Source organism: Manacus vitellinus, unplaced genomic scaffold (assembly GCF_001715985.3).
Source record: "Manacus vitellinus isolate BGI_N305 unplaced genomic scaffold, ASM171598v3 scaffold_3_pilon, whole genome shotgun sequence".
Classification (NCBI taxonomy): Eukaryota; Metazoa; Chordata; class Aves; order Passeriformes; family Pipridae; genus Manacus; species Manacus vitellinus.
In genome coordinates, this window is record NW_021940535.1 from 35,452,245 (window position 1) to 35,666,282 (window position 214,038).

Sequence of the window (214,038 nt, forward strand, 5' to 3'; positions counted from 1 at the left end):
GGTGCAATAACTTTTGAGACAAAAAAACCCAACCAGTAATTTTTTCACCAGGAATGAGATTGAGACAAATTCAATCCACATTGGAGCACAGGTGGGTTGGAGTTAGCTCCCTTTCTCAACCACAGTGAACCAGATTTTCAGCACCGAATTGCATTTCTTTGGCATGTTAGCATGTAGCTAAGGATGAATAATGTGTTGTGGCAGGTATCTCAAAGATCTGTTGTATGGGATATTTGCATGTAGCCTCCTGAGCCCCGCAAGACAGGAACCAGTGCTGTCATGGGGCCTGTTTCCTGTCTGACCCAGTGATGCATGTCAAGATCTGAAGCAAGATGATCTCTGGAAATTAAAAGGTGCCAAGTAATTCAAAATTGTGACATATTGATTTCTTTGTTCAGACACCATATAATTCATAAAGCTGCAACACAGCACTATAACTCAGTGTTTTGCACTTTAACGACTGGCCCAGTTATACTGTTTTACCATTTACTGACATTTTACATTTATTGAGCATGTATTTTATCTAGACTCATAAAGAGAGTACAGGACATTTTTAACAAACACAAAAATCTTTCAGGCTAAACACAGTCAAGAATGTGAGTACCCTCCCAGTGTGTGATGAGAAGGTGCTGCCAGATATCCCACAGGAAACTGGTGAAGGAGGAGGGGGTAGGACGATTTAGTGGAGCATGGAGAGTTGTACTGGTAGGGCTCTGGTACAAAGCCATGCCCTGGATACCAGCTGTCTGAGGTGCTAAGGTGGATGTGACATGAGTGGCAGGGCTTTGAGCTGCCCACTTGTTTTCCCCACAGAAAGCATCATCCTAATCACATTCTGCAGCTGTTGGAGGAGATAGTGGGAAGGGAGCTGTGTTTTCTCCAGGTTCTGGGTGAAGAAGTACTGAAGGAGCTCTGCAGTGGGCACATGAGGATCAGATCACTTTGGGGGTTTTTTTTGTGGTTATAGTAAATAGGCATTATTTTCTGTAGACTAAAGCATCTGCACTCCCAGGTTAAGGCAATATAAGGAAAAAAGTGACAGAACTCTCCCTTTGGCCCTTTTAATGAACTGATCTATTCTGTAATCATAAGGTTAAAGTTGTATAAAATTTGGAAGTTTGTGTTAGAGTCCCAAGTCCATATTTAGTTACTTCTCTTTTATTTAGGCACAGAGAACATTTTTAGGAAATTAAGTTGTTACATATAAACTTAGCTTCCCATTCACAATTTTTTAAAATAGCCTATATATACTGTGTTTTCCTAGACAGGATGTAAAATGACTAAATGTTGTACAAACAAGCTGGTTTTACCAGTTATAGATATAAAACCTTGTAAGGGCTTCCTTTTAAAAGAAGGCTGAAATGATACATTTTTCATGAAAACCATGGACCTCATTATATCTATGTATTTAAAAGATCTTTAAAAAAAAAAGGCACAAAAATTTACTTTTATGGGACACAAATTGGGCATGAGTTTAATAGAATCAGATATAGTTATGAAATATATACATCCACATCTGAATCATTCACCTTTGCTCCTTTGCTTAGTGGAAAGATACTCACTTCTGGGGAGAAATTTATTTCACCCAGAAGTGAACATATTTAAACTGAGATTTATTATTACGTGTACAAAAAAGATACCAGAGAGACTGATTGCACGACAGGTGAGGTAAAGCCATCCTCCCTTACAATGAGAAATATTTAGGGGAATTAAAAGCATTCCTGTCCTCATCTGAAAACGCAGATTGTTTCATTTATTTGAATGTATTGTACTGTGAGATGGCAGCAAGCTTTTAAATGAGTATTTCTTACATGGCCTGGTACACAACTTCTACTGGAGACACAAGGTTGAATCAAGTCATATTTTGACATGGACTAAGCTTGACAAATCTACAGTTTAATTACACTTGCATATTTAATTATGCGGGAAAAATAATTTATAGACTTGTTACAGTGCATGTTCTCACGGCCGTATTGAAGTGAGTCATCCTATCAGTGGACACCCTGCTATATTCACTCTGCCTACTTCAGTTTCTCCTGAATTTAGAACCAAAATGTGTCCTTATCTTTCCTTTCCTATCCTTTTCATGTAGAAAATATCTGCCACACTCTCTCCCACATCACCCTCTACCTTACTGCAGGGTGGAATTTTTCAAGCACTTACCACTGAAATCAAAGGCAGTTGAATTCTCTAGAGAGCAGAAATAGTTGGTATGAACTACTCAGAGAAATTCTGCATCCACCAAAGTAACTCATCCATCGTCTGTGAAGGGCTCTGGACAGCACTGGCATGCAGAGAACCACCAGGCTTGTTGCTCACCGTGTTTATATTAAGAAGGTCACAACATGTGTGCTTGCTTTGGGGATTCAACTGACAAAAGCCCATTCTGCTCAAAGTGATAAGAGACTTGGAAGGAATATTGGGTTAAATTTTTATTTACGTTCATGAGAAAAAAAAACCCCTAATAAATGACTAGGTTCAAATCAGTGAAACATAGAATCATTTAGGTCAGAAGACATGTAAGGTCATGCAGTACCAAGCAGTACCAAGTCCATCACTAAACCATGCCACTCACTGCCACATGTTTTTAAAACTCAAATTCTGTCAGGCTGAGCATACTCCTTCAAGAAAACAAGCTGTCAGAGCTTGTACTGAGCCATAAATGTGCAAGGTGATTACAGCAGATAAAGGCTGTGGACAGGTTCATGGGCCCAGGCACAAAGAGAGTTGAGATCTACAAGGCATGGTGAGTACAGACACAGCCCAGCCACGCAGGAGGCCTTCCTGGGTGGCATTACAGCTGGAATGTCTCACTGAACAAAGAGGAGCTAAACTCTTTAAAAAAAGGGTTGGCAACAGTATAAAAATCCCTCTTAAGCTGTAAAAAAAAAAAAAAAAGAAGAAAGGCTCGCTCTGCGATTCCTGGAAAATGACAGGCAAATTAAGGCAAGGTAAGAAAGCTGCTCTTAAACCCCTCCTGAGAACCTGTTTTAAGAAATTTTGTCTGTTTTATTTGAGTGAGTCATTGTATTGAGTTACAGAAATGGAAGAGTTAAAAGAATTTCTGTCATGCAAAACATTCAAAGCTATTTTAATTTTGTAAATTCCTCCTGAAAAAGTGACTCTTGCAGGGAAGGGGAACTAGTAATTAATGTAGACGGTGCTGTCTCAGAAGCATAGTGAGCTTGGCTGCACAAAGAGCTTGTTTCATGATTCCCCAGCTATTGCCTTTTCTCAAAAAATATTTATTGAGGAGCCCTGTTAATTTGAAATAACAGTTTTCATAGGATTTCTTCAATGCCCGTGCTACTCTTAATTTGAACAAAACAGACATTCTTTGAGTAGCTATTCAATACTTTAGTCTAAGCTTTATGTAAATAACCTTTATATTTATACCTGAACTGGGATCAGCAATTTGCCCAGCGATGGATTATACTGCCATGGAATTAAAAAGCAAACAGTTTGGTCATGAGTTAGCTTCAGTGTACACCCTAAATTAAATTAGATTAGATTAGGGATGGTTGCCTTTCCCTGGCCAGGATTAAAATGTTAGCTGCTTTGGAGATCAAGAAAAAATTCTCAGGACAAAATCTGAAGGATGCCTGTGATTTAATTATGCATCTTGTGTTATTTAGTGGTTTTTTTCCACTGCTCAGTCATTGGAATCATGAGATTCTGAGAAGCCAACCTTTTCCTTAAAAACTAAATCATTAGTCCTTAAACTTGCCTAGGGAAAAAAAAATTAAATATGTTGGAAGAACTGATGTGTTCATATGCAGGTTCTGAAAAGCTGTATTTGATAATATCAGCCATTAGTAAGCAACTGATGCAGACAAGAGATTGTATAGTTCACAGGGATAATTTTTAAACCATTTTGCACCCCTTGGTCCTTAGAGGAAAGCCCCAAACAGATGAAAATCAGGCAGAAGAGCCCCAGCCTCTGTTGGTGCAAAGCCCTGAGCCTGCTCCATCCCACTGCAGCAGAGAGCGAGCGGCACACATTCAAGGTAGGAGCGAACTGGTGCCTCCTCCCTGGCAGTGACTCACATTTACAGTGCTAACAACTCAAAGGCAAGTACCCTCAATCAACAAGCAATTTCAATGTTTTTCCACAGATCTCAAAGCTGTGCTCGTGTTCTGGGACCTGATGTTTGTGTCAGACTGTCCTGAAGGCAAGAGGAAAGATGTGGGGAAGGGACCTCAGGGCTGATGCACACACACACCTTCCCAACACGTATTAGATGGCACCTGGTCTTCACCTCTAGAGTGAAACCTGGGCAATTACTCCGACATTTGAGACCATAACAATCACCATGTGTGCTTAGGGTAGCCTCAATGCCTCTCTCCAACCATGTCCAAGAGGAAAAGCATAAGGAGAAGAGAATGCAGCCAGAAAGCTTTCCCATTAAGTGTAACCCCTCAGCACTGTGAAGTCTCTAAATTACTGGTTATCTCTCAACTGTCTTATTAAAAAACACTAGGAGTTTTCTCTTCCAGGAATTGGCCCAAATTCCTCTTGAATTGGAATTTGGGCCACATGGAATTCTGCACTTTGTTTGGTAATAGTGTGGAAAAAAAATATTCTGTTATTTCATTTGCATTGAATATCTGACAGTTTCACCATGTGATCTGTATGGTGTGCAAATAGTGACTAATATTTTCTCACCATCCTCAAACCAGACAGTGATTTAATTATCCTTGTCTTAATGCTTCTCAGCTGATTTCTTCTTCTCAATTTTTTTTACATGTGGAAGCAATTCTCAAAAGATTTGAAAAAATTTAGGAGCACAGCTTATGAAAATCCCTTTTTTCCAATATCTGTCTTTAGGACAATTTTGCATTGTCCTTGGTAATAAATTTGCAGGTACCACATGCCACATTTCTGACAAGTTCTTTTTTGCACAAATTCAAAATACCATAAAAAGGAGCTGGCTATCTTTCACCTGTGGCTGGATAAAAAAATTGAAAAATAGCCAAAAGCAGAAGAACAAAAGTAATGCTTTATAAAACAAAACATGTGATACCAGATTGTACCTTTTACCAGCAATAGGAAAAAAAAAAAAGCAAAGAAATATCACTTCAAGGTTTTGTACAAGAGTCTAATTTGAAGTAACTATTTATAGATGCTGCATATTATGTTAATGTGACTTCTGATACACAAAGGCTTCCTTTGAGGGCCTTTATAGTAAAAGAAAGAAGGAAGCCAGGGGCCCTCACAAATAGAGTTATGATAAAAGCTGCTGTCATTATAACAGATCATGAGAAAGAGAGAAGGAAATGCTGAGATACCATTCATCACTGAGAAATGCTCAGAAACAGTTCTTGGTTAGGTAGGACTAGCTGCAATTTTTATGAAGAGGGATATGTTATCAGAAGAGTGCAATTTTTCCTTTTTTTCGGGCTGTTTACAAACTCATCCCAATTTCTGCCAGTGTATTTGTTATTTGCGGGAATTTATTCAAATACCTCACTCAAAACAGTAAGAAAGAATGCATTTCTATTTGAAAATAAATTTAATTTCCCTGAAACGTTGTTGGGTTGGGGTTTTTTGCATAAATGGGATGTGAAATTTTCAGCTTGTTGACTGACTGCAAACAGGTCATTTTAAGTGGTTTATTTTCACTGTATTGAGGTCATTGATTACTCTATTTTTTCTACTGCATGGCCGTATGCATGAAAAACAAGCTTTTTGACATGGAAGAACAGACCAGAACTGATGAGCTATTGACAATGCATATGAATAATAGATAGCAAACAGAAAGTAGCTGCGCATCACAGAATTTTAGGTTGTCTTTTATTTTTGATGTTTTACAGGGGACGGTGGCACCCTGGCCACCTTCACTGATTGTTTTACTCATAAGAATGCAATTTTTTCAGGAAGAGAAAAATAAAATCTTTACAAATAAATGTCTGCAAACAATATGGTTAGAGAGTAAATGTCAGAAATTATGTGTTCATGGGTGCTGCTTTGTGGCCAAGTTCTTTTCACTGCCACTGCAGACAGACATCAGTGTTAACCCTTTGTATAGTGAAACAGTCCACTCACAATGTAGAGATCCTCCAGAACTGTGGTGTTGCTTTATTTAAAAATATTTTTAAAAAACACTAGAAATAAGCCACTTGGAGATTATTACAACTTATTTGTATAAAGATGTTTTCGCATTAGTCTGTAGCAGTGGCATTAATCAGACACTCAAAATACCAGTCACTTGGGCAGTGTTCAAAGAGAAGCTCATATCCCAGGACTATGGCACAGCAGCATTAGCCACCAGCTGCTCTGGCTGGTGTTTGTGGGGAAGGGGAGGGGGGCAGGAGGTGGCAGACCAGCTGCTTGCCCACATGTGAAGTCCATCCACCAACTGCTGGGGCTGGCCTGGGAGCACCCTGGAGGTTTGCCTGGTATGAGCAGGCAGGCCCAGGGAGGGCACAAACCACAGGCAGACAGACAAGGTTTTAAAAATTACTTGTCTGCATTCCAAAATCATCAAGCATATCGCATTTTGTGTATTGCTCACATAACACGGACATGTAAGTTAAGAGCTGAGGCTCAGAAGATCTGATGTCTGTGCAGGTGCTGCTGGCCAGGGAGGCTCTGCCAGCTTGCATGGGTATTTTGCTGTGGTATTCACTACATGGTGTCAACTTAACCTCATCCCAGATATTATTTGATTGAACTGACACCATCAAATAACACCTTGGGCTAGGAAATCTGTGTTTAGACCAGATGCAAAGATGTATATAAAGCAGCCTCACCATTTCTTATAGTTCTTTCTCCTAGCAGTAGTCTGCAGTCAGGCTGGAGACGTGTAAAATCAGGGGCCTCGTCATTTTTCAAATCAGGGATAGAAAGTTATCAGTAGCCTTGAAAAATCACCATCACACTCATCTCTGAGCTGGCAGCTGAAACTGAGACTGGAGAATCAAAATGAATCCTTCTGGACGTATTGTTAAGTCAACATAATTTCTTATCACCCCATTCCTCAGGGACAGAGGGAGAGAGCATCCTGATCTCCTGCATCCATATTATTACAGATGTTATTATCATTACTTGCTGAAAAGCAATGTAGATTTAAAAGGGGACACTTTCTTCCTGCTAAAGGACCTGCCTTTAATTTTTATTCTAGCATTGTTCAGGGTAGAGGGTGGTGCTATTTAAATGAGCTTAATTCTGCTGAGATAATTAATTCATTTATATTCTTCTATGCCACTGCCTTTACTACAGTTTGTCACTGAGCCACTCTGAATTTTCAGTTGATGCAACCAGATGGAATTGAATTGGAAAAAGCTGACATTTCCAAACGTGTCCAACTAGGAAATGATTCAGTGGTTCCAAGGAGGGGAGCCAACTGTGAAAGACCATTTGCAATATGATATATCTGGAACCCTAAGCCACCCTTTTGTTTTAGGAGCTTCTAATCTTTCTATTTTAATGTGCAGTGCCTTCCTTTTCCATAGGAATATTTTCATCACATGCTGGCTTCTTCTTCATCTGCTGGGAAGAATTTGCATATAACTTTCTAGGGAACTCATCATAGGGGCAGCCAGTGGTCCCTGCCCTCTGCAAACCCCACTGGATCCCAGTCAGCCCAGGACAAGGCTTCGATGTATGGTGAAGCATACATCTAAAAACCTTAAGAACATCAAAGACTGAGCCTCTGTCATTTCAGTGATTAGACTTTGACCTTGGATTCAAAATATTCATTTGCATTTGTCACAGAAGTCGTCACTGAGGTATGCAAGTCATGCTGGCACATTTTCTAACAGCCCATTTTGCAGCATATTGAGGTACTGTACGCCCTGGGAGAACAATCAAAAGCTTGTTTTACCTAATAAGGAAACTGCTGAGGCACATGAATAACTATTCTGTTTTCCAATACATTTCACACCGATTAATTTTCCAGTTTTATGAAACAAGCTGCGGTTATCTTTGAGTCAGGTTCAGTGAACCAGTGCTTGACTTTAAATAGAAAACTACTGATGTTGCTGGGCAGATGTGCACAGGCTTTTGAAAGACCAGGGCTCCCATCAACTGTGAATGACACCACCATCTTTGGTCTCTCTCTTGAACCCTTTGCTTTCTCATGCCTACAGAAAAACTGATTTCCCTTGTAAATAAATTATATTTTTGTTTGATACTTACAATATTTTTTGTAAGAAGTTATGTATCTGCTCTGCAGAAGTTCAAGTTTCATAAAAGAAAAAATGAAGTTCAATTTTACTTTTCTAAATCCTTCAGTTTACAGGTTTCTCTGAATCAGGTACTTTGTGGTAAAGAACCTGAAGATGAGTTTGGCAGGCTGGCTGAAGGAACAGCTGAGCTGTTTGCTCCTCAGATGGTTTTGTGTTGCAACTCTGTCCATGAAGAATGTTCCATAAACTACCAATATTAAATACTTAGTTTTCTCTCTGACATCTGCACATGACCCTTGGCTTCCCTATTATCATTAAATAATGCCAATCTTCAGTCTGTCATCTAAAAACTGCTAGTGGCTTTTTCTTTTTTAAATTGCTGCTAAACAGCCAAAAAGAATGTATCAGTCTCCTTTTTCAAGCACGCTAGGAAATTAGAATGGCACTGAGACACAGGCACTGGCCTGTGATTGAAGTACAGAGCCCAGACCTTTTATTTTGGTCATATATAAACAGTTCTGCTTCTGAACTGTACTTTACACTTAAATATTCAAGTATCCCTCTTTGATTCAGAGCTTTCCTTACCAGCATCCATAGCATCACTCCTGACTGTTTGCACAAAGAGGTAGGAATAGTGATATTTATGCTTATTAAGAATCATGTTTATTTTTGACATAATGCACCAATTGGTAGGCTCCTGTAGAATCTCTTCTTTTGCTCCACAAGCTCCCATTTTGTAATTAAAGCATTAGGGACACTCAATCAGTGCATGATCAGAATGACAAATTCAGGAAGGGCATTCACATTCTACCTTATTTCATATTTGATCTAAACCGCCATCTTTATTTTTCAGGAACTTTGCAGTGTTACAGTAACAATTTCCATAAATTCATCATATTGCATCTTACTGAGCTGGGACTAGTTAGTAGCTGGGTGAGAAAAATTACAAGTAAATTCAGCAATGGCTACAGAAGGTGATTCTGAAAATTAGAGCTAGAAACATTTTCCCACCCAGATCCTGTGTACAATTAGGATATCCATTAGTAAGGAATGTAAATGAAAAATAAAGCAAAGGTACTCTTGGCCAACACAGATAAGTAAATATCCCAAAGATATTACTAGAAATTAATGGAGACTATAATATATAACATAAATAATAGACCCAACATCATCTACTCCCATCAAACAACATCTCTGTCCTTTGCCTGATTATTTCTAGTGCTGCTATGCTTGAATAAATGCACATTAGTGGCACCACATTCCTGAGGCAGTAATTCATGCTTCTAAGGCACACAGTCAAGTCTTGCTTATGTTAAGCCAGTAGGAACAGCATGAACATAAAGCTCACGTCACTTACCTTTTCATGCTCAACTGCCTGGATCTCCACAGTACCCAAGAGAGCACTGGTGTGCTAAAGAATGGAGCTGTTGGCACTTCACTGTTTGGAGGGATGAGGAGAGTTGACAGTGATGAGGCTGTAGGACCCTCATCTGAGAACTTGCACACTCCCTTCCACTGCTGTTCCCTGCAGCGTGGCACGTGAGCACCATAACTCCCTATGTAACACTTATGCCTGCCAGCCAGGTCAGATAGGCTCACACACAGATCTTTCCAAAGCAGTAGCGAAGGGTGTTGAATCCTCACACAGAGATTCCCTGATCTGTGCATGTAGAAATGCTCTGGCATCATATTGACAGCACAGCCAGGAGCCAGGGCAGGATTCCACACATAGGTTTAAACATTCTTAGCATGAAAGGTGCCGTTTAAGCATCAGTCATCATGTTCACTGCTGGCAGAGGGTTAGGTGACTCATTTTATCACCAAGGCTATTCCTAGAAAAAGAAAATGTAAGTGCCTTTGAAAGGCAGAAGGGCTCCAAGTACAAGAAATCTTACAGTCTTTATAGGAGTGCCTGAAGTATAGCAATTAAATACCAGTGAAATCCTGAGTGATTAATGATCAGAGAAAATAGCAATGGGTTTATGTTACTGGCTATGCAGCATCACCCCAGGACCCACAGGGGGATCTGCAGGGCCAGAGACCAGAGACACAGACACAGGTGATCAGCATTTGCCAGAGTGGTGGGTGTGTGGTATTTTACAAACTGTTAAAAGCTGGGTGAGAAAGACTTCAACATCCTAAATAGGGAACTCTAGAACAGGTATTGCTTTGTTTCCCACGAGTACTAATTCACTTCTTACCAAACTTTTTTGTAGCAAATGGGGTCCAATCACTAATGGCATTTGTAACCTTCTCCATCCCCCTCCACCACCCCACCCCGAATAGTGTGGACATTGGATCCCCAGTGCCAACTGTTTCACTCCACAGATCTACTCCTATTACAGGGCACTACTCATTAGTATGGGTATCCATTCAGATGCTCCAGCCAGGTTCATGCTGATTTATGTGTCTGCTGATCTGAACAGCAATATAGGGTCTCTCATGCTTCTGATTCATTTGGAGCATGTCAGCTGACACATCTTCAACCTTGCAGGTTGTAAACTTCAGAATCTGTAGACTAAACTCACAGATTGTACATCAGGGTGTCCATGCATTCCTCCTCACATACCCCTCTCCTAACCAGCTCCTTACTTCATGATTCCCCATAACATTTCCCTGTCACTTCTTTACGCTGCTGGATGCATCCAGCCCTATTCCTTCCCGAAACATAATTTGAAATCATGCCAATGTGGCAAAGCATAGAGAAGTTAACATACATTGAGTTAGCAGGTTTGAGAGAGGGCATTATTATGTTAGAAAGCATTCTGGATATTGCTCAACAATTATTTCAGCTATTTCATTCGCTCTGCATGTTGCAGATCTTGTTTCTATTTTCTCTGAATTTTCATTTCCCTCAGAATAAACCAATTCAGGAGTAGATGGCTTCCTAAAATTTAAGGAGTGGCCAAAAGTCCATATTAAAAAAAATGGCTCTATTTGAGACAGAAAAAAACCCATCAAGGTAATATATGGACTTGACAACTCAGCTATAAACACCTGTTTGTCTCTTCATAGATGAGGTTCAGTTGAGTCCATCTTGCTTCTAAAATTGTCTTGACACTACTGGGAATGTTGGCTCAGAGTAAAGGAAATGAGCAAATCCAGCAGCTCTGCCAAACTCAGTGCTATGTACACTGAACGTACTGGGAAAAAGAGGGAAGACTTATTATTCACCTCACAGTCACTGGCAAATTTTACTGTCATATTTCATTTGCCATGAAATTATATTCAGACACAAAAGGAAAGTATCAGAAAGAATATTCATGTATTGGCCAGGGTCTACACAGAGAGGGGCTATCAGTGATAGGAGGTCTTAGTTAAGGGGTTTATATTTTCAAGAATGATGACAAGATTTTCAGATGTGAGGAAGTTGTGGTCACTACAAAGGGAAAGGAGTTTTGCTATCAGATCAGATCTCCATGCTGCTGCCAATTTCTTTGCAACTGCCGCCCCTCAGAGTAGTCTCCAGTTAAGGAGGTGCTAAAAAAAATCAATGATAGGAAGGCAAAAATAAGTAATTTACTAAACAGGAAACACTGTAAAAGTAAACTCATTGAGTCAGAACAAAAATTCCCGACCTACAGTATTTGAACCAAGCTTCTTCTGAGACTGCCAGTGGCAGAAAACAAGGCAAGAACGCATCCTTGACTAAGAAGGTTGCTTCTAAATGCTTTATGAGGCACCTAACATATTATTTGCCTTGACAAAACCCAGTTTTAAAAATCAACCAACTAAATAAGCAGGACAATAGAGATGTGAAGATGTTTATCCAAGGGGAGAAAGCCTACGACTTAAATCCAGGTCTGTTTGCAAAGTCTCTAAATTCAAACATCACCAAGAGTTGTTGCCAACTTCACAGAATTGTGGCACCTGGTTTTCACTGAACTCTAGGGTTGAAGGAAAAAATTTTTGTTCCTCATACTCAAAAGCTAAACTTTGTTTCCATTACAAAGTTTGCTTCTGAATTGAGCAGCTAGAGACTCCGATGAACATTGGTGCAGCTTTGTCAATGTCAAGGGAAGATCTAACCTTCTGCTTCAGTAGGCTGGAGAGTGGGACATGAGAAGATTCCTGACTGAAAAATGTGGCTTCACTAGAAGGCTGGTAAACAAAACCTGTTTGTTCAGATGTTATTATAGAACAGCACAGCCACATGAAAGATACAACACATCTTTGCTTCTGCATTGATCTGTCAGTTGAGAAAGGGTTCAGATGTGGCCAGGAGAAAGAGCACATTTCTGTTTTCTTTCAAAGTGCACTCTTGCTTTTGTTGTCCCAGTTCACTGTTCTTAGAGCCACTGGGGGTCCAGCGCCTTTTCAAGTCACTTTTCTTATTTACTATCATTTGCCGATCATCCCAGCTTCTTCACTCTCATTCACTCTCAGGTACTCCCTGCTGCTGTTGCTATTGTTGTCAGCTATTGGCAAAAACAACAAAAAAAAGCAAATCACCCGTCCTCCCAGACCTGTTATCCTCCATATTTCACATATAGAAGCTGCCTTTCACATCATTAAATTGCTTCACCCCCTGCTGTTAGTGTGCCTGCAGAGCTTTTGGTAGGTCCCTGTCTCTCCTGTTGAATGAGGTACCCCTTTCCAAATAGTTGTGATTCTTACCTGGGACAATAACCCTTTGTCTCTTTCATCCCTGTCATCTCAAGGCTTTCAATAACAACCTTCCCAATAGTTATTTATTGCTGCTAACAACGCACTAGTCACTAGTCAGGTTTATCCTGCAAATGCAGAAGGGCACATTTTGGGAGCAGCTATTAGGGTAGCAGTGCAATTTTTCTTCAGTTAATGTGAGTCATGGGGCTTAACTGTGTCTCACACACATGGATGCACCCCCCGCACTGGAATTTAAGAAGCATCAATCTCCAGAAGCATGGATCCTCTTCACAGTCACCTTACAGCTCAATTTTACTTTTTTTTTTATCTGACTAGTATTTTTGCAAACAACTAAGAAAGGTTTCATATTTTACAACTATCATGTAACATATCAATAGCTGAAATAATTACCTACACCTTCTCAAGCACAAAGAACTGTATCACTTTTCTTTAGTGTCCAGAATATTTCTTTAACATGTTTCTAACTTACCTGAGTAAATTAGTATTTTTCCTTGAAGGTAGGTGATTATAGACTGGACATGAGGACAAGGGGCCATGACAGAGTGAAACGTGCTGGCTTGGAGCAATCCTGTCAGAATTAGCTGTCTGCAGGCAGGCTGAGAGTGGGCTACATGGATTCCTCTCCCTCCCTCATGTACTATTTCTTCACATTGTCTTTCTTTTTACCTTTTGTTGTAATAATGACTCACTGTGCTTAAAAGCTGTAATTCTGAATTCTGCAAAGGCTCCCAAATCAAAAAAATCGCTCCTTGATGGAAGGAGAGAGAGAATAAACAAAAGTAGATTAAAAACAGAGAGGTTTTAGAAATAGAAAGAAGTAGTGAATCAAGCATTTAATGGAGAGGCATGAACTTAAAACTACAAGAAAGGTGACATTTTCCAGAAATGTATCAGACAAGGGGAAAAAGTTCAAGTGACCATTATGTTTTCTGGGAAGACAACAGGAAAGAAAGATGGCCCTGAAGTGGGTATTTTTTTTATATATTGCTAAGAGACAGGCACTAGATTTTCATCTATTCAGGTTAGCATAGGGAAGTGCCGAAGTTGGAGCCACTGATCAGGCAGCACAAAAGATACTGAAGGGGTATATCACTTCTAGGATATAGAAAGTACTCTTGAAAGGTATCAGCTTTACAAAAGAAACTAATCAGAGGGAAAAAATTTCTGAGCCAGGTATAGCAGATTTGTAACTTCTCTTAACTCAGAATGCATCATATACTGTTATTATAATCACTGTGTCAGAACAAATTGTAATGGGCATCAGATACCAAAATCAAGGGGAAAAATCCAATCAACAGTCCTGATTTAACCTGTGAAAACACAGGGATTATTTAGCATTGGCAAAAGAGAACCAGATCTGATTGCAAGAGTTAGAAGGAACAAAAGATGGTATTACAGAACAGAGAGTAACCAAACCAGAAGTCAGTGGAGGTCAGAGGAAAATAAAAGAACTGGATTTCTGTAGGCCAAAGACTGAAAATCAGTCACAGTCAATGTAACATGCAGCCCTCTGAAAGACCATGCAAGATTTGTGTGTTTTAAGCACCCAGACTTTGGCCAGAATCGTTATATTTGTAGGGAGAAATATTTTGTGAGACCTTGCAGAGTGGGATTTAATGTACCTATTAGGAAACAAGGACTCATTCACAGTCTGTACAGTAAAATCATTTCTCTAAAGGGAATGATGTGAGCAGAACATCACTCTGTTTAAGTTTTTATCAGCTTGATACTGGCTTTTGAACTAATCTGAGATCTCAAAAAGAAAATCTCATACTGCTGAGTACAGGACATGCTGTGCACAGACAGAATGGCTGCCATAGTGGGTGTTCAAGAGCTCCATGTAAAAGGGCAATAACATCTTGAACATTCATTTTTAGGGTATAGACTACTGCATCTGTTCTAAGGGGGAAAACAGGTCAAATATGCTGGATCATTAAATGGTAAAAGGAAAGAGTCCATAAAGACAAAAAGTAAAAGCACAGGTAAAAAGAATGATGGATACAATAAGGTCTAGAAAGGGCAAACAAAAAGTTTAATTCTGAGCAAGCAGACAAAAGACAAAAATAAAGTAACAAAAAATACCACTACCATTAAAAATGTAAAGAAAAGAGTCTTGTGTTTTATGGACAGTGTTCAATATAGCATGAAACAAACTGATTATGTTAACTATATATATATATATATATATATAAAAAAAACACATCCGGATTATTATTCCCACTCTTTAGAAATAGCACTGTGACAATGCAAGATGTGTAATCTCATACTTCTCAATTGGCCTCCACATGGCAGATATGCTAATAAATAATACACTACCACATGATAACAATAATTTCTGATGCTTTTCAAAATAGAATAAGCCACAGCCTAAAGCCTTTCTAGAAAACCATACTAAAATTGCCAGAAGGACACTTGAAAAGACTGGTGGGTAAAGCCCTACTGGCTTACAGGCAGACACTACCTCCTTGCCTAACAACCAGGCTTAAAAGCAGGGCACTAAAAATCCTTAAAATACGAGAAAACAACAGATCAAACAGAAAATGTACATCACAAAAGTGTTTGTCCTTGTCATCTTCATGGGAAGATGAATTTATATACAGGTTTAACAGCGAAGCTGTTTCTTACCCCAGCATGGTAATTGGAATGGGGGAAAGGGATAAAATCAGGCTCACTAGACATAAGCACCAATGTTTGAGGGATGGTGTGCTAGTGAGGTCCTTCAGTCTGCAGTCTCAGTGGAGGCAGAGGATAGAGATCCATGCAACAAAAAAGACCCACACATTAGAAGCCACAGAAGCGCCTGAGACTGGTCACATAGGAGTTAGGGCTTCTGCCTGCCAAAAAGTGGCCAGATCAATGCTATTACAGAAACATGGCAGGATGGCTCACACAACTGGAGGGCTGCAGTGGATGGCTGTAAACTTTTCCGATGGGACAGGTAAGAAAGGAGAGGCAGTGGAGAAACACTGTGTGTTAGGGAGTGTTTTAGTTTTCTGGAGCTTACTAATGGTGATGATAGGGTTGTTTATGATTTAGACTCAGGGGAAAGGCCAACAGGACAGATATCCTGCTACAGACCTCCCAACCAGGATGAAGACGCAGATGAAATATTCTATAAGCATCTGGGAGACATCTTACAATTGCTGGCACTTGTTCTCATGGGGGACTTCAACTTACCAGGTGTCTGCTGGAAATACAATACAGTGGAGAGGAGGTTCTAGTAGTCTAAGAGGTTCTTGGAGTGCGTGGAAGATAAACTCCTGACACGGTGAGTGAGCCAACTAGGAAAGGTTGGACCTGTTGTTGGTGAAAAGACAGGACTTGTGGGTGATGTGATGGTTGGAGACTGTCTTGGGCACAGTGATCATTAAATGTTAGAGTTTTCATTTCTCAGAGAAGTAAGGAGGGAGCCAGCAGAACTGCCACCTTGGACTTCTGGAGGGCAAACTTAGGTCTGTTTAGGAGCCTGGTTGACAGAGTCCAGGCAGTTCTGAAGAAAGGAGTCCAGGCAGGCTGGGCATTCCTCAAGGAAATCTTAAACGTACAGGAGCAGGCTTTAACAGTAAAGAGGAGTTGTTCTCCAGGTACTCAGCCCCACTGAGCTAGAAGACAGAGAATGGGAGAAGAATGAAGCCCCCATAATCCAAGGGGGGCTTCATTCTTCTCCCAAAGGTCAATGATACTATACCACTTAGATATGCACAAGTCTATGTGGCTGGATGGGATCCACCCAACGGGACTGAGGGAGATGGGACATTTTAGCCTGGAGAAAAGGAAAAGTAAAGTCATCATCCCTGAAGGTATTTCAAAGACATGTGGATGTGGCAGTTAGGGACATGGTTTAGCAGTGGACTTGGCAGTGCTGGGTTAATGGTTGTACTCATTGATCTTAAAGGACTTTTCCAATCTTAATGATTCCATGATTTTATGATTTCTGTATAACGAAAACTCTACAGCCAGAAAAGGGAACCAGATTAGTTCCTTTCAGAGATAAAGAAGGAAAAAGGTATGCCCAAATCACAGTCTCAAGCAGAAGGGCCAAGAAGTCAGTCAATAGGACAGGCAGAGAGTTACGACTGAGCAGAGCAGGGCAGGGAACAAAGGGAGCACGTCAGGAACCAGTGCCCACGAGATGCTCTGAAAACCCAAGACTTACTCAAAGACTGAGGAGGTTTAAGGTATTAGACATGATAGAGACATGCACATGCTGATTTTAAGCAGTTGTTCAGGTTGGTTATAAGCTTGACAAGTGGATGTTTCAGCCTGGATGTTGATCCTCTTCCACACTGAATTTGTGTAGTGTGTTTTGCAGAATTTCCACTGTTGAGCTTTCCCTAGTTCTGTGATAAATTGCTCAGAGGAACCTCCTTTCTATACCTTTTTCTCTCATTAAGATGTTTAAGTAGACTCATTAATATAACATTTAGACAATACCCAGGCAGTAGAGATGATCTCTTCTCTGTTAGCTGAACAGAATTGCTGATAGAGTACAATTTTCTTTACACTTTTAAGTGTTTCAGGGGGTTGCTAAGAGGATTTCATGTCAGAAAATTGGGGATTGCAAAAAATTATGCAGCAAGTGAAGGCAAGTCAATAGTTTGCTCCAGTTTCTGAACAGTATATATATTTTATGCTCTCAAATTCTCCTGGTTCTCCTTTGACCTCTAGAAGTAAACAGTATTTACAATGTTACAAGTGATTAGGAATGACATGTGCAGGTCAGTCTTAGCCTGTATTCCTATGGATTTTTATCTACCTAGCATTTCACCACAGACACAGCTATTTCCTATTGCCTTTCTGTCTCAGCAACCTGAGATTCTGCTCTTATATTCCTGAAATCCTTGCTTTCTATTGCATCCACTAGGTACTAGCTAGAGAGTGAGAAACAGCAGGGTGCAGTGGCTCGTCCAGAGCCTGTTGGTGCTGGTAGGACAGCCAGTGTGTGCACCCAGGTTTAGCCAGCAGCAAGTCAATGACCAGCTGATGGTGCTGCCTTTTGTTCATGGTAACATTCATTTGGTGCTTTCTTCTCTATTCAAGCACAAATTTTCTGAAAAAAAAAATTAATTAGGAATACAATGTCCTTGAAACATTATTGTCTCTTTTTCCTGTGGCTGAAATTCACAACTGGGTTGAAAAGCCATTGAAGAGAGGGCACGGACAAGCATGAACTGTAAGCACAGTCACATACACGTCACTCCTTAGGAAGCCTCTAAGAGATGTAGGACTTCTAAATTTCTCATAGACAAGACCCCGAAAAATACGGGACTGATTTCCCCCTTTAGAGATAATCTGCAATATTTTCCTTCATTTGCTTCAATTGGGGCTTACAAGCCCTGGAGAATGATCAGTTTTGGAGAGTTTCTCAAGTGAAAGCTGTTATGCATCAGGGGATACAACCAGTCTACTCATGATGTGACAGCCTATGAACAGTGTGGAGGCCTTTATCAGTGTATCTCTAGGAATACTGTTTGCAGAGCCAAGTACAGTGTGGTATTTATAGCCAAAGAGGCTAGAGTGCAATTCACCTCAATTAAAATTCAATGTCTACAAAAGCTAAATGAACCACCCATTTCTCTCTCCTGATTCTCAGGGTAAGCTTGTATACCTGCCCTGGCTGCAAACATCTGCAGCATAAAAATCTAAGGATAGGTGAAAGGAATCTCACCTTAATATCCAGCCAACAACTTCCCTTTTATTTTACTTTCATGTAGCAATATTCTCAAACAGAAAAATACAGGTAAACATAAAGCAACATGGCAAGATATTTTTGAAGTACAATCTTGATATAAAATGCATAGGTGCCAAATAAATCTGTCCCCTTGGTGACAAAGTTGTCAGCATTATCTTGACAGGATGCTGTCATTCAGCTTGCAAATGCTGAAGATCTGGTGGAGCGAGTGGACTACACTTCATCAAAATCCATTTCTCAGTACAACCACTGCCAACACCATGAGCTCTCACTGCAATTAAGAAAATGTAAAATGATCCCCCGCAGAGAAGAGTACAGTAGCAATGAAGGGAACAGAGTCAAGTCCAAGCCTAAGCCAGCAAATAATTTTCTTTTTACAGCTTCCCAGAAAGGACTTGGCAGAGGACATGAACAGACAACGGAGAACAGTAAATTGATGAAGGGTTTGTCATGATCCTACTTCTCTGTCATGCTGAAATGCATTTCACTGAACTGTACTCAAAAAAAAAAAAATCTTATATTTATATATGGATGTATGTACATATATATGAATAGGACTATGTATGAATGCATGTATTTCCCTCAAAAATTGTACTTTGTAACTAACTTGAAGCTTGCAGCAGTCACTGCTGTCAAGACTGACCACTTCTGCCTTTTTGCCTTGTAGAAGGAGCATGACCAGCTAGTCACTGACATCACTCGCTCTGAGAAGCTCTCAAATTCAGTTCCACAATGTGTTTTTCTGCTAGATTCTCATTATAACACATTCTGATCTGCCTGAGGCAGCTATTAAACCCCTTGTCAAGTCACAGCTTACATCTTGACTGTGAATCATATCTTCTTTTAGCTCAAATTACCTCTGTATTTCAATAGTCTGAAATAGATACTGTGCAATTAAAGCATTTTAAAAGCATTAATTGACACTTACAGCAATAACTCATTTTGTTGTTTTGTGTCAGAAAAGCTATTTGTCCGCAGATACTGTATTATTGTAATTGCTTTTAGTGTCCCCTTTAGTTTTATGTCCAATAAACAGCATCAATCCTTTGTGAAGACAATATAATGTTCTCAGTGGCAGAAGGGTACTCACATACAACGGCAAAGAAAAATTGTGTTTGCCATAGCCTTAAACCAAGTAAGACGAAGCACAGTGAAATGAGTCGCTGATTTCTTTCAGCTTTCAAAGGAACGATCTAGAGAGATGCAGCTTAGAAAACTTAAAGCAACATAGAAAAGAGAAATACACAATGTGGCTTATGGACACAAAGGGCCACGTATCAGTTGGTGTAAACCAGAAACATAACTTTCCTGACACTACACTAATTCCCATCAAATGACTGTCTGGTCCACTTTAAGTGTCAGAAAAAAAATCTGGGTAATATGGAAACCTTCTCCTTTTACCTCAGATATGCAAGATAAGCATTTGTAGTTTGGAACTAGCTTGTTTTTACTTAGCACTGTTGTTAAATCCCATGTTGCTACTCTTTAAACAGTTCTTGCTGTCATTTCATCCTTTGTTTTCTCAGCCAGTTTCTTGTCTGTCACAACATTAAGCCTCTTTCTAAGCTTCTGAGAACAAAATGTGGTTCTCTCAGTCAGTCACCCTTCCCAGAGGTGATATTGGTAAAAAATGAGATGGGTGAACTGTTCAAACAGGGATTATTTTAACTCCACCTAGATTCCCAGACTGAAAGCAATGAACCACTGCAAGAGTTCAGATTCATGGTAGTAGCTGGTTTCTTTTGAAGACCTACCTCTGTATCAGAAGGGGGTTGGAGGCTACCTACATCTGAAGCCAAATCCTTGGCAGAGTTGGAACTCAGATTGCTGGATTCTAGCAAAACTCTATTTCAGTGATTTTCAAAGGCTTCAGGGAAGTGACTGTGTAGGTGTTTCAGATGGACCCTAGAGAATTTTCTCAGCACAGAGTTAAGGTGAATCAGGGTTAACGTCCTGATGCACTGAACAAGCCAAACACTCCTTTGGAGGTATGCAGTACAAATGTAAGAAAAGGATGGTTCCCCATTCAGGTTCCTACCACTTTTCTCCAAATTCCAAATCAAATGCACCAGCAATGAAAAGAGATGCCATGACAAGTCAGAAGAAGTTTCCATGCTGTTGCTTATATTGGACAGAAACAGATTAATTCAGAACAAAAGATTACTCTGCCGGTGACAGATTGGGGTAAATTAAAACAATGAAATCTCATTGAATAAGACTTCTTCTCAGGTCTGGGATTAATGAATCCTTCACCTCCTTCTCTTCCAGCAACATTACCTCCTTTTTTTTGCAGGACAGAAGACCCAGGAAATCTTTCCTCTAGATTTTACAACTATGTGTTAAGTGGCTGAAGACTGTTCCTTTCTGTCCCTCGCCCCCTGTGGCCACTCCCTGCTTCCTTGGCTTTTCGGGCTTCACTCAGTAGTGCTCCTTCCACAGCTTCTTTCAGCTGGTATCTCTCCAGCCTGCCCTGGGAGCTGGCTGTGTCTCCAGCCACTGACCCCGTTCTGCCGGGGCCGCAATCCTGCACAGCAGCTGCCTCAACGTGGGAGCCTCTGCCGGCCACTCACAGCTGGGGAGGCAACATGGCTTTTCATGGCCTTCTTCCACCCTACTTTCTATACCCACATCCTCAGTCTCAGGACTTTGAGACTACACTAGCCAAGAGTCTCCTAGGAAAATAATGCATTTTTGACAGAAAATTGCATTTTCACATTATTACATTATTCAGAAAAATGTATCATCTAAAACCGGTTCAGAAGAAACACCCTCACTGTTTCCAACTTTGTTAAAGAAACTTGTTAAATTAAATAAATTAAAATTCTTTTAAATTAAAAAAGAAAAATATCACATGTACCACATATTCGAATTTCGAACTACTCTTAGAAAGGCTCTTTTAAAAGTCAGCTCTTCAAATTTGTGTAAGTCAGCACAATGCCACTGAGATACAGCAGCACAGAATCTAGTCCCATGATCTGTGTCTCCAAACCTACTGTGAACTGCAAACCCACCCAGCTGTGACATCTCAAAATGTAATCTCTTGAAAGCTTTTGTAAATTATCACATCCTGCCTGCAGACAGTCTCAAGAGGTATTTTTTACAGATAAAACCTCTTGGTAAATAGTATACCTAAAGAATAATAGCTATTTAGAGCTCAGAGTACTCACATGGTAATTATTTCTCAGTTTCCCACAGAAGAGGAGCTGCAATGGGAAGTGACACTGGTTAGTGCTCTGAGGGCAGTTGCTATCATCATGAGACCCGTAATTCTCTACCCGTGGTTTCTCAGAGCAACATACTGAAATAATAGCTTGTCTGCAGCTGACTTTAAACATATCTAATTATCTCATTCAATAAGCACCTGTTACAGTCTCAGAAGTTCTAGTAAATAATGAATTTAACCCCTTCCTCCAATTTAAGGTTTCATTGCAGATCTCATAGCTTTGAAGCTACACATTCCTTGATAAAAAACCTCCATGCTTACAATCACCAAATCAAGCTTAATAACCTTTCTAAACCGGATGAAATACTAGGTAATCTTACTGGGGCTGTGAGTATTTTGAAGTAGAACAGACTCAGGGATATGAGAAATACACACTGAAGAAAGATCATAACTGGAGGAATGCTACGGGCCTGTAATGGGAATATAACTGAATCACAGAAAGGTTAAAGCCCCTTGAAAGGTAGAAATCTTAGTACTAGTACAAGACGCCTTGAAGGTTTAAGCACCATCTCTGAAATGAAATACATGCACCCATCTTAAAGCAAAATGACCACCCTGACATGCCTTGGGAAAAAGAGCTTGTGACTGACTTCTTAGCAAGCGCTCACAAAAAACACATCCCTGAGCAGATTCCCCTCAGACTGTTTCGCTCAGAAAACTTTTAGGCCACTGTTAGCGACCAACAGTTTTACTGTTCCTCAGAATTGTTGGTCTGACATTCCTCCCACAATTGCCACAAAAGATTGCAGTAAGGAAGAAGAGGTCCCACCTTTAAAATATGTAGGCTCACCTGCATACCTCATATTTCTCTTTCATACATATTTTATTTTGTGTAATGAGATTTCATAATGCAGAATGAATTAGAAGACTGTACTGGAAAAGACGACATCAGAAAGATGGAAGACTGGACTAAATTATCTGCCAGAACTATTTACAGAGGGCACCCAAAACCCTAAATAGATTTACTTCTGCTGCTTGAAACATTCATGCTCTCAAGATGGAATCAGATCAGTCTAAGGTGCTATTTCTTCCAAGAAGTTCTTGACAATTCTTTGGAACTAAACTACATTAAAACACTGGAGGAAGGTGTTAATTCTTTTAACATGTAGAACCGTGCAAATTGCAGGGACATAGTGTGCCCGGAGATGAAAACCAAGAGCAGATATATAAATGGTACCTCTCATCAGTGAAGCACGTCTCATGTGTCTTCTCAATACCAAGGGCTAAATAGCAAGCTTGTTCCAGTCACAAGCACAGCAACCATTCCGGCGTGACTGACTCAGAAACACAGTCGGTGTTTCAAACACACTGAGTTCCTCAAACATATATCGTACATACTACTCTCAGCACATGGCTAAAGCTACTCACCCTTCATCTAACACACAGTCTTGCTTCTGTTGTTCTCTGCTGACTTTCTGCTCTCTGCACAGTCTAACCCCGAATACTTTACAGACCACAGGAAGGGGATTGAGTTATCTCCAACTTAGTGATGTTTAACAGCTCAAGGATTCTAGCAAGCGTTCAAACGAGTTAGGGGAGGGAAATAAGAATTAACAACTACCTGACGTTATTTACAAGAGATCTCATGATTGTTCCTTCTTGGTCAGTATCCTGCACAGATCAGAAGGAAGCAGGACAAAAAGGGAATCATGTTTAAACACTGAATGTCTTCAGAAAAATATCCCGAAGTATAATGCTCACTTCAGACAAAAGGTGAAATCACTGTATCTTTCCCACAAATATCTGTGGTTAAGAGTTGAAGCTAATGATCAAAAAAGTGGACTACAAACTTGCCATAAACTCAAAGAACTCACATACCTGACAACCACAAAACTCCATTGACTTCATATTCAGTAGGCAATGGAGTCATTAGTTTTTAAGTAACTACAGAGGTGGAAAGAAACAAACAAGAAAACCACACAGCCCCATTCAAACATAACAGACTTATTTCAGGAGGCAAGCACATTCATAAAGAATATTAGCCTTGAATATTTTATCATCATCCTGCAATTTGTGGGAGAATAAAGTTATTCCTAAAGAATGCAGCCATTGCCCGGATTTAGGAATATCATGATGAAGTGTATTTCCAGCTGTGGACTGTGGACTACTGCTGACTTGTAAAATAGCAAGGCCCTGAGATGACTGAGAAAGTTATCTAGACCATAGACTTATTTCCATGCAGCAAAAAAGTTGTGGGAAAATAATAATGTAAAAAGTATCTTAATTTTGGTTTCATGGCAAAAGAAAAACATCATGGCAACACTGTCTAATATGGCTCTTAAGACAATCTTTCAATTTAAGAGGGGTAAGAAACGGACATACCATGCCCTGTTTTTTTTCCAACCCAAGTTGCACATGGCAGTGACACATTTCTACCAAGAACTACTTATGTCTATTGTTTTAAAAAAAAACCCAAAACTTCTGTAACAAGTATGAACACAGTGAAATTTATAACATAATAGACAATAGCAGACACTGCCTATGGATCAAACAGAGCTGAACATGAAGATATGAAATTTCAGATACTCTTTCCATTTAAGAAAAGTTAGTTTGTGCCTCTGCTTTCTTTCTGGTAACCCTAAGATATGATCATTTTAAAGATTCAATACCAGCATATTTAGTATCTGGGCATTGTTCTCTACATTTCCTACACCTTTTCAAGCACTGTATTATAGTAAGCACAGAGAACAAAATAAATAAATAAATCTTCATACGATTTAAATTATCATTTCTCAAGTGTATGAAAATGTTCAAAAGTGTTTATATCTCATGAACTCTAAAACAAATTTTCTATTTAGGAACTTCGAGAGGAATTGTTTCCAGGGTCTTTTTTCTAGAGACAGAATTCTTTTGTTAAGAGTTGGCTGGATATAATGTAGAGATAGGAAGGTTAAATCAATTGAGCCCCAGAGATGATCACTGTAAAAGACTCCTTCTGGCAAGAATTACATTCTTTTATTCTCAGTAAGACCACCTCACCTGGAATGAAAACAGGAGTAATGTTAAATACTTGCTTTCAGTTGGCTGCAAGATCCACGGTTCTGTCTGTTTTGTTGCTGTTTTGTTGCTCTCAATCTTAATGGTCTTCCCAGACTTAATTTACACAATAGAACTTAGTTTGCTGTCTTCAGTACTGAAATTTGCTTCTTTTCTTCATGAGCTGAAGGTCTATCCTGTTCTACTATGCAGCTTCATACATGGTGAATTAAGAGGCATGCAAATTTGACTACACACCCAGGATTCTCTTCGGAGCGCAGGAGGGTGCCTGGTGTGTGAAGCAGTACACATTTGAATCTTTTCTTACTCGTCATTTGCAATTTGCTCTACTGACTCTGGAACAGCCACTTAAGAGCAGGCAAAGTGCCATCTTATGAGAGTGGTATGAGGACAAACCCCCAAGAGACTACCTATGGAAATCAAAGTTGTTCAGTGACGGCAATATTGCAAGCTAGGAATGTCCAAGCAGCTGTGAGGGATGATCTACCCTGCCTATTTTTAATGGGATGTGTCACTGGGCCTGGATTAATTTCAGAAACAAAAGATACTTTTGCAGATATGTGAAGGGATTTTCTATGACTGCTGAATTCAAATCAGTATAATGCAATAGTGGTGTAATGCTGGAGATTTCCAGGCCTTTTGGTGTGTTCTGCAGGGGGAGCAGTGCTGGGCACACTGTAAAGCTGGGAAGAAGTGTGCCATCATGCATCATGCACAACAAGCACCTCCTTTCTCCCAGATCATACTAACAGGGAGGCTACAGTTTACCCTTTTCCTTGCAAATCCAGATTTATACAGAACAGAATGCACGAATGCCTAAGTCCCATCATACTCCTGTTGAGATCAGTGGATACTCTTCCACTAGCTTCTATGGAAATTTGAATGGTTTAACCTTGGTAGAGGGCCAGGATAAGTAAATCCTGTTCTGCAATTTTAGATCAGAAGACCATTTCTGTGAGTTTCAGATTAGGAGATCTACGTCTCCATTAAAATACATCTGACTAACAGGATTTAGGCTTTGTACACAGTTAAGCTCCTTGGGGTTGATTCCTAATTCAAAAGAAGAAGGTGTGAATGCTTACATACTGCTTTATCATACTGTCATGGCAACAAAATCCTCATAGCTGCAATGTCATTGTTAGTCACATAGCAAAGGACAGCCAGAGGATGTTCACTGCCTCCACTCCCCTCAAAGGTTAATACCACAAAAAAGTCCTGTTCCAAATCACCGAAACATCTTCTACTGGAATATCTATTTCAGGACCAGTGTAAGGCAATTTTCTTCATACATGTTGACATTCTCTTTAATGCTCTGTGTTTTCCCCTCTTGTATGATAAACCAACATTACTACTCAAACCTACCTCTTTTTATGGAATATATTTTAAGAAAAATGGAAACGAAGGCTTTCTAATAGTAAATATGTTACAGGGGGCCTCAAGATTAATTTGTGAAATAATTCTAGATTAAAAAAGTATAGTATTTGCAAACAGAACCAGGCTGATGTATTATGCTGAATGCTGAATTACTTCTAGATGCTAAAAAAAAAATAAATCAAATAGAACGTACTTTAGAACGTCTTTTAATTGATGAATAATTTCTACAGTGCTACAGTATTAACAATCTCTAAAACAAATATCTGAATCTATATCCCAAAAAACCTTATAATCTTTGCAAATAAATAAGTTATTAAAGTATCGTATTGTGTTGTTTTCCTGTCTCTGTAAACTGCTAGTGATAACACATTTCAGAAGAAATAACAGTAATAAGCAGCTGCAGTGCAATTACATTATTAAGAATCTTTAAGTACAATTCTATACATGATACACTTAGATAAATTTTTTTGTACTTACACTTTTACAAAGCCATCAACTGAAAGGACATTCAAATACATTCAAGACTGAACACAGAAGATAGAGAGGTATGAATAAAAAGACAACGTTTCAGGTGATACAACATGACACAGAAAGTATTGAACATTGCCAGCCACTACCAGTTGCAGGCCTGAACTTGACAGCAACTTCCTATGAGAGGGCTAGAGTTACCCAACATCCAGGTTCTCCACAGTTTGTCTTGGTACAGCCTTAAGTTCACTTGCCAGACTTACTTCTGTGACCTAGGAGTTCACAAGACAGGTCTTCTCCATTGAGGAAGTCATAAGGATGACTCCTTATGACTGTAAAGCCTTCAGTCCTACTGAAGGCACTCAGGACCCCTAGAATGGCACCAGTGGCATACAGTTTTACTCACTGAACCCACTGTGAAGGTGTGCCATCATGAAAGCAAGTTTAAGGAGCTATCCCTTGCAAATAGGAACCTGCCACTTTAGCAGCCTTGCAAAGCATTGTAGACAACAACCATACTGCAACTCACTTGAGCAAGAGAACACAGAGCTGTGCAGAAACATGAGGTGTTTGTTTTTTAAACAGCCACTGTAACAAACACAGAATGAAACATTTTAATGGCCTACAGTTAATCATCTATAAAAACTATATGTTTGGCATGAATTTAAATTATAAACTGGTAATAAATAATACAGTATCTCTCAGCAGATTTTAAAATATACGTTATGATATAAATTTTAATTTTCAGAAAAGCTTTCAACCTTTTTGTTCAAAAACACATAACCGATCCTTTATGAACTGCGGCCAGTTTGCCTGCATGAAAATTTTGATTTATGAAGCCCTACTTCTCAGTGCAGAACACTTATTTGTATTAACTTTTCTTCATTTTTTTCTTTCTAAGGTAGATTAAGTAAGAACTGAATTCACAAAAAAGTGTTAATGTAGCAACTACCTTAAATTATAAATTATTATAATGTTTGTAACTTGTTTTCATTATAGTTTATTTATTAATCACATAAATATCCAAATATCCACTGAAGTAAGCTACTGTGAAGACTGCAAGTACCACAGTCAGAGCAGTAGCTAGACCTAGATTTAAAATATTTTATCTGAGTAAGAAAGGTAGGTTCCATCTGGTCACAGAAAAAGTCTTCATACACCTACCTATTAACTAGTCATTGCAATCTATTCATTAACATGAAGCTGGCTAAATGTTATGCTCAATGGGAATTAGAAGCAGCATGCTGCACCATTTATCCAAGGCAGTTAATTTTGAACTAGATGATTGAGAGCAGTGTGGCACACCCACCTTGGCATACCAGTATATCTCAAGACATATAGGCTAATAGATAGTAATAAGATAGCTGAGTGGAGCAGGAAAGCCCTTTCTGCAACACACCCTTTATCACAGAGATCCTCCCAGTTGATCTCCTGAACTTCCTAGGCAAAAGGTATGAGAGCACACTGAGCTTCCTCTCTTCCCACACCCTGTGTGGTGAGAGAAATTACATCTATCAGCTGCTGTTCACAATGGCCCCAGTGACCCCTTCGCAGCTAATGCAGGAGATGCAATATCTCAGCATCATATTCCTTTCTGCTGTCCTTGCCCTGAGACCAGGATCTGGCTTCCAGACATTCTGGGCAGAGTTGTGATGACACAAGCCACCTCAATCTGTCTCAAAACAGCCTTTCACAATGGGAACGCTGCGAGAGTGCTGGGGAGAACCTCAAGAAATCCAGCGGCTTTTAGCTGGATTTTATATGAAGGGTGGTGTGTTTCCGTTACTACCAATAGTAGGCAAGGTCACCTGATGAATAGGAATCTCCTTCCAAATGCATATTCCTGTGTAATGTCATTAGAAAAGCTTCATAAGGCCATGCTCTATATGAATTCATTTCAGAAAACATGTATAGCACAGGTAAGAAAACAATTTGTTAAAGACTACATGAAAACAGTAGAGATGCTTATGTTTGAATACATTTCTAATCTTACATAAGCAGGAGGATTCAAATGCTTTAGAAAACTAGGAATATTGCAGAGAATAAGACAAAAAAAAGATAGGTGTAAAAAAGAAGTTGGAAAGAGAGCACCATATGAAAATCATACTTAATTTTAATGTCTATTTAACAAGCTAATTAAACTTTTCATGATGTTATACTGAAATTTAAGTAAGCTACCTAGGAAGTCTGAAGTCAATAGCAAGAGGATTTGACTTGCAATTCTCACTATCTTTCAGAAGATACTTTAACAATATAGCAACTAACAACTGGAAAAGAGGAAAAGGCCTCAAGCTGCGCCAGGGGAGGTTCAGGTTGGACATCAGGAAGAATTTCTTCACTGAAAGGGTGGTCAGACTTTGGGTCTGGCTGTCCAGGGAGATGGTGGAGTCACCATCCCTGGAAGCATTCAAGAAGCAATTGGACATTGCACTTAGTGCTGTGGTCTAGTTGACATGGTGGTGTTTGGTCAAAGGTCGGACTTGATGATCTTGCAGGTCTTTTCCAATCTTAGTGATTCTATGAAAAGGTATACATGGAGGCTTCAGCAAAAGGTTTCAGTCAAAAAAGAAGAGTAAGAAAAGATATATGTTGCTTACTTTTTTTTAAAGTACATGCCATGTCAAATAATCTACATGGCAATCTCTCTGGTCTATGAAACGTTGAATGTGATACTGTAAGTTATTTTTAGCTTTATTTGTACTCATTTATCATGACTATATTGTAGCTGTAAATCAGTTTTTAAATTGTATCATTACCTTGTACACTGTTGCTCTATGAAAGTGCAACTCAAGATTTTAGCAAACAGTGCTGTATTTTTTTCATGTCACATGTACAAAAGGATATAAAAATAGCTCCTTGATGGACATATAATATCCTTAGGACACAATGAAAAAAAAATATAATACAGTATTATAGTGCAAGTATTCCTTTTATTGCAGGAATAGTATCTGTGGGATACACTCATCTGACCAAGGATTTCAAAATCACACCCTTAAAGTATCCAATGCATTTTCAATTAATTGATAGCTATGGTCTTCAGTGAGCTGCCCTGACAGTAAAAAAGGCACAGAACTTAATCTAATCTTAGTTAGTTATATTTAATCACACTATTCTGCTTGCTAACTGAGATATACTTCTGAAAAATGCCATGATGTTCCTCATGGATCAAAAAGCAAGTGGAGTTTATAAAACAGTACTCTAAGAACTTTGGACAAAAACAACTGCTAGTCTGAATATGTGTAACACAACTATTTTGTGATTCAGTGTTGTAATTACAGTTTATATCTCAAACCTTTAATAATTTTAGCTACATACAAAACACAGAAGTAGTAAGTTAAATTATAGCACCTTGTGTGAAATTTGTTTTAAAGAATATGAAGATTCCACCTTTTAAAACTGCAAAAAATACAACTCTTCTATCTCAAGTCCACTATGCACCTGTTGTTTAAAAGGAAACTCATTTACGTGTAATGAAGATAGGCATAAATATCACAGATGTAAGGCACAAAATGGAATTTGAAAGTTAGGGAAATAGCAAATCTTTGCTTTTTTTATCAAACTACCTGATACACCAGAAAAAGGTGCAGCTACAAATTTCAAAAAAGCTGTATTACCACAGAATCATTGAACCTAAAAATGGAAACTGCCTCTGCAAGTACATAGCTCAAACTCTTGTGAAATATAAATGAAAACCTTCCAAGAAATTGTATGCATTGATAAGCATACTGTGTCATTCCATAGCCTAACTGATCTCATTAGTAGGATCTTTCTCCTGACATTCATTGGCTATTCACCTTGTTTCAAATTCATATAATCAATTCCAGTTGCACCATTATACTTAGAAAGCCTCTTCCTTTACCTGTATTTCTCATAAAACAAAAAATTATACACAGTAATGACTCGATCTTTCCGACTTCTTTCTCACTTAAACTAATCATGGTTTTGTTCTGTGACTTTTCAAAAGATTGTCTCAATTCTTGAGGTACCCAAAAATATAAGACTGTACTCCAGATATCACCTCAGCAATCACAAATATTCTGATTTCTAGCTGCCTAATGCAGCTCGTCTGCATATATACTCTTCTTTTGACATTAGTGATGCCAGAAGCAATTTTGTTGCCTACATTATCAAAGCTGCTTACCACATTACTACATTTCAATCTTCTCTCTCTCTCTCTCACTAAGTATCCAAGTTTCCTCAAATGCATTACCTTTTCTCTGAATCCCTTAGGCAGTGTCTAATTTGTTGGACCTCTCCCACTCAGGTATCATACAATGCAATATCATCTGTAACTTTCATTAATATACTGCAGATCCTTCTTGCAGATTATTGAAGACATTGAATAGAATTAGGTCAACACAGTATAAACAATTAATGGAAAGGAAGCAATTAAAATTGCACAATGGGATGATTCAAAGCACAATTTCTATTTTAAGACGTTATTTCAAATATATTTTATCCCACAGAGCTATTTATAAGAAGTCAAATATCTCACTATAGCTACAGTTTCTAAATGCAAAACTGAGATTTTTCTGCATACATAATTTAAGTGTAGAATAGCAAACACAATGCTAGTCAGACTTTCTCTGCAAATGAGTCCCATTCCAGCCACTGATCAGAGAAAGGTAGGCACATCAAGTCTACTCCTCAGCACAAACTTTTAAACACTTAATTTGATATCTGTTATTCTACTTATCTGTAAATTACAAATGAAAATACAGGGAGATCCAAATTTGCACTGACAATCAAGGACCTTGCTGCTATCCAAAGTCCTACTGTAATTCAAAGATTGTTCAACAACGTGCTACAGTACTTATAACAGGAAAGGTATTATTTAATAAAAAGCTTAAATAACATTCAAGCCACCTAGACTACGAAAAACACAATTACCCAATTTACACTCTGCTGTTTTCCAGAAGACTCACTTTCAGTACAACCTATCAACTCTCCTTCTGTTCTTGATGATGACTACAGGTTATAACACAACTTTCTGAACAGAGGGCACAGTAGCCAACTATTCCAATTCTTAAAGCTATTTGTGAAACCAAGAAAACTATTTGTGAAAATAAGAAAATAATTTGTTTGAAGAATTAGACAATTAAAAACCAAAGCGAAACCGAGGATGAAAAGATAGGTCTGAAAATATATCAGTTGTAAAAATAATAGAATCCATGCTATTTTATGCACAGTTGTTTATTCTTGTTCCATGTTTTAAAACTTGGACTCAGAAAAAGCACAGGAAATATTGAGGTTTTACCCTCTTTTTTGTTTTCCACTAAAAGCACCATAGTTACACATCTTGATTCAATCGTCCTTTTCCACAATCACTTCTCCATGAAGCACCCTTCTTCTCTGCCGCAGCATGTGGAAGTAGAGTTGTGGAAATACTTGATAAAAGCATAAAAGAAAGCAAATTAGATGACAAAATTTAATAGATCATATAAAACACAATTTTGCAGAATGAGTAAAAATTATGGCACACAGTGTTGCAGTTGGTTAAGGTAAATAATAACAAGTCATTAACATTGCAGTGAATTACAAAACAATTACTCAAAAGTCAGACAAGGTCCCCTGAATATATACCCTGTGTTCAAGGAATTTTGCTTCAACACTTTCTTTCTAGAAACAGGACTTAATCACATTCTGGCAGTGCCTGAAGCCTTCAAATCTGTGCTAAGGTAAGCATGTTTGAATTAAGACTTTGAGGATACAAATTTAACCTACTTGTTCAAGTCTCAAGTGAGAAGATCCCTTTCTCCTGGCCCTCTGTCATCTATTATATTACTGTCCTGCTGACGGATTTGATTCTTATACTTAATGGTTAGAAAACTAGATTTATTCCTTAAACATTAAGTTATATAAACAGCTGTAAAACCATTAATAAGTTATGACAGCTTAGGACATTTTTTACACACATCAATCTCACTTGTTGGCCTTCATGATTTCCTGTGACAAAAAATTTCAGTGTATGTACATATTATGAAAGTCCATGCTTAAGGTCTCTTTCTCCCTTTATGAATGCAAATCACGGACCTTTTAACTTCAGTTTTCCTCTTTCTCTATTTCTCTCTCTAACCTGCTACCTTGTTTCTAACCTCAATGTACAGATTCTTCAAAATATTCTATTATATATTCTGTTAGTAATGTTATCTAAAATATTACATATCCCTAGTTTGATCTAGCCCCATTTGTGGCAGTGTATCTGAATCAGGTTGCTTTCTCCTCGTCTTCACTGCTTAGGATACCTGTGGAAATAACACTGAAAGACAGATAGTCTCTCTACCCTTAGCTTAGTTCAGCCAATTGATCTGTGGCTTCTGGTATCCATTAAGCACAAGGACAAACTGATTAAACCAGGGACTAAAGATGTTCTGAGAGGTCTGGAGGCAGGGAAGGAAGGGCTGATTTCTGTAAAAATGAAATCTTGGAGAATATCGTTTCAAATTTTTCCCAAGCATGCTAGAATTGTGATTTTTCAGAGGTAAATGAGCATTAGTAGCAATAACAACACAGCAAATCTCTGGAACAATTTGCAGGACCATTTTTAAGCCATTGCTTCAAAGTGGCCGAGGCACTAGGAAGTCTCAGTGACACAGTTACAGACATTTCTGCATGTAAGCAAAAAGTTTTTTTACTTTGTACAAGTCTTAGAAATGTTTTTAGCATTTTCACTAAAATTTATGACAGCTTATGTTCTGAGACAGATAACAGGACAGAAAATTTCAGTCTAACCAATTAAAGCACAGCAAAGCTTGGAACAAGAAAAAGCAGGCTTTTACAGTAGAAAATGTTCAGCTAATTTTACTACAGGCAGTGCTTCCAGCATTGCTGATGACTGATTATTATGTTAAAACGTTTCTGCAGTTAAATAATACTTACATGGCACATAGGAGAACATGACAATAATAAGGAAGTAATAGTAGTCGAAGGAGACATTATATTTGTTGGGAAGTCTCAGTGAAAACATTCCTGTTTTCTTCACATAGGGTAAAGCAGCATATATGGTTAGCAGTTCACCTGCAACTCCAGCAGGATACAAAATGATAAAAAAGTTGTATCTGCATTAAAAAGTAAAAAAAACTTAGTGAGAAACACTCCCCAAATTTAAAACTTTCTCTTGTTATTATTAGTGGCACAGCAATGTATTACAGTAGATCTTGCACCAAAATCAAAGATCACATCCTGACTTGGCACAGAACACCAGTTACATTTACTTTGGAGAGAGTTGCTTAGATTTACAGAGCATGCATTCCTCAGTGCTTTTATTTAAGAACAGTGAAGTATCAGAGTGTTTGTATGTCTTTATAATAAAACATTCCTCAAACTTGTAGTCTCCGATACTGATTTTTTTTTACATGTACTGATCTTGGCTCCTGTTGTTATTGACAGGATTCAGATCAGGACTGAATCCCAAATTCAGATGATCTTACATATTTTCATCACAGAGCATGCACACTTAGTCAACTGTATGTATTATAATTTATTTGAAGATAATGAAAACATTGAGAAACATCAGTCTGTTTTACTTGCTACCACATGGGAAATTCAAATAATACTACATTTACCACTAATGGAAATTGGAATAAAAAAATAAAAGAAAATGGCAGTGCCAGAAACTTATCAGATCGATTTTAAAGTGAGAAGAAGATGTTCAAATCAAAGACGAAGCATTCAGTTTAAAGAAAATGTGGTTTGAATGCCACAGGCCACATAGGCAGTGACAAAATGAAAAACTGTAATCAAAAGGCTTTGTGCTGTCCTTACACACGGTGCACCATGGATATGCAGGTTCTTCTAAGGAAAAATTCTCCAGTTCACGCAGGGAACAGCAATGACAGCTGTGGCACAGAGAGAAAGGCACAGTGTGCACTCCCTGACCAAAAGAGACGAGATCCAAAACAGCAGCGACTAAACATGAAACCCTCCTAGAAGTAAATGGGCTTAGAGGACTTGCAGTCAGACTACAGATTAGGGAAATCACAAAATCACAGAATGGGTCAAGTTAGAGGGGACCATAGCGGATCATCTGGTCCAACCTTCCTGCTCAAGCAGGATCATCCCAGAGCACGTGGCACAGGATTGTGTCCAGACAGTTCTTGCATATCTCCAGTGAGGGACACTCCACAACCTCTCTGGGCAACCTGTTGCAGTGCTCAGTCACCTTCACAGTAAAGAAGTTCCTCGGCATATTCAGGTGGAACTTCCTGTGCATCAGTTCCTGTCCATTGCCTCTTGCCCTATTGCTTGGCACCACTGGGAACACTATAGATTAGAGGAGGTATTAGAAGGAACTGAGGCAATGATTTACACACAGTGTGTCTCTACGCAGTTAAAAAAACCCCAACAATTCTGAACTAAAATTTGAAGCATACCAATTCCATTAACAACAGACAGGAGAATCTTTTACAATTATAAGCTAAAGATCAGAAATTCCAGCTCTCTTGGAGTACTGAATTTATGTCCAGTTGTGCTGTTTGTTTATCCATAAATCTTGACGGGATATTTTGGACTCTATGAAAAGATAACATATTTTCAAGTGTTTTGTTTATAATATATTTCACCACATAACTCTGCTGTTAGAATGTCGATTTTCTCTATTGTCTATATTAAGGAAACAAAATCTTGTCATTCAAGACACACTGACGGCAAAAAGTATATCTGTCAATGGATGCACATTTCTTTCTGAAGCCTACATAAAAAGCTATTAATGACAGCCAACCTGATTATTTTTAAGTTTGCCATTTAATGCTTAAACGTAACCAAGTCTATCATCTTAGGTACTAGCAAAAATATTATAGGAAACATATTATAGGAATGGACATAAATATCAGACACACCAAAGAAGTATATTAGAAGCATCAAAATTGAATTATCTATAAAACAAAAATGAAGGAAAATAACAAACTCTTTTAAATAAGAGTCACCTGCACTGAACGTAGGTTAGATATTTTCCTTTTAACATCCTGTCTTACATGTATTTTTAAAATAATGAATACAGAGAATAGTCTTCCAGTCTTCTGATAAACAGGCAGTCTCCATAATATATGTGATCTAATGGCCAACCCTAAGTATGCTTCAAAATCCAAATAGTTTTCATATGGAATACACTTTTTATGTGGGCTAAACTAAGTCAATACTTAACTTCACTACATGGATATAATCTTACAAAAGCTCTGATAAAGCAGAACTTCATATAAAGTAACAATACGCACACAGACTGAGTGACAACAATGCCCATATTTTCAAAGAACTGACATCCACAAAGACTAGTACAGGTGCTTAATTTTGGGCACAGTATTCAAAAGCATCTTAAAGAGTCATATTTAAGTTAAAAGAGGACTCCAAAGATAAAGAAAAAAATTTAAGAGTAAGTGAAAGCAGAGCTCAAACTGTGAGATATGGAAAGCAATGAATAAATCAGACCCCAAAAATCTCAGCTAAAATACTTTTAACATTTAAAACCAAGCAACAATGATGCCAAGTACAGAAAGCAACCAACTTGCACTTTGCTGACACATAGCGAAAGCTCCAAACTCTGCTCTCCTGAGTGTTAGCTCAGCATGCGAGAAACTACCATGCACAGAACCATGAGAGACTGAAGTGCAAGACATCTCCACCTGGCCCATTTAATGAAGTATGGCAAATGGTTGAGCAGGTTGAATGTGTAGAAGGAATATCGAGTAATCTCTGTCACAGTCCATACCACCAGAAAAAGAATAACGCTCTCCTCATTCTGGATCTGCGGAAGTACAAAGAACCAACATTTTCTTCATCCTTAAGCCTCTTTTCTGTGCAAATGCAACAGACTTCTCTTTAAGATACATGGAACAGAACTAACATCTTATAAAGAAAGAAGATTTTGTCATAAAAGTGATATGTACAGTAAATCCATCATATGTGTGTACTAACATACAGACATTTTGCAAACTGAGCAGTCTTTATCCTTTAAGCAAATATCAAATATAAACCTCTATAATTATGCTTATTCCTTCCCTTTGTTCTCTACTTGCATTTTCACTACACTAACGGCCCCTCTCTTTTATTTGTGGTTGACTTACTTGTTTATTTTCTTACTCCTTAAAACAGCAAGAACAAAACAATGCTACAGAAGATATGTTCTTTCCATAATGAGTTTTTAACCATCCTGCATTTCACTACTCTGTCTCCTAGACTTTCTCTTACTTTTTATCTTGCTTCCTCCTCACTGTATAATGCACATCTCCATGAAACTTTAGACAAAAGGAATTGCTTTGTATAATCTGCTAACTGGAACTTGGTCACAGAAGATCAAGTTTGGCAGACTTCAGGGAGCTCTAAGATAGTTAAGTAGGTGGAGCACAGATGGCTCATTAAATGAAGAGTAGTTGGTAGATCAGGAGCTTTGGGTAAACCCACTCAACAATCCTGTTTAAGACTTAAGTTCTGAGTCATTAAACTGCCTCATCAGTAGGTAGCACATCTCTGCTATTTCAAAACATCGGCTCTTTTTCACTCTTGAGTGAACAAATAAACAAAAGTCCCCAAATACAGAGAAGGCTCCCAGGGATCTATTACAAACACTACCTTCTGAGAAGAAGAATTACACACAAGTAATTTTCTTTTCTTTAAGAGGGAGGAATTTTGTAATATACTTCCATGCCTGAAGGCTGAAAAGCTCCAGGGATGTCTGTGAAATAACTCAAGTTTTGTTAAAATTACAAAAAAGGGAAACGATTTTTTTAAAAAAAAATGCAACACGGTGACAAGGCTTACTATTATCTCCAAGGTGCTGAAAATCCACAACTCTGTCAAAAGTCAAGAAGAATGGTAAGTGCTCATAAAATCACCCCCTCAACGTGTCAGTCAAAGAAGGTGCACTTTTAGTGGATCTCACCAACATCATAGAAAAAACTGGGATATAAAAATAACGAACAAAAAAAATCACAAACAAAACAGGAACAACTGAAATGCAAAGACATCCAAACTGAGAAGCAAAAGTAAAGACAGAATTAGGCTGTTCTTTGCCTCACGCAATTAGAGACAAACACTGATAACCCAAACTTGGATTCATGTCACAGTGCTAAATCCAAGCTGAAGAGCTTTTAAATAAGTATGCAGAGAATTTCTATCTATTGCCTTGCAAATCTCCAGTCAAGTGGAGAGATCTGGGTCTGGCTATTATCACTGACATGCCTCTCACCATCTAAAGTGACCCTGAACGTTCATGCCTGCTAAGCAATAACAGCATGAAATACAATCAGACATACATTCACATGTATTTTTTCTTGGACACAGTTTGACCTACTGTACTGTAGATAAAGGAAATAAAAGAAATTACTGGATATGCTAAAGATTTAGTCCACTATAGATAATAAAAAATGGCAAAATGCAGTGGTAAGTCCAGCTTCTGTGTAAACATTCAATATAAAAAACCTTTTTAATCTTTGAGACATTTTCCCTTAAGGAAAATATGAAAACACTTAGCTTACCAAAAAAAACAACAACAACTATGAAAAGCCTATTCCATGTTAAGAAAAGCAACAGTAAAGAAAAAGATGCAGTGTAGAAAATGAGTCCTCTGTGAACTGAAACAAAGAGATTTGGTAACTGAGGCAGGTGCTAGGATAACCCATTTGCAGAAAGGCCTATGCCATCTGCTGGTGAGACAGTTCAATGGCTCAGCTTTTCAAGTTCTAAAGAAATTCAGGAGCACAAAATCCTTCACTTAATTCTTACATGCCTTTCGCAGAAAGCAGACCTCAGAAACTGACCCGAATGTCCGACCTAGGAGCTGTAAGCAGTCTCCTTCTTTCATTCTGCTAACAAATCACTAGCCTTACAATAGCCACCTACAGCCAGGCAAACAAACTATAGTCATTTATATAGGACCACAAGTGCCACTGTGGCATGCTGGATGTGCATTTACGCATGTCATCAAATGTTAATACTACCATAACATTTAAATTCTCAGATAGTTCCTAAAATAAACTGCAAAATCACAACCATGTTTATCGAGGTAAATTCAATATGAGACATCAATTTAAATACACAAATTTACGTTTTATTTATATTAATTCAGCAAGTGCTAATTAAAGTTTTTGAAATGGAACTGGTAACACTGTGGTAGATTTGCTGCTAAATAACAGCAGTAGTCATTGATCTCTCCTAGGCAGAACACAGCCAGCACAATGCCAAAGACACTGCTGATTCACAGGCAAGACCCAGACTCAGTTTCCTGGGAAGAAGCACATAAATTCCATTTTTTAACCCCCAACTTCCAAGACTGCACTCGAGTATGTAAGTATACTCATTAAGGAATATCATTAATTTTTAAATTGGTCTTCCTTGTGAAATGAGAACTGTATTAATAGCTTCTCCTTAAAAACAATCAAAACATAACTTGTTTACACACATACCTGTTTTATACTATGTGCAATGAACCACACCATGAAGATTCTTGAACTCACTTGGACCCCAGTCACAAGCACAGATGTGCGAACTATTCCTTAAAAAGAGAAACATGTTATCTCTGTTCCACAATTCATGTTTTAACTAGTTATAGGAGAAACTAAAACAAAGAACTCACCAACTGCACAGTGGACTACCTGTAAATAAAAATAAGTTAGAGGTTACAGATGTGCAGCATGTTACTAGCTACACTATAAGCATGGCCTTCTGATATTAATATAAACCTAGGCTTAATTCTGAAGGGAAGGGTCTTTTGTCTCCAACTAACAGAAAAGAAATTCATGGCAGAGCCCTGGCAACAACGGGCTCAGGATTTCAGCTGTGCAAGCACATGAAAGATATTTATTTTCAAAACTAATTGTATATATTAGACATTTAGATATTTACAAAGCACTTTATTTTCAACTAGCAAATTTCCCTTCCATTACCTTATTCAAAGAAGAATTTTACAGGTCAGAATTTTACTATATACAGCTGGTGACATGATTTTAATGGTTTGAACTAGAGACTTTGTGGCAGATTGAGGAAAAAAGTTAACCCTTTGTTGTGCCTGGGAAAGAACTGCAAGTGCTCAATAAACCCAACAGCTTCCTTCCATAGATGTACATGAATCCGATCCGGAAACAAGCAGAAGCAGGAAAGGCACAAAGGATAGTAAGTCCAGTATAAGGAGTAATAGGTAAGCTATAATCTCTGGAGATGGTGGTGAAATACCTACAACACTAGAGGGTTGATCTGATGGCTGAAATGCATTTGAATTTTTGCCTTTTTCATTCAAGACTCTCAAATCGAAGCTGTTCCCAGGCACTGTCTGATTTAAAGAAATACTAGAATCAAGGTTGAAAAAAATGTGCCCACTTGTTTCAAGTAATCACCTTGCCCCTCCTTCATTAAATAATAAAACTCCTTTATGAAATAATAAATTTGAAAGGACTTCTAGTACTAATATAATACTTTGATTTTAAATTCAGGATAAAAATGTGTTTTGCCTATGATATGCAGTATTCAGTAAAGCAAACTAATGTTTAAAATTTACCTCAAGCAAAGCAAATGTCTGGAAAAATTTAAGCGTCTTTTGAACGCTTCTGAATAAGCCTCTATGTGTTCCTTTCTGTATATAAAACCGCACCATGGCAATACCTAATACCAGCCACCTACAAAAGAAAGAGAATGGATACATTTCAAATTAGAATTCTAAAAATATCCATCCATCGTAAATAATTTAGTAGAGTATTTTTCTTTACAGAATATCTTTGCTTCTTCACCTGTCAGTGTTCTTTGATTATCAAAAATATCTTTAGACATAAATATTATAATGTTATGTAAACATTACACTCTTATCTCTTTACTTGGAAAAGGATGGAGAATGACTTGCTACCTTCAGAGGATTGACTTGAATTGAGGGAACCCCCCAAACCACCAATCCATCAGACTTTTCACTAGCAGGGACTCCATATTTTTACTATTAAATCCTCATGCATCTCTACCATTAATTACTGTTATTTGAAAACACACGATGAACTTGGCACTGAAGCCACTGTTTGGGTTGCAGGTTTGAATGAGTAAAGGAACAGAACCTATGCCCATCAGTTTTACACTTTTCACAGCCCCTCAACTCATTGATTTCAGGACTGACTAGTGATCTGAATGCTTCTGTTTGTGATTGTCCAACTGAAGTTACCATTAGTATTATGTTTTCAATAGTTTTGAGAAGTGATCTTTAAAAATCAGGTGGCAAAGTGCTGAAAGATGGGTGTTCTATGCTCCTGGCTTCCAGAGGCAGGTATATTTAACTAGCACACTTGAGGATGTTAGATTACTTTTATTTTTTTTGGGGGGGGGAAGCTGAACAATTATACCAACTAATAACCCTTCCAATGTAAAAGAAAGAGAGTAACAGTATCTTTTAATCATACTAGAATTTGATACAAAATTTAAATTGAATGGAAATTGAGATTAAAGAAAAGTAAACTTCTAAACTGTGGTTGGTTGATCCCCACCGTCAGCCCAGACTCTGTACAATAACCCAAGGCATGTGCAGTTCCTTCCACAAAATAAATCCATATTTATATAATTAAGATTTTCAGAAGAGTGTACTATACGTTCCTTTATCACAGAATCATAGAATGTTATGTTGGAAAGGACTTTAAAGATCATTTACTTCCAACTCTCCTGCCATGGGCAGGGACACCTTCCCCTAGACCAGGTTGCTCAGAGCTCCATCCAACCTGGCCTTGGATACTTCCAGGGATGGGGCAAACACAGGTTCTTTGGGCAACGTATGCAAGTGTCTCACCACCCTCACAGTAAAGAATTTCTTCCTAATATATAATATAAACTCGCCTTCTTTCAGTTTAAAGCCATTCCCCCTTGTCCTATCACTACAGGTCCTTGTGAAAAGTCCCTCTCCAGCTTTCTTGTGGGCTCCCTTCAGGTACCAAAAGGTTGCAATAATGTCATCCCGGAGCCTTCTCCTCTCCACACTGGACAACCTCAACTCTCTCAACCTTTCAGAGCTATACCACATTTATAAAGACATCATACTAGCAAGATGATTCAAAACTTCAGGTTTCAATCCACAAAGACTAAGAAAGTACAAAAATTCTTTAATATAGACACAGACATAACCAGAGCTATGGATGGCTATTTTGAGAGGTAAAAATAAACCCCCAAAATTATAACAATTTTAGTTTAACTTCTCATCTGATGATACTGGGAAAAAATACTGAGTTCTTTCATTCTCCATAGGCCATAGCAAGCACACTGTACAGCGACACGAGTTCTGGCTAAGGAAGGGCCCAAGCAACAAAGCAGAGGGGTCTGAGAAAAACTCAGAGGTAGATTCAGAGAGTGCATAAACATTCAGAGAAATATTTACACAAACATTTGGATAAATATTTAACTCATCTACTGCTCCTATACTCCTCCCTAAGCATAAGGTATTGGTTAATATTGGAAACAGGGTATCAGGAAATACCAATCTTTTGGTCAGATCCATTGTGCTGTAACAGCGTGAGTGTCGCACGGATCATGACAGGTCCCTGTTCACCTCGGATGGCACGTACTTCAGTATCAGCCCCTCAACAACTCTTACGCAAGGTGGCTACTGCTATGCAGTCACTTGGCATGGCCCATCCCAGCATTTCATGACAGCATTTCAAACTCACATAGTTAGTCAGACTTCCACACATGGTAGGAATGATTCCCCTTGTTGATCCCTTCTACTTTAAGCCCATGAATCCGATCTGCCAGAGTTCCAAAACTTTCCCCTGCAAGTGTCACTTAGATTTTATAACGGATTTTAAATATGAGTGGATTTATTTCAGGTGGTCTCCCACCATTGTGGAAATGCGGAATTACCGAAATATCACTTGTAGTTCTCCACAGTAAAGCTGTCCTGTTTTACAGGGATGTGTTTTACAAGAGGAGGGTGACAGTGAGTTTACATCCAGCTGGCAGCATGAATGGTGACAGCAACAGCTCTGTCCTAGCCCTAGACTGAGAAGTCATAATACATCTAATCTAACAAGACATTCTCTGTATCTTGTTCCATAACCAAAGCATTGCAGAGGGAAGTAATCTTGGACTACACTCAGAAGCGAAGACTGCAAATACATTTTTCTTAAATAAATTTTTATGTGGACATGAATTTCTGTAGCTGGATTTATTTAGTTGTCAGTGGCTTTGACTGAGTATTGCAAATCACAAGGAAATGGAAAACACTTCCTATAATAAAGGCAGCATTTCCAGTTGGGGCTTCAGTAAAACTGGGTATTCATCTGTCATTTTAGTCCCTTAAACCTGTGTTAGAAAGGAAGATAAGCTGCAAGTTTTCTTTATTATAATGGTTGTTAACATGCAGTTATGCATTAGTTTGTTAAAACTCTAGAAACACTTTGCTATATTGCACTGTCTGGATAACTGGACCAATATGCTGTTCTAGCTACTTATTTATCCTGTGTAGTTCCCCTGTTAAGTATTGCTCTATTTCATATGTTTATTTTTTCTCTTAAATTGTACCCAAAAAAGATTATAAGAATTTGTTCCTCTCTTTTTTTTTCTCCATTTCCACATAAAATATCCAATTTTGCATGTCTTAATCCTTTTTGATAAGAATGGCAGATGGGAGAGAAGGAAGTGGGAGATACTGAAGCAGCACCTAAGGTCAAAACTAATATAGTTCGATAATCTTTTAGAGACATATAAAAGTCTGTGGCAAGAGTCAGTGTTCATTAGCAAATTCACACATGGAGCACAAGTCTGGGAGTTCAATGAGGTAACAGTAACCTGCCAGTTAGAAAAAAATTACTTTCAGTAAAAACACTTTTCAAAAGGTGTTGCAGCAATATATGAACAGACTTAAATACCTACTCATGATTCACGGATGATAGAGAGAAGAAAGCCATTAGGATCATATTCCTGGCTTTCTCCATCAGTACTTGAACTGCTTCAACTACAGCATGTCAGTTTTGCTTTATGGCATTCAAAGGACAGAGAATTCACTCACTGGTAACCACAGTAAAACTGTTCTCCTGATGAATATCACTCTGGAAGTTATAAAATGGTTAATTCCTAGCTTTCTTTTAAGCATGTGGAAATTAAAAGGTTGGAGGTATTTTCCCCCAATAATTAGTGAACAGGGCAAATTTTCATTAAGCGGAAATAGGTGCTTCAAGCACTAATAACATAAATCTGAGTGTTCTTATGATCGGTTCCACTATCCTTAGAGTAAAGCCTCACAGCACAGAGCACAAGCTCAAACGAACCCCCTAGGTTACTGCAACGCTTTCCCCTCCACCCGTCCCCGCTCATCACCAATGACCGCCGGTTCTGCGGGCCACGCTCTCCCCTCCGGGAGCTGGGGTGGGCTTTGCTTGCCCAGAGCCGGGGCCCACGGACCCGAACGCGCTGCCCCGCAGGGGACCCCGGGGCGTGAAGCTCCCGGCGGCACCGAGGGGCGCTTTCGCCTCCCCATCCGGAGCGGCGGCCGGCGCGGGGCGGCGGCGGCTCGGCTGCTGGCCGAGGAACGCGTCAGTCGCCGCCCGGCATTCGCCGTGCCGGCTATTACTTAACCTCGCGGCGGGCGCGGCGGCCGGCAGCGCTGCACCGTAATTAAGGCAATGCCCGGCCCGGGCCAGGATAGCCCGGTCCCGCGGCTTCCCACCGCTCCCGGCTCTCCCGCCCCGCAGCCCCCCGCGGCCCCGCCGCGCCCCCGCCGCGCTGCCCCGGCCCCGCCGTCGCGCGCCCGCGGGAGCCGCCGAGCTGCCGCCCGCGCCGCTCACCCCGCGGTCATGGCGACGTTGTAGAAGATGAGCCAGGCTGTGGCCAGGGCGCCCAGCTTCCGTTTCTTGCCCTTCTCCTCCACCGCGCCGTTACCACCTCCGTCCTCCTCGCTGGACGCCATGGTTGCCCCGGCCGGGAGCGCACGGCGGGAGGAGGGGCTCCCTCCGCGGCGGGGCTCGGCCGCTGACAGCCGGACCCGCGCTGTCTCTCACCCCATCTGTCTTCCCCGAGGCCGCTGCCGCCGCCAGCTGCTCACATGGCCCTGCGCGCTCCTCCCTCCGCCCCGTGTGGCTCCCCGGGCCAGACAGACCCGGCGGGGGCGGGACGATCCTCCATCGGGAGGGAGCTCCTTGTGGGATGGTACCCGGCCTCGCCGCCCACCGTCAGGCAGCAGCAGCGGGCATAGCCCACCCCAGCAAAAGTGACAGAAAATAGTGCAGTTCATGGAACCACAGAAACGTGTGTCTGTGGTTGAACATCTGGGAGTCTGCTCAGAGGCAGAGTGGTGGGAATATGCCCAAGGTCCCCATCTCAGAGGCCAAACAGGGTTACCTGCCACGGTGACCTCGGGGAGAGAACGTCTCCCAGTCTGGTAGATTTCCATAAATATCATCCTCGGAACATGAGGAACACTGAGGCCCACACCTGAGAAGGGGGAAATTTCTTCCAAGGGCCTGAAGAGCACCCAGCTGGCAGACTGAAGGATGACATTTGAATATGCATGTTGTCCTGTAACTCTGCTCTCTGTGCACACACACAGGGAAGCTAAGCCAGCACAGGGAGCCTTGCTGGGACTGTCTCTGGAAGGGGGACAGCCTCAGCCTGAGCTAAGCTGATGTGACATGACCCTTCAAAGGTGTGGGTTGCACCTGCTATCATGACACCTGTCTCAGTCTGTGCTAGCCTGGGGATGCCGTTCGCTACTTGAGGCAGTGTACATGTAGCCACAGGCTCCTCATTTCCACAGCTACTCATGGTGACCATGGCCAACTCAGCCCAAACACCACAAACACAGGCATATACACACAGAAGAATTCCAAAACTGGGTCAGGATATTTTTGAAATGCTACTTGATCAGTCCTAAAGAATTTCAAGAGTCTGAGTCTCTCTACTTTAGGACAGAGTAGGTTATCTCAATGTTGAAAACATCTAGATGGTCTCAGTTTGAGGGCCTTCAATAAAATATGGGCCATGCAAAAACTGCCTCCCTCTCCTCACCAAAGCGCACAAGCAGATCTTCATCTTTCAGCCTCAAAATACATATCCACTGGCAACAGCAAATATATGTGTGTGCAAAATGAATAGTTGGCAAAACAGCACATTGTATATGAGAGTAAGATTACAGTAGGTACCATTATTATAAATATACAGATGCTTTTCGTGTTCAAATTATAAATATAACCCAGTTTGAGAATCCTGTGGTTAAAAAAAAGAGACAAAAGATTTTACACACAGGATTGAATGACCTAACTCCCATTTTGCCAATATGGGATAATCCAAGCCTACGTTTCATCTCAGTGTAACAGTTATAAGTTGGTTTAAACTGTAGTTTTCCAAAATATTTTCTATATTTACTATTTTTATTCTGGATATTCCTACTATCTTATTTACACCTTTTCTCTGCTCAAATTTCACTTCTCTTTTCAAATCTTTTTAATTCTTAGCTTTGAGAACGTAGTGTTAAAATGGGCATAACAAATTAACCACGTACTATGAGCAAAGTGGTTTTTGTCTCATTTGATTCTGTCAATTTATGACTTCATTAACTGATGAAGACTTTCTCATTTTAAATTATGATACATGGAGACAGGTGTGACCTGATCGCAATTTTTAATATTAGCTTTTATTTCTTACTACTTTTAGCTATCCTTTCCCTTTTTTTTTCTCTTGAAAATTTTCCACAGCAGATTTGAGGGAACAAATCTGATTTGCTTTCTGAAGTAAACATTTTCCATTTTTAAATCCCTCCTTGGATGTTTTCCATGCTTTTGCACAGAATCTTTTGAAATTTGACAAGTAACGTTTGATACTTTCTCATTAGAATTCTGTATTCCTTTCCTTCCCCTATTTATTTGTTCAAATGTATTGATTTTTGGATGCACGCACTATCTATAAGGATGGCCAGGTTTGCCTAGAGTTGATTTAGTCAACTAAGAACTTACTGGTTAGGATAAGTATCTCAGTGTTTTTACTTAAATATTGTGGTTACTATTTATGAGCTTACAATTTCTCTTGCTATCACACTACCCATTTACTCAACTGATGAGGACTTTCTGGATATCTCCATAATCCTTTTGGATTTGAATAAACTAACTATTTTGTGCCATTTGAAAGTTTTGCCATCCCGCATTTGCTTATGTTTCCTGACCGCTTATTAATGTATTAAGCACTAAACTTATTACAGAACTTTCATAAACATCTTACTGCTTCCATTTTGCTATAATAAACTTGCCCTTTTTCTTCTGTTTTCCATGTTGTGATCCATGGAGATATTTTGTTCCTTACTCTGTAACTACTTCCTATCCTTGGTAGTTCCTGTGTGATAATTTTTCAGCAGCATTTTCAAAATGTGTTTGTTGTGTTAATACTATTTTTTCAGATTTGTTTTTGTAATTACATGTTCCAGGAACAGCAATAAATAGTTGAAATGTAATTTCCTTTTCATAAGTTTCCTATTCTTGTTCTTTTAATTATGATTTCTGTCAATTATATTTATATATTTGTGGTTTACTAGTCTGTATTTTCTGAATCCCTTATTTAAATTTGATAAAGTGCCAGCTATTTTCAAAGCATATAGTGGCAAAATTATTTCATTAATAATTCAACTTCGGTTAGCACCTTTTGACCCCATAAAAAAATCTCAAAATTATTCATAAAACAGATTTTGTTTACATACAAAAATGTAATAAATGGAACTGAATAGGCTTGTACATTAATTGCATTATCTAAATCAGCTTTTAAAATCAATTTAGACTGACTTAACAATTGAGTTCAACTTTGCTCTTATTCCAGTACAGTGTGAAATCAACCTTCCCAATAAATTTTAAGATGGTCAGATCAAGGTCTTTTGTGCTGTAGGTGAGAGCATCATTGTGTTTCATATTCATTCTCCACCTTCCCAGGCAGTTTTTCCCAGCTATTCACTCAACATAGTTATACTGTTATTACAAAAATGAGTGTTTTTTCTGGTCTTCTTCATGACTGATATTGTCAATATATATTTATCTTCTAGATTTGTACTGCACATGTAGATATTCAGTACGTTATAAAGCTGGATGGGTTTTATTTCCCATCTATTTCCAGAAATACAAAGTGATGCTTTTATGAGATTATTTTCTCATGAAGTGCTTTACAATTTTTTTTTTGTTACAAAACTTATCTATTCAATATGGGAACACTTCTATGAAATGAAAAAATTTAGTGCTCTGAAAATAATATAATGACTTTTCAGCTCCAGTATCACAGAGGAAGGTCATCTACTATGAAACACCACAAGAATTATTTGGTATGAGCCGTGCAGAATCATGAGATTACCTTTATACTTCAGAGTAGTTAAATGCCAGGCAATGAGTTAAAAACCTGAGGAAGGAGAATTTGTTAAAAAAAATAAACAACTTAAATTCTGCTTGTCCTTTTGCCCTGTATTCACTTAATGCTCCCAACACACTACAAGAATGTGTTTAGACAACAGACTTACATATGGTACTTGCACACTATTTTAGGTTTATGGTATGTAGTAATCAGTGAGGTATTCAAGAATAAATCAAATAAACAGAATTTAGCTATGTCGAACAACAGAATGTCTACATATCTTTTTGTGCATTCATCCAGATGTGTCTATCTATTATTTTATTTACTACTCTAGGAATTTGACAGAAGATGCCTTCAAAAGATGTGGTGTAGAATGTATTGCATAAATCTTGTGGGAAGAACTAGAAGCTGTGTTTGCATTTGGCACATCTGAAGCAGCTGGAGTTGTGCACTGCTACTGGAAAATAAATGATTCGTGTTAAGCCTCTGACTGTGCAGCTAAGTAGTCAGCAAAGGAAAACAAGTGTCATGAACACAGGTGGAAGTGGAAGTTTCTCTTTCTGCTATAAAAATACAAAAATTCTGGTTCAAAGGCTTTTTATGAAAACTATTGATTCTATATATCTGAAAACCATTGATATATTTAATGTTTTGAAAAGCATGAGTCTGAGATGCCCCTGTGTATTGTTCTATTTAATCCTAACTATAACAGTTGAACATGTTCAACTGCAACATTGAAGAACAAACATCTGTTAAAGGAAGATGAGTATCCTGCTCATTTGAGTTTGGTTTATCTGAGTTTTCGGTTTATCTGAGTTTTCAGTTTATCCAAACTCAATGTACTTTTTGCTATAATAGACAAATTGAATTCTGTAAAACTATTAATTTCTTTATGGGATATTTTAGACTGTAGCACTGTTGAACTATCCTGATGTTTCATTGCATTGCTGGGCTTGGTAAGATTTATGTATAGGCCCATCCCACAGACTGTGATCTGTGCAGTTGGCACCTTTGCACACTGCAGACTGGCTGTATCAGGAGGCTAACTCCACTCTAATGTTCTAATTGTGTGTATATATAAAATGCTCAAAACTTAAGTTAGTACCATTCACTTCAGTGGTACTGTTCATGTGAGTTAAATAAAATACATGTTGAAAATTTACTGCTAGCATAAGCATATTCTTAAATTCCCTTCCCTATATTACACAATGAAAGTAATATTTTTCTTAAATAAAGAAGGTTTGCTACCTTGACAACAGATACCAGGCAAATTTTTTACAGGGTTTCACAAAACACACTTCAATAATTCTAAAAATACCTTCTGGTTTTCAGTATATTTCAATGGTGGCTTGCTTGCGTGAGCACTACAAACTCTACAGAGGAGACTGCTTCCTTTATTGGTTTCAGAGCACATACAATCTAAGCTTGTTATTTAGTTTTATTTCAAGGACTTGAGTTAAAAAGGGCTCTTTATCAAGTGAGTAGTGTTCCAATCTAATGCCCATTATGGTCAGTGGAAGTATTTCTATTTCCTTCTTCAAAGAGTGGTGGAGAACAAAAAGATTAATTTTAACCTCATCATTGGTTGAAAACTGGTCTGAGTTATCAGCAAGAAAAAGTGACCATATTGGGTGTAGTCAGTTTGGCCACACTGAGAACAGGTGTTTGTGCCAAAAAAAGCACTAGGACAAGTGGTTCCCTACGGCAGTGTCAGGAGGCTGGCACACAGTGATGCTCCAGCCAGGGAAGCCCAGGCACCCAGAGATCCCAGCAGTCAGCAGCTTACAGATGATCTGCCTCTTACAGATTTATCACGGTACATCACTATAAGCTTACAAAAGCAGATGGTATGAACACATTTTGTGTTTGAATTCAGTGAGCTTGTTATCCAAAATCATTTAACAAAACTACAGTGTAAGCATATGAACTATTACTTCATATGAGTTGGTTTGCAAGTACTGCTTTGAATTCAGAGAGATTGAGGAATATATTAAAAAAAAATTAGGACGTACAATAAGATTATAGATAGGAAGTAAATCATTGTAGTCCAGTACTTAGACCATGTGCTCTGTGACTGGGATAAATTTTGTCTTAGTCATATCATTGTATTGTTATGCATTACAGCATCTTGCGTGCCATCCAAAACGTCTTGTACTTGCCCAGTCAAAGACAAAAGCTGGGATTAAATGGACTGCTGGCACTTTCTCTATTCTGTACCTTTCTCTTTTCCTTTGATTATCATTTCTTCACAGCTTGCAGTTCCAAAAGCAATGTACACAGTAGACTATAATGAAAATGCAGTTAAAATAAAGGTCACTGGTTGTCATGAGATAACTATTGTTCTTCATATCTGTCTTCTTGCTAAAAGTGTACTGGCCTGACTTTTTCCTGGCATTATACACCTTATCTTTACAATGCAGCAACTATAAAACTAGTATGTGCTAAAATAAATGGGTATGACAAGTAAAATACTGCTCCAATAAACTAGAACGGCAGTAGACCTCCACAGCCACAATGTTTTTGCCTTCCTCTTAAGAAAATGCTTATCTAATGCAGATGTATGTCAGTTGAGTGATTGTAAAATATGTTAGAACTTCCCTAGCAGATTGTAATTTACAAGCTGCTGTTCCTAAGTATCCTTTCCTACCAGAAGAATATAGGGAAATGAATCATTGTATATTATCAGAATCCAGAACTTATCTTTCTATGGATAAACTCTTGTCATAAGTTAAAAAAAAAGTAATAAATTATATAAACAAACAACAGAAATAAAACACTTATTAAAGCAAATTTAGAAGTATGTCACATCTTTAAAATCCAGGAAAAAAAAAGGAGTGTGCAAAGAAAGAAGAAATGTCCATACCAGTCATCTGAGACTGTTTACTTTGGACACAAGTAGCACATATTTTTAGAAAATACCCTACTTAAAACTTGCTATAAGACTTTCTAAAGGCAAGCCCTATGTCAGAGAACTGTTGGATAAATAACCTCCTTTGTGAAATCAATAGTCATTGTTGCAGAGGCCATTTTTTGGAATGAGGTCTGAAATAGAGCGGATGAATTATCCCCTGGACATGCCTGTTTTTCCTCACCCAGCCTGCTGAAGTACTGTCCCTAGCCGTGCCTTCCCACCTCTTCACTTGCCTGATCTAATTCCAAGGTGAGTCAGAGGCATGACATGATCCAACAGGGAATTTGCTGCAGTGAGGTAGTTTTTGTCTGGATCAGCTAATTGTGCAGCCACAAATGAAATGGATCAAATTCCAAATCTAATACGAGATATGTGGTGGCAGCACATAGTTGTGGGCACAGGGAGTGCAGTGTTGCTACATTCTCTATCAGCTGCGGATACCCTGAAATTAGATGCAATTTGAGACTGTACCTTTGAACTAGGATCCTTACTTTTAGATAGCTAACTTGGGCAGCAGTAGGAAATAATACAAACATTTTGAACTACATCCAATAAAGGAAGATTAACGCACCTGTTTTTAATAGCATGGTCATTATACTACTCACACATAAGGCAGAAAAGCTAGTTTCTGTAGCCATTTGTGCCTGAGAGGGCAAACCCCACACTTTGCGGAAAAGTGCTCTAACCACTACCCATTGCTGTGCCATGGAAAAATACTAAAGCCATGAGACAGAGAAAAGATAGAGATACAATATACTGTGGAGTTTTCAAAGGACTCTTGTACTTCACATTGTGTTCAACAGTAAAAAAAAATCATTACAGAATTAAAATATGAGCAAAGACCACAGAGCTTTTAGATGGTCCCTGAGTATAGATCACCTTTTTCAAAATGTTGAGTAGGGTGTTGGGAAGTAAAGTTGGGTTGGAATCCCTTCAAGCTGAAGACAGTCTAAAACCCCAGTTCCCCATGACTTGTGTTTGCTCTTCCTGCAGGACTACTGCATAAAAGCTCTGCTTGTTTTGAAAGAATTCTTACAATTCCTTTTGAAACCCATCAGAATGAAGAGAGGAAAAAGGAGGGGATAAAAAAGGCTCAGAGAACATCTACCATATGTCTTTCGTGAACATAATGAGGGATGTGAATGGTGAGGAGGCAAAGCATCCTCTGAGAATATCTAGCAGATGTCGTCAAATTGAGGCAGAATCCAAAGAAAACATGCTATTCCTTACAAGTAGTCAGTTCTAAGCTGTAGATCAATGCTGACCTGCATCACCTACTGAGAAGAGTTGTTGTGGATAGGTAAAGAAGCAGAACTAGAGATCTCAGAAAAAAAATTCAGTAAAATAACAAAGGGCCTAGTGATTGTAAATCCCTTTGGGAAAAGGCTTGGTGTGCAGTTTTCATTTGATTTGTCAGAAGTCTGCCTAATGCAAGCAATCACATTATTGAGCATGGTTAGTGCTATTGATTGCAACTAGTGTTTCTGCTCTTCAAACAGTAGTAGTACCTTTTTCATTTCTTGTTTGCACTCTCGTGATGTGCCCTCATTGCTCTGTGTCTGACTCTTCCCGCAAGTGTATAGATGAGCCCAGTTTTACTTAATTTGCAATGCAACTAGTTCATAGCAATCGAACAGTGCTAAAAGGCCTTAAGGATAATGACTTTTCTGTGACAGCAGGAATAGGCAGAACGTGTCTTATCCTATGAGTCACATTGTTAACGTGGGACACACCCTATAGAAGCCAGTAACCTAGTCTTACGAAGTGGAGCAGCAAGATAGGACTGTGCAACCACAGGATATTCCAGACCCTGTGACCACCTGACAGCTACTGATCTCCAAGGGATGTAACCGCGGAGAAGCGGTGAGAGTCCCATGCCATGCTGTGAAAGATGCTGTCAAAGCTGCGAGCCTGAACCTTTGCCGTCAGGATACCCACGTCGCAAGCATGATAGCATTAGCAACGAAAAGATTCAAGTCAGCCCAACATATAAGGAAGCTCCAAAAATTTTCTATAGGGAGCAGACGCGTCTGGACACAAACCCAACTGGCCTCCTAACTAGGGAGGCACGAAAGAGCTCCGCAGATCTAAATAATATAAAGCCCGTCTAGGGTCGCCGTGCCGGCCCTAAGATGCCAGGCCTGGGCTGGTGGGGCCGGTGTGGAGCCCGCTCGTCGCAGACCCCGCGGAACGCCGGGTGCCCGGTCCAGCCCCGCTTCCAGCCCCGCTTCCAGCCCCGCTTCCAGCCCCGCTTCCAGCCCCGCTTCCAGCCCCGCTTCCAGCCCCGCTTCAGCCCGCTTCCAGCCTCGCTTCCAGCCCCGCTTCCCGGCGTGCTGTGCGGGAGGCGGTGCCCGGCGCTGGAGGAGGTGTGGCGGAGGTGCCCGGGGCTGGAGGAGGAGCCGTCGCCGCCGCCTCCCTCTCTGTCCGCTGCCGCCGCGCTGCCGGGAGGGCGGCCGCCCCGCGCCCCCGGCCCGCGATGCCGCTCTTCGCCACCAACCCCTTCGACCAGGATGTGGGTAAGTGCTTCCCGCGGCGCCCCGGCCCGGCCTTTCCACCAAGGAACCCCGCGGGCGCGCCGGCCCCGCTCCCCCGGCCCGCCGCCGCTGGGCTCGCTGGCGCCCCGCCGGGAGCCGGGAACCGGAACCGGGATCGGCGGCGCCGCCCGGCCGGGAACTTGTCGGTCACGGTGCGGCCGGGCCGGGGCCGCCTCCCGGTGGGGCCGGCGGGGCGGCGGCCTGGCGGTGACAGCGCGGGGCTCCTGCGGGCCCTGCCGGCCTTGGGGCTGGGGGCGAGCGCGGGGTGCCCGTGGGGGGCGGGCCGGCCGGCCCAGCACAGCAAAACAAGTAGTGAGAAAGGTCCGCGCTGGAGTGTTCCTGAAAGGATGAACAGTAGAAAGCACCGTCTACAGTTGCTTCACAGACAGGCATGAGAAAATCGTCAAAGCGTTTTGTATTTGGTGCTTTAAAGTGTATTCCTGTGGGAGCTTTCTTTTTTTCTTTCAAGTAGAACTTGACGATCTGTGATCAGGTGTCATGCCCAAATTGCTTCTTCCCAGACCAGACTAGATGAAGAAGAAATGTCTGGCTTTTACTTGACAAAAATTGTGCTTAATGCTGATGTGTCCAAACTGAAGGTAAAATGACGTATAGGCAGTTAAAAATTAGTTTTGTATGTCTGATTTGTGATTGTGTAATATGGTTTGTCTTCAACCTGCTGCTGACATCTGTTTCACTTTGAGTGATAAAAGTTTTGTCTGGGGAATCAGGTAATGTGGCTAAGCATCCCACTTCCCCCACCCGCCTCCGCATTATTTTCTTACAGCAGTGTAACACTCTATAAGTTTCTTGAAACCAATTTCTTTGTAACTTTCAACTACATCGATACATTGTTTCTTAAGATTTAGCCAACTTAGAAGTCTTGGCTCAGATTTAGTTCTTCCAGCTCTTAAAGAAAACAAACAAAAACCTCAAAACTGTCTGAAAAGTATGTGTCTTTTCAGGGGAAAGGATTAGTGCATAAACAAATTACTGTGACATGAATTATGTATGTATGTATGTATGTATGTTCTCAGAAATTCTTTGTCTGTTGCATCTTAATAAGGCATAGCTTGCTCTTCTCATTTTGAACTGTTAAGAACACTTTTAACCTGCACTTCAGTTAATGATTTTGTTGGTAGCAGAGTTGACTGAGTTATTTTGGAAAGCGGTAAATAATTCTTCCTAATTGTTCTGCTGTTCTAATGCAATTTGGCAGTTGAAAGTGAGGAAGAGATTGTACTGCTTGCCAGTTTTCCATGGACCATTAGAGGATTGAAACATTGGTGATAATGTCTGTGAGAATGATTTGAACTAATAAGATTAAAAAGTGATAGGCTCAGGTTCTGGCAGATGTTCACTTTTTTTACTTCCTAAGGCTGCTGGCTGGCAGGGAAGCTCAGGCTGCTTGAATGGACTTCTCTAGAGCTCTGTCCAGTGGATGTGCTTGTCAGCACTGTGAGTCTCAAAATGCAGGGCAGTAGCACTCAGCGGCTACTTCAGTGGTTTATTTCCTGTTTTCTGTGTGCAGAGGATGCCAACACCTTACCTACTGTGCTTGCCTAATACGACCACCAGTTAATATTTTTCAAAAAGGTTATTCTGTTAAGTGTATTTTCAAAAAGGTTATTCTGTTAAGTGTATGAGGAGAGGGAAATAACCACTCAATCCCAAATTGTTCTTGGAAAAGCAGACAGTGGGCAATAGGCTAATTTGAGCAGCAGGCTGTTCAGTTGGTGACAGCCTACTTTCAGGAGCCTGGTACCTTTATCCATCACTTAACGGGATTTGTGCCAGGGAGATGGGAATGCTGAATTTCCCAGAAAGTGTCCCTAGGCTCTTCTTCTCCGAGGGCCCTTGGGAATGTGCTATTATCTGGATGAATTTTTTGGCAGGCTTCACAAGATAACATCATCTGTAGAGTAAGCTCTCATGTTGTCAGGAAACTTCCAAAAGTTGTCAAGCCGTAGTGTTATTTTTCAATTCTTTTCTCAGAGTGAAAATTGAGTGCTCTGCTTTTGTTCTTGTCCAGCAAGAAAGTTTTCTATTGAAAATCAGATTCCTGAAGCAGAAAAGCAGTCAGAAGCTATTCTTAATTTCATATGAATTCAGACATTGGTGTAGTTGATAGTACTGCTGTGATAGCTGTGCATTCTTGTCTACTGGACAGCTGCTCAATATTGTAGAACAGTTGGATATTATTTTGGAACCATTTAGGATGATGGATTGCAGAGAACATATCTGGAACTAAGTTGTTTTCCATTGTTTTGAGGAGCATAAGTATCGCTTAAGTTCAGGAGAATTTTTTTCAGTTTGCCTGGCCAGTTAGCAGCATTTGGCTAGTCCTGTTAGCGTGTTGCTACTATGGAAGCTGGTCATCCAGCTTACTGTTTAGAGTCAACCTTGTGCAGAGATTTTGAGGGGTGCACCTCTTTTTTTTTTTAGGTCTGGTTGGCAAAAGAATGTTGTTTAAGGCTGCTGTTAAATTAATAATATTAAAGAATGCTTTAAGCTACCCGTGTATTTGAGGAGGTAAGCTATTGTCATTGTCAAAGAGTGCAAATCTCTGGGTGAAGCCCAAATAGTTTTCCTTTTCTGAACCTTCTTTTTACCATATTTAGAAATATTTCAACAGGAAAGGATACTAATCAGTGGTGACACAAGTTGGTGTGGGTTTTCACAACGAAGTCAGGGAACCTTTGACAGTGTGTCCAAGTAAGGAACATAATATTGGCATTTAACAGAAGAAAAAATCTTCAAGACACTGGGCCTGCTGAGAGTATAATTAAGAAACTCTAATCCTCCATTTAAGGGGTTAGAATTAATGGTGTTCTTATTAGGTCCATGGGTCATCTGTTTCTGGTGTTCTTATTAGGTCCATGGGTCATCTGTTTCTGCCATATTTCAAAACCTTAATTATAAAGTTATTCCTGAGAAATGCAGATTTGTCTGTAAGTTTGATGCAGGCAGAATAATGGTGAAAAAGTGCTTTAAGAACCAAAAGACTCTCTACTAATCTGTCATGACAGGCTAATTAGTAATATAGCTAGTTACTAATATAGCTTAGGATAGTTTTGGTGAAGAACTTACTGCTAAAGTTGTTCTGAAGTATCATTTAGATCTTATCTCAAGAATAAAATCTGTAAGTCTGGACGTAATGTGGTGCATACTTTATTCTAACACGATGTCAAGCATTGTAAACCTAATTTACATAGTAAGAAGAGAACTGGAAGAACATTTACTCCCTGCTGTAAGCTTATTATTTCTGAAGTTTTATAAGCTGCAATAAATGCATGTTCTGGTGTGAGTTGTCGTAAAAATCACACATGATCTTAAGAGGAGGTGTTTAAAAAACATGTGTTTTTGTATGAATTTACACACAGTAAAGGATGAAAGTACTTGCATTTGCTTTGGATGTTAGTGTAGTTCTCAGTGTAATGGTTTGAGGTAGCACAGGAGTGGGAAGAAATTCAGGCTTACTATTTATAGTGATAGGAAATTAAGTGGGTAGTTTAGTAATGTAGTAGAACTGTCAAGCTGATGTGACTTGCAATCATTTTTCCCATGTTTTGTTAACTATAGCAGTTGTTGATAATGTTATGCTTACAAATCTTCAGATATTTTTAATATGCATGAATTACATGTGATCGTACATATGACCAGCCTATAGTTTGATGTTATTAGAATGTAAGAAATGGTTTGACCATGATTCCCACTGTGCAATTTCTTGAAATAAAATCCTCTTGCTACTTAAACTCATTATTCTTTAGATTTCTCCCCTTAGTTAGTCAACATCTTCAAAACAATCCAGTTACATGTCTCTCAGAGCTGGATTTTCTCTGTTAGGCTGGGTTTGCCAAAAGGAGGGAAAATTGTTGCAGATGAGTTTCTCGACCCCAGACAATTATGGAGACTGCAGACTGCATTAAGGGCTGGCTGCAAGGGAAGGTGAATTCCAAGAATTGGTTCAGTTTGTCATGAGGCACATTTTTGCCTAAGTTGTCCCACTGCTTTTCTCAGCATTGTTTTAAGAAGGACATTAACTGTAAACTAACAGAGAGACTGAGTAGAAAATGTGTGGGAAAGGAGCTATAGCCACCCCCCTTTTCAGTTATTTATAAATGTTTATGAAAAATGAGAACTACTTACTAAAAGATACCTTTGGTATATGTTCTCAGTGTAAAGTGGCAATGCGACAAGATAAAACTGAGTGAAATACCCCTTCTGTATATCAGCCAACAAAACATTCACTATCAATCATCAGACTGAGTTCAGCTGGGCACTTTGAAGCCAACACAGTATGTTTCATAGTCAAAACCAGTACTTTCCTGGTAATTCTCTTTCTTTCCTCCCAGAGAAGAGCTGTCACTTTAAGTGCTTCTCCTCATTTCAGCTGTGACAGTGTGCATTATAATATCAAAACTCAGATCAAAGTAGATCTACAACATGTAAAATCTGTTCCTCTAACTGATTAAAATAACACTACTTACCTGATCTGAAAAGTTAACTCTCTTGCTGATCTTCTGAAATGCTCCTTCTGTTTTTGGCTTGATTTGTGGGACGTTGCAAAGAGATCCTGGCACTATTTATTAGTATAACATGCCTGTGATACACCTTGTTTACAGGCTAATCATCCTCCTCATGTATCTCTATGTGCTCACCTTCCTGCTCTGTTGTAATATTTCTAGGTGAAAGGTAGTTTGAGTTCTGTGGATTTGTTAGGGTTTGCATGAGATATCTAAACATCTAAATTATTTTTGCTCAACTGGTCTTATTATTTCAACATTATCTTCCTAGTCTTATTATTTCAACATTATCTTCCTAGATCTTGAATCTTTTGTCGTTATTCTCCTCAGTTTACTGAGTTGAATGATGTTTATTTTGGATAGGCTGCCTCATGCACAGTGAGATCCTACATGGTCTTCTGAAGGAATGAGTTGAGGTGGCCTCATGTCAGCTCAGTCACCACTGCTTGCTTTGCTTTCATAGGACACCTTCTGCAATGGCTTCCATAAGGACTTCTTAGGAATACTGTAGATGAGGATACAGTTAAACTGCAGAAGTTGGTTAATAGCTTTGCCAAGTTAATGATTCATGGAATTCTAGTTTCTCTCTATGGTGGCATTGCCTTTTAGAGGTTATTTTCAATCTTGTCTAAACGGAATCTGGTTGGATGTATTCTTCTTGTGCAGTTCTGAGCATGTTAGTAAAATGCAGAGTGGTTAATATTCTATTGGTGGCTTTTGTAGAACAGGTCAACAAATGCATTTGTTCATTTTATTTGACAGACAAAAAGAACAGAATTTAATGGCATTTAACTTCAGTGATGTGGAATGGTATGTAATCCAAATTTCTCAACAAGTGCCTGCAAAAAAAAAGAAAAATGTGCAGTCAGTTTCAGTCTTTAAGGACTATTTAAACTATACTGCTTCGGTATTTTAGTATTTGCAATTTTATAGAGAAGGAGAAATTATTTATTTAATCTTGGGAAGAAAACAAGACTTTCAGTGGAAATGGAGGAGAGAAGGCTGAGGGGAGTGTTGAATTTTTTATTAATTCTGTAGTGTTTACAATGTTATAACAGATTTTTGAGGATTTTTTTATCATGTCAAACTAGTTGTAATATGAGTCTGTGAGTGTAAGACTTTGTTTAACTATTCTTTTGAAGACTTTCTGTAGCCATTTTTTTCTTTGTAACTTCAGTAACTGAGAACTTCAGAATTTCATTTTAGAGATGTCCAACTATGAAAATAAGATTATGTCCATGAATAAAGTAAGAACAAACAATAAGTAGGATGGCTAAAAAACTTAGTAGAATTTTCTGACAGTTTTTACTTGTATTTGTGTGCTTCAAATCTCAAATCATGTACATTTCAAGTGTTGGATTTGGGGGTGTTTTGATCTGGAATTATGTCTTGAAGTTCTAGCTAGTTTTAGCATCTTTTAAACTTTGCAGCAGAAAAATAGCTCAGTTCTGACATTGGACTTTTTTCAAAATAAACATCAGTAAAATCTAAAGCTTGGAGAGCTCCATCCTGCCAAGAGTTCCCTCTGAAAATGATGTTAGCAATTGGTAGTTGCTAAGTTTTCTGCTTTAAGAAATGCATCATGTGTTCAGTGCAATATCTGAACATTGATGGGAGTCTTTACTCTTGCAAATTTCGAATAAGACAGTAAAATGCTATTGTTAAAATGCAAACTAAGACAATCAAATGACTAGCACATGTCTGCATGGAAAATTTGCAGCAATATTTATATTCCTCTTACCAGCACCTAAAGGGTCAATCACTAAGCCTGGTCGTGGATTTTTTTCAGCAATGTACTACATTTCTTTTGTTTAATAGTGATGAAAAATTTCTTTTAGGACAGTTATGAATTTTAGAAAATTATTCCTTTTCCTTCTGAGTAAAGTTTTTTTCCTTCTGTCTTAAAATAATCATCTGTAGTTGTGTTTTTTGTATGCCTGAAATAGAATCATGGTGCAAATATTTTTACTTTGCTTAAAATTTCTAGGTAATGCACAGAACCAGAGGAGGAAACAGGATTTTATTGATGCTCCCAGGCTTCAAGTTTGTGTACATTTTAGGGAAATTTGGCCTCAACAAAATTAATAAACTTTAAAATACAAGTAGTGCAGGTTTATTTAGGTATCCCAAGACAGCCCATGGAAGAGCCTGTGTACTTTTTACCACAACCAAAGTAATTCCACTCGTATATTGATGTCATTCTGACCTGGCTTCTCATCAGTAGGTGTAACTCTGTCGTCTGGATTTTAGGTACCGTATTTCAGTGAGCATTGGTAAAGAGGAAGGGTGTTTTCTTTAGAAGGCAGATGATACTGTTTTGTGTAAATTTTATTCAGAGGTTTAGTTTAAAAAAAGAAAGAAGATAGAACCATATGTTTGGAAGAATGATTTCAGCATCTAGGTATTTTATTTGAAGGACATGATGTTCTTATTGAAAAACTTCAAAGATACAAAAACAGCCAAGATTTCTGACATAGACATGTTTTACTTCAGAATACTTCCTTAATTATTTGTTCTGTATGTGATTTATGACAGTGTTTGTGTGGTTGGAGCACCAGTTCTGACTCAGGAGTTACGAAGCTGCAAATTGTTGGTCACTGAAAGGTGTGTTGGTAGGGAAGTACAACTAATGCTTACCTTATTCTTTTTTTGTTTTCCTAGGCATCTGCTTTAGGTATAATATATGTATTAGAGACTGAATGTTGGGCAAGATGGAATTGGTCTGGCTCAGAATGGTTAGTGTTCTGAATAGAGAAGTATAAAGGGAGAGGCCTCCTGATCCCACACACTGTGCCTTGCAAAGTAGCTGAAAATTGTGATGCAGTTGTTTTTGTGTGTCTTGCTTTTGTTTTAGTGATTAAATGAATTGTTGAAGTTATTTAGAAAGGTATTCTTATATTGTTTAGGATTGTTGTTGTTGTGTTTGACCAAAGAACCCGTAGATCCAAGTATTGTTTTCCTCTGATATGATAGCACTTACCATTTTGTCTATCTTTGTGGTATTGCTTGTAAGAAAATAATATTAAATAACTTCTAGAAAAATAAAGGCAAGAAATGAAGGCATGTAATGAACAAAAAGAACCCAAGGAAAGAAGTCAGTTGAAAAAATGTAAAACTACTATTTTACTAACTAGTCTTAATAGTAATTAGTATTAATAATGACTATTAATTACTACAAATTAATATGACACAATGTAAGATTTTACAGTCTTGCACTGGTTAAAATTACTATGTTAATTTGTAGGCCTTGCTTGTGCTCAGAAAACAATGCCTTGAATTGGTACAGCTTCATGGAAGAGAGCTGTGTCACGTAGTCCTGTTGTCCTTTGTGTTTGACATAACATTAACAGGTTTTGAAGAATGCTGATTTCAGGAACTAGCACTGTCTTTTAGTTATTTTTGTAAAGTTTGAAACATTATCCGATCCTGTCCTGGCATTCACTAAGTTGAGTAAGATTTTGAAGCAAGGATGAGGTGGAGGGATAGAACCTGAACTAAATGTTAATATTGTTATGGTAGAGTTATTTTTGATCAGAGATGGAAGATGAAGAACATTTCTTCCTTAAGTTATCTTCTGTGTGCTGTGCTAACCTGTCCTAAGACTTTGAAAACAAATGTCTGTTTTTCCTTCCCTATCACAGTCCATTTCAGTACTAAGGTAGAGTCTGCCAGTGACATGTCAGCTGTACCTGAAGGCTGGGAGTGTGCCAGCTGTTAGACAGGGTAGGCAAATACTGAATGCACATAAACTTTTTTTTGGCTGTAAATGTGTGCCTCCCGTTAGAAGAGAGAGTATTCATGGATTTTAAGTGATAATAGTGTAAGTAATTTTACTTCAGTAGCTTTCCTACTTTTGTCTACAAAACACTGATGCATCATAGGAATTTTGTCAAAGCGTCTTTGTTACTCCTGTTCCCAGAGTGGTGAAAGGCAATAGTCACTTGCTAATGCTCTGACAGAGATAGTAGCCTTTTTTGTGGACAGTCAGCATCACTGTAGCATCACTGTGCTGATAACATCCTCAGTATGCTATTAGCTTTTAATTGCCCTTGTTTGAGACAGAATTTCACTGAAATTCGAGACAATTTTTTTTGGTCGTGTCTTACCATAAATTTTATTATCTAAGGGAATTAATGTATGATTGTTATTACAGAAGACAGAATGTATACAAAGAAACTGGGTTTCAGGCTGAAATCTAGTAAGAAACTATCCAGTGTTTGTTGGTGGAGGAAATACCCTGACTAACAATGGGGAAGGCGTTGCAAGCAAATGGCAGTTTTTATATAGAACTAGCTTCAACTGCCAAGAAGGAATGTAGCCATGGCAGAAAACTTGTAATTATATTAATGGATAAATTTGCAAAATAATCTTATTGAGAATTAAAATAAGGCTGTAATCAGTGTGGTTGATATGGGTCAGGGATTTCATCTGTCTCCATCTTACTTGTAGTTTTAGCCAAAGTATTTAAATTATCATAAAAGACACAGTTTGCTGTTATCTTAAAACATTAATCATGCATTAGTTTACTTCTTTGTTTGTAGAAGACATTACCATTTGCCATGACATTTCTCTCTGATAACACTGTGAGGAAAGAAAGATCAATTGTTGTCAAAAATACAGACAACTGTCTGTTATATAGAATAATTGAAAAGGTTTCGGTTCCACTGGATTGCCCAGCTCTCTGCTGAAGGATGTGCTAATTGAAGTGCAGCATTAGGCAGAAGTGACCGGTGTGGTTTTGTGAGGCTCCATGTGTGAGCTCTGAGCCTGGCGGGAACTTCAGGCTGTCGAGAGCACTGTGCAGACACACTTTGACTGGAGCTGGTCCAGCTCCAGTAGAACTGGCAACGAACTGAATCAATTGAGTCCTGAAAGTAAACTGCATCTATGTGGTCTGTTTTGTGTGTCTCTGGACTGTGCTTATCAGCTGTTTTCAGTGTGGGGAGTGCATTCTAGCCAGCTCAGGCTCGGTGTCTCATAAAAGCAGTTCTGATGCTCCGGAGTTGATGCTGGCTGTGTGCATAGACTATGTACAGTACAGTTGCTGTGTGCATAGACTATGATTTCAGAAGACTGCCTTGGCCTGTGATGGCTCTGCCAGGCATTCAGTTCAGGTGTCTTATCTGAACATCAAGAATTTCAGTGATTGCGATTGTTAGCTTTACTAATCATAAACATGATTTGGAACAATAGCAGACTGAAAGAAAAATTGTGATTGGTTGATCAGCTGGTCTGTCTTTGTGTTAGATGTTAGTATGGTGTCTACCTACAATTTTTCATATTTCTGTTGACTATGCTTTTTGAAATCAAATTAATGTTCTAGATGAGTTTAGAGAGAAGAGGCGGTGCTCTATTACTTTATCTGAGAGAACATACAGAATTGTAACTAACTTCCATTTAGGATTTCACTATACTGTTTTGCTGTTTTCCTTGCATCAGGCAGCACAACTGATGTGTTATCATTTCAGTTGCATATATGTCAGTGTTTAATTTTTGCTCGGAAATACTTTGAGAGCATGTAACCATGAAGTTTTACTTTTCTGTATTTTTATTCAGAATTAAGAGACTAATTAACTATAACATACTTCAGTTTGTAAGACACAGGAACTCATTCATAAGAAATCCATTAACTTTGAGATTAATAATTCCTTGTAATTTTTAGAGATTAGTTGTTTTGCTTTGTCTTTCTCTTCTTTGCAAGCTTGCAAGTGCTAATATAAATAATGTCTTGTTCCTGACAGATGAGTTTTTATAGGGAATCTTTCCTTCCTTTTAAAAAGTTAAGTAGTCTGAGACATTCCCTGAAGGCATATTTTGTGCTCTGTAGATTAAGATGTGAACCTTAGATGAAGCAGGGATGGGAAGCAAAAGTTTGTGCACTATTCTATGCCCATTCACCTTCTGTTTGGTTACTAATGGAAAATCCTTGTGCATTCTCTTATGCTCTCCAGCCCTCATCTGATCTACCAGTATTTAGATAATCTTCTATTCAGCTGCAGTGTAAACCTCAGTTTCCTTTAACATTTTTATTTGTTATTATCCTTGGTGTAACTAAGCTTTTCTGAGGGAGAAATAGGGAGAGAGTCTCTCTCTGTTTTTTTTTCCTGACATGAAATCTATTTCTTCTCCACCTACTCTCTCTATTTCTTTCCTCTTCAGCAGCTTCTCTGAGATTAGTTTTGGTTTCGCAGTCCTTATAGCTGAAAAGAAACAGTGGAATATATCATCCAAAGCAGAGATGAGAATGGGGAGATAAAAGTTTAATGATTATTAGTGAATTGTTAAATCCTCCTTGTTGAGTTGTAATATGTAGAAAGGAGAGAGACATAGCCGTTTAGTGGCTGAGAAAGTGACAAATTCAGTTGTATCTGACTCTGCAGTGAACTAAGATTTTGGGTATTCATATCCTATTTAACTTTATAGTTTCAAATTGAAGAAAAAATTCGTTGGTAGCTAAACTACTTGTGTCATATTCTGGGTGCATCTTTATTATGTGCGAAAACAAACCCAAAATATATTTGCTCATTAGTTGAAACTGATGGCCACAAGTGAACATTCAAAAATTAAAAAGAATTAGGTATAATAGTGTTAATATATGGATTTTATAAAATATAGGGATTTGTCATATATTTAGCAGTATACACAGAGGTAATATTTCAGCATATTTGTTGACAATAAGGGGTTTTTTGTTTGAATTTGTGTTTTGATTTGCTTATACTTTATTTGTCAGAGAAAGCAACCAGTGAGATGAACACTGCAGAAGACTGGGGCCTCATCTTAGACATCTGTGATAAAGTTGGACAGTCACGCACAGGGTAAGTAACTTAAGAATTTCCTCCTCAAACTTTTCTCACACTCAGGTGAGGAATGAAATTTTTGTTATCTTTTGTAGTCTTTTGCAACAACTCAATTTAACTTAAATTTATTACAAGTAAAAGGAAAATATATGAGATTTCTGCTGAAATATTTTGCGGTTCTTCCTTTGGAGATACTAGGTGACCTGTTAAAATTAGGACTTGTGTACAGCAGCTTTTCACTGATGTAACAGAATAAATAAACTGATATGTTTTAGCAGTATCACCGTAAACCCAGGAGACTTCATAAGGGATTTTTCTTATAGAATCATAATCTAGGTTGGAAGTGACCTCCAGAGGTCATCTAGTCCAACCTCCCAGCTTCAAACAGGTCTAATTAGATCAGGTTGCTCAGGGCCGTGTCGAGTCTTGAATGCCTCCAAGGTCAGAGGTTTCACAACTCCTATGGGCAACGTTTCAGTATTTAACTACTACTACTACTTACTAAGTAAGTAAATAAAAAAATAATTCTGCAATCTGATTACACTTTTCTTATATGTATTCTCTGATTAGTTAGTTGTAGAAAGCAGTCTACCTTTCCCAAAAACAAAACCAGCTCTTCCATCTCTCCTTGTATGTGACCTGCTCTGACCATCCTGGCAGCCATCCATTGGACTCATGGTAATGCATCAATAGCCTTCCTGCACTGGGGAGTCCCAAACTAGACAAAGTGCTCCAGATGCAGAATGGAGAAGAAAGATCACTTTTCCTGGCCCTGTTGGCTGTGCTGACCACTAGTTTGACCCAGGATGTGGTTGGTTTTTCTGCTGCTCGGCTACACTTGCTGACTCCTGTCACCCAATACGACCTGCAGATCCTTTCCTACTTTTCAGGTGGTCAGCTCCTTACCTTTGCTGGAGCAGACCACCCAAAATGCAACATCTTACTCTTGTTCTTGTTCAACTTCATGAAGTTCCAGTCTGTCCATTTCTCCAGCCTCTCGAGGCCCCTCTGCCCTGCCCTCCAGTATATTGAATGTTCCCCTTCCTTTTGCTGTGGTCAGTAAGTTGCTGAGTGTTGGTCCCAGCAGAAATCCCTGAAGGATCCCACTAGGTACTGCCTGCTACCTGGAATTTGCACCACAGGTGACAACTCTTTGAGCTTAGGAGGCCAGTTTTCCGCTCACTTTATAATCATCATTTTATACACCCCATATTTCACCAGTTGTGTGATAAGGAGACTATAAGGCCTTCAACTCTATGTCGAAACTTTGCTAAAACCAGGGTATAAAACATCTGCTGCCCTTCCATTGTCCTCACCACCAGACCACCAGTGTCTTTGTCACAGGAAAAAATGAAATTTTGTGTTTCTTCCCCTTATTTTCCAAAGCTATTCTCTGACATCAGGGCTTTGATAAATTTACATTTTGAAAATGTGATATTAAATTAAACACATTTTAATATGGGCCACTAATGTTTCCATTATTCATTCTTTACTGAGCTGTTTCATAAAATTTATACATGAACTTGCTTTTTGGACAAGGAAAGTTAAAGTATAATTTGAGCTAGCAACTAAAAAATACAGTTTAAAGACATGATTTTGGTGTATCTATAGTGTTTGTAGTCACTGTAGTATTAGTCTTTGGAAAAGTTTTAAATACACCTTCTCGAAGCATTGCCTGTAACAATTCACGTAAGGAACAGACTTAAAAAAAATGTCTTGCCATTGCTGCTGTTTAGTGAAAGGCTTCTCTGAGAAGAACCTGGATTGCTGTGTAAAACTGCGAGAAACAGTAGGGGATGCCAGACAGCAAATTCACACCTGAGACTTTTGTTCCAAAGAACAGGTTTGCAAATAAGCTTATTCCTTGGAATTAGAGATGGTCTTACAAATAGCATGGCATATTGAGACTTCTGTGCTGTTGTGTGTAACTGTAGTTAAGATAAGAGCTGGCAAGTTGTTAATGATGTTTCATGTTTGTATATGTAAAACTACATTTCTCTTCCTTGTGCATGTTGACGCTGAGCCTGTAACAGTAACTATACTATTGAAGGCTTCAGTATTCTATTTAATCATGGAAAGCATTTCCACAGGCGAGCTTTAGTCTCACAGCAACACAGCCTGAACAGTGCTCAAATGTGAGTAGCTGCAAGAGACAGCAGTACAGACAAAGCTGGAGATCTTATGGTAAATCCCTGCAGCTCAATCCCTGTTACAGTTTGTGGGGTTTGTTTGTGTTGGGTTTGGTCTTTTCCTTTGTGTTTTTCTGTTTTGATTTTTTTTTAAATAAAACTGTTTTTAAAATAAAAGTGGGACTTAACCTTTGTAATATTTACCCTGCTTAAAATAGGCTGCCAGCTGACTTGTTGCTTAAATTCAGATTCTGTTAAAACTTGCTGATAGTTGGTTTTCTTTGTTTATGGATTATGTCATGCCATAGCAAGGCAAAGCAAGACACTGTTCCCTATTAAGAAGTTTAAATGACTTGTGCTTAGCTGTTTGAAATTCTCCTGCAGTTTAAGTTCTTCTGACAAGGATGCTAGTCTTCTTAACTGGGATTGGCTTTAATCTTTTAACCAGTTCTGCTCCGGTACAAACTGTCTGTTACTGTTTTTTGGCAGAAGTTTAGATTACAAAATCTACTTTATGGGTTTTCCTTGTACCAGTCCTTAAGCTCCATTGCATGCCTGCAGCCTTCTAGATATGGATCGTCTTACACATGAAGCCAGGGCAGACTACAAGGACTGTTGTTCATTAAGTAGCACGTCCCCCAGTGCTGTATGGCACACTGTCTCATTTAGGTCTGCAGGCTTGTTTGTATCCAGATGAATTGTTGCAAACCAGTTACTCTGCAAAGGTGCTATATTTTCTCTTAAGATAAACTAGTTGCAGTTCAGTAACAGAAATGCTACTATTAATTTTTATGTTGTAATACTTTTCTTATGCAGCATTGCAAATAGCTGAAAATGTTAACTTGCTTCCTTTAATCCAACCAAGACAGGTTTTTGGCAAGTTAGAATTCCACTGAATCCCTCTCTTTGACTAATTTCTCTATTTTTGGTGAATTTCGAAATCAGTTAAAGTCGATATCAGAATTTTCCTAGAAAACACAGGAAAGACAGAAAATGCAGTAATATTTTTAATAATAAGATTTGTTTACAATAGTGTATATAGAATATTACCATATGTAGTATAGAATTAACTTGATACTTTCTGCATGTTTCACATATCACTTAAGATGATCTAAAATTTATCTGACTATGAGAAAATCAACACAGTTTTTTAATCTCTGAATTGTTTTAGGAACTCATACAGCTCAGCAGTTGCATATCACATCATTTACATCCTGCTTTTTTGGCATTACTAGCTCAGTGAGCAAGTTGCTCTTTCAACATGGAAACATGATTAAAACAAAGCTTTTACCATTAAAGGCAATCTTTTCCCCCCTTGTTTTTGTTCAGCATTATTGAAAACTTGCTTATTTTAAAAAATTTAATCACATGGTGTGATTCTTGGGCCTGTCCTGTGCAGGGACAGGAGCTGGACTCTGATTATCTTTGTGGGTCCCTTCCAACTCAGGATATTCTATGATTCTATATTTGAGTGACATTTTAAATCTGACTACAGGAAAGGTATAGATTTTTGCATAATGTTACTTTTCTGCAATGAAAATGCTTACACAACTGAATCTATAGTTTATCAGCTCAGAATAAAATAACATAGTAAAATTTGAATGTTTCATTAAACAGAATAAAAGGAAAAATTAAAGGCCACATATAGTGTATTTTAGCATAAGGTGTCCCCCCTTCCTCAGTCAGTTCAGTGCTAGCCAATTCCTAACTCTAATTGTGTTTGCATTTGACTTTGAGATTGTTGTACCATTTATATTTATTTCATGAGACATGTCAGTCTACGTGTTTGAAACTATCACAACTTGAGTTTTTCTCCAGAAAAGTTACTTAATAAAAAAGAAAGGTGACTGAAAACAAATTAAATCAGTGGGAATACATCAGTGGTTAAAATAGAAATGTTCATTGCAGAACTCTCTTTTGAGGGTAGGTATTGAAAAATTGTCATTGAGAAATGGTTTGTATTGCTGCTTGCCTAACTTTGTCCTGATTCCTTAAGGATTAATCACTGCCTCAGTGAGCCAGTATTCTGGTTAGCTGTTTCTTCTTTGGTTGTTTTTGTGCCTGTTCATGCAAGAGAGAACAGCAAAATTGCTTACTTGATAGTTTTCCAAGGTACCTTCTATTTTTTTTCCCCCCTCAAATTACACAATCTCAGTAGCATTTTATGTAGTCATTGCAGTGCATCTTTCACAGGCTGACCAGGAGGCTTTTTAACTAGCTTGTTTCTGAAGGAGCAAGGAGGAAAATTGAGTCACCTGTGTAGTGCTGAGCACCACAGTCAGTTAACTTAGACTGTAAGCGAACAATAAATTCCTGAAAATACATGAAGTGTTTCTTGCAGAGTAATATTTTAGATTGCAATTACTGCTAATCTTGTCTTTGTTAAATAAAATATTAGCTTGATTTTTTTTTTAAACTTTCTAAAACTAAACCTGAAATTTATTGTGAATATTTTCTGGATATATTAGTATGTGATATCATATATGATACATAACTTCTATTGTATCTTGCCATATTTTTACCCTGCTGATTTGTTATTCCTACTCACTGTGGTGCCTCTGAAATTTTGGTTATAGAATTGTTGGAGCAGAACTGTGGCCCAATGTTTGTATGGTATGGTCTGGATAGGTGCTAATAAGTAGATCAAATTCTATACTCATAGAGTGCATGCTTTCCTCTGCTTTCTGCATAGTGCTTCTCATAATTTACACACTAAATTGTATGATGAGTTAATTAGAAGTAAAAATAAGGATTACAGTTCTGTCTAGAATAGGTTTTCTTACTCTGACTAAACATTGGTAAGCTTGGATTATTTTTTTTATGTAGGTGTAATCAAAAGTCTTCTTATTTTAAACATTTGAGCATGTTAAAACATTAACCACTCAAGTATTGATCATTTCTGTTAAATATATGAGCAAGTAGATTATATTTAACACATGTGAATAATCATTTGGCTTTGAGGCTTTGTTACTGTATTCCTTTTAATAAGACTTTGGATTCCTTAGTGAAAAAATCTTAGGCTGATGGTCCTGCTCCTGAACTGCTAAGCTCTTGATGCTGCACCCTACCTTTATAAAACTGGCTTTACGATGGAGACACACTTTTTTGAGCTTGTACTCATCACATCAATCCTACTCACAAATAATGGTTACAAAAGCAGTTATTTCTGAAAATTTTAGCATGTATTCTTTCTCAGTTAAAGCAAACACATGAGAAATCTTGCATAATTAATAGATAAAAGGTAGTACTTGCCTTAGAGCCTTCATTCGTAATAATTGGTTATATGAAGGTATACACTGAATGATATGTACTCATGCTGCATGACAGCATTTTCTATAATTAGTACCACTAAATATGTGGTGGACCTTTCTGTAAAATGTAGACACTGCCAAATATAGTATAGCCAAGCAGTGGTGTAACTTATACCTAAGTTTCATGTTAGTTCTTGGATACCAGTTCAATAGGAAAATACTTCTGCTTCGAAAAAGACCCTTGATGTGTAAAACTGCTTAGTTTAGATTTTCCTTCTTTTTTCCTCTTTCCCTACTTACCCTCCTTCAGGTTTATCTTTTCAGGGCTATTCACCAAATAATGCTTGTATGCCCATGATAATTCCTAACCCAGGCTTGCTCAGCTTTCCACTACCTTTAAAAACAGAATAAAATAACAGAAAGTCACACAGATTTTAATACACTAAACTGTCTGAAACTCCCTTTCAAATTCTTTCTTGAAGTTACTTTCTATGTTATTTCTATCTACCACAATATAGGTAAGACTTGAATTCTGTATTAAATTGTTTAGAAACTTTGTAGAATGTCTGACAGGTTTTTTTAGAACTTGTTGGTTCATTGCATGTCTTTATTAATGCTATTCTTTAGATTAAAAGAGACTGAGGAACATAGTGGTGGTAATTCAAAATGAAAGTAGCAAAAGGGTGTTGGTAAATCAGTATGTAAGGAAATATTCTTACATATGTGTATGAAATATAAAGGAGAAGGTGCATGGACTGCAGAGAATTTCAGTTATCTAATTGTAAGGGATTTTATGCATTTCTGGAGTATTTACAGTAATTCTCTCTAAGTACAAAAGGTAACATAAATTACTGAGAGGTTTTGATCACTAAGAAAGCTACAAATCCTACAGATAGAAATGGCTGCAACTGTTAATGGTGTTTATTTTTTTTATGTTACACTTGCAAGCTACTAAACTGACAATATTCAGGAGATCTTGCTGTCTGCTAAAGTCATCAGCGTTGTCATGTATGCAATAGGAAATGTTCATTCCATTACATTTTTTAAATGTCTTGTGTTTTTTAGACCTAAAGACTGTCTTCGCTCTATTATGAAGAGGGTGAACCATAAAGATCCTCATGTTGCTATGCAAGCCTTGACGGTAGGTTCTTTTTGATATAGTGATTTTTCTTCCTGGAAAGTTATATTGCACAAATCTGAGTTTTAATCTTTCTTTTGTTAGCTTCTAGGAGCATGTGTATCAAACTGTGGCAAAATCTTTCATTTAGAAGTCTGTTCAAGAGATTTTGCCAGTGAAGTAAGCAATGTGTTGAATAAGGTAATGTATTGCATTGATTTATACATTTCATCTCTAAGTGAAATCAGAGTTGGGTTAATCTGAAAGTGGAATGGGATCTACTTTTGGAAGACTGGAAAGGAGCTGGGAGAGGGGGGGTAAGCATAGATTACTGAGAAGACTGTGGCTATCAGAAAGAACTTCCTGAATGCCACTTCACAGTAGTTACCTAGGTATTCTGTTTGGGGGAGGTGTGGTGTGTTAATTTATAAATAAACTGATTCATTTTCACATTAAATGACAGCAGTGAAACATTAAATACAAACGTGAAATGGAGATAATACAGGACTTCAATGTAACCTTATTTTACTTTATTTTGGGCCTAGCACATATTGTACTAATACAATTATGATGCTGGTGTACTATTCTCCCTTTCTAATAAAGATATCTTTGAGTGCTAAACTTGACTGTGAAAGTAAGTGTCTATATGGTGTATATTGAACTAAGATGAAAGTACTTGAAATTAAGAACCAATTTCTACATTATTTAACTAGTTTCTACTGTCCATGCAGGGTCATCCAAAAGTTTGTGAAAAGCTGAAAGCCCTTATGGTGGAATGGACTGATGAATTCAAGAATGACCCACAACTTAGTTTAATATCTGCTATGATAAAAAATCTTAAGGAGCAAGGAGTTACTTTCCCAGCTATTGGTTCACAGGTACATTAGATTTTTGTGGTTGTTCTCAAAGGGTATCACAAATTCTTTTTATGCTCAGCTCTGTATTTTACAGTTTGTAGTCTTGGATTCTAGAATGTACTTGGCAAAAAAATGAAAACTCTCTTGTCTTAATAAAACTTCCTTGAGGAGTGAAATGCTCTCACTTACCTTAGATTTTTATATTGCAGATGAATACAAATCGAAGTGGTGAACTTAATGCATTGTCAGTTTTTTGTTGGATTCATTTTTACATCTTTCACTTTTGGCTAGGCTGCTGAACAGGCAAAAGCAAGTCCCGCTCTAGTTGCCAAAGATCCTGGTACAGTAGCCAACAAGAAGGAAGAGGAGGATTTAGCTAAAGGTAAGTACATTTACTTGCTGACATGAAGCATATATTGATAAATATCAAAAAAGCAAGAAAAAATGTTTTGCTTCCTTCCTCTGTGAATAGTGTATTTATGGATTGGGGTTATGATTTCTATTCCTTTCTTTTTGTACTCTTCTTGGAGAGTTAGAGATTGAAAGTATTCTGTGAGTAAAAAAAATATGAAAAATTTTCGATTTTTACTTTTTTTTCCCCTTACCAAAGTGAAACAAGTCTTCAAAAATCTCATATTAAGGACATGCCTCTACTGTGGAAATGTTTGATGCAATTGCTGTACTTGGATTTTCCCTCTTTCTGGGGCAAGTGAAGCACACTCATTTGCAATTTAGAGATTTGATGGAAGAATAAAATAAATATTATGATATAAGTTGTATGTGAAGTATTCTGGGTATACTACTTTTATTCCTTTGAATATTGTTTCTGTAGTATACCTTAAGCTTTGATTGCTGTAAACATAAATGACTGTTAAATGTCTCACATCAGTCCCCATAAACAAAACTAGGATGGTTTCTTCTGATTTACTGTTGTACTAAAGTATATTTAAAGGTCATTTAATGATCCTATACCAGATACATGTGAAGAGTCATTCTTAGAGTGGTTTGATAGTTATGGTTGAGAACTGGTTTTTGAGATCAAACTTCAGCAATGTAAAGGCATCAAATTTTATGTCTTGTACCTGGGATGGCTTTGGGCTTAAAGTTGTAACAATGGCTGTTTGCTAAATGAGTGAAATTCTTTTACTAGTAGTTGGTGCATGTTTGCAGTTTTTCATCTTAAACTTTTTTTTGTTTAGCTATTGTCTAATATAACATTGATTTGTTTAAATCACCATTAGCCAATCTGTATATGTTACTAATGGTTTCTTCAACAGTCAGTCCGTCAAAGTCTGTTTAAGTCTGTGTCTTAAAAGTTCATACTCTGCATGTTTCCTAATGTTTGTTTTCTTTGTTTTTGTGTCCATTCTGTCCCTTGTTAAAAATGATCAATTTTTTTTCCACAAACTTGGAGGGGTTTAATATGAGTGAAACCTTTCTGCTCAGACAAGCTTTAATAAAAATGACCCAGAAATGTGAAATTATTCAAGGAATGATAGGGATAAAAAAAAAAGAAAGGATAAAATTTTGCTTGTCTAAGCAAAAATAATTTTGTTAATTATGAATTAAGGAGGCACTTCTTTACTGTGGGGGTGACCAAGCACTGGCACAGGTTTCCCAGGGATGTCATGGTCTCTGTCCTTGGAGATATTCACAAGTTGTCTGGACACAGTCCTGGGCAATCAGCTCTAGGTGACCCTGCTTGAACAAGGGATTGGACACAATGACCTCCAGAGGTGCCTTTCAACCTCAGACAATCTGTATAATCCTCTCATTCTGTGGATCCAGGCTAAAGGCTCCCGTCTAGCAGAGAAAAACTGTGTACTGGAACAGCTGTATTCTTTTAATGTTTCAAGCAATCTGTAAAAGTTCAACATAGTGTAAGATGTAAAGTAAGTATGTAGATATTTTACATCAGTTCAAGGTTATAACAATAATATAATAATAAAAAATGGATGACTTCACTGAGTTATTCCATTTGTGCTTAAGTGTTGTTTATTCATCCTGTCCCTTTTGAAAGCCTCAGTAAATCTACAGGCAGAATTGTGCTCTCTAGTTGTAAAACATCTTTTTGTTTTTTACTTTTATTTCTAAGGGAAAAGCAGAGGGTGATTAAAATGCAACAGGAATAGAATTATACTAAAAGATTTCACAGAATTAAATCTTCATATCACTCAACCCATTTTTATAGGGAATTTTCATATGAGTAACTTCTTTTGCAGCTATTGAACTGTCACTAAAAGAACAAAGGCAACAGCAAACAACACTTTCCAGTTTGTATCCGAGCACCTCAAGCCTCTTAACAAACCACAAACATGAGGGCCGAAAGGTTCGTGCAATTTATGATTTTGAGGCTGCTGAAGACAACGAATTAACTTTTAAAGCTGGAGAACTTATAACTATCCTTGATGACAGGTAATTTATATAGAATGTCTTCTAGAAGTATATTAGGCTGTAAAAATGATTTGGAGATGATGATATCTTCTATGTAGAAGCATACCTTGGAATACCGTTGCATGGAAACATATTTACATATTAAATACTTTAGTTATCTCCTAGATTTTTTACAAAGAAATGTAATTGCATAAAATTTTTGTGTATACACAAGAATACATTCTCTGTGTATACAGAAGTTGTATTTTTGTATAAGTAATATAAAAGCCTTTTCTGTGCAATTCCTAGGAAAATTCCATGTGAGTGGGTTTTATAATGTATGGGGGGTTTGTTCTTTTTTTTTTTATCTTTAGTGATCCAAATTGGTGGAAAGGTGAAACTCACCAGGGTATAGGATTGTTTCCATCTAATTTTGTAACAGCTGATCTTTCTGCTGAGCCAGAAATGAGTAAGTAACATTGTATTTATGTATATATGTTAAATCCTGCCATTGCCTAAGGTATATTTTTGCAGTGATTTCCTTTCCCTTATGATGGAGTTCAGTTGCAAGGTAATGTGATAACTGAAGTAAAACTGAGGAGCTCTTGCTATGATCTCACAAACAACAGACATACCTTTGTGTCAGACCAAGGTTGCCCAAGCTGGCTTCTGTTGAAAAGTATGATGCTTTCTGTTCTGGCTTTGTCAGTGACTTCCTTGAGACTCATTAAATCACTCCATTGAGACCTGGATAAAGGTAGGCATTAGTAGCTTTTTGGTTTAAAGTGCCTTTTTGCCTGGTTACAATGGTACATAACTAATCAAGGTAAAACTGAAGGCCCCTGGGCAGATGTGAGTCAGATTACCAGTGTTCAAATAGTTCAAGAAACCTACATACTGTAGCTGTGTATGTGTGCATACATACATGGAAAGAGGGGTTTTCTGTATACTAGTTATCTATTTGTATCTATTTATATCAGTCTAACCTACTCTAAATATTTAATAAAAATATTAAACATTAGAACCAATTCCTGTAAATCTCATGGGTTTGCAAGATTAATCTCCTGTGATCTCAATTCAAGGGTGCTAAAGGTAAGAGCAGGTCAGCAGAATTACATGCTGTAGCAGTCATTTGTGATATGTTTAAACTATCTAGTAAGAGTAATATGATAAGAGTAGTATTTGGCTTTTTTGTTCTAGCTTCCACTACAGAGGAATGAGATGCTTTGCAGATATGATTTGATGGAGAAGGAATAGTGAAATTTGAGAACTTTTGATTCTGTATTTTGCTTTGGGGAAAAGAAGACTCAGTTTGTCATAGATGATTTTATCACTTTTCTCTTAAACCTGACTCATTAGCCCTATTTCTTCCAATCACTCTTTCTTAGTCTTTTTTTTCTGATAACTTACAAATAAGAATGTTATATGCAAGGAGACTATAATAAAGACATTTATTTGATAAAACATGTTTCAGTTGACCTTGTGTGAACTGTTGTATTTTTTTAATGCAATTTACAGATTTGTTTAAGAAAATTGTTTGTGGATTTCAAATGTCAACAAAATACTAATTTTTAAAATTTTCACAGTAGATGTTTCAAATGCAAAAATATGCTAGCTGTATTATATTTGTCATTGTTTGTTTATTTTTATTTTATAAAATTTAGTCTGCCTGTTTGTCTTGCAGTGAAAGTTGAGAAGAAGACAGTGCAGTTCAGTGATGAAATTCAAGTAGAGACAATAGAACCTGAGCCTGAACCAGTTTATATTGATGAAGTAAGCATGCTAAAAGTACTGATTTTCAACTGCTGGTACCTTTATATATGTGATATTTAACCCTTTCATAGTGTACTTCAAAAACAAAAATCAAAAGAGAGTGGGAAGGGAAAGTCGATTTAATTAAAATAAAAAGAAATCTGCAGTATTCTCATTTCTTCAAGTCTTGAATCTCTTAGGAATTTCTGAAACTGAATTTGGAAACTGCATTCCATTTAGGGCCCTACTCCCAGATTGTACATCTATTTACCTCCAAACTAGAAGCTTGATGTTGAGTGACAAATTTGCTTTCAAATTTTACTTTAAGTACTTCAGGATACCTCAGAGATATCCATCTTGACTTCTGTCTTAGATTTATGTTGATCAATATGGCCAAGGCTGAGATGTTGTTTCAGGGAGTCCTTGTATCTCCTCTTCGGGGCTCCTCTCTTGCAGCAGCCAGTGGCAAGTTCACCATAGAGCAGGATCTTAGGGAGGCGGTGGTCCTTCATCCTGGAGACATGTTCTGCCCAGCACAACTGTGTTCTCATCAACATGGTTTCTATACTTGTGACTGCTGCCTGTTCTAGAACAGATGTACTGGTCATGTAATCTGACCAGTGAATGTTTAGGATTGTACAGAGGCAGCGTTGATGGAAGCGCTCTAGGAGACGTAGGTGGTGGCGGTAGATGACCCATGATTCGGAACCATATGAAAGAGTAGACAGCACAATGGCTCTGTAAACACTGATCTTGGTATTTTTCTTCAAGTGTTTATTATGCCAAACTCTTTTATGGAGTTTTCCATATATGTGTATGTATGTATATATATATATAGATAATGACATGGCTCATATATTGAATAGGCCCTATACACTTAAAAATGCAGGATAGATTTTCAGTGAATTTGAAGTACTCTCTCCATGTATTCTTTCAAAATATTTCCACTAATCCCACTAGGTGGTGTTATTGCATATATAATAACTAGAATCGAAAAATAGAAGCTGCTCAAAAAATACTGTTTAGAAGGACTTCTAGGAATAAAGGAGTATTCTGCACATTCCACTTTTTACTACTATTGATTTTTGTCAATTGGCTTTTCCTTGTTAAAGCATCTTCATTTTATAAAGTAGCATGTATGATTTGTATTTTCTTAGTCGATGATTCTCAAGTGCCGAGAGATCAAAATGGCTGTTGTAAACAGCTGCTTTAGTTTACTATCCTGAAAGTGCTAATTTCCCGCCTACCGTATGTGCCCTAATTATACAACTTGTGTTCTAGGATAAAATGGACCAACTCTTACAGATGTTACAAAGTGCGGATCCATCTGATGACCAACCAGACCTCCCAGAATTGCTTCATCTTGAGGGTAAGAAAGTACTGTTTTGTTGTTGTTGTTTTCCTCTCTAGTAATTACCTACATCGAACCAAACTGAAACTAAGTTGAAACTACTTCAGCTTCATGTGCATGCAAGAAGCATGCCTGAGGAAAGTGCCTGAGCCATAATTATCTTCTCACTTCCTTTTTTCCACATCTAAGAGACCAAAGTGCAAAATGTTAACTTAAAACAAGCCTACTCCTCTCTCAAGAAAACCATTTTCTATATTCTTTTCCTTTTCGAGACCCAGAAATATTAATTTCAATCATATTCATCCATTATTTTTTTTTCCTTCATAGAGTAGCACAGCATGAGTGGCAAAAGGAGTGTAAGGAAGATTCCATGAAAGGAAGCAGAAATACTACTAAGGTTTAGAATAGACCTGTGGGTGTCTCACATGCTTTTCACTTGCATGTGTATTTCTGTAGGAGTTGCATATTAACAAATACTTTATAGAATGCTACAAATTATGCTAGTCTTTTAGAGTCAAATTATTCAGACTACCTCTTCACAGAGGCATTATAGACCATTTTACCTGGGTTGATATATGCACCAAAATTTTTGGGAGGGAACTTAAAGAAGGAAGAAAAGAAACTTACTGATTATGAGACAGAACATAGGCTTAGACTGACAATTCAGAATAGGACCAGACTTTGTGAAGAAAATGGCAGGTTCTACATCTATCTAGAAGTTAATCATGGAAGTGTATAGGTTTATAAGCTTTTGGGTATGTCCCATCTTTCCACACCCATCTGGTTCATTATGCCTGTAAATGAATCCTGTTTTGGGAACTGCACATCAGTGAACTGTCTGCACATATTCTAGTTCCACTAAAGCTAAAGAGGGGTAAAAAGAAACATGACCAGTTTTATTCTTTCAAGTCCCAAATATAGCTATAGAGGCTGTTGTCTAAGAAGCAGATTGCCTGTATCTGGTCCAGGACAGAGGCAAAGAAATTAAAAGGTATGCTTGTCCACCAGCCTCCAGATATGGCTTAGATTAGGATTTCCTTGCATCGTGAGATCATTAAAACAATGCTGAATTTTATATTGAATTGTGGGACTGGTCCTAGAATCTGAAAGCAGTGGTAGGATCATATGATTGCTCCTCAGCTGCCTACAACAGCACTTGCTGTAGTCCTGCAATGCCAATACAAGATTACTTGCTCTACACTTAAGTAGGCCTTGGTGAGCTACTGTTTTGGCATAGGTTCTGGGAATTTTGTTACAGATACATTTTGAATCCTTGATTCCTACCAGTGGTGACAGGTGCTGATTAATATTTGACAGAAAACCCACTTAATTTTCTTCTGCCAGCCACATGTCCAGTCACAAATTCTTTAAATTGGAGAGCTCATTGTAACATGTTCGGGAGCCCAGGGTTTGTGGTTGGCAACAGTGCAGTCATCATGTTAGCATACAGACATCTGAGCAATCCTTGTCATGCCTTTTACCACACTTTATGCTGTACATAAAAATAGGCAGAACTTAGACCAGGTTTTACATCTTTTCCCAGCATTCCTGTCAATGTATTACTAATTTGAGGTTCAAAGAAGTGGATGGGTATCTCTCATACAACTCCTCATTCACCTGGCATTGCCTTTGAGGAACACAATAGTAGTGCCCTTTCATGCATCATGGCCCAGACATTTTCAGGACCTTCTTTATTCCTAATATCCCAAACTTCCCTCTTATCTTCCTTGTCAGTTTATTTTACATTTGACAAATTCTGTCTTTCTGTTAATTAACTGTGGTTTGCTTGGCAGTCGGGTGAATCCCATGTCCTTGTGCTGAAAGGAAGCAGGGGGTGCATTTTTGTTTATTTTAATGCTTTTCTGTTCTGCCTCTGGTAAGCTTTTGTGTTGGTTTTTGCCCGTCAGTGGTTTGAAAAAAAACCCCTCCCCCAATTAGGGTTCTAGTGAGAGAGAAATGTGCTAATAGTGTCTTTGATGTGCAGGTGATTGAATCATTGCAACCAGTTTTCTTCTTCATTGTTTTCATAGATAGTCTTTTTGTAGTATTGTTAGTTGAGCACGATTTGCAGTGGCAAATTTTCTTTCTTGAAGAAGAGATCATCTCTCAGATTTGCTTTAATGCAAATAACCTTTTAATGCAAAATAGTTTCAGTTTTATGCTTCCTGGATGTTAAATGTGTTTTACTTCACTTTATTTTAAAATGTACTTTTGAAATTTTACCAGTAGTGAAAACTTCAGCTGGATCTCATTCTTAAATTTTTCATGATGCTCCCTTATTACTATAAATTTTTGGCGTGCAGATTATAGTAATGAACTAAAAAAAATGGACTAGCATCTACACATTTCTGTCTTGTTATTTTTTTTAAATTGCTTTCTGACTTTGCAGTATGGAAATGTTTATTACGCTGTTATATTTTAATGTCTTTCTTTTCTAGCAATGTGCCACCAGATGGGACCTCTTATAGATGAAAAGTTGGAAGATATAGACAGGTAAAAAAAAGTCATGTATTTTGACTCAAAATTCATTTTTAGAAATACCAGTCTTATTACTTAATGATATCTTAATAATTTTTATGAATATTGGCAAAGAAAATAGGTGTACTTATTAGTAGTTTCTACTTTGGAAAGAAGTCTGAAGGTTTTTTCCCTCTAGTCACATAATATTTTATAGTATTGCACCATTTGATGCTCTTGTCAGACATGACTTCACAGGAAGAATATGTTGCTTATCACACCTCATGAAATATCTCCGTATTGTCTGTTCTATACTGAAGTTATCTAAATTGTAGAATAAACTGTAAGATATATTTTCTAGGAAACATTCGGAACTTTCAGAGCTCAATGTTAAAGCAATGGAGGCTCTTTCTTTGTATAACAAATTGGTGAATGAGGACCCAATGTATTCCATGTACGCAAAACTCCAAAACCAACAGTATTACATGCAGTCATCTGGTGTTTCTGGCTCTCAGGTATGTATGTAACCTTGAATAGCCATTGACCTTAGCAAGTGCATACCTACTGAGCGGTGTTTTCTCTCAACACAACACGTAGACAAATAAAAATAAAAATGTTTTATTTCAGCTGCAAGCTTTGGATGTTCTCCTTTTGCAGATTCTAACGCTTTTAGTTTTTGTCTGTTCAGTTCCTTTTGATCAAGGAAAAAGCCCGTCCTGGGCTTTGAGTTGTACATAAAATTAAAAATTCAAACTGCCAGGGCTTTGCATAGTTGGTCAAAGAAAGTAAAGAACCGAGGAAGTACTATTCCTGGTTAAGATTATACCCTCCTCTATCTACTCAAAGATAGTCATCAACATGGAAATGCTACCATGAAAGAATTACCATTTTTAACTTCAGTAATTTAAATTAGAGGAAATTAAAGGGTTGAGAGGCTATCTTTAAGGTCTAGTGTCAGATATTAAATAGCAAATTTTCTTGTATTTTATTTCTAATATTCCTTTATTTAACTTCCTAGGTTTATCCGGGGCAAACTCAAAGTAACGCATACTTGGTAGCAGGGAGTGCACAGATGGGCCATATTCAAGGTTACAATCTTCCTCCTGAACAGCTCCCTTCTCTCAGCCAAGGCACAGTTACTCCATCTGCCAGCTCAGTACTGCCTGGTCAGCCTGCACAGACATCTTACACGAAGTAATTTTAAATATTTTCCTATTCAAGTTTAAATCAATTTAAACATAAAGGACTACAGATAACTTTTAAAGGAGACTTTTTTCCTTACAAAAGTATAACTATAAACACAACTGAAAGATACTTTAGTGCAATTATTTCCAGTGTACTTTTTACTGGTGTCATGTATTTGTTAAAAATTCCTGTCAAACTTCTCTATATTTCTTTTATATAAAAAAATAGAGAAAATTATATAGACATGCCTTAGTAGTAACTTTTAATATACATTTAATGATGAAGGTTATCTGCTGCTCTTGCTGGCTTAGCATAATTTCTGTATATTTTACAGTTCTTTTTTTTCAAATATCTTACCATAGAAGAATGGGGAGAATTCTACTCATTTTGGAAAAGAAGTGAATGGGCTATGATTACTTATTAAAGCTTATGCAGCTTGCCCATATAAAGGATTTACAAGAGGGTTTCTACATTGGGTAGATGGCCGAAGATGCTAAGTTTTGGTTAAGCTACCTATATTGTGAAAAACTTTTGAATTGGCTTTAGGAAAAGATTAGGGGATTTGGGTATTTTGGGATTTTGGCTTGTTGGTTCTTTTTTTTATTATTTTACTCTCTGTGTAAAGTAATTTTATTCTAGAAAGTTGGGAGAGACATCAATCTTGAGTCATTAATATATTTGATAATTTCTGTCCCCCAAAGTTACTTATTTGGTATAGTAAGGCATACCTTGATAAAGTGAGTTTCTGCATACTTCACTTGACTTGTTTTGCTATTTAAAACAGTTGATTGGGTTTATGAAATAGTTCGGTTGGGTTTTGTTTTTTTCTATGAACAAAATGGAAGACAGATGGCCTCATCTTTCACTTGGATTCCATGTTGCACCTTAAAATAAAACAAAAGTATAGATTCACAGTCTAATTTTAAATCCATGGGAGGTGTGTTTAAATCTGAGGAGTGTGTTTGAGTTTTAATGGGAATACTCATTGACTATAGTTTTAAATATGCAAGGTGTCCTGTGTTAAGAGATTTTTGTTTGTATATATAGAACAACTGAAGAAGCGGTAAAGTTTTGCTGTTCTGTTGGTAAATTGTTTGTAAATTTAATTTTTTTTTTTTTTCAGTGCAATGGTCGGTTCTGTTGCTGGAAGTACTTACTCTAACCAGGCTTCAGTGTATAGTCCACCACCTGCTACTGTTGATGTTGCTGCTTATCAGAATGCTGGAACTAATATGTCCCAGGTGCCAAACTATAACTTAGCGTCTACAGCTCTGCCACAGACAGCAGGCAGTCAGCAAGCACCTCCACAACAACCACAGCCTCCACCACCTCAGCAACCACAGCATAGTTACTCACAGAAGGCTCTACTATAGGATCCAGGACTTCTGATTCCTAATCTTCTTTAACCTCTGCTAAAGGCAGTTGGCGATTCTATGAGTTTCTTCCTTTAATCTCTTAAACTTTGTTTATCCTCAGCTTAATAAGAATCTCTCTTGGTGAACAAGTTCAATTTGCACTGACTTTTTAGGATTTTTTTTTTAATTTTGCAGAGGAACTGATATATTTAGGAAATTTACTTCCTTTTAAAATGCCTAAAAATTGGTACAAGATTATTTATGTATGGTAAAATTGGCTAGTCTGTGAAAACTCAACATTTGCAAACTGTTGTGGCATATATGTTATGTACGTATAGTGTGTGATTGCAGTAGTGCCCATTTCGTATAGCTGTGGTGGTTGTGTGAATATATTTAACACAATGTTTAAAAATAATTTACTTTACTATTTTATTTTAATCATGAACTGACAACCATATTTCATAGTTTTGTGTAGTTTTAAGACAGATGTGATGTCATTTTCCAATGCAGGAATAGCAGTAATTCTGCATATCGTGGTTACAATTGCAAGCTGGGGTCTGTATATGAATTTACAAACTTATCTGAGTCTAGGTTTCACTACTTCTTGAATTGAACACAAGTGTATCATGACTATTAGATAGCTTATCTACCAAAGTAAACTCGTTAACTAGTAAGTGATTTGGGGGGATAACAGCAAATTATGATTCTGCTTCGGACATAATTAATAACTTAAAACTACTATTCAGAGGCTGCTAAACATATGGGACCATGCAACAGATCAGGATCTTGCATTTTGTCATGAGAAGCATGTAATTTATTTTTTCCAAGTTGTTTTTTACAATGAGAACTAGAACTATGTTCTCTGTGTGTTGGTAGAGATTACACCAAAGAAAGACAGAGGAATTGAATTGGAAGAGAAACAATGGAGTTTTAAACTGGAACACACAACATGAATTACACTATTTTATTTGAGTCTTCTTAATTAGAACATGGAGAATTATGGACATTTAAATCGCTTTGCTGAACAAACCTTCAGGGCTTCGTTTTATCTCTTGTGGCCTTGCTTAGCAATTTGTTCTGTTTACTGTTCTAACACAAACACTTCTGCCTTAAATGTCTGTTTCAATTTTCAGTTGTACCATTTGAATTTATCAGCCCTTCTGTAGTATCAATAGTTTATGAAGCATCTCATTTTAATCGACATTCAGGTTACTTTGAATTCTCTTCTGCAGCAACATGTATTAGCCTGTTTTAAACCCTTGTGTTTCTCAGTAACTTAGTCAGCTGGCTCTTTAAGGCACTGGTTTTTTGTTTCTGTGGCTGAGGTGCTACAAAAGAAACATGGTAATTGAAGGCAGCATTTTAGGTGTGCTTGGTCTGAGTTTCTTTTACAAAGACTGTTGTTATTTTGCATTTGTATTCAATCTAGTAATGCATCCTGGTTTTGTCTTTTCCAGCTACTTTAATTCCTCTTAAAGCAATAATAGATGGCTTCAACATCAGATCTGTGTTTTTAGTGTTGTTACTGTGTGTCAGAAATTGTTTGCTTATATGTATTATATTTTAGTGTGATACTTCTGGAATTAAATGTTGCCATTGTACATTATACTATAAAATGACCTCAGTTATCCCATACACTCCTGCATCTGTTCACAGCTACCTAACATGCCTTTGTTTCACTATTTTAATTGGCACTGGTGTTTTGCCAGATGCTTTCAGCTGACTACTTTGCATAACTTTTGACGAGAGTGGTTACGAAACATGCCCATAGCTGATCTGTTCCAGTTGGAGATGTTCTAGCCAGCTGATTGTTCTAATACTAGTATTTTCACATTTTTTTCTCTAGAATTCTTATGCACCCTCGCAAACTGTCATTAATTACTTCAGTACTTGGTAGCATCACAAAAGCCTGTGGAATTTGAAAAGAAATACTAAGGAAAAAAATAATAATCCAAGATATTGTGTCATAGACAATTTTTTAAGGATTGAAGAAGAGGTGATCTCTTTAGAAAAGACATGTAGTATAATTTAGTGTTCTCTGTATGCATTCAGTACCTTATTCCAAAATCAGATATACAATGTGTATAGAAATGTATCATTTATACACAGAAGTGAAAATAACTTTTGATTCTATAGTTCTTAGTCCCTGATTCAAAGAGAAGCTTGAAACATCGAGATAGTGTGGCTGATATTGACTGTTTTATTCTTAGGTTTTCACATGTTGTGCCACATGTTCACTAACAGCCTGTGGAACTTCTGTACAGAAAAGACCCAGCAAACATACTTTTTTTTACTAATTTGTCATTGTTTTTAAAATTTTGGAGTCTTTTCTTGACATACAGAAATGCTTGTTCCTGGTTTCTCATTTGAATGCTGAAACCTTAGGTATATCTTAAATTTTTCTCCTGTCCAACTTGCTTATTTTGGGCATTCAGCCATGTTTATGAAAATTAAAATCACCTTTCATTTATATTCATCATGACCGAAAAAACCACTTGCTAAATTCAATGCCCCTCTAAATTCAATAAAATGAAAGTTTTGACTAAAAGATGGACACTTTAGTAAAGTCACTGCTCTAAGCTATCCCCTGTAACAGACTGGGAATTTTAGTTGATTTTGGTTCAGATTTCATTGTTTACAGCTGGTGCAGTAGGTCGCTATTTTTAGGTTCAGAGTCTTAGTGTTTCTACTGCAACCTACATTTTCCATTTCACTTGCAATTTTCTGATTAAATTAAATTTGGAGCTGTGTTGCTTTGTGTTGATTTTTCTCATCAGAAAAGTTAATTTTGTCTTCTTGCTTGGTTGTGTCCTGTATGCTCAATACTCTAAAGTGATGCCTTCTCCTACCTTGCTAGATGCTGTCATTGCATGAATTCATTCAGTCATCCTCTTGTATTCTCTGTGATAACTTAGAAATTTTATATCAGTTCAGCTCCTCTCTGTGCGTTTGGTATCATGAACCTGGAGATGCCATTGCTGGTCCTTCTCTGCCGTGATTGATTCTCAGATTCGTCATTTATGCGTTGTTTTGACCAAGTTCATGTATGTTCCACCTTACTGTGGTATTGAACACAGAAATGTGGGTGAATGGAGGAAAGTACACATGCAGCTACTGTGTGGAAAAGCTTTTTAGCAATTAAATAAAATGTCAGAAAGTTAAACTATTTGAAAGTTAAGAATCCTTGGAAATGTTACTCATGTTCCAATAGAAGACCTAATTTTTGAATTCCTTGTTTCTTTACATGTAAATTGTTGATGTAAGGCTGAAATGTTTTCAAAATATTTTGTATAAGCCTTTGTCACTTACCCTTTCACTAAGGAATACAAAACTGCTAATTACCTTCAGAAGGGGTATTTCAGTACCTTGGTTAGCCTGAACTGGAGCAAATTCTGGAAAGTGCCTTCTGTGCATTTCACTTCTATAAGTAAAACTTGTTTACCCCATGTATCATCTCAATTTATATGGGCATAACAAAGGTGTTAAGATTTACTGTAAAACATCCCAGAAAAAAACTGAGGCAGTGTGTTGAAATTTGCTGTATTGATGTCGTGGCAGTGTGTTCCAAAGTGCTCAGCTCCAGGAACAGTCACAACATATTTGTCCACCTCTGTTTAGTAAATGGTACTAGTGTAGATGTGTATTTAATGTAATTGGCCAGAACACATATAGACAGCACTAAAACAACAGTAAAAAGGAGCAAAATGTAAGAATTACTGCAGGCTTCTCAACAGATGTGTGGCAGCATGCTGCCCTCATGGTACAGTTACTGTTCATGAACTTTGAGTTGGGAGAACTGAAATGAATTTGAACTTCAGAAAATTCTGCCAGATTGAAAATGATTAGATGTAATGAAGGTGATCAATTTGCTCTTAATACCATGTACCTATTTTGCTGATTAAATCTAGGCTGCTATTATAGTTCTCTGATTTCATCTAGATGGCAGGAACATCAGATTTACACTGGAGAACTGCTTAATACCTCATTCTCCAATTTTTTTTAGTGTTTTCTCTAATCACTTTATTTTTCACTCACATTTCAAAGATATCTCTGCAGTCTTCACATACAAAGGTCTTACCTTATTCCTTCTCTGCTGGGTTTCACAGAATGAAAAAGGATATCTCTAATTACAGCAGCTACACTGGCGCTTTGAATTACACAACTGCAGCTTCCTTTGAGGAAGACGCATGTATCTATTTTGAGGAACAAGGGAGCATAATTTTTCCAGTTAAAACCTTGGAGGAGATATTTTTAAAGAAAAAGGTAGAGTAAAAGTTACAGAAACCTCCATTACTAACAGCAGGCAGAATCATTTTTTTCTCTGTTACTCAATCTTAGTAAAGCTGACCGACTCCACACTACAACTACTCCTTTCTCATTTTTGGCTGCAATGAAGAATAGTGACCTTCATACATAGACTGTCCAAAACCGTAGGAAAACATGGAGAAGGCCTTGACATTTGAACTTTTTCCTTCAATATGTAAAAAACACTATCTACATTTTTGAAGCCTTGTTTCTTGAATTAGGATGGTTGTATTTAAAAACATTCCATTTGCTACTATGTAAAATTGCAGATCTGAAGATCCCTTTTTATGCTGCTGCCTTGGCAAAAAGGTGGTAGGGGCTTTTGTTCTTCTATCCTGCATGTCCTTCTGGAATCCAAATAATTTTTGTCTTTGTCATGAAAAAGAAACCTGCTGCAGTCTGCTTTGGTTTTAATAAAGTGTACACAGTAGCAAAGTGCATTTTTGTTTGGCTTTGTTTGTTTTGATGCTCCCTTTGATGTTGGCATATGTATATATTTAGATATACTACACTGTTGTACAAGAATTGTTTTAGTAAATAACACTATTTGTAAAAACTGTTAATTGTTTTTAGTATGAATGCAAAATATTAAAGTTGGAGTATTTAGTTCATTACGTTGCAAAGTCAGTTTATAAATTTAATGGAAGAATAATCTGAAAATTAATTCCTTTGCTGGATGGGTTTTTGGTTATCCTGGGTGGAGGGTTGTGGGTTTTTTTGGTATGATGCTTACTCACATATTACATTATTTTTGCTTTAAAATTTGTCATTAACTTCCTCCAGCGAAACCCAAGTAATATATTGTACATATTACTTCAAGTATGCTGCATATCCACTTTTGGTAAATAGAACATGAATATTAAAGGGATTGTAAAGTAGAAATGAAAACAACTGCATCTATACCGTCTAATGTATATATTTGATTACAGATCTATGTAGCAGATACTATGGTACCCTAACAGTTAGTTTACACCGTCATTTGACAGTTAATTCCATTTCTCATGACAGTAACAAACAATAGTGTAGGACTTGGTGGTTTATCTATGTGAAATGAGTTGAGCATCAGGCTAAAAACTGATTTATGAATATTCAAATACTTAAAATGCTGACACAGTTGAAACTTAAGAGGCTTGACAGCTGTGTTCTTAAAGCAATGTTAAACGTAGATTTCTTGCTTAAACCAATGTAAACATCTGAGATCACTGTGGGACTTTGGCAGCAGTATCACTTTGGTCTGTTCTTAGGGTCTCTTCCTGAAAATGTGAGCTAAACACCTTAGAACAAGAGGTCATGTGGGCTGTGGATTAATTCAATATGATAATTTTTGTCTTTCAAGGAATATCTATTCTTTGAATCATAGAATCAACAGGTTGGAAAAGACCTCTGAGATCATCAAGTCTAACCCTTCATCCAGCACCGCATTTTTACCAGACCATGGCACTAAGTGCCACATCCAGTCTCATCTTAAAAACCTTCAGGGATGGTGAATGCACCACCTCCCTGGGCAGCCCATTCCACTATCTGATTACTCTCTCTGTAAAAAATTTCTTCCTAATATCCAAGCTATTCGGTTGGTAGAATTAGAAGTCCTACAGATTGTATAGAAATTAAGCATGTTTTGTTTTGGAACAGGGAGGGGTAATTAATGTTGAATTTACTGCCCCTTTTGGATGGAAAGCATTTCCGTTGAGATGCCTATGATGAAAATAGTTTGAGAGTTTGTTGTGTAGTATTTAAAGCTTGTTGTAAAATCTGCTGCCCTGAATCTGCGTAAGAGGTAAAGTAAGCATCAATCTATATTTAAGGCAATGAAACCAATTATCTTCACTTAAACTTCTAAAGAATTGGTTCATATATAATCTGTCTTCACAGCACTCACTTCATATCACATTATGAAGCTGGGGACCTTAATGAATTGCCTTACTACTGTAACTGTTTTCTGAAATCTTATTTTACTCTGTTGCAGGATAGACTTTTATTTCTCTCAATACTTGTAAATTTAAATTATCTGGATTATTTTCAGTCAAGGCTGTTTTGGTTGATACTGTTTGGGATCTATGTTTTAAGTGAGAAATGAGAATTAAGCCATTATGAGAGAACTTGTGGAGGAACTTCCACTGATTAAGGCTGATTTGTACTTTTTAAAATTCACATCAACGTTGGGAGTATATATGGGCAACATGCAATAATGCAGATAATCATATGGAGTTAAAAAAGGCAAATAAGTATTTCGAGTTGTAAATTTAGAGCAGCTTTAGAGTACAGTCTCAATATATAATATAAGGAATGTAGCGATTGTAGTATCTCATGTTTTGCTTTGACTTTGCCTAACTCTGTTAAAGATTAGTTTTGAGTCCTTATGCATGCACCTTTGATCTCTAAAAAACAGTGCAGGTTGGTGCTTATGCCCCACGTTCCCAGGATTGGTGACATCTACTACCTTAGCAGTTGTACTTTGGACCCTCATAGAGGTGCAGAATCCAGCAGGAACATGTTGGGTGGTTGGTAGATTCTATCATGAGTGAGACACTGCTCAGTAGAACAAACTCATTGACTGGTCAGTGTCTCTATTTACCACTTTCTGGCTACAGGAAGCACACGTACCAAAAGAGGAAACTTTTCAGTGTACCCATACTTGGACCACTCAACTTTATACTATAACAGTTTTGTAAGATTGATGTACTAATAAGGAAACAAATCTTCCCTGCTACTGAAATCACAATAGAATCTATTTCTAGCCAGTTGTGATGGCTCACCCCTGTTGACTCATGCATCCTCAGGTATTTGTGGATTATGCAGAGGTGTTTTATTTCACAGTCTATGTGCCAGACTGTCCTGATTTACTGTGCTTCACAAAGGAGTGTGAACATTTAGATCACTTCGTTTAAAGGCTTTTAGACTTGCAAGATTTCCCCCCAGTTAGCCTTTTTCTTTCCCTGGTGACATGCTCTTATAGCTGTTGCTGTTGCATTGTGGTGAAGTTAGGCAAACCCTGCAGCAAATGTCATGTGGCCAGGGTAATATAGGTAATATAATGATCTTCATAAAAATATGTTGGTTTATGTAAGAACAAATAAGTCTTGGCTCAGCCGAGGGCAGCAAAGTCGTGGTTTTCTGAACCTATGTATGAACACAGGGCCAGCACCAAGCACCTCACTGAAATGTGAAACTTTGAAATAGATTGTTTGGGTTTTTTTTTCAGAGAAATCAAGACTGGTGAGACTCTTATTAGGAGTGTGTTTATTCAGAGGGCTCTCCTTCCTCCTGGTGTGGTGAGGAAAAACAAATAGTGAATAATTTTTTGCTTTAATGGAGTTCACAATCTCACTTCGTAACAAATTTCTTGCAGCTTCTGTGGAATCAGGATTTACATTATCTGATTGTGTAGATAATGACAAGTAGGATATAGCATTAGTAATTTTTAAAATTCCTCCTGCTCACTTATCTATAAAGTAGGGAATTTTAATTAAGCAGTTTATTTTAGTAAGCTTGTTCTCTCAAAACAGATGTGCTTTCTACTCTTGAGCACTTCTTATCTTCTGGATAATCAAGGTTTCCTGTAAATGGTGGCTGTTCCTTCCAAGGTTTCAGAGTCCCTCTGATCACTTCAGGGGGCAGCTATTTATCCTGGTTGCTTAAGTGAGTTCCTAACTACCTCTTCCAAGAACTAGAATCCCTTGAATTTATCCATCCATGGGACTCAAATTGACACCAGATTTGTTCCTCAGATTTCTTTATTCAGGACAGATGGTAGGTAGCAAGCAGTTAATTGTATATCTGTAAACAGTACTGACCTGAGCAGCATTCAGTGGGATCCTGCACTGCAGCAGCAATGCAAAGAGTACAAGTGCCACCTCTCCTGTATATATATTCAGTCAGTTCCATGTAGTATATGTATTTCTTAATGGTTATCTCCTTTCATATGCTTTCTCATACTTGGTCCTTAGGGTAAGCTTGCCCACAAGTACTAATGGTTAGTTAATCATAAATCTAATTAATTTTCTATATCTGTCTATCTTTGGACATTCCCATTCTGCAGATTGTCCTTCCACAATTATACAGGTGTCTTATGGAGCCTTTTACCTTGTTTTCTGAAATGCAGAAACCAATTGGTAACCTCTGAAGTACTGTCTCCCTCATCTCTGGTTTGGTCACACAACTGCTATAATTGGGCTTTGTATTTTTCATGTTTCTGCAGTGTCCCTTTGTCCTAGAGGGTATTCTTTACATAGCACCTTGCCATTAACTTTGGATCATTGTTTTCTGATTCACTTTATTTTCTGTTCATCAGTGGTAAAATATCACAAGGAAATTGGCGAGGTATCAACCCAGGAAAGGAGCACCTCTTTTCTTGTGGAGCAAATTTTGGTTCCAAATGGTTCAATGATACATGCTGATAGCTGCATCCTACTTGCTAATTTTATTCATTGCAGGATTCAGATGCACAATTACTGTAGTATGTGCGGCAAGTCCATCATAAACTATGTGTGGTTTGCTTTTAAAAATCATAGAATCATAGAATGGCCTGTATTGGAAGGGATTTTAAAGATCATCTACTTCCAAACCCCTTGCCATAGGCAGGGACACCTTTCCCTATACCAGTTTGGTCAGAGAGCCATTCAGCCTGGCCTTGAACACTTCCAGGGATGGGGCATCCACAACTTCCCTGTACAACGTGTCCCAGTGCCACACCACCCTCACAGTAAAAGAATTTCTTTCTAATATCCAATCTAAACTTACTCTCTCTCAGTTTGAAGCCACTCCCTCTTGTCCTGTCACTACGTGCTCTTGTAAATAGTCTCTCTCCATCTTTTTTGTAGACTTCCTTCAGGTGCTGGAAGGCTGCAATTAGGTCACCCCAAAGCCACCTCTTTTTCAGGTTGAACAATCCCAATTATCTCAGCCTTCCCTTGCAGAAAAGGTGCTCCATTCCTCTGATCAACTTGGTGGTTCTTCTCTGGACTTGATCCAACAGATCAGTGTCCTTCCTGTGCTGGGGACCCCAGAGGTGGATGCAGTGCTCCAGGTGGAGTCTCACTAGGGCAGAGGAGAGGGGCAGAATCAACTTCCCTTGACTGTCTGCCCATGCTGCTTTTGATGCAGAATCTGATTATGTCTATACAATCCAAGAGATGATTCAGCTTTCATTCCAGCTAGACCATGCACTTGACAGCTTTTGTAGTCTTGTTTGTTTCTGCTAGAGGCTGCACATTCTTCAAACTCTACTTTGTCACTGAGGACTTCATATGATGGATGGATGGATGCATGCATGCATGGACAGATGGATGGATGGGATAGACTGGGGGAGAATGTGGGTGAAAGAGGATTGTTAATAGCGTAAGAGCAGTCTATTTCAACCCTGAATTTATCAAAGTCTGTCTAGGTTTTTCAGGTATTAATTTATATCTTTCAGAGTGAAAGCATGTCCTTCAAGAGCATAAGTCATTTCTGCAACTTCCTGAAAAGAAACTTTCTAAATCTGCGACAAATAGGGATGTACTTCCAGAACACCATAGACTGCTTTGAAAACAGTGTTTTCTTTATTCCACAGTGAATTACTGTGAGCACCCAAATTCCAAGTACTTAGAAATGATAACTTTTTAAGCATTACTGAAGGGCTACAATTTTTACAACACAGATAAATGAAGACTCTAAGGTCTTCCAACAATAAGTCAGTCAGTCATAGCTGCCGGGACTGTTCTCATCTTTGAAAATAAACTTCTGGAAAAAATATTCAGTTATGGAACTGATCTAGAGATTAACAACTAAAATCTCATAATCAGTTTTTTGCTTCTTTCTCATACTTTACTGAGGAGGAGGCTATTCTAATTACTGTAATTGCACCATTTAAGTAGAGCAAATAGAATAGATTTAAGTGTTTAAAAGTAAATGCTTTCCTTTGGAAGTTGTCCTTTTAAAGTATTGTACTGTGTTGAACACAATATTCTGACGGAAATGTCTGTCTGCCTGATTAGCTGACCCTATTAAGAAGTGGAATTGGCAATAGACCTTGTAAGAGTTTCCACTTATGAAAAATCCAATGCTTCTCTGTTTTTATCATGGCATTTGTGTTATTAATCTGTTCCCTCCTCATAGTAATAGAAAAATATTTTGCATAATTGTAATGATAATTCTTTTTAATAGAGTTTATATTAGGGCAACTCCCAGCTAAAAGAGAATCACATTCATAAAATATGGAGTCAGCAATGGGTACAAGTGGAGCACATTTGTAATCATGTTGGGAGTGCCCATCCTGGTCTTCAAAATACACTATTTAACAAGCCTCTTGCACCATCCTATATTTTTTCTTTAGTACTGGGTGGGAAAAGTGAGTGTTTCCCCTCTCCCATATTTATTGTCTCTTTTTCAAATAAATCAATAACTATTGCACACAAAAGCACGGTGATCTTGGTGTTTTTCTTCTATTTTTCTGTCTTCCTACCTCCTAATCTTTCCTGTGGTTGCCTAAGAGGACTATCAAAACAGATATTTTCTAGCCGTGCTTCAAGCGAATAAGAAAGAGTGAGATGTGAGGGAACATGATTCAGGATAGAACAGTTCTGGGTGTGGAGAGAAGCGTGCAGCGATTTGCAGGACTTTGTCGTGTGGACTTTGCTGTTATTATGTGGTTTCATTGTATTCACACTGCACAGTGCACAGCCTGGACAAGCCCAGGCTTGCCATGAGTTTGCCCCCACTCCTCCCCCTTTTGCCGGTGTCCCTGTGCTGGTTTGTCCCTCTGCTTGTCGGTCTCATGCTCCGCCCTATGTTCTGGCCCGTTCCGCTCCCGAGCGGATAAAAAGAGAGGGGGCACGCCTGAATAAGGAACTCTGCTTGCATCCTTCCTCGTGTCCCGTCCCCTCTTCGAACCGAGACAGTTGCCTTTTCCTTTTATTTCTATCCAGATAAACCTCAATTGACTGGTCTCAATTCCCAGCAAGTCTTTCAAGCTGCAGTCAGTTTTTGGAAACAATGGTTCTCTCAGTACTGGTTCTCAGTATTTGGAAATAACAGTTCATTATTAGAGGTTTGCTGAAAAATCCCCCTGTGATCTGTTAGGAGTCTTCTTGCTTTCATTGCATTTATGGTCACTTAATTTGTTTCTGGCTGGTTTTTTTACTGGGTTTAGTTTTTAAAATGCTTCAGAACTCTTATGGGTATTTTGCAGTTTCCCCTCCTCCAAGTTCCAAGTCTTGCTTAAACAGTGTGAGCATATGTGGAATCCGTGTGTTGTGACAGTGATAATGTCCCTGTTATATATTGAAATTTTGCATAATAATGTCAGTTGAACACCTTATACTCTTTTGTCTTGCCTATGTTATGGCAGTGCTGACTATATTAAGTTTATAATCTCCTTTTTTTCTGGAAGACACTTGAGTCAGAGTTTTAACCAAATAAGTAGCATCTCTGATCAAAACTATTTTCAGTTAATGTTTTTGTTTTTGGGGTTTTGTTTGTTTGTTTGTTTTTATGAAAAGCAGAATAAATGCCACGCATTCCCTAGATGTGTTCCAACAAATCCAAATACCTGTGTTCACAGGGTCATCCATATACTGGGCTACTGGTATGTGAAGGGATGACACCAGAGTGCTCTGGACTGAATGAAGCACTGCACACTTGCTCATCCTATTTGAGGGACTGGAAGGTCTTAGGTGCTGGCTAGTGAGTGCCTGCAGAGTTACTTTTCTGTGTCCTTACTCATAGCAGAACTGTTGTTATTAAGAACTATTGCTATTACAGTTGCATATGTAGTTTCAAATATAGGTAGCTGTCACATAAAAACAGTGTTGACCTCCTATATATGCAATTTTATTTTTTTTAATGTTCTACTCATATATTAAGGAATATGAGCTTCTGGTTCATTATTGCCAGACTGGTTTTTATCAGCAGCCCTACTGCATGTTCTAGAACAGTAAATCCAGTGGGCTTAAGAATCTTTCTTATCAACAAAGTCAGCAAAAACTCCCTTTCATGTTTCCCTCTTAAGCTCTGGAATCCTACACGACAGCTGTAGCATTGTCTACATATTCGTGGAGTATTTCAGCCTGCCTTGTGCACTGAGTTTACTGGAATATAAGGATTGTCTGGTTTTTTTCTATTTCCATTGGGGGCACACAGTTTTAGATTATCACTTGGAAAACAAAGGACTTGATCCTTGAGGTACAATAGTCTTACATTAATTTCTATTAAGAATAAGTTCTGCATAAGATCAGTAACAGCAGTGGAAGCCTAAAGAGTTTGTGTTTCATTTGAGAAGGTTGGTAAGGAAGGATCTTTACCTTCTTTGATAGGAGGATGCTGTGTTCAGGCATTGATACAGATGTCATTTCTGGCATATACTTTGCACGAATAGTAATCTTTCCTTTTTTGATTCTTTGATCTTTCATTGACTGTGACTTCCAATGCAAAACTGTAAGGGATGTTGTGCCTTTAAATGGATCTTGTCTGCAGATCCAATCTGTCATAACTACTCAGAAATACTTTGTCTGAATTCCTCAGCTAGACCAGAGTTGTTATCTGTAGCTCACTACAGGTATTTGGCCTTTTTTATTTGTAATACCTATTTGTCTTGCAGAACTGAACAGAAGGGGCAGCTGTTGAAGGTATCTGTGGCAAAACATAGAATATAGTAGTCAATATTTCTGGGTAATGTTTTACTTTAGAATAGCAATGGCAAGCAAGAGACCATCATGAAATGTATTTAATCCCTTTTCTTAGTGCTTCACTGCCAAATATGTCAAATATGGCTCCACTCTGTTTGGGTATGCCATGTGGGGCAGGGTCTCAAGGAATTGAAAGTGAGATTGAAAGAAAAAAGCAAATGAGATCTTGAGGTCAGTGATGCAATTAGAAAAGACAAAGAAGGGAGAAGACTTTGTGCAAAAAAATGACTCTTTAATAATAAAGCTTCATTTCTGGAAGGACGCACATGCTTTTTGTAGAGAGGACTGAACCATAGAAACCTTCAATGGTCTGTAAAACCAAGCAGTATTTTAAGTGTTAAAAGTAACCTCTTCATGTTATAAAAAATGTGAAATAAACCAGGGCTCTGAGTGAAATCAGAGTTATGGCATCTTCTGTAACTACAAGAGATTTACAGAAGTTTTCTGCTTTGGGTGCAGTAGTTAAATACCTCCCTCAGGAGAATTATTAAAACAGAAAAAAAAATAAGGATATATATAGGCAAGCCTTTTTGGGCAGTGTTGTGACTCCTATGGCACGCGATATCCTGAGCACTTTAATGTTGATTTTCAGTTGCTTACATTTGGACTGACCAGTTTGTAGGGAAAATCAGGTTTTAAGATTTATGAAGCACTTCAGCTTTCTTTACCCTCTATACCTACATTTGCTGCTTGCCACTTGGGTCTCAGCTTTAAGAGTGTAAAGGAAGCATGGGATGTATATATGGAGCATGGTTTGCTATATCCTGCTTCGCTGCCTGTGTGACATTTGCTGATTTGGTTTCCTGTGAAAACTGATAGATCAGCTCACTTCTGGTCATAGATAACAGGCAGGAAAAGCTGCCAGGACTCCTAAGAAGAATAGACCATTAAAATCTTCCATGCAGCACGGAGCTGAAGTGAGTGTTTTTATTTTAGGAAGAAAAAGCAAATGTCATGTTTTGATACTGCAGAAGGAAGCTGTTCTCAGAAAATACAGATATTCCGAGTTGTTCATGGTTTCAAACCCATTACTCTACAGAAAACTTAGATAAGATGACAATGTCAGTATGAAATAAGGAGAGACAAAGTTGTCGTCTTGTTGCTGTCTGGACTGCTTGGCAGGCTGCCATAACGGGGCTGCCTGAGCAGCACACACTGCACTGGTGGGAATAGCAAATGGCACAGTTGCCGCTGTACCTTCTGAAACAGACCATGAGGATCTCTTGTACTGAATGCTGCAGACATCTAATTTCTGGGATTGCTTGTGGAGGTAACCTGATTTGGGTTTAAATGCAGATAACACTGCCAGATACTAGTAAATGAAAAATCAGTTAGTTTTATCTAAGGACTCTCATACTACTTGAAATGGCAGAAGCGCTTTGAAATATTTAGAAGTTTCTTCTGTGAAACAGTGGAGATTGCAAATTGTAAAAAAGATATTGGTCTTGACAAAAAGAGTCTCAAAAAAAGGCAAAAACCTACCCTGTCACAAAACTATTTTTAACCTATCTGAGTAATTATTTCCATTCAATTCTTTTTTCCTGATTTAACTGCTGTTTAATCAGCTTTGAGACTTCACATTTAGGATTAAAAGAATGGCTAGGTTCTTACATCCTGCAAAATAGTCCTGTACCTCATCCCTGGTCAGGAGAGAAGGGGAGAGTTCTATGAGGCTACTCAGCCTTACAGTGCTGCCAATATCCACATGTGAGGACTGATACCTCACATGTTTTACTGTTGCAAAAAAGGATATAAGAATAACACAGAAAATAGTGCTGTACCCTGAATGGTTTTGCAGGACAGGACATTTTCAGCTAGGACCCTGGTGCTGCTGCTACCATTTGGGTCTTTTGCATGGTTTTCAAAAAGTTGTTGGCATGTGGGTCCCTACTGTTCTGAGGAAAGCTTTTGTGATTGTACTTTATCCCTTGGTCTGCAAACAAGTTCTACCATGAGTAACATTACTATTTCGCTTATGAGTGGTCATCATCTTGCAAGTATGGATTGCAAGATGCAATCCATATATATAATATGCAAGTATTACTCAGTACTCTGTGTCAACATGCCTTACACTGGAGAAATGAGGCTCGTGGTGACTGTGCCACATACCACCAACACACTGAAAAACAGCATCTGAGTCCCTTACCTGAGATTGCTTCTGGCCTGACCCATTTTGCTACTGTCTCACCAAGCAGGTTTTCAGGTGGCAGGTTCTTTGGGGTGGTGTAGTGCTTTTCATGTATTTAACATGTTGCTACATTTGTAATTACCTTTGGACCTCTTGCCAAACTTCCTAACATTCAAGGCAAGGCTGTTGAATTTCCCAGAAATTATGATCTACAGGCTCAGACTCACTCCTTCTAAGCTATCAAAACTTCAGAAGAGGAAGAGAGTAATTTAAACTTCTCTTTATCTTTCTCCCACTAAGACCTTGTGCAGGAGACACTGCATTGAGAGCTGGTGGTGAGCTGTTTATCTCTTGGAGCTGCACTGACCTGAAGTTCAGCTACAGATGAGCAGATGAAGGAAAAAATGAAAAGGTTCATTACTGCAACTCCAGCAGGCTCCTGGGATCCAGGGAAGGATTAAGCCCCAAGGTATCCTTACACCAGTCCCAAATTCGTGTTTCAGCACATGCCTTCCCACAGCAGTACTCACAAACATCCCAGCCCCTCCTCACCTCCTAGCAGGTCTGCTCCCTCCCACACACCAGGCAGTACCAGCTTCCCTCCCTCTGTTCCTATCTCACAGGTCATCCTCCTTCACCTATACCTCTTCAGGCTACAACATATAAAATTGTTACATGGTTTTAATTTCACTGGAAATAGGCTGGAGGGTAGAATAGTTTTGAGACACTCTTAGCTACTTTTTGACTCACAAATTTCACTATATTCAATACTCAATATGCATATCATTCCATTTGCTCCTCTAGTAAGTTGAGGGAGGTAGCAATTATGTTATTTTAAGGGTAAGTGAAACATGGGATCAGCTACCTAGGTTAGCTACCTAGGCCTGGCTTTATGGACAACTGCGGGTGTTCATCAGGACTGGCGATATTCCTGGATGACAGAACACGTGCTGCAGATCCAAAATCCACTGTGGGAGGCATCTGTCACTGTACCTGTGCCCAGATCTGATGCAGCCTGCTGTGATCTAATGAGTCACCCCATCTTGTGAATCCAGCATGGCACACACTTTCTAAACAAATTTGGTGAACCACATCAGAATACACAAACAGTTTTGGACTAAACAAAATGACATTATTTGTTGACTAAACAATGTCAAATAAAAACATCATTGTCAGTCTTGGTCATTCTCAGGAGAGATAAACCCAACACATCTATGAGCAAAATGGAGGGTGAGCTGTAGTGGACAGGGGGCCATCCTGTGGTGCTGGTGCTGACCTAAGGGGAAGTCACTGAGAGGGATGCTCAGAACTGAGGTGCGGAAATTTTGTTCTGTTCTGAAGGAAATATTAGAATGAAATGTAAACATTTTCTGTGAAAAAAAATTCAATTTCCCCCTTCTATATTGAAACTGTAATAATATGTACTCAGTGACTGTTTAGTTTACATAATACTTCATAATATTTCAGTTTTACTGAGGCTTCTGAAGAAAAAGATTTTGTAATATTTTTTAAAAAATTTTTATATTCTGCAAAAATGATGGGAAAAAATGCAGACAGCACAGGCTTAAGGAATTTTTGAATAAGACAGAAGTTTTGAACATTAAATCATATACTGCAATTCTCAGTGCCTTTAGTGAAATCAGGTATAATTCCATTCAAAAATCTAATATTCTGCTGATGGATAAACCCTATACTATGGGTAACGCTTCATAAAATTGAGGCTAGGAGTAATCTGTAACAGTAATCTGACTGACATTAGGGATAGTATAATTTGTTTTAAAAATACATGCTTTTTAAACTCCTATTATTGTTTAATTTCATAGTTCTTTGGAAGATTGCACTGAGATCTGTTTCTTTTCTTTAAATAAAATTTGTATGCCACATATATGTGGTATTTTGCTACTGTAGCCATCATGAATGAATAGTCATGACTTAGTACCATACTGATCATTGATGCAGACTTATAATAAAGAGTATTGCAATGTTTCTCAACTACTGCTCAACAGAATAGTTGCCAAAAGAATGATTTAAAGATTTCCCAGATATCCTTTTAATACTTATAGAAGTGCCATAGTATTTCAATTCTAGTGAGACAGGATCAAATCTGTGATTAAGGAGTGTGGCCTATGATTTCATCCAAAATTTCATTATTTGAAGTAAATTTGAAACAAACTGGCAAGCAAACTCTTAAATAACCCTTTTCTCTCCAAACTCTGTACCTGATCAAACCCCTAACCTCCTCCTTGAAAGTTTCTTCTTCAGTGCTTTCTTCTACTGCATTATTTTTTTCATAAAGGATGATAGTTCTTGAAGGACCTCTGTGCTTATGTCATTGCTATATTTTGAGTTGATAAAGACAATGGATATGAAGACAGTTGTTTTTGAATTAAACTGATTTTTTTTGTGCTTGCATTGTGATATGCCAAATAGAAAATACAAACCAGTTCTGTATCATTTATACTTTTTCCTGTCATGTATCCACTTTTGCCTTTCATTTCTAAAAATAACTATTTCCTTGTAAGAAAATCTCTTTATCCTTCATTAAACAGTTTAATCTGTGAACTTCCATATTTCTCCTGCATCTCTTTTTAACCATGATAAATAACTGGGGATGATTGTACAGCTCAAATGTAGTAACTGTTATAAGTACGTCATGGCATTACATTAATTTCAAGTGTGCTCTGCTTGACTCCCACTGAGTTCCAAATTTTGCTGACCTTTGACTCTACAATAATATCCACACAGTTAATTGATTGTCCTGCTGTACTTGGCACTAGTGAGGCCTCACCTCAAATCCTGTGTCCGGTTCTGGGCCACTTGCTTCAGGAAAGGCATTGAGGTACTGGAGCGTGTCCAGAGAAAGGCAGTGAAACTGGTGAAGGTCTACAAAACACATCCTATGAGGAGAGGCTGAGGGAGATGGGGTTGTTTAGTCTGGAGAAGAGGAGGCTCAAGGAGGACCTCACTGTTCTTTACAACTACCTGAAAGGAAGTTGTAGCAAGGTGGGAGTTGGTCTCTTCTGCCTTGTCTCAAGTGAAAGAGCAAGAGGAAATGGCCTTAATTTTTTTTTTCCTGAAACAAGTTAGGCATTGGAATAAATTGGCCAAGAGGTGATCAAGTCACCATCTCTGGAAGTGCTCAAGAAACATCTGGATGTGGCACTTGGGGATATGATTCAGGGGTCATTATGCTGGTGCCAGGTTGATGGTTGGACTCAATGATCTTGAAGGTCTCTTCCAATCTTGATGATTCTGTGGGATTCTGTAGGATTATTATGCACGGAGAAGCTTAGAGATCATTGGTGTACTCGCAAAGTTATGAGGGGGATTAAAGGTGTGTATTCATTTTGTTAGTAGAGAAGTAGGCTTATCAAAAGACTTATGGCACCTAGATGAATGGGAAATGGCAGTCCAGAGCTGTGTAATTGTCTCTTGTGCAGATAACAGAGCTGTGGGTTCCACTGCTCTGGTTGTGTACAGCGCTTTGGCATGTAGAACACTGTAATTAAAGCAAAACTCCCACAGCTATTACTTAAGAGTGATTTATTCTTACAGAATGAGAGAGAAAATGGAACGGACTGTCAAGATCATCCAACGCTTCTAACGGTGACTTCCCCTTCCTGCCTCCTGGCTGTAGGGCATTTGTAGCATGGATTTCATGTAATTAAAAGAGGGTTTTTTTAAAAAAGAAAAGAGGCATGTAGGGATTCACAATAAAGGCTTGGGATGCTGCCTTGAGGAAAAAAAAGTTATTTTGATTTAATATTTGTCCTATTGCTCTACTTAGCACAATGATATATATATCCTCTTCAGGAATGCAGGCCCAGGCACAAGTTAGGTAAGATCAAACATCTGAACTGTTCCTGGAAGGGTATGAGATCCAGGGTCTAACTTAAGTCAGCTCTTTACAGTAATACAATCTTCTAGGAAGCTATGTCTCCGAAATCATGAAATAGTGTGAGAATGTTATTTAAATACTTTAGGATGACTAATGAAATGCTGTAATGTTCAAAGGCTTCCACTGCAGGTAATCCACTACAGCACCCATGCAAACATTAGAAATGTAGGGAAAACTAATGAAGAGAGAGACTACCTGAGAGATACAGGTTCCCAAATGAAACACCAAAAAAAACCATCTTGGGTGCAAATGTGAAAGTATGGATAATAATCCAGTTGTTTTTCTTCAACATAAACAAAATAGACATATTATGATTCAGTTCTGAATATGACTTCATTTAGACTGAACTTTCCATCTTCCTGTTGACTATCAAATTCAAGGGCTACTGTGGCTTCAGGATTTCAAGGTATTTTGCGAGGAAGAGTCACCAGTTGCAAGTATTGGATGTGCCAGAAGAAGAGAGAGTCTGACCTGTCTCAGAGGAATTTAGGCCTTCCTGTTCCAAGCATAAATGGCAGCTGGCTTCCTACCCACGGGGAGAGATGAAAACATATGTCTATCTAGGACATGTACCCTGTCATTAGTTGTTTAGCAGATTGGGCTTCCGGTAACTATTTTCCTACAAATCACTATTGCCTGAGACTTTGCTGAATGCTTTTGTCTCAAAGGAGAGAAAATCTTTCCCTTTGACTATATCAGATCAGAATATATGATTCATGTATTTGCACGATGATTCCCAAAGAGGAAGCCAGATCCAGACATAATTATTGAGGAGTATGCTCCAGATGAGACACAGAACCTATGTGAATAAGCTCATCAAGACCAGTGCTGCTCTAGACAAAGGGCATGTGTATATGTATATTCACATACAGACACACATATATGTATCACATGTCTGTGTCAGAATGTCTTTGAACTGGCAGTGTTGCCAGCATTGCCAGTGAGAGCAGGGGACAATGAGAGAAAAGGCAGTTTTCAGATCATGAAGGGAGTCTGGAATATTTCGCTTGGAAGTTACTCTCCTGAAGTCTCATTCTGGTTGGAAGGGACCTTAGGAATTCATCTAGCATGACCTCCTCTCCAAAGCAGAGCTAACTTGATATTTAGATCAGGTTGCTCAGGTCCTTGTCCGGTTCGGTTTTGAGAATCTCTGAGAATGGCCTAATACAGTTCCTTCAGTCACTTCAGAGTATCGCTCATTCCAAGTACAGCCACTGATAACCTGATAGATATAACTATACATATATTTAATTCCATTTTTCTGCCTATTTGTGTGATACAAGTATGCGCTTCAGTTACGTGCAGCCCCCTTTGCTGCACATAGCCATAGGGCTTTAATGCAGAGATTTTTGTGGCAGTTTTACTTTCTGACTGAACTTCTCACAGCGTCTCAGAGATTAGGTTTCCCAGATGATTATTCATCAGCATAACAATACAGAACATTGCTGATTATGGCTGAAATGCTTCCCACCCCCTGTCCTCGGGCCAGGCTGTTCCTGACCTTTGCAGGGGTCTACAGCTGTCCAGAAAAATTATCAACCATGTCCTCTTCCCTCCCTTCATGTAGTTCAGTAGGGCCTAACATAGCTGAAGTGCCTGGCTGGAATCCTTTCCAATGCTTACAGGAGTTTCATTGACTTTAATGAGTTCAGTCTTCATCTCTGTTGTGTCTTCTTCTCTTATAATAGTGTCAAAGCACCTTTTCACTCTGCCCTACCTCTTTCCATACTAATCTCATATTGGTGTTTCCCTGGGTGTGCTGTACTTTACCACCCAGAACTTCCATCAGGGAGGCTTTTGTAGATTTTAAATACTTACCAGAGATTCCTGAGTGCATGACAGTACAGGGAGAGCCATTTCACAATATGCTTCATACACATGGTAGTTTGATGCTTTGCAAATTCAGAGAAACTTTAAGGTTGGAAAAAAACCTCTAAGATCATTGAGTCCAACCACTAACCTAGCACTGCCAAGCCCACCACTAAACCACATAAATACCATACCTACACATTTTTAAACACTTCCAGGGATGGTAATTTCACCACTTCACTGGGCAGTCTGTTACAGTGCTTGACTACCTTTCAGTGAAGACATTTTCTCCAATATCCAATCTAAACCTTCCCTAGTGTAGCTTAAAGCCATTTCCTCTTGTCCTGTGACTTGTTACCTAGGAGAAGAGACCAGCCTCCACCTCACTACAACCTCCTTTCAGGTAGTTTTAGAGAGCAATAAGGTGCCCCCTGAGCTTCATGTATGCCCTATCACAATACTCAGTAAGTCTCATATGTTACAAAAGCCTCTCTGTGTAAAACAACAGCAAGACTGATGTTTTCAATCCACTTGGGACCCTTCACACCATATATTGATAATGACCTCTAATGAATAACATGGTGCTCTCCACAAAAATGCACACAGGGAAGGTCTCCTACCCAGCACAGCAAGAAGCCATAAAAACCTCAAGGAAGATTGTGCTCTAAAGGAACCTTTTTGGAGAGATCATTTAATTCCATGCAGGTGCTTTAGCTTCTGAAAACCCAGCTAGCAGGCAAGGTTCTGTTTTTCTCACACTGATTCAGAAGCAAGATTTAAGTCCTGTTAACAGCAGATAGAGGCAGTAGAATAAATAAATAAACAAACAATCAAATTGGTTGAAGTTCATTTATTGGAGCTCAGAGAATGCCTCTTAGGGATTTTAAGCCCACGTGTCCCCCCCTGCTCCTCCTTGGCAGACCAGACCCGACTGTGCCCCGGCCGCCACCCGCTCTCTATTCCCATCGGAGCGACCTGCTCGCGCCTGGAGGAGGAGTGATGGGGACGGGGGTGCGGCCCAGATCTCGGGCTCCCAAAAGTAGGTCTCTGCTACTTCTGCAGTCCTCGCTCCCAGGAGCATACCCGGTCGTTCGAGCGGGGATTTTCTTTGAGATTTGGGTTCACCTCAGGAAGAAAGGGGAGAGATGTCCTCTTCCCTCGGCGCGGGATTGGCTCATTTTCTTGGGAAACAAACCATTGACCCACGTTCAACGCTGACAGGGTCGCAAAGAGGATAAAAGAAAAAAAAAACCAACTCCAAACACAACGACAACAACAAAAAAAGCAGCCCTCCTTCTCAGCTATCACCGCTTTATCACCTGCATGTGCCTGGAAGGAGGCTCTTCCCTCCGCTAAGAGAAAAAAAAATCAGCTTAGGAAAGCAAAGTTTGAACAGCGAATTCCTGTTATTTCAGAACGCCCCATGTGACAGGATATTTCCTTATCATTTGGAGCCCAGAGCTTTCCCCGATCCACCATCCCTTCACAAGTGCGGCGGACCTGCCCGGCGGGAAGCCCTCCCGTCCCAGCTCGTCCCAGCGCCGCGGAGCCGCCGCGATGGCTCCCTCTCTGCTCCTGCTTCTCCTCGGACTTCTCCCCCGGGTTTTTCCGCTACTGGGTAAGTGCCCGCAGGGGCTATACGGGATGAGATGAGCCGAAAAACGAGGAGTCACTGCGGACACAAAGCCCAACTTGACCTGGACTGGTGGGGGGTTTAAAGGAGGGAGTATCCGCGCAGGTGAAGCCCATGACCATTTTAACCCCCTCGGTACTGCGGGCGATCGGTTGATGGAGGTGGTTGTCTCCCCTTGGGACCTTCCCCTCCTCCCTCGCATCCCGAGGAATCCGGTGGGCGAAACTGCCCTGTAGGGAGAACTTTTGGATGCCCATGACATTGTGGGTGTTGAACAGGGCTGTCACCGGCGGTGCCTCAGTTTCCCCCACCACTCTGATCAGTCCCTGGTTGAATTAATAACATCACCCAGCTTTCCCTCAGAGACCCCCTCACCGCCAAGGTCTGCAGAAGTGCCTGGTGGTGGGGCTTGGCTTGTCCTCCAGTCCTTTGTTCTTCAATGGACCCAGGGACGTGCTTTTGGTAGATGGATTTCGTGGAGGGGTGTTAAGGTAGCTGAGTTGCTGGTATGGATAGAGGTGTGAAAAGAGGGGAAAGCTGTGTTGCTTGGTGATACCTGAAATTTGCATCCACTTGATCTGAGATTTATTGCTGTTTCCAGTGCACAGTTATTTTTCAGTGAAATTTTTTCATCTGTCCTTCATGAAAACCTCTCAGCATTCTCTGCTCTCCAGATTGAGATCTGCTGAAGAAAAACTTTATTACACTGCCTTGTAACCTTTCTTGCCTTGTGTAATTAGCAGCAATCATTGTAGGCCATCTGGTAAGCAGGAGTCTTTGTAGAGAAGAGAGTTATCCAATCTACTCGCTGTCTCCTTGCTCCCCTCTCTCTTGCTTCTAGTATTTGGTGTGCTCTTCTGGTGCTCTCCACTAGTGTTTAGCACTGGTAGCACTTCAGTGGCTTCACAAGTTACTTCTTGATTTACATCTGCATAATCTGTGATATTTTGCAAATGCTGCAGTGTGTGAAACTAGTTTGGAAATTTCTGCTGTGGAAACGATACTGGCCTGTAGGATTTTACTGTACTCGGCACAATTCTTAAGATATGAAATGGGCCCAGAGACAGGCAAATAGTCACAGTGATCTGGGTGAAGAAAAAAATCAAAGCCTTCGAGAAAAACTCTATTAGGATCTACTCCAGAGATTTGAGGAAAAAGATGCTAGATCTCCCTGAATGACTTATAATGGTGAAGTAAATTGTCTCCTGTGCCTGGCATGTTCTTAAGCATTTTAAAGAACTTCCTTCTAGGAGTAATTTTCAACATATCAATTACCGTTAGAAATGGGTATAATCAGTTCAAAGTACCAATAGTTTGGTATTCGTGGTGCACCATGTGGTGTGCCAGCTACAGCTCATTTATAGTGAAGAATGGTACCTGTTATGGAGCTCTGTAATAAATGCTGCTACAGAACACTGAAACACAGCTAATGGTTATTATATGTGTAATTCTGCTCAGCCTATTTTACAGATACAATTCATCATGTTGACAGGAATGGAATCAAGTGTTTACAGAGAGGAGTTGGTAGGGCATAGAAAGTGCTGCACAAATACCTGTCCTGTTTCTTCTATACTATCTAATACTTGCATGGAAACTGTTGTATGGGAATCCCCTTTGGTGACCAAGCAGGCAGAACAGACACAGAAATAAAGCTGTAAACTAGAGCAATACAGGGCCATGTCAGAAATCTACTGCATGGTCATGGATGAGACAAGAGTAACACGAAGGGAAAAGAAATCTTGCAGTTACAGCCTTAGCCATGGTTGCTCCTGTATCCTGCTATCTCGTTCTGTTCTCTCGTTTTGGTGTCAACTTATTTTCAATGCCTGTGTTGGTCTTTTAGCTGCTTACATATGTACTATTCCCTGCACTGGGAATGTGCACTGGTGCCCTTGTATAAGCAGATGTGTAACATTTACACACTGCTAATGCTTTGTAAAGATGCAGCCAGAACAGCCAAAATTTTGTCACCCTCTCTGCCCCCACTGGTCAGACCTCTTTGTTTAGCTTTCTAACCTTGTTTCTGAAGTCAAAACTCTGCACCCTTTCATGCTTGTGTACAGCAATACAGACTTTTGATTTTGGAGTAACTTTTTTGTGTATGTAGCATTCTCTCTTCAACACCATAAGTAGCATAAAGTAAGGAATGCTATTATAGGCCAGAAATAAAATTTTAGCAGTTTGAAAAATCAGGAAGTGTTTTCCACACCTGAAAAAGTGTCTGATATCTCTGTTATCCAGAAACTTTAAATATGATGTCAGGAAAAGGAGAGTTGCAAGCATTGCATATATCAGTTTACAATAACATTGTACCAAATGCTAGTAGAAAAGCTGAATAAAAAAAAAGTTGTCACCAGCAGTGATAATTGTACATTTCCTTGTATTGTCTGTGAGTAAAACAGATTGGCAAAAGACAACAACTTTTGTCTCCAGTACTCATCAGTTTTACATTACTTCCCAGTGAGTTGGAAGCCAAAGGACAGGAGAAGGAAGCTGAACTATGGATGAGATAGCTCTAGGTCAGCTCTTTCTCTGAGAGAGAGATTATTTGTTCCCGGGTTGTTCTTCTGCAGAAAAGTTTGATCATTTCCACACTGGAGCCTCAGCAAAGAGATAGGAAAATTTTTGGTGGTTAACCTCTTTTCCCCTTAAATATTTCTTCATTATAGAATTTGTTTAATTTGGTAATCATACAATAAAGAAATAATGTTTTAATTAGTTTCAGTCTCCAGAGTCACACAAATTAAAATTTCTCTTTCCTAGCTCATATCCCAGTTAAAATATAGCTTTAAGACCTTGTGCATCCTGTTACTCTATGAGTTCTAGAATCAGATCCTAGGGGGATCAGAGAGGCGAAATTCTCAGTCTTTGGGCAAGAACAGCTCAGAAATGTTACACTCCATAGCACACCCAAGTGTAATACATGAGAAGAACTTTTCAAGTGGCTACAATTTTGAAATAAACTTTGAATACATGATAATGCATGCTGTGAAGCACTATTTATGAAGAGGGGAAAATAACCTGGGCACCTACGAAGAGCTTTGTATATTTTCATAAATCATGAAGAGATGATGGCAAATCCCACTGTTGTTGGTATATCATTCATAATGGAGAGATGTAAGGAAGAAGTCATTGATGGCTGAAGTGGAGTGAAAAATAAATATGCTCTACAAGCAACTTTTATATAAAGCTTAAAAACACATCCTTCCCTTCAGTTAATACTTTAAGGATTTTAGCAGGGCTTTTGAGAACAGAGCTCCCCACTGTGAGGAAATGGAGACTGAAGAACTTAATGACTGTTGTCATCTCCTCATGCCTCGGAACCAGGATCAGGGAGGCAGTGCTGCTGAAGTGTTTAGAGTCAGGATCTGCAGTCTACAGTGTGTGTGCTCTCTTGTTTCAGTAACTCCCGTGGGTGCAGCTTGGACTAATAATAGAGTGTGTTTTCTATCTTCAGTTTAATCCATGCTTTAAACCTACAGGAGGCACTAGATCTTGCACCTCTGCTGCCTTGCACTTTTGCATGTAAATGCTTTGACACAAAATGGTTGGAATGTCCTCACATCTGAACTAGTTGCATTGTACTGTCACTTTAACAGGCGTAGGACACAGGAATGCTGCATCTTCTTTTGCTGAACAGGTGATGAGATTTTAACACCAAGAGCGGTGTCCAGATTTGTATTCTGCTTAGGTAGTAGGTTAGATTACTTCAACCCAGATGATTCCACTGTTATTTGCCTTACAGATACCAGCATCTTCTTAATATATAATGAAGAACACAAGCGCTGTGTACTGGCTCAAAGTTCTAATTCAGTGACTGTTGCTCCTTGTGTTCAAGAAAATGAGTCACAAAAATTCAGGTGGGTCTCAGATCACCAGCTTATGAGCATAGCATTCAAATTGTGCTTGGGAGTGCCTTCGAAGAAAGACTGGGTTCCGATCACTCTGTATCCTTGTGACAAGGCTAGTGAACTTCAGCGATGGGAATGCAGAAATGAGACTCTCTTTGCAATCCAAGGGGAAGATTTGTTTTTCAACTATGGAAACAGACAGGAAAGGAATATTATGCTGTACAAGGGATCTGGTTTATGGAGTAGGTGGAAAGTCTACGGAACCACAGATGATCTGTGTTCTCGAGGCTATGAAGGTAAAGTTCTGTAAATTAATTTCTGTATCTCAAACTTATTTTTATGTGTAGCTAATTAAAATATTTATAAGTATATGAGAATTTCCTTCCTCTCATTAATGATCAGTGAGTGTGACTTCTGGTGAAATCAGCAATACTTGAGTGTGTGGTTTTTGAGGAGTTCATTTTGCTTCTTTGTCAAACTTGTCAAAGTTCTGATAGATGATTAACCTTGCATGGTAGGGATTCATTTGGAGAGGAGAAAAAATTCTATGGTTGTTCAAAAAGTGTATATCTATTACACAACAGTTGATGATGGCTTTTACTATTTGCACATGCGCAAAAAGGTGTAGTGTAAGTGTATAGTCTGCTGGTTATATTTTTTTTCTTTGGGAAGCAAATATTAAGTATGCTGTGAGGAATTATTTAACTCTTTAGCTCCAATATATTGAAGATGTCTTCCTAGTCTTTGAAGGGAGTCTCAAAGTTGGTGCTGAAATGTTAGACAAAGAAATAAGATATTTTATATAAATTTGGAAAAGTTATGTATAATGCACATATGCATATATTCATGATAAGTATCTGGGAACATGTTTAACTTCCCATTTAGTATTCTTTGATAAACAGAAATGGTCAAAAAGGGAGATATGGATGCAGTTTCTGTGGCTTACACCATGACTGGTTACAGTACTAGTCCCTGGCCTAAAGCCAGAATAGAAGAACACTAGCAAAGCAAATTATGTGAAAGGAGTCGGGAGGAGACAGAATGATGTCCTACTATTCCTTCCTCCTTTGTTTTCTAGCAGCTCTGGGAGGCAGTGACCTTGGTATGTCACCTCTCTAGCAGTCCCTTCAAGTACTATTCCTCTGTACGTCCTCCCATCAGTGTGTGTATATTATACGTGCACACACAGAAGGCTGCTTTAGTTACTTTGATAAGTTTCATTGAGTCAGATTTCTGATGAAATAAAAATTATCTTTAGATGCAAATGGAAATCTCATTTGGACACACTATAGTGGAGTCACTCCATAGCATGTATCCTTCAAGTTTATATGTACTTATCTCTATCTAAAATGATTGGCAATTGAGTGGGTTATTGACAAAAGAGTCTAAAGTTTGCATTTAAAAAGAAAATTGCCTAACTGTGTGGATTTTATACTTTTGATTGTTATGCATGTAAACTTTAGCATGTCTTGACTCAGTCAGTTGTGGTCTCCTTAAGCAACAAAAATTTGTCTCATTTCTAGTATAGTTTGTATACTAAGCTATCAAGCTATCCTTGCTATAATATTCTATAATAGGATCATAAAGATAAATTTATATATATCCCACGCTTATTAATGTTTATACATTTTTAAATTGTTGTGTCTCCTTAGATACCTACACAGTGAAAGGAAATGACAATGGAGCACCTTGTGTATTCCCTTTTAAGTATGGTGGTAAATGGTATGCTGACTGCACAGATGCTGGCAGATCAGATGGCTGGTTCTGGTGTGGAACCACTTCAGACTATGATGTCGACAAGAAGTATGGATTTTGCCCAATGAAATGTAAGCTTTTATGCTATCCTTTTAGGAACTACTTAAATATGCAAATATAGGGCCCAGAATAAAAAACATTGACCAATTACATCCAGGTGTAAGTGTGTTAATCATATGCTGGAATTCGTACATACATAATTTACTTCAACAGAAAGTTATTTAGATATAAAGATGTTACATTAGCATGTATAGTATATGCCAATGGCCATGTAGAAATTTGTGCAGTGGAATTGGAAGATAGAATACAGCATAACTGAAAATGAAAATTACTTTGTATGATGAGTTGTCTTTTAGATATGAAGGAGCTTACATGAACTTTTTACTACATCACAGTGTTTCCCAAAACTGTTTGCTATGTTGTAGTTCTCTGTTTTAACTCAATTAGAAGTATTTATTAATCTAAATTCTCTGGTTTGAGTATATTTAGAGTTTAAAATGCAGTATTATGAATATACAGAACTTAGAAATGTTGATTATACTTTCAGTAAATTGGAGTAATTTATGCCTGCATCTATTTGAATCCTTTTAAATTTAAATGAAGTTTCTCTGAACTTCTGTAAAATACGTAATACACATTTTGCCTGCAAGCTGCTTCTTCTGTCATGCTGAGAAGGGCAGTACTTCTCCCTTCCTTCTTCTTTATTATTGTGTTTTGCTGTAAAGCTCCAGCTAACTGAGTCGGAGCTAAAGAGAAAAATGTGCCTTTCCTTTCATGCGAAGAAGACAGTTTGGGTTGATCTTAAGTGGTTTGATGATGAAGTATTAGTGTGCTTGCCTGATTTCCATGAATGTTGCAGTCAGTAACTCAGATAAATAAAGATTACACCTTTTTTCCTATGCCAGTATTATTTTCAAGATAATAAAAATACGTTGGGAATATCAATCCCATTAATAAAGCAAGATTGACTTAAGAATGCTACCTGTCTAGCATTATTTGAGTACAGCAAATAGGAGGCATCATTAAACTTTTGTTTAATTCTTTGGCATAATTCAAGGAAATCCATTCTGAAGGCTGCGATTGTTTTTGGAAAAAGCTGCTTTATGCTGATTGCTTGCATGTTTCCTTCCTGATTCCTCAGTACTGACTATAAAATATTCAGGTTTGAGTCATATATTTTAATGAGAGACAGGCCATGGTAACAGAAGTTTGAGTTATCCCTATGAAAGAGGCATGAGTGAGATATGAGTAATAAGTTAATAACCTTCAACAATGTCTTTAGAAGTAGAATGTTTAACTCTGTGTATGTTAAATTTTATTTAATAAAATTAAAGTGTTTGTTTTTTGGTAAACTGTCCAGGGGAGCAAAAGGGCCAATATGAAAACGTGATGCAAACCATTACAGCTGTTCATATTAGGGTCTGGACTTACAGAGATATTAGTGTGACTGAACCAGTCACTTTTCACTGTGAGCTAAACCAACTAAAGTGTTCTCCAAAATGAAGAGGGCATAAGACCATAGTTATAACACTTATTATACTCAATAGAGGTGTAGAAATTTGATTGGTGGAAGTGACATAATAGTAAGTATGACCCACTATTTGAGGATTTAGATAAAGATGCTGATACAGTGGCAGTAGAAACTTAAATCCCAGAGAAAGGAACTGAGAAATGTTGTCACAGCAAACAATTTTTAGTACCCTAGGAAATGCCGCTTCTTTATAGGTTACACTATGTTTTTTTTGAGCTGTATGTTGCACTACAAAGTAGGTGTTGGGGAAGAAAACAGGTTGCACAGTGTAAGATCATCAGGAGCATGAGTCAATGTGTGCCTATAGCTGTATTCCAGTGGACAAAAGTCCATTGAGGCCTCTTTCTTGACAGATTAGAGAGCTAGTATCTATTGAAGGATTTAGAAAGTCTGATGCATAAAACTTGCAGCTGACTAGGGCAGAAACAAAAAGTCCAGAGTAAAAATGCATGCTGAATTCATCTGTGTAAGGGTAGAGTTAGGCTTTTTTTACTAATTTTCTGCTTATGTACTAAGAACAGGTGTGGTTTAACATTAATTTAACTTAGATGCTAAACTATATTATTTCAGAAAAGTGATTCATCTTTTGGTTTCTCTGGGGGTACTAAACTTTAAAAAATAGCATAAGGATTTTCCAAAATCCTGCTCTGCAAAGGCATTTGAAGTCTCAAAACTCAAATGGCTTAAAAATGAATTTTCCAAGGTTCAGAAATTAGTTTTATTTTTATGAAAGACAAAAGTTCTACAGGAGAGCACCATATGAAAATCAACTGTAAATTATGAGATTGGGCGAGTGAGTTGGAAAGTTGAATAAATGCCCAAGACTTGTTTATCTCTTCCTCTGTAATAATAGTACAGGATTTATAAAGCCCTTTCTATCAAGTCAGAGCCAGTTTTCTTTATTGATTTATAGATTTTACTATCTTTGCAGTATTCATTTTGTTCCAGGCTTGTGCTTGTGCACAGGGATTTATGGTCTTGTAGAATATAACGTGGCAAAGAAGTTCTGATTTTGGTAGTCATAAAATATTTTAGACTGGAGTTGGTTTGTGGAGAGTGATAATGGGGTGAAAGTTTCCATTTTTAGTGAAATGTCATTACTACAGTAGGTTATATTTGATTTTTTTCTTAAGAAAGATAATTTGAAAAGAAGCACTTTATATTACCTATAGACTATCAGATTTAATACAGGAAAAAGTGGAACTGGTTACTGACCTGTTGACATTTAACATATATAATCCTTTGTCTTGAATTTTGTTTATTGTACTGTTTCCCTCTACTTGCACACTTAAGTTTTCTGAGCTCTCTGAATTCAGAAAAGGAAAAGATCTCTTTCTCTCAAATTTTTCACAGATTGCGATTTGAGAAACTGATAGAGGCTGCAGGAATTTCAGTTGTTTTCTCATTGTCGTCAGACATACAGTGACCTCTGCTGCTTTTGTCATGCAACATTACTCTCTTTATGTGATATTTAGCTCAGCGTTCAGGCCTCCTGTAGATTCCATTTTTGGCAGAGCAAGGTCATGCTCTTTTCTGTTGCTTGGTTGTGGAGATTCAATTGAGATGAGCCAAGAGAGACTGCAGCAGTGTAAGGAGTGTGGCACCTTCTGGGGCCAAGTCTAGTGTAGGGCCCTTTTGGATGACTTTCATCCAAAAGCTTTCACTGCTTTGGTGTTGCCTGATGTGCCAAGTGCAAGTATTCAGGGAGGTCACCGTCAGGCTATGTGGCAGGGAAGAAAGTCATGGTATGTCAGGCACATGCATAAGAAATCAGGAATTGCAGAGACGTGTGAAATGGATGCCGATAACGTCAACTTTGCATTCAGTGCTTGGTCTGATCATCTCTATCACAGTAAGAAAATCCATAGCCACTCTACATAGTACCCCAAATTAGTAAAAAAAAATTGGGGTTTCTTTTCTCAGAAAAGTGGCCAACTTGAAATACACTTTATCAAGCATCAGTCTTTTTCTCCACATTGACAAATCAATTATTTTAGCATGATGTTAGCCACTTGTTTACCTTAAGCAGCAGCTTTGTTACAGCAGAGAAAATGATGACCTTGTTTCGTTCCCTGTGTACTGCCCAACATTGCTGTCATGGTTTAGCTCTGGGTCTGCTAACAGCTGAGAGAGCCTCAGGATTCCTTTCAAACCAGTTGTCTATGGTGCTGTTTATGTTTTGCGTATTTTTGCTATGCAATTTTTCCTATATTGTATCTGGCTTCATCTTCATGGTGAGTTACAGCATTTCTTTTTCTCCCTACAGTTAATAGCATGAGTCTGTGGAACACAGATTCTTTAACAAATGTCCAGTACCAGGTAAACTCTGACGCAGCTCTGACATGGCATCAGGCAAGAAAAAGCTGTCAACAACAGAAGGCAGAGTTATTAAGCATCACAGAATTACATGAACAAACATACTTGACAGGTAGGGTAATATTATCCAGCAGTTTTTTAAAGAACTGTATTATTGCAACTGTGACACATATAGTGTGTTCCATCTTGAAAATTTATGTTTGTTCAATTCTGGTAATTAGTAGATATAAATAGTTATCTTGAATGATTCAGCTGGGAATATAGGACAGATAATATTTATTTTGTCTTGATTAAATATTACCATAAACTTACAGTAACATAAAAAATACAATAATTAAGTAATGCAAGCAATAAAGAATGAATGCAGAATGTTGGAATGCTGGAATGCAGAAAAATGCAAAATAGTTTGTAAACCAAAAATGCAGATACCAAGACTTTGCATTCTTTTTGTTGTGTGTACTAGTCAGCAGTTTTGGACTATCTCACTAAAGGCATTGCATCATCAGTATGTGCTAAAATATCAAAAGAAAGGAAAAAGAACTAATAAACACAAGGACTCACAAATAATCTCTTCTAGTTTCAATCTTCTTCAGTGTTTTTTGAAATAATTTCCAAACTTGTCCTGTGAGAAAATTCTGAATTTGTACTTGAATATATTTACATTTCACAATGTCTCCTCTTTATTACCTTCTTAGCCTCTGCACACACATAAAATAGCCTACTAATTAATCTATTAAATAGATTATAAAATATTTTGAATAAATTACGTCAGTTGAAAAAAAACCCAACTATTCTATGCCATATTCTTCTCTGTAAATTTATGTCAGAGGATTAGAGAATGGTTTGGGTTTGAAGGACCAATTCAAGAACATCTAATCTAGCATCCCTGCCATGGAATGGGACATCATGCATTAGACTAGGCTGCTCAAAGCCCCCTCTAACCTGAGCTTGAACACTTCTAGTGATTGGGACCAACAGTTCCCCTGGGCAATCTCTTCCAGTGCCTCACCATCCTAATTGTAAAAAGTTTCTTCATTATGTCCAATCTAAATCTAATTCATTTTTAAACCATTGTCCCTTGTCCTGTCACTACAAGCCCTGATAAAAAGTCTTCCTCCAATTTTTTATAAGCTATTTTTATATATTGAAAGGCCTTGATAAGGTCTCCCCAGAGCCTTCTCCCAGCAGAACAGTCCAAATCCTCTCAGTCATTCTTCACAGGGATGTTCCAGCCCTCTGATGAATTTTCGTGCCTCCTTCTGGGCTGTGAGTTCACATTGCAGGCTCATGTTCAGCTTTTCATCCACCAGTAGTCCCAAGTCCTTCTCTGCAGGGCTGTTCTCCTTAGTTCATATTGATGTTGTGAATTTTCATGACCCAGGTAGAGGACCAGGTGCTTGGCCTTGTTGAAATTGAAGTTCACATGTGCCCACTCCTCAAGCCTGTTGGAGACACTCTGGTTGCCCCTTCCCTCAAGTGAATCAAATGCACCACTCAGCTTGGTGTCACCTGCAGACTTACCAAGGGCGCACCCAATCCCACTGTCTATGTGACTGACAAAGATATTCAATAATACCTGTCCCCATACAGATCAGTTGTTACTATTTTCTATCTGGACAACTGGCCACTGAGAGTAACTTTTTGGATGCAAACATCCAGCCAATTCCATCAAGAAAATCCATATTTCTCCAATTTAGAGGAATGATAAATGTGCTTTTATTGCTATGAACAGTCTGTTCTGTCTAAACTTTTGTTTTCAATTTAAGGATTTGGTCAAAACATGGGTCTTTTTTTTTTAACTGAGTGTGATGAAATTGTTGAAATTAACTCTCAAGGGAACAAACTGGCACTAACACAGGAGTGTGTTAATAGTAGATGTGTTTTAAATGCAAACTAATAGATATGGCTGCCAAACATATGTGAAGATCAGTTTTTTGTTATGCAACTACCCTGGCAGTAGCAGGATTTCCTGTCATGCTCAGTTCTTGATTGTCTTAACTACAACTTATTTGTACAGAAGTACTAGAACATGTTAATGTGTTGGCACCAAACCAGGCTTTAGTATGACATTTCAGTGCTTTCTGGTACTTAACAACCTCTCCTTATAAGTTTGCCAGGCTTCAAGTGCTGCCCACAATCATAGTGTCAAAGACAACTAAGAATTGCAACATCTTGGCATGATGCCGCCATCAGTAGAAGCAGAAACAAATAATACATATTGCATAATTATTTTCTGTGAACTGTGAAGAAACACATTTAATTTAAAAAAATCAGCAGTCCACCAGTTGGGCTTCCAAGTCTTATATGAAAGACAGAGATAGACAATTGAATAATAATGACTATAAATAATGCTAGAGAATTCAGCAGGGCCATACATAACCATGATATTTCTATATGCTTTTCAAAACTACAGCAAAAAGTTTGAACTGGTTTTTGAAGCCTGATTTATTATTGGCTACAGAACTGAAATGAGATCAGTCTGAAAAGTGCACAAGATATGCTGTTAAAAAGATGATGTTTGCAATGATTGCATTTTAATGTTTTTTGATAAAATGAGAACAGGTTTTTTGCAGTATTTTGTACATTTGAAACTCACACTTGTTAATTTATGAGAGAGAAAATACACACTGGGAAACTTCACATTTGATTTTAAAAAACTCATTTTTGGTTTTGTGACCTTTTGTGCAATGTTATCAGTTTGATATTCTATAATTCTGGAAAGAATTGTTTCATGTTTGTGATCATTAATTTTGAAAGGAACATGTAGAAGAGTAATTTTGTTTTCTGTCGTAATAAAATTCTCCAAACTTCAAAATGTGAAAACTCTAAAACAAAAGTGGCCCTTGTAAGCTGACATGTTTTACAGATTTAGCAAAGCCACCTTAACTAAAATGGTAAAAGTTGTTAAAACTTGTATTGGAGAAGAGTAGAAGCAGATGGTTTAACTAAAATTCAGCTCTCAAATACTGAGAAAGTGTTTACTCCTGCTGTGGACTTCCAGTATCTCTCTCTGTCTCTGTTACTTAGGTTTGACTCTCACACTGAGTTCAGCTCTCTGGTTTGGTCTTAACAGTTTGAATTTCAACAGTGGATGGCAATGGGTTGGTGGTGCTCCTTTTCGATACTTAAATTGGGTTCCAGGTAAGGTTAAGTATGTTGTTACTCAGTTTAAAAATTTGGTCATTTTGTACCATATTTCTTTTCTAGCACTCTATTCCCCTGTAATTATTGAGCTTGTTTTGATGTTGAAAGATCCTGACTGTGACTATAAACGCTATGAGTAATGGTCCTTATTCTAAGGATGTACACTGGGCTTAATTTGTTGTTCATAATGGAAATGGCATCCTCATAATCCAGAGGAAAATTTTAAAAGTCACCTACTGACACTTCATTTGTATATCTTCTTAATTTACTGTATTTCTATACAAATACTGAATAAATCTGATGCTAGAGATGTCTTCATTCATGAGACTAGACTGATCAGTGCTGTTTTTTGCTTGTTTGGTTGGTTTTCTTTAAATTCTTTTCCAATTTGTTTTGGTTATTTGCTTAAAGAATAGATTTTCACTTTCATTTGGGATTAACCTACCCCCAGCACTAACACATATCAAACCGAACATGTTAGATGAGTCTAATTTGAAGGAAGGCAAGATACTTCAGACCTGTAGCTGCAGTGCTGAATTCTGATGCCATTATTACAGAGTTCAGATGAGCTTTAGCATCTGCTCACACAATGAAGAAGAGCTGTGTCTCTGGTTTGATGTTCAGAGTGTCTGTGTTAAGGTGTCTTTTCGGAGGACTCTTGCCATGTTCCTTTGCGCTGGCTATTCAGGAAGCTTTTGGAGACTGATTAAAAGCAGAAGTCTGAAGTTATGCAGTGTAAATGCTCTTTATCTTCATCACATGTATTTATTTAACTATCAGTAATGCTCCACTGTATCACCCAGTGCCTTCCTTGCGTAGGAAAGGCCAAAAGCACATTTTAGGTGGACAAACTTCCTGAGCAGGTAAGCTTTGAGGAGTGAATTCAACTACTTTATAAATAGCTCTCCACTGGACTGAGCACACACGGCAAACAGATGGGCTGAACTGCAAGTTGCTGAGAAGGTATTTGTAGGTCTGTCATCCAAATGCACTGATAAGCATCTGTGTGTAATGAGGAGTGGGGGACAACTGACTGTGAGATGGAGCTGAAGCACCAAGGGGAGCTGTTTATGGCTGTTAAAACTGCAGACTCTCAGCTGTCCTGTAAAGAATCAGCTGGGTTTTGGTGTAGCAAAAGTGGACTCAATTTGTCTTTAACTTTTTATATTCCCTAATTTCATTCTCAGATAATACTCTACTCTTATATTGATATATCCTATTTTATATTTCTGCTATCTCCTTCATGAATTAACATTGGTCTATATAGCCTACCTCTGTCTCATCCTGTTACGCTGGATGTTCAAGAACTGACTGTTCTTTCACTAGCATATTTTAATGTAATGTATGGAAACTTCATATTTTTCCATCTCGCTAGCCCTAAATAAATAGCAGAAAAAAACGGGAAATGTAATCAATGTTTAAATTAAAATTATTCTGCTTAGAAATCTGGGAGAGCTACCATGCCAACAGGTGAACTTCTTTTGTGCATGAAAACAATTTAAATTTGTATTTTGGAAGTAAGCATATCTTTTTCTCCTATGGGAAGAAGGTATAACATGACTGCAAATATAAGACTAACTGTAATCTAAGGTAATGAAATTATAATGATATAACGAAATTTTCAGTGAACAATCTTCCACACTAAAAATATTGTTTTACTGTGTTTATTTCTGAGTCGTTCTGATCTTTTTTTAATGTAGTATAGCAGCAAGTGTTCAGAAATTAAAGAAAAAACATGTTACATTTAAAATATTAGGTCAGATCTTGAAAAGTTAATGTGATTTATTGCAGAAATTTATTCTGTTCTACAAGTTCTACTTTTCTTTGAGATGTTTGTGTTAGTGCTAATGCTAATCTTCAACTGAAAATATCCAAATATCCTACCATTGTCGAATTGTTTAGACAAGTGGACAAGAAGTTCACATTAGCAAAAAAATTACTTACTATTTTTCTTATACCAAGTGCATAATATGACCAGCTTACTGAACAGTTTTTTCACCTAAAGACTGTCCTCTGGAGTTTAGGCGTTCTCCATTTAGAAATGGAAAAAGACCCAAACAAAATAAATCCATGCACTGTAATACCTTCTATCAAGGCTTTGGACATGTGAAGAGGATGTTAAAATGTGAATTTGCAGCTTGTGGTTGCTCTGAAAAAATCTCTTAAGGGAATGAACTTCCACCTGCAGTCTAAAGGACTGTGGAGAATCACAATTGCCTGTATGTTAATGTATCTTTCACTTAAAGCATGGACCAGAATAAATGCGAGATTTGGGAGGGTAACTGTGTTTTCCTTATACTTTGTTGTTGTTATTGAGATTTGTGTTGGTTTTTTTTTTTAAGGCCATCCTTCTCTAGAACCTGGAAGGATCTGTGGTGCATTAAATCCTGGCAAAGGTGCTAAGTGGGAGAACTGGGAATGTGATAGGAAACTTGGCTATATTTGTAAACGAGGAAATGCTACTTTAGAGTCTTTCATTATTCCTAAAGGTAGGTTTGATAATAAACCATCAACAAATAATTAATGACCAGTGTTTTTCATCCGTAATCTGAATAGGTGTTATTGCATGTGGTAAACTAAGCAAAGGACTTTGTGGACTGTGGTTTGATCAAAATTTTCTGTAAAAGTGAACAGCCTGTACTTTCTTTTCACTGTGACCTCCCTATTTCCTGGGTAATAATCTTTCTTCAGAAGTCTTGAGTTCTAAACTGCAAAATTGTGGAATTCTCTTTTCCAAAATGAAGTAGAACTGTCAGGTTTTGTGTATACATAAAAAAAAATAATAGTTTTAAAAGCAGTGAAATTATCTGAAGCCAAATGTACACAATGAAACAAATCCATTTCTTCTTCCTCTAATTTTTACTATTTATGAAAGTGAGTAAGTTTGTCAGTGCAAGCCAGTAGTGGACTAGAGGAATTCTTTAAAATTCTTTTGAGAGTTAGATGTTTTTAATATACTTATGTATCTTATAAATAGAGATAGAGAGAAACATTTATATAGAAATATTTATTTACACAAATATAAATTTCTTAAAATTCTTTATGAAATTATTTAAATGGTTTATGTACAGACAGTTTTTCAGAAGAAATGTAATTCTGACACATGCCTAATGTACATAAGAAAGACAGAACAGGGATAAGATTTATTTATACCTGTTTCCTTATTTTCTCTTTGTGTACTATAGACACCTTGTAACTTATTTTTTGTTTCATCACTCCTTCTTTCTGCTCTTTATAAGTTTCTTTCTTTTTCTAGGACATACCTGTCTCTCTTAAATCCACTGATTATTTTGCATAGGTTTTGGAAGCAGAAAGCTAAACTGCTCTTAGATTTCCAGTTCATTTATTAATATACATAATTACTGGCAAAACAGATGTTTTGCAAAATCCATATTTGACATTTGGCTTAATAAAGAGTTAGGTTTTCTAAGATTTTTCCTGCTTTTGCCAATATAGAATCAGTCCAGTCAAAAACAATTAGGAAAGAAGATTTGGCCTAATTTGTTTTGCTTTATTGCTAAGAGAAAAACCAACAAGATTGAGCTAGTGTCTTGTTAATTAAATATTGAAATAACTATTTAATATTTAATTAAATTAATACTTCAGTATTGAAATTAAGCATATTTTTTTGCCTTAGCTGAGAAAGACTTCAATGCATATTTATTATTTTTGAAATTAATGTGTAAAGTTCAGTATAGTATTTGTATACAGGTGATACTCAAATAGTTCAATTTATACAGGTTGTATTAGGTCATTCAATTCACTACTGCTTGTCTTTTCAGGTTTCGTATATCACTGATGCCTATAAATATACTATCAATTCAATACTGGCTGTTATATTATTTAGATTTAAATTTAGTTTTGGAGGGGGTCTAATGGCCATTACTTTCTTTTACACTGGCTTTTGATTCTCCCCCCTGTCTCTGCCCTGCACTTTGCCAGTAATTTAGAGGAAGAGACAGAAATCTTCAGTTGAACAGAAATTGCTGAGTAAACATGGTGAGAGATTAACCACTGGCAGTTGTTCACTTCATAAAATATTTTCCAGAATGTCCCATGGGGGGAAGTCATAAAAGGAGTAAGCATGGGATCATGCAAGATGTTAAGTGCCCTTAGTTTCTAAAAGCATAAAGGAAAACCCATGTCAGATTATATTTTCCTGACTAGGGCTCCTGAGTCAGGAAATGAATTAATTGCAGATTCACACATGCTTAGTTATTCACTTGACAGTAAACACAGAAGCAATCCTTTAAAATTTTAACCCTAGAAGTTACAATTGAGTCTAACAGAAGTTACAATATGAGGTCTGTGGGACAGAGAAACACCTTACAACAGAATATAATTTTGCTTATGTTAAAAAAAAAGTCAAGAAAAATTTTTACAGAACATTTTTTTTCATTATAGAAGTATTTTCGCAAAGTGAACAGCTTCAGGGCTTTTTTTTTTCTTTGCAGCAAAAGTGGTTTTTTCCAGCAGGGGGCCACATCATTTTATACATCAAAGTGATATAGAGTCTTAGGGCTACAGAGCATTTGCCCTGTAACACTGCAAAATAGATTGATAGGAACTAATAATAGTATTAATAGTATTAAATGGTAATTTCAACTGCAAAATGTGCTTATTTTTAAACTTTATTTTCTAAGGAAAGGCTTTCTGTCTGTCTACTTCCATCAAGTGACTGCCAAAATAGATTTCATTCCAAGCCAACAAGGTGTACTGATCTTAAAATATTGTTTCCAAATGTCTAATTAAACATTCAATTAGTGGAAATAAATTCTCTTACTGTTACTTTTGTGACTCCTGTGTGAGCTCCCTCTTATCAGACCACAGAGGATGGGTCTGAGAAAGAAGTTTGAATGTTTGAATCATGAGACAAACTTCAGCTAGTGCTTTCACCCTTTTGGTCACTCAGGTCAATCACTGAGATTTTCAAACCTCAGAAAGTCGAGCCTGTAATTTACAAAAGTATTTACTCTCTGTTTGAGAGAGGTCCATGTTTGAGAGAGGTCCATTCTACACTTATGGACCAGTAAATTCATCAGCTTGACATTTGGAATAAAATTTTTTACACATTAATGTGATTTAATTTGTTACATCTTATTTGTTGTAGTTTGCATTCCTTCTTTTACTTAAGTCAAATGGGGTTCAGGAAATAATACTTGTTTGCATTAGGATGAAAAAGTAGACTGTATGACTTTGAGATGTCATGTATTTTCTTTAAAAGTAGAATAGGGAAGAACAAAGTTAATTTTTGCTGAGTAGTGGAAATGAAGAACTGAAGAGTTTCTCTTACTAAGAAATCCCCAGCAATGTAATTCAATAAGACTTACACCAAAGAAATGAGACCATCAACTGCTTCTCTTGTTTTGTGGCCTGCAACCAATTCCCTGACGTTACTGGGTCTACAAGAGAAAGCTTTTTCCTGCCCTTCCATAGCTGCTTTAGTGTTTACAGGAATACTCTTGGAGTCTCCACTGACTTGAAAAAGAGACACTCTGGAATCCCTGAGGAATAAATACCTCTGTGACTCTCTGTAGCCACGTCTGAAGCGCTGATTTTTGTTCTATCCAGCGTTTGCAGTTTGCAGAAGGGTGTGCTGAGTGTGTTGGAGGTGCATATTCTCTGACTTATAGCGAAGTGCTATAAAATGTTTGTACTCAGAGCTGAGACCAGGCACAGGACAAATTAGGCAGCTAACCTAATTAGGTAGACTAACCTCTGCAACAGCATTTGCCACCTCTGTGCTCTCTTGTTTCTCCCAACATCACCATGTACATCCAGTTCTTTTTTCAGGGGTACCCTCGCTCTCTGTTCCAGCTCTTTCTCTCTTTTGGCAGAATTGAGGGCTCTGACTAGAGCTCTGAACCCCTTGTCCTGGGGGACAAAAAGTTTGGTTTTACTTAAACTTTGTGAGAACATACTAGCATTTTTTTAGAGGTAGGTGTGAAACAGCAGACAGAGTTTCTATTAGAAATGTGTGTTGTGACACTAAGTATCTATTAATCATCATCATGTTCCAGTTGGAACAGGATATGTAAGTGTAACCTAGGCCTGACTGGTCATGACTTTGGATGCCTATTTAAATACTTCTACAGAATATACCCCCCCTATTATGCACAAACACATTACTTCTTCTGACATAAGTTTTTGGGCAGCAGAATTTTTGAAAATCTGCTGTCCTTGTTCTAATCTATATATTAGTGTTTGCTAAACCCATCTGCTGATTATAAAAAAAGAGATGCAAGATTCAGAATTTGTTTCTACAACAGCAGTACTCTGTTTATTATATATTCTGGTGGCACTCCTCCCAAGGCTGAATTGTTTGCTGAACAGCATGTGCTTCTTGGCAATACTCTAGTGCTGTTCTGCTGAACTTCTAAAAGCAAATTTTATGCATAAATAATTTACTTTGACAGTATAATTTTCTCAATGAAGCTTCTGTAAAGGATTTCTAAAAGTAGTATTCTTATTTGGGTTCTCTTGTGATTCTGTAGAATTAGTTATTTCTTGTTTCCTAGTCTAGCAAATGGGGCTAATCGTTAAAATGCATTAGTTTGGGGGAAAAAAATTACCCTCAAAAATATGCATTGTAAACCCACGTTCTTAACAGATAACTTACAGCACAGAGGTTAAAGAGAGATGGTGACATGAGTGTAGAAAAATTATAAAGACCTGCTCTTCAGACCTTACATTTTAGTATGTATATATGCATGCATATAAAAGTCAAGACTGTTCTAATTATCTTTTTGCAAGTTACAAGCACTTGTTTGCAACTGTAGCATTCTTTAAAAACAATCTGGGAGTTTCAACTTTTAATTATTCATGCAGATTATTATCCCTGCACATATTTGTTGTCTCTGCTGTTGTTCATGAAGAAAATATATGACAATTTTTTTTTGTTAAATATTTCCTTACATGATGTTTAGTCTTGTGTTAAGAATAGAATTCTGAAATCCTTCATGGCAATTTTTCTTTTCAGAGACTAATGTGCCTATTAGGTGTCCTGATCAATGGATGTCATATGCTGGTAACTGTTACATAATTCATAGGGACCCCAAAATATGGAAAGATGCCTTAACATCTTGCAGGAAAGAGGATGGAGATCTGGCGAGCATCCATAATGTTGAAGAATACAGCTTTGTTATTTCTCAGCTTGGGTACCGTGAGTATTTTTTCATAATAACATACACACACACAAACACACACATAAATATATATATATATTCATAAGAAGTAAAGAAAGTGTTTTGAATATATCTTACCTGTTATTAAAATTAAGTGACTGTTCAAAAAAAAAAAATTGTCCTGATCACAGGGTGCAGAAGGAGTTAAGTTTAAAAAAATCATTGTAAGAAAAAACAAACAATAAAAGCACAAAACTCAAACAGACTTCACCATCACAGAAAAGCTGTGGTCAATGATGTGAGCTGCATAATCCCCAAATGCCTATTTCTTAGTGCCTGGTTCTGCCTCTCTTTGTACAGATAAAAAAAAATTTCAACTTTTTCAGAAGCTGAAAGGATTTTTACCATTGATCTGCAAAAATAAATGAGGGGAAGAAAAGTCTCCTGGTCAAAGACAGTTTGGGAAGAAGAGGGTCCTATTACCAGCACTGCCACGTCCTTAGTTTTCAAGTCACACTGCTTGTGTTTCTTCTGAGAAAGGAAGCTGTGTGTCCCAGCACGTTTTCAGATGTGCCCCACATTAAATATAGCACTTAGGGGCTTGCTTTCTGAGCACACATTCGAGCTGTTGCAAGGCAAGTTAGACTGCAGATGCCATGTGCTCATTAGGGAAAATGCAACCATGCTGACACTGAGGCAGTTTAATGGTTGTTATTGCTTCACATGAACCTGCTTTTGCATGTAGGGTCGGTTACTGCTTTTTGATGGGAGGAGCATGTTCACGCCTTTGTATACTTCTCTGCAATAACTGATCCTATGTATGCTTTTAGTGCCAGCTAAGAGTGACTTAGTTTATCCTTCACTGAAGGATAAACTGCAATCTGCTTTGAGCTCCAGTGTGACAGCAGTCTTGGAGTGGCAATCATAAAATAGCTGATATGCTTTACCTTGGTATCCTAGCCAACTCCGTGGCAACTTGTGCTTATCTTTGTATTCCTGAAAGAGTGCTTTGTTGTTCTTTCATAAACAACATGAAACTTTCTTTCAAAAGAAATTATTAGGAAAGGTGAGGCCTCTTGATGAGACATTAGGACATTTGAAAGAAGTTAGTTGTATTTTCACATTACATCTTGGTAGTAGGTTTTTTCATAGTTTAATGCCTTCTACAGAGACCTTTCCTGAACTGACTATGCTGCACTGATTTTGTAGAAGTAAGTGTTTGTGAAAGGCAAATAGTCCTGAAGGAAACCAGGCTTCTGACATATGGCACACTAGCTGCAACAGACTATTTTGAAAGCATTCTTTTCAGAGGAGTAAAACTGGAACAACTAAAGAAGCCTTTTACAGTAGTTTATGACTGTATGAGATTACCCTTGTTCACCACTGAGAGGAGAACACCACATATTGCAGTGCCTGGAAAATCTTGTCTGCATCAGAACTCTGCCTCAATAAGTGCTGTACAGAAAGAACAGAAGTCTATCTTTGTGCCAAACAGTTCACAGTCCCATCATAAAACAAAGGAAGAACGGGTACAGTGAGATGAGTATTGTCATGGTAGCTGAGCTTTTGTTGTCATCACCCACAAAGGAGAACTTTAGAGAGGAACATGAAGAATAAAGAAGTGCATTCTGGATGTTTACACGGAAGTCCAGCATGTGATATGGCACAATGTGGCGAAGTGCATGACTGAGAATGGGAAGCAGCTTTACAAATGGCTGGAAAAAAAGAATCTTGGTGTTTAGTCAGCCAGCTGTAGAGACGATTGCAAAAAACCTGCAGTTCTTCTAGTGCTTTGTAGGAAAAGACACCACAGATTTGCATGACTTACTCAGATGACTTTGATGTATGTATTTTGTTAAAGAATGCTGTTTATTGTTTGTATTACCTGGTGTGAGCCCACCACAGTAGGAGTTCTGGGCATTGATGAGGCCTCTGCTGTGCTAAGTGCTCAATAAATACAGACAGAAAGATTTTAAGAGATAACTAAACAAAAAATAAATTAGAGAGCTTGGATGGCAGAAGCCAAGGAGGGACTGAGATCATGATGGACAGTGGAATTGGAACAATTTTCAATTGTGTTAGCAGAGGAGAGTTTAAAGGGGGGTACTAAAATGTAATTTTGGGGGACTTCTGAACATGAAGAGCAGTCTGGAAGAAGAGACAAAGGGGCCTGTTTGAAAATGGAACCTGATGTCCTGTGAATCTGAGTGTTCCTTACTGCAGGATAGATGGTAAGAACATTATGGATGAGCTATGAGTGCTGATCATACTTAGATATAATAAAGACAGGAGAGGTAAGGGAGAGAAAGAGAAAGAGAGAGTTGACTCTGTCCTTAAAGTGACAAGGTGGGAGGGTGATCTTTGCAGCAGCTTGGTTCATCAATTTGGGAAGTCTTCATGTTCCAGAAGTAACAGATGGGAGAAATCAAATGACAGTTTTAGGTTATGGAGGTATCTAGGGAAACCTCAATCTGAAATGTGTTAATCAGAAAGGATTGCCTTGGGGACAATGATTTTTACCTTTTTTACTGCCACTTCTGTTGCTAGGGACAACAGCAACAGAAAAGAAGTGGTTGCAGTTCCATTGAGAGACCTGCTCCTGCAACCAATGACTTTTGGATGGGCTTCTGTTTTTAATTTCCATGGCTGATTTCATTGTCAGGTTGACTGTGGTCAGTCTGGATAGGGTGCATTAGAGGAAGATGTATGCAAGAACTTTGATAACAAACTGAATAGGAAAAAACTCCAAGTGCTGTAGATGAGTTGTAGAAATGCAAGGTCATAAGCAAAGGAAAAAACTCTTAAGAAGTAGTCTCCATATCCTTTATGAAAAATATTTACAATACCAAGTAATTAATATTTTTCTTGGAAAGACTGCTATCTAAGGAAAGGACTGTGCATGTAGTTGCTCAGTGTGGTCTGAGTCATAGTACTGTGAACAAAAGGAAACAGCTGCTGCCTTAGTATAAGCTGGATAACAGACTACAAATAAATAATAAAATGATATTTTAAAAAGTACCAATTGCGCTGAATAAAATCTTTTCTAGAGAGGAATACCCTTTGATGATGATGGAGTTCAGACTAATTATAAATGTCCAATTTTTAATCCTCCTTATTCAAATAGTTTATTCAGAACAAAACTAGGCATGAACATTACAGTAGCAATGTGTTAGAGAGGAGGATTTTAAACACAAATAAACCTCTAAGAAACAGCTGCTGTGAAATAACATTCTTGATCAGTCCTGCACTTTCCTTTCAGACAAAAACCAGCAGCTAACTCCTTTAACTGTAAAGTGAAAAAAGTGCAACAACTACATGAATTTCATTTTGCTCTGAAATGAGATAAGATATAGGAACACGTAATGGGAATATTTGCAAGTACTCTGATTGTCAGCTCTAAAAGACAATGCTGGGTGTGTGAGCATTAGAAAATAGGACACTTCTTTCTCCACTACACTAGAAGCAGGAGGAAAAAGGGAGGTAAAATTTTATTTAGGTGTTTATTCGTATCTTGTTACAAGATTTCTGAGTTGGAAAAAAAAAATTAACCCAGCTGCAGTATAATTCAACAAAGAGAGTATTTTGGCTGTTTTATGCAAAGTTAAACATTGTTATTGTACTGCCACTCTGGAGAGTGGTCTTTGCTGGTGACTGGAGTAAGTATATGAGGAACAGTTTGACATCTTTATGAAACTAAGAGCCTTAAATTCCTGTGACTGCCTTTTAAACTTCCTGAGAACACACTATTTTCTCTTCCATGAAGGTGGAAGTTCATATCATAAAGAACTGTCATCAGCCTTGTTAATTGTATGTTTTAGAACCAGCTGATGAGCTGTGGATTGGGTTGAATGACCTCAAGGTTCAGATGTACTTTGAATGGAGTGATGGGACACCTGTCACCTACACCAAGTGGCTTCATGGAGAACCCACTCATGCAAACAAGAGGCAAGAGGACTGTGTCATTATGAAGGGAAAGGTAAAGTCATATAGTTATTTGCTTAATTGACTTATAGTTTCATTTATCATCTGGGCTTTTTCCTATGCAAGTGTACAAAAATAGGGATATTACTGCTTGAAGCAGCTATTTTAGAGTCTTTTAGGTATTACTTTTTCAAAAAAGGATCCCATTTCAAGGTTGACAGAAAATTTCATTGCCTTCTGTGAGAAGCAGGCAGGTGGTGGCAAATTCCCCCAAGATCCCTATTTCTGGATTTCAGTTTGAGCACGTGGGCTTTTTAAAGAAACTTTTAATTACACTGTGAAGTACATGAACATGTAAATGATTTTCTTCAGGAAGCTACAAAGGCATTTTGCATATGTTTGGATTTTTTCTGCTTTGGCCGAATATGGGATTTACCTTAAAAAATGGCACTAACATTGTTGATACTAAAAAAACTGTCTTTAGAAGAACACAGAAACCCTTGTTTAATTTCTTTTTAGGCAAAGTTATAAATCTTGGATCTATGTGGTTTAGTTGTTATGCTTGTACCTGCACTGGATGTGAAGAACTGTGAGAAGAGTACTTAGCAGTGGCATTAGTGAAGACCTTTCCTGAGTGACTGTATCTGTGAATGATTGATGACCTAGGGACATTACAGAAACTGAGATAATACATGGCATAAAAGTCAGTCTGTCTAATGTTACAAAATGGCATTTTTCCTTTTTGTGATAATTAAAAATATTGAACTTAACACCTCATTCAGGTTTACCTATTTTATCAGGAGGGAAAAATGTATATACCCATACCAAAGGTATTTTCTTATTTTGAAAAATTAAAACTTGACAACTGTTCTCTTGCTACACTTTTGGTGAGTGCACTTATAAATTTAAGACAAAAGGAAGTTGCAGGGGACATAGAAGAGGTAACAGGTACAGGACTAGAAGAAAAAGGGACCACACCATCAGTTCCAGAAAGGAATGAGGAAGAGAACTAGAACAGCAACCTTGGGAGGGCAAAACCGCAGTAGTATCCATGGAGGAAGCAAGCCTGTGTAGGGTAGAGCATATTAATCTCCCAAAATTGAGCAGAGCTATCTGTAATTGTGGAGGTGTTCTCTGACTGGGCCAAAGTTCAGATCTACAGTTTTATTACTATACGAATTTAGCAGGGAGAAGTAACTTCATGTGCACTCTGATGTCTCGAACTCTAGAATTTTATACATATTTTAGTAAAAAATTTTGTACTGGTCAGAAGCATGAATAAAATTAGAATCTATTAACAATTCTTCTCCATTGTATTAGTGGGAGTGCTCTGGCAAGAAGAGCATAAATGTATATTTTTTCCATGACAACTGGGCCATGGTGCACATGGTAATTGAACTAACAGTCTTTTAAGAGTGTGAGGATTTTTGTGCTCTGTTGTTTGTGCTATGCCAGTGGTGGCTGAGAATGTAGTAAATGTTTTGTCTAACAGAGTAGGGTCACACTATGGAAAGAAGCTGAGTGCTCAAATATGAGGGTCAGAGAACTAAGGTTGTAAATGGCAGTTGCTTCAAGGACTTTTATACTCATCAAGGCTGGAGAAATTGCTCAGACATGGGAGGTTTGTAAGGTAGCTGGCCTTGGTACATGTGGGCAGTGAGTACCTAGGAGTACCTACTTGAGGTTTTGTCTCATCTACCATCCTGTACCCTTTAGCTACCTTCAACTGTTGGTGTGAACTTTAGAGTTTATGATATTATACATGAAAGTATTGGTACAGGAAGTATGAGAGAAAGAGGCATTAATTAATTAATACAATGACCAGGGTCTCAAAGTGTTAAAATTTGGGCTTACTGGTCATATCCCATGTGCCGTGCTAAAAGTGCAGCATTCAGTGCAGCTGGATAACCCAGGACCATTGCTCAGAAGCAGAGTTTCTGATGGCAGGCTGACATGCTTAATATTATGATCAACAACCAGCTGAAAATACAGGTTCAGGGTGCTGGGCCTTGACTTTGGGAAGGGAGGACTCTATCCTCTGTTAGACCAAGCCTTCTCTTCCTTCACCTAACACAGTACCAGTCACTATTGAAGGATCTTGGGGTCCTGCAGCACTGAATGTATATTAAGACTTGTATCAAAACTTCAGAGGCCCTTTTAATTCCACCAGCAATAGATATATTTATGGCTGTATCTATAAATAAAAGTAGCAGCCTGCTCTTCCATTCTGCTGCTTTAGAAGAGCTGCCATCCTTTCACTTGCATCAACACTCAAAAGAATACAGAAACCATGATGTAGGTTTTGGCTTAAGAAATTCCATGGAAGTTGTATTAGGTCATTATCTCTTGGAATCAACCATCGGCTGACCAAACAATGCATAACTATAAGTCGACCTTCCCTGTTTTTTGTTGAGGTTTGTCTACCTGAGTACATATGTTCCATTCCTGATATCTTTTGATTAATGACTCCTTGGCTGAAGCAATCTGAAATCATCACTTATTTTTATGGAACAAAGCCTGCCCCTGTCTATGACACCACCTTCTTTTTAAAGGAAGTATTTGGGTTTAGTTGATGAGGAAGTAAGGGAAGAGAGATACATTTGCAAAAGGCAGCTCATAAGACCTGGTAAGAAGTCTCTAGAAATTACCACATGAATTTCCCACTGAAGATGCAGTTATGGAAAGGCAGCAAAGGATATTGCTGCAATTAGAGACTCCAAACTTCAGAGTAGACTCTCCTCTGTTGAAGAGGCCTAAGGGTTTTGAAAGTTTTTCTGATTTCTCTCAGTCTGAGAAGGTCAGAGTTTTGGGAGGTTATTGAAGTGCCTACAACCTAATGAAACAGAAAGACATGGTAGGAGATGGTGAGATGACCACCAATGGACTTACCTTGCAGTCAGCACAGGACAGACACAAGCACCATCTAAACATCTAAGGCTTTGTTATTGTTGTTGTAGGCAGTAGTGTTGAGCTTTGGGAGAGTTTTTACCACAAGTGGGGTTTGTTGAGGCTCTTGAGCACTTAGCATATTGTGACACAAGTGTCTCTGTATTACCATGATGATTATGTTACATTTTTTGGGGGGGGATGGGTAAGAAATTGCCGCCAACTGCTATGATTTTACCTTTACAAAAGTGGAGTCTTTAAGGAACAGGGGAGAGAGTCTTTTGCACACAGGTTTCTCTTCCTCTCCCAGTACCTTAGTTCCTCTGTTCAATCAAAATATATGTAAAACATATTAGGAACATGATGTGAGGTTTCTTGGTTTTTGTACAGCTCACACTGAATGTCATTTTTTTCTTCTGAGAGTTTCTACTATGAGGAGTAACAATGTTAATTCTAACTTTGACAAAAACTTTTTACATCTGCAATTTTATGTAGTCTTCTGGTTTGGGTTTTTTTTTTCTATTGCAGCTGTATTTCTATGGAGAAAGATGATCTCTCCCTTTCTTCCTGCATCCTTATTGAATCAGTAGTCTTTGTAAAGATGGTATATTGCTGTCACCTTCAAGGGATCACTTTTCAGAAGGGTAAATAATAAAAAAGGTGTAAGTCAGTGGTGAGTCATCTCCAGAAGTGAGATTGAAATGAGGTTGAAATTAAGAACTGAACTTAAATGAAGTTTTTGCTTTTTTTAAAGGTATCAAAATAATCAAATACTTAAAAGCATAAAGCACCTTTTTTGAAAAGTAAATGCCACTTGACTGTGATGTTCTGTTCTTATGTACAGGATGGATTTTGGGCAGACTATTCTTGTGAAAAAAAAATTGGCTACATCTGTAAGAGGAAACCCATGTCAGCTGGTCCTTCAGAAGAGGAAATCATTGACATGGGCTGCCAGAGAGTAAGTGAAGAAAAAACTGCCTGATTTGAATATGCTGCCAGGAATGATAAAGAGGAGAAACTGTCACCTAGGTGACAGATAAAACAGGAAAAATGGGTTCTGTGTCGTCATCATCCTAAGAGTTTGCCTTCTCATTTTTTTGGCAGATGGCTTAGGTGATACATATGACTAAACCTAGTCAATGACTGTCATTTGGCTCTTGATACTTCTTTTCGTTTTCCAGAACTTAAGCCAAATCTCCAACCTGTTGTCCCTGCACCAGACCATTTTTCCTCGCTTGGCATTCAAGCTTTCCTAAGGAGTTTTCCTGTACCAGCAGTTGCTCTTCAGCTCTGCCTACAATTTTCTATAAAATTATTCACAGCAGGAAGAGTGTCCTTGTCTAGATACTGTTCTCAGGGCTCTACTGTGGTCTCTGGCAGTGCTCTCTACTTCGGAGAATTTGTTAGCAGTTCCCAAGTAAAATGAATCTCTTGTGCTCCTTCTGAACTGCCAACAGATCTATTGTTTACTTGGCAATGCTCGCCTTCTGGTGACATAACACTCAGTATTTCTAAAAAAGCTACTGTAATTTGTTATGTAATAGGAAATATTACTGAGTTTTTGCCTTCCTTGAAGAAATTGCCTTTTCTCCCATATCTGCTTTATATAGTTGCAGAGGAAGTCTTTGAAGAATTATTACCAGTATTTGTAAAAGAGTACCTGGAATCCTTACAAATATTCAAATGCTGGAGAAGATAAAGGGTTCCTAATGCTTATGGATGTTATCCTTGCCTACAGAACTATGTCCATACTCTTAGAAAAAGTCTCTCATGAGTGAGAAGTTGAAAACCATCAGAAGAAAATTTGTGTGAATTGTGGCTGGTCACAGCAAATTCCTTTTCTGGAAGCATGTTCCTGAGTAAATGACATTTGAATGACAAAACATTAGGAGAGAGTGTTAATGTTAGTTAACAATAAACAAACTTGTTTGAGGTGTCATTCCCTTTCTGAAAAACCAAGCTGAAATTTGCTTTTCAAGACTATGCTTATGATTGCACAACGCCTGTGTGCTAGTTATAGTCCTACACTGAGCACAAAAGGTGCACAACCACGCCTCTCATGCCTTTGTGAGTGGAATGTACTGATTCATTAGATGTGAAAACTTATTTGAAACAAAATTTTAAAAAGCTTCCACTCTGAGTTTTTCAGTTCCATTTTTCCTTTGTCTAGTGGTTAGCTAACAGTGGTATGAATCAGTTTTTAACTTTGTTGGTTTCATTTCTTTGTTTCCTTTCCCCTTTCCTTTGCTTTCACTGCAGCATGCGTGATCACTTCACATTTATTTTGACAGGGCTGGAAAAGACATGGTTTTTATTGTTACTTCATTGGAAATACATCTGTATCATTTTCTCAAGCAAATCAAACCTGTGGAAGGCATCAGGCTTTTTTAGTAACTATTGAAGACAGGTATGTAAAAGACTATTTGTATGAGGGGATCACGTGAGAATTCAACATCGGGGATCACGTGAGAATTCAACATCTAGCATCACCTGCATATCAAAATAAAGACTGATCTGGACAAAAATCTAGCTTAAGAGGGCAGCTATCTGTAGATACAGAACTTCTCACAGTTTTTGCATGTATATCAAATCCAGAAATCCAGTTTATAGTAAAAGTAGGTCATGGCTGTGAAATCAGCATTGATACAGATGGTTATGTCAAGGAAAAAATAGAATTATGTTTTCTACTTCCTTAATTGTAGTGACTTACTTGAGTAAGGGATACAGAATCCAATTTTGATTATTAAATGAAGAGACATGACTCTGAATTTCGCTCAAAAGGTATTTCAAATGAGCAAGAGGATATAATTTTTAACTATCTGATCTTCTCAAAGTTGAACTAACTTTAACAATTAAATGAGAAACCAAATTATGATAGAAGTGCCTGGTACTTGAAAATCCATCACAATTCAACCAGGGCTCAGTATGTGCTGAATTTCTGAACCATTGGTGCATATTATTGAGTGTGGAATACTGGAAAAATGAAAGGGTTAAGAAAGAGCTTATTTTGCTTGCAGATGACTTGCATTCCCTTATTTGTTTCTATATAGTCTAAATAAGTATGTTCTAGTGTGAAAGCTCCAACTGTCACGAATGACAGCTCTCTAAATGTAGGTAGCACTGCAGCTTCCATAAAAATGGTTTGACATTAATGTGGTCTTCAGGCTACACCTTGTTAAGGAGAGACTTTCATTTACTTTGATTTCTTAAGAGTTGTTTGTTTAAACACCAGGCTTTACCTCTGCATAGGTTTGTTGCCCAAATGTAACTTTTCTTGCGTGATTATTGGATCTAATTAACAGTGTTCCTTAGTTTGATAATTTAGTATCATAGTACTCTACTTTCTTCATTAATGCCAAGATTCCTTTTCCAGTTATGGATTTGTCTGAAGCAAGAAGTTATTAAAATACAAGGGTACTAGAAACTCAAAAAATACAGTGGTATAACACATAAGTCATGTCAGGTTTCTTCTTTCCCACCAATTTCATGTCAGTCCATTATTATACCACATTCTTCACTGGACATCCAAAGAGAAGGCAGAATATTGGTATTGAAGCTGACAAAATATCTACTGTGTAATGTTTTTGTTATAGGCTTTGCTCAAGTAAATCCATTCAAGCTATGCTTTCAAAAAGGTACAGAAGTAATTCCGAGAAAAAACAAGCCTTTCACAACTTCTAAAAATAAACTTAATTTTATTAATTTAACGATTGTTTTCTTTTTAACAGATATGAGCAAGCCTATCTGACTAGCCTGGTTGGGCTGAGAACAGAAAGATACTTTTGGATTGGACTTTCAGATGTAGAAGAAAAGGGAACATTCAAGTGGACTAATGGTGAATCTGTCTTATTTACACACTGGAATTCTGAAATGCCTGGTAGGTATGGCTCTCTACTGTTTAATGAGTCCTGTGCCCATAATACATTGCTCACTATTTGAATTTTTTTACTTAATTCTTAGCCCTCTTGCTGGCATAATGACTAATTGTTTTCAAATATGTCTGATTGCTTTCTCCAAGAATCCAATGTTGTTGCCAAGTTCCTGCTTAGTGCTGAAATGAGTTTTTAATATGAACTTGGGAAGAAACTTTTAATTGAAATCAGGTTTCTCATTTGCAACTGTTCTGGGAAAGTCTGTATCTGTACTACTCAGGAAAAACAAGCTCTGCATGCATATTGCACCCTGCTTACAAATCCTGCCTGTTCAGCCATATCTCATAGTACATTTGCTCACTGAATATTCTGAGGTGTGTGAGATAAAAGCATGCATGAAGTAACTCTGGTCCTAGAGAAAATGGGACTGTAGGGAAATATAAGAGGATTGAAATATAGGGATGGGAGGGCATTTAATCTCTGATGTGATCACATCAGAAGGGTGATGGTTGTTAGCATCCAAAGTTCTGCCATGTTGCATTTGCCTTTCAGGAGATCTGCTGATTCTGTTTAATTTCAGTGCCTAACTGCTAACTTGAATGTGTCTGTCTGAGTGGTAAAGCTTATATACGGCAAGTTCATTTTTGAAAATCATAAATCAAATCAGACAAATTTGAGAAACTAGCTCTAACCACATCTTCAGTTTTAGGGGAGAATTTGTTGGATCTAAGGTTATGGTGTTTCACAGGTTTCACAGAATATTCTGAGTTGGAAGGGGCCCACCAGGATTGTCAAATCTGGCTCTTAAGTGAATGGCCCATACAGTGATCAAACCCACAAACTTTGTGTTATTAACACCATGCTCTAACCAACTGAGCTAATCTCAGGGGTTTCTAGAGTCAGCCCCTGGAAGTGATTTGATGAGAGGCACAATCCTGTGTCTCAGACATGGTTGAATTACATATGTTTTTGCCATTTTTTTTTCTTCATTAATTAGAGTCATAGAATGGTTTGTGTTGGAAGGAACATTTAAAGATCACCTAGTCCTCACTCCCTGTCAGGGACACCTTCCACTAGACCAGGTTGTTCAAAGCCTTGTTCAACCTGGCCTTGATACTTCCAGGGATGGGGCATCCACAGCTCTGGGCAAAATATTCCAGTGTCTCACCATATAGGTGAGACATAAGGTGTCTCACCATAATAAAATCTTCCTTCATTATGGCCAATCTAAACCTACCCTCTTTCATTTTAAAATCATTGCCCCTTGTTCTGTCCCTACAGGCTCTGGTAAAAAGTCTTTCTTCATCTCATAAACCCCCATTAGATATTGAGGAACCATGGTAATGTCTCCCTGGAGCCTTTTCTTCTCTAGGCTGAACAACCCCACTCCTTAAACCTCTCCTCATAGGAGAGGTGTTCTAGCCCTCTGATGATTTTTGTGACCCTCCTGTGGACCTGTTCTAACATCAAAAACATTTTTGACTCTGCACAAAGACTTTACTTCTTTCAGAATAGAATATGAAATTTTCTAAATTCTTATGACCGCCTAAATGTTAGTGTTGTGCATTCTTTTTTACAACCAGGAAGAAAACCAGGTTGCGTTGCTATGAGGACTGGAATCGCAGGTGGATTATGGGATGTAATAAAATGTGAAGAAAAGGCAAAGTTCCTATGTAAAGTGTGGGCAGAAGGAGTGACGCCACCCCCTGTTCCTACAACAACTCCTATTCCCCGATGTCCAGAAGGTTGGGACACAAGCAATCGTATTAGCTTTTGTTTCAAAGTAAGTATGTTGGTTACTTCTTCATTAAGGTAGTTTCTATTCGCTGCACATATGTGCAACAAAAATTGGTATAGATATGTGCTACTGTTTCGTAACCTTACTTACAGATTACATGTAGAAGCCTTCTTCCTTTCTACTGAAGTGCTCATGTTTTTGTTTATTCTGTTAAAGACCGAACTTCAGATTTGAACTTCTGTTCTTATTTTTCCATTCTTTTAAGATTAAAAGTACCTTTCTTCTAGTTGCTGTCTTGCAGCAGATATTCCTTTCAGCAATGCAGTTTGCTAACTTGGCTTAAAGACAGTCATTCTAAGCTTGTGTTTCACAAAGTTGAACACTCCTAAACCCTATATTCAAAGTTTCTGTAATCCCCACAGAACAAGGTAATTGAAACTTAATTCTTTTTGTGTAGCTGATATTGCTTGATCTTTTGATCTATATGGTCTATTTTGTCTGACTGCAAAATGCTCTCTCTAGCCTTTTCTAAGAGCAGAGCAAAGAAAAACATGGCTTGAATCACAAGAGTTTTGTCGAGCTCTAGGAGGAGATCTGGCCACCATTAATGGTAAAGAAGAGCAGTTTGTGATACGGCTTTCTATTGTGTGAGTATCTGTAGTGTGATCATCTATTCACTTTAATTAGCCTTTCTGAAATATTTAATTTTAAGTATATGTTTTTACTTCAGTATAAGCCAGTCTGGATTCATTACCTGTATCTGTATCAAATGCATAGCAAAAAAGCAGAGCTGATGAAACACCGGGACTTGTATGACTAGTGACAATCACCTCAAAAGCTAATGCTGAAATGAGATTGAGAAGACATCTATTTGAGGCAAAATTTATCATCTGAAATAAAATTATTAATAAAACTGCAGAGTTGGGGATGTTATAAAATTAACACAGATGCCAGTTGTTTTCATGTAGATAAGTGTACAAATATGGTAGTAGTCATAATAAAAATATGGACAATATGTAGATTTTTGGTCATTTTTATGAACTAATCAGGAAGCAGAAGCAACTTCAAATTATTTTTTTCCTACATAGCGAATGTAAATAGGGTTAATAAGACCCTAAACTACAAAAAGCAGGTGTGAGATTTCTGAATGAGATGAAATCCTCCTAAAAAGCTAACACTTGCAGTATGATCTGAATAGACCAGGCTCAATGATCTTGTACATCCCTGACTAATGGAAGCAAGCCTGAAACGTGGTGGCCCTGCAAAATGCTGTGACCATTCCAGAATCCCAGCTTTGTACTTAGAGTAAGGAAGAAGTCTCAGACGTTTCATTATCGCAAATTGACTCAGTATATTCAGATAAATCTGTAAAGTGTGTCTGCTTGCAGACAAGAATTAGCTCTAGGTGCTATTTTTTAAATGTGATTCAGCTGCAACAAGTAACTTTGTGTTTGAAAACTCCTAAGTACCCTTACAGAGAAAATGGAGAGTTGATCAATGGAAATAAACCATTATGAAAAAGTATTAAGCCACCTTATTTACAGGAGTTGGATTGGATCTGGTAATTTTCTTGATCCATGTTTCAATCTGTCTGAGTAAATGTATAAAAATAACAGCTAGAAGTAGTTGCATTTTAATTTATTTCCACCCTGGTTGTTATTGTTTCTAACAGCCTTAAGGACTATTTTTAGAGAAGCTCTCTTAACTGTTGCAAATTATAGATTATTAAAAATACTGTAATGCCCTGATAAATATTGCATTTATGTTTAAACTTCTTAAAAATGAGACATTTATTACTATGATGTGTTTTTTTTTAAGGAAAAATAATTATTACTACCAGACTTTCTGGATAGGTTTATATTACTTGAATCCTGATGATGGTTTTGCTTGGAGTGATGGATCCCCAGTGAGTAATTTAATTTTCCACAGCTGTTGTTTTGCATTCCCTAAGCTTCTCAGTTGTGTGTGGTATATGCATTTCTGTGTAATTTTATGCTTAATCATATCCCTCTACTGTATTGTGCTCTCTTTAGGAAAGCTACTGAATAGCAATTTCATGGCTTGATTTTTTTGGCTAAAATTTTTGATAAAATATGCATTGAATCAACAAGAAAACTAAATATGTGTAAACTAAAAGGATGTTCTTATAAATGCAAGGATTTTTTGAGTAAAATAGTCCATCTTTAGTATTTCTTTTCTTTGCTAATTATCTGAAATAACCTACAATCCATGAAGCTTAAGACAGTTTTTTAATGCCAGTGTGACTTATTGCACTTTAAACTAAGATACAAAACTGTTGAAACAAAAGTGATTTTGGAGATGTGGGTGTACTTCATGCAGTGCTGGTCAAGAGACATTAATGGAAATTTGCAATACAGAAAACTGGAATTGGATTTTACACAGGAAAATTAGAAGAACAGTAATACTCTTCTGAGAAAAATGCTAACATTTTTGTCGTGTCTGAATACTATCTTACTATTTTATTCTTAATACATATTTAGTTAATTTAATATTTACATATAGCGTGCCCCATCATTGTTATTAAATGAATTTTACAGAATTTGGGTCCCCAAAAAAATGTCAATATTCTTCCAAGTGTGAACAGAAACAACTGTTATCTAAGCTGCAGTCCAGTTGCAACCTCAAAAAAAGTTTGAAATGTTAGCATTTGCACAGGGAGACTCCGATTTCCTCTTACCTGTCTTTCAACTGACAGTAGGAACAAGCTGTAGGTCTGTGGTTTGATGCTGTCTCCTCTGTCTATTATTTTATTTCCATATAACATAATCTTCACACAACTTTTTCTGTCATAGGTGAGGTATGAAAACTGGGGCTTTGGAGAACCCAATAATTATCAGGGAATTGAACTTTGTACAGAGATCAGTGGTGGTTCCAGCATGCGTTGGAATGACAGGCACTGCGATTATCTGTATGGGTGGATTTGCCAGATAAGAAAAGGTACAGTTTACTTCTGTGTAATAAAAAGAGATTCTCAGTTGATTTTTTCCCCTAACTTTAAGAAACAAAAATCTTCAAAGAAATTTTCATAAGGTTCTCTTTTAAATTCTCCCTATAAGAATTCTCTTCTGCGGAATGTGAAATATCAAAGTGGTATAAGGATTTTCATGTCTTTGAGGCATTTAAAGATGGAGAGCCTTTGGTGCCTGTTGGGACTGCTCTGTGAACTTTCTCTATGAATTCAGAAAGAGTAACATGATACTCCAAAAATAAGGAATGTTACTTTCATATTTGATATTTCATTTAGAGAAGTTCATGCCTTCTCCAACAAATCCTATTATGGAATTTTTTTTCTTAGTTGAGTTTCAAGTTTTTAGAAAATAGTTTGCAAATCACTTCACATACTTGATATTGTATGTGTGAAAACTCCTTCCTTTACTTGGCTCAAGTGCTGTTTTTTTCAGCTAAAAGTGTGTAGTTGCAGGATGGAGCCTGGTTTCGAGATACTTTATTTATTTACATGTATATATATATATATTTAATTGCTAAATTCTCTTGAGATGTGAGTTTGGATGCTTTTTATTTACTGAAGACATCAAGACAAAGTTTATAATTCAAGGAAATCTTGAGTTGCCCTAGCTGTGCATCTACCTAAGTTTGAGCACTTTAGAAAGTGCACATTTAAACGTTTTACTGCATTCCTGTGTTGGGAAGGGGGGGCAAAATAAAGATGATGCATTAGATTATTGACAATAAGGCACCAGCTCTGCTTTATATTGGTGAAGGAATTTCTTAGGCAGATGTTTTCTTATTAAATGTCATTATCTGTGAGATTATATTTTAGCACAAAATAAATTGGTAAACCAAAACCCACAGAGATTTCCTGTATTACAAACTGTTTTCCTGAGATGCTAAAGTTACCATCCCGGAAGCTGTCTCCATGAAGCCACAGCAAGAACAAATAGTGGAACTCTTTGGCCTGAAACTGTCTTTTCAGAAAGGACCAGTTAATTTCTTGGGATCTTTTCCAGTGAGATATCACCTAGGGAAATTTTTAAGATCCAGGTAGAAGTTACTCTCGACAAGAGAAAAATGGAAAGAACCTCACTCCGTAGTAGCTAGGGCACCACATCAGATGATAACCCAACCTGCATTCCTGCTACCTCTGGTTTAAGCCACAATTCATTGGTGACCTTGGGAAAGGAGGGAGAGGGAGATACAAGAGTCAGGAGATACAACTGTCTTAAAGATGTTAAATGCATTGCTAACCATAAAAATCAATTAAATGTATTGAAACATGCCTATCTGTCATAGTAAGTATTTTCTCTTACAGTAGAAATTATACAATCATAATAAATATTTTTTTCTTATAGGGGCAAGCGTAAAGCCTGAACCAACAGAACCTCCTTCACCCAGTAGGTGTTACTGGTATTGCTATTTGTGTGTGTGTATGTTTAAAAGTACTTAAAAAATTTTACTAAGGAGTATGTCTTGTATCTCAGGAACAATATAGTTAGCTTGGCAATTATCTTACAGAATACCAGACTACTGAGGATGGATGGATTTTACATGAAGATAGACAATACTACTTCAGCATTGATATTGTTCCTATGGAAAAAGGTCGGGAGTTCTGCAAAAAGAGCTTTGGAGACCTTGCTGTCATCGAGACTGAAAGTGAAAGAAAGTTCCTCTGGCGATATGTAAGAAAAATCATTAATACTATGAAATAAGCCATCAAAAACAAGTGAGCATGGGGAGAAATCCTTTTCAGCATGGTGTTCTCCCTACAAGTTTTGATAGTGAAATTTCAGTAACACTAAACCAGATTAGTATGAAGAACAAACTCAAGTCAAATTTTTCATAGCTGAGATGAGGACAGTTTTGGTTTGGTTTTTTTGTATAGAAATGAGCACAGTAAGCATTAAATAAATCATAATCTGCTTTCCGTATTCAGTGTAGTGATTACACCACCTTATATCTACTGCAGCTCTTAATGCGCTGAGGTAAACACTAATGCTTACTTTTAAGGGATCTGTGGCTTCATTTTAGCAAAAAGTATTGCTAAATTGGTGAGCTATGATTCTATAAGGTGGGTGAGTTAATTAGGGGTAAAGTTTATCAACAGATAAACACAAGATATTGTAAATACTGAATCAAACCAGCAACTGACTGACATTCAGCACTCAGAACATTGACTTTAGGTCTTGTCTGTGTGTCTGGGATATAGTCTATCCAGCAGCCTCTTTTTGGCCCTCAAGTTTGCTCCTTTGCCACCGCCTTCTTGTTTGGAGAATATAATTGTGTAGAAAGAACAAAATGAAGCATTGATTATGCTCTGAGAAAGAGCTTTGAAACTGTATTTCCTATATCTCTGGGGTTGGTTGCCTATTATACTGTCTTGAAGCTACCTTCTTTTTGATCAGAAATGTGCTTAAAAGTCATATTCGAGCTACATAGAACATTTCCTGAGCTCACTGAAGAGTGACAGCAAGATGACACAAGGATCTATATCAATTCATATCCAAATTTAGGAAGGCTTATCCCTTGGAAGAAATTTGTCAGATGATTTCCATTGCAGAAACTTTGCAAGACGCGCTGATTTCAGTGGCTTTCAAGTAAAACTGTGAGAAGTGTTGATACAATGACCACACCTTTTGGCCAATGGGGAAGTTTGACTGTGGACTGTCAGCTGTGAGCTGCTTTAACTTAAATGTTGTAGCTAGAGAATATAGCAGTTTATATCCTTTGTAAGTTAGAGGTATGTTACTAATTATTAACATAATAGATTTCTATGACAAAAGACAACATTTATACAATTTTAATGTTTGCATTCTAGCTATTGAGAAATGGCAGAAAAGATGCATATTTCATTGGTTTACAACTGAGTATTGATCAACGTACAAGGTAGGTATGATCTGAGTTTTGAATCTCAATTTAAAAATTATTGTATTCTCAAGAGGTTTAATTCCATGTTAATTTAGCTCTAGATTATCCAGGAGAAACACTGCATGTTTCCTAAACAGAGTTCACCCAAAACTAGCAGAAAAATTACACAGCAGTTAATGTATTTTGAATTTTTATTCAGGAATTCTAGTTTCCTTTATTCTGTGATTTATATTGAAAATATAAATAGATGCCCCAACTGTGAATATATAAGACTTCTAGCAGCTAAAAATGTTCCTTTCACGCATCCTTAACTGTTGACAACAGACTGTAATAAAGGAACAAATTATATTCTTTTTCTAGAACAAAGATAGTTGTTGCGCTGTGACGGCCAGCAGGTTTTCAGCAAGCCTTTCTGAATGTCAGTGTGCAGCACCACTTTGATTTTTACACGTGATGTTTATTCAGGCCTGGATTCAGTTCAGCCTGTGTTTTGAAATGCCTGGATAGATGCCTAGTAGTTTTTGATTCTCCTCATAGTCCACAGTGACAATGAGGAACCTCCAGAGGATAATTAGGATGTTAGGTGAGCCAGGTGACCCTCTAAAAATGAGGAATCTCTGCCTTTCCATTGGTTTTGTAGGGGCCCTCACGTGAATATTCTTTTAAGTAGCTTGTGTATGTGCCTGAAAGATGAACCTGGGCACTTCTGTCACTTGCAGACCAATAGAAATATGTCTCCTAATAATTTACCTGGCTATGATTTTGTTCTTCATTGCTTAATCTGGATGGATGTACAGCTTTGTCAGTGTTTGTATTTTACCTTAAGGTGAGGACACCGTCACAAGAATTTCCCCACAGGTGGTTTGTAATGCCCTTTTGGCCTGCATGGTGGAATGGTCAAACATTTCACCGGTGTTACAAACAGTAACTTTTATCTCTGCAATAGGCGCAGGGAATGTATGTCTAGGGAGATATGGTGAGCATCTGGGCTTTCTCATGCTGAAATGGTATTGGCCCAGATGGTTATTTTGAGCATTGTCCTATCAGTTGTAACAGCATCAGCATATTGCTTAAATGCAGAGTGAGCAAAACACACACACCTATGTCTTTGTGCAGAGAGCGGGTTTCGTGCAGTTAGCAAAGAGGCAAGTTGGTCAGAAAGTCTTGTACACTTTAAACTGTGAACAGCTATATTAAGCATATTGCAAAATTAGTTTTTGTAACATGGGAGAAATTCTATTTGTATGTTAAAGAAGTGTTTTGTTGGATTTTTTTTCTTAAGCTGGATGGATGGCACTCCAGTGAATTATTTGGCATGGGCACCACACGAACCTAACTTTGCAAATAATGATGAAAACTGTGTAGTTATGTATAAGAACTTAGGTGAGTTTTATATGTTTTTTTATGAATTTCATTATTTGTGTGTTTGTGTCACAACATATTTTTTTAATTTGAGAGGCCCTCCTTCCCCCCACTTTTTTTTTTGCTCTTCTGCAATAAGTTATAGCAGCACATCATAGTATTACTTTCAGGACTTATTAGTCTTGTGCTTGCCTTAAGCCTGGCAGGGAGAAGCTCAGATAGAGGTCTGCACTTGTGATTGCTTTTGTGATAATTTTTATTAAAAATATATTTTTATTAAAATTGACCTAATTTTTTATTAAAATTGACCTAATGGGCCACTATAAAGTTTATATTTCTAGTACCTGATTCTGCAAAGCTTTTCACATTCGGTAATTACAGTGGGTATAAAGTGACGTATTTTCCCTAGACACTAATATTGAATGATAATAAACTGAGAGATTCAGATTTGATCTTATCTTTCAACTAAAAGCACTTTGTGTGAGAATCAGTGAAATTGATTTCCATTTAAGCAGCTATGTGGTGTCATACAGTTCCCCATTTATCTTGCACTCAGGATATTGGAATGATATAAACTGTGGTTATCCACATCCCTACATATGTGAGAGGCATAACAGTTCCATTAATTCAACTGTTCCTCCAACAACATTTTCAACTCCAAGAGGATGTCATCCAACTTGGCTTTCCTTTCATAATAAGGTACCATAACAAATACAGTGCATGCTGGATGTTTGGCAAAACATTAAATAGAAAAGAAGGGAATTATTTAATGATATTGTTTCTTATTAGAGTAAAATATTATTAATATTTGCAGAGAACTGGTTGACACATGCTTTTCTTTCTTTGCCCACTGTTTTGATGCTTCTAATGAAGGATATTCAGTTGCAGTCAATAAAAGACATTCTCTAGTCAGCTCTTCAAATGTTTTGATGTGCATTTCCTAAAGAGTTTAGTTAGAACTCCTGACGTATTGATGCCTTGATCTTGATGGTTTTTAACCAAATGATAATGCTTTTTATTGACTACATTTTGTCTTCCTTACCTTTACTTACATGCTATGCTTTGTAGAGTCAAATTAGTAATCAGGCAGTCATGCATAACAGCACTATTAGCTGACTGTTTATAAAAAAGTCAAGTTTTAATTATTTTCTGGGGATTTCAGGTCAAATCTAGTGTGTGTCTTGTTGAGCAAAAGACTTTATTGAGACCTCTAATTTTATAAAGAACCAGGACCAGCACAAAAAGCTCATTTTAAGTTAAATATGTTTTTTCAGATAAATGGATTTCTTTACTGCTTTTTCTCCATCCTGCTTTGTTTAAAGCAGTGGTTTTCAATTGTGAGTGATATTGGAATAAAGATAATATATAAAGAATTTGTTCATATTTTAGTGTTACAAGATATTTGGATCTACAGAAGAGGAACGTGTCACTTGGCATGCTGCACGAACAGCTTGCATGAATTTAGGAGGAAACCTGGCCACTGTCCCTAATGAACAAGTGCAAGGTACCGTGTACAGTTTTGTAGCAACTAAATGAGATGATATTTAATCTTTACAGGTTGGCTGTTGTATTTGAGTGAATATGAACTGGTCTGAATAATGATTGCACACCTGACTTCTGTTCCAAAACATATAATTCTTAGAAATTTGCAATGAAGTCTTCACCTGAATCTACCAAATTTTAATGTTGGCTTTTATATATATATATTTATATATATATGTATATATATACACACACACATATATATATACATACATATATATTCTACACACATACATATATGTGTGTATGTGTATTGTCCTGACAGAGAAAGTAGTGAGTTTTTTTCTGCTTACATGTGATGCTAACTAGACCTAGTAATTTCCATTGCAAACACTGTGGTTTCACTAGGTGGCATTAACTCCCTGTATGGCTTTCCTATTAAATCAAGCAGAACACCTTTAGATCAGGATTTGTCTCTGGGCACTTGGAACAGGTTTGACTGCTTATACACCTACCCAGAACTCAGGACATAGATGTGCCACTCTTTTCACTAGAGGAGCTAGTGTTGTGTGAGCAAGTCTGTGTTGTAATCTGAGCAATTAAACAGTTTAAATTTAAATGGCTGACATGAACTTAGTACTAGTTATGTTTTCCACTTGTGAAGATGGAAAGAATCAAACTTTCATTTTTCAAACATATTTAAATTGTTATCCAAAATAATTTCAGCAGTACAGATTTCAGGTGCTGAGTTCATGCACAGGACTTGAATTCTATGTAAAAGAGAAATAAGCAATAAAGATACTAGCACAAAACTATTGTCACTGTTGGAAGTGAAGGCATAAAGGCTTGAGTTCCTGTTACAGTTTCTGACAGAACAGCAATGGCAAAGAAATCTACAGACTTCATTCCTGGAAGAGTAAGTTGCATACATTTAAAAATACCGAGGGGAGGTGAACGATTAACAGAGCAGATAGAAATTCATCTATTCTTTGCAGAGGGAAAAAACCTCATAACAATGACTGTAGCAGTTGGCATAAGCCACGATATATTCACTTTATCAAAATGTTTGATGTGTTGTGGATTAGTGAGTTGCTGAATGCCAGCTGACCTAGCCTGCTCTATTTGTGAGCTAGCCATGTAAGCTAAGATACATAAGCACCCTTCTGGACTGTGCAAAGCTGTGGTAATTGATTTGCTTGTTTTGTTGGGACTCATCTGAAGCATGTCACTTGTGATTCGGTTCCCTGCTAAGGCAGTGCAGGCTATTGCCCAGGCATCAAGGGAAGGAGGAAACACTCTTGCTGTTCTAGAACAGCACTACTTGGGCAGATACACAAATGGAGGTGCTCAGTGGTGCTGTTTGGTGTCATTGCAGGGCAACCACTCAGATGGGACTGTAACAAATGTATGTGATCCCCATGGCTGTATATTTCTAAGTCAGTTGTGGGAAAAGGATTCAAAAGTGACTTGTAACATTATAAAAAACACTTCTGTCATGCTTTTGGGATTTGTCCCAGTGCCAGGTTAGGTACTTAGCTGAAGTATTTTGCCCAAAGCCACAGTTATATATCTGTTTTCCTGTTCATCAAACTCAAAAGTCACCTCCTTTTCATCTTACCTTCTTGTGTTGGGAACAATGGCATGTTGTGTATTTCAGAAAACGTTTTCAATATCACTGATGTCACTGAGGCCAAATATTTAAACTGTCCTTCATTAAAATTATTCTTCTTTTTCTTTGCCTTTTTTTTCTACTTTAGCTTTTCTCACCTTTCATATGAAAGACTTTGATACGGATACATGGATTGGATTAAATGATATAAATCATGAAATGAGGTTCCTCTGGACAGATGGAACAGGAGTTTACTTTACAGACTGGGCCAAAGGCTTCCCATCAGGACACAGCAATTCATACTCATATGACGGCCAGGTAAATAACAATTACAAATTGTTCACTGAAATTTGGTTTTACAGAATCATAGAATCACTTAGATTTGTAAAACTGCTAAGATCATTGAGTCCAGCTGTTAACCCAGCACCACCAAACCATGTCTTTAAGTGCCACATATACACATCTTTTAAATATCTCCAGAGATGGTGACTCAACCACTTTTCCCTGGGCAGCCTGTTCCAGTGCTTGACAACTGCTTTGATAATGAAATTTTTCCTAATATCCAATCTAGTTTTGCCAATCCCTTTGCACAATTTGACACCATTTTCTCTTGTCTTATCACTTGTTACTGGGGAGAAAAGACCAACATCCATCTTGCTTCAGATTACCGTTATGCATTTTTTGTGATTTCAAACATGTTCCTGCTTGTCTCACTACTTTCATACTTTTATACATGTCAGACATAAATCCAAGTAGAGTGAGAGGTTTTGAGCCCTTGTGAAGTTGCTGTATCAGATGGTGACAGGATCTGTGGAGTGCCTATACAAGACTTGTTTCAGTTTTCAGTTCTCTGTGTCCATGAAGGCTACAGTTGTGCCTGAACTTTGCAGGTTTATCAGCTGGCGTGTAACTTGCAAGGGGGCATTTACAGACTTTTCTCTCAAAGAGGGGGGTGTTAGAAGCAAATAGGCACATTCTGCCAGTCACATTTGCAGGAAGGGCACGAGTCTATAAAAAGACAGCCATTCAGTTGTTGCAAGAAAAAAAAAAAAACAAAACCAGTAAAAAGTCACTTCCCCTATTTCCCTGTCAAACAAACTGATCTGATAGGTCACAGTGTTCCTATCTCTGATCTTACATGTTTAGATAGTTCTCTACTCTGGAACTACAGCACATTATAGTACTAGCTCTATTTCTGTGGACTGCCATTTTCAGTGTAGAAATCTTATTTTGATGTATAATGTCCTTTTTCCTGTTTTCGAAAGTATCACCTGTGAACTTCTGATCTCTAAGGGAGGGAGAAAATCAGGGAGAATTTGGAGTTTAAAAGTATCTTTAAAATATCACTTCTGAAAAGAACAATGTATGTTTTTCTCTTTTTATGTAAAGCAGTAGGCTTTCTATGAAGTCTTACATGAAAACTTATTAAGTCTCTATTTTATAAATTTCAGATTTATTTTTAAGTTTGCTTGATCTTAGCACAAAATGTTATTATAGTTAACAAAATAGTATGCAACTGCTCAGTTTGAAAGATTTAAATCTCAATGCTTTTCACTTGCAAGTGAAGTATTTATCTGTGCATCTCCTCCTGGACAGAAAAAAGCAAACAAGTAAATAGAATAAAATAAATATGTATGCTTCATTGCACAAAACCATATGTATGCTTCATTGTACCCATGCAGGCTTTGGCATTCATCAGTATTTGTTTAATACGTGCTAAGCTTGGTTCTGAGGTTCTGAAGCTGAAATATCCTTGTGAGGGTGGTACTGACAAATAAATGGCTGCCTTTGGGCAGAGCCATTCTAACTGCTGAGTGTACTATTACAGCTAGCAACAATAAATTCAAAGAGGCTGATATGTCTGAAACGATGCATTGTTCATTGAGGGTCCAGGGTTTTTTCTGGGGCAAAGTTAATCAGTCTTTTCTATAATAATTGATCTCATTTCTCTTTAAATTATCTGTGACTCCTCTCCATGCTGTTTGCCTGGAGATTGAGAATACTGCAGTTTCTCTGGTCTGCTTACTCACCCCAGTGTTGTGCAAGAGAAAGCAACATTAAGCAATCTGTGAAGTGTAAGAGGAATAGAACTTCCACATCATAAAACTTATGTTCTTAAATGTTACAAAGATATGAAAGTAAAATTACAGTCTAATTTGTGTCTGAAGATGTAAAAAGGAGACAAAAGTTTCGTATTTGCTTTTTCTAGCTATTTGTAACTGATTTTATATCTTTTTGCTTCAAGGCTGATTGTGTTGTCATGAGAAACAATCCTATTAAGGAAGCAGGAAAGTGGGCTGATCTGAGTTGTGATAACAGCAGAGGATATATATGCCAAATTGATGCAGGTACTTGTCATTTTAGTTAAAACACAGTCATGCCTCGTGCTTTTTTCAAGGAATTGCTTAGCTGTCTGAATTTCAACATAATTTCACTTCCAATAAAGATAAATGCACAAATTGTTCTTCAGGCAGGAACACGAGGGTCATATGTGTCAGAGGTCCAGTTAGTCATTACTCTCACCTGACCCTTCCCAGTAACTGCTGTGTTGCTATCTTCCTGAGCTGGAATTTGTATCTGCATCTTTGTGTTTAGTATGACCCTTGGTATGACTTTTTGTTCCATGATTTTGTCATTTTCTGAATATACTGGCTTTCAAAACATGTTTTGGAAAATACTTGTTTGTACATGTAGCATGAACTGTCTGGAGTGACACCATAACTCATCTGCACTGAAGTTGAGTGAAATCACCTCCAAAAAAAGAGACCATAAAGCACTGAAAACCTCTAAGTATATGACTGATTTTTAATAACTGGTCTATTGTGAAGTTTTTAATTTCTTGGGTATAAAAAAAATATCTGGAAAACAACACAGTTTCTGCAAAAGCTTTCATTTGATGAAAAATACTTTTTAAAGAAATTATTAACTAATTGTGAATAATTTCAGCAATCCTGTTCTTGAGAACTGTACAGAATGCTCCTTTACTGCTTATAAGTGGTTGCTTTAAGCAGCTCTTTTCCTTTCTACAGCTTTGTAATTGACTTTTACTACTATTGGTGGCTTAAAGAACAGTGCATCTAACCCATGCTGATTATAAGTCAGGGAATATGAAATCAAGAAAGAAGGTCTTTGTTTAATTTTATTTGAAACCACTCGAAATCATAATCCCTTTTTGAACAAGTATATGGGTCTTTTTTTATCCTTTATTTTACAGATGCTGAGTTTCTGCCTTCTACAAGCTCATCTCCATCCAACCTTGTCCGTTATGGTAACAGCAGTTATATCTTCATCCATACCAAAATGACATGGGAGGATGCTCAAAAAAACTGCAAACATGATCAGTTTGACCTTTCTAGCATCTTAGACCCCTACAGTAATTCGTTTTTGTGGCTGAAGATATTAAAATATGGGGTGCCTATGTGGATTGGTCTAAACAGTAATGTGGTAAGAACATTAAACTAATTGTTTACATATTGGTCCTAAATACTTTTGTGTATTATAGATCAGAATTCATAGAATCATAGAATCAGCCAGGTTGGAAGGGACCTCTGAGATCATCAAGTCCAACCCTTGATCCACTTCTGCCGTGATTACTAGACCATGGCACTAAGTGCCACATCCAGTCTCATCTTAAACACCTCCAGGGACGGAGAATCCACCACTTCCCTGGGCAGCCCATTCCAATGCCTGATTACCCTCTATGTAAAGAATTTCTTCCTAATATCTAACCTAAACCTCCCCTGGCACAGCTTAAGACCATGCCCTCTTGTCCTACTGATAGCTGCCTGGGAGAAGAGACCAACCCCCACCTGGCTACGACCTCCTTTCAGGGAGTTGTAGAGAGTGATGAGGTCTCCCCTGAGCCTCCTCTTCTCCAGGCTGAACAGCCCCAGCTCCCTCAGCCTCTCCTCATAAGACTTGTGCTTGAGTCCCTTCACCATCCTTGTTGCTCTTCTCTGGACCTGCTCCAGCACCTCAATATTCTTCCTGAACTGAGGGGTCCAGAACTGGACACAGTACTCCAGGTGTGGCCTCACCATTCTCTTCTATTAATATGATTAAATTGTATATATTACACATGCTTTCCACGCTATTTCTGTAATATTCCACTATGTGCACTTCCAAATAAAATATTGTAGGCTATCATCTTGAAATATCTCTTTGTATATATGGTCTATTTGATGTAAAATCCACATGTTTTAAGATGTACACAGGAAAACATTTATTCTAAATAAAATACCTAATTTTCAGAAATATAATAAGGTGCTCTTACTATGACTATTTAAACATTTTTGAGGATAGTTAGCAAAATAATTAATTGGTTTACTTAGTTCAATTTTATTTGTCTCCCCTCTCCCAGTTCTTCGATATTTTGATACTTCCTGCAAGTTAAAATACAATGCTTTTTCTTCTTGGCACAGAGACTTGTCCCACACTCACTCCATTTGGCTGATTACATGAAAAAAACAAATGATTGAGCATAACACACCACTTCCTAAAACCCAAAAGATTCCCCTAACTTTGATCAACAGGATGAATCACTGAGTTCCCCAGCTTTGGTGGAAAATGATTACAGTTTCAAATGCACTTCAAGTTAAAATAATCTATGTGTCTTGAAATTTGTGGGGAAACAGATAGTGCATAAACTAGTCATTTGTATTTCGCTCCTACAAATTATTTTAAATGAAATTCTTATTTGTTCCACATTAAAAGTTCAGAATCAACTCAATGTAACCTACTCTGCATTTCCTTTTGCTGAAAAGCGTTTATTGCACTGCTATGTTTCTCAATGAATAGCTGGTTGTCACAACAAAAGTTTCAAAGATGGAACCATTAGTATTTGTTCTTGATTTCTAAAAAAAACCCCAATCTTCTGGCACAAGGTATTACATAGACAGACATTTGACTGATGGAAGAATGGTTAATGCTTAGAGTTTAATCATTCCAGTTAATGTGTTTTGTTCTTAGACCGATGGGAGTTATGAGTGGATTGATAACTGGAGGATGAAGTATACCAAATGGGCTGAAGGGGAACCAAAGCAGAAAATAGGCTGTGTCTATCTAGACATTTCTGGTTCCTGGAAGACAGGATTCTGCAATGAGAGTTACTTCTCTGTTTGCAAAAAATCTGACGGTAAGAACTTCAATCTGACCTTTGCAATTGCAATCAGTATCTCTTCAAATATGCTGGGTTTTATTTCAAGAGTCAAACAGAAATCATTAAAATTTATTTAGATTGAATGGGGCAGGCTACCCTAAAATGAGGGCAAACACATACTAAGAAAGGGCTAGTGGGACTTGTGAATAGCTATCACTTGCCAACAATGTTAGATATAATTTTCAAAGATAATGTCCTTTCATTCTGCTATTGAGTAAACATGCCAATAAAAACCCTCAAAAATCAAGAGGCAATGAATGTTAGGGACTAGTCATATATTTTTTAAACTTTTTTTAAACAGTCCAAGCTCCCACCGAGCCCCCTCAACTTCCAGGAAAATGCCCTGAATCAGAAGGGCACAGGTCTTGGATCCCTTTCCGAGGTCATTGCTACTACATTGAATCTTCATCTACAAGAAACTGGGCCCAGGCATCTTTAGAATGTCTTCGACTAGGTGAGTATCCTCCTTAACCAGCACATCTTTCTGACTTGTTTTTCCTATCCGTGGGAAGCTGAACATGTGATATGTGGGTTTTGTGATTTCAAGGATGGTCCAAGTGTTGGAGAAGAAAGTTGCATCCAATTATTGCCTTAATTTGGGAGGTAATGGAAAATAGCGGTCTACCAAAGACACGCGTATGGGACCAGGCACGTGAGGAGCTTTGTGGCCTGGAGTGGAGATCATGAAAGTGGAAAATTTGTATTTTGACCCTGATTCACAGCAGTCACTAGCGCTTATTTTAATGGAATTTTATATCTTTTTTATTCTTGATCTAATTTCCCCCTCGATTATTGCAGTTTTATGCCACTGTAATGAAAGCTATAGCTCTCTAGGCTGGATAATCTATTAGTGAACTAGGGTTGTTATACAGTTTCATTCTCTCAACCTCTTTCTCTGGTAAAGGGATGCAAATTTCATTATGCTGGGCTTCATATGTCTATAGCATTGTTGCCGATGGCATTGGTGGCAATGTGACTTTGGTGTCTGACCTCCCATTAGATTATGCAAAGATCTTGTTCACTTTGCCAGTGGAACAGAATATAGATTTATCTTCACTGGAAGTATATCTTGACATAGATCAGGTGAATTGCACCCTAAGCCTTCGCTGATAATAAACTTACCAGTGAAACCCATGTCAAATATAGACACAGAGATCTGGATAAGAAGACTCTCCCTCTCTCTGCTGGTACTCAGGTTCATTCCTGGGTTCTCATGAGCTCATATATTGACAGGACAGTAAGAATCCTTTTCACTGTGAAACTGATATCTCTAAGAGGTTTTTCTTCCCCTGTGTCTCCCAGGTGCCTCTTTGGTCTCAGTTGAAGATTCAGCTGAAGCCAACTTTCTGACTTACAGCATTGAACCCCTTGAAGGGAAAACATCAACATTTTGGACAGGAATGTACAGAAATGTGGATGGTAATTTCTTTAATTTTGACATCTTTTTGTTTAGTGAATAATTGCCACAAGCTTTTTGACATAAGTGTTGAAAATTTCAGATTATACTTCTGTAATATTTAAATAGTGAAATTAGAAAAGGTAATATATTATCCTCACAGGAGAAACTGGTCAATATCAGTCAAATGATAACCACTAATATATAACAGAAAGACCAGGCACAGAAACTTCATTTTAGAGGAAGAAAAGTAATTCATAACAAAGTAAGGCACAAAGGAGCATATAGCAGAGTACAGACAGGACCATATTGGGAGCTAAGCCATAGCTCCTCTCAAACATGAAGAGGCCCTGGACCCATGTGCTTTTCATTGAGATACTTCATTTTTTGAGCTACACCTCCAGTGTTTGGAATCACCATCCTGGAATGACTAGTCTCTCACTTTAGTTACAGCTGACCCTCAGAACAGGTTCACTTCGAAGATGGAAATGTTCAGGTCTTTCGAATTGTGTATCACAAGTTTTTCTATTTTCTGCCTCTCTTTAGGGAGGGTAAAGCAAGACAGAATAGAAAACAGACTGCTTTAATTAAATCTTACATTTGCTGATTATTGCATTTTAATTAATACAATTAGTATTCAATTAAATAGATATTTCTGTCTTTATAGTAGACTTAAAAGTTGCTTCAGTCTTGTAATGTTCAGGCTAAAATTTCCAGTATAACTGTCAGAGGCAGGGCTGCAGAATAGTTCAGGTGACTTGAGGTGGGGTTTTCTTGAGTTTTGGAGGGGATTTTAACAACTGTCTACTCAAGCACTTCAATGACAAACTGCTTAGGGAGAAGACAAGTATTCAGTTACATTAAGTGAATCTTAACCAGGAAAAGTGAAAGTTTGCAGTAGAAGAAAGAATTTGAAAGTAGTGATTTATAGCATAACACACAAAGAAAAGCTGGGGTTTACTCACGTGATTAATTGACACAAACCAGGTTTTTTAAAGTGCTTCTAGAACTGTGCGGAACAAAACAGTTCTTAGAGTAACCATAAACACAAGAGCTGCTTTAGCTCTTCATTATATCACTAGATAATGATTATAGTGATTTCAGCATAACTGCATAACTAAATTTCATATCTTCATGTATGTATCCGGATTGTATCTAGATGTCATATTATGACACAAAGAGTGGCAGGAATTTAAAAACAAACAAATAAACACAAAATATGTAGAATCTTGTAAGAAAACAGAATACAGCTTTCATGCTGAGTCTAAGAATTTGCTTGAGTACAACTTGGAGTCACAAGGGGCATATTTATTCTAAATAAATATCCCTATTAAAAGAAAGAAAGAAAAAAGGAACAGGAAGGAAGAGACACAAAGTCCCAGCATAGCTGATCACAAGATTTTTAAGCAGATCTATAAAAAGGAAAATTGTATGTGTAAAGCTTGTAGAAAGGAGCAGAAACTGAAAAGAAAATGGAATAAAATTGGGCTTAGAAAGATTTCAGTGTAGTCTTTGAAAAGAGTAACACAAAACCTCCCCACAAATTACTGAAATAAAGAGAATTCTGGTGAAGTTAAGTTATATTTTGATATCAGTTGTTTCTATAAACTGAGTAAATAATTTACTTCACACCACTGCAATAAATTGTGGGAGATACTTCTTTAAACTGCTTTACCTTTGTAACATCATAAGCCAGATTAGTCTGCTATTTTCAAAAAATTTGCATAAAAACTTAGCGGCAACATGTGTCAGAACAAGAATGTAAATGGTCTAGTGGCTTGTCTCCAATAGTAGCAACAGGTAAATTTCTTAGGAAGGCAATAAATGTGGAGAATGTGAAGATGTCAATATGGATATTAATATTATCTTTTTTCCCCATATTTTTTAATTAGGAGAATGGCTGTGGCTAGACAACACTGTAGTGAATTTTGTCAACTGGAATGTAGGAGAACCTTCTCCTCAAGAAAACGAGCACTGTGTTGAAATGTACGCAGACTCTGGGTACTGGAATAATATCTATTGCTCTTCCTACAAAGGCTATGTTTGTAAAAAGCCAAAAAGTAAGTGTTGCATTTATGAATTTGTTTTATGTATGGAGTATGCTCCTTGTACATTAGTATTAACACATGGCCATTACACACAACGCATTTTAGATGGCTGGTTTGAGTTTTTTTAAATGCCAAATGATGCACATTTGCATGCCAACAAAAAGAGTAACTTTTGTCAGTAAGTTGAAGTTCTGACCAGTGCTCAAGTCCCTTTAGAATTACTTTTAAAGAAACGCATTTGTATTTTAACTGTACCTAGTGTATGCACTTAATGAGTTTGCATGTTCTTTATGGCTAATGGTTGAGTAATCACAGTGTAAGTACTGTGCCTTGCATACACAAATTTGTTTCATCTATATGAAAATACGTTCCTCAGGATATCTCCTCTGCTCCACTCAGGAAGTACATTGTGCTTATTTCCCTCTGGCATGCACTCTCATATGCATGCATTTTCTGAGTATGAAGTACTATTTCTGTGAATTGAATAATTATGAACTGTGAATTAATTAACAGTCTGGGGTCTTTTGTCTCTGCTTTTCATTCATTCATCTTTTCACAACAGGAGAACACAAAGCAAGCAACATAGTTTGAGTGCTAAACTGAAAATGTCCTGAAATAACTGAATGTGCAAATTTGACGGCTAGTGCATCTGTGTTCCTAAAAGGCATCATAATAATTTCTTTCAGCATATATTGCAATATCAGAATCTCTTACAATGTTTACTGGGAAGAGTGAAATGCATGTAGTAGCTGAAATACACCCACTTCCTCTACAGTACTGAAATTGAGAGAAATTCTGCTATCCTTTCTACAAATGTGCTAAAATTATTCTTACTTACTCAAATGCTTGTAATGATGACTGTATCTTCTACAGGAAATACTGCAAACTGTCTGATATAACCACCCATTTAGAGTCTACTTATCTGTCTTTTTGCACTGTGATTGACAAAAACCAGGCACTTTATTTTCATTCTCTATCCAGAATACTCATAGATGTAGGTAACCAGTGTTAAAATCAATGGCCACCATTCCTTTTTGACCATTTAATTCAGCTGTTTGTGCTGATACTGCCATTTACCAGTTTTGATACTGAGCCATTTCATGCTGAAGCAGATGAAAGCCAGTTATTTTTTTCTAGAATTAGCTTCAACTAGTCTAGCTTACTATCTGGAATGCCAGTGTCACTGCAAGGACTATATAGTCATTCCCTCAAGAACAGACCACAATCTAGTCCTACATTGTCACATATATGCAGCTTTTCTTGGCACAGTTTTGCAGAACTGTGACAATGTTACCTTTGCAGAATTTAAACAAATTATTTAATAGCTATAGACTATGGGATGTTAGAAGCATGGTTTTACTGAGCTGCCCTTGCTGTGGCTGGTTATGTTTGCTGTTTTCTGAAGAGACTGAAGCACAAAATAAGGACTGAAGTATTCCCATTGAAGAGATGCTATTTTCTGTTCCATGTCTTGAGATAATTTTTACCAGAGTAATTCAAAATTCTGTAGCAGGTTTATTCCATAAACTATCTATTTTTATTTGTAAGTGAGGAGTTATTCAGCCTGGAGAAGAGAAGGCTCTGGGGAGACCTTATAGCACTTTCCAGTACCCAAAGGGTGTCCACAAGAGAGCTGGAGAGGGACTTTTACAAGGGTCTGTATCGACAGGACAAGGGATAGTGGCTGTACATCAGATATTAGGAAGAAATTCTTCGCTTTGAGGGTGGTGAAACACTGGAACAGGCTGTCTAGATAAGTTGTGGATGCCCCATCCCTGGAAGCGTTCAAGGCTGGTTTGGATGGGGCTTTGAGTAACCTTGCCTAATGGAAGGTGTCCCTGTCCATGGCAGGGGGTTTAGAACTAGGAGATCTCCAAGGTCCTTTCCAACCGAAACCATTCTATGATTCTTTGTTGTGTTCATGGTATCTCACTCTCATTTTTTGGGAATGGCAGATTCATATCCCTTAATATGCTGCTTGTTTAACACGTAGGTAAGTTTAGCAAGCAGTCACCTCATATCAAACTCAAGAGCAATGTGGATACTGTACATTAGCAGTGCTGTACCAAACTTGGTCAATCAACAGTTCTTGATGAAGAACAAGGAAGAAGTGTCTATGTTATTATATTCCAAAAATTGTCCAATCAAATGAAGTAATGCAGCCAAAGTTTCCCTAACATCAGTTTTTCCCTCCTATTCCTTCTTGCATTTCTGAGACTGTTTTTACACTGTGCTCTTGGACATAAGGTATCTTCACAAAATCCCAGAACCACAAAACAGCTAAGGCTGGAAGGGACTTCTGGAGGTCGTCTGGTCCAACCCCCTTCTCAAAGAGGGACACCTACAGCCAGTGGCTCAGGACTATGTTCAGATGGGTTTTGGATATATCCAAGGATAGAAATTCACAGCCCCCCTGGGCAGTCTGTGCCAGTGTTCAGTCACCCTTGTTATGAAAAGGCATTTCCTGATGTTCAGAGGGAACATCCTGTGTTTCAGTTGATGCCCACTGCCTCTGTTCAGTCACTGGGCAGCACTGCAGAGAAGATTTCAGAATGAAACATGATGCATTGATTGAACATTTAGCTATAGACTAATTTTATGCCCACATGGGAAAATACATATCTTAATTTTAAACAGTGGTTCAGTTTTCCCAGCAAGCCAGATTTTTTTGGTCCAGAAAAAGAAATTTTAAATGAGCTGCAAACATTTTAGTTTGGATGTTTAGTTATCTGTTAGGACACTGAAGTTCATGAGTGATTTCAAATGTCTGGGTAGGTAAGCCATTAAGGTCTCTTGGCAAACCAAATTTATTACACTTGCTATGTTTAGGTCACAAATCTGCAAGAATTTGTAATTATGTTGAGGATTACATTTGACCATGTTTATCCTGAAGATGCTGTATAGATTTTCTTGTGGTTTTACCCTGATGTCTGGATCAGTCTCCCTGGAGTTTTTGATGTTTCTTCTTTTCTGCTAGTTCACGTAAATAACTACATATGAGGCCAGAATACACTAGACCATTGTGCTAGGCCTTAGGTTTATATAACTTTGTGTGAACTAAACCAAAGTGTTTTAAGTATTTAGTGCCTTGTATTACCATATATTTATCTGAACATGATTTTTAGTATGTTCCAAATATAGAAAAAAATAATGTAGAAATAAATAACCTGATAATATCAAAAGATAATGCTTTTCCAATATTTTCAAGTGCCAGCAACTGAAATGCTGCCAGCAACTGAAATGTCACCAGCAGAAATACCTACAATGGGTAAGAATATTATCATTCAAGTAGACAAAAACTAGTCTCATGTAAAATCATAAACAGAACAAATCCTATCCTGTATTATGTCTTTTACATTTTCTGATATACTTGATTCCTAGGAGTATATTGTTTCCTAGTGGTATATACTACTATAAAATATATTCCATTTGGTGGGAAATGCAGATTTAAAAAATAGTAATTTGTGATAAAACATGAGATGTTGGCAACTTAAAATCAATTTATTTTATGCTGCTGTCTTTGTCTCTTTTTATTTTGAAATTAAATGCTGTTGCTTAAAATGTCATGCATTCTAAAGAAAGTGTTTCCAGTAATCAGACAAAGAGTATGTAGCATCCTCTTGATTTCTTTGTATTTGTTTTCAGCAATGACAATGGATAAGAAGGCTCTTACCCTGAACCATGGTAAAACAGGAGCTGTAGTTATTGCTGTTCTCCTCCTCCTAGCTGGAAGTGGCCTTGCAGGCTATCTCTTCTACAAAAGAAGAAAGAATTGCTTGCCAACAAATGACAGCTTTGAGAACAATTTGTATTTTAATAGTGATGGATTTCCTGGAACTGGTGACACAAAGGATCTTGTGACCAACATAGAACGAAATGAACATGCAACACTGTAATGTAATGTAATGTGTAATATAAAATGTAATGTAATAAAATGAAATGTGCCTTGTTTTACTTAAATTATGCAATTAGAATTAAGCCAAAGGTATTTCTCATGTGCAATTGCTGTAGTAGCCTGTTTCAGTGTGTGTATGATGCCATATAAGGAATTACTTTCTTTTAAATATTGTATAAAGCGTAAGATTTCATATCTCAGGATTTGATGATCACACTGGTGAGTGTGTGTCTTAAGAAAAGAGATAATATTGACTAATTATTAAATGGAACAATACAAATGGATGCAATAAAGGAAGTAAAACTTCCAGTTGAGGAATGCTGACAAGATTTGAAATTTTTGCATCAGATTTATTTCAAACCATGCTAATGAACAGATGCTCAGTGCTGTTCAACAAACATCTCTCTATTTCTCTAATTCTACCATCTTTCAGGTATTCCTAAGGATTTAACTACAGGCATAGTTACTAGATGGCAAGTCTGTATTTGGGCACATCCTCTTTGAACTGTGTGGGGAAAAAACCCTTTGTGATATTTCAGTTCCCACAATTTCACACAACACAGAGAACTACGTATGTAGTTCTTGTAGTTTATGTATTCTAGGATTTAATCAGGTAAAATCTGGGGACAGGCCTCTGGAATGGAAAAGTGTGGTTGATGTTAACTGCCTGAGTTTTGGCTGGCCATAAGTGGGTTTTGCTGGTGACAGGTGATGAAGGTCATGGCAAAAATTCCTTCTAATGAGCACAACAGTTACTGAGGAGGGGGAAGAATGTTGCCTATATGTGTTCTGAGGGTTTCTTGGAGCACTGGGTAGCTGTTGTGGTGATGGCATTTGGTACTGCTCTCCTATGTCTTCTCAAGCAGTGTAGGTTTGTGGGGTGTGTGCTGCAAGAACAAGTGAGTCAAGAACAATTTAGCTTTACTTATGTAATAGTTACTACTGATTTTATTTACTCAAAAATGGCTAGATCAGCTACTATTTACAGAAGTCTTGAGATTCCCCAGAGTGGAGTTTATATTCTTAATTTTTGTAAATCCTGTAAAATGTTAATCATGCATGATTCCTCACTTGCATACAAAGGTTTGCAAGGTTTGATTTTGTGGCTTCAGGTTTTGTTCTGTGAAATAAAAAGTAACTAGCTTTCATTTTTAAATAGTTTTTCATTTTATAGTTTTGTCTGTATAAGACACTGTAAGAGGATAAAGTGAAAAAGAAGATACCACTGTGGAGACATTCCACCAAAACTTGTGACCAAGTATTATAATAACCATATTTTCCTGAATCTTTCCCAGGATTATCTGCTTAAAGCTAAAACAAAAATATGAGTTGAGTGCTTAAGCAAAAAATCTCAAGTTACATACATGTGCAGGTAAGATGGGAAAATTTGTCTTGGAACTCCTTTTCTCTGTCTCCGCTCCCTTTCTCCTGGTTATTTCCTTGCTCTGTTCCTATTGCTGTTTCCATTTTCAATGCACAGTTTTTTAAGCATGTCTTCTCAAGGAGCAGTACCTCTCATGGTTCTTTACACTATCTGATGTGGCTTGTGTGCCAGAAAGCTCCTGACTGACTGATTAATAATGTTAAGGATAATGTTGTTTCAGTTATATGGGGAGGTATAGATAGAACCAGGTAGAATGATATGTGAAAGGGAGAATGAAAGGCTGAGAGACCCTGACTAGAATGCCAACCTCCCTGTGCTGGCTGTTGAGCAAAGAAATGCAGTTTCTACCCAAAAGAAGTTTAGTCCTGTTCTGGGACTGCACACCAAGTGATTCTTCCAGGTAACATTTCATCCCATGAATGTCATGGCAAAAATTCCTTGTAATGAGCACAACAGTTACTGAGGAGGGGGAAGAATGTTGCCTATATGTGTTCTGAGGGTTTCTTGGAGCACTGGGTAGCTGTTGTGGTGATGGCAAAGGTTTGGTTGGAAAGGAGATAAAAACTGAGGGGATGTCTCATTTTTGGTTCTTTGCCATACTTACCAGACACATTGCTAAAAAGTATCAGGGAGAGAATCTAGCTACTGGAACCTGGATAATCCTGAGCTCATTCACCCCTTTATACTGCCTGAAATCCACCATCATCTTTGAGTTGAAGAAAATTAAAAATACCATGCTAGCTAGTTAACAGCTGGCAGTAGGTATAGCTGCTTCTGTGAAATGCTGTGTCAGTCCTGTTCTGCTGTCCAAATAGGTACAGAAAAAATAGAGGAGATTGCAAATAAAAAGCTCTACTGTGAAGATGGAGCTACTTAGGTTGCTCACTTTAGAAAGAGTGTGAGTGAAAAAGACCACAAAGATTTTCAGAAGAGGAGAAAATTTAAGCTGCATGGCTTACTGTCCCTCCTATTTCAATACAATGGAATTGAAGCAAATTTCCCACTAAAAAGATAAAGCATGGAAGCAGTGGCATTTACAGCACAGGAAATCATTACAGTTCCATGTAGTAAGCAGAAGATGTGCACTTTACACACAAACTGTAATAGAAATTTTTGAATGGAAGGTAGAGGAACAAACAAGCTTGAACACTTTAACCAACATCTAATTAATATAAGATTAAATGGAAGGCTTTTACCTGGTAGCTGAGATGGGGAAATTATGTCTCTCTGTTTGACTGAATAAAAGAAATGTGTCTTATTGGATATGATTCATGGATGCAATATAATTTGATACTTTATATATTCTGATCCTTCACCACCTCTTTCAACCATTTTCTGCTACTGACTGCTATTCCTAGTGGGATCAATCCATTGCCTTAGAACCGAGGTGTTTTTATTGTGATCTCTTATTTTGTCTCCTGAGTAGACACCACTACTTAGGGGAGTTTTCAGGCTCTATGTTGCATCCATATACATTGACAGAGGAACTGGGTTCTCACTTTTCTGAAATATTCTTGCTGTAAAAACAAGGAAAATAATTCCTTGATAAACAAGATAAAGTATAAGTGATTGATAGAAAAACAAATGAAATTTTTAACTGATCATTAATAATTCATATGCATAATCAGATGCTGCCAATATTTCTTATGTTTGATCAGGCAGTTTAGGTAAAGGAAAGCAAAAAAATGTTGATTATGTAGCATGAAAATATAATGTGAAAGTGGAAGGTGCTTTATATTTCTCTTTCAGTGTGTTTTGAGTCTGTCTAGAGAAATGGAAAGGTTACTCACTCTCTGAGGTTTTTTTTTAGGCTAGAATGTTTCTAATGAAGTTTAGAGTAGGTTTGTTTGGTTTTTCTTTTTAAATCTTTACATCATGTTGGAAACTGATTTTGCTACATGTGGGGATTTCAGATTGAAATCTTATATCAGGTTATAGCAGGCTAATTGATCACAAAATTACTTTCGGATTTTAATATAAGTGTTTTTGAAAATGAGTTATGAACCTGGATGGACTCAGCCATGCATTTCTGTGGCAGCTGAGGAATGACTTGATGGCAATATGCAGTAGTGTGTAAAATTTTGTCTCTTTGCACGCTGCTGTGTTTCTTGATATCCTTATGTTTAATTCTCGTTTCCCCTTTTCTCCAAAAAAGTTAGAACTTCAGAAGAAAGGTGGTGAATTTGCACACTGTGAATGTAACTTCCTGCCCGGGAGCAGAGACTGTCAAAGGAACAATGCTGACTCAACACAAAACCCAGCAGCCTTTGTTCCTTGCCACTTCTAAAATGTCAGGCTGTGTCTTGCCAAGGGGTAGATCTTTGCAGTCCTCTGGTTTTCTTTTCCACTTTGTGTGCTGTGATGCAACCTGCAAACACTGAGATAAAGCTGCCTGTAGTACGTTTCAGTCTTTCTCAGCTTCTCTCAACAGATTGTCAATATTAGTGCTTCACCAAACACTGATCTTTCTTCAGAACACAAATAGTTTATTTTTCCCTGTTGTAATTGTACTTGTTGATGCCCAGTAGCTTTGGAGATCCTGAGATGCTGTATACAGCAGAATCACAAGACACATTTCTCCTGTCTAAATAATAAATCTGAGTATTTTTTTCCATCTGCACATCTGGACGTCCTGAGCAATGAAGCAAGGAAAGTTGGAAAATTGAGGTTGTAGAGCACTCCTATGTTGGGGAGTACCAGAATGCTTGACTTCAGACTCAGTGCAGCCATCCTTGCATATGCATTATAACTTACTGAGTAGCTGACCATCTGCTGCTTTCGAAGCAGCCCCCTCTTTTCTCCCACTTTCCTCAGGTCTCGGTATCCTTCTCAGATTCCCATTCTTTGAATGCCTTTTGCCTAGCTGTGCCTGCTGGCCTTCAGGTCCCACTATTCTCTCTCCCTGTTATAGTTTTGTTCTGCTGTAACTCCCTGTGTATCTTTTTAAACCCAGTGGGTCATTCATCTGCATCTGAGTTAAACAGAAGCAAGATCCCACATCTTCATGTGGGTATCAAGGGTTTTCCTTGCCTGCAACAGCAGCAATTTTGCTGCAAATACAATTTTGGGGAAGGTATCACACACCAACCTCTCCTAAAGAGAGGAGAAATGAAATTCTTTGAAGTCCATAAGCAAAAATGGATGTAAAGCTTCCACAGAACTGCCTTTTCTCTTCCCTATACCCTGTTTTTCTAGCTCTTTTACCTACCATGGAGAGACCTTTTTCAAAGCAAACCTCAGAATTTTGTCAGAATGCCTGAAGGGTATGCAGTTTAGGAGGTGCAAACTTTCAGAGACCAGTAAGACAAAAATCTGGCAGTATTCCTTATCAGTTTAGTTTTCCTCAATAACAATAATTAAAAATCCAGTCTTTTCCAGTTTCAGGTTCTCTCCTTCCTAGAATTGTATGGTTTCTTTTCCAAATTTCTTCAATCATTGCTGTCAGTTGGGTGCATTGCTCCCGCACAGAGACAGAAATGGAGCCAAAGAAGGAACAGGTGCCTCCTGAAGAGCACAGATCCTATTTTCTACAGTTTTTCTCTTTTCTGTGGAATTATAGACACAGGAAATTCTGGTTCTCTTTGATTCCAAATGTCATAGTTACTTGATTTGCATGGTGTCCCAGCCAATTTTTCACAGTATTGCATTGCACTCCGGCTTTTTCTTTTTTCTTTTTTTTTTTTAAATAGACAAATCTTTCTTTCCTTTTTTACTTCTTTCATTTATTTCTGGAAAAGAGATGTTAATATCACCTTTTTATAAAAATAATGATTCTGACTTATAAGGTATGTATTAAAAAATCCACACTAAAATGTTACCTGTTAGATCTCATATTTCTGTGGCAAACTAGATTAGAAAGAAAAGTTTATTCATTAATATATTATTTCAAAATTACTCGTGACATGACGCAGTTCCTTATTTGAAGCTCAGAACTTCCCTGTATCTGTTGGGTCTTAAAAAGGGGTTGTTAATCCACTTCAGTGCAGAGGGGTTTTCTTGCAAGGCACTGATTTGGTCTTCAGCATCAATTCGAGGCGAAGGGCAGAAAAGATTGAAATATTTGGCCATGTCTGTCTACTTGACCCTGATTTTCCTTCTGTCCATTAGTACATCTCTTCAAACATCTGGTGAGTCTTGGTCTTTTGCTGAGAGTGGAGGTTTTCAAGTTCGTCTTTATGGGTTCTTAATATCCCTCTTGGTGGGCAGTGAATTTAAATCTGGTCACAGAATATAATTTGAAATAGTTTCCTTCAGCTCTGCAATTTGGTGTTATCAGCACAGGTATTCTTTTTCCTTAACCCAGCATTCAAGGTGGTGTATGAGTGACAGGAATATGCCTACAGATGTGGACATAACCTAGGCAGTGATGATTCTTGAAAGTGAGCCAGCTGAATGCAGGCAAAAGCTGATCTTGGTTTACTCTGTTGGGGGCTAGAACAGCTCAGAAGTACAGGGTATGGACTCTCAGCATGCACAGAACTACTGGCTGATGCGTACTTTTAAGTTTCTCAGACATCTTGTATAGACCACAGCATACCAATCACTGCATATTGAAATTTTGTTTCCAAGCTGACAGCTTTAGGAAGGACCTTAAAAGCTTTTGTCCATCAGATTTCACACACTCCTACTGCTGACAGGAAAACAGATGATGCTGTGTCTTTCCCCTTTCCCCTGGAAAGCTCCCAGCTAGAGAACTCTGGGAGTTCAATGCTATTGCTTGGATGGCAGCAGCTTGAATGCCAACCTAATCCACTACAGGACAATTTCTTCTGTGCATGCTTTTGGGTGAGACCAAGCTGGCTCTAACCCATCCTCTGCTAGCCTTCTGATGAACCACTGCAGCAGGAGAGCTGTGCCAGGGGAAATGCCATCTAGCTTGTTCTGATCTGTAGACTTTCAGAGCAACAACACTCCCTGGCAGCTCCCAGACGGGAAGGATTATGAAGCCCCATTTAAGTATTCCATTAAGAAATCTTGGGTAAAGCTCAATGGCACTGCAAAGTGAGTTGGATGATGTTGCCTGTCACTTAGAAAGGAGTGAAGGGGTGCAAGGTGAGCTGCAAAAATAGTCAAGATTTGGAGGAGGCTGAAGTTGCGGCCCTTTTTTTGAAGCTGGTCTTAAGAAACAAAACCCTGCTGTGCAATGTGTCACATTTCTATTTACAAGTGTAGCTATTAATGGCACTTAGGATACTTACTTAGCTTAACTGTGCCCAGAACTGATGATGCTGCAAGTTGTGGGTTCCCTCCCGAGAAACTTACAAATAAAACTCTGTGAAGAAATGACTTTTTGCACAGCTGCCAAAAATTTCCAAGATAATTAACCAAAAATGAAAAATACCCCACTTTCTTGATAAGCTGAAAACCACTATGTCATTCTGACCCAAATATAAAAATGGTTTAATTTTGAGTTATGTAAACCATCTTTAATAACTTTAAAACAAAAAGTCCTCTTACTTAAAGAATTAAAGGCTGTTTAATGTGCTGTGGTGGAACTTTGAAGAAGTTATGAAATTTAATAAAGGCCATTTTTGATATGCATTTTGAGACCACTCTGCTTTAAGGAGGAATGTGAAGAAAAGTAATTTTTCTTCAAAGAGCTGTATTTTCAGCTTCGGTGTTGTTTTCATTTTAAGAATATTTTCATGAATATCGTTTCCACTGATGATTAACCTCCCTTGATTTCTTTGTGAAGTATATATATATTTTTTTTTTGGTAGCAGAGTATCACAAAGATATTAACTAACTTTATCTCCTAAGAAAGCTCTCTTCAGATGTTTGCATTATCATTTTATTTTATAGGTAGCGGAATATTTTCAATCTATAATGAAGATAGCAAGCTCTGTGCCCAAGCCCAGAACTCTAGCTCAGTCATAACCACCACCTGTGATGAGCATGATGAGTTTCAGAAGTTCAAGTGGGTCTCTGCCAAACAGCTGCTGAGCACGGCACTCAAGCTGTGCCTGGGAGTGCTCACGAAGGACGATGAGGCTGCCATCACCTTGGAATCCTGTAACAGGACAAATGAACTCCAGTGGTGGGAATGTAGAAATGAGACGGTTGCAAGCTATGGCAAGGATTTGTTTCTCAACTATGGCAAAGGGAAGGGGAAGAAAATCAGGCTGTCCAAAGGATCAGGCAAAGGGAGCAGGTGGAAAATCTATGGAACTGCAGACAGCTTGTGCTCTCAGCGCTATGAGGGTGAGTACTGAAAATTCATCTCTATTTTGAGGTAACTTGACTGCCCCTATCTGCAGAGTGTTCTGCTGCCTGCTTGACAGCTCCATTTTCTTACAGTGATATCAGTAGACGTGATAGCTACAAACATGGTGTAGAAATGAAAGGCAAATACAACTGGATACCTTTTGGCAAACATAACTGCACATTTCCGCATAACTTGTTAAATGCAATTCTTTCAAATGATAGACTAAAATTACAAAGGCCTATGATGTAATCATAAGGAAGAATGGGAATTCTGTTTGTAAAGCAACAGCAAAAGGAAATCTATGACTGTTTCAAAATATGTCTGATCAATTTGTAGAAGAGATGATGTATTGTATTACTTTTTATTGTTGCTATTACTCGATTTGATCATGTGCTATCTCTAAGAAGTTAATTTCTAGTTAACATAGATGTAATCCACCATTAACAATATTTACCTAGTGTTTCCTAGGCCCAGTAAAAAGAACAAGTAGGAAAAAGCAAAAGGAGAAACAGTGCCTAATAGTTTAGGATGCAACAATTCTTAACACTCTGACAAAGAACCACTGGAGAGTCAGATCTCCATTTCCTACATTTTTATGGATCTTGAGCTATATAGAGTGGACATCAAGGTCAAGTGATCAAACTGCTTTTTTTGTGACACTGGTAGGTTGGGAAGTTAAATAACAAGGGATTAAATTTTTGTAGTACCCTATGACTGTTCCATCAGGAATTTTGTACAGAGAACAGCAAATTAGATTGCATAGTGATGGCAGGGTCACTTCCTAGCAGAGTCACTTGCAAATTTAAGATAAATTTGCAAAGTTTATCTCACAAAGACTAATAAAAATATTGTGATATCTTCTTTCAACGTCTTTCCCACCATACAAGGAAAAAGAAAAAGAAAGAATGTAGACATCATTCAAGGACAGAAGTATGTATGCAACGGGAGAAGCTGAGTCACAGGGACCTCTGACACAGTAGTCCAGAAAGCAGTGACATGAGAAAGTTAGACAGAAATTAGTTTGAGGCCCAATTAAAGGTTGTTTGAGAGTTTTAATTCCGAATACTTTGCCATAGTCATATCTGATTGGTACAACAGCCTTGTAAAGGTTTGGGGTAACAAAGTACTGATATATTGAGCTCTGCACAACTCAGCTGTGTCTGTGGAGAGCTGTCTATGGGTGTCACTCGGGTGAACATCTGATACCAACTCGAAATATTGATTTATACTTTTCTCCATAGATATCTATACACTGGGAGGAAATGCCTTTGGTGCACCTTGTGTGTTCCCTTTTAAGCACAAGGGTAAATGGTATGCTGAGTGCATCCCTCACATTGATGATGCCAAGTCTCTCTGGTGTGCAACTTCTTCAGATTTTGATAAGGACCACTTGTTTGGAAATTGTCCACTAAAAGGTAATTTATGAAAATTTCGGAGAAGGTGTTAAGCAAAAGTTTCCTCCACTGACATGGTCAAAATCTTCTTGGGATGTGGAAGTAGCATTGGACAGCAAGCTGAATTTGGTCTAGCCTAGTTCACTGGTGAGGTATGCAATGATAAGTGAAGTATCTGCTCTTCAGTCTCACTGCCCTACAGCGCTCCTAAGACTGCTATATATGGGGAATATTCCGAGGGTGGTGACTGGGGCTGATGGAAAAAGGAAGTGCCTAGGAGTAGGTGAGAAGAAAGTCAGGACAAATGAAAGGCAGAAAGAAGTGCAGTGGATGAGGAAGGTGAGACACAGGGAAGCATGACACAGTAGTGCATCATAGGATGGAGGAGAGAACAGGAGAGCTGTAGTGAATGGAAGGGTGCAGGACACAGGCAGTGACTTTCACCTGCTTTCAGTGCTCCAGTGCTCCATATACTTACAAATCATCCAACACAGCTTTCCAATAACCCTAGCACAAATTCTCTACCCCTTCATCCTCACTTCATGCCTGATTGTTTGGAAATGATCATTTCTGTCATGTTGGGAGTTCTGGGAGAGCATAAGAAGAGTCTGAAGGTAAGACTCTTGTTTGTAAGGTGACATAAGTCCTTATGTGATTAATATATTATTAATATTTAACAGAAAAAGCATATTTAAGTGAGGAAAAATGTATGTTAAAAATCATACGGTTATATAGTTTTATTCTGCAGCAAAGATTTTATTTTCTGAGTTAGCAAATATGATTATCTTGTCAAATTGCTGATATCATTTTTTATAGACACCACCCACAATAATCTTTGGAAAACAAATCCTGTGACAGCAACGCGCTATCAGATAAACTCGGAGTCACTTTTGACATGGCACCAAGCAAGAAAAAGCTGCCAGCAGCAGAATGCAGAATTATTAAGTATCACAGACCTTCGTGAAGAAATGTATTTATTAGGTAAATTAAAAAAAAAAATTAAAAATAATGCTTTGTTTAAAATGTAGGTCAGCTCCAACAGCTTTAACGTGAATATTTATATTTACCTTGTGAAAATAGGTCTCAGTAACATTCTTAAAAGAGCTTGTCCCTTTCTCACAAAAAAGATATTAAAATAATGGAAATAATCTAATGTATTTTACAAAAAATAGATACTTCCTATGACACTTTTGCCCTCACGCTTTAAAATATTATTTTCAGTTTTCTTGAGTAGCTTACAAAATCTGAGGCACTGAGTAACTGGACTGATTGTTTCTTTTGGCCATTAGGGCTCACTAGTGACCTGGGCATCAATGCAAAGCTCTGGACTGGTCTTTACAGTGCCCTTGAGAGTGGCTGGCAGTGGACTGAGGGCAGTCCTTTCAGATACCTGAACTGGGCTCCAGGTAATTGCACTGTTATTAAATGATAAACAGCATCTGGACCAAAAATTTCTCTTTCCCTCCCCTCCTCTCTCCTTCCTCTTCCTTTTCCTCCCCTCCCCTCTGCTCGCCTTCCCTCTCCTCCCCTCCCCTTCACCAAATTCTTGTTAGCTAATTTCTTTGGTTTCATAGAATTTTCACAGGTTACAGGGAATTATGGCAAAGGTAGGATATTACAGTAATAGGGGTCATACCAGAGATAGATTGTTATTAATTCTGAATTTCCCAGAAAAAGCATATAGCTTATCCAAGACAACAGTTGAAAATAAATATCTATACATCATTCTATTTTTTCCATCTACAATTTTCTCTTCAGGTATATTATTCAATTCAAATAAAAACACCTCATGACAAATGACATAAACAGAATGTAAAGAAGAGAGAAAATAAATAAAGAGAAACAGCATAAAATATTTTCTATTCTTCTCAGTTGATGTTTATGACATTTATTTGATGTACTTTATCTTAGTAAGTTTCCACTCTTTTCTTAGGACCTAAGTCACCATCCTGCATGTTGTCATGTTACGTGTTTTCATAATAGCACTTCTGACTACAAGGAAATCCAAAGGACGAGCACTCTTGTGGAATTAAATACACATTTCAAGTCCAGTATTCAACAGTAAAGGATCTTGAGTTGCTTGCAATACTATAATTCCATAAGGAATTCTGTCTTAGATGAACTTTTATAAAACTTTTTTTTCTATATGCTGCTGTTCTTCAAATACACTGAATTTCTTCTTCAGCAGTGCATAAGGAAAGAGGGGCAAATCTCACGTTTGAAGTGTCAACTGTCTTGGCCATCCCAGTGATGCTCCCTTGTCATCTCTCTTGGAAATTATTACTCTAAAGATTAATACTCCAGTGGCTTTGCAGCTGCAAAAGTCTTTTACATTCCTTCCTCTTAAGAGGTGAAAATTTTCAGTGTTAACAGAAGGATTCTTTGCCTCTTTTTTAAAGGAAACCCCTCTGTGGAATCTGGAAAAATATGCGGGACCTTCCAAGGTAGGAATGGCAAATGGGAAAACCAGGTGTGTGATCGGAAACTGGGATATGTCTGCCAAATGAGAAACAACTCCTTGGATCCTTCCGCTCTTGCCCCAGGTATGTTGGTCAGAAACCAAGGCTATTTTTGTGGTCAGCGAGAAACATTGGGAGGATGCTGTACGTGAAATGACAACATATTGTTAAAACAAAAGGATCACACTTGATGACCTGGGTCAAATACTGAGAAAACTAACTTTCTGGCTCGTTTTAAAGATGATGCCCAATTGTTGTTCATCATTTTGAAAAGATTCCAGAGTACTAAAGAAGGCAGGATTAGGTGTTTAGTCATGTTATCCAGACCATGGAATACTGATGAATATCCTGTGCTCTAAAAAATACTTCTAAGATATGTTCTGCTAGAGTTCATGCTCCCCTTCTGTCTCTGATGCTTTTTGTTCTATTCAGGAAAAAATCATGGGGATGCATGGCCCATATATATCCCGCACATTCTGGCCACACTTGGAATGATTTCTGATCCATTGTTAACCTCCAAACCAAGGCCTGAATGTTGTTTAGGGGAATACAAGTTTGCCCAGCTCAAAACCATTTTCAGGGAGCATCGGACCAAGTGGTTGATCACACATCAGTGTTGGGCACATATCCTCCCCTCTTCAGTTTACTGTGTAGGTGCAGATCATGTGAACTTTCCAAGCAGTGGAAGGTGGCTGCCCATACTAAATTCACTCCAAGAAAGAAGTGCTGAACAAAGTGTGCAGTATTTCTGTGCAGCTGGGATTTCTGACATGTCTGGTATGGCATAAATGTGTCTGGACTAGCTTATATATGATTTGGGCTGTGCAGGAGCTCCTGACTCCCTGCTGTTTCCAGAGAAAAAAATATACAAAATCTACAAATTCAACAAGATCGAGTTCCTGAGTAGGAAAAGAGGCCACTTTGTGTAAAACATGGCTGTACCCAGAGCCTCACTGAGGGTGATTTAACACGGATTTGTGCCCTGCAAATTTGCATGCCAAATTACTCAGTACTTATTTAATCCTGTAAAGAAGGTTTTTTTGGTAGCTTCCAGCACAACTGGGAGAGAAAAATTTGTTTTGTAATCTTTGTAACCCTCAGACTTTGGCTTCTCTCCTCTGCCAGTATGTGCTTCAGTATTTCAAATTCATGTCAGTACAGGTAATTTTCTTTTTGATGAAAATAAAGCACTGAACAGGACTGCTCATTAATTGTTTGACATCAATTTTTTTTAGGTGACTTAAAACCTTTTAAGTGCCCCAGGGAATGGGTGCCCTATGCAGGTCATTGCTACAGAATTTATAGAAGACCAAAAATATGGAAAGAAGCTCAATCTTCCTGTAGAAAAGAAGAAGGAGATCTGGCGAGTATTCATAATATTGAAGAGTACAGTTTTACAGTGTCCCAGCTTGGGTACAGTGAGTATTCCTGCAGGTCACTTTTTTCTTAATCTGAAATTATCTTGTTTGCTATTATTCATTTAATCATTATAACTGGGATCTTAATTTTTTTTTAATAAAAAAGTTCTTCAGTCAAAAAGGGGTGTGAGTTGTGATTGTTCTAAGACATCCCCATACCTACAATTAACTTTGTGTTCCCAGAGTCAGATGATGAGCTGTGGATTGGTCTAAACGACTTCAGAATTCAAATGTATTTTGAATGGAGTGATGGCACACCTGTGACTTATACCAAATGGCATCACGGAGAGCCAACTCACACATGGAATAAGGCAGACTGCATCCGGATGAAGGGAGAGGTAAAAATCCCTCCCCCACTCTTATGCTTTCTTCTGTCCTTTGAGCCCCCCAAAAGGAAAACATCCATGATTAAAAAGAAAAAAAAAAGGGTTATGCTTTTAAAAGTATTTATGAACTTGGTTTAATTCAAGATACCTTAGTGTGGAGGGAGACTGGAGACCAGATCCAGGAGGGTGTATGATGGAGCACTAGAAGCAGTTCACTGCATGGAGACTTGGTCTTCTCTACAACAGTTTCCATCTGAAATTGGTTGAAATAACTCATCATCCACATTTAACATAACTGACCATAGCAGCATAGAGTCTTGAAGCAGGGAATTTTTCATTTTTCCTCTAAAAGCACTAAAATATATGCTTTTAGAGCTATTTTGTAGTCTCATTTTTGTAGAGGCACAAAATGAGTTAAAAAAAATCTCTCTTCTTTTATACTCAGCATAAAAAGACATATAATGCAGTGGAAAAAGACTTTTTTTATATTTTATGTTTAGTTTATCCAGCATTTCCTTGCTATTGTCATCTGGTTATATGAACATAATAGATACTGTGCTGGTGAGAAGAGAGTGGAACAGCATGTTTCCTTTCTGCTCTCATCAGCTATTGAATCTTTAATACATCCAACCCTCATTTTCACACCTCTGAGGAAATGTGACCCTCACTGTCTTTGTTTGGGAATTTTGGAGAAAAAGTAAGGCAAGGAAGAGACCTGAAACAGTCTCACACACATGAAAAGAGAAGGGTTCTTTCTGAGAATGATGAATATTCTTTAGCTTTCACTTCTCTCTGTTGTTTATTTTTACCATACTCAGGATGGATCCTGGGCTGACAGTGCCTGCGAAATGAAATTTGGCTACATCTGTAAAAGGAAACCCTTGGCTGAAGAATCAGGGGAAGTCGAGGTTACTTACCCGGGCTGCCAGAAAGTGAGTGCAAAACAAAAGCAACAGAAGGTGCTGCATATGACTTTCACTGCTATGATGATAATTAACATAGAAGTAAATTCTTTTGACTGTTCTTGGTGGAGACTTGAAAACTGTTAATTTCATATGTATTGATACTTCTTAGACTAAAACGGAATGTATTTCTTTATTTAACTGAAATGACCTTTTTATTTCTTTGCAAAGACTCATCTCTCTCCTACTGCAGAACTGGTCACTACCCCTATAAAAGCAACTCTCTGCAAAATGTCAGCACTTTTTCAGGCTGTAACTCACTGGTCATGGATTGCACACAGCCTTCTCAGTTCAATCAATCTGCCACAGGAATAAGGAATATATGAGTCCATTGTTTTGTAGATTGCTTGTAACCTCTTGCAACAGCTATCCTTATGCAGTGAGAAGCCAGAGCAAGCTTTACACAGGGAGCTGCAAAGTGGCTGTGACTTTGGTTGCCAGCCCAAAGGGACAACCATGGCTCACTGTTTGCAAAGCCCCTTTGTGTGTCCTTTTTCAAGAGTTATGGTTAAAAAAACTGTGTTTGATTATCCTCTTGGTTTCTTCACATGGTTCCTGAGAGCAATTTTGACTTTGGATGTGATAACTGGAGTTTGGGTGTGGCTTTTGGAAGTGCACAAAGCTGTGCAATCTGACAGCCCCTCTGTACATCTGTGCTGTTGACACTGGCAGGGCTGGATGAAGCACGGCTTTTACTGTTACTCCGTGGGGCAGCTACCAGCAACATTTTCAGATGCAAAAAAAATCTGTGAAGAAAACAAAGGTTACTTGGCTACTGTGAGAGACAGGTATGGAAACATAATTCTTGTCCTTTAATGCGTGTAACCAGGATGGAAGGGAAATTTCTTCTTACTCAGCAGTTATTCATAGTGTCTGTCTAGTGTGACACCACTCTTATTTGCAGGAAAATTTATGGTAGAACTGATGAAATATTGCACTATAGATCCAGGGCTTGTAGGGCATCAGAACATTCAGGTCAGTGCTACTACACACACTGTTGTTGCCTTTAGGAATTAAAAAACTGGATCACCTCCCCAACGACCCCAGACTCACAGATTGTTTTAAAACTTCTTGAACTAAAAATAAACAGATAAGCATGCAACTATTTCTTCTGGATTCTAGGGTTTTAGCCTTTTTTTGTTTGTTTGTTTTTTCAACAGGCAGATTTGGAACCTTACCCTTTTTAGAATAAAAGCATAGTAGCTTTTATAGTTATACAGAATGAGTAACATATATGCATTAACACAATATTGTGGGGTTTTTCTTGTTCATTGTGCAGTACAAAAGGGGAACAGAATCACTCTAAACTCCAGACATGATTCACAGTAACAAAAATTAAAATAAAAATTACTTTTTATGATAATTAGAACTATGAAAGTAAGATGATTACCCTTGTTTCATTTCATACATACTGAAAAATCACCTTATCTTTACCAGATTTGCTACAATGAACTGTTTGAAGAAATGTACAAGTTGTGATAAAATGCGATACATCATTTTGATGCTTACTCTTCACAGATATGAACAAGCTTTTTTGACCTCCATAACTGGATTCAATCCAGCAAAATACTTCTGGATTGGTCTTTCAGACATGGAGGAGCAGGGGACATTCAGTTGGGCCAATGGGGATCCAGTCACCTTCACTCACTGGAACGTGGGAATGCCTGGTATGTGCCATGGAGGCCACTGAGTTTCTGCTCTGAGGAACCAAAAAATGGGGATTTAAAAGCTAAAAAAAAACTCTTCTGGCATAAAGCAGCAGAAAGGACAATGCACCTTTCAATTTTTGCTAAGGGGATTAAATCAGGGGTTGTGGTAACCCCTTCCAGAAGGTCACCTGGGACTGCATATGTCTTTTGGTATCCTTTGCTCTTTGTTGTTTGGTAGTTTTGTTAAGTGATTCCTAGTAATGTCAAAGGAATTTGCTAGAATTTCTTTTTATGATTGAATAGAAATGCACATGAGCTATCGTGAGCTATTGATATTTCAGAGTGGGAACAGGTTACTCATAAGTAAGCAGCATATACTTTGAAAAGGTGCAGTCATCAATAAAATTTAACAATTTTATGTTTCATGAAGGAGGGGAGTCAGGCTGCGTGGCCATGACAACAGGAACTTCAGCTGGATTGTGGGATATTGTGAACTGTGAAGAAACAAATATGTTTCTCTGCAAGCAGCTGGTGGAGGGAGTGACTCCCCCTCCTCCTCCTCCAACCATATCCCATCTTCTGCTGTGCCCAGAGGGATGGCAATCCATTCCTCAGAGCAGCTTCTGCTTCAAAGTAGGTGTTTAATTTCTGAATGTAAACCCTTGTCAATTAAAATAAGAATATGTTCTGTGTATCCATGGAAGGTTGATTTTACCCTGCCTACCTGATAGGCAGTCTGTGGTAACATGTCTCCAGCCATCCACAGGTGGTGTGGCTGGGAAGTGCTGGACAAAGCTGTGTGTGTGTTGATCTAAAGTTTGCAGCCACAGGGGCTCTGAGGTGATAAGAAAAGCAAAGTCACAATAATCAAATTTGATAGATGATTCCAGGCTTATGGTTGCACAATTAAATATTAAGGAATAAAACTAGACCAGAAGACTAGAACAAAGACAGAAGCCCTAATTTCTGCTTCTAGATATCTGTAATAATCTGCAAAGTATTTAGTTGACCACTTTTTATAGATTTTTCAGGGAGGAAGGGAGAAAATGAAAACATGGTTTGATGCAAAAGATTTTTGCAGAGCCATTGGAGGAGATCTGGCATGCATTCACAGTGAAGAAGAACAAAACCTGATAACTAGATTGTAAGTATCTGCACAGTCCATTATTCAAATATAAGAAAAAAAATTACAAATTACCTTTCTGAAAGACATAAACGATTCCTGGTGATCAATTTCTACTTCACAATGATGGTGTATATCCCTTCAAAGTGACAGAAGGAAATAAGTAAAAAGAAGTGAGAAAAGGTTTTCTTGACAGGTCTCTGGGAAGGTGGTGTCATGCATTGAATCAGCCTGAATATAAACAAACTGAGAGAAGTATCATCAAAGTTGGTTTCAACTGAATTTACTTAATTTGTAGTTGATCAGTAGGTAAAATACTCATGATTAAAGGAATATTTCATGCTGGTTTACCACCTTAATTAGGGGGAAAAACTGGGAGATTAAGAAAAGCCTGACCTATTGATGTGCTTATATAAATGTTTAAATCAAACCTATGAGTGCAGAGGTGTCTGAATTTGGATGCCTAAGATACTTGGTGGAACCAGGACCTTAAAATATATTTTCATTTAACTCAGTATTTGTAAACTCATGACATCTATTATCTTTCCCATGAAGTTCTGCGTTTCACTGCTTCCTGCCACATGCAGTGCCAGGGTGTTTTTCTCCACATGACAACTGAACAATTACTTTATATGACTGTCTCAAATGATATTTCAAGTATTAAAACACTGAAAATAATGTAATGCTATACATTCTCCTTCTCTTTTTCATGCTGTGTCTGATTGTCCGTGATTATAATCATTCAGAGAGAGAGATTATATTCATTATTCCTACTGGATGGGTTTAAGTGCCTTGGACACTGACAGTGGATTTACATGGAGTGATGGCTCACCAGTGAGTAAATAATTTATTATTCCAGAGTTTTTTACTATTTTTTTCATGTATATCCTGGTAGGCAGCTCTCAGAACTCCTCCTATACAAGCTGCAAGTGACCTTAAGTCTTTACAACCTGATTCTTGTCTAGAAATTAGTTTTAATCTTTTGGTAGTTCATAGCTATAGATGACAATATGGCATTTCAAGTAATGAATAACACGAAAAGTGATGGAATATTGCACCCAATCTAAGCAAATCTGATTGTGCTAATCTCTATATTCCCATTTATCATTTGCCGTAAGAAATAATTTTTTACATCTATACAAACTAGGCTTTGCTGCTTTTGTTGCCTTAAGTAAATCAAGATCTGCAAGGCCCAAGTCCATATGGCAGCACTGATGGATTGTCTTGGGCTGAAACATCTGAGCAGGATAAACAACCCAGGGATCAGAGAACATCTTTCTAGAGCTCGATAGGGGAACATTGTCTTTCCTGATAAAAAACAGGGCAAGAACTTCTTGGCTTACTAACATGGCTTATAAACACACAGATGAATCATTATGCTGTTCTGAGGTCATGAACTTCTTAAAAGGTCTGGTGTTAAAGAATAAGATGGACCATGAAATCAAATGGAAGTACATTCTTCTTTAATAGGATGATAAAAGACAATTGTTTCATTTTAAAAGCAAAATAGTTACAAAGCTATGTTTCCACTCCAGGTAAATTTTGAAAAATGGTCACATGGAGAACCAAACAATTATGATGGGAATGAAAAATGTGGCGTGTTTACTGGCTACCTCAATATGAACTGGAATGATTTATTTTGTGAACACATGCTGGACTATATTTGCCAAATTAAAAAAGGTAAGATAACTTTTTTCCTTTAGCAACTTTTAGACTAGATTAGAACATCCTTTACAGGTCAGATCACACGATCTGCATGTATTAGAGGCAGCTGGGCCACCAATCACAATGAAATATTTTATACATTTAAGTAAAAGCTGTTGAAAACTACTAATTAATCCGTAAGATACACAGGTAAGTTTTGGATGCATGTACAGGATGTTGGGGAAGTGTAATGCAACAGCCTAAAGTTGGACATAGTTTCTGTAGCTTAATTTGTGATCAGCACTACCATGCTATTTTGCTGAGTGTAGCACTTTTTTCAGATACTCTGAGAAATTCTGTAACAAAAATAAGCATACTGAATAACCCTTATGACTATTACTTGGAGTTAAAATGATAATTACTGTATGAGTGTATTTAATTGAGAGATGTCCGAGAAACATAATATATACAGATATTGATTTATATTGCAGGAGTGTCACTGAAACCAGAGCCTAATTCTACATTTGGTAAGTCTTGTATTTCCAATAACAAAAATAAATTAACATATAATGATGTCAATTTCTACTATAGACTGCTTAATGTTTTAATTTGCAGATTATGAATATGTTGCTGGTGAAGATGGCTGGGTAAAATATAATCACAAGGAGTACTATTTCAGCAAAGAAGCAATGCCTATGCAAAAAGCCAGAGACTTTTGCAAGAAGAATGGTGGTGACCTTGCTGTCATTGAGAGTGAAAGTGAAAAAACTTTTCTTTGGAAATATGTAAGAAACATATTTGCTTCAAATATGCACAATTTTGTCTTGAAGTGATGCACCTTTTTTCAACTGGCTTGTGAAATATTAAAAAATGGTCCCCACCATAAAAGAAATCAGTGCCACCTTTTATCTTTTCATGGGTTTATCTAGTTAGATGCTTTACCATAATCATTATTTTGATAAATTGCTAAATGTAGAAAAATTTCCAGCTTCCTTTGAAGAATACTCTCAGGGTGCAGCTTTCAAAGACCTTGCTCTGTTTAGCTGAAAGCTGCAATTAATGATTATGTTTTACTTTCTAACTCATTCTTTTCACAGAATTCAATAAAAGATTTTTGTCAAAACAGATCTCATATTTTAAGTAAAAGGTTTAAGATACAATATTTTCTAATGGTGAGAGAATGACCTGATGATGATTTACTGTTTTGATAATAGTTTTATAGTGTTAAATCCGAATTTGATTCCATTCATTCCTCCTCCATGACTAAGGACTAAAACCCACCATTTACTTGTAGCCTTTCAGCAAATTCTCACTATGCCTCCCTAAAACTCTTAAAAAATTATTGTTATTAACCTGTTTAAGAGATTGTTCTTACCTTCTTAACATAGCTTTTTGCTCAATTTCTTTTTCAGCCCATTCTGCTTTTTTTAAAAAAAATATATACTTGAAATTGGAGGAAAATTTAAAATTTTGCATTTTGCAGTTCAGGTACATAATTTCAGTAATTTCCTGCACATTGTATACTATGCAATTGTACAAATGAAACTACAGCATTTTTTGAGAGTTTGCTTGTTTTATTTGAAATCTCTTTTATTATAGATCATTCAAATTGTGGGTTTTTTGTTTTGTTTTAGATTTTCTATAAAGACTGGGGAAATAGCTTCTATATTGGCTTAAGTGTGAGCCTTGACAAAACATTCCGGTAAGTAAAAACAAATTAATTTTGTCAGACTCATTATGTGAGTATTTGGCATGGTTGGCTTTAGGAGACTATTGAAATTCATTGACTGACACAACCTGTCTACAGCCATGTCCTTGGCTACTTTTTAAGAATAAATTTGTGAATCACCAAACTAGGAAATTATTGTTGCATAACCGAAAAAAAAAAACCACCCCAAGTAACTAATAGGTTTATAATATGAAAGATTTCTTTTGCTTAACAAAATGGTTTTTAGTGGTTCTCAGTACCTGGTTCAAGACTCTTTGTTACCCTACAAGATCTTATATTATTGCTTTTATATCCAGGAAATTGCTAAAATAGGCTCAGATGTCTGTTTCTGTGCTCCAGATAAAGCCAAGTCCAGTGCTAGACTGGTGCATTTCCTGCACACTATCAATGTTCAGAGACAAAGAAAGACTGGAACCATGAGTTAAGATGATTAGTTAGACCTAGACAGGTAGGCAGTTGATATAAAGATATTTTTTAATAATTCCAGTGAAAGGTCTTGGTTTTATTTTAGCAGAGAACAACATGTGTCTGTAAGCTAGGATACAGGAAACTTAAAATACAAAGCTCAAATACTTCCTTTGCAAAGAAATATTAACTAATTCAACTAAGAATTACTATTTCCTCAAATTACTTCTTTCAGGTGGATGGATGGAACCCCAGTGAACTATGTTGCCTGGTCTCCAAATGAACCCAATTTTGCAAATAATGATGAAAACTGTGTGGTCATGTATACCCACACAGGTGAGTATACTGCAGCAACATTCAATCTGCGGGGTGTGACATAGGCTTGGGAGGGCTGCACAGACAAGGCTGAATGAGTTATAATACTGAGCATGCTGATTTTGCCTAGAGTATTCAAAAAGCAAAGGAAAATAAATTGTATTCTCTTCTTTCATTTATGCACTTTAAAAAAAATTGAATTCTGTGTAGCTAACACATTGGATTACATCTGTGATTTGATTCCTAATTTTGTCAGAAAATTTCAATGTGAACAAATCAGTTAAGCATCAGGCCATTTGCAGACTCAGTATTGTTTTTCCTCAAAAGATACTCAGACAACTATAGGACTGTGAGAAGCTTGGGTAGTAAGGTAACAAGGACTGAGTGCCTTGTACCGGCAGGCTGATGATAGAGATCTTACAGATCTTAGAGAATTAAGCATTTAAACTAAAACTCTCCTTTGACAATGCTATGGTTTTGCAATATTGAAATATCTCTGGGTTTAGACAAATGATTCACATTCTAAATTTTGCTGGAAACCTGAGCATTTCTAAGAAAGAGACATAGGAATTATATATTATTATTTCTGGGGGAGAGAAATACAAATGCTGTAATCAGTTCTACTTCCCATAATAGATTTTCTCTAGGAAAGGACACTTCTTATCTCAGTCCCAGTTGCACACTTTTTATCTCAGTCTCAGTTGCATTTTGTCTTTTTTTTTTTAAATTCTAATTTGCTTTCAGGTACATGGAATGATCTCAACTGTGGCAGTGTTGAATTATTCATCTGTGAAAGGCTTAATGACACTGTTCGTCCAGCTGTTGCTCCCACTTCACCACCACCACCAAAGGGTGGGTGTCCAGAAGACTGGCTTCTCTTTGATAACAAGGTGCAGTATGAAATGTCAGTATATTGTATTTTAAAAGGAGCAGAATAAAAAGCAATCAGTTTTTCAGTTGTAGCAGGGTTTTCAGTTGTCACGAAGAATCTTCTGTTCGTGTGTATTTAGAGACTTTAAAATGCAAATCCTAAACCACAGATTACAGCCTCTATTGAGATCACAGCAGTTATTAGGGAGGTCATGAGACACACAAGAAGAAAGCTTCATCTTACATTTTTGCTAGTGTTTTGTGTTACCAAAGATGGCTGAACAACCTTCCCTGTATGGAGCTGTTGTATGTTCTTGTTTGCTCTGCTGAGGCTATCTGGCTCTCACATATTGCCTGGACACCTACTTATCCCTTGCCTACTATGCACTGGCTCTCCACTACGACATCTTCCCTTGAGCAAATTTATCTTTTTTTTTTCTATAACCAAACACCTGTTAAGCTTTTTAAGTAATGCAGTTATAAGATTCCTTTTTCCTTCCCTCCCTCAGTCCTGGGGAAAAGTCACAAATTCTGCATATTCAATTTCAAGGTTCTCTCTCAAGCTAAAATGTCTCTTCCTCACATCCTGGAAGAGGAGCTTCCAAAGGCTCCTCCCTTAACTCCTCCCAAAGTGTTTATACACTGCTTCTGGCCATCATGACTCTACCTTCCTTTTCTGCTCAGCTTTTCCCCAAATTTGCTGCTTTTCAGTTACATGCTTTAGTTAGCACATTTACGTTGTTTGACTTTTACAAAGCTGTCCGATGATGTCTGAGTTAAATCTCATAAGATCATATGACAAGAAATGGTAAATTCATAGTTTTCTTAATAATCTCAAAATCATTATCTTTCTGTGATTATTCTGGGAGAACCAAACTTAATTGGACAAACAGGGTAACAAGAGCTGAGATACTTTGATTCAATAACATATTTTATCCTTGTCTTCTTCAGCATGTCTCTCAAAAATTTACACCTCAGAACTATGCTCAGAAGCTTAATGCAATTTTTGCTGAGATCAATAGACTGACATATTCTTTCTTCTAAGAGTATGCTAAAATATTGGACTTTATGCTAATTTTCTAGTACAGATCTTCTCTGTCACTAAAACCTAAAGATAAGATAGAAAGTACTCTTAAATCAGCTAAACTCCCTTTTTACTTAAAATATTCAGCTTATCTTGTTTGTTACAAATAGAGGTGCTTTCACCAGAAATTAAAACACCATCCAGTTACAGAAGTGGCACACTTCTCTTTTTCAGTGTTTTAAAGTCTTTGGTCTTGATGAAAATGATACATTGACCTGGCACGCTGCACGGAACAATTGCATTGATTTTGGAGGAAATCTGGCTACTATATCAAAAAAAGAAGAGCAAGGTATAAAGTACCAATGTTTTGACACTGGATGAGACACCATGTAATTCCTGACAAAAAGAGTAAAACAGATGTTTTAGCTTCTGCAATATATGCTATTATTTATTCCATATTAATATATTGAATGAGAAATTAATTGAGTTTTTGGAAAAAAATTCTTGCATAGGTTTTAGTGTCTTGATTAACTTTCAAAATCAGAGGGGTAAATATGGGAGGTATTGTTCAAATATTAAAATATTAAAATACTATATTAGAGGCTAGTAGTATAATAAAATGTCCACATTTTCTTTCATTTTAAGGAAGCAGATAATCTTTGAGATCCCTTCCAACCCAGGCCATTCTATGATTCTATGTAAAAAAGCACACAAAGGGAGTAATATCCAAAACCAAATCACTATGCACCCAGCTGCTGAGCTAAATACTGTGGATGTCAGTGGTGGACACATCCTTAGGCAGCAGAAGATTCCAGTGCCAGAGTCCTAGCTTCCCCCTGATCCTCTTGCTCTGCTGGACTTCAGCCTGCTGGTCTTGTTGTTCATCATCCTGCAGGCTTTTTATGAGGCCTCATGTTACTTCAGGATTTGCACTGCCTCAGGTCATGAGGGCCACACACGAATCATCTCCCAGCTCCCTCCATCAGTGATAGTGGTTTATACTTTTTTTTCTGTAGCAAAGGAAGGACATTATTTTAGTGGAAAGTCAGCTTAAGCAGGAGCTAAGAGAAACAGCATCTGGTATTCTGCAAAGCTGAGATCACAGTTCATACATACATGGTTATCGAGTTGTTTTATTTGTGTTATGCCTATTTAGAAATGAAATTATTAAGCCAGGTTAATAAAGAAGTTGCCAAAGAAGAAAAGGGAATGCAGACTTTGTAGACTCATTTTCTATGTGCCAAAGTTTATGTACGCATGTTAATTTCTGTAATACATTAAAACATTTTCCTCAGATGATGAACAACATGGAAGAGTGTACACATAAATTGCCATTTTATTAAAAATTTTCATATCATTGAGTTTGTAAAGACCTTTTCTGATTTTAATATCAGATGAATGATCATCTATTAGTTTTATTTTTATCATAAGACTGCTGCCTTATTATAAAGAGAAAATGAAAACTCATCATCCTGATTCCAGGCATTCTAAAGTCTCCAGTGTTGGGGAAGGTTCAATTTCCTCTCTTACATAATATTTCTTTTTTTTTTCCTTCAGCTTTCCTTATGTCCCTCTTAAAAGAAGCTGCTACTGATGCTTGGATTGGACTAAATGACATAAATCAGGAGCACATGTACTTGTGGACAGAGGGAAGCCCAGTAGACTATACAAATTGGGCAAAAGGTTCACGAAGTTATTTTAGTATGGTAAACATCAATTTTATCACTTACACATTATAACTTTGGTAGATGGCTAAAATGTACAATGGTATTTTCTGTTTGTTTGTTTTTTTTTTCCTTTATGAAGACTTTTAGCAATCTTGTTGCTTTTTAAAAGCAGAGTGACTATGTGAGATATCTATCTACATACTTTTTTTTCAACTTCTGTGTTTTGTCATGGTTCTATATGAGTCCAGACAAAGGTTTGGAAGTCTTATGCAAAACACAGACTAGTAAGCCATTTCCCTCACTTTACTGTGACTCATGAAGAGATTCAAATAAATAATAGCATAAACTATATAATTTTGGGATGCAGTGAATTTTATTTAGATTTGATGAAAATACTCAGATAACTACTGCCATTAGGCTCAAGCTGGGTTTTAGGATCTCCAGGACTTCCCCATCTCACACATACAGAAGGCTGCAGAAGGCTGCATTACTGAATTTCTGCAGAAGGCTCTGACCATTCCCCTCCAGTAATTGTTCCACATACAACTTCTTTCACTTGCAGACAAGACCTGGGCTAGTGTGACCTGAGGGGGTTTGGAGATAGCATGAGGCTATACTGATGTGAGGTGGGAAAAGCTGCTGTCTCCTGCTGCAGAAAGCCAAGCAGCGGCTTCCCATGCTGTGAATGGAAAATGAGGAAGGTCCACAGTACAGTGGAAAGGGTTTCAGGAGATGTCCCCTACAAAACGTTGTTTCTGACAAACCACCTCTACAGCACTGCTGTGACCACTTTGGTTCCCAGTGCTGAACTGGGGCAAGAAGAGAAATTCAGCTCTCTAGGCAAGCTTCAGTGCTGAGGAGAGATTCCCCATAACCTCCAGGAACACAACAGCAAATCTGTGGTCCACACCTGCACACATGCACACACATCCACAGTCATGCACAGAGGGTATGTAAGCACAGATAGTTCCAGACACTTCTTCCTGCCCCTGTGCTCTGCTTTGCAACTCCCTTCGTCATCCAAGTGCAAAATTTTCTAGGACTGAGTTGCAAATGCTTATTGTCATATTACTGTGCCTGACCATTGTTTGTATGAGTCCATATGTACATATATCTGACTTTCATATTATTCATCTCTATGCACCTGTGTATGATAGGTGAGTCTGTGAGTCCTGAATCTTTCCTACCTGTCCACATGGTTTTGTGGTTAATCTCATTTGTCTTGTAGGATGATTGTGTCTTTTTGATGAAGAACCCTATTGAACAGGCAGGGAAATGGAAGGATGAAGGATGTAAAACAAGCAAAAGTTACATATGCCAGAAAAATTCAGGTGAGTTTCCTTTCACCGCTTTCTAGTACAGCTGATTTATTGTGGTTATTTCAAACTCATGTTAAAAGTGACTTTCCTGTAATTCCACCCTGGCTTAACTGAAATGAATGACAGTATCACATGCACTATGGACCATTTTAACAAAATGGTCACACTCTTTTTTGAGAAAATCTCTTAACCTTTCCTATTTTAGGGACTAGACCTGTAAATTAAAAAAATCTATGGATCATCATGTATTTTACTACTTTTGGGAATCATATGAGCAAGTGCTTTGTCTTTATATGGGTAAATTATTCAAATCTGGAATTCTACTATTATACTTCAAAGCACTGCAACCTCTTTATTTTGTGAAACTGCCCTGCTTAATTTCCCTTACATTCTTTCTCAGGCAATTTCAGTGGCAGCAGTTATATCCCTCTGCTTGCTCACAGTGTACTTATCATACCCTGTTCCTTATCAGAAATACAACCAGTGAAGGAGTTGTTCCCATTAATGCCCTACATTGGTACAATATGCTTTGGGTAGGTCTGGTGCTTACAAGGTGTGTTCCTGGAGATGATACAGATATTCATGCTAAAAAGTCATTCTGACAAGTATTAGAAAATTTTGTCACAGTACATGAAAAGGTGGTATTCATCACTGCAGCAATACAAATATCTTGATTTGTTATTGCAATCTCTCTTAATTGCTTGACTACTCCAGTACACTAGATTTTTTCTCAGTGTTCTATGTCTGAGGCAATATAAAGTTTGACTTTTCTTTTGGTTTTTTTTGCTTGTTACAGACCCCAAAGTGCACAACTCCCAACCCACAGTTCCGATGATTGGCTTTAACAATTATGGTGATGACCGCTACGCAGTCGTCAAGGAAAAAATGAGCTGGGAAAAAGCAGAGAAGGAGTGCAGGGACCAGTCTGCAGAACTCGCCAGTGTCTTGGATCCTTATGCTGAATCTTACGTGTGGTTACAAATAGTAAAACATGGGCAACCTGTGTGGATTGGCCTTAACAGCAACACTGTGAGTCTACCAAATGCAAGTGACAGTCATACCACTATCTTAGATGAGTTATCGGTCAGATCCAAAAATGTGTGGCAGAAGTCAAAACCTTTTGGGGGATACTGACTTCACTTCAGGGCATTTACATGTTTAAGTGTTTGTCCATAGTGTAAGCGAGAACTGCCACAGCCCACACTTAAAGGTCACCAAGGATGTAGCTGCAGCAGACAGTGGCTTCAGTGGTAAAATAGCTGTGGACTTCCCACTTCCTACGCTATGGTCTACCACATACTCATATGGGGGTGTGTTGTCATTTCTGAAGGCACATCGTTGAGCATACCACAGAAAAAAATGGGTTAAAAATAGTCCTTTCTTTCTGAATTTATTTTAAGTTTTTGTTTAAATTCACAGCCTAGCAGTACAAGAGCTTGTGCTGGGCAATAGGGGAAAGAGCTGGGAGGAGCAGAGCTCTGGCAATGGGGAAACCTTAGGCTGGCTTCTGGAGCCGAAGTCAGTGCCCTGTGTAAAGCTGCTGACAAACTCAGCTAAGAGTGGAAAGGTCTGAAATGGGAAGCAGCTAACAGAGGCATGTAAAAAAGGACATGGATAAATATGATGTAGCTGGATATTTCTGTTGTGGGGAAAGTCGTGGGGAAATCAATAGGGAGAGGTAGAGAGTGGGACACAGTACTGAGAGAGGGCACAGGTGTTGAGGTGAGAGGAACCAGAGCCACAGCTCAGTGAGAGCAGTCACTGTGAAACCAGGATTAGGGAGGAATCTGGAATGACAGATAGCCAACGGTTTCAAAGGAAAGGAGGTAGAAAAGGAAATGGCACAAAGGGCAGGATGGGAGCCTGCCTCCAAAGATCACAGGAGGATGGAGCTAGGTTGCACAGGATGGAGTGACAGAAGCCATGGATGTGACTAATGTCAGTCATCCTCTGCAAATAGTGGTGAAATTCACTGATAAAATAACGCTTGTCTCGTCTGAAGTAGCTGGTCCTTGCAAGACCCAGAAACATACTACAGGCCCTGTTAACATGGGTGGCAGAGTTCTGTGGTGCCTGTCCCATGGAAAGCCTCATCAGTTTTTGTCTGTCCAGTGAAACTTCTGCTTTTTCTATTTGCTTCCTAAATACATGGAGAAGCCTGTGTTAGAGGAACGCTGACAATAGTTTCTCCGCAATCTTTATTTGATTTGTGTGTAAATGTGGACTAATTTGATAAAACCTTCAGCTATATATTCACATTTGTTACCACGAGGCCCTTTGCCCATTTAGTGCATGAGACAGATGGTGTGAATCGAATAATGTAGGTTTGCATGCTAAATAAACATCTGTAGGACCACTGCCCTAACTGCTGTGGAGAGTGGAGTCTGGACCAGTTTGTTATGTATTCATGACAGAGGATGAATTAATTTTGTGCAGGAAACCATGATTTTTCCCAATTTATACATACATTCAAGTATAATCTTAATATTCTTTCCTTCTAATTCTTATATGTGACATAATCTTTATTCACATTTGCTTTTAGAATGGTGGCCAATACGTATGGTCAGATAGAAGGAGGAGCAGGTATCTTAACTGGGCCAGTGGAGAACCAAATAAGAACACAGCCTGTGTCTATTTAGATTTGGATGGGTTTTGGAAGACAGCATCTTGCAATGAAACATTTTCATCTCTCTGTAAACAATCCAATGGTAAGTTCTGAATAGCAGAAATGTGATTTGGGAGGCTGGAATTTAAATTAATGGCTTTATTTGAATTTAACTTTGCTACATATGCAAAGATTGTAATAGATAGTGTATGCCTTGTGAAAAACTATTACTTTTTAAAGGAAGAACTCTCAGATCCAGTCTGAGTGACTTGCAGGCATTTCATTTGACAGGCCGGTCAACATGTGCACATCATAAAGACAATTGCAATATTTCATGCCACATGCCATGGTTTTTTTATGTATCCATGTTTGTCAAGAACAGAATTGATCAACTTTAGCCTAACTATAAATATATTAATAATATACTTTTACGCTTAAAAGTATCTTTTGAAATAATATGAGTTGAGAAACTTCTGTCAGTGTAGCAGCTGAATCAATTAATTTGTTTGTTGCTGCTGCTCAAATACTTCACTCAAATATTGCATGTAATTTTCAAATATGTTTTAAATTATTTATTAAATTTATGATCTTTACATCATACTTTACAGCAAATTTTGTATTCATTTAGTCTCTGCTTTGGATTTAATCAGGTGATACAGGATATAAATTCTATAATCAGGTTATAAATTCTGCTTTTGCATTGTTTAGGATGTATGATGTACAAGGACAGGTACAGACAGCTTCTCTAAACGTCATTTCTACAAATTGTCTAGACACAAGCCACTGACTTGTGGTGATGGTGTTGAGATTCTTTATGTTTATGACTCATTCCTCATTCTGTTTCACAAATTTCAAGACAAAATTGTCTTGCTGAAGACAGTTGCAGTTCGACTGGTGTAGGCTTTCTTTAGCAGATTGGAGAACCAGCTCCAACCAGTATAGTTTATTACTAGTTTTCCATGTTCAGTTGAATTTTTTATCATTTGTTAAGTCTACAGAATATTACTTTTCCTGGAATTAATGTAAAATCATAGGGCTGGTGTGTGGTGTAGGAGTACATATTTCCCTTGGCTTTTAAGACTCCACTGAAACCTGTGGGTCTTCTTAATAGAGTTAATCCCTACTGAGCCACCACAGCTTCCTGGGAAGTGCCCTGAACCAAAGCATGGTAGATCTTGGATTCCCTTCCGTGGTCATTGTTACTATGTTCACACCACTTCTGAGGAAAGCTGGCCTGATGCTTCCATGATGTGTATTCAAATGGGTAAGTGCCCTTTTTTCTTAGGATAAATTACAGATTGTTTGTGTGTTTGACTTTTTAATCCAGCACCAAGTGATAATACATAGATGTGTGTATGAGCACATCAATTATAAGCTACACCTAATTTAAATTTATTATCAAGCATTTCTACTGTATGAAAATGCGGATCACTAAACATGTCATGATTGTTTACTGACATAATTATTTCATAACGAAAAATCTTGCTGAAATTATATGTAATATTTAATTGATATTTTTAGGTGCCTCTCTGGTTTCCATAGAAGATTCAGCTGAAATGAACTTTCTCTTACTTTATTTGTCTCCACTTGCAAGTGACGTCAGAAAGTTTTGGATAGGATTGTTCAAAAATATTGACGGTAATTATTTGACCATGCACACTGAGATGAAAATAAATACTAAACAAAAAGGATGAATACTAATTACCACTAACATACTATATAATAGTGCCAATATGATAAATATTAAGTAAATAATCAGATAAAAATCAACTAATAAATGTTTAATAGCTTTTCTGCTAAGACATCTAAAACATAAATCATAAAGAGGTCTACGCTTTCTGTATCTTTTCTGAAATTAGAGTATATTTCAGTCAGTAGAAGGTTCAAGCTTTTCACTGCACTAGTTGATTAAAATGTTTCCTATTCCTTTTTTAACTCAAAGTACTTGACATTTAACCACTGCAGTCTTTTAAGAAAATGTTGATCTTAGATACACACACAAAGAAAATCTCTTGGACCTTCTGTGTTCTTGCACTGCTGAGACTGGCTTACGTGGGTATTCTGCTTTCCTTGAGGCTCCCAGGCACAGTTCTGGGCCAGGCTTCAGCTAAAGGTCCTCAGGTAGCCTGAGCGTGTTTTCCTTACATCTCTGACAGCCGTGGCCCTGAAGGCTAACGGAGTTAACTTTTTGAACATTTATATTTGGTACATTCCCACCTGAAAAGCTCTGGCTGTTAAGAGAGTGAGAAATAAGCCCTCTGTGATGCCAGTTTAATCAACTAAAAAATTCTGTGACTGATGTCATTGTGCCCAGCAGACTTATTTATTCCCCACTTAATTCACTCACTGGGTAGTACTTTTCGTTTTAGGGGAATGGATATGGTTGGACAGAAGTGCGGTAGAATATGTCAACTGGGAGAAAGGAGAGCCTACAGCAGTTTTTGATGAACACTGTGTTGATATGGATGTCTCAAGCGGAACCTGGAGGACCTATTACTGCTCTGTTGACCAGAATTTTATTTGCAAAATCCCTAAAAGTAAGTTCTGTATTTCTGTGTGGTGGGTTATTTTAAAAGTAGTGGTTACTATACATCAAGGCAAACTGCTCATGCACTGGGTACACTTCATGCACTGATGCATGTGCATCTGAATCAAAGCCAAGAGTAACTTCTGATAGAAATGGTGAGAAATAATGTTAGAGAATAACCTGAATCACAGTTTCCTCCTCTCAGTTTAAAAGCATTGATTTCTTGACATTTGCTGTTTCCTGGGGGAGTGAAGAACCTATCACCTGTTGAGAGTGCACAAAACATTCATAGTCATTATGGTTAGAAGGCAAGGAGTGGTAGATGGTGCCTAAATGATTAGACTAGTGACTGCTGAGAAGAAAGGCAGACACTCTCCTGATAGCTAAGCTAAGGGGCAGCAGTGAGAAGTCACTGAGCTCCTGTAGAGACAGGTGAGGACAGTATCACCATGGTGAAGTGTGCCGGAATCTGCTGGATGAGCAAGCAGAAAGCATCAAGTGAGGGTGGGCAGCGGGGCTCAATTAATTTGTCTTCTGACAGAGGCACGGGGAGACGTGCTAAGACAACCAAACAGCGTGTTATGTTTCATTGGTAATGGTTACTTGTGACCCTGTAGTTTTTTGGATGTCAACCCGTGTAAAATCTGAAGGTGTCTCAGGCTGGGGTGAGTCCCGCTTGCGTGCACAGTAGTGTTACATAAAACATGAAGCATGTAAATCTACACACATGCAGCTACCATGAGTCACTGTGTGCACACAAATTCAGTTGTGTTTGCACACATCAACTGGAAGACAGTATGAAATAGGCCACATTTGCCATTGGCAAACAGATTTACCACACAAATATAATCAGTGCGGTGTAGAACCAATTGAGTTTCCTACTTGTGGATCTCCACATTGGCAGGTTGGCAATGGAGTCACCTGTGAAATTTGTAGGGCACAGCCAGTCAGTCCCACAACTAATTAACTGAGTCATACTTCCCAAGCAATGGAAGTGTTCAAAGCAATGAATAGTGAGACAACACTTAGTCTTGAGTTTGTTTTTTTTTACAAGTATTTGTAACAAGTGTATTTGATGGATTCAACCTCAATTGTCAGGGAAAATGTTTTCATATATTTTTCCTGTCCATGTACTGTGTTCAGCTCTGAGGCCTGCAGCATAAGAAAGACATGGACCTACTCAGCAGGGTCCAGAGGAGAGCTATGAAGGTGATCAGAGGGCTGGAGCACCGTCCTTAGGAGGACAGCCTGTAGAGTTGGAATTGTTTAATTTGGAGAAGAGAAGGCTCCAGTGAGACGTTATAGCACTTTCCACTAGCTAAAGGGGGCTCATGAGAGAGCTGGAGAGAGACTTCTTCCAAGGGCATGTAGTGATAAGACAAGGGGGAATGGCTTCAAAATGAAATTGAGTAGGTTTAGATTGGATATTAGGAAAAAAATTATTTACTGTGAGGGTGGTGAGACAGTGGAACAGGTTGTCTAGAGAAGCTGTAGATGCCCCATCTCTGGAATTGTTCAAGACTAGATTGTATGGGGCTTTGAGCAACCTGGTCTAGTGGAAGGTGTCCCTGGTCATGGCAGGGGGTTAGAAGCAGGTGATCTTTAAGGTCCCTTCCAACCCCAACCATTATATGATTCTATAATTATCTAAAATTTGATAGGAACATAAAGCAGAAATTATGTATGTAGTATTCATTTAATCTTTGAACAGTTGCTTTCAAACTGTATGATACATATACTTTTTAATTTTAAAGTTGCTGAAGCTGAGCCAACCGATGATTCACCTCTCAATAATGGTAAGTTGGTTTCTTACAAGCCCACTAAACAGAAATTTCAGTAAGTTCATAAACATTTATTACTTATAAGTAAAATTGCCTCCAGAAATGTTTCATTTAAGTAACCATCTGTTACAGATTATTTTATTTTAAATCTGTTTAAAATGAGAGCTCTTCCCTCAAACTGGATATCTTACTTTTTTAAATGAAAAATGGTATATGTAGCACAATATAACTATATAACAATATAACAATATAACTATATAACAATATAATGCTCCTTTTAAAGGGAACATAAAAGAGATTAAGCTCAGTTTTGCATTGCCCATCTGTAACATGCATTAATTTTAACTGCTGTTATGATTGTTCAGTACTTTTACTTTCACTTGGTTACTTAGGGAGATATTTGTTATATGCAATAACAGTCTCTGGGCATTTGTAGTAATTGTTCTGTTTTGTCTTTCACAGCATCAAAAAAAGATGCTGCTGCTTCATCAACAAATGGTTTAGGTGGGATAATTTTTATACTGATCTTCCTTCTGCTAGCTGGAACTGGCCTTACATTGTATTATTTCTATAAAAAAAGACGTGGTCAACAAATGTTTACAGCAAGTTTTGAAAATGCCATATACCGTGGTGACCCTGGAACTCTTGAATCAAATTGTCTTGTGACCAATATTGAAGAAAATGAGCGGGCAACAGTTTAATAGGCTGGATAATCTTGGGCCTGATTTTGAAAAGAATTAAAATGCTAGCATATGAGACTTCTTAAGGCAAAGCAATTCTCTCCTATGGAAATTCTAGCTAATTTTGCACAGGGTGCTTTCTGTACTAGCAGGAACAAGCAATCTTGCAAGGCAGATCCAGAGATCTGCTCACAAACTGTAGTACCTGGGAGGATTGTTGAGCTTACACATAGACCTGCAGCTGTGTTGTGTAAGTGAACACTCAGGCAGCTCCAGTCTCTGCATGAGTCCAGCATTATCTTTAGGCACAAGAACCATGCTCATCACAGACAATTTGAGAATATGCACCTTAGCATGCTCCAAAAAGTATATCCAGATATCCTGAAAAATGCCTTAATCTCCAGAGGAGACTGGCAGAATTGCACAGGTTGGACTAACCTCCAGGGTCAGCTGGGGCAGATCCCTGTTTGAAGCAGGCCCAGCTCCCTGGCTCAGCCAGGCAGCCTGCTCCAGTGCTGTGGATCCATGTCTTCTTTTTGCTAATGAGGTACCACAGAAACCTTTTGTCTTGCCCATAATACCTGAATTAACATAATTTGCTCCTCTGTATATGACTCATAGAAAGGCAAATGGAAATTGTATTTCTTCTACTAAAATTCTGTAATATACACAATGAAAGATCAACTATTATAAGAGGTTGGAATGTATTGTGAATAGTAATGCTTTATCATTTAAACAGTCAAATAGGGATCTCAAAGGATGTTGCAAAAGGATGGAAATAGGCAGGAGAAATTATACTTAATTCACACCTGAAAAACTACATAAAAATATATTCTTGATATCTCCAAAACCAGTGAGGTTTTCATTCCTTTTTAGGTCATTTTTTTCGAAATATAATGAAACTTACCATTAGAAAGTCTTTTCTAATTTCTGATCAGATTTTCCGTGTCCAAGTCTGTTTTAAATCTTTGAATATCATTCATGCCATCATGATGGAACTGATGGCATTACATGTCATACTTGTCTGCTGGTATATTCTCTGACTTCATAAACCCTTAAAAGAGGCTTACATAGAGGTTTGTTTTTTTTAACTTTCCCAGTGTATTTTATGGCAAATGTAAACAACCATATGACTCAAAACTCTTAGTCTAGGGTATGCCCTTATTTAATTTGATACTTTTTGATATTTTAATCTTTTGACAGATTTTAATTTTGTTTAAGTTAAAATATTTTTGTGTGTGTATGAAATACATGTAAATAAGTTTTTATTCTATGTTGGTTTGCTAAATGGGAATTAAAAGGCTGATTCTAAGTAAAAGTGTGTGTGTCTTCTTAAACGGAACAACTTATCATAACAGTAAAAACAGTAAGGAGGGATGGAATACTCAAATTTTCATACACAAATGAACATCCATTTTTCCTAGTCTAGTGTGTTCTAAAATGGTCTTTACCAGCCTGTGAAACTGTGTGTCTCACTGCCTCTTTATCTCTAACATTTGAAAGTTTACCCTAATAAATGTCTAATGAAAGTGTTGGAATTTAGGACTTACATGCCATTCTGCTTTAGGAGTTTCTGAGACAGATTCTTATATATTCTTATTGTCTTGTCTCCTCTCAATATTTGCTGCTAGCAACAGTAGTTCTTCCCTTTTCATTTCGTTGGCTACATCTTCTAGATCCTTAATCCCTTCTGCTGTTCTCTTCTAGACCCTGCACTGTTGTATATAGCTCCTTCTGACAGTACCAGTGCACCAGTAGATAAGGTGTTTCAGGTGACATCCTAACAACAATGAGCACATTAGAAAGATTTAATCCACCCTTGTAACACTTTCCATAAAGGAACCTTCTGTCTGAATTGTCTGAATTGGTTCTACAGGATGTATAGGTTTGGATAAATAAATGGCTGCCAGAAAACAATAGGCCTGAGACAGGAAACTTGCCTAATGAGAAGTTAGTTTGTGAAAGTTTCCAAGGACTGATGAGCTTTAGCAGTCCTGTTGCATCTGTGAGAACTGAGCCAAGAGTTTGCTTGGACTGTACAAGATTATTAGTGCCCACAAGCATCAGCAGAGGGTTGTGTAACTTAGACAACATCCAAGACAGCAGTGACTGATACCTGGTAATGGAGAATAAGACACCCTGAAGAACTCTCCAGACATGTCTTGAGAATTTGCTGGAGTGCCAATATAGCTCTCTGCAAGTGAGTGCACAGCTGGGATTGGTTTCTAAACATTGGTCCACCCGGGGAACTTGAGTGATTGTCTGTGAGTGAACTCTATGAGTGAAAACGTGAATGTGCCATGTGAATATTTATTTCCTATTTATTATAATAACTTTTTTCTATTATAAATAACAGCTTATTAAATAAGCCCAACCCAAACCACCAAAGAGAACACCTTGTTTTAAGAAACTCTGCTTATGATCTGCATTTCATCCCTATCAGTGAAAAGGGAATTCACCAGAAACCTTCTTTTGTGCATCCTAGTATGATGGATTTTCTTCACAAAGTTTATGGTTACTTTCAGGCTTTTGGTTCCAAATTCCTTCCCTATAGCTAGATTTCTGCAGGAAAGCTGTGGTTGCCACTGCCATCCCAGCTAATAGAACAGCTCCAAGAATGCTTGTCAGACAATACAGACCTAGTACCTAGTTTAAAGACACTATTGATGTGGAGGTAAGATACAAGTGCTCATCAAGGTGCTTGGAGACCTAGAATTTAGTGGCGAAATCAAGTTTTTTACCAGGACTAGGAATATTCAGGGTTAAGCTGCTGTAAGCAGAAGTGGGGGACCACAATTTGTCAATTGGGGGGGATGACGATTTGTCAATTTGTCCTACTTCCACATAGATTTTTTTTGATTTGGTCTTACATGCAATAAAATAGCATTTACAAAATGCCTTTCCACATAAGCAAGATGTGGAGACTTACTTTCTTGGTTACTTGCCTTTGTTTTCTTTACATTAGGGTAGCATTTTAGAGAGAATTTCCTGCCTTCCAAAAGAATACCAATTTACAGAGGAAGTATTTGCTAATATGAGTATCTTGATATTTTCAGTACTTTCAGATACTTTCAGAATCACTTGAAACAGATAAGAAAATATTAGCAAAACAGTAATATAAAAAGAAGTTTATGAACTGCAAGTCTTTATTTCTGTCATTTAAGTTTCTGAAATTAGGGGAGTGAAAAAGGAAGTCAAGAGTAACTTGGAGCAAAATGTAAGGAAGTTCTATAAATAAAAACAGAATAGATAGATAGCTGTGAAATGAAATTTTCAGGCCAGATTCCAATGGGCAAGAGCCAGATTTTCCGGGGTCAATAGGAAAGGTTTGAACTGCTCCATAAGCATAAAGTTGTCCTGATGTCACCTTATCCGGGCAGAGGAACAGTTAGTGTTCATTTTGTCTCTTCTCAGTTGTGTCCTTATCTGTCCATATCCAGATTTCTTCTGTCACATTCTGCAGAGCATGAGGTTTTACTATGTGCAACTATTTGTTATCTGTTAAATAACTTTTTAAGGATTTGGTTTGTGTTTTAAGGATGTGGTTAGTGCTTATGGTTCCTTTGAGGAAATATTTGCTCTCATTTCAGGAGAACACACACAGTACAGTCATTATACTGGCTTTTTAACCAGACCCTTGATCTAGACAGCTAAATGAAATTCATCACACCTACTTTTAGAACTGATTGACACAATTTTTCTTTATAGTAGATAATCAGGAATATATATGCACGACTCGCAGTTGTGCACTGGTCTACCAGAAGAGGGTAATGATGGCACAGAGGTTCTAGAGAGAGGAGGGAATAATATTCTGCAACTGGAGGAATAAGGGCTTGTGCAGTGACAAACACAAACTGAGGTTAGTAAGAGAATGGTACAAAAATGCAGTGCAAGATGTCCAAATAAAGGAAGTCGAAGGGAAAGGCCAAAGTAGAAATGAAGGAGTTTGAATTGGGCCAGAAGTGCTGATTGTCCCTTGGAGAGCCAGGCAAGGCTGGGCTTGGCAAGGCAGAGGTCTGGGAAATGCAGACACTGCTGGGAGAAGTGCAGGAGGATAGGACTCCCAGTTGTGGGGAAGCAACAGAGGGTTGAACATACTTTGCATATAAGAGAGTGAAGGAAAAAACCTATCTGAAGTGAACTGTTGGCCCAGGAATCCAGCTGCACCATTCAGATCAGGAAAGGGGGGGGGGGTGGTGGATAGCAAAGGGCTGGAAGGTGTAAGATATTGGTATGTTTGTTCCTATTTGCCAGGGTACCTCTTGTGTTCTTTGGAAAGACCACAGCTGTGGATCGGGGAAGAAGGCAGGCTGCGTCTCCACCTTGCCCTGGATCCTGATGCCTTTCACAGGGTAAAGCCACCTAGAAAGATGAGGAGATGGTTTCTTCCTTGAGAGTCGTGAGTGTGAACAGGGTGGGGGGGATGTTTCAGATCATCTTGTTGGAGTGCGTGCAGAGGATGGGAGGAAACCTGGGGTTTTCCTAAGAGGAACAGAAAGTGGACCTGTGGGGAAGCCTCTGGGGCAATGGAAAGGAAGAGGTTTCTCCTAGAGAGCTGCAGAGGAACTGTGTGGGCTGTTTTGCAATCCAAGAAGCCACTGAAAGAAAGCTTACAGGCAAGCACTTTCTCTGCAAAGATACTGTGGAAAGTGGAAACATTTGTTTTTAAACAACCTATTAGAGAACAAACCCCCCTCTGCTTGAAGAAAAGGGCCTGATAATTCAGCCTCCTGGATCTGGCCAGCTTGAGGTCCACTCTCAGTGGGTGGTGGGAAGCAAGAACAACAGGCAGAAGGAAAGGTATATTGGCCTGTGATTAGCGGCAGGAGAGAAAGGGATGAATCATCTGTCAAAAGGCAGGCGGAATAGTTGTAAGGCTTGGTTACACATCTCCCATTTCCCCAAAGATTTCTCCTACACCTCATGTTGCAAGAAAATGTTTTTCCATTCCTGGGCATTGGGAACAGCAGCCTTTTCTCCTGGTGATAGCACTTTTCATTTCAGAGTTAGCACATGAGATGGTAGCTCTGAAATGTTAGGCTCTTAGGTTGTTAGGTTGCTTTTTGAAAGTAAACTTCTGCCAAAGGCACAATTTGCTGTGTTCTTTGACTTAATGATGTATTTAAAAGCACACACAACTTAGGATCTATTTAGAGTTAAATCTGTTTACAAAAAGACTTCAACGGGAAATGGGAAATTAGAAATATGCAATCTCCACATGTTGCAAAGATAACGAAAGTCTGGGAAAGAAGAGACCATTTCTCTTCTTGGTTGTTTGTCAAGGTAGGTACATTTAGTGCACATAACAGTAAAACTGTTCATTCTTAGTTGGCTTACAAAGGAAATGGAATTGGTTATGCCAAAAAACTGGCTACATTTTATTTACTTTACTGAATATGTGATATTCCATGATATAGGAACAGCAAAGTGACACAAAATAGGGAAGGGATTTTAAATAAATGATGTTGTGGTTTGGACCTTGTGTTTCCCCTAGAGGCTAAGAAAAGTGGTAGACCCCAAGGGGTGGAAAACCCTTGGAAGTTTTGAAATTCTGCCCAATGGGTGCTCCTGCAAAAATGTCAACATTCCACAAGCTCACCGGAAGAGATGAGTTGTAGGTTGGGTTGTTGCAGGAGAAGTGGCCATGTTGTAGAGCCACGAGGAAGGGGCTCTGAGCCCCTTGGGCCCTCTGGGGCCTCCCAGCCCCTGGCTGGGGGGCTGCAGGGACCTGGAACAGCATAAAGCTGGGCTAGGTGCCTGTGGTTATGCCGGGAGATGTTTTCTCCATGGGCACAGAGCAGCAGCCGGGACTGACCAGAGAAACGGTGGCAGAGAGCCAGAGATAAGACCTGAACTGAAGGAGCAGCAGAAACAACATGCATCACCAGAGAAAGGACTCCTGGAAGGAGAGCCGGGAGAAAGAGAGCCAGCAGCCTGAGAGACAGAGTTCTGGGGGTAAGATTGTACCAGATCCCCTAAAACTCCTTTGAGATTCCTCTGAGAAAAGAGGGAGATGGACTCCTACTAAGGAGAAGAGTTTTACACATGCAGCACCGGAGAGAGAGAGGAGCTAAGAAGCTCAAAAGACGTCCCGGAGCTGGACCGGGATGGCCAGATGGAAAGTAGGGGGAGTTGACCTTGGCTCCCCCCCCTCACACTGCTGCCATGGTGGTAGCCTGAGAGACAGGGCACAGCAGCCCTGCAAGAGATACCAGACCGTCACGAAGACCCCCCTGTGTCTTCGTGATATGACGTGGTGATACGACCTTGTCTGGGGTTACGAAGCCCACGGAAGACCCCTCGGTTGGAGGCGATGGGGCCGAGAGAGGGTTGAATACCTCCCTCGTGAGTGCTGGCAGAAAGCCAGCTATCAGCTGCTGCATGCATGTGAAGAAGACAGACTGCTGCCTCAGAAGATGCTGCTGCTTAAGGACTGGAAGGGATCTGTCCTTCTTTCCCTCCTGGACTTTTATTTGGAGGGGAGAAGAGATCTGATCCACTGTAAATACTATATGTCATGGTAGAGATAGTTGTGATCGTGTGTATAATGTGATATGGTATTTATTTGTACAGTCATTGTAATATATTCCCTTTCCCCCACTTTGAGTCTGGTGTGTTTTGTCTGGAAAAACCCATCTCACATTAGGTTCAGATGTGGGAGGGGGAATGGAGCTAGGGAATTGGATTTTGGGGTTATCTCAAACCATGACAAATGAGGAAGCAAGAAATAAGATAAAAAGGAAGGAAATCCTTGAATTTTGTGTGAAAGCCATTTGCATTCACCTGGAGAATCACAAGAGAAAAGCACGTTCTATGAATTTTCTTCCTTTAAGAATTTTCCATTGCTTCTTGTGCACTTCTATAGTTTGATCAAAATTGCACTGAATGCCAGTATCATTTAAATTCCAGAAGTTTAATATTTTCTCATAGCTTCAAATATTCATAAGGTGTCTTTTTCCTCAGTTATTCATATGATGTTTGATAGTTCAGTGTCAGAGTGAATTTTGTAAATGGTTTCCACCTGCTCTCAGACTTAGTGTGTCAACATAGATACATTTTTCTGTGGAAATGTCAGTCTTGGTTGTGGAAATACTCAAAACCCATCTGGAAAAAGTCCCGAGCAACCTTTGAAAGATTATATACTTTTGAGGCCCTGCTTTGAGCAAGGCATTCAACCAAATGACCTCCAGAAGTCCCTTTCACAGTGAACTATTCTATAATTCTGCGGTCAGATACAGGACTAGGCACTTCTGATGAGCTAAAGCAGAAAATGTGGCAAAGGCAGGGAAGAGACATGGCCAATACCTCAGGAAGCAGCACTGCTCTCCTGACTGCATGAATCTTGGCTGTTTGATCAGTCCTAGCACTCATGTCAGGCTTAAGCTTTCCACTAATACGAGATCAAAGCACAGATACCACAAGCATCCTCTGTCAATGTTATTTTTGAGGTGTCTAGTCAGGTGCCAAGGCTTGAGAACTGTGGTTTAGTCTCTCCACTGTCCTTATCCCTATCCAAAATGGGACAAAATTACCCTACATAGAGCAGTGGCAGCTACTGTGCCCAAAGCAGCAAGAAGACAACATGCTCCAGGACTACTCAGCCACAGCCATTGTGTCCCTGTAGCAGCACCCCATCCCATAAAATATTATAAAAGACAAAGGGATAGACTCTACCTTCTAGCTGTAGATGACCACAAAATAGGCTCTTGGATCCAAGAAAATCAGAGAGGGTGTTAGGGCCTCCTCTCGGTAGGCATTTAACAAGGGACACAAGACCTGGGCCAGAGGAGTTCCTAGTGGGGTAAGAGAGGCCAGCAAACCAGCTACTTGGGAGAGAGGGTCATAGCCTACTGCAAATAATAGTAGGGAATGTATGATAATTATCTCAGGCTGCTCAAAACATTATTGGGAATGGCAAATGCCAGCAACAAGTTCAGTCTTGTGTCCTGCCCTTTGAGGATAATGGCTTCTGCCTTGGGTTTGTGAGACTAGCTAAGCTGATTAGGTGGCTTTGGCTAACCAAGACCCTTAAATTTTACCTTAGGAGTCAGTTGTAATGCCTAAAGCAAATGGAAGAAGTCAGTTATTACAAAAAATTTCATATTTTTAATTTCTGCCTGAATACTATTTCTAAGTAGTATCTGTCAAAATCCTCTAAAGACAGTATAAAGTCAGTAATCAGAGAAGGTAGGGGATAATTGTTGTTTTGAAAACAATATAGACTAAAATTAGTTTTAATGCTGCCTATTTTTATACAGTTTAAAGTCAGGTATAGAGTCCAATTTATTGTCAAAACCCAGCAGTTCTATCCAATATCTTTTTTAAACTCACTTGTAAAAATCCTAATATCCTGAACAGATTTCTAAATTTTATCAAAGTTGTCTTGAAATGGTCTACAGACTGGCATCTATAGAGTGTCCTGAAGTGACGAAGAACAGCAGAAAGGGCTGATGGAAAGTGTGCTTTCTTGTCTTTACTTGTCTTCTGTGAAAGGTTTTCTCCAGCTGTGGCAGCATGGATCCCTGTAGAGCCCTATCAAGCCTACACAATGGAATTCACAGGGACGTCTACTTGAATTAAGCCAATAAATTTGTTTTTTTTTCACACCTTAGAAACAGTTCTACTAGGTCATATCAAAGGTTAATTTAATCTCGAGTCCTATTCCTGAGGGTGTCTAAAAGCAAGCGCTTAATGAAGAGCACAAGAGTTGGCAAACATCAAGTGGTAGCTCTTCATTTACCACTCTTGGCCTCAGCATTTGCAGCTCCAGGATTTCCTGAGCCAGATGTAGTGGTTCTGAATTCATCTGTATATAGAAATTGGCATGCAATTAACCTTGGGTTTGAATTTTACACTCCTCTAGCAACTCCAGAGGAAGTCCTCAAATAAATCAATTTTAATTTGTGATAAAAGTGAGGTGATTTACTCTGATTTGCATGGAATAGGGAAAAAAGTCCACATAGAGACATGTCAACAGGCTGCACTCAATGTATAATGCTACAAAATTTTCCTATAGCTAGATTTCTGAGGAAATCAAGACATAAGCCTCCAGAAAGTCAGCAGTTAAAAAATATATTATTTTTATATTTCTTGGAAAAAGTAAAGTATTTCTTCAGTGGGCTTATTTAATTTTTCTTCATATTGAATCCCTTTGGATGTTCTGATACTTCACATGTAACAAGACAATTTCTGACAGCAGTCCTCTTCACTGTGTTTTTTTTTACCATTTCAAAATTTTAATTTCTTTTCTGACAAGGTCATCCTATTAAATGCCCCACAGAGCGAACAGCTTGGGACAGTGTAGTGTAATTTACAAAGTCTGAAAATATGAAAAGATTTTTTAGTGATCTGTACATCAGAGGGCACAGATCTGGTGTCCTTGAAGAGACTTTTGGGTTTTCTTCCTCAGAGTTAAAGACATTCTATAATCCTGCTTAATTCTTTTTCTCATGTCAACACAGCTTGATTCACGTTTTTTTCAACTGATAACTTCTAATAGAAACATCTTTGAAGAAGAATACACTTTTTGTAAGTAGCCCAGGAGTAGACTATTCTGGTTTATTTCAGGGAACTTAGATGTAGATTCACACCATTCCACTAATAACAGTGGTAGCTTTGTGTGTGAATTATCCTTTACTATTACTTTCATTAAAAGAAACTCTCTCTGATCAGTCTTTCCTTGCATCAGAATCTTCAATTTTGCATTTGATTGCACAATCCAGTTACTGTATGTTCTTTGTGAAGTTCATTCCACATTTTAGTTTATGTATATTTCCTGCTGCCCCTCTGTGCCCCAGTACTTGGACTTCGTTACAAAATGTACATGCCTAGAAAGCGCAGGAGTGGACCTCTTGTAAATATTCGTGAAAACAGTCCACATACATTTTCATATAAAAATACCTGAAATGAAACAGCCACATTCATGCTAACATGAGTAATAAGTACAGATATTGATAAAAACCAAGAATGGAAGAAATCTGGAACCCTCTCTAGAAGAGACAAGCTCTTTTGTCAATTGGTCTGTAGATAACATCTTGGTCTTGCAATCAGGTCTTGCATCACTGGTAATGCTTTAGGAAAAGTTCTGTGATTGCTGAAATAGGGCCAGAAATAGTAGTGAAAGAAAGTAATTCCTTACCCTATGCTTTAAAATATTCTCATGATTTTTACTCTGTTCAGGGAAATCTGTCTGTCCAGTCTATTCTTCATTAGTGAGTAAATGACTGCTGTAGCTCTGAGATGCCAACAAGACCAGGCACAGACATTCCCAGCCCGTTCAGAGGTAGAGTAGGTGTGAGGATGGCTCAAAGGATCTCTGGCACCTTTCTTGCTCTTTAAAGCAGGTCAGCCTGGGCACAAGGCTTTGGTTGCAGATAGGACTGAGGTGATCCCAGAACAGCTTGAATCGATGACCTTGACATGTGGACCACAAGTGGCTTCCCTGACATGCTACTGCTGCACTTTAGAGTTGCAGCATCTTTTATTTACCACTGAGTGGAGTCCTTAACAAGACTGCAGATGTGCAAGTCTTGATTCTCCAATCTGCTCTCTAACATTTTGCGCAGAGCAGCTTGGCAGTGAAGCTGTGCCTGGCATCGCAGCTGGACAATTCAGGACATAAGTGAGTGCCAGGCTCAGATACCAGGAATAGGGGGTTGCCTTTCGGGCACCATTGTCAAATACAGTTTCTCACAATTATTTAATACAGACTTTTTTTTTTAATTTAACAACTGAGAGTAACACTTAGAAAACAAAATAATTTCAAAATATGTGTATCTTTGCTCATTATATTTTACTAGACCTTTCTTTGGACAATGTCCCATATCAGATACTCTCCTTGGATCTCTTCCTGTGGCTATGATTACTACATTAACCCACTTGGAAAGCTGGGTTGATGCTCCCATATATTAAACTCCTAAGGCCAAGTAAATGAGTGCTTCCAGTAGGTTGTAAAAGTTGCAGCTGGTATTCTAAATCAAGGTCCAAACCAGATGTGAGTTTTCAAGTAATCGGTCTCCCAAATCCTCAGGAAACTAATTATATTGTAAGCATAAATAAAACCACAGCAACCAAACATACCAACGAAACAAAGAAATCAATTGTGAAAAGAAAATAAGGAGACGGGAGCTAAAAGTAATTATTTTCTTCCTCTTCATAATTCTGAGTATCTGTGGGTACCTGTTTGTCATCCTGAGGTCACTTATATTCTGAGTATCAGATTCTCTTCCAAGACTTCTATCTACCTCTCAGTCCTCTGCTTCTTGTTAGTGCCTTAATCCCTGCACATTTCTTGCAAATTGCCCATTTTCCTCAATTTCTTCAGGAGGAGACTGATGTGCAGGGAGCCTCAGTGAGTGCCCACTAATGGCTGGTCTCTGCAAAAGTAAATCGCCATGGAGGAGTAGACATGGATCCAGTCTCTTACTTTCAAAGAATCATAGAATCAGCTGGGTTGGAAGGGACCTCCAAGATCATCAAGTCCAACCCTTGATCCACTACCACCATGATTACTAGACCATGGCACTAAGTGCCACATCCACTCTCATCTTAAAAACCTCCAGGGACGGAGAATCCACCACTTCCCTGGGCAGCCCATTCCAATGCCTGATTACCCTCTCTGTAAAGAATTTCTTCCTAATATCTACCCTAAACCTCCCCTGGCACAGCTTAAGACCATGCCCTCTTGTCTTACTGATAGCTGTCTGGGAAAAGAGACCAACCCCCACCTGGCTACAACCTCCTTTCAGGGAATTGTAGAGAGTGATGAGGTCTCCCTGAGCCTCCTCTTCTCCAGGCTGAACAACCCCAGCTCCCTCAGCCTCTCCTCATAGGACTTGTGCTGGAGTCCCTTCACCATCCTTGTTGCTCTTCTCTGGACCTACTCCAGCACCTCAATATTCTTCCTGAACTGAGGGATCCAGAACTGAACACAGTACTCCAGGTGTGGCCTCACCAGTGCTGAGTACAGGGGAAGAATTACTTCCCTGGACCTGTTGGCCACACCGTTCCTGATACAGGCCAGGATGCCATTGCATCATTCCTATCTGTGTGAAGAGACAGAGGCAACAGAGGAGAGAAAAACACAGAGGGTGCTTCACCTAGTCTGTGGGGAAGAGTCTGCAAAGATGCTGCACAGGGGATGGAGTAGTTATTTAGCCATTCTTATCTGCACACAGAAGTGTCATCCCTTAGAGATACTCAAAATGCGAAGTTCAGCAAGGCAATTGCAAAGATAAGAATTATAATTGCTAACACACAGCATTGTGCAAATCTATCGTGTTGCTGGCAATGTTAAGTTCTTAGCTAATACAATTGCATTTTGCTTCAGTCTTATAAAAATAAACAGTATATAAAGCTTCAGTACACAGGCACACTATTTTCTGAGACTACTGACTGGGAGGTGTCACTTTCATGTCCCACTAGCTGTATTGTGACACAATATATCACGTCAGATTTAATGTAATCTTCAATAATATCTTATTTTGAGTTTAGGAGGGATTTCAAACCTGCTCGAATAAAAGTGTTCTCTATTGTCCTGCATGCCACTGAAAGAAAGGTGCAAATGGAATTTCGTTCTTCAAATGATAAAGTTAGCAATAGAAGACATGATGTAATTTAATGGTTAAAGACCTTTGAATGTTCTATGTCCTGTGAATAGAAACCTATAGTTAAATACGTAATAGAAACAGGGATGCTGTCCACTCTCTTATATGGTTCCGAATCATGGGTCATCTACCACCACCACTTGCATCTCCTAGAACACTTCCATCAACGCTGCTTCCATACAATCTTAAACATCCACTGGTCAGATTTTGTGACCAATACATCTGTTCTAGAGCAAGCAGCAGTCACAGGTATAGAGGCCATGTTGCTGAGAACACAGCTGCGTTGGGCAGGGCACGCCTCCAGGATGAAGGACCACCGCCTCCCTAAGATCCTGCTTTATGGTGAACTTGCCACCGGCTGCCGCATGAGAGGAGCCCCGAAGAAAAGATACAAGGACTCCCTGAAACAACATCTCAGCCTTGGTCATATTGATCAAACATAACTGGTCTACTCTGGCCTCCAATCAGGAGGTCTGGAGACACACCATCTATAACGCTGCTGCTTCCTTTGAGAACACACGCAGGATCACCCTTGAGGAGGAAAGGCAATGCAGAAAGAACTGTCTTGCAGAATATACCATCTAAGGAGTCTTTCTGCTGTACCTTTTGCAATTGGACATGTCTGTCTCGTATTGGCCTTATTAGCCACCAGCGTGCCTGTAGCAAATGTGGATAGAGCCTTCCCAAATCTTCGTTCGCGAAGCCCAGCCATGATGATGATGATAGAAATAGGGAACTGAAAAGGTCCTGCCCAAAGGCAGTGTAAACTAAAACTAAGCAGCCGCTGAAGGATACTCCATCTCTTCCAAAGTTTCCAACAGCAATGATGACTTCACCCTTCCCATGGGCAACCTCCCGAAAGTTTCTGTAGTAATAATGTTGGTGTGCTTTGCAATGTCACTGGCTCCTCAGGACAACTGGCTAGAGTGGCCAACATCTAGTAATAAGCCAGTAATAAGCTCTTGGTTGCTCCAGAATAGGCTGGCTGTGGCTGGGTTCAAATGCTTGCTGGGAATGGTCCCTGGAATGCTGGACATGCCAAACTGGACCTAGAAATCCCTTTTGGGAAGCACTCACTGCCATGGGTGAAGGACACATGCCTACATTCATTTACAGAATAGACATTTCTGCAATATTGTCTTTTCCTGAGCACTGTTTAATTTAAATTAATTAATGGTTCTTAGTTGCCAGCTGGGTTTAAACAATGACATCAAGTTTAAATAATTTGTTAAGTACATTTTTCCGTTATTTGAGCTGTTAACATACAGAATAGCACTAAATCTTCCCATAAAACCCTTGTAAGTATACCTTCCAGTTCAACATAAGCTGCTAATTACTTCTATTTTCTTAGGGATTGACTATGATTCCTTACTATCTAGTCATCCTCTCATGATTAACAAATAGTATTGTTTTTCTTCTACTTTTCCAGAAATTCAAGGTAGTCTACCTGGCTTATAATTCCTTGGTGTTCTGATATGCTCAAATCTTGTCTAGCTCTCCTCAGGGTTTACTGAGAATTGCAAATTTCTCCAAGTGCTTCAGCGTGTCGCTAAGTATTAAGAATAATCAAATTCATCTTCTTGAAATAAAAAAAAAAGAAAAAATATGAAAATAAGAATTTATGGGGTTTTCCTGCAGCCAAAACATCACATTTGGTTTTTATCTTTGATCTGTACTGTTGTTTTATACAGTGTTGGACAGATATTCACAGTATAGGAAATGATCTTGCAATTATTTCCTTATCTTCCATTGTTTGCATGCCTCCTAATGAAGCATCTGACAAAATGTTGTGGAAATGAAGAGCAGACTTTAAACAGCGCTCTCTATGTTTTGGTATGAGAAATTAAGCTCGTGAGTGCAAAAACACTGCCTCATAAAAAATGAGAAGAAAGATGTATTCTGCACTGAAGCTTTCCAGAACAGACTTAAATTTGATAGAGTATGATGCTGCCAAGAAAGAGTGAGATTACTGAAAATGTGGGCAGGAGCCCAAAGTCATTTTAAATGCACACTGGCTTCATAAATATGGAAAATCAGCTAAATTAAGAGTGCTCTGTACATGCAGTGATAGGAACAGCCTCCAAAAAAGTATACTTTGATGGATGATATTCCTACTTAGATTAATATTTAGAGATAACTGAAAAAAGCATGACATTGGCTGCAGAGAATGTAGCCTTGGATAGGTCCTTTTATTGGGAGTTTCAGGTGCTTCAGGAGTATCAGGCGCTTCTCCCTCTCTCAACATTTTCCTTGGGATATATAACCCCATAAAACATCTTGGTACATCCATGCTAGCTGTTTACCACTTTCCTGAGAAGGCAAGGTTCAACAAGAAGCATTTTGTGCTCTGGTGTGCTGAAGTCTTTTCAAAGATAGTTACATGGTGCTAATAGTGGCTGCAGATTACTGACACTTGATTGCAACAGTCAAGTGGGTAAAGGAAGCTGAATCTAAACCCTTCAAAGTTCCCTAAATGTGGTGCCTGATTGACCTCAGGTGATATCAGTCTACACCCCTCTTTTTTGTGTCCATGCAGCAAGGAATGGGTGAGTCAGAAACAGAAGAGTCAAGGGAGGCTGGTCTCACTGCGTGCCTGTGCCTGATGGCTGGGCTACAACAGACACGGAGCCCTTGCCTCGGCTCCCTGCAGCACGTATGGTTTGCGCTGTTGGCACTAACTTGGCAAACAAAACGTGTCCTGCAAATGAGATATGAATCCCAGCCATCACCATCACCCTTCTAGCTCTTTTCAAGCTCAGATGATTGTCTGCCTAAAAAGGGATTGCTTTAGGCAAGGAATAGGTGCTCTTCTGTCCAAATCAGGCAATTCTGCGCAAATGCCGTGACCTACGTAGTGTGCCCAGGGCATATTCGGGAAGGTGATAGCTTCAGCCTTAGACAGTCCTGAGGAACAGGTAAGCTGAACTGATGACTGAGCTTTAGGCAAATCACCTTCTGCTCCCACAGAGTTATAAATTCAAACCACAAAAAAAAAAAAAAAAAAAAAAAAAAAAGAAGAAACTACACTGCAGTGTTACTACCATACTCAGACTATACCTGAAAGAGCTGTGATAGATTTAGATGCCCTTTACAACAAAGAAATCTGGAAACTATTTCAGATTAAATCCAGATTAAATAACTCTCCATCCTGAGAGTTATTTGCAGAACTGCTTTTGGTGTTTTATTTGAACTACTGATTGCAACTTACCAGGAAAAAAAAAAGAAGTTAAGAGACTCCTTTGGTAACAGTCCATGTGAATGTCTACTCTATCTCCTATTGTGTTAATTATGAAATTTCCGTCCTCTTTCAGAAAATAGTGTGATATAATTGTAATTGGAAGGTATGTGAGGAGGGGAAGAATTCCAGTGTCTTCCTTGCCAGTTGATGTAAAAGAACGTCAGTTACTACATACCTCCTACCTCCATAGAGACTGATGGTTAGGTCGCATCATGAATTGCACTGGGGAGCTGGAATTTTCAGAAATGGCATTTTTCATGCACCTTGTTACCCATATTAAAAATCATGTTCTGGACCTCAGCAGCCAACAGTTAATGGGGTAAGAAAATGTCTTAAACACATTTTTTCTGCCAGCTTTTCTGCTTCAACATTTTTCTCTTAAATATTCAAGTCAAATGTGGCATTTAGGGAATTTTACAGAAAGAAAAGGATTTAAAAGATGTAAAAAATTAGCACAGAATCATGGAGTATCTTCAGTTGGAATGGACCCATAAGGAGCATCAAGACCAACTCCCCGTTCATCACAGGACATCCTAACACTAAAACATATGACTAAGAGCATTGTCCACATGCTCCTTGAAGTATTTGCCCATGGGAAATATTTTGAAGCATTTCTTTCTGGAAAGTGGTATATACTCTTTTTAATAAGGAAGGAAACAGTGATAAAGCAAAGGAAGAAAACAATGACTCATCACAGAGATAATATAAAGAACAGGCATTTTCCCAGTTATTTTTATAACTATATACTGTAATCCAGGAAGTATGGCTAAACTAATTTTTTTTCCTTACATAATCGATTATTCAAACAATAGTCCGAAAATGCATGTTGATTATTTCCAGTGATTACTGAGGCTCAGTTAATGAGAAGCAGCCAAGGGCAGTCAGTACAAAAGGTTGATGAGTGTATCTGTAAATCAGCCGTCAAGGTGCATGTGTTGGCCTGCTGTACCTCAGCCAAAATATTGATGTTCAGGTGCCCTTGGGTCATCTGGCAGAACTATGCAACCTCTCCAGCTGTGACATTCACCCTTTGATGCAGTCTCCTTGATGGAGGGGTCTACTGCCCCTTGAATGTGGCACCTGTGGCTCCATCACAGGAAACAATGGCCGAGACCTTCTGGTGCTCCCTCAGATATCTATTACTGTGGTGATGATCTTGGCTATGTAGTTTACTCCATGGTTTTAACATGCTATTCTCATTTTAACTCCCCATTCTATTATTGTGGAAAATAAGAGTAATTTTCAAGCAGTCACCTGCTGCTTCTCTCCAAGAAAAGCTTGGTTAAGTCTAATCATCCCTTGTGAGTCTAAGGCTGATGTTGCACGATGGACTTAGAGATTTGTCCTTCACACCAGAGCTTTTCAGATCTCACTCCCACCCTCTCTGGCTCTAGTTCAACCTTCTTATGAACTGTTCCAGCACATAAAGATAAAAAAAGGACTGTATCTGTGCTGAAATGGCTCTGTATAGAAGGTGGCAGACCCAATGCCAGTTCCAGGGTGAGGGTGCCTCTTCCCAATTGGGCCCAGAACACAGAGGGGCCACTGCAGACTGTGGGAGAACTGACTCAGGCTGTCAGTGGAGCTCAGCCTGAAATCACATATCCTTCACCCTTCACTTTTCATAGAATCATAGAATAGATTAGGTTGGAAAAGACCTCCAAGATTATTAAGTCCAACCCCTTGATCCAACTCCAATTACTATATCATGGCACTAAGGGCCACGTCCAATCTCTTTTTAAAAACCTCCAGGGATGGTGAATCCACCACCTCTCTGGGTAGGCTGTTCCAATGCCTGATTACCCTCTATGTAAAGAATTTCTTCCTAATATCTAACCTAAACCTCCCCTGGCAGAGCTTAAGCCCATGTCCCCTTGTCCTATTGTTGGTTGCCTGGGAGAAGAGACCAACCCCCACCTGGCTATAACCTCCCTTCACGTAGTTGAAGAGAGTGATGAGGTCGCCTCTAAACCTTCTCTTCTCCAGACTGAACAACCCCAGCTCCCTCAGTCTCTCCTCATAGGACTTGTGCTCAAGTCCCTTCACCAACCTCGTTGCTCTTCTCTGGACCCGCTCCAGCACCTCAATATCCTTCCTGAACTGAGGGGCCCAGAGCTGAACACAATACTCAAGGTGTGGCCTCACCAATGCAGAGTACAGGGGAAGGATCACTTCCTTGCTCCTGTTGGCCACACTGTTCCTGATGCAGGCCAGGATGCCATTGGCCTTCTTGGCCACCTGGGCACACTGCTGGCTCATGTTCAGCCTCCTGTCGATCAACACCCCCAGGTCCCTTTTGTCTTGGTCTTATTGCAAAGGGTGATTGTTATTTTTTACCAATTTTTCTTGCTTTTAAATTGAGCCTGTGTCCCTATGGCTATACCATTGGACTGAGGAACTACAGGCTGTTCCCCTCCACCCTCAAACTAGAGCAGCATTAGTGCCTCATGGGTTGGTAAAGCAGCTGAGAAGCCATGGAAGGAGATGCACCACCTGTAACAGCTTCCTTGTAGCAGTCACCCAGCCCTTGTCATGCCCTTTGCCAGTGTCCCAGGGGTGCCCAAGACTTATTTGCCCTGAACTGCATCAGCTTGGAAGTTAAGACTGAAGATTGCAAATCAAGGTCATAATTATACTTCTTTTCATGAGTGTATCTGAATATTGAACAGAAACCTGAAAAATAATTCTTAATTTCTAGAGATAGAAAGGTAAAGTGGAAAACATTAAAGACTACTCTTGGTGAAGGAAATAAAAGTTACTGATTTCTAACAACTACTTTCTTAATGTAATTTTTTAAAAGTCTCTCACTAAATAATCTGCCCAAGTATTTAATTATACCATTAAGAATTTTTTTTTCCAGATGCCTAATTCTCCCTTGTTAAATGGATTCCTTTTTTTCTGTGGTTTTTTTTGTCCTTTTCTGAGTGGATATATGGGATAATTTATGACCTTGCTTCATATAACAACATTTTACATTTTTGGAGACTGTTATCATTTCTGCAGTTTTCCTTCCTGTGCACTGAGTTCTTCCAGTATCTCCTCAGAGGTCATCTAATTCCTGTGCATCTTTCTGGGATTATTGTACTCCTTTTAAGGAGAAAAATTAGCAGACACAGAAGACCACATATGTCTTTATGGATGGAATAATAAAGTGGCAATGTAATGAATTGGGGTGCTATTTTAGAGTATGTTTAGGTGCAGCTGTTCCTAAACATTGTTTATGTAATGAGACTGGGTTGATACTAAACACTTCAAGAAGTGGGGGTCTGAGAGTGATCCAGTGGCTTCCTGTGTCAAATGTACATCTCATTTAACAGAATAGGTTACTCAAGTGTATTTTGGGGTATATCACAGAGTTCAAAAGGGCAAATTATAAATTAGATGGTCGTAGATAGATAAAGATATTTTTTTTGTTCTGAAACATATTTCCTCCATTTCTGCTTGAGATGAGATCACTGATATTGGTTAATTGCACCTGCCAAATCTCAGAGTTAGATGAAAGATAAGAAGTTTTTCAGGATTTTTACTTTCATAAAAACACTTGAGTAAGTGTTACATCTATGTCTTGTTCTCGCTCTGCAAACATACAGTGCATAATAAGTGTAATAACCCTCCTGGCTGAAGGGGAACAAATGTTTACTTTACTGCCAGGCTGCAGCTGGCTCTGGTGTGGCTTGAGGAGCAGGAGAGTGAAGAAACTGGACCTTCCCTTTTTGGTTTTTTGTTATTGCAAAATGTCCAACTGAGAAGAAAAGGAATTCCTCTTGTCCTCATGTCATATGAGCTTTAGAATAGAACAAGGCTTTTAAAATTCCTGACAAAATGACTACGTACATTTTATATAAATAGGCCACATGTTATAAGGAAACAAAGTCTAAGGCAAGTCAATTCAGGCCAAAGAAAACTTGCTCTTTCTAGGGAAGCTCTTTAGCAGGAGATTCAAAGGCTTATGTTTTTTAAAAAAAAATATTTTCCAGAAAAAGCTGTTGACTTTATCCTTATTGTTAGTATATTTTGTCATCACTTGAAAAAGAAAATTCAGTTAACTTTGCCCTAACATCTGTACCATACATGTCCTTGTAATTTCTAATTTCACAGTTCAATTTCTTCTTATTATTTTAATCCTGTAGACTTTCTCAGGGACCATTGTCTTTCCGCTGAACAGAAAAGCAGGATCAAATCCTGTACTTGGGAAATGCAGTCATCTTGGCAACACACAGGAGATGAAGCCCAATTTTCTTGATATCACATTTTTGCTACAGGTGCTGATCAAATATGTTACTACAGTTCAAATTATATTTTCACATGACAGATTGGTTTTTTGATTTAGAAGCTTTTCTAAACAAAACAAAATATTTCCATGGTAAAAATCTACTGTGATAAAGTTAGGCCTTTACATAGTTATAGGGACAGTCTATAGTGGTCAGGAGAGGAGTGCTGTTTCTCTCAGATTTCCACTTACATGGCTTGAAACCAAACTGATGAGTGCTTACTCTGTGACCTGGTTAAGAAGCAATAAGTGGCATTTCCTGAAATTGTGGCTGACTCTTCTTATGACTATCATGCTACTTCACAAGAACTGACCTGTTTCAACTGACCTTCAAGAAAAAACAGGCATTGTTTTTACGAGGAGCCATTTTTCAATTAGTTTTGGGTGCTGGTCTCCTAGTTGCATTTATGTAGCAATGAAGGTCAGTGTATCAATGGCAAACTCCTGTAGAAGGGCAGAAATTTTTATAATGTCCTACAGAGTGAATTTCACTTAAATCCTCTAAAATTCAGTTCTGTCTCATCTCACACATGAAAATATGAGATTGATATGTTCTCCTGATGGTATTTTTTTCTCTGTGTAGTTAAGGTGTAAGATTTAAAAGCTAGAGCACAATTTCTGTCTTTAGTATCTCACCGTTGATTTGATCCCGTGAGCTCCCCAGCTGTCTCTTACGGAGAGACAGTAGGAAAGCAGTGAGAT

The 214,038-nt window shown here is 38.1% G+C and overlaps 4 protein-coding genes and 1 long non-coding RNA gene across 8 annotated transcripts; 3 read left to right on the forward strand and 2 right to left on the reverse strand.

Moving 5' to 3' along the window:
* Nucleotides 1–31,688: 31,688 nt before the first annotated feature.
* Nucleotides 31,689–44,489, reverse strand: HACD1 (3-hydroxyacyl-CoA dehydratase 1). 2 transcript variants are annotated; one of them, XM_029961718.1, is made up of 7 exons: nt 44,243–44,489; nt 39,997–40,114; nt 39,079–39,097; nt 38,909–38,991; nt 36,131–36,252; nt 33,393–33,571; nt 31,689–31,900 (listed from the first exon to the last, which is right to left on the reverse strand). In XM_029961718.1, exons 1-7 carry the CDS (start codon nt 44,362–44,364, stop codon nt 31,818–31,820), a joined length of 726 nt encoding a protein of 241 aa, XP_029817578.1. In that variant the 5' UTR covers nt 44,365–44,489; the 3' UTR covers nt 31,689–31,817. The 2 variants fall into 2 exon arrangements, with proteins under 2 accessions (XP_029817578.1, XP_029817577.1); XM_029961717.1 differs by having other exon boundaries at nt 38,909–38,997; nt 44,243–44,485.
* Nucleotides 44,490–53,086: 8,597 nt separating this feature from the next.
* On the forward strand, nt 53,087–87,285 carry STAM (signal transducing adaptor molecule). 2 transcript variants are annotated; one of them, XM_018075612.2, is made up of 14 exons: nt 53,087–53,201; nt 64,476–64,560; nt 70,988–71,063; nt 71,145–71,240; nt 71,771–71,917; nt 72,188–72,278; nt 74,119–74,311; nt 74,644–74,738; nt 75,954–76,042; nt 77,303–77,390; nt 79,811–79,865; nt 80,191–80,344; nt 80,848–81,023; nt 82,138–87,285. In XM_018075612.2, exons 1-14 carry the CDS (start codon nt 53,162–53,164, stop codon nt 82,385–82,387), a joined length of 1,635 nt encoding a protein of 544 aa, XP_017931101.2. In that variant the 5' UTR covers nt 53,087–53,161; the 3' UTR covers nt 82,388–87,285. The 2 variants fall into 2 exon arrangements, with proteins under 2 accessions (XP_017931101.2, XP_017931102.1); XM_018075613.2 differs by lacking the exon at nt 53,087–53,201 and adding an exon at nt 60,331–60,349.
* Nucleotides 58,483–69,040, reverse strand: LOC108640224. Its single transcript, XR_001921006.1, has 2 exons — nt 68,768–69,040; nt 58,483–58,584 (listed from the first exon to the last, which is right to left on the reverse strand). It is a non-coding gene; the product is annotated as an uncharacterized LOC108640224 (long non-coding RNA).
* Nucleotides 87,286–104,193: 16,908 nt separating the features above from the next.
* Nucleotides 104,194–160,066, forward strand: LOC103763338 (macrophage mannose receptor 1). Of its 2 annotated transcripts, XM_018075759.1 has the most exons (30): nt 104,194–104,790; nt 108,551–108,952; nt 110,309–110,482; nt 114,209–114,370; nt 117,286–117,399; nt 119,745–119,891; nt 124,382–124,564; nt 128,345–128,502; nt 132,178–132,291; nt 133,625–133,740; nt 135,062–135,210; nt 136,789–136,988; nt 137,466–137,590; nt 138,762–138,849; nt 139,757–139,901; nt 141,275–141,316; nt 141,438–141,601; nt 142,738–142,805; nt 144,070–144,170; nt 144,706–144,848; nt 145,539–145,653; nt 147,389–147,558; nt 149,486–149,588; nt 150,455–150,684; nt 152,209–152,374; nt 152,700–152,852; nt 153,701–153,817; nt 155,687–155,854; nt 159,051–159,110; nt 159,488–160,066. In XM_018075759.1, exons 1-30 carry the CDS (start codon nt 104,730–104,732, stop codon nt 159,736–159,738), a joined length of 4,389 nt encoding a protein of 1,462 aa, XP_017931248.1. In that variant the 5' UTR covers nt 104,194–104,729; the 3' UTR covers nt 159,739–160,066. The 2 variants fall into 2 exon arrangements, with proteins under 2 accessions (XP_017931248.1, XP_017931249.1); XM_018075760.2 differs by lacking the exon at nt 104,194–104,790 and having other exon boundaries at nt 108,569–108,665.
* Nucleotides 160,067–165,076: 5,010 nt separating this feature from the next.
* LOC103763337 (macrophage mannose receptor 1) lies at nt 165,077–194,528 on the forward strand. Its single transcript, XM_018075735.1, has 30 exons — nt 165,077–165,248; nt 166,924–167,322; nt 168,568–168,741; nt 169,537–169,701; nt 170,010–170,126; nt 171,120–171,263; nt 172,415–172,597; nt 172,781–172,935; nt 173,742–173,855; nt 174,558–174,673; nt 175,404–175,552; nt 175,965–176,167; nt 176,557–176,678; nt 177,404–177,491; nt 178,193–178,337; nt 178,793–178,828; nt 178,917–179,086; nt 179,936–180,003; nt 180,671–180,771; nt 181,495–181,640; nt 182,879–182,993; nt 184,202–184,350; nt 185,540–185,642; nt 186,427–186,659; nt 188,173–188,338; nt 189,347–189,499; nt 189,757–189,873; nt 190,605–190,772; nt 192,517–192,558; nt 193,006–194,528. Exons 1-30 carry the CDS (start codon nt 165,188–165,190, stop codon nt 193,242–193,244), a joined length of 4,341 nt encoding a protein of 1,446 aa, XP_017931224.1. The 5' UTR covers nt 165,077–165,187; the 3' UTR covers nt 193,245–194,528.
* The last annotated feature ends 19,510 nt before the right edge of the window (nt 194,529–214,038 follow it).

Bases quoted from the DNA above. Each gene is read 5' to 3' on its own strand.
- HACD1 (XM_029961717.1), bottom strand. From the start codon at position 44,364: ATGGCGTCCAGCGAGGAGGACGGAGGTGGTAACGGCGCGGTGGAGGAG. The intron at 40,115-44,242 runs GTGAGCGGCGCG...TTTCTTTTGTAG, and splicing joins AACGTCGCCATGACCGCGGG to GTGGCTGGTATTAGGTATTG. The intron at 33,572-36,130 runs GTGGAGATGTCT...TTTTTAATGCAG, and splicing joins TACTTCATTAAATGGGCCAG to ATACAACTTTTTTATCATTT.
- STAM (XM_018075612.2), top strand. From the start codon at position 53,162: ATGCCGCTCTTCGCCACCAACCCCTTCGACCAGGATGTGG. The intron at 71,918-72,187 runs GTACATTAGATT...ACTTTTGGCTAG, and splicing joins TCCCAGCTATTGGTTCACAG to GCTGCTGAACAGGCAAAAGC. The intron at 80,345-80,847 runs GTATGTATGTAA...TTAACTTCCTAG, and splicing joins CTGGTGTTTCTGGCTCTCAG to GTTTATCCGGGGCAAACTCA.
- LOC103763337 (XM_018075735.1), top strand. From the start codon at position 165,188: ATGTCTGTCTACTTGACCCTGATTTTCCTTCTGTCCATTAGTACATCT. The intron at 178,829-178,916 runs GTAAGTCTTGTA...TTTAATTTGCAG, and splicing joins AGAGCCTAATTCTACATTTG to ATTATGAATATGTTGCTGGT. The intron at 192,559-193,005 runs GTAAGTTGGTTT...TGTCTTTCACAG, and splicing joins TGATTCACCTCTCAATAATG to CATCAAAAAAAGATGCTGCT.
- LOC103763338 (XM_018075759.1), top strand. From the start codon at position 104,730: ATGGCTCCCTCTCTGCTCCTGCTTCTCCTCGGACTTCTCCCCCGGGTT. The intron at 114,371-117,285 runs GTAGGGTAATAT...TCTGTTACTTAG, and splicing joins TGAACAAACATACTTGACAG to GTTTGACTCTCACACTGAGT. The intron at 128,503-132,177 runs GTAAAGTCATAT...TCTTATGTACAG, and splicing joins GTGTCATTATGAAGGGAAAG to GATGGATTTTGGGCAGACTA.